Here is a 288,358-nt window from a genome sequence, read left to right as displayed (position 1 = left end):
GGGCTTCTGGGTTTTTTCATCCATGCAGTGCTTGCTAATGAACCTTCCCCGTGTCTTTGGAGAATCCTTCATGGTGGTGAGAGGAGCAGCAGGTGAGCAATGTGGTAGTGATGCTGTCCATATGAACCCAACAGCTTTCACCTTTTTATTTCCCAGGGGAGTAGGTTCACATCTCAGGGCCCTGGTCCCTGCAGGCTGGGCATCTCCAGCCACCTCATTGCTGGGAGAATCTGGGAAAATGGAAAAAGCTATTGCACAGCAAACTGAAGAGTAATCACCTGGTTAAGGATGAATTTCTTCCTGAGCCAGATCTAGCAGCTGTCAGCTGGGGAAAATATTGACAGAAGTAGCTGGCCATGGATTTCAGAGGTAGCAGAAGAAAATGATGATGTGAGTACTGTTCTGGGCAGAGGGCTCTGATAATCTTACCAAATAGTGGTACAAATTTTAGCCTCCTGTTATCTGTCTTCACAAGGCCTTTCTTCCTGCTACTATCTTTGTCTGCAGGCTGACATTCTGGGATATTCTCAAATGTAAATACCTAATTGTGCTTGCAAATCAGGTACTTAAACTTCCAAATCCTCATCGTCTTAGCATCTTTATTTTCCAGATTATATGAATCTTAAGGGTCAGAAAAGGAGATTTCCATCTGTGAAGCTGTCATCCTGACACATTTCATCCAGGACTTGTGGCATTTTGTAAATGCCACTTTAACAATCAGGGATGAGGAATTGCCCAGAAATGTTTTTGGTAAATGAATGGAGGCCCTTTTAGAGGCAAAAATGGAGACTGTCACAGCAAACATCCCCAGGGCAATGTATTTTCTAGGCTGGACACTGTTACCCATTGGATCTGTGATGGAACACGGAATTTTTCTCTTCTGCTTCACTTAACCTGCCCAAGCAGCTCCTGACTAATGAGAATGTCTCCCTTAAGAAGCTGGCTCCTGTAGAAACAGTGGTGGGCTCTTACCTGTCCTGCTGTAGAGCAAATGTCAACTTTTATGTTTTGCTTTCAACTTCAGGAAACACCACAAGGACCAAGTAATTATTTCAGTGTGGTTTAAAATATGTGTGCCCTCAGGTAAGAGTAGTTTAGCAAAATGAATCACTGCGCAGTTAAGTGGGATTTGGATCTTCAGATTCTTATTTATAACATAATTTTAGTGCTGAGGGGAGGGTGAACCAGAAGTTTTGTGATAAATAGAGGCTTAATTATGGCAATAAACTGTGGCTTCTTTCTCAGAATGGCAGCCTCATTTATTTACTTTTAAAATAGTGTGAAATTATTAGACCCCAGGAAAAAAAATAACATTTTATCATCCAGAGTAGTTCTCCTTCTTTTATGAGCTATAATTAATAACACTCTTGCTGCAGTTGATGTTCTCTCCAGAAGGAGCCCAAACACTGCAGTAGAGCTTTGTAATTTTTTTTTTCTAAGGCACTTCACAGATGACTGCAGTTATTCTTCCTGTGAGACATTGTGATGCTATTCCCACTGGAATATTTGTCAAAGTGAAGCCCTGACAGCTTGAAAACATGATGGGGAGAAGAGCAGCTCTGGCTGATTCAGTCTGGGCACAGGCAGTTCTGTGGCAGTAAAAGGCAGTCACGCAAGTGGAAGCGTGGACAGGATGGTGCTGTTGTCTCTGTGTGACAGCTCCTCCAACTGTCTCCTGCAGACCTTCCTGCCAAACTAAAATATGGGCCTCCAAAAGCTCCTTGTGTCTAGACATCAGATCAAGATTGTTGAAATTTTCTTAACTCACGGTCCCAAATGCCTTTATGGTTGAAACATCACCGTCGTGTTTTTGCCCGTTACAGATGTCTCCCATCCAGGCAGTGTTTAGATTCCTGTAGCTCTGAAAGTCTTACATCCACTTTTTGTCTAGGTCCTGTGTAATATTTGAGGCAGCAGCCTGCTCTATCTACTGGTTTAAATAAAACTCATGTCCAGGTGGTAGCTTTTATTTCATTTCAGCAACATCATTTTTCCTCTGACTTTGACAGGTGCCGTGTGGCTCAGTTATAGGACCTGAATATATCACTGTGACTCTGCTACCTATGTACTCATTCCTCTCTCTCTAATCCTCCAAATGGCTTTTCTTCATCTCCCAGAGCTTTCACAGACTCTTCCCCACTTATCTTGCAGTCTGTATCAAACAAGATCAAGGTTCCTGCCTCCAATCAGCCCATAATGCTGCCCTTCATCACCTGCTCATTACATTTTCAATCACACACTTCTGCTCCTTTCTCTCGGGCAATCCTCCACTCCTGGAGGGAAGCCACCATCAGCCCCCCCTCCCAGAAGTGCCATTTTCAGCCCTGGAGTCCATGCTTTTTACCCCATCCTGATGATAATCATTGGGTCTGTGGAAGGTGCATGCCACAGTCCTCATCTTGATCTCACCACTTCTTTGCAATTTTTCCTCTTTCTCCACATTCCTGTCATCTCTTGCCTTTGGATGGTGACTTCTTTCAGGCCAGGGTGGCCTCAGTACATCGTGTGATGGTGACACAAAATTAGTAACAATAACATCTGAAGAATTTTGAAAGATAAAAATCTTCATATTCATTATATTAACATCATAAATTTGGTCCAAATAAGACTTCAAAAATAAACTACTTATTTAGCAACTCTTTGCTGTCCTATAAGATAATGACTTATTTATATATGTCTTTTTTTCAGTCTTTTAGGAGATGTGGGAATACCTTCAGTCACAAGAACTACTCCACAGCTATCTACTTCCTCACCAGCAGCATCAGAGCAAATTTAAAGACATGGTAACATTCTGAAAAGGATACAGAGAAAATGGTTCAAATTAACTAAATCTCTACATTAGTGGATTATTCAAACCTTCTGGGGGGAAGCATTCATGCAAAGTTAAAATTGCCTTAATTCACTTTGGAATAAATATTCAGTTTTAAAATATTCACACAGCATTTGGGGACATTATCTCCTCTTAATAATTTTTTTCTGGCTTCCTGGTTTGCCTGGGTGGGAAACTCAATACTGGGCTGGGAACTGAATTCTCTCACTTGACCTCTCCTCAGCTGATCTTTGGGATGCACCTCAGAGATTTGCTTGACTTGGTGCCCAGATACATCTCTGGGAGCCTTGTGCTCACCCAGCCGTGTTTGGAGTCAGCTCCCAGGGGCTCTCTGGGTGCAGCAGAACCCGGGGTATCCGTGTGAGCAGCAGGAGCTTTCTCAGATGGTTCTGGACGTGCTGCAGGCAGACCTGGGACTGGCACTGGCCCCATTCAAACACGTGGTGAAGAACAGGGATTGCAGCTTGCCAAGCTCATTGTCTGAATCCAGCTCTGCAATTCTTTGTCCTTCCAGAGGAAGACACATGGCTGCATTTAGCAGGAGAGCTGGTAAATTGAGTCATTCTTTTGACCACCTTTTAGCACCATCAGAACTGTTCTTCAGTCAAAAGCCCACTCAAATTACACTTGTTTAAGTTTAGTTGTCAGACTGTGTGGGAGACTGCTAACACCATCTCTACTGCTTGAATATATGTGCTATGAATATTTCAAATGAAAGCCTCTCAACCCCCCCACATTAATTTTATAGATGGATAATTAATTATCCTCCCTATGGCAACTGGCTGTGGTTTTTATTAACTTGCAAATCAAAAGAAGAGCCTGAAAAACGACAAGCTAATTTTTTAATAAGGTATGTCTTCTGTGTTTATTTGTATTTTATTACCCAGCAGTCTGTAAAGTTATCTATTTAATTTGGAAAAACGCATTATCGCGGTTTGAGCAATCTCCCGTGGAAAAAAAATAAAGATTATTTTGCAACCACAGTGTTGAAATACACTGTACTGCAGTCAGGAGTATGCTAACCAGATAGATATCTTTGCCTGATTTCAGTAAATCAAAATCTCCCTCTCTCATTATAATGATTGTGACAGTAGTGTTCATAAAAACCCTTGTATGGTTTTCTCCTGATATGTTCCCAGACATGAGATTTCTGCCTGCCATAATTTTATTTTAACTTTTGAGATAGGCCCAGGATTTTCATTTCAGCAACAAGTGTTTTGCAGTTAGTTTTGATGGAGTCAAGATTTCACTGGTTCTCTCTAGCCTGCAAAGCCCGGGATTGTTCCACCAATGTGTGATGAAGTTTGTACAAGCAGCTCTTCCACATGAAGGGAATGAAAAAGTACAGAGGAGCCCCTGCCAATGCTTGCTTCATATCAAAACTATTCTGAGGAAGATTCTGAGAAACGAGGATGAAAATCACAGAGAGAGAGAAAGGAAAAAAAGCCACAACAAAAAAACTGCTGCAATATTTTCATAGCTGTTTGTACCCTTTCCACAGAGTTGTGTTTACCACTTGTTGTCCTGCTGTGTGTGTGGCTGATCAGGAAACAACCAGCTCTGCAATCCTGGCCAAGTTTAGCAAAGTCACTAATTGCTAATTGCTTTGATTTCACTTTTCAGCTTCTTGTCCCATGGAGTGCTGTCTCCTGCCTGGGACTGTGCCTGAAGGTGGTGACAGATTCCTGCTGCCTGGGGGCTGGTGTCTCCTTCCCCTCTGGAGAAAGGCAGCCCAGCTCTCTATATCCCTGCTGCCAACAGGAATAATCATTGCCCTGCTCACGTGGATCCATCTGCTGTTTCATCCTGCTTCAGCCATGGCAAGTCCCAGATGTGCTCATGGATGATGTTGGGTGCCCATAAGGGAAGAGGGGATTTCTCCCTTACCCCAAGGCCAGCTTTTGGAGATGAGCTCATGTCCCCTTTGAAGCTCTGAAACAAATTGCTCTGTTTGTTGCCCTGTTGAAAACTTGGCTAGAAGTCATTGGCTTTCCTTCTGAAGTACAATGGTTTATCATCTCCATATTCCTTTTGTTCTATTGGCCTAGTTTAGAGATTTTTTTTTTATTATTATTCATATTTATGCATCACTTCTTGGAAGCCTGTGGGGAAGACAAGATAGAGAAATCATACTTGAAAGAAAAAGCTGTCAAGCTTAATCTGCTGCATTTCTCATTTTCTGGAATGGTGGGAAGAAATCTCTGTGAGGCAGTTGTTTGGACAGTCTGATCCAGCTCTAGAAACCCTGGCACGTTTGTGTTTGACTATATAAAAGGTATGGGTGAATGTGAGAGCTATAAATCCAGGTAAGTGGGGAATTCAGACCCATGGTTTGCCAGGTGACAGCACCAAATGTGCCTGAGGTGAGGGGGCTGCAGCCACAGGTGCCCCAACAGGCAGGAGTTGGCTCCTAACAGCAGCTGGGAGCAGACCTGAAGCCACAGCATCATTGATCACCATCATATTTACAGGTTTAATATGGCTGGTTTGTGTCTGCAGTGAGAAAAACACGATTTTGGATAGCAGTAGTGTTTTGTCTGCCTGAGTGATTAGTGTTTCACTTAGCACTCTGCCTGCCAGATCCAGAAAGGATGCAAGCTGGTGTGTCATATCTCTCTCCAAGACTGTTAGGATATTTATTTAATCAGAGGGTGAGGGAAATGTTGTGCTAAGCACCTCAATGAGCAATGTGACCATACTGGGGAAGCAGGACACGTGCTTTGACGTCCCTGGGGGTGAGTTGGTTTGTTTCAATCTTCATCATGGGGTTTCAGAGGGGAATCTGAGTTTGTTGGACTCCTGGAGCATCCCCAAGGTTGCAGTGGGAGCAGGCTCATGCAGGGGTTAGCTGACTTGCTGGAATTGAGCTCCTTGCTCTGTGCTGACCCAGTAAGGCAAACATTAGAGTGCAGGTTGGCATCCAGCTGCAGTGGCCTTGACCAGCAGGAATTGCTGATCCCCAGCGCATCCCATGGGATGTGCTCTCTCTTTCTCTGCTGCTCACACCCAGAAATAAAACTCCACACACTCTTGCAAAGTTCTTCTCAATTCAGAAACTAGAATCTGGCACCGATAATGAATTTTGAATTCCCTGGGCTAATTAGGTGTAGCCTGAAAAAGCCAGAAAGGACTTTGCCTTTAATTAGAATTTATGTTTCATAGAGGTAATAAATCTTGCTGGGGTTTAGGGCAATCCATGCACTTCTTTTGCTTTTTATTGACTCAAACTTTGGTTTCCCTCCTTGGAGTGTCACTGATCAATATCTTGCCTTCCCATATCATGCTGTTTAACTAACATTTTTTCCCATGCTATCCAAAACTAGATCCTTACCATTAGTAAGCGATATGCAAAACACTTGATTTCTTTCCAAGCTCAGGATAATGCAGGATAATCCCCACCCTACCAGCTTCCCTGGAAGAATGCAGCAGTCACATTTCCTTTTTCTTTCTTCGAATTTTGTTCATAACCTTGCTGTACTGCAAATTAAAGAGAATATTCTTTTCAGCCCTGGCACCAACTTAATTTAATTTCCATATTTTCATTATCTTCCTATTAACCACTAGCACTCTGCAACAAAGAAGCTTTTTGAAATATATAAAGCTACAACCATTCCCTGCTGCAAGCTCTCAGGGGTGCTTCGATAAATTACATCCTCATAATGAAGAAGTAGGGGAAAGAGTGGCAACAATAGATTTTTTTCACAATGAAATGAAATCAGGATTTGATCTGATGCAACATGACTTGCTCACAGCGCAGACAGAATATCAAATTATCCCTGTGAAATTTAAACCTTGCTGTATTCCTCCCCTTGTATCCATTGTTCTGCTGGAACCTTGAAGACTGCATACAATAATTTGCAAATGGGGATTTAGTTGATACAGTTTACTTTTGTCAACTTTCTCAATTTAATTATCTTCAGCCTACAGTCTAATTTATGTGTTTGATGTCACTATTCATTAGCAGTGCAGATGCAGCCTGGAAAGGGATTGTAAAACAGCCCAACAATGCAGCTGGCTTCCCTCCTTAAACACAGAGCACCAGTTAAACACTGGAGCTGGTTACAGAACCAACACCATCAGAAAAATTACCACCTCAAGAGGCACAGGAATGTGAGTTTGTATAAGTAATGTCTGTAAAAGCTGTAATATCAAAAGGATGTAGTTCTAATTCTGTGCCAGGACACATATCTGATTCATTGGCTGTCACTTAGAGGAGAGACAGACAGACCCTAAACTGGAGTTATGATTTTCAAGGTCACTGGCCAAATGAAAAACTGGCAATACATTTCACTGTGGGTTACTGTGAAATGGATTTGTTTCGGTTTTCTGTTCCTTCCCTTATATAAAAATGCCTTACACTGTTTTTAAACAAGTCTAAGGTTTTATATATTCAAAATGAAATATTTGGGATTTTTTTTGTTTTAAGCACAAACTACAAAATGAAGGTCACTTCCATCTGAAAAAAAATCATATTTAAAACATTTTTTGTTTCCACTTGTGTGGGTTTTTTATTTTGTTTTAAAACCAAATATTTCCACAATCAAAACAACTTACTGACACTGACAGAAACAGGCAGGCAATTTTGATTAACTGAAATACACATTTGTAAGGAAGTTACAGATATTGGTTTGGCTGACTCTGCCAAATACAGTCCCTGAGTTTAGTCTCTGAGTTGGTCAGAGACCAAATCAAGGCTCTGGCTCTGCTGGTCTCCAGCTCTGAGGTGAAACCCTGGATTATTTTATGCCTGCCCATGGCACAAAGGAAGGAGTTTTTCCAGTTCAGGCTCATCCTGCTGGCAGGAAGACACCTGCTCATGAAAATCTTTTCATCACACCTTCCTCCCCCCATCCATCTTGTCCCTGGGGCATTAGTGGATCCCTGGAAAGAGGAAGGCTGAACCCTTTGCTGTGACCTCCTGTCCCTTGCTGCTCAGGGGATGAGCCCTGCTGGGTTCCAGGACAAACCAAGTGGGCACACTCTGCTCTGGGAGGTCTGGTTACCCTGGCAAGGCTGATCTGTGCTTTTGGCTCTGTCTCTTTGCTTTCAGAATAACAAAGTAGTGACTGGGAAATCAGGAACTAACTCATTAAAACCTAAAAACCCCCAGCCCTCCTCCCCAAGCCCAAATTCCCTGCTGGTGTAGAGCGCAGAGCTGTGGGAGGTCTTGCTTGGGCTCAAAATCCTCTGGGTTTTGCTGAAATCTCAGGTTTCAGGAGCGTGGCCTGCTGCCCTTGTTTCCCTGGCCATGGGGCTGAGGAGGAATTGCTCAGTGCCTGACCTTGCCAGCTGGAGCTGCTGCTGGTTTTGGGGGATCCCATGGGCTGGCAAGCAGGTGCCAGGGGCTGCAGGGACTGTCTGAGTGGGAGGTGCTCTCTGACTCTGGGGTCTTTGGGGTCTGAAGCTTGTGAACCTTTGCATGCCACTCTGGGGATTGCTCCCAGGTATCTGGGTCAGACCCCACCTCTTCTGACTGAGAAAAATCCAGCCCACAGAGCTGTAAAAATGTAGAGCCATCAGGTGAATCGTTATGTGTATCAATTAAATCAACCCTTCCAGTGACAAGGGGATATTTGATTTTCAAGCCCCAAAGGACAGTACATACTGTATTACACTATGGTGATATTTTCTAATAAATTATCCAGCTGACATCTTGCCTCTGAGGGGGAGAGGCAGATTGTTAACAAAGAAGACAAACCTGTCTTTTTCCTATTCATGCCTCATTTCCATTATGCATAAGGACACTGCTCTCAGTGCTCTGTACTTTGTGTACTTAGTGAATGATGAGAGATGGGACAGGAACAATTCCTGAGCTGCTTATACAAATACATATATATATATATATATATATATATATATATATATATATATATATGTATGTATTTATTTATTTTTAATATAGAATCATAGAATTGCTTAGGCTAGAAGAAATCTTTAAAGTACATTTAGTTCAAGCTCTCTGCTGTGAATAGGGACATCTTCCACCAGATCAAGTTGCTCAGAGCCCCATCCAATCTGACCTTGAATACTTCCAGGGATTGGGCAGCCTGAGCCAGTGCCTCACCAGCCTCATTGTAAAAAACTTATTCCTTATATCTGTTCTAAATTGTTTGTGAGGTTTCAGTGGTTTGCAATGTTTGAGAGAACCACTGAAATCATTAAATTGGAAATAATGAATTCTCAATTAATTCAACATTTTGACCATGTAAGCTGGGGGCAAGGGAGAGAGATGACAGCTGGTGGAACCAAGTTTTGCAAACTTCCATGAGTTTTCACTGCCCAAAAATTTTTTTGTTAATTCCCAAGTTGTTTCAAAAGCTTTAGGGCATCTGCTAAGGGATGAAGAACCACACAGTGAGGCACCTGTAAACAAACAGGCAAAGCAGAAGTTAGAAGGCAGTTGTGAATGAATCTACATTGAAAACACTCCTCTGATTCACTTTTCACATTTTTAGGAAAGTGCTTCTTGGGACTCAGTTTCACTTGAATACAAGACATGAGCTCATTGTCTTTACTGGGAGCTTGTTATGTATAAATATCTATTTATTAGTACTTGATTCAACAAGTCACATGAATTTGGTTCCAGTAATTTCTTTTTTTTTTTAAACAAATTTTCATGCAGATTTATCCCATCAATATGTGACAGAACAACTGATTTGCTGGGCTCTGTTTTCCCTAGTTCTGCCTCCAAGAGGGTTTTCACAGCTTTTAAATAGGAGTTGTGGCTTAGTGTCTCAGAGCTGCAAGTAAATGGCAGCTCTCCACAGGGAAGGATGTGTCTGAAAAAGGCTCAGCCTCCTGTAGACAGTGGCTGCAGGAGAAACCTTAATTGGGTGTAGGAGGGAGGAAGGAAAGAAAGCCCTTGACAGGTTGAAATATTTTTCTGTAGCAGCAGCATTTTAGAGGCACTTGTTAATGAAAATGATTGATTGGAAAATGAGTCAAAGCTTTTAAATCTTAAAAAAAAAGATTTTTTTTCCCCCTTTCTTGAAAGTGGATTCCTCATCTGATTAGGAAGACAAGAGAATTTTCCTCTCCACCTCCAAAGAATGAAAAGTTCCTTCAGGCTCAGTGTTTCTGAGAAGCACTGCATAATTATGCACAGGACACCTGGTGCATGTGTGTGACAGGCAGGATGAGGTAGCTGCTTTGCTTTTGAGACAGAGAATAGTGAGAATAAAAGGTGAAATACCTTTTGTACTAACTGTTTAATAATGTCTTTTGTCAAACAAATTAACACCAGACACCCTCCCCAAAACCCAACCTAAGCTAATGAACAGCTGGAATATTACCTGACATCCCACCAAAATTTTTAGATAATATGGATGGGTTCTGATGTAAAATAATGAAAATAAAATAAATGACAGGCTGTTTGCAAATGGCTTTATTGTCTGTTCTGTTCTAGTGGAAGTGGTAGGCTTCAGTATGAGTAGGGAAGGTAGAAATAATGGTAGGAATATTAATATCCATCTTCCACTTATGTCACACTTCCAAGCCCATGAAGTATATGCTAAGATGATACATGACATCAATGGAGCATTAATAAGAGCTCAAGTATAAAAAAAAATTCCCAAAGTGAGAGATTTTCTACCAGTTAATTCATATTTGCTGCCTATTTATATTTCATAAATAAAATATATCTTTTTGCCACCTGCTTATATAGCTGGCACTCATAAATAAAATAGTGAGCCAGTAGAGTTTGAACATTAGGAAAGGGAGTGAATATAATTTTAAAATGTTGAAATTAGGTGAGGTGGAACAAAAGTAGCTGGCAGGCTGCACTGCTTTCTGTGTATTCAGCTTGCATGCAGGGTTTATATGCCTTCAAATTGTTTGAGCTTTAATGGTCATAAAGATTAGAAAAAATTAAAATCCAGTGAAGTAGAAAGCAGGGCTCTCCCCACACACATTTTCTTAATTCAATTTTTTTTTTTTAAATGGGTCTGCTTCCAGCAAAATATTCGGTTCAGAAGCTCTGACCTCAGATAAATAATGTGTTCTGCCATTGTTTTAAACCAGTGGGTGTTGTCCATGTGCCCAGTGCTGGCTGGGTGGGTGAACACCCTGCTGATCAAGGTCTCTTCTGGCAGCAGCCCTGAGGTCTCTGCACTCCCAGGAGTGAAGCTGCTCACCCTGGGAAAAGCTCAGGCTCCATTTAAAGGAAAACCTGTGCTAAATACCCCTTCCTGAGGATCCTGAGGGTGAAAATGAAGCAATTCCTAGTTGGAATTGTGTAACTGGCCAGTTTTGGCTGCTTTGAGAGGGGTGGGAGGCGTTGCAGGCACGGCTGGACTCTCAGATTTGTCACTGCAGTTCTGGTGCCCTGCAGCCCTCAGCTGTGGCTCCTGTCCCAGGGTCACCTGTGGGGGTTTTGTCTTTAAATGATGGCAGGAGGGGCTGAAATGATATTTTTCCTCTGCTGGGCTGGCTTTATCCTGTGAGCACACACGATGCAGCTCTGGGCTGTGTGCCTGGGAGCTGCTGATCCTTGGATCTCTTCACAGGACCTGCATGGACAGAGATAGGGAACGTGTTTCAGTCCAGCTCCTGGGCTCTTGTTTGCAGTCCTCTGTGATGCTTCAGTAATCCTGGGAGCTAACAATAATAATATCAAGTGTCATTACCAATGGCTTTTTTAATCATCATTATAATTCTTATTCTGAATAGCACTTAAAGCACATTTTTATCTTTCGTCGACAATAACGTGCAGCCTCATAAATATTTAAATTGTCTGATTAAATTATCCGTGCTGAAACAGATAACTGGGCACTTTAATAAGCTTAAACTAAAATCTTGGCTGTTATTATCTCCCTGGAGAAGAAAGTGATAAATGTTCCCTTGGCCCAGGTGACCCTCACACCATTCAGATCAGCAGCGGGCAGTTCTTGTCAAACCTGAAAGATGCCTCAGAAATGAACACAAAATTGTTGATAATTAACAGCAACCATCACAGTCTGTCTTTATATCTCTCCAGCTGATGAATATAAAGAGGGGACAGAAAGCCTGCATGGCTCCTCTGCTCCAGAGCCAGAAAACCAAAGTGGGGGGAGATGCTGCATGGGGTCAGGCTGGGTGGGGCATGGAGCAACCTGATCCTAGTGGCAGGTGTCCCTGCCCATGGCAGGGGGGTGGAACTGGATGATCTTTAAGACCCCAAACCTGGATGATCTTTAAGACCCCAAACCTGGATGATCTTTAAGACCCCAAACCTGGATGATCTTTAAGACCCCAAACCTGGATGATCTTTAAGATCCCAAACCTGGATGATCTTTAAGACCCCAAACCTGGATGATCTTTAAGATCCCAAGCCATTCTGTGGTGGTGCTTGTATTTGTGAAGGTGTCCCACTGGAGAAGTGGAAGAGCTGTGATGCCTTAGAGGTGGATAAACAGCTTTCACTGTTTAAAGTCCCTGTCAGACACTCAGAGACACCAATCTGGAGTCTGTGCTGAGATTGTCAGAGCCAGAGAGGACTGTGTTGTTCTCTTGAGGCACATGCCAGCCATGGGATGTCACCCAACTCTCTGTTCAAGTTCCTCTGGCTGGCAGCTGGATCGATGCAAGCATTTCTTAATTGAAAAATGAAATTGTTATGGCAGCTGCTGTTTTTCTCTCTTTGTGTTCCTGGAAAATGTTGAAACAGCCTCTGAGTCACCTGTTGCTGACTCCTGAGGTCATTGCCCTCGCTCCAACAGAGGAATCTTCTGTACCTTGCCAGCCTGAGTCAGTGAAAGCTCTGTACAAGCACCTGCACTGGGTCCTAACTCTCCTCCAGGCATGAGAGCATCTCCCAGAGCCACTTCCAGCCCAGAACTGCAATACATTGTGATTTCTCCATTTCACACATGACATATACAAAATACACTCTGGGGTCTGCTGGAGTCTCAAGGCCTTGGTGGAGAGAGAGAGGAACCAGATGAGCAAATGGGGAGGGCAGGGAAGTTTCAGGGCAGGGAAACATGAAGATAAGGGGGAATCAGGTTTTAAGCAGAACTTGGGACAAGTCTACCCTGTGTGGAAGCAAGAGAACATCATGGGGTGGGGGGGGGGAAGAGGAGTGAAGATCTGGAGCCAGGCTCAAAGCTGGTTGTTCTGTGGAGCTGGTGAGTGTCTGCAAGACCCTCTGTACCATTAGAGCCTCCTCTGCAGGAGTGGGTCAAGCTGGCTTTGTCTGATCCCAGCCCCCAGATCACTTTGCTGCTGACTTGCAGTGGTTACCAAGCCTTTGGCTGCCTGCTCAGCTATTTCATATCCTGTCCAAAATTCTTGTGCCCCTCCTTTTTTCTTAATCACTTCTGCTACCCACTCCACTGGCTCTGCCAAGCAGCTGCAGCAAGCAGGGCTGGGAGCCAGGACCTGGTCTCCCTCACCTCAAGCAGCAAGAATTGTTTTGTGCTTACTTTTTGTGCTCAGGGGAACAGCTCTGAGCAAGGGTGGGCTGGGTTAAAGCAGAGAGGAAGAGAGGCAGAAGATTCCTACTGCAACCTGTTAGACTGGACAAAGTCAGCACAGAAAATGTGGAGCACAAAAGCAGGAGGCACAATCTGATTTTGCTTTCAGGCCCTTTAGTCCATCACAAGAAATCAAGCAAAATGTTCTCAACATCCTTCAGCAGCAAAAAACTCCCCAAAAACAATAAACCCTCCACACACAGCTGAAGAAAAAGAAAAACCAGATTGGTCTGAAAATAAAATGGAAAAGCAAGAAATATAATTAACAGACTTATTACCTCGGGGGAAAAGAAGGGTTTGTTTTGCAACTTCACAGGATTGGAAGGATTTAAATGTTAAGTGAGTGCCTGTATATCCCTGTGCACATGAATTTCTAGCTGTGTCTGTGCTTTTGTGTCTGAGTATACAGATGGAGAGTTGGCAGGGGTTGTGTTACTCAATTTATATGTAAAATGTATATACTTTATTTATACATTTGATAGGAAACATGGAACAAGCTGTCAAAAGCAGGTGTGGGGTATGTGTGTATGAGAAATGCCTAATATATACTTTCTCCCTCCTTCCAACTTACACAAACACACCCAGCTCTTCAGACCACATTTCCACTCCATTTTAGGCCAAATGCTCCCAAAGTCACTGAGCACTCTGCACCTTTCCCTGCAAATGAGGCACTGGCAAATAACAGCTGAAAACCCACCAACCCCTAACCTCTCCTTCCTTTTTTTTTTACTTTTCTTTTTTTTTTTCTTTAAACCATTTTCCACGATTTTGCTGCACTCTAGTTTTTCAAAAGAGAAACTTCAAGCTTCAAGAGCTGCAGGTACTTGTCTTGCTGAGAACAGAGCATATAACACCACTCACAATTGTTAGGCTGGCAGGTAGTGCCTGGCCCTCCCTGTTAATTAATCTTTAATGCCATTAATTGGCTGTCTGCTTGGTGGCGAGGAAAAAGGGTAAACATTGTTCACAAATCAATTTAATTCTGCTCCTAACCAGGTTGTTTTCAAGGGGATAAAAACAATTATGAGCACTGCAGTGACTGGACACTCAGGCTTTGCTGATAACACCCCTGGAACAGCAAAATGCACGAGCCACACTCACTGGTGCAGGGCTGCTTATTGAGTTTTTTCCCTCTCAGATTGACTCATTTGTTTGTTGTGGACCCAGGTAAATGAGAAAGGAAGAATATCATTGGATTTAATTCCTTCTTTGCAGCTGACTCCTTTATTTTATACCCCAGGCCTGGCCTAAAAGAGACCTTTTGGAGTCTGCTGCAGCCCCCCAAAATACAAGCAGTTGTTCCTTGCTTACAGGGTGTTTTTTCCATTCCATAGCAGGATCTCAGATTTTTCATTCTGTTAATCACTGTGACAATCTTTGCTCCAGCCCCTGGGTACAGAGCTGGCATGACACAATGGTGTTAAGCTTTAGCATGAGGGCTGGGTGTGACAGCATTTGCACAGAGCAGGAGTGGAGTGTGGAACTGCCCATCAATTACCCAGATTTCATCAGAGGTGTGCAGGGATGTGCCAAAATGAGCAGGTGTCAGGGTGAGGCATGTGAGTTCTGTACAGGCACTATCACAGATGCCATGGGTGTTATAAATATTATAGATTATCCCTCCCACAGAAGAAGGGCCAGAACTGGGTGATCTCTAAGGGCCTTTCAAACCCAAACCATTCTATGATGTCTTTCCAGTAGAGAGCTCTGCTGGGCTCTTCACAGGGAAAGGTCTGTGTGTGTGTGTCTATAAACTCTTATTCCACAGTGTCTCCCGAGCTTCATCTTCTATTTTAAAACCTTTCCTCCTGCCAGAACTGGCCTACACAGCTTAGTCAAATACCCTGAAATACCTTCTAGTTAGCTGGTGCCCTTTTCCATGTTCTTTAGTAAAGCTGAGCCAGTGGTATGATAGTGTGACCATCTCCTACACCAGCCCTGGCTGAGCTCAGAGAAAGCTGCAGGGGAAAGGTTCTCCTGAGCCTTCAAAGTGAAACTCAGGACTAAGCAAAACCATCTGGGCAGTTCTGCTGCCCTGAACTCCAGAGCAACTCAAACCACCTGGGGAAGGAGCCTGGTAACCCAGGAAAGCTGGGACCAGGGCAGCAGGGAGACTTACAAATTATCTGTGAGCAGCAAAGGAGAAGGTTGCTCCTTGAGTTCAGGGCAGGAGCTGAAGCATTCACAAGTAAAATTTGTTTTGCTTTAGGGAAGAAAACATATCTTCCCAGAAATGTCTTTAGCAGAGGTGAGACCTTTTGGCTTATGTGCTGTGCACATGGCAAGGGCTATGGGCTGGCAGCAGAGCCAGGAATGAAAGGAAACAGCCCTGGTAGAGGAAGAGGCATTTGCAGGGCTCTGGAGAAGGATGATTTCATGGTGACACTGGATTTCCTGCTCGGCTCCACACAGAACTCGTGGTGTGACCTGGGGTAAGTCCTTGTGTGAGAATTATGGCTTGATAGCCCTGCCCTGCTCTGGCTCTTGGTGCACAGTGCTGCAGGGAGCACGAGAGCTTGGAGGTGCTCTGCAGGTGGTGGCACTGGATGGGCAGAAGCCACGGATACAAATGTCTGGTTGTGCAGTTTCTCACTGATGTGCAAATTCTAACTTTTATTAAGGAGTTGCTAATTTAAAATAGTCTGTATTTTTTGCTCTTCCTGAAGGACTTTGAAGGTTTTTTTCTGTGGTTGGTAGGAGTCAGAAAGGGCTTTGTTTTGTAACCATGAGTATTTAACCCCGGATGAAGTGATGGTTTGGGTGTATCTGGTGCTTTGGCTCTTGCAAGTGTAGAGGTGGGACCTGGCTGCTCTAAGTGAGGCACACTTAGACAAAGCTGAATTCCTTCAGCAGAACTCAGACAAGAGCTTTGTCCAAACTCCTTGTGGCATTTTCTGTTCTGTTGTGACAGTTCTGAATGCTCTGCTTGCTGCATTTTCTTATCTAACATGATGGCATTTATGAAACCTTTGTTGCTGTCTTTCAAGGGGACTCTCTGTGTGCTTTTAATCTTAAAATTCTTTGATATGGAGAATATTCTTTGTACTTCAGACATTTCCACAGAAACCCACTGGTGACTTTATGCTACTGGTTGAATTTTTACTTTTTCTGTGGGTGAAAGCTGAGTAGAAATCCAGTTCCCAATCTATTTTAAATGCCACATTCACCTTCCCCAGGTAGTTGAACTGACATTTCCTGTGTGTCCCTCTCAGGAACTGAAGCTCTTGCCAGGATAACTCCTTCTCCCACACAATCTATCAGCTGCTGTTGGGGTATTCAAAGATTATCTGAAGCTTGTATTACTTTTCTTTTGAAAAATTGCTTTAACTTAATTACTCATAGCAATTCAAGAGGGTAATACTCTCACTGGTTGGGGTAATTAGGAAGCCTTAATTAGCTCTTTAAAAAATATCAAAATGTAGCTATGTCATTGCTATAACATCCTCATTATTTCAATCTGGCAGCTTTAACTGGTGCATTTATGTTTCTGATTTACATATTCTTTCCCTTGGTGCTGAACAATATGACTTGGAATAATAATAAAAAAAGGTAAATTACTCCAGAGAACCATTACATGAGAGATGTGGGTATAGACAATATGTGAAGAATATTCCAGTATCTTACAGTTAAACTTGGTTTATTACTATAGTACTTAAAATGCAATTAAATTGTGTTTTTGGCTGTTACTTTGTTGTATCAATATCCTTGTCTTTCCTTAAATTCAGTGGGTGTGCAGGAACACATTATTGCTCTAAACCCCCCTTATTTCTGGAGGGTAAAAATGCCAAATATAAGCTCCTCTCAAATACAATGCTAAAGCTTTCAGAATGCTAAAAAACCTTTTTGTTGGACACACCTGAAGGTTTTGCTCATGATCTTGAGTCAAGCAGAAGGTGATTTTTTTTTCTTTTTTATCTTTCAGTCTTAATTAGAATACAAATTTTTGAGCCTATCACTACTTTGTTCCAAAGGAGACATAAATTCTTTATATAGACTCATATTGTGCATTTGTCAGTATATAAAAAAAATTGCATTGCTTATGGTGAAGAAAAAAGATAAACCTTTCAAATGATCTTTTAATAAGTAAATAAATACATTTTGACCTTTAGTCATCATGTGCTTCACTGTGATTCAAAGTGATTCTTTAGGTAGGGACTGAGGGGTACTAGAGGAAATTATCCTTCCTTGGATATACAGCTTTTACCTATCCAAGAGATGCTTCCAGGAGTGGAACAGGAATTCGAGGAAAAAAAAGAGGTGGCTTTAAATAAAAATAAATTGTGCTTCCTATTATAAAAAAATTATTTTAAAATTTATTTCATTGCATTTTGTATAGAAAAGTCAGGATTGAATTCCACAGGTGGCCTGAGAAGGCTGCAGCAAATGGAGGTGAAGGTCTGGGGCTGGAGAGGTGGTTTTAGGACAATCAGAACATTTGGGACACTATTTTGTAGATAAAACTATAAATAGCTCAGTTAATATTTCCATTCCAATTCCCTATTAGGTCTCTTATAGCTACCTGTATGTATTAAAAAGGGGAAGACCACAGGGACTAAGTTTGTGTCTGAAAATGCAGGGAGCTGAGAAGTAATTTAGAAGTAATTTATCTGAAGTATATTAACTGATACATGAAATTGAAGGAAGGCAGATGAGTGGCCTCTTGGAGCTGATTTCATGATGTTGAAGGATGGATTTTTTACATTTGAATGCAACAGTTATTCAGGATGGTTTTCACTCTTAAAATTAATACTCAGAACAGAAATTTTAATTTTTTTTTCTGCATCAAAGCAAAATCATACCTTATTCTTAATGCAAGTCAGCGTGACTGTCGTGCAGGAGTTCACTCAATAATTGACAGTGGTTATCTCCCTGCTCTTCTCATTCTCCTGCTGGTCACTGAGGCTGCTGGCCCTGCTCTGATCTCCTGGTGCTGTGCTGACCAGGAGATCCTGGACCTCAGCAACTCATTAGCAGAACCACCACAACCTTTACATCCTCTCTCCAGAGAGTTCTCTTTGAGAAGATCTGTTCAAACCACTTTGATCCCCCATTAGTCATGCTTGTCACTCCCCAGGTTTGATGGCACTGGAAGGTCTTGAAAGATGCTTTTTCCTCCCTTTAATTTCTGCTGTCTGCAGAAATGAGCTCAGCCTCTCTTTTCTGACATTTCCTTTGCCATAGCTTCCTCAGAAGCAGGGTGCTGCTACAGATATTTTCCTGCTGCTCTTTGAGATGTAAACATGAGCTTGCTTGAATAAAAACCATGCCACTGGATGGGAAAAGTGACCAGTAAGCAGCAAATCCAATAGGTTTTCCAACAACATGGCATCTAAGTTAAGAGACAGCCTCTGGCATTGATGTAGTCCACCTCCAGTTTATTGAGATGCTGGGGATTTGGGAAGTTTCTGGATAAATCTGCAAACCTGGCTGAAACAAACCAGATGAGTCTCTCAGTTTTTGAGCGCTTTTTTTATTTTAACGCAGCGTTTGCCTTCTTACAATGGCTAAGCAAGCATGTTCCTGTGAAATCAGCTGGTTTGTTCTTCTCCAGCCATGCTTACCCTCTGCAAAGCCACAGGATAAACTAATTAGGGATTTGCTGTTTGGAGAAAGTTGTGATAAGTTTGCCGACAAGGGCATCGCCTAATCTCACTGCACACACGTCAGTGGCCATACATGTGTGAAATTAAGTGGGCTTTTGCTGATTCCCACAGACTGCCTGTTTTTATCTTGAGACAACATTCCCAATCATAACATGCATTAACATCTGCTATCAGGGGCTTACTGTAATAGGTGTAACACCAGCAGCAATTCTTTGATATCACCTTCAAATGCATTGTTGAGGCAGATCACAGAAATGGCTTTGATAGGCTACATGATTTACCTAGAAGAAGGAAAAGCTGATAGGGAAAATAATCCTGCAAGGTTTTTGCTCCAAGTAGAAATGGTACAGACGGATCTGGTACCTCAGCTGCTGATAGGAGCTGGTCTACCTGAGGGTATTTTGTTCTTTTAAGCTAGTTTTAAGTGAAACAATTGGTCTGCTAAGACCTTGGAATCAAACGTACACCTGCATTTGGGAGGATGATGGGAGGTTTGAAGTGATAATAAAAGCAAAAACCAACTACCTTCTATGCAGTGGAAAAGGATCATCTTCAGTTCTAAAACCTAAGCCTAATTTTTCTCTAGGTTGCACTAAAACAATACTTATTTAGCCTCCACAAGATTTGCTACAGGCAAAATGTGATTGTTGTTAAAGCACCAGATACACGAGGCCAAGAAAACAGCATTCCATTCGTTCAGTTATTCTGTAGTGTGATTATTTAGTACTTGTCAAGAGATTTCCAGCTGGTTGAAGCTTTCTGGGCTTTCAGCTGAAGCACAGTTGTGGAGGCAGTAATGTCCCAGTGGGGAATAGGGTAAGAATACTAAAGTACAGGGTTTATCACACATGCCTGAACTTAACTGCAGGTAGGCTCAATAAAACAGCTCCCCTGGCAGTCAGCAATTACTTCATCCCTTCTCACTGGGGATGCTCCAGGACAGCATTTGCTCTGAGCTGCTCCAGGTCCACATGCAGTGGCTGCAAGATATCATCACACCCAAAACGTGGGGCATGGGGAGGGGGGAAACAAGGAAAAATGAAGAGGAACACAAGCTTTTTCTTGCTCTTGAAGCATTTCATCTCAGAGCTTCTTCAGGTCCCTGTGCTTTCTGTGCTGCTGAGTAGAGCTCAGCATTCAATTTTCAGAGGGTAAAAGGTGTTTGGAACTGCAAACCCTTGGCTCTGAAACAGCTGTGGGTGTAGGGGAGGGTGTAAAATGGAGGGAATTTGTTATTATCTGATGGCATATAAGGATTGATTATTTTTGTTCTATTTTATTTCTGTGGGAATACGAGTAGTGAGGGTCTGCAAACTGAGAGTGGTTTGATGCTATGCAAAGAGAAATCTTTCTTTTTACCTTTTTCCTTTCTTCCCCCTAACCTCAGAGAAAATTCTCACTTTTCTTCCTATCTGGAACCTGCAGTCTGTCTCTGTGATTGAACTGAGCCTCTGTTTTCAGCAAAAGGAAGGAGATGGTGGAAACCTCCAGCTGAGACTGGACTGACTGGACATGTGATTTACACAGTTAACCTTAGGGGTGTTAATGAATTTGTAGCTTGTAGGGAGCAAAACCAAATGGCTGCTTATGAATGCACTAATTGGGATTGCTGAGGCTGCTGCACACCAAGTAAATAACTAGGATGCATTTGGGATATTTGCCCCATGGTATTCAAAGCACGGAAGAAAATCCAGGGAAATTGCAGGAGAGCCTGACTTAATCAGAAGTCCCTGCTGCAGCAATCAGGATCAAATGAACAGTAATTGTGTTAATCAGCTTGTGAACTTTTGTGCCATGTTCATAATTTCAAGTATCATCAAATCCTGTGCAGTGGGCCAGTTGCTGCTGCTATAATGAAATATTGTCTGTGGGATGGGGGATTTATTCTGTTGTAAGCCAGTTGCTGTTTTCCCTCTGGCAGTTTTTGTAGAATCCTTGGATATTTTTATTTTATTGTTTTTATGACTGAAGCAGAAGAAATATTCCAAAGTACAGCTGTGGAGTCTCTGCCCTATTTTTCAGGAAGGGGATTGTTTTTTGGTACATCTGCTGAAGGACTGCTCTCCTCTAACTGAGCAGAATGTTGTCAGCTCTGGGGAAAAAACTCAAAAAAATCCTTCTTTTACCTTCAGGTCAGGTTATGGCTGACCCTGAGAGAACTTTGCTCCTCCAGCTGTGCTGATGTCCTGGGGTGACACTGCGTGGAGATGAGGTTCCATCTGTGTCTTCCAGGAAGTCACTAGAAAAATCAGGAGAACCTCTAGAATCCTGCTAAATATTCACTGCCTTAAAGCTGGAGCTGGATGTGCAGGAGTTCCCTGCAGGCTGGGCCCTGCTTGGCTGCACCAGTCAATCACACCTCACAAATAAGGAAGGTTGTTTTGGCAGGGGTGGTCAAGGCATCAAATTCACCTTGCACCTGGGGGAGCAGCATGGCCCAGGGCTGAGCTCCCCAGCTGGCTCAGGTGTGGAATCCCTGACCTGGGCTCTTATTTCCCAGTGCTGCTGCTTTTATGTCCCAAAATGGAAGTTTTCCCCCATCTTGTCTATTGAGAGTGTGAACTCTGTAGGGTTCTGAGCTGTAACCCAGGAGCAGCTGGACTTGGGAGCAGCTGTGCTGTGATACTTTGGCTCTCCTGGGTGTATTTGCATGTTTGCTCTTTCCTTTTGGTGTAACTCTTTCATGGGTAATATTTTCATTACAAATAACCATAAAAAGCAGCAATAAATGTCCTGCCTAAAGGACTGAGTGAGGTTGCAGTGATTGGAAGTGCATTATGCCACGATGTAGCACACAAAACTTCTCCATGCTCTCATTCAATTAAAATGTCACTTATTTACGGGCCCAAATCTTCCTTGCAGAAGTCACTACAGATCCACTCCTCATCTGGGACCCCTTCCCCTCTCCTGAAAAATCCCAAGCCAAGTATGACAAAAGCAGCATTAAAAATAATCTTTACCTTCCTGGAGCCAGAGAGAGAAACAGAGACTGGTGCCCCTTTAAAGTCAGGTTCTGTTGAAGCCAAAGGGAATTTTGCTTCAGTGAAAATGGACTTGATCCAAATGCAGAATGGGAATGTAGGAAAAAAGTGGGTGCAGAAAGTGCAAAGCAGGAAAACTTGAAAAGTAAAGTAAATTAGGACTTGAAGTAGCCTGTATTCAGTTTTGCCCACCACTCTGTTTCCTTTGTCAATTTAAATTAATTAGGCTGTTCATTAGGGCACAGTCAGGTTATAATGCATCTTGGCCAGAAGAGTATGTTCTGTTTTGGTTTGGTTTTCTTCCCCTCTTACATGAGCCAGTGCTTTGCAGCACAGGGCTTGGATTCCTTGGGAGCTCTCAAGTGTATCCCAAACACAAATGCAAGCCTGTGTGTTGGCTTTTATTTTCTTTTTTTTTTATTAAGGTCAAATGTGATCTATGCCATAAGCAGGGGAAGGGTCAGAAACAGGAGCAGAGGGAGGTGAGGGGGGCAGCTGTGATCACATCCCCACCTCAGCACATCAATTAAAGCCTCTCCTGTCAGCACTGATGGGTGAGTGCCACCAGCACCCTCAGCTCCCTCAGAGCAAGGCTGACAATGTCATTTTATTGCTCATGTCTCATCTTTATGGGGATTTGTCTACAGGAGTCTTCTCACACCCAAATTCCTGTCTAGCAGTGCAGGAAAGAAAATAGCTTGTCTCATACCCTATTTTGATTAATCCTTATGAATTATGTGGTTCTTTCTGCCTGATGCCATAGCTAAATTTCAAAATGCTTCTCTTGGTCCTGGTGTTGCTGTCCCTGCTGTAAAACACAGGGCACAGGGAGAAGGCACAGTTTGGCTTTCCAGTCTCCTGACCCCTTGTATGGGGAAATCTTATTCCCTTCCTTTTCCTGACAGGAGAATAGGGCACTTCTGAGGTCTTCCTGGAATCACTGCAGCAAGTTGTGATGTGAATAATAGATGACATGAAAATCCCTGCCCAGCTAAGACAGAACAGTACAGCCTGGTGCAGTTTTCCTGTTGCACTGAGACACTGAGCTGAAAGCATCCAAGCTGTCATCTGCAATTAGAAACAAAGTTAGAGCACCTGATAAGAAATAAAAGCTCTCATCCATTGCTGTGCTCTGACTGGGGATGGTGATGTACCAGGCCTTTGTTCTGAGAACAAATCTTCTCCTTGGGAAATGTTTCTGTCCCTGTATTGCAGAGAAAGCAGCAGCCTCCCTTTTACCTCCTGCCTTTCTCACTCCCTTCCAGCTCCCAAGGAAACCTGTTTGCAGCACACAGCCTGGTCTGGGAGGTGGCAGTCCCAGCTTTTGGGGCTGTCCCCAGCCTTGTCCCACTGCCCCTCTGCCCCGTGGACTCTCCCCTGCTATTTCCCAGGCTTGGCTGCATCAGCTATTGTGGCATCTTCCTGGAAATTTCAGAGTCCTTCTGAATATTCCAATTTTTTAGTCATCAATTTAATGATGCAATCATCCTTGCCAGGTGGGAGACCTTTTGCTGTCACTTTATCAGATTTTCTTCTGATCTTCCTGAAGCCTTTTCCCCCCCCACCTTCTCTCTGGCTTATTCTTTTCACATTGACATGGGCTGTTTGTTTTTTCATGCTCCTTTTCCCCTCAGGGTAGTCTGTGACCCTACTATTTATCTCTCTGTATTTTCATTTTTCTTTGTGTTTTTCCTCCTTTGGCATCTTTGCTTCATTGCCCACCCTGCTCATGTTCCCTCTGTGCCTGATATCCCCTTCATAGTCTGTGCTCTTTCATCTTTTCCTTATAGATCACCTGTGCCTGCTCAGTAATTTATTTCAGGATTTCTAATTTCAAAAATACACCTATTTCACTTTATCTTTTTAATTAATTTTAATGTACTTCATTAGGTGACAGCTTGAACCCATCAAATATAAACCCCTCAGCAGAAAAGAGTGGGTGAAATTACTAAATCAAATTCAGCAGAGAGTGAGCAAGAAGCAGCTTCACATCTTAAACACAGGCATAGCCTTAGTAAAAGTTGTATTATTAAGTAAGATTTCTAGCTTGATCTTTGTTCTTTTTTCTTCTTCTTCTTTTTTTTTTTTTTAAGACAAATGGGAAAAGGGAATGTGTAAATGAAATCAGTATTTTCTACCTCTCTTGGTTAGGGAAGGTTTTTTTCTTGTCAGCCCAGAAGGTCACAAGGATAGAGTGGAATATAAATGACTCTGAAAATGTTTAGATTTCATAAAATTCAAGCATGTACACTTAACATGCTGTCTTTGATTGGACTCTGCAGTCCCAAACTTCCCGAGCAAATTAGGTGCTCTGTGCTGCAGACTTGAGAAAGATTAGTGACATTTAAAAAGTGGCTATTTGGAGGGAAATACATCCTAATGATGACCATAAGTCTTTTGTGTCTATTCATGAATTCATGAGGTTGGCCTAGTGCATCAAGAATGAACTCTAGGGACAATAAACAGAAACTCAGAAATGCTGAAATATGAATTGCTAATGAGGTTCTTCAACCCAGGGCTTGTGTTGGAGCCTCTTTGCTTACCTGGCTGGTGGCTCAGGGAAGGCATTGCAAAGGATTTCACTTGGAGGAGATAAAATAGGTTAAATAGGTTTGGGGTTTTCATTTCAGCTTGATAGTTGTCATTTCAAATTCAGGCAAAGCACGCTTCAGCACACAGGAAAGTTAATTTGCTGGGTCTCTCTGAATAAGTAGTTTCCTCTTTCTAATTTGTACCTCAATATCTGCTCATGTTGTCCCTCAGAATTTTATATTACTTTTAATAGGTTGAATTTTCTTAGGGTAATTTGGACTGAAGCTGGGAAGATTCAGCTCTGCAGAATTTAAGTGGCTGCAATTATGTACATAACTAATCCATCAGCCAAAAGTTGAGCGTGGATCATCAGGGGAAGGACTTATGATCCGTTCTGTCTTCTGTAATTTGCTTTTTCCAATTACACAATGTCATTGTTGCAATGGATAGCATTAAACATGGATTCCTCTTCTGTCATTGCCATTTTCCCTGCCTCACTGTTCTAAATGAGGTTTGCAGTTATTGCAGCAGTGCTGTGAGGAACCAGGGGTGCATTAATTAATTAATGTGTCAGCTGCTGCAAACCTGGCTCACCCCTGCTGCAGCGTGGCTCTAGAGCTGGCATGGGATGTGTTGGGGGGGCAAAAGCAAAATTCTGCAGAAATTCGGAATTATTCTCCCAAACTCACATTGCTGAAGTCTGTGGCAAAGCTGGGGAGAGAAACAAGTTGCTGCAGCCAGTTCATCTCTGGTTTAAGAAAGGCTCCTCCACTTGTTTGCTCTTCAAAGATACTTTGCAAGTAGCCACGTTTGGCCTCTTTTTACGAGAGCAGAATTCCTTCTCCCATCCTGCCTTGTACCTGCAGGCTTTGTTTGCAGAGTACCTCTCATTCCACCTCCTGCAGACCCCTCAGGAGACCCAGGCCACTCTGCATGTTCCTGGGCTGGCACTCACTGCCTTTTACAGACAATACATGGTGCTGCCACACAATTAATTCTAGAAGTGGCTTAATTGCTTTCCCCTTCAGAGTTCTTGCTCTATTTGGGCATTATTTCTTGAGCCATGGTTTGATAGTCATAGCTCCACAGCTGGTGTGGGATTTGTGTACTGAAGTCCAGCTCTGCTGTTGGCAGTGGGCAGAGCCCAGAGGAAAAGGGCTGGAAGGTGAGGAAAGTATTCCTGTTTCATGGGAATTGCAGCCTATGGAGCAAGGGTCTCACGTTTTGTGCAGCTGGATCCTATGTGTGAATTGCAAGCCCTTTTTTTTAAATTCTGAAAAAGAACCAGTGAAAATTTACAGATGGATGAAAGGGGGCAAGTGGGGAGAGGAATATTTTTATAAAAACAGTGAATGCAGTCTTAACTCTGCTGTGGAATGGTCTGGTGGTCTTTACAGCTCAGGTGGACACAGGTGAGCCATTGTTTAAGAAGCCTGGGATGAAATTAGCTAGAAAATGAGAATCTATTAACTGTGTGAAGAATCCAAATGAAATTAGTGAAATTGGTCTATCTGCCTAGGGATCACTTAGGGTGAGGAAAAGATGTGCCTGCCATCAAAATAAGTTAGTTTGTTGGATCTGCAATGGAAGAGAGGGAGGGGGAGAGGAAACTCAGCCTTCAAAATGCAGAGCAGCAGTTTGATGCTGCAGCTCTGACACATCCTCCCTGGTCCATGTCCTGGTGAGATGCTCCAGCACTGATGAATAATTCAGGCCCCTGAGAGGAGGCCATTAGACACTGACCCAGCACAGGCCTGGGCCCATCAATCTCTGTTTCTGAAGGAAGCTCAGGCTGCAGCAGCATCCCTTTGAAAGCACCAACACAAGACACTTTTGATTTGCAAGCTAAAGCGGCCCTCAAGTAAGAAAATCAATTCCAACACAAAATGACACGTGGGTTTTATTAAGTCAGCATCGTCTAGCCTGCATTATTTAATAGCATGAGCTCCTCTGACCTCTGGGAAGAGTTAAGCTGCATGAGCAGAATAATGGATGCTTCAGTTTAGCTCCAGAAGTCAGTCAAGAGTTAAGGTACAAGGAGTCTGGCAAAGTGGATTTACCTTCTATTTATGTCCTGGAATAACAAGTAGGTGAAATGTAAAATCTCAGGTCCAGCTAAAGTGTTGTAAAGAAGATCAGGTGCTTCCTTTCAGTACATTTGGTTGACATCAGCTCTGTTTTCATCTGACCCACCCTCCCATTTTCCCCCTCTCCCAAGCCCCCTCTTCTGGTAGCCTTTTGGCTCTGATGAGAGTAGGAAGTTTGCCAAAATCCATTTTTTCCTGATATTTTGGGACTTGTCCTAGACTTGAGTATAAAGGCTGCAGTTTGGAAAGCACAATAATGTACGTAAACACAAGGAGGAAGTGGATTTTTTTTTTCTTCAAAAAAGCTATCATTTGAAGATTGTAAAGTTTATTATGAGTCCAGAAGGTATTTGGAATTTTGAAAGTTCAGGAATGGAAGAGGGGGTGCCATGCTGGGGAGTGGTCAATAGCTGGGAGATGTTCTCAGCTGATGTGAGAGACAGATTTTAATGTCTGCTATTGGCTGTGTAGGAGGTGTTTCCAAACTCCCTGGATTTGACTGGAAATCTTGCAGTTGATAATGCATCCTTGACAAGAGTGCCATTAAAACTACTGAAAAACAATAGTTTTAGCATCTGTTCTTTTTTTCTGTGGAGGAAAAAAATGAATGTTTCAGTGTCTGCTTGTTTTTTTTCCCCCTGAATTAAAGATGTGTGAAACTTTTCAGTCCAAAGTTTATTCCCTTAAAAATATTCATTTTGCTGTCCTATTTTGGCTGCAAATATTTTACCTTATAAATGAAATGCTTCAGTATATTGTTTCAAACAGGCATTTAGTGTTAACATTTTCTGTACATTCAGGTGGTTTTAAATTTTTTTGTCACAGATTAGAAAATCTGTTTATTCTGATGAAACTTTTTTTTTCCCCCTTCATATTTTTTGTTCAGCCAGGAATGTGGCAAATCAATTATTCACACAATTCTATCTGAGTGAAGGCTTAGGTCAGGTTAGTTCTTACTTTACCCTGCCATTCCAATTATTTTCTAATATATGCAAATTCCCTTTGGCTCTCTGATAGTCTAGTCTGTCAAACCTTGGCTGCCTAATTGCATTAAAAATGAGACTCATCAGGCAAATAAGATACAATTCTACCCTTAACAGTTCTAATTGTTAAGAAGTCTGGAGCCATTGTTAAAGAGACCCATCTTTTGATAATATTTATTTATTTTTTTCCTACAGATAATAATCATCTGCTAGGAGCAGAGGGTGATGTTACCCTTCAGCCCTTAGAGCTTTCCCTAGCAGAAATGTGTCAGGCTCCCACTCCTGTGTGTGGGCAATCCCTGCCATGACCAGAAGAGCTTGGAGCCTGAGGATGGGGCTCTGAGTCACTTGTTTCCTTCAGCACTGAAGCCATTTCCCCAGGGACTTTGGTTTTGCAAGCCCAGCTCCATCTTCTTGATGAAGGAATCCCATGACTTCCACCACCACAAGTTTTTCATTTATTTCGGATACAATTAAAAGCAAAGAAATTCAGTGTGTAATTTGCTGGCAAGCCCCCCCTCCTCCCAGCCTCCCACCATTGCCCCCTAACCCTTATGCTTGTTTTCCAAATTTGGGTAATGATGAGACTCAGGGGAGATGTGAATTATAACTTGTCTGTGGCTTGGCTGATGAAGAAGGAGCAGACTTTGTTTCCATCTGGACTGTGTTTTTATTTGTTTTCTCTGCTTTATTTAAAGGAAGCTGAATTTCTTTAAAATATATATATATATTGCATCAGTAAATTAACCTGAGCTTGCTGGTAGAGCAGTGTGACTCCTAGGCAGTCCTTGTCCACACAAATACTTGTTGGTTACAAAGTGTATTATAGGAGAATATCTTCAAGATATACAGAATTCTGAGGGTTTGCTTTGTCTGGTTTTACATCCTGACTTTCTCTGTGATGTTTTTGCTAAATGGAGGGCTCAAAAATTCCTTCTGCAGGGAAAAGAAAAGGTGGTAAGGCAGCCCTGGCTTTGGAGCTGAAAGAACAAGAGATAATTTGTGTGGATACACAGTGTTGCAGCTGGGGGAGCTGATCTCTCCCCTTTTCATTTAGCTCATTCCAAAGAGCTGAGAGCAAGAGCTGAGTGCCCTTTGCAGGCTTTCCAAAAAGATACAAGGGTCTGGAAAGACACACACACACATATATATATATATATATATATGATATATATATATATAGATATAGTATATATATATATAAAATGTATATGATATATAAAATATATAATAGAATATATATTATACATATAATACTAATATATATAATATATAATATAATATATAAAATATATATATTATATATAATATATATATATATAAACCATATATATAATATATAGAATATATCTTATATTTATATACTATATTCTATATTATATATTGTATATATATATGTATATAGATACATATATCTATTTATGTGTATATATATAAAATATATTTTTCCATATATTCCCTATATAAATGCATTCAGTTGACATTATCCAGTTCCTCCCCAATCCACTGCTGTGCTCCCCTGGGTGCTGAGGAGGGTCCCACACTTGCAGGGATTTCCCTGCAGGCTTCTGGTGGCTTTTGGAGCCCTGCACTGCCACACTCCAAAACCCCAGCACCAGCTCTAGCATCTTACTTATCTTCTGCCAAAATCAATTTGGAGCTTTGTTGTAGGACATACAAAAGAGCTCTTGGATGGGCTTGTCACGTTTTTCTTCTGCTTCAAAGTGACCATCAATCTCCACAAAGGGTTTTGATGTCCTATGTCATCACATTGGAGAAGGTTCTTATGGTTGTAGGCTTGACAGGGATGGTGTCAAAATGGAGCTGGGCTAGGAAAAAGATGCTGAAAAAAGGCTATGTGGAAGAAACAATTTGATATTGTTATGTATCTAGAACCTCGTTTCCTTTCCCTGCATGAAATTTACCTCTGCAGGACAGAGAACCTACCAAAAAAACCCTATGGAGGTCCCATTTTGAGAAATGAAAGGAGAATTGAATTTTGAGAAATCAAAGGGGACCTCTCTGAGCAGAAAGCCAGAACACCAATTCCTTCTTGTTCACATTATTCAACCCACTTAATGTTATTAGAACCTGTTGAAGAAGGCTCTGTTTTTTGCTTTTCTCTGGGTTTTTCATCCACTCTTCTGTTCGCCCTGCAGGAGGTGGAGGCCACGTAAGCTCCAGTTCCAAACCCACAGCACACACAGCGTGCTGCCTCTCTGCACTCCACACCCCACACACATCAGTGTGCAATTTGTGTGTGAGGGGGCACTTTTGTTCTTTCTCAGATGGATTTTTCTTTAATCTGACACAAGATGTGCAGGCAGAGAGGACGCAGCTGTTGGAGCAGCACAAAACCAAACACGTGCAGTGATGGAGAACAGCAACGCATCCTGTCTGCTGTCAGGCCTTGGTGCACATCATCTCATGTTTGCTGCCTGCTTCTCTAAGAGGAATTAAACCAAAATATTCAGGAAGGAGCCATTTTTAACATGCTGCCATGAGAAACAACTGTGCCTGACCCTTCATTGCTATCATGTCTATGAAACCCCTCCTTTCTATGGGAAGGGTTTTTTTCCTATTTAATAAGGTGCCAAACAATTTGTCCCAATTCTGTAACTGATTTATTTCAATGCCTTGTCTCAACTCCTGAAGCTTGCTGAAATATATAATTCAATCTTATCAGATCCTGTTATGCTGCTTCCTTCTTGACCATATGGTGACAAAGTTCTGAGAAAGGAAATAGATTTAGGAAAGAAACAATGAGAATTGTTCCTGGATCTGAATGATATATGGAGTTTACTTAGTTCCTACTGTTTCCTGAAAGGGCACTCTGGAGAGTAAATTACTCTGTTAATGGTCTAAGGACGTGTGCCTAAAATAGCTTCTGTCCTGCTGTTAATAAATAATCTGCAAACATGACACACTTCTCAGCTTTTCATTATATTAGGGAGAATTCAGGCTTTTCACAGTCCTGTCCCTGGGAGTGCATTTACTTCTATCTATCTTCTCTCATACAGCAAGAAATAGAACTTTTCTCCCATACTCTAATTCAATGAAAAGACTTGTGTTGGTCATGTTCATAAGCTTTTCTTTAAAAAAAAACTCTAAACCCATAATCAATTGTTCCTTAAAGTAGCATGGGCCTTTTTGATGTTTTTTGGGTTTTGGTTGTTTTTTTTTTTTTTTTTTTTTTTTTTTTTTTTTTTTTTTTTTTTTTTTTGTGTGTGTGCGCTGTTTTTGTTTGTTTGTTTTTAATTTATTTTGGTTAACAAGCCTGAGAAGAATTTAAAAAAAGTTCTGAGTTCTTTGGGGGTGAGGTCACAGGGGACCATCTCAGACTCTCAGTTCCTGCACCTTAATGAAATGGATTGATGTATGGGAGCCACGTGTCCCATGGCAAGCCCAAACTGGGTGAACTAAGATCCAACTGCTGTCACTTCTTGGCTTATAAACAATCCAGAACTTTCTGACACTGAAAAAAATGAACAGCCTGAGAGCACAAGGAAAAAAGGGGATTATTTTGATCTAAGGATGCTTCTCCTTGGAATGTACAAACAGTGCAGATGACAACACCTTACAGCTAAAGGAGCTTTTTGGCACTGGTGGGGGCTGAGTGATGTTCCCCTGTCCCACTGTGCTCCTGACTGTGTAGCTACCCTAGAAAGATGGGGCTTGGCTTCAAGGAGCTGTTTGATTTCTCTTTTCTTCTCATCTCTGGTCATTCCCCTTTCACATTCCTGCTTTATTCCTCTTCCACTGTCCCAGCCCTTTGTGGCACCTCTGAGCTGTCAGCAGACCGGGCAGGGAGAGGAGAGGCAGGGATGGTTTCACTTCTTAATGTTCTTTATTCCTGCCCCCCAGGAAAGTCACATCCATCCCCTGTGAGGTGTCAGAGTGGGGAAAACCAGCCTTGGGGGCTCGGTGTGTTTGGGGTGGTGAATCCCTGGCTCTGGGGCACAGGACAGGCAGTGGCTGCATTTCCTCCCCAAATCTCAGGGCTGCACTATATAATATTCACATTAAAAAAAAAAAAAGTGTGTTTTCTCACCTTGTTATCCTTTAAAATATTTCTCATCTGACAGCATTTAGGAGCTGACTGTCTTGAGTATTTTGAGGCACTGGGCACTGATTACTCACCGGTTGCAGTTTGCTTCAAAGTTTCTTAATGGAGACAGAAAACCTTTTATCTGAAGAGACCTGAAAAGTGCTTTGCAAATAGCAATTAACCTCCATGCCATTCCAGTCGGTTGTCAGCTGTTAACCTGGTGAGCTCTCTCCTGACTTCTTCTGCTGCGTGTTTTTGGTGCCTGAACCTTGATTTAACACAGGAGATTTTACCACGGTGTTGGTTAAAATCTTCTCTTGACCCAGGGATAAGCTGGATGTTTGGAGGTCATTTGGGTTTATAAAGGGGAAAAGGAAAGTTCTGTGGATCCCAGGTGGATTCTGAGTGGAGAAGAGAAAGGATAAGTCAGTATTTGGCTTTCCCCAGTTTCAGTGTGTTAAAGGTTTTTTAGGGCTTTGCTGTGCAGAGCTGAGATTGATCGCTGCAGTTGAGGCTTCCAAATCTCTCAGGATGCCCTGGCTCAAAATGAGAGTCTCTCCTGGCAAAATATTTTAACCTGATCAATAACTGCTCCTTTTGTTTTTTAATTTAATTACACTGTGAACAGTGGCAACAGGCAGTTGAGGGTTGATCTGATAGCTGCAGGTCTCTTCCTGCTCTGCCTTTGAGCAATGAGGTCAGACCCTAAGAAGACCCTAAGAACCTTTAGGTTTTGGTCGTGTTTTCTGCCATCCTGAGTTCCACCAAAACCATCAGCTGCACCAGGATAAAACTGGGTTCATCTGTGGCCAGCCAGCCTCCCACCATGCACATCTCCCTGATGTGCATTTATTAGCTGGAAGGGCTGCAGTAACTCTCCTGCCTCGGTTTTATTGTCTCTCTCCACACTAAAATGCTGTCTCATGTTGAGCAATCACTGAGCTTCTCTGCACCTCAGTTTTTCAGTCCCAAAGGAGTGAAACAATATTAACCTGTTGTTCAGGGGTGAGGCAAAGGTGAATTACTATCTGCAAAGCATTTATAGATTCACAGGTGGAACGTGGCTTTTTTTTGTCACCAGCTTAGCCACAGAATGCCCCAGTTTTTTAATCTCATTTAAACAAAAATGTAGGGTTTTTTTCTGTAGTTCCCAGCTGCAAGGAGATAGATATTTATGCCATACTAAAATAAATTAACTGGGTATTCAGGTAGTGGAGGGATATCAAGGGATACCCTTGACTCTGGACCTCCAATGTATTTTTATTTTCCTTAGTACTCTAGAGACCTTTTCCTTCTCTAAAGTTTATAACAGGGAAGAGTTTGGTGCTGATAGTGGATTTAGGAGAAGGAAAAAGTTAAAGTGGAAAGCTGATGCTTCTGAAATAGGATTACTAGAAATCAGGGGAACTTGTACTGTTTAGTGCACTCTGATGTGGGCAATTTAATTACTGCTGAGTGGCAAAGGTGAGAAGAAAAGCTGGTGGTGTTGATCACAGGTGAAATAGCTCGGGATGGCACGGTGCAGTGTTCACAAGAGCCAGCCCTGCTCTAAGAAGCTCCTGTTTTCCTCAAATATTTAAATATTTGGCTGTAACACTAATGGCTGTTTGTGCTCTGTTCCTGTTGCTGCTTATCCTGCAGGTAAAACACACAAGGTCACTGAGCTGGGCTGTTTGCCAGGGAAGTCAAATTGCAAAATCTTTATTAAAGAAGAGGAAACACTGAGAGCAATGTGTCTCTGGGAATGGATTACATTTTCTTCTAATTACCCAGAAATATGAAAGCTGTGTGCAGGGGAATTACTGCAGGAATTAGCATGAGATTATGTATTCACCCATTTTAAAGAAGGCCAAATTTACAAAGCAGCCGTGATCTACTTATGGATTGGTGCCACCAGGGACTGAAGGGCACCAGAGTTGTTTGGGGGCTGGATCTGCCAAGGTCTGATTTAGCAGCTTGTCCTCTGTGTGAGCTCAGCCAAAGAGGGTGAGCAGCATCCTCTGTGGATGTGAGCAGCTACCTGAGCAGGGCTGCTCCTCCAGAGCTTCAGGTAGTCATTCACAGTGGTACAAGCTCGTGCCTTTTTGAACCAGAGAGAGCCTTTGATGCTCAGAGATGCATATTTTAGAGATTTCTATTCTGTTCTGTCATACCACTCAGCAGATACCATGAAGGGCTGGTGAGGAATTGGGTGTCCAGTATGGGTTGACTGCAATGAGAGAACTGAGACTGCAAACGTACTGATATCAGATACTTCACTTTAAAAACATCTCAAAAGGAAACAAATTCCCACAAATTTCACTTTCTACTTGTTTTCAAGGGGTGGCAATGAACTATTGCTTCAAGACGTTTTTTAAATCATTGTGTCCATGCTCATTTTTGGTATTTTCTGTATATAAATAGTGCAGGAATTCAGGAGCAGACAAGTTTACAGACATCACCTTGTACCACTGTCACTCACTAGCCTCTCATCAGTATCAGCCTCTCATCAGTATTTATTTTTTTTTTTGCTGTAGGTGCAGATATGCTTTGATTTTGCCATTCTTGTAAGGACTTGGTGTCAGCAGGAGGCTCTCAGAGGGAGCATTCCTCTCCCAGCCTCCCTGGAGTTTGCTCTCTCTTCCTTGGGATGCTTGTCTCGGAGCACAGCTGCAGTGATATGGAACAGAGTTCTCTCTGCACAGATATTCATGAATTAAATCTTGCATATGCAATAACAAATTTTAACTTCTAGACAGGGTATTTCATTCCCCAGGGTTTCATAACCCTGTAGCACAGGTGCAAGAATTGGTTCATTTCTTAGGGAAATTTAGTCACCTCAGGGAAACATTATATGTTACCTGCTAAATCCATCTATCCAGTTCCTTATTCTGAGCTGACTCTGGGCTTTCCAAATGCACAAGCATTTCCTTCCTGTGTAGCTTTACATTATCCATTGAAAATGAATTATGCCTTCAACTCTCTAATTCACTTACACTATTTCCAAAGTTGCCTTATTGAATATTATGATCTTCTGTGCATTCATGTTTTAATTTGCATTTGATTAAGATCCCCAGACCTTGTAGACTGACCTTGATCATCCTTGGAAGCAGAAAAAAAAAATTGCAGCCACAAAAGGACAGCAGTACACAAACACGTGCATAGATGTGTATTAAAACTTAAGCTGTGGGGTTTTGTAATCATTTGAAGAAGAAAAACGTCTCCATGTTTTAACATAAACACACTTATGTAGCTTGTTTTATAATATGTTCCCATTTGATGTCGTGCTTCTGCCAGAATCTTTACCTCTCTAACATTCAGTTGCAGAGGCTTGAATTCTTCATCATCTTCTCCATCTCATCTTTGACTCTTCTGTGAACACTCTGACTGCTCTTCCCTGTGCTTCAGTATTTTTGTGTCTGTGGTTTAGAATTTCCCTCCAGTTCTGGCCCTAGTGAAGTCAAGCACAACTTTTCCTTTCCAAAAGGGAAAATGTGGTCACCATTTTGCTGGTGATGGCAAAATAACAGTGCTTCAACACTTTCTGGTGATGATAATATTCCCAGAGTCACAACAGAGCATGGGAAGAACTGAGCAGTTTGTTTGGACTGCAAGCAACCTTTTTCCTCCTTTTTCCTCCATTTTTCCAAATGTAAGTGCTCTGTCCATGGTATTGCAGCTCTCCTGCAGTGAGTGATTGTAACTGTCCACAAACGCAAACAAATAAACAAATTTATCCCTTGAGGACTGTAGGATTGCCAACTAAGATTTTCCTGAGCACTTTACAGCCCAAATAACGTCACCTGCTCATGAAGTAAGTACACCTGTGTGGCATTCATCCAGGGTTTTCTCACTCCATGAGTTGCCTGTGATCAGATTGTGATTTAAGAACCCAATTTTTTATGGATTGCTGCCTATCCAAAATTGCCAGGCAAGTGTGTTTGAGCAAGTTTCAAGGTTCTGCTTGTAAAAGAATTCTGTGATTTTTTTAAAATTTACATAGCAGGTCTGAATTCCCTTATCCCTTCAAAAGGAATTCAGTCAACCATTCCCTAGGCCTTATTTCTTTATTCTTCCTGCACAGCTTTTCTAAGCTGCAGGTGAACTTTCTTCTCTTGATAAAATAATTTCAGTTTTAAAATGAAGCCCAGCTAACCCATGCATCTTGTTTTTTGCTTTTTGTGTAAATACAGCCTGGCTTGTACTTGCAGAACACATCCAGTAGCAAATGCTGCATCAAAACATAGGTCAGAGCACATGCAAGCAATGCTGGATGCCTTTCCTTCTGCAAAGACTGTGGTGGATTTGGGCCTGCCAAGGCACAAAAAAGAAAAAAAAAACAACAAAATTTGTTCCCCCTGCAGAGGATGGAAATCTATGTATATAATTCTTGGAGAAAACCCAGTTCCACACAAAAGCCCAAGTTATTTCTTTCTTTCTTTCATGTTCTTTTTCTAACAACTAAAAAATAACTAAACTGTGCCATCCATCCCAGACAATGGATAAACAACAGCTTTCCCTGAGATGAACCTCTTTGACTTGATGACTGAACACAGATTTTGAGATCCTGCATTGGCAGGAACACATCAATTCTTTGCTTGCTCATGGTTATTAATTTATCAGAAATTTATTTCCTGGAGGATGAAAGACTTGCTGTTTTTTTCTGTCTCTTGCAGACACGTGACTGAGACAGGTTATAGATGGATTATGGAAGGATTGTGGAAAAGATGAGTTGTTTGGCTCCATTTTGACACCTTGCTGTGCTTTTTATTAAAACATATTTCTAATAAAATGCAAAGAGGCATTTACATCAGCTGAGAGTTTGACCCAGGGACCTTGTAGCTTTTTGTGGAGACACTGGCCCCATATAAATAGCTGTTTGTTCGTGCTCTTGCTCTATTCATTACGGTTGAAGTCTGAGCTCATGTCTGTTTCTTAACGCACAAAAAGTCTATAAATTCAGCCGAGCTTGAGTCATTCGTGAGTTTCATTAAATCAGATGTTACATTATGATAAGCCTGGACAATATGAATGTTGGCTTTTTAAGATCCTATCTCCAGAAGAAAAGACTCTCCAGCTATTTTGAGCTTTGCAATTAACCACAAATGTAAATCTTCACTGTTAAAGAAAATACAATATATCGCATTACCAAAAAGCAGCGAATGGGATTTAGCTTGTGTTGGAGAAGACATGCTGTCGTTTTTGTTTTTCATTACCAGAATAATTGTAGCAGATTTATTTAACCAATCATTCATCAGCTAGTTTACAAAAGCTCCTGGGGCTGCTGCAGTTGTTGGACAGTTGACAGAATTATTTAGCTGATAAATACAAAAGATAATTTGATTCAAGTATGATTTCTGCGGGGCTGGGAAAAACACAGCGGTTGTTTTGTCTCCCTTTGGATTCAAAGAGGATGCAGAATTAGATCTTGGAATACGAGTTGGTTTCACAGTTGGCCTCTGGAAATATCCTGCTCTTTTAAAAATAATTTTAGTCATTAGTTCTGTTTGTAATTAAATAAATATAGCTGCGTTTTGCACTAATTATGCCCTCAGTCCAATAAAGCACTTAACAGGTGTATGACTTTAGAGGGTGAATAGTCCTGCTGGCTCAATCTGTGCATAACAGCTTGGTTCATCAAAACACAGTAACTGCTTGAGTCTCACTAGAAGCAGTAAGTTTTAGGTGTGTGCTTGAAATTAAGCATGTGTTCAATTGCCTGGCTGGTGATGAAAAATAGCCTGTTAAATTAGCTGCACATTGGAAAGCTTTGCTGGATTCCGGGCTGTTGGAGTCAGGCTTGGAGAGCCACTTATTTATAATTTACCCTGTGGTACAAATGACCTGATATAAATGCTGCCATTTACTGATTGTTGTGGCACTTGGGGTCCTCAGTAAGATATTTGCTTGTGGACCTGGTGAATTAGAAAAAGGCAAGAAGATTGGTCAGAAATCTGGAAAATGTGAGGAATGATCAGCTGAGGAGCCCTTGCCAGTGGAGGGGTCCAGGAGCAGGACACTGTCCCCATGGGTGACAACTAAATTCAGCCCTGCTCTGGGGAGGTCTGAGACTTTGGCTTTTGATTCCTGAGCCCAGAAAAAAGTTTTACTGATGAATATCTGAACAGTTCCCATGTCAGTGGTTTTGTCATTAAACAAAGAGTGCAAATATTTCTGATCTCTTTTCTCCCTTTTTATGAAGGAAATCCCACTGGAAATAAATGAAATGTGACATGAGCAGAGTGAAGACTGATTTTTCTTAGCCAGGCAAATGTTTAATATTTATTTTATTTGTCTTGTTGGAATCTTACCTTCCAATTGCAGAGGTAATCTGTTTTACACGGATTAAAATGAAAATTTGTACTGACATGATTTCCTGACAAAGGTCAAACAACTCAAGGGCCACAATAATACTGCAAAGTACTATGATTTTCTTTTTCTTCTGAAAAAACCACACTTCTCAAATGAGTTGGAATGTGCTGAATATAAGAAAATGATGCAAAATAATTTCCTTTTCCAAATATGCTCTTTTGTAAGTTGCTGTGAAGGAGGTCTGACAGACATAATCCACTCTAGTGAAGTGTGTAATGAAAAATCCTTCTCTTAAAATCTCAAACTCTTACCTGGACTTTGAATTCCCAAGTCCCCTGTGTGTTAAACCTCTTTATTTAGCAAGGAGAGAACAAGTGTTGCATTTTCATGTAGGACTCAGCCATGGAAATCAAGCAAGGCCATGGCAGAGGTGGAGCCAGAAGGGCTGTTGTCATTCACCCTGTGAATCTTTTTCCCACTGCTGCATTAACAAAGACCTGAGAAAACTATTCCAGGTTTTCCATGCCTCCCTCCCTGCTCAGAGCAGAGATTTAATTACCTGTAATATCTTCCTTTGGCCTCTCCATGTTTTCCTCTGCAAGACCTGCTGTTTGTCCAGCTCCAACCCAGATTTATATTCCAGCATTTCACCATTTGGGAGCACGAATTATTATTTTGTTTCTTTATTTGGTTTAGTTTTGGGTTTTTTCCTTCCCCCTTCTCCTTTCCTCCCTGATGAGATGGAAGAGCCCATGCTCTGCAATCCAAGACACCAATATTTTCTAGGCTGCCTTACATCAGTACATCATTATTATTATCATTATTATGCTCCCCTTCTCCCCCTCCCCCTTATTAATTTATTTATTTTATTGCTGGTGTTAAATGGTTTTGTCAAAAGCAACTCTTTACAGACCATTAATGCCAGAGCAGATGATTGTTTTGCACCAGCCCTCATGAATAATTCAAGCTGCCAGCTCACAGCCCCATCCTCAGCACCCAGGGCTCTTCTGAGGAATCAGGGTTATTAAAGGTAGCAGTGGTGATGAGTTTCATCTCTGGGCAGGATGTGCTCATTATTCCTCAGCAGCAACTCTGTCTTCGAGCAAATCAGACACTGCTGAGGCTCCTTCTCCTGCTTTCCTCTCCCCCTTCTGCTGCTTCTGATGATGTTACAGCTTTTGGGTTTCTCTTGTGCAGTTGTGATAAATACTTTGGGACAAGTGGAAGGAAAATGGTGAGAGGAGTGCTCAGCAAGCCAGCTGCTTTTATTTTTTCCCCTGTTCCTCTTTCTAAACTCATCTATTTCACCACTTCTCATGCTCCTTGCATGCTGGCTCTCTGCAAGCACTTGAATGAACATGTTTACTGGCAGAAATATTCTGGGATTTGGGGAATGATAAGTCTGGAATATTAAAGCAATAAAAACTGTATACATATTCATATACCAGGAACTTGATTATTAATTCTGATAATCTGTTCTCAGCTGTGTTTACAATGGTGGTGAAATCTTATAAGTAAATTGTGAGGTTAGTTCTGAAGCTGGCAATTGGTCTTACTCATGCCAATCACAAAAGAGAACTGGGAAAATACTTGGAAACCAGCCTATTCTCTTGGATTCACCAGAATTCAAAACAACCATGAAACATCTAGGCTCTCCAAAATAATATTAATATCATAGTATGGCAATAATATCATGGTTTTTTGTTTTCTTTGCCTTGTAAGATGATTTCATATTAGATATTCTGAGCTTTGTGAATGTATTTGTATAAAAATACAGTACCAGCCCCTAGGCTTATGCACAGCTGAGCTGCAGGTGGCTTACAGTCCAGCCAACTGCTTGCAATTTCAGCAGGCAAGTGGAGTTTAGTCCCCCTCAAGTCCTGAGGGAAGCTGTTGCTCTGGGCTCTTTGGATGATAAACAGTGCATTTCTATTATAATGTGCATGGCATAATTACCAATTGCTTGATATGGTTCTGTAGGTTACTGGAATGGACTAAAAAGATGGAATTTTTTTTTTTTTTTTGTATACATTTGTGATGCTTGTGCACTATATTTGATTTCTCTTTTTTTTTTTTTTAATGAGTGTGGATTGTTTAAAAAAGCCCCCAAAACCTCCATTATTCCTGCATTTGCTGGAAAGCCTTTCAAACAGTGGGAAATATCAAAGGCAGTATTATACAAGGAGCCAACCTAAGGAAGAAATGTTCAATAGCTGACCATAAATTTTCCAGTTAAACCCATATTTTTTTCAACTTCCCAACCTGCTTAGAATTAATACATTGCCCCTAGGGCTTAGTACAATGCCTGCCACTGATCACATCTCCTTCATCAACTCTCTTCTGGGGATGAGGAAGGACTGGTGTCCTTTCACACTCTTCTGAGAAAGCTAAATGTCTCCTTTCCCTCAATCTATTCAGTTTATTGAAGAGGAGGTTAAGAGGTGATTTGATCCACTAACAGATAGCAGACAGCTCCATTAATCTCCAGGTGGGAAGGAAAGCATGTAAGGAGATCCAGTGGAAGGAAGGGAAAGCTGCCTCAGGTCGAGCTCTGCTGTTTTTGACTCTGAAGGAAACTAACAGCTCACCCAGGTCTGCTTGTGGATTGTCCCTCCTCCGTGTAAAAAACACTGGCATGAGCAGCAGCTGTGATTTTGGTAGAGAAGTGCCAGGGTGGAGTTTGCTGACTTCTGTTCTGCCAGGGAACAAGAGAGCAGAGGGCTGGAGAGGGACTGTTCACAAGGACACGTGGAGGTGGGACAGGGGGGAGTGGCCTTAAGCTGAATTAGGGTAATTTAGATCAAAAATTAGGAAGGAATTCTTTCTTGTGAAGGTGGTGAGGCACTGGACCAGGCTGTCCAGAGAGACAGTGGGCTCCTTGTCAGTGGAAGTGTCCAGGGCCAGGTTGGATGGGGCTCTGAGCAGCCTGGTCTAGTGGAAGGTGTCTCTGCCCATGGCAGGGCGTTGGAAAGAGATGATTTTTTAGGCTCCTTCCAACCCAAACCATTCTGTGACTCTGTGATTCCATGAACACATTTCCTTCTGGCCTAAGAATCTATGGAGGGTGAGAGAAACCCCCACACCCACCCATCTCCCAAATTTTCAGTTTTCACTTAAATGATACTGTGTGCCCAAAGAGCAACAACTATTTAACTTACATATAACAATAACCACTATAACTTAAAACTAATCCAGAAGATAAACATGGACCTAAAATATCTTTGTTTGTACATCCTAATGATTCAGACCTCTTTAAGAAAGCAGAGAGCATTTTTTGCTATGGTCTTGTTCTGTCATTTTCAGGCTGTGATTTCATTTGTCTTAGGAGGGGGGAATTGGGGAACCATGTTGATGAAAGCAGAACTCCTTGCATGAATGCAATAGTCAATATTTTTTTCCTTGTGGGCAGGACCAACACTGCCTGTTGTTAATTTTCCTGGTGGTTCTGCTGCAGCAGAAATGTGGCTGATAACTGCTTATATAAAGACAGTCTTTAATTATTTTTCCCTCCTTCCAAGATAAACTGAGGCCTGAGTAGAAGGAGGCCACAGAAACAACAATTCAACCACTGTTCCACAAAGGTTGAACTCTTGCTTTTTTTGCAAGCATATCAATGAGTAGGTGCCATTCCAGCCTGTGTTCCTAATTACTGGGGCTTTAGCAACAAGAAGCCTTGTTGGACTAATAGGACTAATTTTAAGTAGCCAGAACTTGGAAGACAGGTTTTATTGATATGGATCTGCCCAACAAGCAGGTTGGGAACACATATGGGAAATCCTTCATTTCTCTTTCTAATCCCCCCAGGCTCCTGTTTCCTGAAAAAAGCACCTTCAGATTCTTTGTTTGATGCTTGTGACACAGCTGACTGCTCTCTGCCCTTCAAGCATGTAGGGCAGGGCACTTATTTCAGTGGTGTTATTCTGCACTGTGTCATGTTTTTAATGAAATTGGTTAGTAGGAGGTGACTGAGGCTTCACCCTCCCCAGGCAGCCCCAGATAATCCTCTTTGGTTTTGATGTCTGTTTTCCTTGAGTGGGAAACAAGTTGTTATGCTCCCCAAAATGGATTCTCTGCATATTCTGATTCATTTCAAGGTCACCTGGAGGATATTTGCAGCAGCATTTGATGGAGATTATGCTCTAAAGGCAGGACTGAAGAGCAGTTGATAAGGGTTGAAAAACATTAAATCTGTTCACTTGCTAAAAGCATAAAATCACAAGGTTAAACTTGATTGTGTTCTGTTAACTTGGGACAATGCTTCTGCACAAATGTCAAGTGATGTGAATATTAATAAGCCTTTACTTTAGGAGTATTTTCACCCTCAAAGTGCCTTTTTGTGATAACAAATGAAAGTATTTGTAAACTCTAGTAGCTGGGGATGATGGGCAGATCAGAAAGCAGCAATTTGCTTAAGAAAAAACCCAAAAAACTATAAAGCTTGGGTTTTAATTTTCAAGATTAAGTGCCTTAGAGGGCTTTCATGCCTCAGACTTTGGTGCTCTAACAGTGAGAATCAGTCCTTCTCAGAGATCTGTAACATTTCTAATTAGAACTTCAGGAGTGCAGGTACTAATGAACAGTAAAATGGCACATGCAGGAAAACCAGAATTTTAGGGTTTGGGCTTTCTTGTATGATTTTTAATCTTTGAAATATTCATTAAAAATACCTTTAATTCTTTAAAATGATTTAAGCTGATTTAAGCTGATTTAATACTTGCATTCCCACTGTGAGTTGCACAGGAGTTGAATCCACCTTCTCAGATCCACCTTCATCCATACTTATTCCATGCTGTGCTCTTGAACAAGTACTGATTTGTCTTAGCCTGTTACAGGCAAAAAAAAGATTAATGGAAACAGTTCCTGAGGTTTAAACTAGAAGTGTCCTGAAAAGCTGGGATTTTCAGGTCTGTTTTCCCCTTCTGAAAAACCCATCAGTGCTGCTGATGAGGATCATGTGAAGTTGGTGTGAAAAATCTGTGAAAAGCCTCAGTTTGTCCCAACCAAGTCCTGAACCTTGGTGTAAACCTGGGGAGATTTATGGTTTCAAGATGAAATCAGGTAATGCTGAAATTCTCTTGGGGTTTCAATACCAGGTGAAATATGTTGTTTATTCTTAGGTTTTCCTTTGAACTTGGTGTTTGAACTCCTAAAAAGAGATTATTTTGGGGGGTGCAAATTACTGCCAGATGGCAGAGGATAAGTGTCTGACAACTCTTCCATCCTGTAAACATTTAGTCTAGGTGAGGTTCTGGAATTGGAGGGTGGAAAAGACTGCAGGGAGGGCTGGAACTTTGCATGACATTCCTGTCATTGTTTTTCGAGATGGCTGAACTGGCTCAGGCTACCAAAGGGTTGATGAAAACGAAGAACATTCAGAAAATAAATAGTCTTTGATTTATTTCACAGCAAAGTGCCAAGAGTTGCAACCCGCACTGCTTTGCTCTGTGAAATGTTATGTGGCAACAAGTTCCACTCCAAAAATAAAGATTTGTGTAGAAATGTGCTCTTTGAAAATATTTTAAATCTGTGGCTTGGTAAACTTAAGGGTCTTTAGCCACACTTGTTCCTAGAAAACGTCACAATTAGTGAAAATACAAGGACAGAATGGACTCAAGATGTTCTCTGTCGAGCATGGAACAGAACTTAATCCAGCTGTTGGAGTCGTGTGAGGATGGGGCTGTGCTTAATTTTGTTAGTGTTAAATGCTTGTGAGTCTGCTGTCTCTGAATGCTCACACTGGAACTCAGTGTGAGCATTTATGGCTCAGATTAAACCTTCAGATTTCTCTTTTCTTCCAAGTTATGAGGCATGAAAATGAGGAAGAAAAGGAAAAATCAATGATTTCTCCTTTTTTCTGAGCCACAGTCTTCCTCTCTGCATAGTTTTCCAGTGAATCATTGGCCTTTTTTATGTCTACACAATTATAGAAATCCTGTGAAGGTCCTAGGTGAAATTATTTCAGTGTAATGGATGTTTGGAACTTTTTTGTGGAGTTCAGTCCCTTTTATGTCAAACTAGGCAGCACCTATTAAGCTCCAAAGCTTATTCCAGCTGGACTTCTTCACTAGGTTGTCTGCCTTGCTGGAACAGAAGATGCTTTAGATAAGTGCATGAGTCCAGAAGTAAAAAGCATTGCAACATCCTAAAAAAAAAAAGAGGAAGAAGTTCTCAAACTTCATGCTTCTGACCTGACTGGAAAGGTATCTCATGGAAACCTGGACTGGGTTATTGGTTGGATTCAGTTCAGCACATGTGCACAGCTCTTCTTCACCTGCCATCTGAACAGTGCTTTCAAGGACTCTGATTAATCTCCCTTGCTAGATTGCTGCCTGAAGGAAAAGCCTTGGATGAAAATCCCTCGAGTCTGAGCAGCAATGAAAAATACATATCAGTCCAGATACTTCTTCCACAATAACTCTGTATTATTTTTTTCAGCACATACAGACAGTTCTAGACACACACACATTCATTATCCATTTACAATTTCAAGATGAACTCCAGCACCATGGGAACATTATCTTTTTTTTAGTGTATGTAACTCTGATGTACAGGACGTGACCAATGTGGTTCCATCTCCATCATGGTGCAGTTTGAACAATAAAAAATTTGGGCCACCTGCCACGAAAAAACTTCAGCTTGTGGCTTGACTGCTGGGGAGAAATTTCACAGGTCCTATGGAAAGCAAGGCATGAAAATATACTGTGGGACTGCAGCAGCTTTTGGGAGGGAGAATGTGCCTTGCAAAGCCAGGGCTGCAGAGAGCATTTCATGTCTTTGGCAAATGTGGTGTGCAGGATCTGAGCCATTAATCAAACTCTGACAGCCAGCTCGGGGAAGCAGAGTGTCAGATGGAGGAGGGCTTGCAGAGCCCCATCCAAATGGCATCTGGGGGAAAAAGAAGAGGGGGAGAAAAAACAATGAGAGGAATGTTTATGGTGCTGGAATGATTTTACTTACATTTATTTTAAAGGTTTGGAAATTTATATTGATCTGAGTAGGAGCTGGTGCTGGGGGGGAGTTAAATCAGTGTTCCCTGTTGCCCTGCCAGGTTTGATTTATGCTGGGCATTTGACAACCACTCAGTTCAGAAACCTTTCAGAACCTTCTTTTCAACTTCCTAAGCAAAGCAAATGAGCTTTTTGAAAAAAAAAAAAAAAAAAAAAAAAAGGCAAAATAAGAAAAAAATATCCCACCCTGAAAAGCCAACAAAAACCCCCTTATCCTGAACTAAATTTAGAGATTTCTGCACATCTGGTGATGCTAATGTCTCTGTGATGAGTGTCCAGATGTCTGCTTAGAGAAGGTGGAAGTGTATTCAGCTTGTTTATGTATAGTATTTGCTGACTTCAATTTTGGCAATCTGTGTAATAGCTGCTTTTGTCAAAATAACCTGGCTTTGTCTCCAGTTTCCCCTCCTTTTTAATATTCTCTCTTTCATGGAATTCAAATATTGCATAAGGAAAGAAAGATTCTTTTACTGCATTTATTACATATGAAAATTGAAAAGATAGTCTGGTTTATTGCCTTTATGAATTTATGTATATATTGGAAAATGCAGAGTTGACCCTTTTGAAATCCATGTTTTTTCTGCTCCACTTCTTTTGGGAGGAGTCCATCCTTGGTTCTCCCAGAGATGAGAGGTACATGTAGTCACTGATGTGAAAAAGGAGGTTTTAAATCTTGTGGTGCTACTGGAAATTAACAGAAAGTCATTAGCATCCACTGGGGTTTTGTTTAATTTTCAGCAGTGCCACAGAGGCTGGCTGATCATCAGTACAGTAATATTTACATAGCTCTGCTGGAGATCCACAGCTAAGAAATGTCCTGAGGTTTCTGGTGGTTTTTTTTTTTTTTTTATTTCTTTTTCTTCTTACTTCTAATTTACTACTGTTGCCTTCTATCACCAAAAATATTGCTTATCTCTTGCCCATCTAAGATATATTCTATATATCTAGAGACATGTGCCATGAATATTGGGATTGTTTATCAGAACTGCTTTTAGCATGTTCCCAAATCTGCAGGCACGTGCAATACTCACTTTCATAGAGAACATTTGTTAGGGAAATGAAACTGTGTTTTGGGATGGGATCTTCAGGGAAGAGCTGTTGGACAGTACCATGAGGTACCCTCTGAAGCTGAGTTCATGGATGTTGCACTTAGCAGTTGCATTTTAGAGCCTATTTTGAAATCCCTTTCCAGGACAGAATGGTCCAAAATCCACCAGTTTGGTGGCAGAACAGCTTCAGTGACATGAGAGCAGTGAAAGGACTTGCCATGGACATTCAGTGTTTTTAAACACCTTTGGAGGCTTTTGTGGGTTTGGTTTGTAGCTGGAGTTTTCAGTCCCACATTGGAGGCCTGTTGCCATGAGTCACAGTTGTTATCCTAAGGGCAGAATTGGAAAATTGCAGTGCAGTCTGCAGCCCTGCTGCAGACACAGAGATTGCAACCAGGCTGCTGCTTCTCTGGAGAAACTGCAACCACTTCTGTTCCCTAAGGAAACAAGCTCCTCTTGGTAAGACAACAGCAGAATATAAGATGTATAGAAAAATCTTTAAGAGATTAGACAAGCTGAACTCTGTCATAGACTATCTTTAAAACAAAGAAAAAAGAAGAAAAAATAGGGAAAAAAAAAAAAGAGGATGAACTTGCAGTTACCTCTTGTGTGAAAAACAGCCAACTTAGCCAAGTCAACAGTGAACTCTGTCTGCTCTTCCCCTGCTGAAAGATTCAGGCTTGTGTCAGGGATGTTTCTGGAGTGCAGTGCCTGTGCAGAGGGTTGCCCTGGCAGGTAACACAATCCCCCAGCTACAACGGGCTCTTCCTTCCAAGGCATTTTAATTTTTACAGCTCGAGTGCTCCGAGGGTGCCAAAATAATCAGGGCTTTGCATTTCATGGTCTTGCCATATATGGCCTGGGATCTGATTGCTAATCCCTCAAGGTGGCAGTAGCTTAATTAAAGCTATGTATTGGAGAGGAGATAATTGTAATGTCCTTTGAGTGGCTGCTCCTAATTTACGCCGTGTACAGCCTGATACAGTCATCTATAATGTATCAAAGGTCCACGCTAGATTTTAATGTAAAGCTGTGTAAGATAAATGAACAGTACATGTGGCAGGTGCTCAGTACATGCATTTAGATTAAGCCCTGCTCATTGAGGTGGTGATTAGATGAGTTATGTCAGGGAATTGTAGCTGCTTCAGTGGGTGAGGAAAAGGTTGTTCCGAAGAGCTCATTGGAACGGTGTAGCTGGCACATAATTCAGATATCAAACAATAAATGAGAGCAGGAGGGGTGCAGAGTGCAGTGCTGAGCCCCGTGGACAATGCACACACAAATAGAACTTCTAGGACAGCTAAAAAGCTGTCTGAGTAATGCTCTGTCTGATTAGCTGTAAATACCTGGTAAAGATATTTAACTACATCAAAAGTGAGCTGGGAGTGTTATTTGTTCAGAAATGGGGGCTCATTTGCTCTCCCTGTGTCTCTGTGGATGCAGGAGCATGGGGGTCAAATCCATCAGAGCAAAGGTGGGAGCACAAGGCTTGTCTTCCTCAAACAGTTTTATTAGCAAGAGAATCATTGTGTTTATCAAACTGGCAGAGTTTCTGAAAGAGATAGCTGGGACTTGCTTTTTCAGCACTGCAGCAAGATCATACAGAAAATATGCACAAAAATTAACTCTCCAGTAATATATTTTTGTCTGTGCTGTTTCTGCAGCTGGGCTGGGACAAGCACTGGCTCAGAGGATTTGGTGAGCACTGATAGGCCATGCCCTTCTCTGTACACCATGGGGCTGGGGAGAGAAGGGCATGAAACAGCTCTAAAGAGTGGAGAACTTGAGGGGTCATAGCAAGGGTTCCTAAAAGGGAAATAGGATGAAAGGGGAATGAGAGCTGTGCATGTGTAATGAGCAACTGTTTAGATCTGTTTTTGTTTTACATCTTCAAAGAAAACAGTACAGCCTGGAAATACCAGGCTCTGGCACTCTCTGCCCTCTGTGCCTGTGAACACACTCAGAATGTCAGGAACATGCTAGGTGTTCACAGGAGCCTCTCTTACCAGAACCTGGTTCTTGAAGGTTTTTTTCTCCAGCAAGTACAATAACATGCTGTGAGGTTTTGCAGCCACTTTCACCTTTATATTTTCTCTTAGAGGTCAGTTGAGATCACAGCCCCTGTGATGCCAAGCACAGCACAAGAAAAGGCAGAGTGGGAAAAGGGTGAGGTGTAATTCTGCAGGGTGACCCTCAGCAGGTAAAACTGGAGCCAGGTTGTGCTGTGAGGATCCAAGCTTTAAATCAGATGTACATGAGAGGGAACATGCTTCCAGCTTCTTCTGGTCACGGATGAAAACTCCACAGAAAATACCCTCTAATAAGTTAATATTCCTGGGTGCACCTGTGTGTGATGAGAACCATGAACTACTGGAGGGTCCCAGCACATTCCCACCTTCACATCAGCAATATCTACTCTGTCTCCCACTGTGCACTCTATTAAACCTCACAAGCAAGACAAATACCCTGTGACAAGTGACCAATCTTCCATGTCTTGCTCCAACCTCACGAAACAGAAGGCTCCCCTCAGCCAAGGCTCCTGGAGGGAGCACTGGAGTGGTTGTTTTCCCTTCCTGTTACAAGGAGGGCTTAGCAAACCGTGCCATCAAAGACATAACATTCAATTGACCTTTTGCTTATCTATAAACGTAAAATGAGCTGCAGAGACCCCGATTCACCGAGGAGCCATTTCTGAGGAATTTATTTCCTTCTGCCAGCCATAAAAGTAAATTGCTCCACACAAAGAATAGGCTCAAAAAATAGCACTGCTCGCCTGTAATAAGATTATTATGAAGGAGATGTTTTTCCCTGGGCAATCACAGCCAGCCAATGTGTTATCAAATTTTTATCTTGTCAAATTGCTAGGCACTGATTAGTGTTCTAGGGAGATTTTGTGTGTTAAGCTGGCCTTCTGTAACCTTCTAGGGCCTGAGTACCTAAAAGTGGCTGGATTCAGGGATTGACTTCTATTCTTTGAAGAATGGATTGTTCTTTTTTGCCTCTGTCCTTCTTTTAAGCCAGATTTGCGGAGCAAATCTTTACACAAAGCATTCAAAGAATAAAAAAGTAATTCTTACATGTCATATCAGTCTATTTGGACAAAGCCAGGCAAAACTGTTCTGAAAGGCAACGGGAGGATCAGGCAATAAGTCAGGATTTATCCAGCCAGTTTCTCTTTATGGAGCCCAGGACAATGAGGCTGGCTATCAATCTTGCTCGGACTGTAACTGGAGAATTTGGCTCACTCACTACCAACCTTTCATTCTGCTTTTTCAATGAAATTCAAAGTGGAAAACAATCTTCCTAACAACAAATATTCCTCCCGAAAGGATAAACCCCAGCCCATTGGCCCTGTGTGATTAGAAGTCAGGTATTATCAGGATTTTTTTTTATTTGTGTCCTGATGTGTCATGTACTGATGGAGATGCTGGGCAGGGGGCTGGTGAATCCTAGAGTCAGAGGGAAATCCAAGAACTGGGCAGGTGAGTGATGTGTTTGCCTTGGGAGCCAACGGGCATTGGTGGCTCTGTGTGGGGTCTCTTTTTGCTCCTATCCTGACAGTGGAGCACTAAATGGAATATATTTACTTTAGACCTAGGCCATCACTTTATGCTTTCTGAGTATTTATTGTTTGCAAATGTATTGGGAGTTTAAATCACTATGTAATGCTGATTAATCTACTATACTGTGAAAGTTCAAAATAGCCTTCTCTCTTTCCACATGTTACTCATTAGGAAACAGTGGATTAGTAAAATCTGCATGAAATGTGCATTTAGAACCACGATTTCAAATTGTTCCTTGATTTCTCTGTTCCTACATATCTATTTCAGGATAAATAGTGTAAAACTCATTTCTTTTTCAGTGGCCCCTGAAACTACAGACTACCCACGGTGCTGTCATGGTAGTACTTATATACACATACATACATATATATATATATATATATATATATATATATATATATATATACACACATATATTTATATGCACATATATATACATATATACACACATACATTATATATGTGTATGTATATATATGTGTATGCATATATATACATACATATGCATATGTGTATATATGCATACACACATACATATATGCATATATATGTATATTTATGTATTTGGGTGTGTATAAATACATGAAAAATTCAGATCTGTTTCTAGAGGGACAGAGTTTTCTAATTCTCTCCAAGAGGAGCATCTTAGAAAGCCCCATGTTGGGGCCAGGAGGGACCTGGGTGCTGTGAAATGAGCCTTTGACAAGTGTTTGGGGAGCTGGCTGTGATTTTAACAACCAATTTGACTACACTGCCTCCAACAGATTGGGTGAGGGGCCTGTATTTGGCAGGAAAGCTTCATAGTGGCATGGTTTAACCTGGTAAGATGCTGAAGTAATTTTCCTATTAGGAATCTGGCTTTGCTTTGCATGAGCACAGCGTGTCTGCACTTGGGGTTTCTGCTGGGAGTGTTCTTAATATAGACCAAAGCTCATGCAGATCAATGTCTCTTCAGTTAACCACTCCTTTTTGTCAGAGTGATGCTGAAAGAGCAGGCCCTGTTGCTTTTAAATCACTCCTGAGTTCTCTCTGAAGAAATAAAATCAGTCTTTAAATAAAAGATCTGTTTGCTGCTGAATGGGGTCACCTCAGTCTGGGTGTTGAAGAGGGACCTGTGATCAGCTGGTACTTTCCTCAGTGTCACTCTTTTGCTCATGCATATTCAGCTCCAAAGGGATCAAAACCAGCCTAAACTCCTTTGCACAAGGATTCTTTTGCTCCCCTCTGTACTGATGGATCTAAGAGGGACACAGAGCTGTGCAAAGGGGCTGTGATAGAAGGAGGACCTGCTCTGGGGTGACCACAAATCCAGCTCCTTTCCTGCCTTCACATCTCTCCTCCCCTCCTGTGGTCAACAGCCTCTAAAACAAACACAGGTTTTTAAGCATTATGTCACTTCTGGGCAGCAGCCAGGGGATAAGATTAGCACCATTGTCATCAGAAAGAGCAAGGGCTGTCTCTTTGATGAATGACATTGGATCCTCAGGATCTGTTATTTTGTTATTTAACGTGCCCGTGTATTTTTGGATACGAATGTCCCCAGATAGCCTCAGGATGGGGGACAGGGGAAGGAGAGGGGTGAAGAGGGAGTGATAAGGGAGCTTTGCTGTAGCCCATTTTCTCATCATTTTTGTGAGGGGAAAACCCCCCAGGTACGAAGATCCCCTTGCTCAGCTGGGTCACTCTTGAACCCTCTGTGCCACAAGACAGACCAAACCATATTGAACAGCTAACATCACTTGGCTCATCACTCTTTTCTCTCCCCTTGTGAATTTTTCATCCTTATTTAGCTGCCTGGCTCTTTGGAATACCAAAGGTAATGTCAGTCCTGACCAACTGGGAATCATGACATTTTGAGCTGGCAGCTGCTGGTGAGTGGCCATATGAGCCCAAGGTGCCTGAAGCCCCAAAGCTTTTCTTTCTCCCTTTGTCTGGTTTTCCTCTGTCCTCTTCTCTCCAGCCTCTGCTACAATCCCTGGGACAGTAGATGCCCATTTTGTGTTCTGTGTACTGCCATTTCTCACAGCTGGGAGAGCTCAGATTTGGAGAAAGCAAGTAATGGCATTCACAATCCAAAGACTTCCTCTTACAAGTGTTAAGATGCCCCTTCAAAAAGGAGTTGGGAAAACAAATTCTATTTTTTGGAGATATAAATCAACTGTAGCTGAATTTGGTGTATATTTTTTGTTGGTTTTTTTTTTCCTCCCCAGACTCTTAGTTTCAAAAGAAATAATGTGTTTTAAATTGGGGAAACACTACCATTCCCCACCCCCCCAAACACCATCCAAGAAAGAAATATTTGTTTCTTGGAAATTATTTTAGCTGCCAATTTCATTGCTCAATCCAATGTAAAGTGAAGCAAAGACAAATGCTGTCACTAGGAACAGCATGAGATTGCTTTGTGATCTTAACCCCCTGTACCCTTCAGATGGAGCATCTGTGGCTTCACCCAGTGTGATTCATTAAAGGGATTATGCATTAAAACAAACATGCTTTCTATTACCTGAGAAGCAGGGAGCATCCTCACCACTGTGCCCTGATGGCAGCCCATGCTGATTTCACCATTTCTTTCTCCCCATCAGTTGTGTCCACCTGATATCACTTATCTGGGGCTGGGACAGGGATCCTTATTTCCACCTGCATTTATATAATGCCCAGTGCATTGGGGTGCTGTTCATGGAGCCAGAAATCCAGCAGTGCCAAAATCCCAACAGAAATCAAAAATGAAACTTGAGACAGTAGCCTTTCCTCAGCATAATTTCTTCAGTGTAACCCCTGCATTTGCTGATACAGAAATTATCAATTCCCAGGGTTACTGGAGCTAGAGTGAAAATCAGCCTGGCTCTAATGAAACAATTTCCTTCTTTTCTCTCAATGGGGAAGCTCATAAGCTGTTCTTCTATTAAAGGGGGCTGTGTTTTTTGGAAAAGGGAGAATATGGTCCCTTGAAGCATTGAGGATGAGCAGGCAGCACGTGGCAGCACTGGGATCACTGCAGTCTTCCCATTGTATGACCATCCAACTGGGCCTCTTCCTTCTCTCCTTCCAATTTATTTCCTTACATAGTAATGACCCAGAGGAGGGTCATCACTTTGCAAACACCATTTGGCTGAATTTTGATGAGGGATTTGAATCACTCTGACAAATGGGAGCCTTCTGCATGGCTGGCTCTAGAGGTGGGGGAATGAGAAACCTTCCACCAAGCCTGGCCTGTGCTTTGTCCTGAAGGTCTTTATATGTCCTGCAGCCTTTATACCTGAGCAGACACATGCATGAAGGATTCAGCAATATTAAGGTTGGATGATGGAGGGGAGGACTGCAGGGAATAGTAGCATTCAGCAAAGGCAAGTTTAGATAATTCTAGCAATTACAAGAAGATAATGAGTTTCTTTTTGTTCCTCTCTCCTTTCCCTCTCCTTTTTTCTCACCTTCTTCCCTACCCCATGCCCATCTCCTCGTGCACCTGGGGTACTTGTGCTGGTGGGGGTAGTTAGGATACAGTTGCAAGGTGCTATTTGTGCTTCCCAGGGCTTTTGAAAAGCCAGGAGGTAATTTTACCTTCTGCTGAAGGTTGGTCAAGCCCCAGGTGAGCTTGTGGTGGGCTGGCAGTGCTGTTTGGAATCTGGTACTGCCCAGCAGCACCTTGAGTTATCAGAGTGTCTGGCTCTGCACTGTGTTGGTGACCTCTTAGGCCACTTGGGAACCCCTAGTGCCAAAATGCAGCAGAAAAATTCTTATCTAGAAGTTGAAGGGATTAAAAGTGCTGCTACAGAAGCAATTAGTACTACCTCGTGGCTTTTTATCAGCTGTGTCAGATGTGTCCTACCTTTGTTCTGGAAATGAAGGCCACCTGGGAGTCCTTATGCAAAATGACATTGCCAGTTTTTGACCTTCCAGCCCTGAACTTGTGTGCATTCTCACCAGGCTCTCAGCACACTGGACTCCTATCAGTATCCTGGGATGTGTTCTAAATTAGTGCCTGAGGGGGGGAATGGGATGGAGTCGTGCACCACATGCCCAACTCGGCTGAACTTTCTTCTTGTGCTTTTTATTAAAGTTGTATATCATCAGGAGAGTGTGAAAGTCACATTAGAGAAGGGAAATCATCCCCCCAGCACCCTGGCTTGTCAGGCTATTTTGCATAATAACTTACGGAAATGAACCGGCCACTTCTGATACTCGAGGACAGGCTGGGAGAGCAGGAGCCTTCGGAGGGTTTTATCACAAAAGAGCCTTATGTGGCACATCTGGTTTGTTTTAAGCATCTCTGTGTATTGGGAAGGGAGCAGCAGGGGATGGGGTGGGATTGCTTTATTTGAAATCTTTTGAGTCAACTGTTTATGATGAGAACAATGGTCTTGGGAAAACTGCAACCAGGAGACAGAGCAGCTGAGCACTTGAGCCACTAATGTGGAAAATTCTGTTGGGTTTCCTCACCTGCTTTACTTCCCTGCTGTCTCCAAAGAGCAAGTCCATGTGAATGCTGCTGTGGAGGTGGGGTTTACCTTGTGGAATAGCCTGAAGAAGGCTGAAATTCAAATCAGCCCCCTTTGCTCCAGCACAGACTCTCATTCGACATCCCTCTATGTGCAAAACCCAGCTGTCTAAATCACAGCTAATTATGTAATTATTCAACTGTTGCCAGGGCTTGCTTGGTAATTTGGTGTAGTTGTGGTGAGCAGAAAATGGATGCAGGATGCTTCCATGGGGCAGGAGTCAGAGAAGTTCTGGGGATTTACTGCACCTGTGGCTTGGCCCAGGACTTCTCAAATTGCACTGCACAAGGTTCCCATTTGTAGCTTGAATTACACACCTGCCCTGGCACACGTTCAGGAAAAGACATTACTTTAGTCACCACCCATATGTTTCTTGGCCTTAAACTGAAGAACAAAGCACTGAAGGAGAGTAAAGCAATAAATGACTCTGGATAGCAAAGTGCTCCTTGGTCCTCAGTCCTGGAGCAACACCCCAAACACTGGGCAAACCTTCTGGGTGTGCAATTATAAAAATACATTTTAGTCTCTGTGTCAATAGGCTCATCAGAAATCTTTCAGGATTGTTTGGCTCTTCCCTGACAGCACAGATTAATTACTGTCAAAAATCAAATACAATGTAAATTTGTTTTACACATAATTAAATAACAAGCAGGGACAATTTCCCAACCATACTAAATGCATTGGATTCTCCTTTAGTGTCCAAAGTCTCCCTGCTCTTACCAGCTATTGTGTTTTTTTTCATGACACAGCCTTACAAACTGCTATTTTACATTGGAGATCTTAAGGAAAGAAAACAATTAATTACACCTCAGAGCTAATTGGAATCAATACTTAATGTTTTTAGCTCTCAGTTAATTGCCAAATGATGTATCACTAGTTTGATGATGAAAAATAGATGGATATCTCAGGTTCTTCCTCTAGGGTGCCATTCTGTTGACGTAGAAGCTGGCTCCAATGTTTTCCTTTCCTCCTGCCTGCCCCTCTGTGTTCTGATTCTCTTGCTTTAAATCCCATGTCAAACCTTTGATAATTTGATTATCAAAATATAGTGGTAAGTTATAAAAACTGCAGGGTGTAAGATGGTATATATTTATTGGAAGAAATAAGGAGTTTTAAATTGGAAAATGTTTCATGTGATTGTTCTCTTCTGATTCAGCTGATGAAGCGTTTGTTTCGTTCCTGGTCCACGGAGGAAAGGGAAATATATCTTTACTTGGTTCTCACAGAATCACCCAGGAGTGTCTGCAGTAATTGAGTGCCTTCAGTTGCAGCTGGGGGCTCTCCTGGGGGTTCCAGAGATGCACAGGGAGGGAGGTCAGACCCTGAGTACTTGTTGATGTCCTGCCGATTTCCTCAAACAACAATTCTCCCCCAACCCTTCTAAAACTGGCAATGTGCCAAATGAGTGATGTGAGCCCCTCCAGCTCTTGTTCCTGAGGGTCACCCCCACACAACCACTGTGCCAAGCCCCAAACTCTCCAGCTCCATAAGCAGCAATTCAGCCTTTCTGCAGCCACCTCACCCCGTGGTGTAATGCACCTAAATATTGCCATGTTCTCAGCAGGGCTGACTCACACTGCACAAACTACTTCCACCAATAAACTCCAATAACCTGCTGCCAAGTGTTAACTGCTGCCTCTGCTCAGGGCAATGTGGACAGCCAGGCTGAGGACCAAGTGTGGCTCTGGTCAGTGGAGGTGCCCAGCAGGTCTGACTCAAGTCTGACTCAAGGAAATCTGTTGGTGTTAATGTTATATAGAAATTAACACTTAGACACCTTCTGGTGGTGCACTGACACCCACTACTTTTATTTGTGGTATCCAGCATTATTTCACAGTTGGAATAGTCATTTTATAAGCATGGTAGGGACTCTAGAAAATGTTTTGTCATTTCCTTTCCACTCAACTTCTTCCCAGAGAAACAGGCATGCACAGAGCCCTGTTTATGATACCCACATTAATAATCAAATGTGTGTGTGTAGGTGTGAGGATTGCAAATAAACACATCTTAAAACAAGATCTATCTCCCTTCCCTGAACTGGCCTGCTCCCAAATGAACTCAATTGTAAAATTCCCTCATGCTGAATTTGGACTTTTTTCATGGATGAAAACTTCACGTGGAGGTAGGGGAATACTAAAACCCTCCAAATATTTGGGTGGTGCTGTGAGCACTGAGCAGGACCCAGTCCATGGGAAAGGCAGGCATGAGATGGACCCTTTGCCTGCGTGCTGCCTTGCCTTGTACTGTCTAGAGATGGCTATAAATGATTAGGAAGAGCAGTGGTTTTCTGTGTCTGTTCTCAGTTTCTCTTTCTGCAGCTGACAGCCGTTGTGCATGGCCAGTTGTTCTGTTTTCTCTCTCTACAGTCCTGCTGTTTCTCTTAGATGGCTGAGGGTGTTTTCAGACAAATCCTTGGGAAACAAGGAGGAAACTTAAGGAAGAGCAAGGAGTGAGGTGCTCCCTCTGGTTTACCTGTTTTCATGATGCTGTGACCCAGGGCAGCATCACCTTTTCAGTCCAAAATCTGGAAGCAAATGTTATCAGTGCTGGTTGGGATTGACTCTAGGGTGTAAGGGAACACTCTGGAGAAGGGCTCAGTTAAGAACTCTGCATTGTGTTGGATTTTTCTCCCCTTTGTCAATCTCTCATCCCTGTTGTGAACCTTTCTTGGTCGTGTGACCCCTGTGGCAGAGGGACATCTTTGGGTGACCCCTTGTCAGTGCTGGCAGTGAGCAGTGGCTGGGTCTAATATTCAGTTTCTCTGTGAATGTTTTTCTTCCTTGAGCTTATTGAAACACTTTTTTTGACAGAAAAAATTGAATTTCTCATTGAAAAAAGCAGACCTCTAGAATATCCAGCTCTATTCACTGTGAAAAAGGACTAAAATCTAAATACTGTTGGATAAAAACAAAATCAAAACAAAAAGCTCTTCATCCCTTTCTTTTCCCTAGCATTATTAAAATGAGATTAAAAAAAAACCATTATGAGATAATTTAAAATAATGTGTTTTCTGTGGAGAAAATAGAATAGATGGATGACTTTCAGCCTAATTCAGTAACTGCCACTCAAGATACAACTTGGAAAGAACTTTCTAAAGCTGGAAAGTTATTCTAATGACATTTGTGGCTGGGGAAGCATATGATTTTCTTTTGTGCTTTTATTAATATTCTCTATTACATGAGGCAGCTTAAAAACCTGAAAGAATAAATACTTTATCAGCATTGTTCTGTCAGTCCTTTAATGCAAACCAAGCTCCTCTTGTAAAATGAAAAAGCAAATTGGCCAATGGAGGACTCTGGGTATTTCTGACCTCTCTGATGCAAAGCTGAATGTGGTAACTCTCCTCTGTGGAGCCAGATGTGTGTGCACACAGTTAAACCTGAGGCAAGGCACATCTGGGAGAAGGGAGATGTGTTTCTGGGTGAATGTAAAGCATTGCTCCATGTTTTATTCCTTTTCACAGGAGTTGTGGAGCAGGGTGTGATTGTGTGCAAGCAGCTGGGACAAAGCAAATGAAAGGAAGAGCAAACAAAGAGGAGGAGGTGAGGGGATTCATCAGGGAGTTTGCTTGCAGCCTGAGAGAGCTGCTAGCACAGGTCTGAGAGATGAAATAAGATTTAGCATAAGAGAAACCTGTCTCTCAATTGTATCCAAGCCCCCCAGGAGAGTCAAAGGCACAGGAATCTGCACATGGGTCTCTACATCTGGAAGAGAGCACAGGGTGATGAATTATTCATGGATTATCTACTTGTGCTCAGGAATTTCTCTTTATTCATAGTTCAGGAGCAGAAAAAGAAAAAAAAAGGGATAAAAAGTCACACCTGACTTTTAATTTAGGAAGGTGTTACTTGTACAGCTGTGGGCAAAGTCATCTGGACACAATGGCAGAGTTTGCAGGATGAGGTCTGGAATCATGGCAGGCTTTTATTCCTTTTCTTAGGCAATCTGAAATAGGGCAGAGGAAATCTCTGTGAAAAAGACAAATGTCTGGTAATTGAAAAATAGCCCCACAATTTCCCAAACATTTTTAAATAATGTGCAGCTTCATCAAGTCCACATAGAGCTGAACAAGGGTTCTGAAAGATGCATTTGCAGGGCTCTCCAGGCATTGCCAGTGCCTTGGCTTTGATTTGGAGTGGAATTCATCTTAGTCTTCCAGGCTGATAAATGTAAAAAGTCCTCTGAGAAATCAATTGATTGTTTAGTATCTTTGCAACATCTTAATGTAGATGAGAGGGGAAGATTTGTGCTGACCAAAACAGAGTTGGCTGTGAGGGAAGAGGGCAACTAATGCTTTTCCATGTTCTTGCTAAAATAATCCCCAGTGCAATGGACTTTTTGCAAAAACTCTCTCCATCCATCCCAGCTGATTGGTGTGCCCATGGAGCCAAACCCATCCAAATTTAATCCTCTGAAAATAATGTTTTAACATATTACTTGGGGACTGAGGGCCCAGAGGTCCTGTGTGGTGTGAGGAAATGGCCCCTTCAGGACCACGTGTTTCAATAATGAGGAATTTTGGAGACTAAAGTCTCCTGTCCAGTTTGTGGCCAGTTGTGTCTCCTGTGCTGTTGCACAGAATTTTGTCTGTTAGCTCAGCAGCCCTTTTCCTTTGCCAGTGCTTCTTCCCTCCTGCCCTCTCTCCTACACTGCATTAATAGAAAGCAACCTCGTTACTCAATCTGCTTGGGGACAAAGCTCTTCACTTTTCTATTTCTTCACTGGCAGAAGGAATTGTGCTTTCACTTCCAAAGGTCTGGAGCTGCTGGTCAGCCTAGAAGAGCTTTTCCAAGTGAGCAAAGACTCCTTTAAAGTCATACTGCAGATATGCTCATTGTGTTTTTCTGGGGCTTATTGATTGTTGGCATGGCTAGAAATGCCAGATTTTGTTTTATTTTAACAGTTTCTGGGCTCTTTTTCTGTATGAACAAGAGAGTGTCACCCACACACACTGGGTTAGAATAAACCAATACTTTAAATGCTCACTAACCAGAGTCCCATCTTTGATTAGCAGCTGGGAGAAAGTGCAGGAGTAAATGAGCTTTTGGGCCTGAATTTGTACCTTGTGATGGTGCTTCCCTTGGATTGCCTGCTCACTTCCCAAATCCTTGTAAAACCTAATGCAGGGTTTTGCTTTCTAGCAGGACAAGGTATGACACAGGCTTCTCAAGGGGTCTGTGGCTGACTTTCCCTCCCCCCTAAAACTTCTGGCACATGTCTGTATTCCTGTTTTCACCCCTGATAGTACTGCCTTCATCTCCATGTGAAAGCAGAGCTGTGAGAGGCTGATTTTCCATTGTGGATGTAACATAACTGTGCAAGTTCAGGCTTGGGCAAGAATATACACCCATGTTTATTCAAACCCTGCCTGCCTTGGAGGATGCTGTCTTTGGAGGGAGGTGATCTCATCTCAGACTTTAGGCAGCACAAAACCTTTTCCAAACATCACAAATGACCTGCAGTGTCCAGCAGAGGCAAGCTTTGCTGGCTGGCTGGACATCACCTGCCCTGGTGGCTCTCCTTGTCTTGGGGTAGTCAGGTGGGTGATGGCAAGAGAAAACCGATGGAGAGGCTGCCAAGCTGACAGATATTTCTGGAGGCACTTTGACAGAATGGAGTAGTGCTGGCAGTGACCTCCCCATGCTACCCCTACACACTTCCCCAACTGGGGAAATCAGCTTTAGGCTGGGGAGTGGTTGGGAAAGTCACAGCCATGTTTTATAGCCCCTAAAGAGATCTTATGGATTCAGTGGGCAGTCAAGGGGAAGGAGGGCAGATGTTCAGTCTTACCTTGCAGCACAAACCATCCTGGGCTTTTCTAAATTAACTGGCAAAGGCTGATGTGCCTCAGCCAATGTCAAAGTGCAGATTGGATTTTCTGAATGTTTCTGCTCTCAGCACAAATCAAAAGCACCGTTCCATGCCAGTGCTCTCAGTAAAAGTGACACTTTAAAAGGTCATGGCTGTGGAGTTTGTGTTCGTTTCAATTTATCAGTCTTGTAAAATTGTTGCATTCTTCTCTTCTCCCTGCTAGACAGGCTATGGATTTGTTATTCCTTTTATTCCTTTTCTTTTTTTGTCAATCCACTCCTAATAAGGCATTGCAAAAATCCAAAGCAGATGACAGAGAGCAACAGCCACTCTTGGTTCTGTTTGAACTCCAGTTTTCCATCTTTACTCTCTGCCCTGGTTCAGAAGAAAATCCTTGAGCTGTGCATTGGGAACTGGATTTTCTAGTGCTGGTAGATGTTAGAGATCCAGACTAGGAGTAAAAGTAGAGAGATTTCAGGATCAGGACTGGGGCTTAGTTTTTACTTATCCTCATATGTTGAAATGTGCAGGAAAAATGCCTTGGTTCCTCCTTGCTGGCACTTGCTTTTCAAGGGGAGTTTGTTCCTCCCCTTGGTGTCAGATGAAAAACCAGGTACTGCTGGAAAAGGAGGATATTTGAGTTCAGGAGGGGCATCATTAATGCACACAAGTTGTTTTGCTGTTGGGAAGGTCAAGGAAAGACATGATTTAAGGAAGGGTTGGTTTATTCTCTGCTTTGGAATTGTTGGTCTCTGCAGAGTGAGAGTTGTGTGCTTCTCTGTGGCTTTTGCTGGCAGGGGAGCTGGTGATGAACTGAAATCTACCCTGTGATTTTTTAATAGTAAACCAAAGAAACCATAAAGACAAAATATTACTGAATCCTTGTAGCAAGCCATGCAGAAAGTGTCCAACACTGAAGCATTTGAAAAGGTAAAGCAAATTAATAGATGCTTTCATGCACATCTTGGTTGCTCCTGAGCAATACTGGGGAGATGTACTGTTGTGTTTCTTACCTTTTTACCCTTGACCTGAAAAAAGTACAGGTTTGGATATGTGCTTCACCTGTTTATAGAGCACTAATTCAACCCTCCTTACTCTACCCTAGGGAAACATCCATTGCTTGAGTGCTGAAAGAGGTGAAAAGAAAGCTGTGTTTAGTGTTTTGCCTGGATTTTTCCCCCCCCATCCATTCTCCAGCTGATTTGTTTGAGCAAGCCTTGGCTGGTGGAAGGTAAAGCCTGCTGTCCATGGCAGCAGTGACTCCTGTGCTGGGTTGTTTTGTTTGCTGCTCTGAGGGGATAAAGCACATGTCAGGGACAGGGAAAATCTGAGGGAAATCTGCAGCAAAGGTTTGGCTCTCGGCAGTGTCAAGCTGAGCTGAGCATGAGAGGCTTTTGTCTCCTAATGCAGAGACCTCAAAAAACTTCCCTGGGTTTGCTTTGGTTTCCCCCCCCCTTTCTTTTTTTTTTTCTTCTTTTTTTCTTCTTTTTTTTTCTCCTTTTTTTTTTCTTCTTTTTTTTCTTCTTTTTTTTCTTATTTTTTTTTCTTCTTTGTTTTTCTTCGTGTTTTTCTTCTTTTTTTGATTCTTTTTTTTCTTATTTTTTCTTCTTTTTTCTTTTTTTCTTTTTTATTTTTTTCTTTGTCCTTATTTTTCCTTTTTTTCCCTTTTTCCCTTTTTTCCTTTTTCCTTTTTTTTCCTTTTTTTTCTTTTTTCTTTTTTTTCTTTTTTTTCTTTTTTTTCTTTTTTTTCTTTTTTCTTTTTCTTTTTTTTTTCTTTTTTTTTTTTTTTTTTTTTTTTTTTTTTTTTTTTCTTTTTTTTTTTTTTTTTTTTTTTTTTTTTTTTTTTTTTTTCCCTGCCAGATTTCATTATTTGTTGAGGAATCCCTGAGGCTTGATTACTTGGGCTGCTCTGAGCCCCTTCCTGAGAGAGCAGTGGGAGCTTTCACAAGCTATTCCCACGGTAATATTTTGGGTGCTACACTGTGATTTGCCTCAATGGTCCAAACTGTGCAGCTTTCAATTAATGAGAAGGCTGTGAGAGGAAGACTGGCTGATAGAAAGATTGCTGGTGAGCAGTGATCTCACAGAAAAATTTATTTATTTATATTCCTGGAGTGATGCAATTCTTAACAGCAAGGCCCAGATTACCCATTTTAGGTGGGGAAGAAGGCTGAGTTTGGATTGAAAAATTCCCTGATGGAGCTGAAGTGGGGGAGAGAGTTGATCTGATTCCCAGGTTCTCTCCACCCCAGAGGCAGCCTGTGCTTGTGCAGCCTCTCTGCATTTACTTTGAGAAGGCAGAGCAGGGAGTTTAAAACTGCAGGAACCTGAAATAATGAAGGGGTATTATTAATTTAACCAAGTGCTTGAGAATGTGGCACTGATCACAGATGAAAGGGAAAAAAAATGGGAAGGAAAGGAAAAGAAAATAAAAAGGAAAAACATGTTAGCACATTGGCAAAGGAAAAATCGATCTGCAGGGTGGATATATTTAGCTCATAATCTCTGCATCAGGGCCTTCTCAGATTTTGAATCTTAATGCCTGCTTTACCAAAGAGGAGAGCATCCTGCAAAGCTGGATTGCAGGAAAGCAACGCTTCTCCTCACTGCCAGGCTGTTATCACAGATGATGTTAAAAAAGAAACCACTGATTCATCTGCAGTGCCTGCCAGGAACTCATGCAGGCCCCACAAATCACTCTGCTGGGCAGACTGCACTTCCAAAAGCAGCTATTAGAAGTGGCTGGTTTCTTGCTCTCTGAGTTAAGAATCGATTGGGAAATGGCAAAGAATGTTCAATGCTTTCAGAAGTTGCTCTCTGATTAATTTCTCTCTGAGTCCAGCTGTCTCCCTGGAGTTTTGATTTTAAACTTGCAATGTATATTTATTTTTATAATCTGCTTTTCACCTGAAAAGAATAATAATCCCCATTTATTTTAAGCTTGGCTGAACATGCACTGGTTTCAGAAATTAATTTCTCCCTGCTCTTAGCAGTTAAGCTTTGAAGGATAGATCCTCAGCTGCTATAAATTGTTTAGCTTCACTGATGTGTATTGCCTGGTGTCTTTAACCTCTGGAAGCAACTCTCAGCTTAGAAACCATATGAAAATTGATTTTACTTGTCATGTCATTATCTTTATTTGGGTAAATGGAGTAACTGATGAGCTTTCAACTCAATCCTGTGAGGCTCTGAGTGCACCCAGGGACGGGGTGAGCCAGTGAAGTGTTTTAGAGCCAAGGTGAGGGTGCTCAGCATCCTCCAGGGAAACACTTTGTACCTCATCTTTTGGGCTCTGCTCTGGCACTGTCTCAATTCTGCCAGACTCAGACCTTCAGATCTCAGACATTCACCCTGCAAAAATCAGGTGCTGCAGTTTAAAGTTCTGGGATGATGAGAAGACTGGCTTGCATCTCACCTTCTGGCTCTGAAGCCTGCAGGGATGTTCTGATAACAGTTAAAACTAATTTTAATTCATGCATTCAGGTTGTTACTTAGGCTCTCAACTCCACCAGTCTTTGTGTGAAGCAGCAAGAGCCCTTTTCACGATCTAGCTCTGAATCTGGTGGATTTGAAAGAGGACAGTCCTCAGACAGCAGTTTGGGACTGAGCTGCTTCTGCAGGTCTGTGGAGCAGAGAGTGCACTGAGACCTTTGCCAGGGCATTTGCCCCAGACCAGGCAGTAATCTGTGGGGCTGATATAACCTTTGCAGCTGGCAACATCTCTCTTGATAAAGGAAGAAACTCTAAAATTGGATTTGAAGGCCAATTAATAAACCAAGACTAAGAAAAAATAAGTCCAGCAGATTTTATAATATTTAAGGGTTTTTTTCTGGTCAGGCAGCAGCAAATGTGGAATAAGGCTCAGAACTCTCAAAGCTGCCTCTGTGACCTGTGAAATCATAAAAACTACATTGGAAAGGACTTTGCTGGGGTTTTTTGCTCCATCCCTCTGGCTGCAGGCAGGATGTCAGACCTGCTGTTAGAAATTGCTGCTGCTGCTGGTTCCATACCCTCCTCTGGCAATTTATTTTAGTGCTTTAACTGGCCCTGCAGGTCACACACTCACCCTGGTCTTAAATCACAGTGCTGCTGGTGATGGGCCCTGAGGAAGCATTTGGTACAGGAGGGGGAAAGTATCAAACAGTCTGGCAGATGATTGCAAAGGACTGCAGACATGGATAAATTGGCATCTCTGCCAGCTCTGGAGTTAAGGAGCTGGCCTTGCCTGCCCAGCATATTGCAGGATAATTTATTAACATCTAATGGACTCTTTCATTTCTTTCTGTCTCCTTGTGAAAAGCAAAGGGGATTTCTTTCCCTTCCCCTGAAATGCATATTCTCTGAAATGCTAAAGCATCTGGCTGCCTCCAAGCAAGGACAAACTACAAACACCTGGGTGTTGGGGGTTTTTTCTCCTCCCTGAGCTCTGCAGCTGCAGGACAGAGCGTTCTGAGGCTGGGAATGGCACCTTCTCCCCGTGGCTGCCCTTGGATCAGAAACAGCCTCTGGCTCTCGTGGCTTGATTTAGAGGGTCCTTACTCTGGTGCTGACCCGATTACCTCATGATGAAATGATGTGGGGCCATGACACTCAGGCATGATGTCATGGGCTTTGACGTGTCACCAGAAGAAATACAAGCTTCCTGCTGCTGGCACTGCATTACAAGGTGATTTTTGTTCCCTGCACGCTGATTTAAGGGTAGGTAGGGCACTTATGGCATTCATTGCTCCCCACTGAGACCACCAGGACCACTGATCTGCTGGGAAGCTGGATGCAATGTGGGTATTGGCAGCACCATGAGGGGTGGGAGGTCTGGATGTGCCCTAAAGGAAGGTGCTGGGCACAGGGCTGTGGGTCTGTGCACAAAGCCCTGCTCAGCCAGCAGCTCTGTGCTGCTCCCAGCCTCCTAATTAGATTGAAGCCTGAAGTCTCTCCATATCATCCCATACCTTTATTTGGAATGATTTATCATGCCATCTGAATCAATCCCTGCAGAGAGATGTTAGGAGGTTTTGTTTAAAATGCTGTCCACACCCTGCTGTCCAGGGCAGCAAATGTTCTTGGCTACATGAAAACCCAAGACTTGCAAACCAACCTTAGGAATCTTCCTGCTTTTTCCTGCACACCAGCTGTGCTTTCAGTGGAAAGCAGGCTGACAGGTCTTTGTCTCCTTGGGTGGACACATCTGGGCATGATGATTTTATCTCTCTTACCCCCACCCCTGATGAAATGCTTGCTGTGCTCCCTCCTGCTCAGAACCTGCATCTGGCTCCAGCAGGGATCACACCAAAATCCTCAAGAGTTCAGAATTCTGGGTTCAAGGCAAGGGGAGAGCAATTGGCACAAAATCTCTGACACAAAAAACACCCTGCTATAATGTATGTCTTGTGTTCTTCCCTAGTGAGCAGAGCAGGATTTTTGCTCCTGATTTCACAGGAAAAATTGGGATCTGAAATGAAAGGTGACACAATGTGCTGCCCAGGTCTATTACTGTCAGTTGTCTTGAGCTGGTAGATAATTCATGGCAAGTAATTTATATAGCACTTTTACTTATCCTGCCCTTTATCTCATCTGTGGTCAATTTGTTGGAAGTCCTTCTAATTAGAGTTGTCTTTGCCAATCACATGGTTTATTTGTATTAGCTCATTGGCTAAATGTAGCTCTCACAAGGCATTAATGATAGATAACTGTTATGAGAATAGGAAGAACTCCTTTCAACTGGAAATAATTTTTGCATTATTTAAGAAAAATGGAAGTCAGATGAAAAAAGAGATTTTTTTAAAACCAAAATTGATTTCTTTCTAATTTCAGAGGCTTTAAAAGATTTGCTGTATAAAACTGCAGCAAAATAAAAAAAAAAAAAACCTAAGTGCAGCTGAAACCCAGTGTTTTATCCTCTAAATACTAAAACCAAACATTTTTATTCCCCACCACTACTCCCCATTTTTCTGACAAAGTAATTGCACATTAATCAGCCCAAATTTGTGAAATGTTTTGGATGGAAAAAAAAAAAAAAAAAGGAAAAGAAGTCAAGTCTGTAAAATATTTCCTAGCTCTATTTATGATGATAAATTTGAAAGCCATTTTCCTGCAAGATAGCAACATTATCCTTAAACGCCTTTGTTCCTTCCAGGGACCTCATTTGCTGGAGTATTTGCAGAAAAGGAAACACAAAAGAGAGGTGAACAAAGGGGAAGTGGTTGAAAGATTGGAGTGAATTGGAATATTTCTGACAGCAAATGGAGGGCAAGAGGGAAAACACAGATAACAGTGCCACCAAGCTTATGAGTGGATGTGTTCAGCCCTTGCCTGGGCTGGGCAAGGAGCTCTCTGATGTTTCCTTTCCCTGGTAAAATCAGCTGATGAGTCGTGGGTGGGTAAATGAGAAATACAACAGTATTTCCCTGTTCTGCTGGATATCCTGGTGAATATTGGCTCAGAGCTACAACCTGAGAGCAAATCCTGCAAAGATTTACTTTGTGTCTGTTTTGGGAGCAGTCGGTTTGGTTTCTGGGGGCTAGCACAGGCCTTTGCCCACCAGCTCTGGGTTTGGTGCAGATTCCAGCTCTTGGGAGTCCCTGTGTAGCTACTGCAGGGCTAAGCTTCAAAATCCCTGTGGAGAGCAGCCTTGTCACACTCAGCTGGGGATCTGCCTGCTCAGATTATCCATGTAATCCATGCAATGTGAAATTAGCACCCAGACCCTGAGAAAAAACCTGGGCATGTGATTTATTTATGCTTATTTCCCCACTGATGGACTCCCCTCTACCGAAATCCCCTCCAGCAGGTAACTTTGAACCTGATTTTCTTCCCTTCATTTCTGCCACGCTAAATAATTTAGCCTCCAAGGGATTTTTGCCTCAGCAAAGCGTGCAGAGGACCAACACAGCCCTCCCAAATTGCAATTATGCAGATCTGCCTGCCAGGGAGGAAAGCTGAGTGTTCTCCCCACTGCAGCATCCTCCTGCCACCCAGTCCCACTGCTCCAGAGAAAATCATTTGGCGCACGTGCCTGGTGCTCTCCATTCTGGGAACTGACTGCCTCCCCTTCTCCTCCCCCTCCCCACCTCGCCTTCATTTCTCTCTCTGCTGAATGTCAGGGCATATTGAAGAAGCAGCATTTAATTATTTATTTTTGATGCTCTTTGGCATAAATATTCTGAGGGGCACAGACAGCGCCGGATCGATCCCGGAGCCGCGGGGCGGCGCGGCCGTTCACGCCCTGAATTTAATTTGCCAAATTGATCTATCAAGACAGGTTGCAAAAGACAAACAACCCTCTGTGCTCTGCTCTGCCATTCCTTGGCCCTCAGAGCAAGAAGGAAACCAAACTTACTGTGAAGATGTTGACTGTTTCAGGCTTTGCATAAGCAACAGCGTTCGGAAAAACGAGATGTGAAATTCAGACTCGCTTGGGTGGGAGCCAGGTCTGGGTTTGGATTTGGGTTCTGGCTGGCCACAAATCTCAGCCCCAGATTCAAGCCTCTGGTGGGTTTGGCAGTGTTTTGTATTGTTTGTTTAATAGGACACAAGGAGTCACATTCATCCATGCTGTTTTTTATTTGAATTGGTTAAAAACTCCAGGCGTTCTCTTCGCTTTCCTTTCTCTGACTGTGGGGCAATGCAGTGCAGTAACAATCATCTGTGTCAGCAGAGAATGCAACCCTGTACCTGGAACTGCTTCATAGTCATGGAAAAGAGAGGAGAGAAATTTTATGTGCAAAGCCTAATCCAGTTCCTGTCTATGACAGGGGGAATCTTCAGCCTTGGTCTGTAAAACAGGCTCTGGCTGCAGGTACTCAGCCCAGGGGACAGATGCATTTGGAGCCTTATCTAAATTCTTCAGTCAGATTGTGCCTTCAAAAAGGGGTGGAAAAAAATCTTTGCTGTGCAGGCTTCTTACTGAGATTTCCCCCAAGCCTTCCCCCCGAGCTGCTGAGGAAGGGGGATGCTCCCTGGGACCTGCTGTGGCCACTGCTGGTGCCAGCTGGAGCTCAAGGACAGCAGAGCATGAAAAGGAATAAATGGGATTTGGGGGTAGCATGGCTGGTGGATTTTGTGTTACATGTGTGCATGCTGGGAATGTCTGAATCATTCAAGCAAGGCTAACAAACTTTACTTGGAAGATCTGAGACTTAGGATGGTGTTTTCTCACTTCTAAGGTGCTTTCTACTAAACACAGCCCAGAATCAAATATGACAAGATCATCCCAAAAGCAAACAGATACTTGGAGCTTAGTCTAAACTTCACCTGCTTTTCTCATAAAGTGCAGTTGGATTTATTTCTTTAGGCCCAGGCAGGACCAGTGTGAGCTCTTCTCCTTTTTCCTTTGTGCCATCTTTTATTCTTCTCATACGTAACAAATAACTTTATAAATGCCTTTTTATCTGTGGGTTAAACACTGCAAAGAAGACTGAAGTTTCCTGTGCCTGACTTTGTTCTCCTAAATGTGGCAAAGATGTGGAATAGTCTAATTTTCCTTGTCTTCCAGTATTCAGTGCTACTTTCTAGTTTCTCCTTTGAGTGATGCTCCCCAGTTAAGGCACTGAACAAACACCTGGCAGTTAGCAGTCTGCAGCAGAGCAGTGGTTTTACCCTCCCTGTGTCACCTCTTTCCAAATGTTCTCTTTCTTCCCTCATGGTTGGCACTTTCCATTAGGTGACAGGTGCTGATTTTATTTTTCTGCTTGGCTGTTGCTGCCACTACCCTGTGATGGTCTTGTTCCCAGCTTTTCCACTAATTTCCTCACTTTTTTTGTCCTTGACTACCAGCAAACAGGAGAACACTGAGTATTTTGGGTTTTGCCTGTTGCTTCTCCAGGGCAGGTTATGCTGTGAGCAATTTATGCACGTGGTGTGGAGAGAATCACAATAGGAATAGGAAATATTTCTTCCTGTCTGCAGTGAGAAGTGTTGATAGAGAGAACTTTGCTATTTCTTGAGCTGGACTTAAGCACAGCCTGCTGCCTAACACTCTCCTTTTGAGACTTATCTTCAATGGCTCCAAGGAATCATCCTAGTAGAAAAGTTTCTGCATTTTAGAGAAAAAAAAAATCACAACCCAGAAATATTCTTCTCACACATTTTTATATGTATCAGTATCAAATCTGTTGTGTCAGCACACATTTTTTTGCAGGGATGTTTGCCACAGTTCTCACTCTGGGAATCTGCAGCACGCTCTAGAAAATCTGGTATAAAAGAGGGGAAATAAAAGCAACTTGCAAGTCTCACTCACCACCAAATTTTCTTTGAAAGTGCTGAATACAGAGCTTTCCTGTCACAGCACTAAGAAAACAGTAGGGGAAACTGTAAAATGGAGTGGAAAATGGAGTTAGAAAGCCCCTTTCCCTGGGCATGTCCTGCCCCAGCAGCTCTGGGGCTCTGCTCCCTTTTTAAAGGGCTCTCTTTTAAAACACAGACACGGTGACCTGCACAAAATCTGTCCTCAGTCCTGCTCTGGTCAAATGCAGGTGCCAGTGGCCAGAAACAGCTCTGGAGCAGTTGCACAAATCCAAATGAGTCACAAGCTGTAAAAACAACATCGCTGTGGAGGTGAACTCGACACACATCACAGCCTCTCCAGTGCCAATCAGATAGGTTTCACACCTCCTGGATCCGTCCTTTATCACTCCTGCCATCGTTTCAGCTACACTGAAAGGGCAGAAAAGCATGAACAAACTGTTACACTTGGCCTGACAGACATCTCTACTTTCAATTACTCCTCTGTAAACAGATTGAAGATAACAAGTGCAGCCATCTCGAATGGCTCTGGTTGCTCAAGAGCTGCTTGCACCTGCCTGCTCATCCTCCCTGCAGAACATAATTGCATTTCACCTTCACCTCTTTTGTTTCCACCCTTCCTTCTGTTAGGGGTGAGATTAGAATTATTTACACTCCAGCTTAATGTCAGCAAAAACCTTCCAGGAAGAATGTGAGATGCACTGACAGGTGCCAGTCACTATTTTGTAAGAATACATAAAACCATTCTTTCTTTCCAATGTCTTTATTTCAGAATTTTCCATTCAGGTCAGGCAGGACTGTGAGGATTGGATTTGCTGCTTTTTATTATTGCTGCTGGTCCATCATTTTTTGAGTCACAGAGCCCCCCATGGCCATGGCTTGCCTGGGTGTCAGTGGCCCATGAAGCAATGGCTGTTTGTCCTTCAGCACCACCTCTGAGCCATCTCCTGCTGGGATTTACACTGAACTCCTGTTCCTACAGTGGCAACTGGAGGGGTGGCAGCTTGTGAGTCTCACTGCCCACCACCTTTCTGAATCTTGCAAGCAGCAGATCTGTGATGAAGTGCCTTCATCTGTTGTTACATCATCTTTCATTTCTGTGGCCTGTGCTGTCTGACACGGGGATGCCTTTTTCTGATGTGTCTGCACACAGTCTCCAGATATGTTATCCAAATGCCTCCATAAATAGGGCATAAAAAAAATCATCTCTTAACAGCAGTGCCAGGGGCTGAAATTGTCTGAGGTTATAAATGGTTTTTTGCCCAACTTAGAACAAGTTTTACTTGGGTGGCTCAGAAGGGAGGTGCATGTTTTGCCTGAAGGTTGCTGAATTAGTCCTTGGGAGAAGGCAGCATTTTCTGAAGCACGTTTCTCTCTGCCTCATCCCTGTTCCCCTGAAAGCTGGGACAGCATTCCTGTAGCTTTCCAAGGAGCTGAATCAAGCCCTAATCACACAGCACTTGCTGATCCTCCTCCAACACCAGAACACTTCATTCAGACATGATAAAGATTTTGATTTATTCATCAAAATTTTTCCAGCAGCAAATAGAAGTGCATCCCCATTTCACACTAATATGCCTGTACAATCACCCCTGCTGCTTAGATGAGGGGCTGATTTCTATGCCAGGAATCCTGCTTTGTGCCAGATTCCTTTATTCTTCTTGCAACTTTGAAGATACATTATGATGCTAATTAATTCCTTTCTCAAGAAGAGAATAATTGCAAGTATTGGAAGCAACTTCATCAATGTGGCAAATGAAGGCAAATAGATGCTCTTTTTATTTTTTCTTTCTTTTTTTCTTTCTTTCTTGATTTCCCTTTTGATGGCAAACCCCACAAACTGATCTGACTTGTGAGTTCTGTCATTAACCCACTAGGAACTGGAACTGGCTGCCACTGGTGCCACTCACTGGGATTTTCCTACTGAGACAGAAGCAAATGTTCATTAGTGGAAGACATTAATTCATTTTTGCTCAACAGGAGCTTCTTGGCCACCTGAGGGGTAGAGTTGGAGCTCTGTGGTTGCTCTGTGAATCTTGGGGGGAGGCAGTAGGATGGCTGCAAAACAAACTTTCTTGTTCTTTATGGATCCTCCCATGGGAATCCCCTGACCTTTTATATGCCTGATTTATATAATCCTCTCAGAGGACAGACTAAAGGGGGGACATTATCAGCCAATTAAAAGGTTCCCTCCTGAGGAGGATGGAAAATAGCAGGCAGATGATCTATTTTTTATCCAGCATCAATTACCATTCTGTTGCTGGATGTTGCAGGGAGGAAGATCTGTGCTGTCACGTGAAACTCTGGGAAGAGAAACCCTGTGGTGGATTCCTAAAGCTGTGGGGGTAATTAAATACTTGATGGGTGTGAAATGGACCTTTATGACAAATCAACCATCAAAACTGCATTGGCTATATCCTTCCTTGCCCCAGGCTGTTCCCTACCAATTGAAATATTTGTCTAGATGAATAAGTAAGTAATGTTTAAAGGCAAGGGCTGTTATTTTATTGCTCTTTTCTAGGAATCTCCCAGCTCACACCCACACTACACAATCTCTGTGGTATTTACTCACAGCTTCATCTGATCTGCCTCTTGCTTCCCTGCTTCCAGCTGCTCTTTGCATCCAGTAATGCTGCCAGTTGTCTTCAAAAGGAAATGTGTCAGTGTGTACTCATGAAGATATGCAGCACCACGGTATTTACATCAGGGGTTTGGTCACACGTGTCATGTGGGAAATAAAAGATGCTACAAATGGGAAACAGTTGCTGCAGGCTCCAGGGTGTTGAGGAAAGTACTCTGTAAAGCATCTTGTGGAGAGGGAAAACATTGCATTTCACAGATAAAACTGGGTGTTTCTGAGGTTTCTAGGTAGTTCTAGTGCAGGGAGATTTTTGAAAAGGGAGATTTCTGCTGTAGCATGTGGAGATTCTTCAAGGTCTACAGTCATGGATCAACAGAGGACAGCAAGGCAGTTCAGAGAAGGAATGGGGCAGGGCTGGAGCAGATCTGAGCCTGGTAACTGGGATCCTGGTCCCAGAGCAAGCTCCCAGGCTGTAGGAGAGCCCTGTCCTTCCAGACAGACACCAGCATGCCAGAGTGCTCTGCTCTTAGACTTGAGATGCTCTTGGGTGCCTTTGGAGCCTCATTGTCCCCTGTGGTCCTGGGAACTGTCTCTGCCACCTCCTTGTCACTTAAACTGTTTTTCAGAACAGGATTCAGCCATCACAGCTTCCACCCTGGTCCTGGTGTCAACATCAGAGATATTTTACTGCCTTTCATGGGTTGCCCTATCCTTCCCCAAGAGTGTGGGTTTGGGCACCTCCACAGAGGCTGAAATGTTCATTTAACTCCACGTGGGGCAAGGGCACTGCCTACACCTGCTGTCAGAAGCTGTGCAGGGCTCTGCACCCCAAACAGAGCAGAGGCTGCAGGGTTTGCAGGGCTGCACAAGGGCTCCAGTGCAGATGCATCCTGTGGAATGAAAGCTCCCATTATGCTGCCCTTTTAGCACATGTCTGCCTCAGCCCAGTGCTGCTCATTAGTTCATGTCCAGTCAGTCCTTGGCTAATCCATCAATGCCAGCTGTGATGGATGTGACTGTGAGGAAGGGCATTGGTGCCTGGGAGCTGCTGAGTGCTCAAAATGCAGGTGGGACAAAAATTCAGCCCATCATTCACTGGCCTCAGTGGTGCCAATTCAGCAGCAATGGTGTCAGATGGCTGTGGCAAGCAGCAAAACCTCAGTCCTGACTCCAACACTCTTAGATTTCCAAAAGTGACAGTGGATTGGAGGGTGAAAGTGCCACCTCTCCAATGACACTGGAAAAACCAACAAATTCCATCAAATTTCTCCTCCTCCCTAAAAGAATGCCAAACAATCAGTTATTTACATTTATTTCTTTGTTACAAGAAGTAAACATCAGAAGGCTTAGAAAATCTTAAAAAACCAGGGTGACAGTGTGATGAGGGTGGGATGTGACAGCTGCAGGCACTGCAAATATCTCAGTGTGCTGCTCTGGGTGCTGGTGCTGACAGCTGGAACCTCTGCAGAGACCAAGCAATCACCACAAATGACCTGAAGGCAGACAAATAAAAGTCATTTTGAGTCCCTGGTATATTCCATCAAGGAATCTTTATTGGAAAACCAAATGGGAAATCCCAACTCCTTTTTTTTTATCACTGTGCTGCAGAGGAGAATGTGGTGAACTAATGAGTCAGTTTAGCTGGGGGAACAGAGGTGTTTGGTGATTTGGGGAGAGAGGAAATGTGCAGCTGCAGTGAGGGATTCCTGATTTAGGATGCACATGGAGTAACGTTGGCAGCAGGTGGCAAACTGAAGATGTAATATCTTGTTACAAAACTAGCAAAATATGTTTGCTGCAATTAAAGATCTCAAGATGCCATGTTGTTACAAACCTGGAAAGGGCATCAGGCTGTCAGCTGGGAGATGATCTTTAATTTCTTTAAATTGTACAATCATTTTTGCCTTTACCACCTTGCTGGTGCTGCCCATCCTGTTGTTTGGTGTTAAATTTCAGGTCACACACTGGTAAATGTTCCAGCACTGAGCTCTCCAGGCCTGTGCTCTGCATCCTAGACAGTGCCTCACCTTTGGAATATGCCTCACATTTGTTAGCAAAGTCATGGATTTGACCATTAGGACAGAGATCCAGCAGATGGGAGGGGAAGGAGGGCAATTCCCTCATTGCAGCACAGGACTGAGCACTGGTTGCATAGTTTATGTTCCTTAAAGACTTCTGAGGAATGATAGTACAACTACATAAATTTTATAATTGACTCAGATCAATTGTCCTTGAAACTATGACTAGAAGGGCAAGATTTTGAAAAAGTCAGTAGTCATGATGAATAATTAACACCCTCTCCTCTGTGTGTGTGTGCCTGTACTCTTGGAACTAAGACCCTGCCAGATCTGAGAGTTCAAGAATATCAGCATGTTGGGGGTAACATTAATTTTGAGACCAAAGAGAGGAAGACAGGATGCAAAGGAGGTGGAAGGGAAACCTGAAGTGATGGGAGTTTTCAAGGAATCCAGATGCTCTCGAGCTGAAATCATAAGAAATAATCACTTAATATCTGGGTAATTTGGAAAATAGATGACAAGGATGGTAGAAAACATCTGTTCCAAAGAGTCTATCCAGGTTATTTCTCAGAGAGAAGAAAAAAAATGTCCTGTCAAGTGAATGGAAGATTTAACTCCTCGTGTTCTTGTGAGCCCCTGTTGCACTCTAATGACACTTGCAGATTCTAGGGCTATTTTCTTGTTCCTTAGGACAACGTGGATCCTGCTTGTTTCCATTCATCTCCCACCACAGCCAGCCCCCATTCCCTTTATTAATTACCTCTGGAGCTCAGCATAAGTGCAGCTTTCACACCAACAGCCCCATCCATCCTTCATTTCCCTTAACCATGCCAGTTCAGTTTACTGTGTTCGGCTTCTCTTGACATGACATTTTCAACTTGCTCCATACAGTTTTCTCATCAGCTCTCACCCTATAAAATTTCCTGGAGCAGGAGAAATTTGGAGGGTGCTGGGGCATCCTTTTACAGCAGAGCATTCTTTGCTGTAACATCCTTACTCCCTAGATCCAGAGTTTTATTTCTCTTTTGCTTTGTTTGCATTACTCTAAATCGTGATGAATCCCAATAAATTCATTGTGAATCGTGAGTGAAAATTTGGTATGGGAGAAAACATTCTCATGTCCTTTTATTGTTTAAAGTGGAGCATTCCCAGTGGGTAAATATCCTCTAGTACCACTGTGGAAGAGCAAATATATGAAAAACCACTTAGTACCACTAAGATACTAATGCAGTTGGAACATTAATCTTGCTGCAGCTGTTGTCAGAACTGCCACAGGGCTTAAGGTGGTTCCCTAGAGCTCCTGAGGAGAGAGCAGCACCAGTGCTTGGTACGGTCTTAACGGGAGGAAACTGGATCCGGGGCATTTTTCATTTAGATGTACAGACAGACATGTGCTTCCTCCCCAGGATTCCTGCAGCCTGTTCTCATCTGCACAGGATCTGTGAGAGCTTGGACAAGCCCGGGGCTGGAGGCTGGAGGGAGCAGGTGGTGGGAGCTGCTGGGGATGCTAAGCTGTAGGATTTTGTCAGGATGTTTGCAGAAAGTGGGGAAAAGTCCCATGAGAAGTGACCACAAATTTCTTACAGGATGCTTGAATGTTGCTGGGAGCAGCAACAGATGTGTCCTGTTGAGCTGCTACCTTCAGTCCTTTGTGTTGGTTTTTCTTTTTTTCCCTCCAGGATCCTTCTTTTGGGCTGATCCACAGCAATTAATACCTTCCCCATGCTTACCTTTTGCAGCCCTCTCTGCCTGGTGTTTTAGCATCAGTCTAACTTCCATTTCAGCTCCAATTAAGAATAATTTATAGGGGGAAGAGGAGGGAGGAAAGGGCAGTTTCTTAATTGCATGGTATATAAAAAAAAAAATTTAAAAAGTTCTACGTTAAGTGATGCCAGTATTGAAAGCTCTCAGGATTTTTAGGAAAATCTCAAAAATTTGGGCCTGGCACTGAGGACAGGGCAACCCAGCTGGGTGCAGAACATAGAAAATGGTTGAAATCTCCAGCTGTGAACACTGAGGAGAGAGAAGGACCCTGTTCTTTTCTCACATGTCACCCCTTGGCATGGTAGATGGTGGACATGGAGATGGACATGGTGGGATCACCTGCAGCCCTGCTCTGGAAGGAACAGAGGGACTTGAAGCCTATTTTTGAAAGGTTCTGTTGTCTGCAGCTGTGGAGCAGTAAAACTCCTTTGTGTGATGTCCTGGCATCAGTGAGACCCAGCTAGTTTTGTGTTAAATTCTTTGTTCACAGGGAGAAGTGGGCTGAGAGGGGCTGCAAAGGGCTCCTGGGGACCAGGCAGGATGGGATGATGTAGAGATGAGTTTTGTAAATGATCTCTTGAGGTAAATGTCTTGGGCTCTGTGTCAGATCTGTGATCATCCAGTGTGCTGCTCCCTAAAAGCTTCACTCAGCTGCACACTTGCTGATTTATTGTGACCCTCTTCTCCAACCCCTGAACCCCAAATCCTGCCATGGGGTGCCCCCATCACTGGCTGCCTTGTTGTTACTTGCTGTGTCCTCCCAGATATGGCTTTCCACCAAAGCTGCACATGCCTTTTAGCTGGGAACACAAAGCCAGCATTTCAGCACAGGAAAGCTAACCATTGTGTTTTCCCTCTGAATAAAATCCTGTGTCCCTGGGGCTGGAGGGCAAGGCTGTGCCACTGTAAGCATTCAGGTTAGTGTGTCCTGTCCTGAATGGGAACCTCCTTTCAGCTGGAGTCACTGCCATGAGCTGGGACACTGCAAATGAGTGCCACCCAAAATTAAACATTTGCCCAGGAAATGTCAGTTCCTTTGAGGCAGCTGAAGTCAGACGTTCAGTGCAATTCTTGTCATCATCTCAATTAGAGGCTGAGCTCAGGGCTGGTCGTTGCTGTGGGATGGGGTGGGCATGAGCTGAAACCCTGCAGCTGATGGTCACCCTGGTGCTGTGCTGGGAGCCTCTGCTGTGCCCTGATCTGCACTGAGCCTTGGTCACATGCCTGGAATCGTGCCAGCAGACTGGTCCAGTTTCTGTCTGTTGATTGATCTTCCTTTCATCTGATACCTTGATTAACACCCATTGATTTCTCCTCTTTCTGCTGGTGAGAGGGTGCTCTGAGCAGCAGCAGCCTGGTGTCTCTGGGAGGGGTTTCTGCATTGCATTAAAACCCCTCAGTGTGAACCAGCACAATGTGCATTTCTGTATTTCAGGGCTTGCTTTTCCCTGCCACTTAGTGGCTTTAAATGGCAAAATATTTTTGCAAAGACAAATTGCTCTGCAGGTAGCATGCTGAGCTGCTGGAAAGGCTCCAGATGCCCAGAGGGATGGGAATGACTCCCTGCATCCCCTCAGCAAGGCGAGATGGCTCTGAGCATTCATTCTGCACAAATGAAAATTAGAGGAGTGTGAAATGCTGACAACAAATTGCAGCCCTGGTTCAAATGCAAGGCAGTTGTGCTGCTGAAAGGCTCAGAGGTCCACAGCCCCTCAGCTCATACTCAAACCCTGGGTGTTTTTTTCAGAGCAGCAGAATTAGGACAATTTTCAATATGCACAGGCTGTTTCTGAGCAAGGAGCAGCTAAAGCAGGACCATTCCCCAGCAAATATCCTCTGTGCCAATGTGATGAAATTTGAATGAAGCTGGGACTCTGCCCCAGGACAAGACATAAGATTATTAAACTGAAGAAGAATTTTATGTTATAGGTTGCTTGGAAACACGGATAAAAACCTGTCCCTGGCCTCCTTTGCCCAGTTGCAATTCCCAGTGCTCCCAGTTTGTGAAAACACGGGGGGTGTCTGCAGTACCACAAACCTGGCAGTAGAAAACCTATATTTATTCTACAACTTCTCACATGGAGACAATGTGGTGACCCTCTGGATCCTGGAGTAGCAAAAATCACAGCTTCTTTCTGCAGCACTTGCTTTCTTCCCCTCCTCTCTCCACCAGGTACCCTAAAGTAGAGGGGCATCTTCTGCTTCAGGATTTTAACCCTTTTCTCCCCAGAAGAGCCAGGGAATCTGATTCACCACATGTGGGTTCAACATGCATGTTATTTATTAGGATCAGCAGCTCTGTAAAGTTAGGCAAGAAGTTGCTTTTCAAGGCCCTGGGTGGCTCTAAACATTATTAAACATGGTCATTAGAACATGCTTTTCCAACCATTGAACGGCTGTGAACATTAAATATTTTGGTTTAATAAGTGCTTGCTTTTTCAGCTGTGAGTGGCCTTAATCTTTTTTTTTCCCTCATTAAAAAATGTTGTTTTTCCAGCTCATGAGCCACTGAAAATACTGTTCTGTTTTTTTCTCTTCCTTTTTATTTCTTTTTTTCCTTCTCTCTCCCTTTTTTTTTTTAATTTTTTTTTTTAAATCACCAATCAGTTTATTTTTATTTTTTAAAAAAGGGTGATAATTTTGGAGCCCTTGGCTAAAAGAACTTGTTTTCAGCTACTAGGACAAGTATAGGGCAAGGCTTAAGATAACATAATAATCAAACCTGGCTTGTGTGAACAAGTTCCACTGAGATAAGGACATGCAAACTATCCAAACATCAGCAGATTGTCTTCTGTGTGTGCTCTGAAAGGATGGATGAATCACACTGCTGCATGCCAGCTTCCCCACCTGCCAGTCAAGCATGTCCTGTTGTGTCATCCCCATAGATCCAGGGGGCAAGGCATGAAGCAATGCTGGGGTCAGAGGTGAGGCCTGTGTGTTTTGGATTCAGAACCAAGATAATGCTTTTGACTTAAATTTCATTTGTTCTCCAAGAGAGCCCAGGTTACATAAGAAGAAAGGTAATCAGGAAGAAAGGTCTTTTGCTAAAGCCTTAGACTGGAAAAGCAGCTTCTGCTGCAGGCTCACTGTATGGCCATGGGAAAGTAATTTGTGCCATGGGTGTTGCCTGACCATCCCAAACTTCTTGGGCTGCTGGCCGTGCCCCACCTGACCTCCAGCTGCCTGTCCAGGAAGGAGGATGTCTCTGTAGGTCCAGTACTCTCTGTGCTAGGACCCCAGAGTCTTGAGAATCACATCTCAGGGGACATTTCATTGTCTCTGTTTAGGCAAACAGATGGCAATCTTAGTCTTTCTGCCTAGCTCTCCCATGATTTTAAATCCCAGGGATCTGCTGGACCCACAGCCTGCCCGTTATGGTCGCTGCCATTCCTGCTCCCCCAGATCCCTGATTTTTAGGGTGGCCCTGCTGGAGGAGGAGACCCTGGCAGGATGGAAGGCACTTGTCAGGAAGTGGCCAGCACCTTGCTCAGCTGGGGAGCTCTCCTGAGGGAGGCTGCAAGTGGCAGCTTTCCCCTGTGGCTGGGGCATTTGGCTTTCTGCAGCTCCTCAATCACCCACTTGGAATGCTCCGTGCATCAGCCTGGAAGGGAGTCAAACCCTTTTATGAAAGCTGCAATTAGTGGCTTCCCACAAACTGCATCCAGCACTGACAAGTGGCTGCTATGTAATGCTGTTTATGGACTTGTTTCAGGTAATGGAATTTCATTGCCTTTCAGGTGCTCTTGCCACAGGAAGCACATATATTTTTTCAGCTCTGTGATTTTTTCCACTAAATTGCACAAATCTTTATATTTGAGCAAGTGCATTGGAAACACTTTACTCTGCATTTATTCTGCAGCTCAAGTCCTTCGTGAAAGGAAGAATAAATATGTTCTTCTAGGAAAACTGGGGGGAGAAAGTAAAGGGACCAGAGATAGTGGGGAACAAAACCTGGTCTTCACAGATAGTAAATCAGTGTGCATGTATTGCCCCTATGTGCCTGTGCTCTATTGGCTGGTGAGGGGATCCAAAATTCTTCTTCTTCTCCACTCCCAGCTGTGGCAGCTCCTACCAACCTCTACCTGAACCCCTATCTGTCTGTGGCTTTCTGGGGAGACTGAGGATGAGATGTGGAAGAGTTTCTTGACTCTTCTGCACAGTTACATGCTAATTGCTAGGCATGGAGCACATCAACCTGAGACTCCAAATGGCCTAACTGCAGCTGATTTAATGATGTGGAATGATAGAATCTTTATGGTTGGAAAACTCCTCTGAGATCACAGAGTCTGACTGCTAACCCAGCACCTCCAAGCCACATCCCCAAGTGCCACATCCACGCAAGTTTTGAACACTTCCAAAACAATTATGTTGTGTTCAATGTGGGAGCAGAGGGCAAGGGCAGGTTCCATTGGTTCTGGCTGGCTCATGTACCATAACATCTTCCCTGGGATGACACATTGCCTCCAGCCATCCACTCTCCCTCCCCGTGTGGTCCAGGCTGAGCAGAGTCCTGCTGGGCTGCCTGCACTGGCATTTGATGGGAAAACGTGTCCCACATGGATGGGAGGGCACAGCAAGCCTGGAGATGTGCTCACTTACACCGAGCCTTTAGGTCACCCTCAGAGGCATAAAGAGCATTTGTTAGGAAAGCTGAGCACCAAAGTGCACAGCATCCCCTTTTGTTTGTGAGCCCTGCTGAAAGCATGAGCCTCAAAGGCAAAAGAAGCCTGTGAACCCAAGGAACAGGTGAATCAAAGGCAAAGGAGTTGCTCCAAGGGAGAAAATTTGAAATCAAGGTTGCAGAAAACCAAGGGATAATTAATGGGACAATGCAGGTAATGCTATCACACAGCACTAAAACAATACAGAACTAATTAGCTCAAATATTTGCTGACGACGTGGGTTTGGAGGAGAGGGGGGCATGGGATTTCATAAAACTTAATTAACTCATAGAGTAAATCAGTTTCATTCATTGCCACAACAGAGCCAATCAAGATAGGCTTACTGTTTGCTCATTTGGAAAATGATTAGGATTCCCATTTAGACTTAATTACAGTGCAAAGGTTGACAATTATCATCTTTGTGGAAGCACTGGATACCACAGTATCTCAGCTGAACATGTGCCTGTAATTATAGACATCATTTTCTTAGCAGAAAATATAACCCACTTATTACCTGGATTTCGTGCCTGTAATTACAGATAGTAGAAATAATAATAAAAAAAAATCAGAATAAGGCTGGTGCTGAGTTACTTCAGATCTTTTCACAGTAAATTACTTTGTGCAACTGTTTGTCACAAATTAAAATGTTGGTTTGTGCTTTATAGTCCCCATGCAAGGGAATTTGTGGATGTACCAAGGAATCAAACCAGCCACATGGGTCGTATTTTGACACTGCCAAGAGCAGCCCTGCTCAGACTGGTTTGGTTCATAGAGCCCTCCTCTTTAATCCTGCCAAACAAAAATGTAAGCAGGTAGAGATTCCTCCCTCTTGCCAGCCCAAATCCCTCCAAGAGGTTGCTTCAATTCATCACATCCGGGGGCTGTGCCATGGCTGAGATAAGAGAAAAGTTCAAAACATTTTAGAGATTTTAATTACAGATAAGGCAGGGGGTAAAATGAGGACATAATAAACACAAGCTCGATTCAGTCTGGTTTGTCACCATCCCTGGGCCTCTGTTTATCCCATGGGCTTGTGAAGATGGAGGGAGAGTGTCCTTTGGAGGGAGCAGAATGCTGAGCACTAAACAAACACCATCACATTTAAATAAAGTTGAATTAGATTCTTCCCTTCGTGTTAATTATATTTGTTTCCAAACCATGGTTGGTGAGGTAGAAGTAGGTGAGACTCAACTTTCCTGTACTGGTTTCACACAGGAGGTGTCTGACCTTAGATTAATTCCTGAACCTCCTGGGGATAATGGCCAAGTGACCTTGGCACCAGGGCATCCCATTTTCTTGGGCAGGTTTTTGCCTGCTTGCCAGCTGAAGTGCTGAGTTTGCAGCCAATAGAGATGATTTGCAAGGAAATGGAAGGAAAGAATGACTTTCCACTTATATATCCTGTTTATTTTCCATGCTCTGTAGGAAGGAATATACCATTCAATTCTTCTCCCTATCTTTGCTGTGCTTCTCTTGAACAACTCTGTTTGCATCCAGAAATGAGCAGTGCCCCACTGGGAGGGGAAGAAACTCAGCTTTATCAGGTCAGGTAATCCCTGTGCACCATAATCAACAAAGAGTGTCAGCAGGACTTCAGGGAGTGCATTTTTGTGGCTGTGTTGAAAGGCAGCTGGGAGTCTAGAGGCAGAAAAGCTTCTTTTTTTTTTTTTGGTTTTCCAGGAATATTAACTTGTGTTTTCATTCTGCTTTTTTTTTTTTTTTTTTTTCTCATAGGTGTAGATAAAAGGGAAGGAAAAAAGTTTCAAGTGTTGGCTGTGTCCTTTTGAATGTTCAATGTTCAGGTGCTTTTAATATTGCTTGAATGCTGAGCATTTTGTAAGGAGAATAAAAACAGTCGTAAAAATAATACAACAGGAAAAATAAGTCCTTACATTGTTTGAGGTGCTTTTAAAGCTGAAGGCCTTTGCTTTTATTTTGTTTCTTATCCCACATTCACTGGAGCTTTATGTAGCCATGGAGCCTGCATGGTATTATTGTGTTGCTTTGGAAAAGCTGAGAGGGTGGATTTTTTGATGCCTTGGCTCCCATCTGCCTGGCAGCACCAAGTTCCCTCAGATGTCAGCAGAGAATTCTGCCCATCTGCAGGCTGAAGAGGCAGCCTGGAATGCCAGGCACTGCCTGGTGTGACAGCAGGAGGATTCCAGATGGGAGCTGAGAGCTGGAGCATCTTGCTGGCTGCAGGCAAGTCAGAACAGAGCAGCCGTGCCCCAACACCGCTGTCAGAACCAGCTTTCTTTTGAACTGCTGAACTACAAATTCCCCTCCTGGCCCAGCTGCCACGGTGGGTGGGACGAGGGGGAGAAGAAAGAAGAACAAGGCACCAATGGGGCTGTGCAGGTGTGGGTGGTGGGAGCAGCTGACTTGCCAAACCCACCGGAGTTCTCTCCACCCAGCTGAGCGCAGTTGGGAAATCTGGCAGGGTTTGATTGCCTGGTGCATGGAGAAGCTCATCTGGAATGCCTGGTATCCCCAACCAACCCACAATTAAGTGATTAGCTGCAATGAGCAGAGGTTCAAAGAAACACACAGGGTTGAGAAGTATCCTTGCCTGTTTAAAAAGTGAGGATAATAATTAAAAAAAAAAAAAGAGCCCAAGGAGAGAGGAATCCTCTTAACAGAAGGAAGGAGGAGGGAACGAATGGAGCAGAGGTTTGTTAGCATATACCAAATCAGCCTATTCACTGATTTCATGCAGAACTAGTTGTGCCACTTCAGTGTTTATTTATCCACTACAGGAGTCCCAGGTACAGCAGACACAGGAGCTCACTGGCACACAGGTATTTGCCAGCTGGTGGTAGAGACTTGTGAGATCCAAGGCAGGAGCTGCAGTGCTGTGCATAGTCCCTGCCTTTGAAGTAAACAAGAGCAAAAATCTTAAAGATGGGGTTTTGAGGGTCAAAGCCAACACAGTAATGTGTGGTTACAAATCTCTGACCTTGAGGACATGGGGGAAAAGGTTCAGGAGCAAAGGAACACGTGCTGAAAACAACCCCCTGCAAGATTCACATTTCTATCAAACTATTCAGCCTCAGAAATCTTGTGTTTCATTTATTTTCCTCCCTCACCCACCTTTAGTATCATTGTCTTTTTTGAAAATCCCTGCCAAAATTGTGTATTTCTGTCTGAACCTCCCTGTTGTTCTGAATTAGTGTCATAAATGGAAGAAGTTTTGACTTGTCAATGTGAGTTTTGAAAAGCAAGTTGATTTTCATATCCTTATCTGCATTCAGCCTGTCTGTGTATGTTAAGTGATTAGTTTGTTTTTGACTCTTGGAGATGCTGCCAACTTAATAGTCATCACCTTTCAGAGGTGTAAACACCACAAGAAGTCAAAAAAATTCCATTTCTTTTTATAAAGTTTTCTGGAGGTTAAGCCTGAAACAGAATATAAAGTGGAGTTTTAAATTTCAAGGATAAGTAGCTGAGACAGCTGAAGTGTCACACAGATTTATAAAAAACCTTGTTACTTTATTATTGCCATCCCTCTGAGTATAAAACTGAGAGGAGAGGGACATTTTTTTTTCCCCTTTGCTTTTTACCAGAGGTATTTTATGTCAGAATTCTTAGCTGTGCTCTTCAGAGGTGAGAGTGATTTTAGTGTGGTGGTGGTGAGTAACTCTTGCATGGATTTGGTGACTCAGAGAGAAGACCTTGGGTGCACACAGCTCTGAGATGTAAGAGTTTGCATTATGAAAGGATGAGAAGCAGTGCCTGAGCTCATGCTAAGCTCCTCCACAAGAGGACTGTCAAATTATTTTTGAGAGAGATCCAGGTAAAGCTTATGCATAAAAATTAATCCAAGTGCTCAAACCCAAGCAACAGATTTTGATGCAGAGCATGTTATCTTAGTGAGCTGGAGAGACACAAAATTAAAGGTGAAGTGGCCCAGATCACCTTGGCTTTGGTGTTGGAGGCTTTTGAGTGCCTTACTTTGAAAGAAGAGTACAGAAATGAATTAAGTGCCTTCTGAATATGCTATTAACTTGAGAGTATTCAGAGGGGATAGAAGCTCCTTGTGTGTGAAAAATATCCTTGGGAACCAGTGCTAGACAGTATGCAAAGTGAACCTGGCAGAAGGGATGGGGAGCAGAACAGAACTGCTGAACAGGTTTGTTGTGTGTCTTCTGCAGGAGGAAACCTTCAGTGCTGGGCAGAAGGAAGCCTGTGGGGAGAGGCAGAACCAGCTTTGCATGGGAACAACTCATCCAAGGAGAGGATCCAAAGGAGCAGGGTAGGTGATGCAGTGCTGAGCACTGCATGGAGGTATTTGCTCCTGGCTGTAGTCAATCAATAACTTCTCTTCAAGGCCTTCCATCCCTCCCTGGAGGGAATCCTGGGGGTGCCCACTCCAAGTCACACCTGGTTTGGAGCAGAGAGCCCTGGGCAGGGCAAAAAGGAATGTCCAGTTTGTTCAGGGAGCAAGCATGTTTTGAATCTCAGTGAAATGTGACTCCCTGGATCAGGAGAGATAGTGCATGGGGTTTGGGACAGAAATCTATCCCGTTCTTGAAGTGGTTGGGAAAAAGCAGAGATCTGTGTGAGAAAGCTGGAGAAATGGCGGGAGAGAAAAGAAAAATTACATGCATTAGTGGTTTATGCCTTCCAGACATTTACAAACTCTGGGTAATGCAACTCAGAGGGAATTTCAGTCATTCCAAGGAGGCTGCATGATTTAAGAGGGCAGGAGGGTTGCAGTTTGCTCTATGGTTTAACCCACAAATAAAACTTCCATCACGCGGTTGAATGTCTGGAAGGAATTTGGGGGTGCATTTTTTTAGGAGCACAGACATTAATAAGGCATAGCTTTATTGCCTCAGTGACCTATCACCTCAGCATCATCTGGCCCCGTGCTGCCCATGGGATGGAGAGGTTAATGTGTAAAACACACCACAGCTTCAACAGATTTGGGGAAACAAAGACAGTCTTGCAGTTGTTGCACTTGTTAATTTTTTATACAGGTGACATTGCTCTCTCTGTTCTATGCCTTAAAGACAATCTACCCAATCCATTCTCCCTACTCTGCCTTCCAGAGAGAGCTAAAACCAAGGCACCATGCAGGTGAAGGGCCAGTGCCCATCATCAGGCCACGATCTAATTAAATTAAAACTCTTTTACACGCGCCTTTAATATATTCTCCTACCTCTTTCACTGAGTGATATCTTCCAGTGCTTTTCCTAAATAGCTGATACCTTAGGAAAGATCCTAGAGTGTTCCTCATTGTATTCCACTTGCAGAGGCCACTTTATTTTATTTAATACATATTGTTATCTCAAGCTTAGGATGAGTTCTCTCAGCTTTTTTCTTAATAAACTATATTTTACATAGAATTTTCCCTTTTCTATTCCATTCCATTCCCTCTTTATATCTCCTGTATTTTTCACATTCCAAAATGCTTTTCTGCCTTGGTTTCTGACGTGTAAAGATCAGACATATATCAGTATCAATAAAATCCCTCAATCTGTTTTGTGATGAACAACAGATGAGAATGACAGCAGTGAAAAAAACCCAAGCATTCTCCTTTCCTGAAGGCCATTAAAAAAATGGAGGAAAAAAATATTTGGAACTGAGATGAGAACTTCAGTCAATTGAGGGTTTAATTTTTATCCTTATTTTATTAGGAAAGGGAAACAGAGGCAGCAGGCCTTGGCCAAATGAGTCAGTCATCCAGCCTAAGCAGATGTGCTGGCATGATTCTGGCATCTTTCAGAAATACCAAGACTCATTTTGATTGTGAAATACTTGCAGAAGTGCATTATCAGAGAGCCTCAAAGGGGTTCATTTCAGAGCTAGTGGTTTGAGGCTCCTCTGATGCAAAGAGCAGATAATGCCTCGTATTTCAATCAGACCATGAGCAAAGACCCAGAACAATCAAATCCAGCTCCTTTGCCCTTTCTGCCATACTTCACATCTTTTACAGCACTAGGAGAAAGTTTGAGCCAGTGGAAGCTGGAGCAGACTTGAAGAGTTGCAGCAATGAACAGGACTGAGAGAAGCTGGGTTTGGACTCATGGGGACATTTTAACAGCTCTCTCTGATCTCCTGGGGGAACGGCAGCAGGTTCATTTAATTCCTGTCACTTCAGGTGTAAAGTGAGCTTGGTGATGATGGAAATTTCCAAAGTGATGTGCTCTTGATTTTCTTCCTTTCTTCTGCCCCTCTTGGGACAGCTCACCAGAGCAACTGGCTCATGGTCCAGGCTGTAATTTGGTTCATGATTAAAGTCCTCCCTCTCCCATGTGCTCCCACTGTCCTGAGCACTCATTCCAGAGGGGATCTAACTCAGGTGACTGGTGACCATTCCTAACCCTGAATTGCCCAGACAAAGCAGTGTCAGGTATTGAGGGTAATTAGGCAGCTGATCACAGCTCCACTTCCAGTCCAGGCATTTTGGAGAGCTGGGACAAAATGGATTCTGTGTGGCACCAAAAGTCAAAGTACAACTTCAAAACACACCAGGGGCTGCCCAGCCAAGGCAGCAGAGAAGTCATTGCAGGCTGCTAAATTAGCTTCAGAAGCAGAGTGAGTGTTGGGTTGATGCCCCACAGCCATCTGCTGCTTCTGAAAGAGCTGGTTCAGGTGTGCTGCCTTCCTCCCCTGTCAAAGGCACGGCCTCAGAAGAGCTCTGAAGGCTTTCAGGCCTTCCTTAGGCAGCAAAGTCTGAATATATTTTATATCCTGGTAGGATCTCAGAGAGGAGAGAATATCTGCTGTGATGAATAAAAAATGAGGCATGCAGAGGGTAGTCGAGAAAAGAATAATTTTAACCAGTTGTTTTGATTTTCCTTATGGATAAGGCTGCTGTTGTTATTTGAAAAATGTGAAAACCAGCTTTTTATAATAACTTTTTTTTTTTTTAAGGAGGGGGTGGAGGAGTCCCAATGGCAGGTATTTTCATTGTGACCCTTTTCAGAAAAATGCCGTGCAAACATATTTCTGTAAAGAGCACACAGGGCTTAGGCTGCTTTGACAGTAGCCAAAGAAAGCAGCAAAACATGTGAATGCCTCCAGACTGCTCCCAGGGTTTTGTTCCACTGCCAAAAGCTGAGCCTCACACTCACAGCATGAGGCAGCACACTCCTCTGGCTTCATGTGCTCACACATGAGGTGGATTTAACAGAGAGATTGTTACACTCCCCTCTCTTCTTCCCTTCTTTTTCTCCCTCAAGGTCTTGAACTAAGAAAATAATATGGAAGTGATTCTGGATGCAGTGATAGTGAAGGCAGAGGAAACAACATTGCCAGTTGCAGCACACATTTGTCAGCACATCTGTGCTGGTGCACACTTTGGAAAGTCCAGTTTGAGCCTCCAGTTTCATCAGGAGGCTTCTGTCCCGTGCCCGTGGATGGCCAGATATGGGGAGATTCCATTGATACTGTGTGTGCTTCCTGAGGCTGCTCAGAATTCAGGATCAAGGTGCTGGAAGGACTTTTGGTGTCTGGATAGGTACAGGTGTTTTCCTTTCTGTGTCTTTCAGGGAATTTGGGATGAGCTCTGTGCTTTGCTGGTGGGACATCCTGCCCTAAGAGATCAGTCCCATCATCACAACCTTTCCTTGCAGCTTGCCTGTTCCCTGAGCTCCTCCTCAGCTAAAGGGAGTTAATTAATTGTCCCCAGGGTACAGCTGTAATTCCTGGCTGCAGGGGTTTGGTTGCTTAAATATCTTCATTGGCACTGGGAGGCTTGCATCAATTCAAAGTGGTTGGCCACCGTTTTGTGAACATAAACCTCTGCAGGCAACAGTTTGGGTTTGTTGCTGTTCCATCACCCTGGAGGAGGGGAGCTGCTGGGGGATGCTGCACTTGCACCTTGAGCCCTTGTGTGACCATCAGAGTGGCTCAGATCTGCATGGACACTTTGATGGACACGGTCATGAATCACATGTGAGCCCTTCCCTCTCCAAATCCTGCTCCCCAGTGCAGGCAGCAGCAGGAGGTTCAGGCCTGGAGTCTGCAGAGCATCTTTCCAGGATGGGCCTTAAGGAGTGTGCCCAGTGTGTGTGAGGAATGTGTGTCTGCTGGCAAACATAAAATCCTCAAATCTATAAATGTGGAAATAGATCATGTCAGAGGGAAACTTTGATCACCCATGTGTAATTTTCTCATATGCAGATGTCAGCTTTCATAAAGCCTACGAGTTCAGTTTCAGATTAATGGGAGTTTTGCCCCCATTTATTTTGCATCACTTAAGAAAGGTTGACTGGGTCCTTAAAAGAGTGTCAGCCCTGATTAAATCAACCTTTAGCAATCGTCTGGTAGAACCTGGGCATGTCTCTGTATTTGGAAATCTTCACTTGAACTGTCTTTTGTTCCACTTCTGCTTATACACCAAAAGAGGTGGACAGTAATGCTCTGTCATCTGCTATTCTTGGATTATGTGGATCATAAGAGATTTTAATTAGATGAAGAAATGATTTCTGAGGGTTCATTTGGGGAATTGCTTCTGTGGGTCTCCTGCCTTTGCAGGAGTGGGAGCAAGTTATGAAAGCTTTGGAGCTGTATCAGTAAGTTTGAAGCCTCTTACCCAGATCTCTCCACTTTTCCCTCCTTTTTCTGCTTCTGAACAAAGGGCTGCAGATAGAGATCACAATCCTGTGCTAGGAAGAGCTGCCTTCTGAACACGTTCCTGCATGTAGAATATTTCCCAGAAGCAAATGCGTTTCTCTAATCTCAGGGCTTCGCTTTGTGCATCGAGATCAGATTTTAAGCAATAGGAATTCATTGCCAGACTTCCCCTCTGCTATGTACAATTTTCAATAGGAATTCATTGCCAGACTTCCCCTCTGCATATCAAAGGTGGCAGGATTCATCTGTGCAAAATTGATTTCTCAGAATTTGTGAGGCCGGGTTTTATCCAGCAGCACGGTGTGATGGCATCACTGAAGGGCATTTCTCTTGTTTAAAGACTAAACAGAGTCAGAAAAGGGGAGAAGCATCTTGAATATGATAACCAAATGGGGGTGCAGGAATTTCTTCTTGTTTCAGGCATCAGACAACTCCTTGGCTCTGTCTGATCAGCTTTGAAAGTTACTGTACAAGATTAAAAGTGTTTAGATGCTAGAATTTTATGTTTTTGAAAGATCTGTTGTAGGTAGCACGGAGAGCCATCCTGTACAGCTCTGCTGTGCCTGCTTCTCCCATGTGGGCATTTTCCCACTGTCAGCTGAGCTGGCCCCAGCACCTGTCTGTTCCATGTCCCCAAGGAGGAATCTCCTGGGTGGGCAATGCTGTGGGGTGACCCTGAGCACCAGCTGAGGCAGACCTCTGTGCACTGATGTTAAACCAAGTGCCTGCTTGTCTCTGAGCTCTCAGGTTGTCACCAGTAGCTTAAAGAGGCCTTATCTGCCCTTTAGGATGATGGAAATCACAAGATCTTGGTTTCTTATAGGCTGACTTCTTTAATTTCTTCTTAAACTGAGACTGCCAGACTAAGGTAAATTATACACAAACAAGCCCAGCCATCAGAACCCAAAGAATTGGGATTATCAGTGTATTTCAGATGCAAAATCCTTACTATTCAATCTTCTTTCCTGCTGTGTGATATTAAACTAGATAGCTAATCACACTCTCTGTTAGATTTGATTTATATTAAAATAGTTCACTTGCTTTGCTGAGTAAGCTGCTCCTGTGTCTGGTTCTGATCTCAGGATTTCAGTCACGTAACCTCGAAGCAGATAGAGACCAGTAGAAGAAACTCCTTTAAAAGTAGGATTAAACTTCTTTAGAACTGGAATTAAACTTCTTTAAAAGTGGGATGCATTCAACTGGCATGAGCACAGAGAGCTGAACCATCCTCTCTCTGTGTTTGCATTCATGACTGTTAAGAGGAGATAAAAGGACTTTCAGAAAGGGATGAAGGAGAGATGTTATATCAGGAAAATGGGGAAAATGATAATGATATCTGTGGAAGTTTCTAATTTGATTTTTGGAGTGTAAAATATTAAGTTGGTCAGTGATGGAATGCTACAGGCAGAATTACAGATTCTTGGGAAATTATATTGGTTCTGAGAAAAATGAAATTCAGGATCTATTTGCATGGAAGGTGGCCTGAACATTTCAAGCAGGTCTAAGAGTCTGTATATAATTTTGCATTCAAAGAAACAGATGAATTTTTTCCCCTTGCACCCAAAAATCTCTTTGGGATCTGTGTGTGTAAATGTATCAATGAGAACTTATTCACAGACTTGCTTTGAGCAGCCTGAGACCTTCACCTGAATCAGAGATTTACAAAGGTAAAAGCCATCACTCTGCAGGTGTGCTGGGGTCTGTGTGAGATGGGGACAATTGAAAAATCTCATCCACCTGATGGCTGTGGAGGGAAAGTTCAGAAGATGAGGATTCCTGACCCAGAAGAAGCTGTTTTCTTGCTGCCAGTGTCCAGGAAGCCTTCGTGGTGCAGATGTGAAATTAATACTAAAACCTATTTAATTGTCCTGCCCTTGGGGAAGCTGTGAGTACCAGCAGCCACACAAAGAGGTGTGGGGGGGCCAGGAAGGACTCTTGAAAATACCAAATTTTATCTCTTCTTCCTGGTGTAGTGTTCTAGTTACTTCCTCTGCCCAAACTCCATGGCAGTAAAAGCTCAGTGCTGCTCTTTGTTGTCTGTCCTTAGGTGTTGCAAAGGTTGATCTGCTTGGAGTGGGATTTTTTAATTGTGAGACTCTTATTAGCTCACTTTTTAAAATCTCATTGTAGGGAGCAGAAAAAACAAGGGTTAATTTAGTCTGTAAAAATGAAGGGGATTCTTCATTAACAGAGGTGTTCTGCAGTAAGCCCTGAACACTAACAGTGGTGACAAAACCTGCCCTGCTTTTGAAACATAGATGAATGAGTGAGGTGCTAGTGCTAAGGAGCTCTAATGACCCTAATTAGGGTTAATAATTTTAACAGAGATATTAAGCTTTATTAGTGCTGGAGGCAATTTCACCTTGTGGTTCTTGGGTCTGACCTGTGGTGTTGTCCTTGTGTAGAGCAGTAGTGTGACTACACTTGTGTTACTCCTGATTTGCACTGTCAGAGAAGAAGGAAGGAGCCAACATATTTCCAGGGTGTATTTTGTAATACCTCATTCAGATTTTATAGACCCCCCCACTGGTTTCCTCCCTCTTAAACACTTTAAAATTTTCTCACACAAAGGCTAAGAGATTTCAGGAGGGAGGAGGTGCTGAGGCAGCCAAAGGTGTGTGTGATAAATTAATGTAATTACTCAGGTTTGCACTCTAGCTCAGAGACTGCACTGTGGGTGCACATGAGTGCAGTAATAAAGGTAATATATCACCAGCATCAACAGAGATGGACACAGAAACACCATCTGAGGCCCACACTATTTCTAGATATGTTGCCTTGCCACATCTGGCCCCGTGATAACAGACCAGAGCTTTCATGCTATTTTTACTCCAGACTTTCTTTTCATAGGACTTTTTTGTTTGATTTCCTACTGCCTCTCCCTCCTCCTCTTTGCCTCTGACTGCACTCCACATGTGCTTGGGCATGACAGCAAACATGCAAAGTCACATCAGCAAGGCAGTCACGGAAGGAGAGAAAATGTTAAATTTTTTTCTATTTATCTTCTCAGATTGCTCTGACTGCTCATGCTGGCTGAAGGACTTGGTCTGGCTATTTCAATCTGCTAAAACAACCTTCCAGACTTCTTGCTCTGGTCCTCTCTTTGGGCCCTCCCTGCAGGACAAACTTCTCAATCAAGTTGTTTTCCTTTAAATCCTCATCTAGCTCAGCAGCTCGTTCCCTTATCCCAAACTGACCCACCTAACTCTCATCCACTGCTCCTGTACTGAAGTTTGTAGGAGACAATTTAAAATGAGATATTAAAATGATATGCCATTCTCCAGGTGTGGGAGAAGTTTCCATTGCTCATCTTTGTCTTTCTCCAAATACTGTGCAAGGGTCTCTTTCTGTAATTATAATTACAGCAAAATGTGTGAGCAAGGCCTGTGGTTGTGTCTTAAATCTTCCACATTGGTCATTTGAGAGGGGTTCTAAGAGCCAGATCTTTGATTTTTGACCAGTTGATCAAGGAACTTGATCAAGCAATGCTTTATTCTGCTGTGAGATTTCTCAGCTGGGAGATGAACCCCATAAATTACCACAGAGGAATCTGAGAATGAGCATTTAACTCCTGTAAGAGATGTTTAGTAGAGAGATCCCAATGAGGAGACCTTTAACTACTCTGCTGTAGGGTTTTGTTCTACTTTCCAGTTGTACAAGTCCTGCATAGTTTAGGAGGTGCAAAAAGTTGTCCAAACCAATTTTTTTCCTTTCTTCCCCTCCTTGCCAGAAGTGTGAACACAGCATCCCACTCCCAAAATGTTCTGTAAAGAGACTCACCCCCACCTTAGCAAATATCTAGGGAGAATTCAGCCTGTATTTATAAAACATTAATATAAGAAAATGAGTGCTCTTCTTTGCTCCCAGTGGGAAAACTTTAGAAAGTGTTTTTAATAATTTTTGTCTGACTGACTGGCTTGCCCTGTGGTGCAGCAAGAAGGAGTTAGGAGCAATTTGCCAATGAAATATTTCCCTTCAAACCTCTGATTCAACATATGTGTGAGTCCATCTGCAGTGGACTACTTTAATATCCCTTGATCTGCAATAATAACTATAATTAAAGCCAAAATGAAGTTTCTATTGCTCATTTTCAAGTTATTTTTCCTCAAAGCAGCTCTGTGTAAATGTTCTCATGAAATATTATGAGCCTGAATGTTTTCAGATGAGAATACCAGGCCAAAAAATTGGAGTTTTTCTGAACATACTCTCAACAAAATGCAGAACCAAATGTTTGATGTTTCCTGGGATTCCCAGTAATTTGAGTACTTTATGCAGCAGCTTCTTCACAAGTTGTTTTGGTGTAAATACCCGTGGCAGCAGCAAAGTTGTACATCAAAAATATCAGTGAATAATGGATGGAACATGCTAGAGCACAATGCCCATGCTTACGTAGTCTCTCTTGCAATAAAAATGAGCACTGCTCTGCTTTTTACCTTAGTGTCTGTAATAGCCACACACAGGTAGGAATTCAAAGTCCTGTAACATCTGGGTAGCCCCTTTTTCCAGCTCAGATGTTGTTTCCTCTCTCTGTTGTTTTTATGCACTCTGACTAATGAGGACATTGCAGATACTCAAGCCTTGGAAGTAAATCTTTTTCCTTTGGAATGAAAATAAACACCATGCACTCTCAATGGCTTCAACTTTTGTTCCCTCTCGTTTTGTTTTTTGCTTAAAACAATAATAATAATTATAATAATGATAATAACAAAAACCATTCTGTCCTGTTTGGGCATTTCCTGAGTCAGTACTAAATTAAGCACAGAAATTACTTTCTATTGGCCACTGGAGATATTAGAAACACAGAAATGTTCCTGTTTGTGGGGCATCTAGAATGGGGTACAGAGAACACAAAATGTTCTCAGTTAAATAGATTTTGACTTCAGAGCACCCCAGCTCAACTGGACTAATGTGTTTATGGGGTCAGCCAGGCAGAAATGCAAATTATAAGTGAAGCCCAGCAATTGGAAGGGAAATGTTTGCCAAATTCACGTTTCTCTGTGTCCCCATATAGATTAATGATTGCAAGAGATTTGCTTTTTAATGCAGGCAGGTGGGTTGGCATGAATTGGAATGTCCACGTTAGAAAAAGAGGCAGCATCTTGATGTTACATTGATCTTTTAAAACTGCTTTTCAAAACAAAGATTGCTTCTGAATGATTCTGTAAAATGATAAGTACCTGCAGACTAGACAGTGTCCAAAGAGGTCCTGTCCATTGTTCTGACCACATTCCGTGTGCATGAGCAGGAAAACAAAATATCTCTAAACACTAAAGCTTTAGTTACAAGTTTTGAACCAAACTTGAGTTCAGCTCCTTTATGCAAATCTGTCCCAAAGGGAGGGAACACAACAACTGCATGCTGAGCCCACTGGAAGTGTATTTGAGTAATTTGCTTTCTTTCATTCTCTGCAAAGATTCCTAAGCTAAAACACTTGAATGGGCTAATTTGTTTAAAATGCCTTTTCTTCTTCCTCTTCATATTGCCTTTGGCAATTTTAAGCCTTCAAAGACAGCTTTGGTTTCTTAGCAGTCTGCCCTACTGAAGTAAGACTTTAATCAAGCTCACTAGCATCCAAATATGAGGTGCAGCTGTACACTGTGCAGCTGATTGATTAATTTTTAGCTTCCCTGGGTACCTCAGAAAAAGTGCACATACTGGAAAGATGTAGGTATTTTTCATTTAGGTATTTACTGTTCTTTTCCCAACCTCACCTCATTTGTTCTACTGTGATAAATAGGAAGAGGGTAAATGGACATCTTAAATCTAGGCAGTGAATTTCATGCTAGTCAAAATAAGATTTTTTTTTTTTTTTTGCTTGAAGTCTTAAGGATTAGGATCACCAAAAAAAAAAAAAAAAAAGGCATTTCTAAAAATATTTCTATCAAAGAAGCCATTTTATCAGAAAGTGAAAAAGAATGAGTTTTGCAGATGAGAATGCTTTATGGTGATTTTTAGATTTGTTTAATATAAACAAGGATCTTGAAACTGAATCTTCTGTCTTGAGTACAGAAAGGTGGCAATCAGCTCCTTTTTTCAGATTTATCCCGAGGTGGCTGTTCCAGTTTGCTGATCTTACCCATCCAGCAAGTTCATTGCTCTGGCTTGTCTCTCCCCCCTGAAAGTTTTCATGAGAATCCTTGAAAGGTTTCATTTGAGTTCCACTGTGGAGTGAAAATCAAGTCTCAAGATCATGACAGCTGGGGTTCTCCTTGGGGCTCTCTCTTCCCTTTAGAGGAATGCTGGTTTTAATCTGCTTCCATGGGCTGAAATGACTCCTGTGTTCAAGCTGGCATTACTGACAGGGATACAACTGCAGTTTGGGTATCAGCTCTCTGGGACCTGCAACCTGCCTGGCAAGGAAACATCATCAGGTAGGTTTTTCCTCATTTAAATGCCATTATTCCAAGGACTTGCTCAATCCATGTACCCTGAAGTGGGAGAGAGACCACAGAGAATGGAAAGATGGATGGCAGGCTTGGATGAATGCCCTAGTTAGAGTCTCTATATTAGATTGTCATGCTTTTTCTGGCCCAGATGCTAACATCTAACACATTTTTAATACTATTGCCTGTTGAGATCCTATTAGAAAATGATTCAGAGTCTGGAAAGTTAGGGGGAAAAAAAAGTTAATTCCCTAGAAATAGTATGGTCATTATGTGTATACTGAATTCAATATGTAACTTGGGTTTTTTATGGCCTCTCTACCATCCTGCACACCAGCTTTTTAAAATTGCAGTCACATTCATTATGAAGTAAATGCCTAGTGCAAGTGAGTCTCAAAACAGTTTGTAATTTAAATTCCTATTGGAAATAAAAGTAATGACCCACAATAGCTCATTAGTGGCTTTGCAAATGTTCATTATTTCCTTTTTCTTTGTCTTTCTCCTGGTTTTCTCCCCTAACTAAAAGACAGGGGAGTTTAAAGGTTTAGACTACCTTTAGAGCTATCCATCTCTAATGACCCGTGAAAATGAACATTCGATTCCTGAATGAGGAAATCATCATTCCCTGGTGTTTTTGAGGGGATAAGTGTGTTCACTTAGCAATCTGTGAGGAAGCTGGGTATTCCAGATGATTTTAAGAAATTATTTTCTATTTACGCCCAGGAGAATTTTTAATATTATTCTAAAATAGCAAAATAAATACAGAGAAGGCCAAGAAGTCCTTAAAAAGGTGGATACAGACAGTTTGGATTTTGAACCCAGGTTGTTTTTAATGATACCCTGGATGCTGCTACACAACCAAAGATTTGCCAGGCTGCCCATTGCTTGGAGATGCACAAGGAGAGATAATTCCATGGTTCTAAGGAGAGGCACACAGCCCTGGCTTCTCTGTCAGATGAAGACCCAGCATCTGCCATGCAGATGATCCTTGGATTTCTGGGGAAAACAACACAGGAGAGAGGCACCATGGGGTGGCAGTGACATTCTGCTCCCACGAGCAGGATTTAAGAGTGCCTGCTCTGGAATGGTGTTATCCATAATAAGAGGGTCACCCATAAAAGCACACCCTGGTTCTCAGTGCCCTGAAGTCCCCAGCCCCTCAGCACCACTCCCTGTTTGTCTCCTTTGTGCTGGCTCCTGTGGCAGCATTTGCTGTCGCTCTGGAAATTCCAAAACGCTCCCTGCCCCAAAATCCTTGCAGCAAAAAAATTCAGTGGGATCAAACCTGTGTCCCACATGGCTCTGCTCTAGGGTGTGCTTGGAGAAAAAAACAGGGCAAAATATCTTATTTATCTCTGGTTTCCCTCTTCCCCAGTGATATTTTTTTTCTCCTCATTAGCAATCAGACCTTGGAGACTGTCAGAATGTTGCTGACTGCTGGTGGGGGAGGCCTTAAGGCAAACCTCTTTAGAATATAAAGTAACAGATTGCTTGCTTGTGGAAGGCTCTCCAAAGTGCTCAGCAGAAGTGAAGTTTCACTGACTACTTTCTGTGTGTGCAATGGGATTACTTTGGCAACATATACACGAAACAAAACCTGGTAACGTGCTTAAAAGCATTACCCATTGTTGGAATTTGGGTTATTCAGTGCAGTCATTAGATCACACCCAATAATTCTGTAAAAATTGATTTTTCCATCCTAAGGTCAATTCATTTTATTGCATTGCTTCAAGCAGGTTTCTCCAAAGCACAATGCTCCTCTGTGAGCCACCAGCACCGTGGCTGGTTTGCTGATGTTTACATTAGGTCATCTAAGATTTAGGTTTTACTGAGCTTGGACAAAACTAGCTCATTTGACCTATGATGCATTGCTTTTAAAAAATAACAAGGAATGTTCTTTTTCAGCCCTCTTATCTGCTCCTTGCCTGAATTCTGCCTGGATTTCTGACTGGTGAGGCTTATTGGAAGCAGCATCCCTGTGAGCAGGAGAGCAGCTGCTCTCTGCCTGTCTCTGCCTCTCAACAGAGAGAAGCAAAAGGTCAGTCCCCAGTTTCTCATAACTCGCATGCACTACATTGTTTTCTTTTTCAGCTTTTCAGCTCTATTCTTATTCAGATCTCCTTACCACACCCACTGCGTGCTCGCCCCTCCTCTGGTGTGTACTCTGGTGTGTCGCTCTCCAGCTTTGCCCTTCAGGGAGGTGTCAGATGTGATGCTAACCTTTCCAAATCCCAATTTAAAACAATATTATCCTTCTCACTTCGCTCACTATAAACTGACTACACAGTACCACCTGCTGATGGACCAGCATCACAAACCTGGCTTTTATTACTGTTTTGGTTTTTTTTTTTCTTTTCAAAGGCAGAGTTGTCTGTGACAGCATTGCCTTCTTGGGAAGGGGCCCTGTGTGAGAGGCAGGAATGCTCTCGTGTTTGTGCAGTGCTTTGGACTCTGTCATCTGCTACCACTTAGCAGAAGGATAATGTTGTGTCAGAAGGAGACTTGTGCCTTAGAAGAAAGACTGAATAGTGTCCATTTTTTCAGAGCCTAAAAAGGCAGAGGAAAAAAATGAGAGCATAAGCCAGCAGGCCTAAGGCTATTCTGATTTGCATTAGGATCTGTTTAGGCCCTGTATGGCTTACAAAGCCCAGGAATCATCTCCATCTACTCCTGTCACCCACCCCAAAGTTCAGGAATGAGGTGTCTGAATATCAAGGTCATTATACTTCATTAGTCTTCATGAATGTGAGAGCTGATATTGGTCTGATCTCTTACTTCAAAAGCTTTTACTACTGAGGCACCCAACCCCTTGCACTCCCCAAAATTCAGGAAAGAAACTTGTGTCATTTCAACCAGGAGCATTTTTATTTTTGACCCTTTTTCAATACAGAGAAATATTGATTGTAGTTTTGCAGTTGTTGATTCTGTCACTCACCCCAGAATGTTCCAGTAACTTCTGGCCTAATGAAAGCTTGCAGAGTCTGTCCCTTCTTAGGGAACAAACTCAGTGCAATCACAGCCAGATAACTGTCAAAGAGAAACAGAGCAAAGCCAAGAAAAAGAGGCTACAGAGCCAGATCTTGGTATTTTGCAAATCCAGATTGTCATCTCCTTCAATTACCCATGGGGTGATTAAGAACAGTCCATCCTATGGGCAATGCTGCTGGGTTCAAGAACTTCCTTTTCACCCACTCTGCATGGCTTTCTCTCTCTTTTTTTGTCTTTTGTTTCTTCTTTTAAGACATGAAACACTCTGGTGCATGGGTTTTGGTTTAGGAAGGCTTGCTTTTTTTCTTTTCATTTCATCAAGACAGAGTTCCATTTGTTCAGCATCTGCACAGGACAACATCTGGAGCCCCAGGAAATTCAGCTGCTCTGTGTATGACGCTTAAATGAAATTACTTTTTCATGCACTTCAGAAGAGTATCAAGAGCATCTCTCTGACCAAACAGAGCCTTTTGTTCTCCTCCAGCAAGTGTTTCTCATTAAAAATGTCATCTCCCTAACAAATTGCTTCATTGCCTTTGCAGCTGGGGTTATTGTTTTCATGGTTTTGTACTTGTGTGATTCTCCAAGGGATCAGAGAGCTGGGAGAAGCAGGGCTTGGTTTCTTCTCCCTTTGCCCTGCGTGGCACCACTTGGACTTTCCACTTTTGGGGTGCAGTTTCATGTATTTCCCTCTGTGCCCTCTTGGCACAGCACTCAGAGGCAGAGAATGGGGCACAGGCAGCAGCACGAGTCTGTGGGGACTGTCCCACTTCTGTTCATGGGAACTCTCCTGGGGGCTCTGAGCAGCCAGATCTACTGCAAGGTGTCCTTGTCCATGGCAGGGAGGTGGAACTCGATGATCTTTGAGGTCTCTCCCAGCCCCAGCCATTCCATGACTCTGTCTCCTGGGGCTGTTGTGCCTGCACAGGGATGGAAGGTGAGAAGGAGGAGAAAGCAAAGTGAGAAATATCCATTTAAAACTGGAGTATAAAGGATGGCTTTTAATGAGATAAACGTATTTTGTATGAAACTCAAGGTTAGGTAATTTTTCCAGGAATTATTCCCAGGTGGAGTATGTGGGGCTGCTGAGTCTGCAAGAAAACCTAAGTTATCTTTAGGGACTTAGGAACTTTGTGGTGACTTTTCATGATCAGAAATAAAACTAGAAACTAAGGGAAGGAGCTGTAGGAAATCCAAGGGAGAGAGCATCAGTCTGTACATCCTGCACCAAGTCTAATAGTGCAGAATGTGTGAAATCCCTTGCAGTAGTGACAGAACTGTGCTGAACCTCACCCAGCAGCACAGAACTGAAGGGGCTGTATCATTTCCTTGAAGAACCACTTAAAAAAATGCCAAAACTTCAAAACACATTTTGAAGGAAGGACTTTATTTAAAGCCCAAGCATAAACCCCTCCTTTTTCTCACCTCTGACTTTTCAACTAGGACTGCCCCTTTCCTGCATTTTGAAGAACCTTCCTCCTCACCCCCCCCACTGAAGAGAGATAGATGCCAAAATCCTAAACTCCCAGAATGTCCCAGGTTGGAAGAGACCTGTAGAAGTCTGGTCATCTTTGAAGTCTAATTTAAATGGCAAGTTGTAAGTAATGTAGAAGCTCCATCTCACTGGCTTAAGTGTTCCCTGCATATTAACACACCATCTGCTTAACCTGAGATCTCTTTTTTGTAGGTGACTACAAATTACTCCTTAATAATTTCACAGGCCCTGTAAACTTGCTGGGTAATCAATTTACACAGGCTTGCTGCCCACTTTCACAGTTCTAGTGCTGGTCCCACAGTGCTTGCAGTTTTTCTCAAAGTGTTGATTTCCTGAGTCATGTATTTCCCTGAGAATGCAGCTTTTCAGTTTTTCAAGTGGCAGGAGCTGCAGAGAAATGTTGAAAGGCTCATGCTTAAAGAACTATAAATGAAAATGTAAGTACTATTCCATCATTTCTATAATTCTTCACAAATCTTATTGCAGTTTAGACACTCTGTTTAACAATTCAGCTTGTCATTCCAAATTCTCCTTTATTTAAGGAAAGATAGGGATGCTCCAAACAATTTTTTATTTCTGTTTTAGTGAGTCATCTCTTAACAGGATGGTTTTCTGGGTTTGTTTCTCTATTTCATGTGGGACACGAGCAGCCATTCAGCTCACAAACCAAAATTAAAGAAAAAATAAAACAAACCACAACAGTTACCTTTGCTTATGTCGGGCACAACTGATTTAACCAAGCTCCCTCTCCTCCTCCCACTTGTAAGCAATGAAAACAGCTCTTGTGTGTTAAATATAGCACCAGGCACTGCCTTCCTGTGAGGCAGCTCCTTGCAGGCTGGAGCAGAAACATTGGGCACCACACCGTGGAAAATAAGTATGTAGCAGTTGTAAATATACATGGATATTTATATGTATAAAACGGTGCTAGAACCCACAGTCTGTAATTTGTGGGTGACCCTTAACTACATGAGGATAAATGGTTACAAATGAGGACCTCTGCTCTTGGCTCTCGTAACCCATTTTGTTACTTCTGTTGGTAAATCAAAAAACATGTATATCCATGGGGTTTTTGGAGTGTAACATTTGGCTTAGATTTAAGCTGGGATAACAGAACAAAGTGGAAAAGCAAACAAATAAATATGATTATCCTGCAGTGTTTTGTTTTATGGAGTCAGGTTCTGAAACAAGCGAAGCATGTGGGATACTTTAAGGTCTGTAAGACAGACGTGTGCTATTCCCATAATGAAATCTGCTCCCTGAATTAGGTCTTTGTGCTGTTGAGAGGTTTTTCTGGTGTTTATTTTGTTACAGGACTGCATTTTTGCTGGAGTCAAGCTTGGATTTTCAGAGGTCCTGGTGTGATGAGGTTGGTGACACGGATCTCTCTTCTTGCAGGACCAGCTCTGGTCAGGGTATCAGTCTCCAAAACCCAGGGTGTTCCAAGAGGTTTGCTTTTGGAATGCACCAAGAAGGGTTATTTGGGATGTGCATACAAATTCAGGAATGGGATGGAAATAAGCACAGTTTTTAAAGGTAGATTATTTGCTAAAAAACACCTGTGGGCCTGGGGGGGTGATGGTGGCTCTCTGAGAGCAGCAGGCAGGGAAAGCTGGAAGGAAGTCACATGTGGTGCTCCCAATCCCTACAGCTGTTTGTTTTTTCCCCCATCCTTAAATGCACATAAGAGCTTTCCCCATTCTACTTGGTCACCACAACACAAAGAAATAAGTTTCAGGAAGTCTTCCAAGACCTTAAATAGTCAACAACTCTCTGGCTCTTAATTTCTCTGCCTTAGTTTCAGTGGGTTGATTTCTCTGTGGCAAGCTCTGATTGCTGTGACCCATCTGTCTTTTTCTTTGAAGCCCAGATATTCATGTCACAACAGAGAATAAATGCTGGTCTCCATGAATTTGTCAGCTTATTACCTATTTACTTCAAGATTTTCCTGAACAGGGAGCAAAATTAAAAAAGTAAAACAAAGAAACCAAAACACAAACCAAAAGTAAAAATGCTGATGGACCATCTGTGTGTGGATTTCATTTCTTTCATCCCTCTTTCATCCTTTCTTCATCTCCATCTCCACGAAACCTAATTTGAAATCTCTGCTTCATCTTTTGGGCTGTAGCACACACATTCCATCTCCAGGTCAGCCATTTGTTTCCTTAGAGGAACACACAGGAATCCTGGCTGGGTGGATGCACACAAGTCTGGCACCTCTTTTAGTGCCTGCAAAACTGGAAACTCTACTTGAGAAAGTGTTTTCCTGAGGGGTAACATCACAGGGGAAAAGAAAGAAAGCACTTCTGGCATCTTAGGAGAAGCATTCCATAGGTAGCTGGACAGGACTGATGGTGGCAACAGGATTTTAATTTGATTACAGCCCTATGAGCAATTACAAAACACAGCCAAAAGCAGTGGTGATTTGTGAGATGCCTAGAAAGAAATGTATCTTTTGAATTGGGAAGGATGGGAAGGGAAAGAACGAGTGTGACCACAGCAAGGATGTGTGACACACTCCAGGTCACACCAAGCTGGTGCTGCCCTCATCACCTGTCACTGTTCTGCTTCCTGTGAATCCTCATGTCCTGCATCAAACCCACCTGGGATACAGAAATCAATCTCTGCAAATAGTTCCACTCTCTGTGAGATCCCCAGGCTCACCTAATCTCCCATTCAGCTTTAAGGAGCTGTGCCTCTCCACAATCTCCTGAAGTATTTCCCATCAGTATTTTCCTTGCTGTTATACTGAGCTTCCTGATGGTTTATCCTCCTGGTTATCACAGCAATTTAACACAGAACTGTTGCTCATGAGAGAAAACAGAGGTCAGCAAATGCAAGATTTGGATCTCTCTGCTTCTCATCTTTTTTATGGTTAAAAATATCTCTCTCCTCAGATGTGAAGGGATGGTGATGCTGTGAACATCATCCTGCTTGTGATGGAAAACGTTTTTCATTGTGTCCCAAAGGTGCTCTAACTGGATTTCTCTCATTTCCTCTGCAAGTTTGTTCCACAGCTGCATCTCCAGCCAGGAGACTTTGTCTCTGGCTTTTGCACTTTTTGTTCTGGACTTTGTGATCGGCGCTGTCATGAAGAAGAAATAAGTTTAACTGTCCAGCCAGAGCAGAGATGGAGAGCAGGTTTGCAGTGCCCCAGACACTGCACCAATTACTCCAAAGATGGGCCCTGAGGACCTTGATTAGGAGGAGGAGGAGGAGGAGAGTTGGAGCAGGTGGAAGTTGTGGGCTGGTTTGTTGCTGGTGGAGTCAGGCAAAGGAACAAGCCACAGGGGAGTCTTTGCTTTTGGTTTCTATTTCTCCTGAATTGCTGTGCCTGAATCATGGATACTGTGCACACCTCCAACAGGACATGTCTGGGGATTGCAGGTGCCTTTTCTCTCAGTTTTTACATTGTGTAGTTTCTATTATTTTGTTTTTAATATACCTTTCTTGTGCAAGATTCGTTATTCTGGCTTCTGTGCCTAAATCCTCCTCCCTGAAGAGGTGGCAACTCTCATTTCCAGGAATTTGTGGCTGTCTCAGTGAACTTAAAAGCTCACCAACAGTAAGGATGTCTTTCTGCCCTCACCTCCTTCCTTTCATTCCTTTTTACCATGGGGCAGTCACGGTGCTCATGTTCAGCTGCAGTCCCTGGGACCTACACTGACCTTCACTGTGGATGTAGTTTCCATTTTTTCCCCTTTAATGGCTTCAGCACTATTCCCTACTCCCACAAACCAGTTCCTCCTGATTTACATCTGTCTGGGGGCAGCTGAATGAGTTCTTCAAAGCTGCTTATTAAAAACTCCCTCCCTTATGCTCTGTTTCCTTCTGCTGCCAGCTGTTTGCCCACGTTTCCACAGAAGGCTGCTTGCACCTTCCCTGCCCTCCAAAGCCTGGCTTCAGCAGTCCATCCCCAGCTGACCCTGTCCCTTCTCCTGCTGCCTGGCCCCACCTCACAGCCCTTGGCAGCACACCTTGTTCTGAGAGGTGTTTCACTCACTGATGGGTGAGTGACTTGATTCCGAGTTTGGTTTGGATAAGCTCCCGCAAATTGTAATGCTTGACTGTAGGTTATCCAAACTATCCGGGCCTCTTGGGACTCTAAATTGGCCTGGAGGACCAGCTGGGAAGGCTGTTTTCTGAGCTTTTGGCACTTCCTGATCCCAGAGAAGCTGCAGATAGCATGGCAACAGGCTCTTGCATGAGAGGTCAGCATTCTGGCTGCTTGTTTTAGCTGGATCCTTAAAAAGGAGTGAGCAAGCAAACAAGCCCAGTTAGAGCTAGGTGGTCCCATCAACCAGGTGGAAACACGAGGCAGCTGTAAGGAGCTCTCTGATTCCTTCTGCTTGAGATGTGCATTGCCAGTGATTGCTGGCCTTTGGCAGAGTGGGGGATGGAGTGACTGTGTATTGGCACAACACTGGATTTGGTGCCTCGGTGCAGTAGCCCAGGGGTAGGTCTGGGTGGAGAAAGGATGCTGCACCACAAAAAGTGGCCACTGGAGCTGGCTCTGTTCAGACAAACCCCCAGATCTATAGACAAGGCTGTGACTGACAGAGTAAAGAGTGTATTTTTGCTTGCACTAGAAGCCCTCCTAACGGTGTGTGTACAAACAGCTGCAGTGTCATGGCTAGTGCAATATCCTGTCTGGAGGGACAGTAGGAGATTGGGACGTGATCAGTTCCTTGGCAGAGCCTCAGCAGTTCCAGTGTGCAGTAGTCCAGTGGCTTGAAAGCCAAAACTCTTGTCCAGATCATTAAGGGCCACTGATGAACCAGTGTCCCAGAGTTTGTCTATACAGTTTTTAAACACATTAGCACTGTCCATTTATAATTACCAAGTCAGAAAGATTGGTGGGGAGAGAGAGAAAATCCTGTCTTTTATAAATCTCTGTAAAGATCCATCTGTTAAAAAATAAAAAAAAGTGGTCAAACTTTTGGACAGGCTGTGCAACTCCTTATTCCTGTAACTTGTGGATGGATTCCCTACGGAGTTTGGAGGTGGGATAGAGCTTATACCTTCACTGCCAAGTCTGTGAGACAAAGAGAGCAGTCCCCTGACCTGATGATGTCATCTATTTTCACTCACCTTTGAATCCACTCCTTTCTCAGCCCCAAACCCCTGGAAAACACAACCATTTTGCCAAATATGGGCACGAAATGGAAGGCAGGGGGAAAAGCCACCCCAAAACCTACATTCCCTTTACCTTATAGTGCATTCTTTGGAGTGATTTGGAATGTTCTGGTGTTCCTGCTTTACATACTGCAGCCCTCCCTCCCTGCAGCTTTGGCCTGGTGCTCAGCCTTTCCTGCCCACGTGGTTTTTCAGCTTTGTGTGGACGTCATGAAGTTATTGCTAAATCACAGCTTCCCTGCCAAACAACTGCCTCTTCCTCTTGCCAATTCTGTTCAGCCTCTGGAAAGCTACAGGACTTGTGCTGGGCCCCACTCAAACTTCAATGATGTGCTCAGTTACAAACACAAAATAAAATGCAGGACAGTAATAAAGTAGTTAAGTTTTGATTAATTCTGTGAAAGGGTTAATGAGATTATTTTTTTTTTTCTTCTTCTTTTTCCCCCCTCACTCTTTAAGTAGGGGAAAAAAAAAAAAAGACAGGGTGAGAGACCCAAGTGGACACAACTAGAACAAAGCCCTGTTTATGATTAGTATGGCTGAAAATATCCATGTTAGGCCAGGTGCAGATGGCTAATTCTCCCAGACTACAAGCCAATTTAAACCATAATTCCTGAGATAGACCACTTTTCCCAACATTAATGGGAACCAGCTGCCTCCTATTAATAATATGGATGATTACAAGAAAAAAAAAAGTGGGGGAGGGAATAGTGGAGTTAGAGAAGACATTATTTTCCAGACTGTTGCCTGTGTCCTGCTGAGGACAATATGGAAAGCTATGGAATATGAGTCTTGAAAACCTGTCAAGTTAAATACACACAGTGTGTTTGCTCAGAAGAAGGATGGAGTTATCAGTGTACTTCTGTGTTTCGGTGACAAGGTTATTTAAGGGGTAGCAATTGTATTTATTTAGTTATTTGCTGGTGCTTGGCTTTTGCCTTCCCTGTGCTGACACTGGATGGTTTTGATTAGCTCCCTAGGAGGGGAGCCCATTGCCTTTGGTGCACTGAGCCTGGCTGTTCCCACTGAGGGCTGATTTCGTGTGAGATTGTAGAGCACATCAAAGTAAAAAGTGTTCTGAATTGTTCTCCTGAGAGCCTGACTTGCTGCTTCAAGAAATTTGTTCAGGCTTCCATTATGGTTTGTGCCAGTGTGAGGTGAAATGGGAAGACATGGCAATTCATGGTGTGTAATAGCAGTGTGTCTCAGGAGTGGCTTCTTTTTTTTTTTTTTTTCCCTGTGTTCTTTGTGATTTTGTTTTCCTTTGGTTGCTTTTGGAAATCTGAGAAAAATTTATTAAAAAAAAATAAATGTCACACCATACTTGCTTGTCAGTGAGGTAAAAGCAAAAGTCCTGTGGTATCAGTGGCTTGGGTCTTTTAGCTAAGGCATAAAACTAAGGACATTTCAGCAACATATCCCAGTGGCAACATTTTGTTTTTATTCACACATCTTAGTAGCCCAGACCTTTTTTGGGTCACCAGAATATCTCTCTGGGGTATTTACTGTAAAGAAGAAAACCTCTACTGGCCCTCTCCAAATTTCAGTAGTATTTAAGGCAGACACGGCAGAGGTAATGAAAAAGAGATTATTGATTTTATGCATGTAAATAGAGCATAGCTGAGTTGACAATGTCTCTTTAAATAATTGAAAAAATCTGCTTCAGCTGACAGTAGTTCACCAGATAATGAGGCTGGTAGTGGAGGAACGTGAATAATTAGAGAGTAGGATTCTTGCTGTGTGGAATTGACCCTTGGGGGCTCAGAGAAAGAAGGATTTGTGGCTGCTCTGAAATGCTAGTGGTCTGCTCCAGCATTCCTCTTGTCAATATGAACCTTGTGTTTTTATTGGAAACACGTGTCAAAACAAAACAGCCTTTGGGGCTGCTGCTGAGAGAAGGTGGGCAAGTCCAGGGACAGCAAACCTGTTTTTCTGTAGCCAAAAATTCCATGCCACTGCTGCCCATCATGCTCAAATGGAAAGAGAGATGATGAGTGCTCTCATAATACACTGGTGATTCTTCTGTTGCCTCCCCGGTGAAGTTATTTATACTCAGAAAATTAGAGAAATCAGGATAACCAAGGCATCCTGCTATACTTTGATGAAGTCTGGATTGAGTACATTGCAGTACTTCCCTGGAGAAAAGCTGTAGCAGGGAGTGAGTGCTTACCTCTCCTGGACAGGCAGAAGGGCCTGCAGTCACATGTAATATTTAGCTCCCTGTGGGCTGCCAAAACATTTTGAGAACTTGGTAAGTTTTGAGTATCAGCTCCATTACCTGCATTGTGGAAAACTCAAAGGAAAGAGGTGAGGCACACAGTATCTGGTGTTTGCATAGATAAGTCTTTGGGTTTGCTAGTTTTCTTTTCTTTCTCTTGCTTTTTTTTTTTTTTTCCTATTGGAAATTACTTTGTTGGGCTGATGTTAAACATCTGCCTCTTTCTCTGCCCTCCTTCATACCCCACCTCCTGAGATGGTTTTATTTCGTGGGTGAATTAAATTGTTTTGGGAGATAAAGAACCCAATTTGTAATGTGCTTTAGGGGCTTTCAGAATGAAAGGCAGGGATTGAAGTAGAGTATTTAGTTATTAGTGTCTCCATATTTCTTTCCCTTGATCTACCTGTCCCATTGTGTTGTCAGATCTTCACGGTTGAGGTTTGAGGCAATAATGGTGAAAGCTGGAACATGTGAGCCCTATTTAAACCCAGCACCATCATATTTCTGGAGTGAATCTAAGCCTAATTGAAAAGGCAAGTGGGTTTCTTTGGCAAAAGAAAATGTGTCTGTCATAGGCTTTACCAAGTTCAGTTAAACCGAGTAGAATGTGCTCTGGCATCTTTGTTTGGTTTCCATTTTAAATATAAAATTAAAAACATATTTCATCTGTTGTAGGTTTTAAGGATGATTTACAAACTTAAAAAAAAAAAAAAAAAGAACTTTACAGTTTTCCAAGGTCTTGCCCTTGAGATGCCAGCAAATAAGTCTCTCCTCATCTCCACAGTATCATCTCCACAAGAGTTTGTGCAGGCTACCTTACACATCACCTTATGGGCAGCGTGTAAAGTTGTCACCATTCCTCATCCTCTTCTTATGTATTTCCCATTGCTCTGCAATAGTTCAGGAAACAGAAACTGTTTGCTTCCAAGTTCCAAAGGATTAGAGCCAAGCTTTGGATTGGAGGCCCATGCAGGTGGGATGAGAGCAGCCCCATTTCTTGCCTGCTGCCATAAGCACAAGCAGCTTTGGGGCACTTTCTTTGACTGGTCAAAATACCCCAAAGCTTTCAGGCACAGCTCAATCTGTTCCCATCTTCTGAGATATTTTTTCAATAATCACTGTTACTTTAGACATATATCTTTCAGTGAGTATCCATTTGCAGTTTAGAAGTTTCAGGTGAATTTTTTTATAGTTGATAGACCTTTTTTTGTTTAGTCTGAACTACCATATGATGATTGTCATGTGCCCTTCAGAACAGAGCTTCTGGGAAAGTTTTACCCTCAGCAATGGTTTCATCAAAATAGTTTCCTGAATTATTTAATTACAAAAGCTCAATGGATTCTTTCATGGAGCATCACAAATAGATATCCACTCTACAAACCTAAATCTACTTGTTGTGGTCTTTTGATCTTTTGTGGTTTTCCTTGTGTCTGATGCATTTTAGTGTCCTCAGTGCTTACTGAACAAAAGCACTGCCATGAATCAGGAATATTTTCAGAAGGGTGATGACAAAATATAAAAAAAATCTCACATTGAAGAAAGGTAGCAGTCAGTCAGCTCTGGAGGGCTCCTTTTGAAGATGTCATCTGTCATTTGGGAATTGGCACTGGCAGCCCCTGGATTACAGAGGAATTACATGCACTCTCTTCTCGCAGAGGTGGCACAATTCTTTTGAAACTAGGCAGAACTTCTGTGTTTATTATTTGGCAGGTTCTGTGTTTTTGGCTGGCAGCCACGCTGAAATGTGTTTAGTTTTAATTGACAGCCATGGTCAACACTGCAGAACCCAGGTAGGTACTGCTAATCCTGACAAGGCAAGGCAGAAACAGACAGGCTTGTGTTCCAGCTAGCCAGAGGCTCCAGCCTTTGGGAAGCAAAGGCATTTTGCCTCCAGACAGCTCTGAACCTCAGGAACTCACCCTTCAGTCTCATCTCCTCAGCACCTCCTTGTGAGCAGCCCCCTGCCACGGGAGCTGTAGGAAGCTGCAAAGTGATTGTGTGATCAGATTTTGTAGAATGGTTTAGGGATGCCATGGCCAGAGATGCCATTTATTGTCCCAGGTTGCTGCAAGCCCCATCCAACCTGCCCTTGAACAGGGGATGTTCACAGCTTCTTTGGAACCCTGTGCCAGGGTCTCACCACCCTCACAGGGAACAATCTCTAACTAATAGCCAATGTAAACCTCCCCCTTTTCAATTTAAAGCCATTCCCCCTTGTCCTGTCACTCCATGCTCTTGTCCACAGTCTCTCTCCAGCTCTCTTGGAGCCCTTTTGGGCACTGAAAGGTGCTCTGAGGTCTGTCCAGAGCCTTCTCCAGGCTGAACAACCTCAGCTCTCTCAGCCTGGCTCCAGAGCAGAGGTGTTCCAGCCCTCAGATCCTCTCTGTGGCCTCCTCTGGACCTACATCAGTCCACGTCCTCCTTGTGCTGGGGGCCCAGAGCTGGACACACAACTCCAGATAGGGCCTCACAAAGGCAGAGAAGAGGAGGAAATCTCTTTTTATCCTGCAGTGGGAAGCCAGGTGCTAGTATCCCTTGCTCAAGAAATCTTATTAGAGCCCAGAGACATCCATTTTCCTGGGTTTGAAACTTGAAAGCCAGAACAGTTACACACAGACCTCTAGTTTAAAATATAGAGACATTCCAATAGTGCATATGGTTAGATTTATCCAAGCCACAGTTTGTAATGGTTTAGATTTCACCTCCTAGCTCTTGTGAGCGTTTTAGCCTTGCCCTCAAGAGAGTGAAAAAGTAACACAGAACATTTACAAAAATAAAAGAAAAAAAACCCCATATGCACAGACTTAAGGGTGGCTTAGTCATGACATCTAATTAGGGACAGCAATGATTTCTGTGAACCACAGAAATGTTAGTTTCAGTTGGCATAAAATTCCACAGGGTAATACTTGGGACTATCTCTCAGCCTATCTGTCTCTCTGTCTATCAACCATGCTCATATGCTTTGTTATTAGTGATGCATTCCTTCTCATTATTGTCTGCTCTCTGAGAAATACACAAGTTATTGTCTTCCTTATAAGATAATTCCTCAAGGAATTCTTTTAACTTCCCCCTCAAGTGCCTTGCATTTCAAGTAGCTGCTCAGCAAAGCTCCACAGCAGAGGGATTTGTATTTATGGAGGAAAGGTTGCACCTGGCTACTGGGCCAGCAGAGCTCCCATCAGCATTTAGGTCTCATCATTATCAACCTCTTCTGCCTCTGACAGAGAACCAACAGCATGGAGTTAGACACCACCACAGAGGACACTGAAAGCAGAGATCCAGAGCAAAGGAAGTTTTTTGTGTCACCTGGGAGTAGATGGGATGTTTGTTCCACCCCTGTGTTGTGAGATGCCCCAAGAGAAATAGCAGACACTGTCAGTGACAGCTTTGAAACATGACATCAGTGAGTCAAGGTATTCCCCAGCCTCCAGAAACAAGTCCTGGTGGTACCTCTGCAGAGAAACATCTTCAGGACAGCACAGCATTTATAGATTTTCATTATTTCTCAGAGCTGTATTTTTTCAATCTGAGAGAAGTTAAAGAGTATCTCCCAATTTCTCATTTATAGCGGGCCTGTGAGATTGAGGTGGAGACCTGGCTGTTCTGAACTTTCCAAAAGGCATTTCCAATAGCAGAGTAGCCCTATTTTCTCCTTCACAGGTCTTGAAACTGTGCAGTACTTGTTCATCAGCCTCAGACTTTGATTTGGCACTGCTATGTTGTGCAGATGTAGCAATCACATTCGTGAGCCTGGAACTAATTAAAAATGGAATATTTTAGATCAGTCATGGTGAGTGTGGCCAGATTTACAGGGAGAATACAAGGGAGCTTAAGGACCAGAGTGATCCAGCCTTTTTAAAATGTTCTTCCTTCAGCATTGGTACATTACCTACAGGCCAGCTGGGCTGGACCTTTACAGCACTGTCTTTATGCAACCTCTGGCTGGGTAAAGGGGAGCTTTAAGAGGACACCAGTGCTTCATGGTTTGCTACATTCCAGATGTATGCAGAACCATCTCTAAACTCTGTCTGGCAAGACACTGCTTTTTTTTTATTTATTCTTCTCTTTTTTTTTTTAAGAGGGCATGGCTGCCAAGCCTGTCCATCAATTTAACAGGAGACAATGAGTTAAAGGCAGTGGGGAATAGAAAAATCTGCAGATCTGAACAGAAAACAGATGAGGGGATGGATGTGGCTCTAGCCCTGAACAGCCATGCATCTGACAGCTGCACAGAGTGGGGTAGGGCTATCAGAGCTAACACTGCTACCCAAAACTTGGAGCCTGCACTGGTTTACAAGAGCCTTTCTGACCCTGTGAGCTCGGTGTGTGAGCAACTGAGGGCTTGCCTGCAGACAGCCCTGCAGGGCCTTTGGGGAGGAAAGATTATCCTCAGAGCAATTCCATGGTGGGTCACCATCTCTTCCTCCTCGCTCAGCTCGACTTTTTCAACATTTGCTGCTCCTGGCTGCCAGCTCTGCACCTGCTCCATGCTGAGTCAAGCTGAGAAACAGAGCAAAACCCCTGTGGAGCTCTCAGGGTACAGCCAGGGCTTATGATGGATCAGTGCTTCTTCCCTTTGCACCTCACCAGCACCTTGCTCTGGTTGTGACTGGCATCCAGTGTGGCACTACAGCAGCCACACAGCCACCACAGCACTCAGCACAGCCTGGTGGGGACACAGTGCTCCTGTCACCACGGCTCTGTGTCACCTGGGCACCACCTGGCTTTGAGTGGGCTCCACTGGGCTCTTTGATCAGACCCTGATGAGATTGCCTCTGAGGAAACAAATGAATAGGATGCCTACATCTAGTAACAGAGGATGTCAAGCTTACCTGTGGGTTGTCATTCCCATGTGCCATTCCTTGTAGGATGTTCAGATGGCAAAGCCTGTTCCTGGTTTGTAAATGTGAGAGTGACTTTTTAGTCCTCGTTCACCACAAAAGTTTTTGATTTGCAAGCCTCAAGATAAGCAGGTAATTTAGGATCATACAATAGTATTTAAAAAAATATATTCTGAAAGATCTTTCCAATTACACTGTAGATGAAGTGGTAAAGTGTTGAATGCAGGTGGGGGCAGTACCATGGGGAGGTGATCAGGGAGTGTCACACCCAGCTTTTCACTCCAAAAGGCCCCATGTGCTTCTGCTGAGGGTATCCAGCAAAAGCCTCAGTTTATCAGCCCCCCCCCCCCCCCATAAAGATAAATAAAAAATCAACTTTGCTTGAACATGGCTTGGCTGGCAGTCTCTGCACAGAGTTCTGTGCAGCATGGCTTTTATTACCATTAAATGATTTAAATGGAGACTCTGCCCAGCAGCATTGTAGGTGACACATTCCCTAGCTGCCATGTATCCAAACAGATTGCTGCAAGGCCTTGAATAAACATTTTGTAAGTCTAGCTCTGAAGCAATTTACATCAAGCAGCATATATTGCATGGATGCCAACTAGTTCTTGTGTATTCCTCACAGAGCAGACAATGTTTTCTATCAAATCTGTTGGGTGAAAACAGAAAACCTATTAATAATGTGTCAGGAACCTGACTGAATGCAATATTTATGTGGAAGCCTCATACAGGGCTTGTTTATAAAGAGTACACGAATTCTGTGGTTCATGTTTGAAATGTGTAAGAGAACAAGAATAATTTTAACATTTTTCTCACGGGGACACCTACCCACACAATTTCAGTCCTCTTGTAATATGAAGGGCTGATGTTTTTCTCAGAGTAAGCTGAATGCAGAGCTCGCCAAAGCTGGTCCATGCATTGATCTCAAGAGGCTTAGCCCAGGGTCAGCACATTGTAGTACAAAATTAGACCAAAGCATTCAAAATCAAGCAAAAGGAGCAAATTCCCAGGGCTCTTGATTTTTTCTTGTGTGTAACTATGGTGAAATCTCAAGCCCATCCATTGATTTGGTGACGAGTTGAAGCTGTGTTGAAACAGAGCAGAACCCGGTCTTGGCCGGCGCGGCGCTCGTTAGGTGGTGAGCTGAGTGCTGAGCACCTCCAAGCTGAACCTCATCCAAACCCCCGCCTGCAGGATGGAGATGGAAATTTTGCGAGGCTTCACTTGGAGTATTGCTCCTTTTTTCTTTTTTTTTTGCTTTTGCACAAATCACCAGGGTTCTAAAAACAGCCTCCAACACTCATTTCTACTGGCACGGCCGCTATCGATCGTGTCCAGAACGAGGAATGGAAAGACACGACAGAACTGGAAATGATCCCAAGCCATGAAGCTTGGATCTAAACCTTTGCTAAAGAACAGGAGGGATTTTTTTTTTTTTTTTTTTTTTTTTTTTTTTTTTTTGTTGTTGTATCTGGAGGTTTGATTTGCTCTCTTGTACTTGCATGGGAAATCTGTAGTGCCGGAGTACGGTGTTTCCTCAGTGGATAAGATCTGTTGGATCTGGTGTTCCAGGGAAACTTTTAACTTGGGAAGAGAGTGGCTTAAGCAGCATCAGCAGCCTCTGTGAGGGAGAGGGATCTCAAGCCATGAGAACCAGGAGAACAAAGAATATTCCCAGTGTTCCTGAACACAGCCCAGCTCAAATGTCTCATCTGGCTTTCTTTCAAAACAGTCTTCTTCTTCTTTCTTCTTTTTCTTCTTTCTTCTTTTCTTCTGTTTTCTTCTTTTTCTTCTTTTTCTTCTTCTTTGTCTTCTTTGTCTTTGTCTTCTTTTTCTTCTTCTCCTTTTCCTCCTTCTCCTCCTTCTCCTTCCTCCTCCTCTTCTTATTCCTCCTCCTCCTCTTCTTCTTCTTCTTCTTCCTCCTTCTCTTCTTCTTCCTCCTCTTCTTCCTTTTCTTCCTCTCCTTTTTAGCAGGTATTGTACTTAAAGCCTGATTCAAAAATTGACTCATGAACAACTTGGAAAGTTTAATCAGCATGAAGACTTTGGTCAGATTGTGATTAATACTTGCCAACTCCCTGCAGTATTTTCTTTTAATGAGTTGCAACTCATTAAACTAATTAAATTCATTGATTTCAACCAGATGTTTGCACCTGGAAGTGCATTTATTATCATTTATTATCAGAGAGGGACTCTCCATCAGGAACTGTAGTGATAAGACAAGGAGTAATGGGTTCAAACTGAAAGAGGGGAAATTTAGATTAGATATGCAGGAGAAATTCTTTACTGTCAGGGTGCTGAGATCCTGGCACAGGGTGCCCAGAGAAGCTGTGACTGCCCCACCCCTGGAAGTGCTCAAGGCCGGGTTGGATGGGGTTTGGAGTAACCTGGGATAGTGGGAGGTGTCCCTGTCCATTGATCAAGATGATCTTTAAGGTCCCTTCCAACACAAACCATTCTGTGATTTAATATTAATTGGTTTTAATTTTAAGTTTTTCTGTATACCCAGTTAATAAACAAAAATATTAGCACGTGATTGAGCCAGCTGGTATCATCATCATTATTAAAATTAACTAACAAAATACTATACTGTACAATTTGCAAAAAGACAACAGATTGGCAATTTCTTGTCCAAACTGTACGGTAAATATATTCCAGTAATGAGTGGCTTACCAGAAAGCAGGAGAGGAAAGACCACAAATAAAATCAATATTATTATAAATATTACTTGCCACCAGTAATTTGAAAAGCTACTTTTTCATCCAAAACATTTGTTTTAAATTATATGTTGACATATTCTGGAAATAATTATGATAGACTATTTTAAAATTAGTAGCGCACAAAGGACTTTCTTCTTTACGTCCTTTTTTACATCCACCGTTTCTGGTTTCTGCTGTACTAAAATATACTTGGATAAAAATCCATAGAAGTGTGTGTGTGCATGTAGGCACTTTTATTTATTTTTTTTTCTGGTTTGGACTATGAAATTGTGTGCTTTGGGAGGCAGGTGGCTTCCAACATTTGCAGAGATCTGCATGTTAAATGAGTTCTGTTTTGTATTGCAGGAAAGTATTGCTGCATGCATTTTCAGGACATTCCTTTCAGGCATCTTTTGGGGGTTGTTTCCAAAATGCTATGAAAAAAAAAAAGTGATTTGCTTTCAGAAAGTAATTGCTCAGCTAAAAATAATGAATATGGTACAGCTAATGTGGAAACTTAATATGTCAGAGGTGATGTGGAAACCTTTGGATCAGACTGAACTGAAAGGACAAATGATCCCAAAAAGGAATCAAATGAAGCTGTTGCAGAAAGTTTTACTTCTACCAGTGTCAGGACAGCTTGGAAACCACAGATGAAAGACCCCTGGTTCCCTGAAGGGCTCAGGAGAACAGGAGACTTTCTGCTGGTTTTGGACTCTTTCTGGGCAAAGGATCTAAGTGTGGGTGGTGCCCCTAGCCCTGTACCCCACTATGGGATGGCCACGTGTCCCCCAGAGGCTTGTTCAGACAAGGAATATTTATAGTTCCAGTGCCAAACACACACAGCTGTGCAGGATGAGCTTCTTGTTACAGGAGGAGGAGTATTGGAGATCTGGGCTGGCAGTGAACGTTCCTTGAAGTTGTCCCAGGAAGCCTTGATTGAAATGCAAATTTCTGCATTTCTTGATAGAAATGCAAATGAAGAGTTGCAGTTCAGCAGAGCCCTGCCTAAGGGTTGACAGCCCCAAGGGATGCCTGCCCTGTCCCCATCAGCAGTGTCCCTACCACAGTGGGTCTCTCACAACTCTGCACTGCCAGGTGTCTTTTGTTTCCCTTTTTACTACCAAATATCACATTGGCTGAAGGTTAAAAGAGAATTCGGATGAGTGGCAGCTCTGCTTTCCAGAGCGTTCATCTTGCTAGATCACTGTGATCAATTCTCCAGTTTGACTACCAAAATGAAAATTAAACATCCTATCCACCAGGAAAACCAATTTGAAAATACATTTTAACTCTAGAGCCATCTTTTACCTGAAAACTTAATTGTGTTCCTTTAAGAAGATATAATTAAGTATCCTCATGGCAGACCATCAGTTTTAACAAAGCATCTCTAGAGCAGATAGACATCATTACTAATACAATTCTTTGAGGTGCAGGCAGGAAAATAAATTGGTTGTCATTGGGACATCATCAATATAATGAACATCTGACATGTAGACTCTGTTTCAGATGACACAGACATAGATGAGCAGGAAAAATTGTTAATAAGAACTGAGGCAGGACATTGCAGACTGTATCTGTCTCATGAAATGTTATTTGCTGCCAACACATTGCAGTAAAGAAAGACTGTTCTACCTGGAAATAGATGAGGAAAATAAAGTGAAGAGTCACTTTCAGGTATGTCCTGAGAAACTGTTCAATAACACAGTTTGGATCTCTGACTTTTTCTACTACATCTTAGTAGCTACTTTCATTTCAGGCAGGAAATTGGTATTTTGCCTGGTTTTTATTTCCCTTTAACCACTACAGCAAAATGGAACCTTTGATTTTTGGAACTATACCATCTCCAGCAGAAATCAGTAGCTAACATTGTCATTCAGACAAACACAAAGCAGAGCTGGTTGAAGTTTTGCAAAGCCTAGGGGGAAATTTTGACATGCAGAAGTGAATACCCAAATACCCTCGGCTGTCTTGGGGATTTCCGGCAGCGGCTGCAGAATGTGGGGGGAAAATTCCAGGGTTGCAAACAGCTGAAAATGTTCTACAATGGAGTCCCAGCTCAGCACTCCTTAGTCTCACTTGTCTAAGGTGGATTTAAGCATGTGTTTATTGTTAAGGGTAAATGTTTAATCCAGCAAGGATCCACTGCTTTTCCAAGCAGGACTATAGCTCCTTTTCTGTTTCATAAATTATTTGGAAAGTGAACCTGTACTCTTTCAAGTCCTTTCTCCCAATATTCATTAACAGGCTTGGATGGTGTGTACTCTTTGAATCAGTTGTTTCCTGTTCAATTCACATAACGAGTGAACTGAACCACACCATATAATTCTTTTTCCCAGTTTTAGATGACTGAAACACAATGAAGGAGAAAATTTTCTTTACTTGGAAGAGTTTTAGCTCATGTCAAAGGGATTAGCAAAGGGGTTTGTCAACATGCACAGATCCCCACTTGTCGGGATACGTGTGAGCTGAAGCCCCACGAGTCAGAGCAAAGCAAAAGAAGCAGCACCAGCAGGAAGTATCTTTGTGCAAGCAGAGCAGTTTGAAGCACTGTGCATCCCCTGAGCTGATCAGGAGGTATAAACAATCCTCCTCATGGGATGCATTTGGCCAGGGAAACCATGGAAGGCAGAGTTTACAGGGAATGTGAAAGAGTTACAGGATCAAAAGCTCAGATAAACATCCTAACACTTAGATCCTAATGTGGATGCTCTCCAAAGTTCTCCAAGCCTTCTGGGTCCAGCTCATCCACCTCATGGTCATGAGAAGTGGTTTTCTCACAAGGCTGCTGATGCTTCCTCTTGTTTGACAGGCAGGAAATTACAATCCAATGAGCCTTTCTCACCAGAGTTCAAAATTTTTGGTAGGAGAGAGAAAGTGCAGAGGCAGAGACAGAATGTAAAACAGAGTGCTGGGGTTGGGATGAGGGGGAAGAAGGGATACTGAGAGGGAAAGTTAATCAAGTTCTCTAATGCCACAGAAACATGCCAGGGTTGAAAGGTATCAGCACTTGTGGGGATGGGATGCTGTGCCAGGTAGCAGCAGGATGGGCCTCTGGAAGAGGAACTCAGCCCACTCACTGGTCCAGCCCAGGTAAAAACGTTCCCCTGTGGCTGAGGAATGCAGCAGGATGAAATGAGAGGCTGCAAATGCAGCTCTAAAATGATTTTTCCACGTGAGAATCCCAAACCAGTAACATTAATCTTGGTGCTGTTGTCACTTCTCAGTGTATGCAGCATCTTGGAAAAGGCTTGTCATCCACTGGAGTTTTTAAAGCAATTATTCATGTTGTTATTTTGCAGGGCTCTAATTAGGCTGGCAGTGCTTATCTGGCATCCCCTTATTGCCCCAGGGTACCAGGGCAGCAGCCACCACCCCCTGTGACAGACCCAGCTGTGTAAGGCTGTTGTTTTCCTACAGCAAGGAGCATTCTTTGTGTGCAAGTCTGAGGCTGTGTACACGTGTGTGAACTCTCCAAAGGCAAACAACTCACCTTTAGAAAGCCAAATTCCAGGCAAGAAACGAGCTCAGCAGCTGTGAAAGGTGTCTCTGTGTTTCATTGTTGATAAAAGTACAACCCACAGTGACTCAAACCTCAGGATGTGGTGAGGAACCAAGAAGAAAAGAAAGAGAGTGGGGAAGAAAGGGGGAAAAGCCTTCTCAGGATGAGGAGTTCAGACATGCCAGATTTCTTTGGCACAGACATTGCTGTCAGGAGCCTTGTGGACGTTTCATGTGTGAGTCCCTGCTTTCTTTTTGTTGGCTCTGAGCATTTTGAAAGATTTTGAAAACAGTACTGCAAAGTGTTCCAGTTGCAAAGCTGACCAGTGAGTGCCACAGACAGCATCCCCTTCACAGGCTGACAGTGCAGGCAGAAATCTGTCACCTGAGGGCTGCCACCAATCTGTCATTAACCTGCAGCTCCTCACTGTGACATAAATGTCAGTGGTCATTTTCTTCCACATCAGCCCTTTCCTCAACTCTCCTGGGTTAGCAGAGGGCAGCCACTGGAAGGGCAGGGACCTGGCAGTGAGAAAGGGAAAGGGAAAAGCTGAGCACTAAAAGTAGGCATTGATTTCCTATCGTAGAGATGACGTGTTTGAATTTACTGAGCTGCTTCAGATTGAAAGGCATTTGCCCAGGTGTGCTGTGTTCAGATGAAATAATGCTTCAGGATTGGTTCCAAGGCCCTGGATTTCACTGCACCAGCTCCAGCCATCTGGCTCAGGCACAGCTTCTTTCTGAAGTGACTTGAAGCTTGGTGGCCTCAGAGTTTCTCCTGTGCTGCTGTCAGATATTTAGCTATAGGAGTACAAGCTCAGGCACGAGGAAGGAACTAAACTATCCTGCCACAGACAGTGCCTAACTAACAGAACAGGTCTTTTTTCTACTGAACATGTATATTCTTGACTTGCAGTGGAAGAGGAGGGTGGCTACAAGATGTGTGGAGAGCAGAATGCTGCAAGGAGTGAAGGAAATAAGAAATGGAGTAAATGGAGTGAAGGCTGTATGGGCTGGAAGGAATGACACAGGATCTCCTGTCAGCTGGCAGAGGCTGGTCCAGCACAGAGATGCAGTGCCTGGTCTCTGCAGCAGTGATGATTGCATTCCTGCTGCTGGGAATCCAGGAATGCTCACACCAGGCATTTGGAGAGTACCTAAGGAGAACAGGAATTCCTGACAGATTTACACTGCTCCCCCTCCTCCATCAGGTCACTGCAGAGCCCTAGAGGCTCACACCTGCACAGAGATGTGAGCCAAAGTGAGCTGCTCTGCATCACCTGCACTGGTGATGGTGACAGGAGTGGGATGTCAGCATCCCTGGGAGGAGTGTGGCTTTGAGAATGGCTTTTAACTTCCACAGAGGTTACAGGAGTCCTGTGAGCTCTGAGGGCCTGGAAGGACCCGATCCAGGAATAATTGCAGTGGTACCAAGATGCTCAGCAGGCACTGACACCTGATCCATGGCATGCCCTGTGGGGTTTGGGCTGTGGTGGTGCAGAGAGGCCAGTGCAGCCTGCAGGGTGTCACACACAGCTCCTTTGGACACAGGGAGAACCCACAGCCTTGGCAGAAGGAGAAAAGAGAGTTTCCCACTGCTCCTTGCTTCTGCTCTGCAACAGCTTGTGGGAAAGCTAAAGGAGAAATATTTATTTTAATATTCAGATGTTCTCATTCACACTTAGGTATGTGTATGTGTGTGTGTGGATACCACACATATGTAACATGAATGTGTTCATCAGTGCATTTCCTGGATGGCTCTGGTTCTCTAACAGCTCTGTCTTCTCATCTCCACAAATAAATAACAACATTGGACCTGAATTCTAAATACATTCTGAAGACCAATAACCCCCTGAAGTTTTCTGGATGCCTTTAATTAGAGTAAAAGCCAAACAAAGCAATCAGAAGAAAACAAATGGGTTGATGGAGCTCTCTATTCACTTGCTGGTGGTTAGGAGCAGAACTGGGTAAATGTTCATGGCAAATGTTTGGTTTTAGACCTGTCTAGCTTTTCTTGGTATCCTGCAATTATTTTTGTATGCATTTTTGGTACACATTTATATTCTTTGAAATTTTGTATACATATTTTGTATAAGCATGTTTCAACACCCTGGTAGTAAAGTGCTGTTTAGCTGCACTCAGGGCTGTTAAAGGCATTTGTGTGACATTCAGTATCCAAGTAGATGTTTATACTTGGAGACCTGAAAACACTATAAAACAGAGAGTGAAAAATCAGAGATTACTAGGTAATCACACAAACATCTAAATTGTTAGAAGGATGCAAGAGTAGACAGCATGGCCCAGCATTATTTTAGTATAAAAGAATGGGTGTTCTAAATTTATCTTTTTTTTTTTTTTTTTTTCAGATTCTGAGGAAGTGATAGTTCACTTTTAATGGCAGAATCCGTGTTCAAGGATATTTTACTCATTTCTTCTTTGGGTGATTTCCATAGGAACAAAGCAGTCCCTTGCTGTAATCCAACTGCCTCTGGGCTTAAACACTTCTGATTAACTCCAGCCCAGAAGCAAAGCAGATCTGTTTCTTAGGCAAAAAAGGAAAATCAAGAGAGAAGAATTGGATGGAGGGGAAGAATCTGATTTGTGAGGGTTCTTTTCAGAAAGTACCATGAGATCTTAAAGAAGGCAGCAGGATTAGAGTTCCCATTGCTTGTGAATTGCCTGAACTGCATGAGTGAGCTTTAAGAAGAGCAGTAATGAAGAAATAAAACAGCTTACAAGCTACATCAGCCCTGGAAAATAGCAGCATTTCACAAATGGTTTCATCTTCTTTGACTGGTGATGCCCAGCAGTGATGTACAATTACTTCTTGTAGTTCTTCTGTTGTATCTGAAACACAAAGCTTTCACTCTAAACCTGGCTAAAGAGTAAAACAAGAGAATGCAGCAATTTCTGAACTAGCCATTAGCTCAGCAGCAGGGTTGTCTCAGGCTGCTTTGACAGAAGCAACAACAACAACAAAAAATTAAAAAAGAGAATAGTTTAAAGTTTGCCTCAGGGGTTGGAAACCCATTTTTCAGGCTGTTTAACTGTCATTCTCCATGCATCTGTTCAAATTAGCTTCAGACAGTGAAATAAATAGGAAATATGGCCTAAGGGTCCTTGGTTTTGTCAGAAGGGACTTAGAGAGAAGTGGAGGAGAAGGAAGTGTGGTTCATGATGGCCTGCTGGGTCTTTCTGCTGAGATGAAGTCAAAGCTGACCGAGGGTAAATTCTTTCAATCATCACAAACACCCCGGTGGAGAGGAGAAGGACAGGAAAACCCTGAATGTGGTGATATAGAATGGAAAGTCCAAGACAAGATGTGGTGTGAACTTCCCCTGGCTTGGACTCAGAGTTTCAACAGAGGAAAAAGGAAAGGAAATGCCAAGGAAATCTGAGGAACGGGTTCAGGGTGAAAGAAAAGGTAATTTCAGGTGAAAGAAAAGGAAATTTGCTCTCAGTGCAGAGTGGCAAAGCAGCTGCAAGGGATGTGCTAATGGGGCACTGTGAGTCAGACATTTAGATCTCAGTGTCTCTTCATGTTACAAGACATTATTGTTGATTTTAGAGAGCCAAGTGAGGGAGAGGCTTGGGCACTCACACATCTCAGACCCAGTTCAATAAACTGCTTTTCTCAGGCAGCATTTTGAGCAGTTCTGTCCCAATAAACCCTGCTCATGACAAAATCCTGATACTTGGTTCCTCTTCTCTCAGAGTCCCACCAGATCATGGGATTGTCTTTTTTTTTCCAGAGTCCTTTGGTACTGGGCTCGTCTCTACTTATTTTCACAAGAAAACCCTTCATCACTGCCCAGGTGTAAGATATCTGTGTGTCAGTGGCACATGCATGTACAGCCAGAGCAAGGAGCAGTAGCACCTCCTCACCTCTGAGGCTTCCCCCACCCCCTGATTTCCATGGTTTGATACCTGGAAATTCAGTTTACTTGCTGTTCCTCTGTATCCTCTGTGTGATCCATCACACTCACATCACAGAAAACAATTAGCAGATGTTTGTGTTCATTTAAGAATCAGTTTGTGTTGGTTCAGTGCTGGTTTCTCACACACAAAGCCTTGCATGGGACACCTCAGGTCCAGAGTTCTTCTGGACCACCTAGAACATCCTTGCTAGGATGACAGGCATTCCTGAAAGCAACTTCATTAAAAAATATATTTTTGTGTATCTTGCTATTGCTGATGATTTTTCTCTAACACATTCAAAAGCATGAAAATGTGCAGACAAAAGAGGTTTAATTAATCCTATTTTTGTCCAATTTGCACCTCCAGGGTATTTTGTGAGAAAATGCATTTCACAGCTCTCTCTGGCATGTACTATAATTACAATCAACATTTCTGTGTATCATAATAATAAGGGTGATGATGATGATGATGGCCACTGTTTCCCACCTCTTTGCTGCAGGAAAAGAGCTGACTGCAACAGGATGTGCTGTGAGTTAGATTTATTCCTCCCCTCTCTCAGAGGCAAAATAGGTCAATATTCTATTATAGTCCAGACATTATTAACTTACTGTCCTCATGTATTTTGATATTGCAGTGGAAAAAACCCACAAAAATCAAAATTGAACTTCAGAAACATGACTCATTTCAAGTGTAATTTTTAAAGTTTTCTCAATCCATATTTTTCTTTTTTTTTCCCAGGGTTTCTGTCTATGTGCACTTTGCTTTCTCAACAGGAAAAAAAGAAAAAAAGGAAAACAAAAACTAAGGACTGAAAATGGAAGGAAACAAAAGAGATCTTGGTGCTTGTGGTCCTTTGCACTGGGAGAGAAAAAAAACGAGAGTTTAAATATCTAGATTTTATAAAGATACAATGAAAACTCCATAACAAATCCATAAAAAATATCACTGATAATGTACAAAATGAGAAAATCACATTTTCGTGCTCTTTTGGGGTTGTTTTATTTGTTCATACTGCCAATCATTCCTCTCTGAGGGAGGGAGGTAAACAGAGACACCAGATAAATGGCTCGAGGTGGCTAGAAATGGCTAAAGCAAAAATAATTTTGATAGCCCAGACTGTGTCCTTATGGAGCTTGTGCTCCAGCTCATGCTTATGGAATTAATTCTTATGTTGTGGATCTTGTTTGTCAAGCACCATCCCCAGGAGTTCTCCTTGCCCCAGAGCTGTGTGGCTGAACCCCAGCCACGGAACTAAACTGGCAAACTCTTCAAAATTACTTGAGGAGCAAGTCTTTGGTCAAAGGTACAGGTGAAAAGGCTGGATGGGTTGATGAAAGGTATTCCCCAAATGAAGGAAATCCTGTCCAGATGAAGAGGTCACCTCCTCTGCAAGCCTCAGGCACTGCAGGGATAATAATCCCCAGGTTCAAGCGTTAACAAATGGAGCCATTTGTCATTTATTTCCAAATAAATGCAAGTTCATTTTGCACAGAACCTTCACCCTGTCTCAGCAGGCAGATCTGAGAGGGTAATTTCAGGGCAGTTTTCCCTGGTGTGGGCTTGCTCAAGGTTTATGTGAGTTTCTGCTTCACTTCTTCAAGGCACTGGGCTGGTTGGTGCTTTGCATTTTATGATGCTACTTCTGGAGAACAAAGCTCTTTAACAATTCCACACAGTTTTCTTGCAGAGAGATTTCCTTAAGCTGAGAGAAAAGCCTACAGTGATGCTGTGGATTGTGAAGGAAGCAAATGTAAAATGTGTTTTTACTGCCTTGGCAAATGCCTGGCAACGATGTGAACGCAGAAAGGCTGAGGTTGAGTTTGGGGAAATGACACCATTAATTGTTTTTAATTAATTACAGCACTTTGCTGATTTGCAAGCAGGGACACATGGTCCTGCTGGAGAATGGTTGGATCTGCCCACCTGTGGTCAGGAGAGATGTGCTGGTGATCCCCACCCCCATGGCACAGCCTGGGAAGGGCAAAGAGCACCAAGAAATCTGCATGAGCACCTGAGAGGCAGAGCTGGCCAGAGGGATGAGCCCAGAGGGGCTGTGGCAAGAGGTGGGTTTGGTTTGCCTGGAGGAGGCAGTCTCTAGGCTGTGCTCCCTGCAGGAATGTTTGCAGGGCTCCTGGGCTGGCACCAGCAGCTCTCCTGCTCCATCCCATGGGAAGCTGCTCTCAGGAAGGAGCTGACCACGGCTGGTTTTGTTAAGGGTGAGTAATTTTGAGGCTTGAATATACTGTTCATCTTCCATAACTACGATAGAGCCTCTTTCTAGTCCTTGAGCTGAAGCCTGGTCTGTGATTTTTGGCTGCAAGAGGTTTCCCAGGTTGGCTGCTTTGCATGGGGATGGAGCAAAGAACTGCTCCAGCTCATTTCAAATCAGTCCTAATTTATTCCCCTTCCTTGGCAATGTTGGGACTGGAGAGAAATGGCAACAGCTCTTCAGCTGCCTGGGTTTTTGTGAGCTTTGTGTAGGTATGTGACCATGAACATCTGAGAGCTGTGCAGGTGGGATGGGGGGTGGCTGCAGGGCTCTAGAGCAGCTCGATGCTTTGCTGAGGAACCAGTTCATCCTCTGATCATTCCTAGGACAGGAGGGGCTGCATTTCCTCTGGGGCAGAGGTGGCCACGAGAGGGGAGCTGCAGTACTGATGGACTCTTCCTTTCACTTTTCCAGTGCTCACCAGTAAAGTGTTTGAGGGCCCTCCAGAGGAGAGGGAGAAAAAAAAAAACCCACAAGCAAGAGAGCCCAAACAATAAACAATCTGGTTTCTGCAGTCCATTGCTGAGAAACAAATCATGCCTCTGTTTGGTGGTGATAAGGAGAATTTGGTATACAGGTACACTCTGGTTTCTGGTTTCCCAAAGAACCTAGAGCGGAGGCGAGGCATCAACTAAAAAAAGAAACACACACAAACCCTCATAAAGCTCAAGGCTTGTGGCCTGTTCTGCTGTTTCCCTGCCTCCTCAAGCCCAACACACCTTCAGACATTCCTGGCTGAGGTAGTTATGAAAACCCCATGTCTAATTTGGATTCACAGAGCCCAGTCCTATCCCAAACAAACAATGCTGCCTGGAATTGCTTGCCAGACAGTTGGCATATCTGGCAGATTAGCTAACACTAACAAGAACGTGCTTCAAGAAGGGGAAGAGGCTGGACTTGGGCTCCCTTGCCAGCTGGAATGGCAGTGTGGGGATGTGTGCCCATCTGAGCCCCTCCTCTGGAGAGGAAGGATTGGCACAGAGCAGCTTTCTCAACCCCAGCACTGAACCCTCTGTGGAGGTGGCTTGCAAGCTGAGCTGGGAGAATAATTCCACTACAAATTGCTCCAAGTGTTAAAGCTCCAGGGAGCAGATTTAATAGCTGCCTTCAGCTCCTGCCTTGCTTGGCCAGACTCTGGTTTATGGGCACAGCTGGATGGTGGGGAGAAAGCCAGGGAGGGGAGGTTGTCCTGCACTGAAATTTGTGGAAAAATTAGTTTGCACTTGTCCAGGCTTTCCTTTGTGTGGATCCCTCCCTGTAAGTTTAGATGCATGGAGGAGAGGTGCAGGCTGTGAGGGAGGAACTTTAATCCAGCTTGCCTGGATCAGGAATGTGGGAACCAGCACCAGGCAGACCTTACACGCTTTATGAAGAGTGAAATGGGGTTTCAGCAGCTTGGCCTGGAATTTGGGTGGCCACACCAGCTTAGCTTTCTAGGAGGGGGGGGGAAAGTCAGGACTTCAAGCTTATATTTGTCTCAGATTTCAAATGGTGAAAGGGGGAGGGTGTATAAATGCCAACTCAGCAAAAGAAATGGTTCACACAGAAAACCTAATGTCAGGAGTGAAAGCTGACTCGCTGAGAGCCTCTTGTGCACCAAGGGTGTGTGCTGCAGTGACAGGAGAGGATCCCTGCTGCCCTCATCCTCACACAATCAAAACACTGCTTAGTCAAGTGTTTGGAGATCAGAATGCCAAGAGCAAAGGAACAAAGGTGTCTCTCTGGAGATGTGAGTAAGTGGAAGCTGAGGTTTCAGATATCAGCCTGGGGAGTGTGCAAGGCAAACAGCAGTGGTCCTTGCTGGGAGCCCAGCCCAGCACATCTGCCTGATACCTGCAGGGCAGATCTGGCTGCTCTCCTTTTGGGAGGGGGAATCTGGGGGGGTTTGCCATTTCAAATGGATCTGTGGGGTGGTGCTGGGAAGGAAGTAACTTTTAAGAGCATTTGTTTCTGTCAGCTTGTGTGGAAATCCCACCTGGCAGGATTTGCAAACACTTTCTTGAGGTCCCCGGTGTTTGTTTCCATTTCCTTCACACCCATTCCCATCCCCAGTGGCAGCATCTCCTTCTCTAGATCCCAAAGGAGGTGAGGAAGGACTGGCAGTGCTCTTCCCAGATTTCTTCCCTCTTGCTTCCAGCCCAGGGCTTGTGTGCCAGTCCTGTTTCCCTGGGGAAAAGGCAGTGTAGTCCTGTAATGCCCCCTGAAATGCTCATGGTGCTGGAATGGGCTTTGTCCCTCATTGCTATCAAGTTCAGTTCTTAGCAGGACTAAAACTTCCTCTTTTGGCTTCTGAGCAATGCAACTTCTCCAGGTCCCAATCTTGTAATTGCTCAGCTGTTGTCAACTGTTAAAAATGGTCAGAAACTGGAAAGATCAGGACAAGGGGAAATATTAGGAACACACTTGCAAAAAAAAAACCCCTCAAACCATCAAACAAACCCCCCAAAATGTACACATCTGTGCCAAACAGAAACAGAGAAGTTGTTCAGATGGCAAAACCTGTGCTTATCTAATACCTCTTCAGACCATTTCTAGATGCCCAAGGCTGTGCAGGTTTCCACTTGCTTGTTCCTAAGCTTGGCCATGCTTTCCAGCCCCTGGTGCTGTGCCAGGGTTGGGTGATGCTCCCAAGTCAGCTGTGTGGACCTGCCTGCACAGGCTGGCTCTGTGGGGACCTGGCAGGGCCCCCTGCAACCCCCCCGAGTCAGGGGGGACAGAGAGCAAGGTGAGCCTGTGGTGACTGCCACAACTGGGCCAGGGTCTGCAGAGAGCAGCTGGAGGGCTCTCAGGTCCTGTAGGGGCTTTGTTCCATCCAAAGGGGAGCAGAAGGCTTGAGGAATCACTGTGTTATTGCTTGTGGGGAGAAGTGAGCCATCTCCCAGCAAAGGGCTCCTTTCTGGCCCAGGAGACAGCAGCCTGCTGACCCCAGGGAGCTGCAGGGCTCCATCCCAGGGCAGGGAGGCTCTGTCCTCTCACAGAGCCACTGCAAAGCTCTGCAGGGAAAACTTGCCCATCCAAACAGTCTGAATATTGCTGGAAATAATCCCAGGGAAATCTGGAACCAGCCAGAAAGGCCTTATTAACTGAAATTCCAAATAATGTGACAGTTTTTCCAGAGCTTTCTGAGTGCTTTGTCCCAGCTGGTGTGGAGGTCTAGCCCCAGGAGGAGGCAGTAAGCTGGGAGCAGGGTGTCTGCCTGGGCAGTGATCCTGCCAGAAAGAAGTGTGGAAGAGGAGATCCTCTCTCTGTGGAGCAGAGGAGGAGGCACCTCCCTCAGTCAGGTGTGTGTGAGGAGTCAGAGATCCTCTCCAGAGCTCAAGGCAGCTTCTGGCCCTTGCTCTTTCTGCAGACATCTGTGCATGGACCTTCCAGAGCAAACTCAGCAGCACTCACCTGAGATGCCCTTCTGTGGGCTAATTTTGCAGTTTTGGCTGTTTTGCTGTTGAACACCCTCCTAAGGTAAATGGAGCAAATCAAAGTGAACATTCCTGACAAATTAATGGGCAAACACATTAGCAGCTCTGAAATGAAATGCCTGCACATCACATGAATTCATTTCACAGTGTTTATATATTTATGGAAATTTCTTTGAATTACACCCCCAGCTCTAGCACAGATGATTTCTCCCTGCATTACAAAGCAGGTTATGTGGTGATAACTTCTAGACCCCTAAGAGCTACTGGAGCATGTAATTATCTTGTTCCACTTATTAATGATGAAAGGTCCATGCAAGTCCCAGAGTAGCTGTATGTACTATGCTCAGTAACCTAAAGAGACTACATAAATTTAATTTAGTTTAAAATTTAGTTGCTGACTTTAAATAATCTTCAAATAGAGAATATAAATGTTTTAGGGCATTTAAAGCTTTTAAAAAAAATTAATGGATCTGTAGTACTAGAAATCTAAACTCAATTTTGTGGTGCTAAGATATGGAACTGAGAAAGTGGGCTACAAGCAAAATAAGATGATCAGGCTCTACTCTGAAATGCATATTACAAAAAAAAATCAAGATAATAGAAATTAGGACTCAGGCTTTTAATTGTGAAGTAATATTATCAGTAATGGAAGAAATGTTAAAAATGGGTTTCATCTTGACATCCTTGGAAGGTGGCCAGTTTATGAAATTCTGGGCTGGAGAGCTGCAAACCTCCATTCCCCAACCTTCCTAAAATGGCATCACTCATTTGATGCTGTCTCCCAGCTATAATCCTGCTTCTACAGTCTGCCATAATAATGCTAATTAGTTCTGTATGTAAATAAACTATTGTTGACAGGACACTTTAAGCAATTCACACATGACTCATGGAGGGAGAGAGAGAGAGGGGGGTTTAAAAATGATTTATCCATAAACAGAGATTCCATATGTCCTAATCTGGCATGGATTTCTCTCCTCTTTATAGCAAGGAATGTGTGTATGCCTGTATAGCAGGGCTATAATGTGACAATTTGTCTCAAAGGGAAACCAGGATTTATGGAACTTAGCAGAGACCACAGAGGTAAAATGAACAGCAGGCTGTATTTAGTCATCTGAATTTTCAAATATTTCTTTTGCTTGGGTAAATGTGTCTTTGTTCCTTTTTGGAAACGTGCTCAGCTGGGGGACTGGTTCCTTTAAAGGTGTCTGAAAATGCTGCAGGCACATTTAGAGGAGTGCACACAGGGAGTGTGGGAGGATCCATGGAGAGGGGACACTCCTGCTGGAAAGGGGCTGGACCCCAGATTCTCCAGGCAAGATATTGCTAAATCCCTGAAGAAAATGCATGTATTGGGTGTCCTGTGCACATTTCTGGAAATCAGGGTGTATTGCACTGATCCCATAAATGCCATAGGAAATCCAGGCAGAGGGGAAAAAAAGAGGAATACTGAGCAGTTAAATTCTGTTTATTTTTCCCTCAGGGCCTGATCCTGTGCCCTTCAGTGATACCATTCCAACCCTGAGAGGAGCTGTGCTGATATGAGTGTAAGGCAAATGTATTTGGAAATTTCACTGGAGTACCTTGTGTCTGGATTTGATTTTTGCCCTTGTAGTCTGGACTGCAGTACATATTATTCTAGTGGTGCTAGTATTTTTTTTCCTCCCCATTTATTCCTTTTGACTCTTGCCTTAAATTATTTTTGGTTTTAGCACAGGGTCACTCACGTGACTAAAAGTAATTTCTGTAATTTGCTGATTCTACTGTTATTTTAAATCAAACCCAGGGTTCTCATGACCACAAGGTTTCAGAACATGGAGTTTTGGGCAAAGCAAATAGAAATGGTGTAATTTTGGTGCTCAGAAAATGGCACATGGATTACCTGAACACACATAAGGCAGATTAACAGCCCACAAACCAGTGGCAGGTGGTGTTTGTGCCTTGATAATTTGAACAAGACAATGCTGCACATGTGACCCATAAAATGGGATGAGATAAAGTGCCACTGGCAGTGAGCTGTGATGACAGAACAAGGAGAAAAAAAGCTGAATTTTGAGTGCACAGGGGCAAAGCTGGCACCTGCAGAGAAAAAGGCTGGCTGTTTCTTTGTGGCAAGGATGGCAGCTTTGCTGCCAGTGCAATTGGAGCCTGCTTTCTCCCTTCAAAGGAAGCAATCTCTCCAGGGGTGGCAGTGGTTTAATTGGGATGGCTGTTCCAGCCTTGGGGCTGCCAATGAAGTGCCAGAGTGCAGGAGATTTGTCTGCTGCCAGTCCCTGTCTGCTGAGACTTGGACCAGGCAGGGATGCACTGGCACAGCTGCTTGTGGGAAAGGCAAAGCCAGAAGGACTTTTCTCTGCTCTCTTGAATTTTCAATGACTTTTCCCCCTTCAGGCTGTGTAGGGAGGAGAAACAAAGAGGTGGCTCATCCAAAGGAGGGGATCTATGAAATCTGAACATTTTAGAGCCCACTCCTATTGCCCTGTCTCTGCCCTTGACTTCCCACCAAGGCATTTCTGGTGTGAACACGTGGTGTTGATAAAAATGAAATAAAAGCAGATTTTTGTGAGGCAGAGCAGAAATTTGGGTGAGGAGTGGGAGCTGCCTTTGCCCAGCTCTGTTAAAACTTTCCTTTTTCCCTTTGGAAACATTTGACAGCTTATAGAGGGATCATTTCCACGCTGTTGCCATTAATTAGTGCTTGAAAGGTGAAATGAAGAGTTGGGTTGCTTGGCTGCTGGGAGGTGAGTAATGTGTATTTCCTGAGTGGTGATCTGCTGTCTGCCAGCACATCTTGGCTACCTGTGCTGGCTGGTTTCAGCCACACAACAGAGCTTGGGGTTATGTTGTGTTGGATCTATTTGAAAACAAAGGGAAGGGAGATTCTTTCCCATCTCTCTAAACAAATTCTTTAATGAGCAATATCCCCAAAAGAGGCTGAACAAAATTTTGGTCAAACAGGGTAATCCCAACCCAGAAGCCAAGTCTTTCTCAGGGAGCTGGGATTGCTGGAGAGGATGGATTTTGAGTGTGAAAAGTGAGCTCAGAGATATGGCTGGGGGCTTCCAGTATAATTTTCCATGGAAATTTGAACATTTCTGCAAAGTCAGGTGCCCTGTGCCCCCATGCAGTGGTAGCTGCTCCTCATGCAGAGGTGTCAAGCATTCCCTATGTGCTGGAAGAGTTTCAGCTGAGGGATGATTGCCTAGATTGCCAGAAATTCCACAGAAAAATCTTTTGCTCAAACTAAGGCTTATATTTTTAATTGTTTTGAGGCAGTTTTGGAGGAATAAGTGCAGAAGGAGTGCAGGACAAGTCCATAGAAAATTCTTCAGCTAGTCCCAAACCTATGCTCAGTTTTTCTGCCATAAATATTGAGAGAAAGGCTGGTGGTATGAAAATCTTGTGATATTCCTCCTAAGAATCTTTCTTCCCTGAGTCCAAAATGTGAAATTTAAATTTGCCCTTGTGTGAAGCTCTTCAACATGTGCATAAACTCTGAACAGAAATGTCATGTCTGTGTCCAAGGATGATTGAAGAAGTAGTTACAGAATTTTTGCAGAAACACTCTGGAAGAATCCTCCCTAAATTTCTGGGGTTTATGTCAAAATGTAGGTCACGGGGAAAATATAAAATTTGGTTTGCAGATGCAGCTGGCAGCTTAGTTCTCAGATTGCCTGTGTGTGTTAGCAGATTTTTGTGGCTGCTGCTTATCTCCCCATCCTTTGGAGCAGATTGTTCAAGCCCAGTATTTGCAGTGATGGCTGTGGGTTCCCCTGGCAGAATCAGAAGTTTGTGGGCACAAAGATGCTGATTGATTGATTGATTGATGTGAATTTTTGTTACTTATCAAAAGTCCCTATTGAAATGGACTTCCTGTTCAGACCTTGTGTTACTGTTTATTGATCTGATAGGAAGCTTTCACTGATAGGAAGTTTTATTTTCCTATGGTGAAGCATCACTCAAGTTTGATAAGGTTTAACAAGCCTACAAACACACAGGAGTTATCCTATAGAGAGAGTGTGAATTGTCAAGCCCCAAAGCTGCTGGGGTCTCTTTTGTGGGAGGTAAAACAAGTTCAACTTGTTGAAAAGCTGGTGACAGTGAACTCTGCCCAGGGAGTGTTTGGGGTAGGCTGTGACAGAGGTAGTTGTGATAATATTTGAGGTGGAGTAGCTGTTTCTTGAAATCCTGTTGCCCCCAAAGGGGCAGTGAGGCTGTGTGGGATTTTGGGACACTGGTTTTCTCTAGTCTATAAAGAAGTCTTCAGAAAAACGTGGCAGGTGGAGGTCTGGTGTTTGCTGGTGCTCCCAGTGTTTTCCATCAGCATGCAGTGGAGAGGTCAGCCACCCCTGCAGCTGGTGTTAGGACACCTTTGGGTACCTGCTCAGCAATGCATCTTGTTCTGGTGTTCAACAGCTCCTGTAATCCCCTCCAGTGCCTGGAGGAGCAGGGAAACTGGACCTAGAGCTGCCAGAAGGAAGGGGCAGGCAAAAATTCAAGTGTATCAATGACAGCTCGCATTCAACGAAAATGCAAGAAAATAGATGCTAAAAAAGCAGATATTGCTATTGTCCTCTAAGTTTTTTCAGAGCCAATCACTGCTGTTAGCAGATATCACCCAGAGAAGCTGTCCCTGCCCATGGCAGGGGGTGGAATGAGATTTAAGGTCCATCCAACCCAAACCATTCTGTGATTTTACAAACCTGAGCTTGAGAGCTCACCTGGAGCTCGGCTGCTCTTGCTTAGGGAAGCAGTGGGGCCAGATGAGAAGATCCATCCAGTTCACCATGAAACAGGCACCATGTGGGTGGCTTTGCACCAATTGCAGAAAGAAAGATGGGGGGAAAAGGGATACCAAACTGGTCTGCAAAAAGGAATAGCATCAGAACAAGTATGGATAAGTGATGTAGTTCAGAAATTCTTTGGGCTTATTTAACATCTTCTGAAGAGCTTGTCTGAACACAAACTTGAAAGTGGATTAGAAGGTTAGCCTGGCAGGATCTAAACTTTCAGGTATTTCTGGAGAGCCATGTTTTGTTCCAGGCTCTGCTACTGGCCTGGAAGGAAGAAGAAATTTGGAGAGGATATTTCATCTGTCTTTAATTTCCTGTAAAATCAAAGCAGTGATACCAGCTACCATGAAAACATGTGGAGATAAGTTGAAGGAAAGTTATTAATTATAATAGTAAAATCATTTCCATGATTGTCTGTGGCAAGTTTCCCAAATTAAACTCCTGAGTTAGCTTCTTTTGGTAAATAAATATCCCTTGTTTATGCCTCTTTCCTGCTCATGTCCAGAATACAAGAGGGATCTCACCTTTCTGTTGCTTCCACTTAATTGGATTAGTCAGCTACCTCCAGAGGTATGTGCCTCAGGTCCAGTTCTTGCTGACAGCCAAACCAATGGGCCATTACATGAGGTAGATGGAATCCTGCATCAAAGGAAAGAGCAATTTGGGCTGGAGGGATGCCAGGACCTTTTTGTGCTTAACCAAATACCTGCATGCAGAGAGATTTTTTTTTTTCTCATTGCTGTCGTGCTTCCTTATTGCATGTTGTAAAGGATTAAAGCCTGTGCTCTGAGCAGGGTTGTGCTGCCATGATCTCCAGTGCCCAGATAAAAATGGTGTGGGGCTGTTTGTGATGTGGGAGATCACGTCTAACTTCCCAAAGCTGGTGGCTCTGGGGAGTGACAGTGAGTGCTGCAAACAGCTACCTGCACATGGGATCCTTGGCAGGGCTTCCACATGATCATCTCTGCATCTCTTCCTGTCACAGGGTCCACAAAGAAAATTAAGACTTGCCATTGTTATAATGTGGCAGGGGGAGGCTGCAAGGAGAAGGGAGCACAGAGCTCCTGCTGAGTTCTTCTAATGAAGCTGTTGCTGCAAAATAGCTTCCAAAACATCTGTGGAGGTCCCTGGAGAGCCTGCCAAAGATGTGGCATGGCAGCAGTTTGTGTTGCCCTGGTGCAGACCTCAGCAGCGTGCTCTGTGCTGTGGTAGCTCACAGACAGTGTCCCCATGGATGTGCCATTCACTGCAGCAAGGACCACCTGCAACTTGGGAGCAGCTCCTAAACAGACACTGGGAAAGCTGGAACTGTGTTCAAAGTCTCTTGAAGAACAGGGGAAAAAAAAAATCAGATAAATATCCAGTCCTGCATGTGTGAGAAATTAATCCCCCAGACCTCTGTGGAGCTGAGCGCAGCTGTTTTGCAAATTGCCCCCTTTGGTTTCTACATTGAGCCAGATAGCTCAGGATAATTGTGTTTACTGTGTTGTTTCTATCCTGCTATCAGTATCCTCCTGGGAAAATTATTTTTGTGTTCCTTTTCTGCTGAGGAGTTTGGAAGCAGAGGCAGAAGAATGGTAACTGGGCTTTGCTCCTTAAAGTTACTGTGGGGCCAATCCCCTGCACAGCAAAGGTAGTCTGGAAAGATCTGCTAATCAAACTGCTGGCCAGCCTGCTTGGCACAGCCCATCCCTGCTCTGTGCCTTGGTTTTTGTGTTGAAACGTGGGAGATGATGCTGATCTTTGAATTACTTTGTTTGGAAGAAGAAAGAAAGGTTTGACCCTCCCTCCTTATCACTGATGTATGGAATTGAGAGCTTTGCTGCAGTGGTGGGCTCACGTGAAGGGCAACAACATCGTGTGAGTTTACAGAAGAGCTCAGGAGTGCCTTTAGGGATGCAGCCTTTCCCCAGTATCTGCTAAAGCTGTGAGAGACCTGAATTAACTCACTGGGAGCAAGGCTGCTAGGGCTGGGGCACTCTTTACAGCCCTCAAGACATTCACAGCTACTTCCCCACCGAGTCAAATGCTCAGTTTTGGGTTCTTTTGGTGAGAGAGTTGTTGGGATTTTTTGGTTGTTTGTTTCATTTTGGGGGTTTTTTTGCATTGTTTTGTTAATCAGTCCCTGCCTGCTTCCACTCCTCCCACTTTTGCTGTGGGATTCAGCTTTTTCACAAGCCTTGGGGCAACTTGCCCATACAGATCAGGCAGGTAAAAAGGCTCCTCTTCAAAGTCTTGTCCTGGGGGTCTGCATCTGTAAAACCTGGCTCTATCAAGCCAGCATCTGGGAATTGTTGTTCCCAGCATAGGACAATGTATGAAGTCAGGAATTCCACTGTTAGTCCTGGGTGTGGATTTGCCATTTATTTTTTTTTTTTTTTGTCTTTTTTTTTCTCTAAGGAAAAGATATTCTTGCTTTATTTCCAGAGGTGAGCCTTTCCAAAGTTGTGAACACAAGAGCTTGCCAAATATTAGCTTTCCAGGTTTTAAGTTGCACATTGTTTACTCGAGTTACCTCTTCTTGGAGTCTATATAAAGAGTCATGTTTGCTCAGGCACACTCCTAAAAGCCCCAAGACATGGCTCTGGAAGGAGGTATGCAGCAGCAAATGTAAATATTGCTGTTCTTAAAACTGGAAGCCCTCTGAGTAATCTATAGGAGGAAATAGTAACGTGAGGAAAAGGCCTTGGATTTGGAGGAAACTTTATATGATTTGGAGGTGAAGACTACAGAGCAGTACCTGGAATGGATAAAATCCAGAAATTCAGGGATGTCATAAGTGCATTTTCTCGTGGCCAAGGCTTAGCCCTGCAATCCCAGCTGCTCTCTTCTGTTCCCCAGTGTTTCCCTTTGCTGTCACCGAGGCAGCATTTTCCCATACCCCAGCCTCCAAAGCAATTGCTGGGAACAGTTTTTAGAGGTTTTGCTGGACAAACTAGGCTGGCCTCTTGCTGCGGGACAAAGTTAGAAACAAAATATTTGTTGTACTTAGCCAAGTGATTCCCTCCCACCTTTTGTCAGTTGCTGGTGTCATTTTTCTGAGAAGCTTGTGGAAATCTGAGCTGAGTTTCAGGTGCTCTGTGATGTGATAAACAGGAGAGGAATTTTCGTGAAGAAGTGCCTAGATACACCGCAAATAAAGAAAAACAACTGAATTAAAATTCAACCATAGTATTTACCACTCTCCCCACCTGCTGTATATGCAGGTATGCTGAGACCAAACTTAGATCATGTTTCCTGCAGCTGAGACAAGTGAGCAGAGTGCTGGCTTGGCTGAGGAAAATTTCTGCCCTTGCCATGCCCCTATTTCTAGGTATGGACGCTGAATTCCCACTTCCTTTTTTCCCTTTCTATCCACAGCTATTATCAGCCTTCCCACAGCAAGGGCAGGAAGTAAATAAATGGCTCTGTAGCAGAAAAAACCCTGCAGGAGTTAGAGCAGAGCGATTCCACTTATCAGTGTGTTTATCTAGCTCAGCCTGGCTGAGTGCAGGATCGCTGCAGCTGCTGCAGGTTGTGGATTTATGGGTTCCCGGTGCCATCTGCTGGCACAGAGCTCAGTCAGCACAATCGGATGTGCACGGAACCCTCCAGCTCCTCTCCTCAGCCCTTTGCAGGTGGTGTCACCCCCATCTCCGCCTTTGCTGGGTGATTCCTTGGGCTTTGCAAATGCTCCCTGCAGCCCAGCACCTGCCAAACCTGGAGTTTTGTTTAGCTGGGCTTTCCCCAGCTGCCTTTGTGCTGCTGGGATTCTGTCTGCTCCACAGCAGCAGCCCCAGATCCAAGGGGAGCTGCAGATGGAGATTTTTTTTGTAACCTAGCAGGCTGAACTTCTAAATCTGTGTGGTTTTGAGGCACAGGGTTTGTCTTTGGTGCAGAGTGACGCCAGTGACACTGCTGAGGTAGGGTTAGAAGACAGTGCTGGAAAGCTTTCGGAGCAATGGAAGATTTACTTTTGGATAAATCTTTGAAATGGCCTGAAAGAAGAAAAAAAAAAATCCAAACAAAAAAATATCCATGTGTAGGGAAGTTTTTCTGTCTTGTAAAAGGGATGTGTCCAAGCAAAGATGAGCTGTGAAAACAACATTAGTTGGTGATATTCCTTGCCTTTTGCACTTAGCACTCCAGATAACCCAGCAGAGCTGGTTTTATGCTTTAAATTAACATTTTTCACTGCCTCCATCACAGCATCTGCTCTTGGATGGTGTGTGCTTCAAGGGAACTGATCTCTTTATCCTCCTTGCTGCTGGCAAGCACATTTTGGTGTGTGTCAGAGCCCTGATGGTGCCCATGTGCACTGCACAAGCCTAAAGACAGGACGTGTGTCAAAGCCAAGTCATCAAATCACTTTTAAATCTTCCATTTTTTAGAGGTAATACATCATTCTGTGCAATCACCATTAAAAAAAAAAAAAAAAACCCACAAAAAAAACTTGTTTCATGCACCTTGCTTTGGCTTCAGTCTGGGTTTGCCCTGGGCCTCCCTTTTTTTCTGCCCATGGGGAACTTGCACCAGTTAAGCACAAATAAAGTGGAGTTTCTGACACTTAAATTCTGGTATGTCAGGAGTGGGTAGTGACAGGACCTGGCTGGGATCTGTATTAGCATGTTTGCAGATACAGATCAGAGGTTTGAAATCCAGATGACATGAGGATGAATGAAGAGGAGAAATTGCTAATCAAATTCTCCAGGGCTGCAATGCAATAAACCAGGGTAACTTGATGGAAAATGTAATCAAGGCTTCTAGTCTGTTTTTCAGCTACCTCTAGGCTTCAATTTTTCAGCCTTTGTGCCTCCCTCTCACATGGACTTTAAAAGGAAGGAGGATGTCTGTGAGGATCAATGAAGTAATTTAGTTTTGCCAAGTGAGTCCAGTAATCCTGCTGGACAGATCTCCTAGAAATTTCTTTCTCTTAATTGGGGAAATATTGTAAAGAAATTCTCCATCTTCAGCCCATTGCTAGTATAGCTAATGCCAAAGCAGAAGCATAACCTTGTAGTTGAAATGGATTTTTTCCCCCTCATTGGTCAATAAGTGGCCACATTTGAGGGTGGTTTTCTCTATCTTGCACGTATATAAATCAGCTTTTCTGAGTTTCAACACCTGATTTTGTGCTGGGAGATATTGGTACTTGTGTTCACTGTCATGTTTATCAAAATGACTCAAATTAATACAGAATATTTATCAGTAAAAACCATTTTGTGGGCATTATGATGGGCTGAATGTGTGCTTTGGAGATGACAGAATGCAAAAAGCATTGCTCTCACATTACTGGATGGACATGTCTCCTTGCTTAGAGACTTTCACTGGATACATAATTCCAGGTATTCTGACATTCCTATAGGATGAAAGGAGCTGAGCAAGTTCATGGTGGAGTTGCAGCTGTTTGTTTTCTGCAAAATAGAAAGTTTTCCTCTGAAAAATGCAATGTAAAAACTCAGCAGTGGCTGACATACTGCCTCCATTTTTAATTTGAGCCAATATTTAACCTAAAGGAAATCATGATCAAGCACTTTGCATTCTATAGTGTTTCAGACCCATCACTTTTCTTGTTTTAGCTTTGGCCAGGTGGGAGAGGATGCACAGAATTGCTGCTTTAAGTCTAAGAAAGTCTCTGCAAATGAATATCTTATTTTTTCCTTCTTTTTTCCTAAAATTTGCTTGCAGGTTGCATGCAAACCATTGTTTTGACAGGAGCAGCCTGATTAGTTTTCAGGGAAAATGATAAACTGCCAGCAAGCTGGGAGCACTAATGGGACCAGATTGCTTTAAGACAGAACTTTTTTCAGCTCCATCTTAGAGGTAATTTGAATGTCTGCAAGGGGAGGTGTTGATGTATCCTGGGACAGACACATAGGGATGTTGTCACCTCTTCCAGGTCAGTCAACAAATAAAAAAATATATGGAGAAAGACTTGAGTGATCAGACCTTGCAACGGGCATCATCTTGAAAAGCCCTGGCAGGGTTAAATGAGGGAGAGTCAGAGTCATTTAAAGGATTTCAGTGTGCAATTTAAAGGGCATTTCAGGCTGCTCTAATCATGGGAAGGATGGGGGTGCAGCTTATCAAGGCCCTACATTTGGGGGATTTGAAACAGCATCTAATCCACACTCTTGTTACACAACTTTTGGGGGAGCTTGACAAAGCTGGAGGATGCTCTGGCTGCTTCTGAAACACACCAGGTTTGGTTTGCTGTTAGAACAGGAACAAAAGTTCAGGAGTCAAATGGAAGCAGCTGCCCTTGGAAGCTCTCACTGGCTGCTCTCACTGCCTGCAATTTTCTGTGTTTCAGTTCACCTCCTGCAGGCCCCCAGGACTGGGAACTGGGTGGGTTGGAGAAGCTGCTTTTGCTTTGTGCTGCTCCTTGTAGTCAGCAGTTATCTGAGAGTGAGCTTTGCTTTCAGCTTCATGGGAACAAGCCTCCATGCCAGAGTCAAAATGGGGTTTGAAAGAAGGTTTTTGGTGTTTTCATACATCAGTGTTGATATTCACTGGGAAGGAACAGGGGAGTTTTTATATTTTGTTTGATGTTGCCTCTGCACTGTTTTTGCACTCAACTGATTTGGGTTTTGGGCTTGCTCAAAATTTCCATGTGGTTTAACCCAGAGATGGTTATACTTGGGGGTGGGAGAGGGTTTACTGGTATGTGAATGATAAGAATACTGATCTGTTTAGGGGATACAAAATAGAAACTGCTACAGGAAAACCACAAGGGTTCTTATTTAGGAACTGTACAGTAGAGAGGACTTTCTTTTTTTTTTTTTTTTTTTTTTTTTTTTTTTTTTTTTTTTTTTTTTTTTTGTGGTCATTTTAGGTCCCTCAGGATCCACTTTCACCTGAGGGCTGCTGAAAACTGTTCTTGGGGATGCCAAGAGCTTCCACCAATACCATATTTTGCTTAATTCTAACCAGGATGCTCCTGCTCAGGCCCTAATTTCTCAGATTTCTCATCAGAATAAAAAAAAAAAGAAAATATTAGTATTTCTTTGATAATATCTAATTTTGCCTGAAAATAAGTGACATAAGCCACTTGTGTAAGAAAATACAAAGGCTGGAGTCTGTGTAGCTGTGGAGTTGTCTGAGTTGCAGCATCTCACCTCAAGATCTTTGCTCCCTGTTATGGTAGATGGGCCCCCAGCCAGGTAATAATTGGCATAGACTCCATGTATTACAGAAGGCTGATCAATAATATCTTTATTAAGAAACTTATTGCTCTTTTATAGACTAGTTCACTACAGGCTGGCTTAATTGGTCTTTAAACACTATCACTATTGGTTAATTCAGAAACTACCCTTTGGTAAACAAATTTCTATAACACATTCTACATGTCTGCAGTACGAGGTGTAGCAAGTGGAGGTGAGAATTGTCTCTCTTTTCTCTGATTTTCTCACAGACTTTTCCCAGCACCATGCCTGGGAAGGTGACCTGTGTCTCCCTGTGACCAGCCAGAGCTGCTGCTGCCACAGCTCCCCACGGCCACAGTGAGGCAGCAAAATCCAAACAGGCTTCCCTGGTTTGGGTTTTTGTCCTAAAGCAACTCAGGAAGGAGTCCCTGAGAGCTCTGCCAAGTGTGCTGCAGGAAAAGACTGGTGGGGGTTCACCTCCAGCAGTACCCGATTCCTTTTGTGCTTTGCTCCTGCAGGAACTGAGCTGGGTGAGAGCGACACAAACTTTTCCAGACATTTCCAGTAAGTTTTGGTTGAGTGGCATGGTGTTTAGAGGAAATGAATCAATTTGTATTTAGCCTCTCTCTGAGGATAAATTAAAGGCATAGCAGAAATCAGTCTGGCTTTGGAGCATATGTGCTTTTCTTCAGTCCTGTCATATTGTCATCACAGCTTCAGGGTCCTGTTGGGCTCAGCAAGCACAGCATGAAACCATTCCCTGAGCAGTCACTGAAGCCTGAATCAAAAGCAACAAGAAAAGGACCCTTCTCTTATAGGTAAGTGACAAAAGCACAGAGGCAGAGGAAACTTCCTCTCTGTGGCTAAGGATTTCTCTAGAGACAAGTAAGAAACTGAGTCTTTATAAAGAGCTTGATTCCCTTGGGATGAGGTCTTCAAGTGTTTGAATGCTTATTGCCTAAAAAGACACTGGAAATACCTCTGGAGGTGACTGGAAAGCAAAGTTTTATCACAGCCCTGGTCCCAAACCCCCTTGCTGTCCCATGGCCTGAGCCATAAGTAACAGGGCTGAAAGGCAACTAATAATTTATTATAAAAAAAAAAAATTAGTGCAGCTCAAAATGGATTTTTGCCTCCTGGTGCATAAATCTTCATGGTTTCTCTGCTTGTCTAGAAGGACAGGAATTTCTTTGCAACCAGAACAAAAAGATGTTGGCTGTGTCTGGAGCATGCCCAGCTCAGCAGAAGGGAAATGCTCGTTCATTATTTGCAGCTGTAATTAGCATGGGACACGAGTTAAAGGAGAAGCTGTTTGCTAAGCAAGCACCAAGGAAGCTGTGAGGGAGCAGCATGGGACAGCACTTGCTGCAAGGAATGTGGTCACACAGGAAAGCAGGGCAAAGCAGCACCAGGTGTGTGAACTCTGCAGCAAATTTTCCTGCCTTCCTCGTAAATGGATTAGAGACAACTTGAATACCTCTCTCAATTAGCACCATTTCCTATAGATGGAGTAATTTACTAGTTTAAAAAGGAAATAATGGAATGCAATTTATTGAAATGACTCATCCAAGGGAGCAAGGCTGATTCAGCTCTCTGGTATAAACCTGTCCTGTAGGAAGGAGTATCTCGAGGTGCTGTACCCCCAGAGCACAGGCTGTCACTTTGGGCTGCACCTCCTGCATGTCACCAGGGGCCTGTTGCACACTTTTGTCCTCTTTTCTTTTCAGGTTTGCCAGAAATGAGGCACACACACCTGTCAGGGTGATGTGGGTGCTGAGGAACTTCACGGAGAGGTCATCTCGAGTGGGATTGCAGGAGAAGCAGGGCATCAGGCCCAGCCTGGGTTAGGGCAGGTCCTGCCTGCCCAGCCTGATCTCTGGGACCAGCTGACCTGCCCAGGGGCTGAGGCAGAGGGATGTTGTCTACCCAGACTGCAGCAAAACCTTCAACACCATGGTGGGTTAGTGGTTGGGCAGAATGACCTTAAGAGGTCTTTTCCACCCTTAACAATTCCATGATTCTGCAGCTGAGATGGAGATAAATTATCTTGCTGGATGCAATAGAGGGTGTATTGCAATTCTAAATTTTCCTTTTGATCACTAAGCATTGATTATAAAAGAAAAATAGTGCCACCCAAAATGGATCTTTATGTTCTGGTTCATAAATCTCTGTGGTTTTTCTCCTTGTCTAGAAAACCAGGAATTTCTTTAAGGTGCTGTTGATCAAAATTAATGCTTATCTGTGTTCAAGGCTGAACACAAGGCCGAGCACTGGCACAGCCTCTGCAGACTCCTAATGATTTTCCACTATACTTTGCAAATGAATGTTTTAGCACAGAATCTGTAGTTATTTCACTGCAAGTAGCTTTTGGAGGGCTACTGTGACCATGAAAGTAACGTGGATAACCTGGAAGGTTGGTGTATTCTTTTGAGAATAATATATATTCTTTTGAGAAGGGAGTATAAAGTCTTTGGTATATTCTTTTAGAGAAAGGAGTTAAACAGAATCCATACAGCCCATTCCTAAATGGGGTTGATAAATCCCTGACCAGCCTCTTGCTGTTCCTGAGAAGGTACAAACACCTCTACAGGAGGAGGCACAAATACTCTGGATAGCACCTGATACATTTTCATGCATCTCACAGTTTTTCTTCCTCTTCTGTGTATACTCTTAACCTCCCTGATAAATCTCTTATTTCCCACCCTCAGTTAGTGGTCAGACTTTCAGCCCCTCGGTGCAATGCCAGCTTTGGAGCAGGGTTGTGTGAGCTGTCCCTGCACCTCCCTTTCTCCAGAGCCCAGTCCCATCAGCTCAGTCAGTCTGAGGTTGGGTTTTTTTCCCTGCATGTGCCTGGATCCTGTTCTTTGGAGTCATTCCTGCTTGCACACGTTCTCTGAACTTTTGCTGGCTGTTTGCATAACCAGGAGTGTATTTCCTGGCTGGCATGTGGCCCTGGGATCTGTTTATGAGCAGTGATCCTGGATGGGGGCAGGTTGTGTTCAGAGCTGTGGGATTGTGCTTCACATGCACTGCATCCCAGGGGCTTAACTCCTTGTCTCATTTAGTCACCTTGTGGTTTAATTTCTGCCCTCTCCCCCTCCCCAAATATCACTGTACCTGGAATTTGTACAAAGATGCCCAGCTGTGATCCTGATGTTGAACTGAGGGAAAATGCCTGCTACCACATTGCCTAGTTTAGTTCCTTCCAAAAGTTTCTAAACATGATCCACCTTCTCACCAGTCAGGTGTAAACTGAGCCTGTCTTGAAGGCCAAGTTTTCAGGATATAGAATCATTTATGGAGTCTGAACAGTAATAATGCCTTGATGTTTCTGTACACCCATTTGTTATCCATCTGATTTCAGATTCAGTGTGGATTTCTTGCAGACCACAATTCTTCCTCTGAGCCATCTATCAGCTGATCATCTTTAGTGTCTCAAGCAAGCCAGAAGACAATTTCTTTGCTTTTCCTCCTGTGTTTGCCATTTCTATTGCTGACACTAAATGTCCATTTGGCACCAGAGGTGCACAACTGCACTTTGCTCATCCACTGTACCTTTTGTTTCTTCTGTCTTCAGACCTGCTCTCTCTGGTGTTTGGATCTTCCAGCTCATCTGAGGGTAAAACCTGCAGTTCAGAAGGGAGGAGTGTTTCTGTGCTGCTGAGACAAGGGCACACAAAGGCCATTTGTTGTCTGAATGCTGCAGAAATGGCCTTCTCTGGCAGAACACAGAGGGAGCCAAAACCCAGCCTTGGAAGCTCCTGATGGAAGATGCTCCAGGTGTGTTTCTGTTCAGCTCCCTCATGTAAGAGTGGTGCTGCTCTGAGTGCTGTGGCATGAAGCTTAGTGGTATAGAAAGTGGAAGAAATGTGTGGTGATGCCTATTAGCAGAGGCTAAAAAACATTTTTAACCTTATTTAATTCAGGTACAAAGCAATTCCTATGCAAGACAAACAAATGGAGGATCTGAGCTCTTTACCATAACAGGTGTTTGTTTTCTGCAGAGTTCAGATGCTGTGACCATTTAAAAATGGAAATACAGTTAATGGTGAAAGCTTGTATGTGACACATCCACTCAAATGTGCAGCAGAACCCATGGCCTTCTATAACCAGAAGGAAATAATATTCTGTAAGAGGGCTATGATGTGGTTTCTCCCTGTCAGAGAGAGGCAAAGGAAGAGAGAGGAAATATTCATTTCAGGCAGAGGAGAAGGAGAGACTTCCATCAAGTCTGTCTAGTGTTGTCAACACCCGAGAGAAATATTTCATGCTTCTTTATAACTTTACTAAATCATATGGGAACATCAGGCTCTGAATAAAGAAGAGCATGGAGGAAAAGAATGACTCAAAAGTTGATCTGCTTTACTGTAAGCACAGCTAAACTCTGGGCACGCACTATTCCTGAAACTGTTTTCCCTGCTCTTAAGGTTTATCCTTGAAGTCTCTGACTTGCTGCAGCTACTGGAGGAAATGAATGTTGGTTGGAGTCTGTACAGGATGTTTGTAATTCTTCTAGTGGTATAAAAATAACTTTCCCAGTTTTGATTATGTTGAGTCCTCGTAAAGACAATTTTGGGTTTCTGTAATGAAATTTGGCAAATTCCTAAAGATATTTTCTATTTAACTACCAGTCTTAGAAACAAGATTGTCAGTGTACATCATTGATGTATCAGCTGTTAGGAGTGATAGACTTGTAGAGAAGTAGCACTTTCCTTCATTCTTAGTGCTGTAATTTTGAAAATCAATTCACTTTTAGATTAGACTTCATTCCTTCCTCTTGAATTTTATTTTTTTTTTTTTAGATTCAGACTCCTAAAAAAAGTTTATTTCCTTCTGGAATTGTGAAATTTTGACCCTTTAAATAAAACAGTCCTAAATTTAATTTCTCTGTAAAAATGGTGGAGCTAAATTTGATACCCATGTAAGTTTTCACTATTTCTTCAAAAAGCACAAAATTGATGGTGGTGATGGTGCAACACTTGCTCTTTGGAGAGCCACAGATTGGAGCCAGTCTCTAAGATTTAAGAGGGTTTATGCTGCATCAGACTTTCTCAGCATTCCCACTCCTTCTCACAAAGGTTTAAAGGTATGTTAAATACAGCCATGTGAAGTATTCATAAAGGCAAATGAAGCAATAGCCAACCCTCATGTGGTTTTTTTTTTTTCCTGTGCATCGAGAACCAAAAAGGGGAAATGTTTTCATCTTGCACCGTTTTTAGGCAAACTCAACCCAAATTAATAAACAATTTTTGGAAGGGAAATTCTCTTCAGGTGGGAAGTGATTTGCTTTTTAAGAATCCACATCTGAAGCAGTTAATCTGCTCTGTCTTTGGGAGCCAGGGCAAGGCCAATAACTATTGAGAAGGTGTGATCTGTAGAAGCCAGAACGAGCCCTGTGGTGTGACCTGTGGGGTCACCTCCATAGAGCCAAGATACTGGAAAATATTTCTGTTCCCAGGTGATCCATGTCACATCTCAGTGCTGGTTACCCTGTTTGCTGGGGGCTTTGGCAGAGGGATTTGATGCCAGGTGGGCTGAGGTGAGTGAGCAGCAAGGTGCAGGAGTCTCTGAAGGGGCTGGGGAGGAGGCAGAGTCCCCTTCTGCTGACCAGACCCATTAAACCAGGGTTTAAAAGGCTCTTGAAGCTCAACTTCTCTTTCACAGCTACAAGGGTTCAGGCAAACCTGATTGTCAGCTTGTGTCAGCCAAAATAACCACTTGAATTTATGCAAGCAGTTTAGGATTTTCCAAGTGATGCAAAACCAGGCAAAGTGGGAGAGTCTCACTGAACCTCAGGGTTTCCAGAGCTGAAAGAAGAGTAGAACTCAAAGGCCAGGCTATCTGGGAAGAGTTTTGTGAGAACTCTGGGTGAAGAAAAGGATCTAGAACAGATTTTTGTCTCTGGAGGATGCAATTCTTTAGCAAAGGTGGTGAAGGGGGCAGGAAGATCTGTGTTGGGTGCTTGAGCACAGGATTAGAGGCAGTGGGAGGGTAACCTTGAAGGCATCTCCTAATTAATGAAGTTCAACTGCACCCATGTGAAAAGGCACTGAGATGTTTTGCAGTAACTCCCCTTGTGCTGTCCCAGAGCAGTGGAGCTCTCTGTTCCTGTGTGTCCCTGTCACCCCACACCCTGGATGCTCAGAGCTGTGGCCCCTCCTCTCTCCCAGGTGGAACAGGTGAGTGTTTGGGTGCTGAATCCCTGCTCATTGCAGGGTTTTTTGGTCAGAGTGACTTTGCTTTTCCATCAGGATTATATCAGTCTGGGAATCTGTCTTCCCCATCTAGTTCTGGAACATTCTGGAGTATTGGCCACAGGCAGAGAAAGGGTGAAATGGGAGCCAGGCTGGGCATGGGAAATAATTCAGGGGCTGACCAGAGAATATTGCTCATTTTTGGAGGGTTTGGTGCCATTATTGGCATGGACCTTTAGAGTCTCTATTCCAATGTGGCACAAGGGTCTGCTTTCAGGGACTCCTTCTTACAGTTACAAAGTTACCATCTTCATGGATGAAATATCTTCTGTTAAAGGAATACTGAAAAAGAGGAAAATTTTATCTGATGTTTTTCTGCAGAACTTTGTTTTCTATACTTTGTGATCTCCTAAGAAATAGGTGTAGATTGGTCCTAAGGTACCAAGAGTGTTTTGTGGCATCTGGGATAGCAAGTACAAGTTTTGGACATCCCCCTGTGTTGATCACCTGTTCTAGGGCTGCTTTTAAATGCAAACCTTTTTTCCTATACTAAATTTTAAGGTGTTTACTGGTGGTGGGGAGAAGAACTTGTACTTTACAAGCAAACAAATATTTGTTTCCTTTACCTAGTACATACTCTCTCTCTTTCCATGGTTGCTTCTCTAACTCTCCAATCTACTTACATGTTTTCAAAATAAGAGTCTGGAAGGATTCCCAGTTTGCTCCACTCAGGCATCATTGCAATTATAATTTCACATTTGGCCTTCAGCAGAACAGAGTGTCTCATCTCTGAGAAAGGAATATTCATAGGAAAACAAATAAAAGCACTCACCAGCTGGTGCCTGGTGAATTATACTGTTCGAAGTTCAAGGATATTGAGCAGAGTATGTGCTGATTGGCATCTCTGGGGATGTTTCCCTGGCATCATTTGACTCTTTCTAGCGCTAAATTCAGGCAGACACACACCTCTGTAGTTTTTGTCTTGCTGTGTGAAAAAGATGTTTAAGCTCTCATGAACTTTCCTTGTTCCCTGTAGAGATTTGATTTGCAAATGGTCCAGGTTGGTTTCCCTCTCCCTTGATCCCAGAGAATTGCTCTCTTCAGTCCTTTATAAAACATAGGTGGAGGCAGGCTGCAGCAGCAGCTGGAATGCAGCAGCCAGGAATGCAGCCTTGGTTGCAGTGTGATTCCAGCCAGGAGCAGTGCTGTGATCTGCTTGCCTCCTGTCAGCCCTCAGTGCTACTGCTGGACAATTCTCCCTCCTCCTCCTCCTCCTCCTCCTCTCCCATCACCCAGAAAGAAAGGGGCTTGGAAAACTGCGCCTGGGGGTTAAAAGGAAAGTAAAATGCTCTGGTGTTTTCCCCCTGGTGCAAGAGGAATCATGTCACAACTTCCTTCAGTGGCTGCTACATCACAGCTTGCAACATGGAAATGCTGTCTGTGGTGAAAGAGAGTTTTAAAAGTTAACATGCAGGAATACTTTCCCCAGAATCTTGGGGGATTTGCAGCCCTGGTTTCCTCTGAACCAGATGAACAATGGGATTGCATCAGTTGTCCCCAGGATTTAGGGGAAAAAAAAGACATTTTGGTGTTAAGGCTGCACTGCAATAGTGGTAAAAATCCTGATTTTTGAAGAACAAAGTCTCTCCCAACTTGGCTGGTTAGTCTTTCTCAATACTAAATTATTTGCATCTATTGGAGATTTATAAAGAAAATTAACGGCAAGATGCTTAAAGGATACATCATTTTGGAACATCTTGCCATGTGTTTTATTGAAATGCCATAAAAAGGCATACATGCATTACAAATGCATTTATACATTACAAAACCCTTCAAAACACCCACACTCCACAGGTTGTTTTTCTCCTCTGCTTTCCTTTGTTGTATCTTAGTTCTAGGTATTGAGGATGGTAAATGTACAGACATAAATGGGTTTGGTCATTCTGTACTAAAACCTTCCTTCATATCCCTCTGCAAAGCAGAATACACTTTTTCCTCAACTTATTGATGCCTGCCTATCTCTTATCAGCTGTGCTGCAGCTGGATGTGTAAAGCACCTGGCTGCCAGCTCTGGCTGTTACCTGGAAACATCCCTCACCTTTCAGTGCTCTTTCACCCCCCTGGTCCCTAGGTTTATATTAAAAACCTTGACAGTAACCTTTTGGGTTTATCAGAGAGGCAGGGGGAAGAGCAAGCTCCAAGTACTTTTGTTATACATATATATTGTATATGTCAGCCTCAAACTGCTGAGACAAGAATTAGGTGGGTTTTTTTTTTTTTTAGGCTGCAGTGCCATAAATCTCCAGACTGGCTCTTGTAGTTTATCAGGGCTGAGTGGCTGAGGTGATCCTCCATAAACAACTCAGGCATGTGGAAGATGAATTTTAACGAGTGTTCTCAAAGCTAAGTGCTGCCTCTTGCTTCTACACCTCAAATTCACCCATTTTTTTATTTTTATGTTATATCAGAGGCTGCTCTGTGCTTTTTCCCCTCTAATTATCTACACTCAAGCTGGATTCTGTCAAACCCAGAGGGAAGGGTACAGAGCTGTGTACACAGAGGTGGGGTTTCCACCTGGCCTGATTTATGCAAGGGTTCAAACTCCCAGTCAAACCACCTGGTTTTTGAAGAGGAGGGATTAGACACTTGTGCCTAGGGATTGTTTCATTTGGTTTCGCCTGTGCAAAAGGCTTTTGTGTTTCGTGTCCTCTCTGTAAAATGTTCAACCTTGTTCTAGGAAAGGCTCCAAAGTAAATTGGAGCAGCCTCAGGGGCTGTTTTAAATCATAGCAGCTGAGGCCTTACCCCAGCACTTCACACTCCACCCTGTGTCTCTTCCACCAACACTCTCTGTAATAACCTCAGATCTTCACCTTTTCACAGGCAGAGCTCTTTGCTCTGCATCCCTGGTAGGTTTTCCTAGGTAGGCTGGGAAATCACCAGATCTGGTTCACAACCAGCAAAGAGAATGAGAGCCCCCTGGTCTTGCTGGGAAACAGACAGTCCCCAGTTACTGTAATTCAGTATTCCTGTTTATATTCTGGAGCACGCAGACTGATGAAGTAGGAAAAACACAGCTAGAATAATTGCTGCTGGGTATTGTGCTTTCATTTACAAACATAACCACTCCTGAAGCTGCTGAGGACAAATTCCCTGAACTTCCAGCATTGTGCAATTGCCCCTATTCCTTCTGTGGGGTTTCCACTTTCCTCAGCTCTGACAAATTCTGGTCCCTGACAGAGGCAGGGCAGGGAAATTGATGGATCAGTGGGATGATCCAGTACCAACAAATTCATAGTTACAAAAATAGGCAGTTATTCTTATCATTTCCTTGTTCTGACACAATTTCCTGCCCTCCTCTCAGGCTGTTCTGAAGATTGCCTGGATGACAGACCTGCTTTGAAGCCTGTCAGCCCCTCTGCAGAGCACCTCTCCTGTTAGGAATTGCTGTCCTGGAGAACAATGGCTGGGAGCAGGGTGAGGGGCAGCCTTTGATCCCACCTGGCACGTGTCCCAACGGGGCCTGCTCATGGGCACTGCTGGGTTTTGGCATTTCTGATCATATCACACTGAAGCACAGGAACTGTGCTTTGCTTGGTGAGTTTTATTAGCCCTCCTCCAGATTTAGTCATCTCCAGCCTCCTTGGAGCAGCCCAGGACAGGAGAGGGATGTGGGGACTGGAGATGCTCCTGGATGAGGTAGTTAGGACACGTCTGCAGCTGCCAAGGGAGGAAGGTGAAGGAGTTTAATTAACAGGGCTCTGCCAGTGCAGTTTATTTTGACAGAAGAGGATTAATGAGCTCTCACAGCTGCAGCCCTGCTGACAGGTCTGTGTGTGATAATGTTTGGCACAGGGGAGCAGTGTGCAGATGGAATTGATAACCTCCTTGGCAAGTGCAGCTGTCCTTGGCATGGGAAGCAGGGTAGGCTTTAACAATTCCAGCAGGACCCTCAGGGATCTGTCTGCTGGTGGCTCTGAGGATGTATGTGACACCTGGCCTGGCTTTGCAGGCTTGTCACCTTTAGCTTGCCATTCTCAAACCAAATTTGGCTTAGTCATGGTAGTTCTCAGCTCACCTTTGGTAATTTCTGGGTCTTTATTATTAAAAAGTAATTGAATTTAAAAGACTCAAGTAATTGAATTTAAGAAGAGTCCATAGGTGAGTGTTTTGTAAAACAAAGCCTGACTATTTGCTCATGGGATAACACCTGGAGAGCAACAGTAGGTGAGGCTCTAAGTAGATCTGTGGCCATGCCTACATGTAAACACTTGTTCTGATCCAGGAACCTCAACACTGAATAATTCAATTCATTCAACATCTAGGAGAATGTACAAGACTAACCCTTAGTGTCAGCAGTTCTGTGTTATTCTGATTAAACAGCCCTGGAAATATGTATTACCAGCAGGGATGGGATCTGCTGTGCTCCAGTTTTTGGCTGTGGATTTCAGCTTAGTGAGAGTTTTGTGCAATAATCAAGTGATAAAACCCCCCAAAACATTAACAGTAGCAAAAATAAAAAAGCAAACAGCTATTTTTCCTGATTCAAGTCAGTTGTGAGGAATGTAAACCTTGAGTTTTAGCTATCAATTTTTAGAAATCACAGTTGAAAACCACTATGTTAAAACCTGTGTGTGTAACTTTCTTCCTTCAGCTACCCCAGATGACAATTTATGAGCAAATGCCCATTCCAACAGGCATGGTTCAAGGTAGGAAAATACTCTCTTTTTTGAACATGCATTTTGCTGAAAAGAGACATAAAGGAAAAGAATATCTTTCATGGTAGAGCTTGGAAAAGAATAAAACTCTTTCTTACATTCACTCCCAGCCCCATGCTCTGTTCTCTAGATCCAGGACTAGGTCTGGAGCACACTATTAATCTCTAGTTTGTGTCTGTATCTTCTTCCCAGGATGATCCCTTTGTGAGAAAGCAGAGGTAATGCTAAACCAGTAATCAGCTTGTAACAACTCTGTACTTGAAGGAATGGGGAGAGGATGTACAGGGGAAATTTTACAAAAATATTGAAAGACTGGTTTGGGGTGGGGTTTGTTTTTTGTTGCTGTTGTTTTGGTGTGATTTTGTTTTAATTTTTAAAATTTTTCCAGCCCTGTGTTCATAACTTATTTGCATTACTCTCCATAGCTTGTGAAGTGCTAACCTACCCTTTTTAAAGGACCAAATGTATCTCTGCAGCTCTGGTAAGAGCTTGGGGCTGGGAGGTACAAACACCAGGGTCCAGTTTTTCCTTTTCAAGAAGTACAAGCAGAAAACCCCAACCAAAATAAGTCATTCATCATCTCCTCCCCTACCAATCACTTTGATATTATTGGAAGGATCAAGGTTTCATATTTTATCCCTGACTCTCACTGGTTTCCTGTCTAATCATGAGCCAATCATAAAAAAAAAAAAAAAACCTTTGCTTGTATCAGGCTTTTTTTCTGATAATACTTCTGAGATGGATGAGGATGCATTGATTAATGCTGGTAAATTCCTTGGAGATTCCTGGATACATTCCCTGATTTAAATCCCTGACTACACTTTTGTTCTAGAGGTTGTCAGCTGGTCTCAGGAGCCCACAGACCCACTGCTCAGCTCTGCTCTACTCTTGGGATGAATCAGAAGATGAATTTTCAAATGTTCTGAAAGCTCATTGTTTGCACAAGGAACAGTTCTCAGCATTGCTGCTCAATGGATTGTCAAGAAAATGACTGCATAGAGTCTGAATTATAAATTCTGTCACAAAATACAGCCTATTTAAAAGCTGATAATGAACCCTGAGTGCTTGAAACAATTGTCTCACATCTTTGTTCTTTCTCTCCTTGTACAGCTGATGGAAATGTTGTCAGTGCTGCTCAAATGGTGAAGCTGCACACAAACATGGGCATGGGATTGAGAAAGTGAGGAGGAAGGTTGAGGCTGTGATGGTTTCATTTCTGTGAAATTTAAGCTCAGGTTTGCCCATGTGGCATTTCCACAGGTGAGACAAAAAAATGGTCAGTGGCATTTCAGAGCAGAGAATCCAGCCCTAAAGAATGTATCACACATTTAACTGATAAGGTGAATCATAATGACATTAAGTGGGATTGAAAATATGTGGTTTTTCAAGGTAACCTGTTGAAGCTGAAAGCAAGCAGTCAAGCCATAACTAATTATCATTATTCATTTATTAATCCCAGACTTACTGACATGCTTAATTCTCCTAAAGTCTTGAGTGCATTTATTTGTGCAATTGCACAGAATGACTTAAACCTTGCAGTTGGCTTAGTTTGTGTTCTGGGAATGGCTTAACACTCAAAGAGCTGGGAGCAAACACACCCTTGGTCCTGCTCCAAATTCTGCCTGTAAACCAGGTGCTCAGCTGCAAGGAAAATGGGCTGCAACTTAGGGACTTGTAATTCTGCTCTTGGGGTCACCAGGTCTCTGGGACCCACCTGTCCAAAAGAAATGAAACAACACTCAACTCTTGCAGGATATTTCACTTTGGGGTTTGGAAAAGCCTTTATCAGCTGCATGGCTGAGGGGCTGTGTCCCAGGCTCACAAATGTCCCAAGCAATCTGTCAAGCCAAGTGCTGTAAACACATCAGGAAATCTGGGGGTGAACAGGTGGGTGCAATCAGAATCGTTCAAAATCCTGATAAGAACATCTTCAAAGCTTCTGGTGGTGCTTCCAGTGGCCACCTTCCACTTGTAGGTGAGATAAGAGGAGGAATTACTGACAAGCTTTTAACTTGATGGAGCTCCAAAAACTTGCTAGCAGATACACTAGCAGTGAGGTCAGGAAAAGGAGGTTTAACTTCCATGGGAAGGAAATCAGGTTAGATCTACACCAGAAATTCTTTCCTGTGAGGGTGATGAGGTCTTGGCACAAGGTGCCCAGAGAAGATGTGGCTGCCTCATCCTTGGCATTGTCCAAGGCCAGGCTGAAGTGGATTGAGCAACTTGTTCTAGTGAGAGCTGTCCCTGCCCAGGGCAGGAGGCTGGAGTTGGGTGAGCTTTGAGGTTCCTTTCAACCCAGACCATTCTGTGACTGTTTTCTTCTATGATTTGATCTCCTTTTGCCCCTGTGCCCTCACGCCTCTTCCTCACAGCCCTGAAGAAGTGCTGCTGCAAAGAGGTTTTGCAGAGAGGTGGGCTGGATATAAATGCTTCACTTGCTGCCTCTCTGAAAGGTTGCAGCTGAACCTGTAATTAGGAAAGGATCTAAACCCATTATTTTTAGCAGACTCACATTGATCCACATTAGCCAGGTTTTGGTAAAGGCTGAGAAGGTAATTTTTTCTTTTAGTATACAGGGTATGCATACAGCATGTCAGAATACAGGGTAAGAAAATGCAGGTAAAGAAGAAAAGTTGCAATTTTATTTTTTTCTTTGCTGAGAAGACAGGTCTTCTTTCCCTCCTGAGAAAATGAGATATTCACACAAAAGATGAGTAGGATTTGATAACGCCAACTATGGTTCTCAATTATTTATTTTCTCTTCCCTCACAGGAATTGATAATGACATCCTTAATAAAATCCAGAAGAAAAATATTTGTGTGCATGAAGAGAAGGTGTACAGGGGCTCTTTGTGAGTACAGAAAGTTAATAAGAAATCTTGTTTAGACATACACATTTCAATTTCTCATGCTGAAATAATTCTGTTTGCTGTATTTTTAACCGTGCCTTTTTTCCCTTTTTTTGACAAACTGTTTCGCAGGGGGATTTAATTAGTGCTCATCTTTAAGTCATACTTAATGACTTATTGTTATAATAATGCATATCTTGGCTCTTGATGACTTCAGATTACATTGCATAAATCCATAGAATACCCTCAGATTGATGTCTTGGTGACATTTCCAAAGTTTCACGTTTCCTACTCTCTTCCCCTTAGCCTGCCAGTGATGGAAACCTCCCATGCCAAAGATCTTCCCAGTACTGTCCTCCTTTATTTCTCTCAGTTAGCAGTGAAGTAACAAAGAACTTGATATTCAGCATTCTGTGGCCTTATCAGCATCTTTAATACATATGTGATGCCTAAGACAAGAAAATTTCTCAAGCTCATGTTTTGCACAGGCCATATTTGGGTAATCTTGTAAGAGTTAATCAATTTATCTCTTTATTGCCACTGAGTTGTGGCAAGCTTTTCTCATACTGGCTCTGAGAATTTAATTTCTCTATCTCTTTCTCCTATTGCATCCAAGGAGCACTGTTACATTTCATTTTGGCAGAGGCACACACAAGCTGCTTTCCTTTGCTACTCCCTAAATCAGCAGCCACCTTTATTACATTGCCTTGGGGCATGTGTAGAGTTTTTTTTCTCTCTTGGCTGCAGCCTTTGACAAAACATGCACAGAACTATATTTGATACACATTTTGTGGGATCACACACCTAAGAGAAAAGTGTTTTAAAGGTTGTGTTGTTTTAGTTCTAAAGTTATCTAATTATCTGAAGCTGATATTTTTCTTGGTTTAGATGAAAGGAAAACAAAAACATTGGTGCCATAAGTTTCCTTTCTTCTCTGTTTTCAGCTGAGCTCGTTGATTAGTTTTCTGATCTCAGCCAACTTCCCCTTAGATTTTTGATTGCATGAGCTGAGTAAAACTGTCCTATTCATCATGTAGACAAACTGTGGGAAGGTTTATGCAATTTAGGAGTTGCTGTATACCTGTAACACTGTCTGCAGTAACCAGTGTTGTTGTTGAGCTTGTGCTGGAACATCAGGATCTGGCCCTTCAAACATGACCTTTAAGGCAGGAGGCAAAATAAAGCATTGCCAGGTTTTTTTCCCAGTTCCTCTAAAATTGCTCACGTGTTCAAGTAATAATCTTCCTGATATGTAGCTCCCAGCTCCTGAACTGGTGGCTCCTGGTCCTTTTTTTTTGGTGAATCCATGTGGAACTGTGCATAGGTGTGAATTCTTCCTCTCCAGATTTTGCTGTAAGAATTGGAAGAACGATTTTTGTTTTCCCCACATTTTTATTCAGTGGTTAGAGAACGACTCCCAGCACTGTGACACCCTTCTCCACAGGTCCATGACCATTTCTGTTGTGCAATGACACAAGGTGGTTACATCACCAAGTTTCACTCGATGCTGAGAGATGGGTGTCACTACGTCAGCTGCAAGGTGTAATTTCTGACCAGAATGACACATATGGAATGCAAATATGTTCCACCACAAGCTTGTCCTTCCCCATTTCATGGCTCTGCACCTCCTGCAGTGATACCACGCTCCAGGGTTGTTGAACAGGGCAGGTGGGAGTGGTGACTGGGTGAGCTCTCCGGGAAGGTGCGTGACCCAGCGTGCTCCAGAAACACCCTGGCACTGAAGGCGTTGTTGGGAGGCGTTTGCCTTTCCACACCATGGCAAACTCCTGAAGAAACACATGTGGGACCACGTTTCAGGGGCAGACACACCAGGTAAGCTCAGCACCTTACCCAATCCTGCCTCAGTTTTCTTGCCTGCAACACGCCTGCAGCCCTTGGCTCCCTTGTCAGGCACCTGGAGATGCTGCCAAAAAAACGTGTTGGGAGATGCAGCCAAGAACAAGTGTTACGTGGCAGCAGCGCTGCTGCTGATTGTATTTCCCTTGGCCTGTCGTCATTTGTGTAGTTTCCTTCCTAGCTCCACCCTCACCCAGGGCTCTCCAGGGCAGTGCTGCCAGTCCCCTGCCCTTTACCAACCTCATCCCCGATGTCCCTGGGTATTGGCTTTGGTGGGAATTTGATGCTTTGGTCTTGGTGTGGAGTGGGTGGGCAGGATGCAGGTCTGGGAGGGGAGGATGATGCTGCGAGCGACAGGACCTGCAGGGGGATGCTCCAGGGGGATGTCCCAGGAAGATGCTCCAGGGGGATGTCAAGGTAATGTTCCAGGAGGATGCTCCAGGGAAATCCTCCAAGGGGACGCCCCAGAAGGATGCTCCAGGGGTATCCCCCAAGGCGATGCCCCAGGGCGATGCTCCAAGGGGATGCCCCAGGAGTATGCTCCACGGGTATGCCCCAGGAAGATTCTCCAGGGGGATGCTCCAGGAGGATGCTCCAAGAAGATGCTCCAGGAGGATTCTCCAAGGGGGATGCCCCAGGAGGATGCTCCACGGGAATGCCCCAGGAAGATTCTCCAGGGGGATGTCCCAAGAGGATGCTCCAGGGGGATGCCCGGGAAGCGGCGCGCAGCGGATGCCGGCGGGGCGGGTTGCGGGCAGCCCCGGAGGTTCGGGGGCGGGCGGGCAGCGGAGCGCGCAGGGAGGCGCCGGCGGCGGCACCGCCCCGGCAGGCGGGAGGGGACGGGGACAGGGACGGGGCCACACGGGGCGGCGGTGACAGCGGCGACAGCCTCACGTGCCCGGCCGGGAGCGGCTCGGAGCGAGTCCGATGGGCGGCTGCGGGCGCGGCCGGCAGGTAAAGGAGGGCAGCGCGCCTGGACAGGGCAGCCCGGCGGGTTCGGGGAGGGTGGTTCTGTAGTTTGGGGTTTTTTCTTGTTGTTTGTTTGCTTTTTTGAGGTCTGGCGGGTTTCGCCCGTTTTCTGCCAGCTCGGTCGCTCTCTCTGTTCCGCTGCTGATGCTTCCCCAGGCACCCCGCAGAACGAACTTTGCCGCGGCAGGCTCGGGGTTACTTTGCTTTTTTTGCTGTGCGATGCTGTTCCTGGGACTCGCACCTCGTGTGAATGATGCTTTTTGTTGCCGTTGATGTGAGAAAATGATGCTGGGGAAATTCTCTGCTTCCTCAGGCAGCTCTCACTGAACCGACGCATCCCCATGTGCACTTGCTGGCTGAAATTGAGTTGGTTGGCTGTTGACTTTGACTAAATAAATAAGCCACTTAACAGTAATAATAAAACAATCCCTAAACTAAAAACAAACAACAAAGTGGAATATTCACACAAGTGCATTGACATAGTGGAGTTGTTCTAAGGGTAACTTTAAAGGAAATGTAGTGCATAAGGCATAGTTTGTTTAGTTTTGGGTGGTTTTTTTTTTTTTTTTTTTTTTTTTTTTTTTTTGGCGGGGAGGCGTTTTGGTAGCTTTTCTTTTAATTTGTTTTTTAAAGAGCTGCTCATATAGTTGTAATGAGAAATAGTGTGAATTTTCATTGATATTTGCCTAGCACAACTATGGCAACTGGCAGGGATCCAGTTGGTGCCCTTAGTTTTATGACAGTCGGTTGGCCAAAGCACACTGAAAGCTGAATTGCTGCTACGAGGCATTAAGAAAATAGAAGCTCTCACCTGGATATCTTCCTATTAGGTTACTGTGATTAAACTGTAGAATTTGTCACGTATTTTGTAGTAATTCTCAGAAATGATACTGTTGAGAGAGTCGATTTAGCTGTCAAGATGAATGAGTGTATTTGAGTAATAATCTTACTTGTTTGATTTCTTGCTGCTGTTCAATGCCATCATAAAATAGCTTATCATAAAGCAAATAAACTTGCATGTGCTGTAGCCTGAAGATGGATTCAGTATGTGTAGTTTCACTTTGCCATACTTGTGGCAGGAAAAAATCAAAAATGGTGCAGAGAGGAAATTTTAATTTTATTTCTTAACAATTCTGCGCTTTTAAAAAAATAAGAATGGTAAATTTTGTGCAGTTTAGACAGGTTTAACTTTGATTATGTTAAAGGAGCTATGGGATAGTTTGTAGTTGTGTGGGTTTAAGGTGTCAATTATAAACAAGGGCATGAGGAGAGGCACTGCTGTCATTGACAGGAAGGTGGGTGTCTAAACAGCCTGGGGATTCCTGTAATCATCCCCTCCTGGGACTGTGCATGAGGCTGTGCCAGTGCTAGAAGTGTTGCTTATCATGTCATTCAAGGTAATTAGAACCATAACTGACTCAATTCCACTCATTTCACTGAAGTTTTTTTTTTTTTTCCCCCGGTGTCTTTTTCATTTGGTAATTAAGCCGCTGCTTTTGGACTCACTGTACCTCTTACTTGAACAGATGATTATTAAAAAAATCTACCTGTAAGGAACACTCCTGGGGAGAACAGTGGTTGCACCTTGGATATTGAAGTTCAGTGGGATTTGGTGGAGCTGGAGTCAGGTTGTGTGTGTGGCTGGAGTGGGCTTGGGAATGGGAATAAACCTCACCCCAGAAGTTTCTTGGTTGGTCCCACAGACATTTCCAGGCAATACTGAGTGTGTTCTTCTCCTCCTTTAGTCTACACTGTGCAGATTTGCCCATTTTATCTTTAATTTTCATAGACAGCAGAAGGTTGGCATGAGGCCCCCACCAGTGGCTGTCAGATTGAGGCAGGATGTGTGTAACAACTTGTGCTGTCACTTCATTGTGAGAATTTTGGGTTTTAACTGTTCTGTTCACCCATCACCTGTACCATGAACTAATTCTAGTGTAAGGTTTTGGATTCCAGTGTCCCAAAGTGCAGAGGGTTGGGGGTCTCATCCTGGGGTCCCTCTGCCTGGGCACAGGGGACAGGGAAGCTTTACCTCAGCAGAGGAGAGCAAAGCATGCCAAGTATGCTCTGCATTTCCTCTGTGTTGTTTCCACCCTTGAGTTGGAAAATTGCTCCTGATTTCCTCAGAATTGGAGGATTTATATTGGCACTTTTCCCACATTCCCATTTTACTTCCAGTTGTACTTATTAGATAACACGCTTGTATAGGAGCTTGTTTATAAGAAAAAGAACTTTTTTTTTCAATCTGTTTCCTATTCAGCTTAAGCATTTAAATGTTCCCTGGGCTCAAGGGGTCTGTTTCTCAAGACTTAACTAGACTTTTCAGGATTGTGAGGATGTTGGAACCACGAGTACCTTGAACTCTGATTTTAAATCATGTATCAGTGTAACAGCTGATCCTGAGTGCACCTCTGTTTCCTGAGATGATGATGCTGTAAAATCATCATAGAACCAGATGGAATATTCCTATTTGGACAATTTACATGTCTCAATATCAAGGCTTTCTTTGTGTATCCCACTGTAATCCACATAAGATTTTCTGTGATCCACATAAGAATTAACTCCCCATTGTCTTCTGTGTGAGGATTCTAATGAAGACCAAGAGTGATAAGAGAAACTGGGCCAAGTCTTCCATGTTAGATCAAATGATTGATCTCCTTTTTATATGCCTGGCAATTTCTGCCTTGGAGAAATTAGCTTGGGTGTAACTACAGGTTCACCAGCATAGCCACGGAGTGGGTTGATTGCTGCGTGGGCAGATGGTTTTGGTTCAATTTAGGGATCAGTAGTAAGGAAGCTTTGTTGATAGAGACTTTGTTTCTGTTAGATGTTCTCTATCTTCTCTGGATATTGGGTGTCTTCTGAGCTGCAAGGCACTGTGGATGTGCAGTCTGTCTGTCCTGCCCTGAGGATGTCACCTCCTGAGGCACATTTGACTTTTGGCACCCCTGTGGCCTCATGCCTCGCTGCGCCAGGGTAAACACTTGCAGAAATATAATTGTATTTATAGTAACTCATCAGAAACCTACTCTGGAGTGATATAAAGGAGGATCTTGCTCTAAATTTTTTAAAATATTTAGGGATTACAAGTTTTTCTTAATCAAAAACTTCAGTCCTTTAAAAAGCTACACAGCCAGAGGTAATTTTCAAACCCTTTAAACTATTCTTTCAACTTTGAAATTACTTGGTAAAATATTTGTAAAGACTGTAGAAAATTAGATGGTAATTGCCTTTTCTTGAAACATTCTTAGATGGTTTTGAACTTAGGTTGTTTTGCACTACGTTATATATTCAGACAAATCAATTATCTTGGGGGTGGGGGAAGCCTGTGGTGTGTGCCAGGTCAGCCAGGTTTGGATGGTGTAACAGTAACCAGGTTCCTTGAATGAACTTCTCTTTCAATTAAGAGTTCATTAGAGAGGAGAATGCAGGAGTGGGAATAATCTGAGTGATGTGGAGTAAACAGAGAACAATTATTTATAATTTCACATAATTCAAGATGTTAAAGAGGTAAGAATAAATGAACAAGATTCAAAGATTTTTTTTTCCCCTAAGATACTCTTCAATTAAAAAAAAAAATCTTCCACAGCTAAATTATGCTTCTGCTTCACACAAGCATAATTTATCCGTGGAGCTCATTCCCCCAGTATCTTCCTGTTAAAGAAATAAATGAATTTTAGAAGTTTTTTGGCAAATTAAGAGAGAAAACACCGGGGGCTGTTCATCACAAAGATGCAGGTACAATTTCTAGCTGAAGCGGCTCCTAAATCACAGATTCCTGGAAACAAGGATTAATTTGCAGGCAGAATCACAGTATGATTTTGTGACCTTATAGTCTTTCCCTGAGCATCTGTTTTTGGTCAGAGTTAGAGGCAGCTTATTGGGCTAAGTGGATATTTGGAGTGATGTGGTCCCCTTGTGTCCTGTGTGTGATGGAAATTTGGATGGGTTTTCCTGGGATCATTGCTGTTTTGTCTGGAATAGTTTCAAACAGGTGAACATTAGATGCAGCTTCAATTTCCACACTTGGTGAAAAAAACTTGAAGTAAATAGGATGCTGTGTTTCCTTAAGTTTTGATTAACTGGCTATTCATAAATGTAATCTGTAAAGAACACAGATGGAGTTGACCTTTTGCAAGGCTACAGTGCTGCTGCAAAACTGCATTGTGAAATAATTGGATTATTGTGGGAAAATCTGGACTATGTCATAATTTTAGTTTTCATTTCTATTTTTTAAATAGAAAAAAATGCACACTGCTTTTCTACGAAGACTTTTTTTGTTCTTTCCTTCACATAAGCAGCCTGCTGACCTTTAGGCATTTTTTTATCCCTTGCTCTGATTCTTTCACTGCCTCCTGTCAAACCTTAGATGGGGACTGATGGGGACAGATAGTGTCTGTGCTTTCCTATTGACTTCTGAGGAAAACAGACCCCAGAGCTCAGAGTCTTCAAGTCTGCCTGTGGAATTGAAGCTGGATCTTCCAGTCTGATCATGTAGGTGTCCAACCCCTCCTGCCACCAGAGAGAACCCTCATATTGGGTAGGTTGGATGTACTCTGTGACCACCTTTGGCCTTAAAGGAGAGCCTCTTGGTAACAATTTCTGGTGGTCTTTAGTTCAAACTATTAATTTGCTTGCTGCTCCTGGTGTTTTGGTCAGTGGTGGTGAGAGACAGAGCACAGTGACCCAGGGGGTGACTTTTCCTCCTGCCGTGGTGGGTGCCTGCTTCTGGTGTATTTACACAGATGCTCCTTCACTGGCTTGTTTTCACTTTCCCACAAAAACAACTTGCTAAAACGCGAGCTAAATACAAACGTAGCTTTTGAGATCTTTGTTTGGTTTTGTTGGCCTTTTGGGATGGGGAGAAATAAAGAGAGATCTTATTCATATCCTTCCTTTCTGGGAAGCACTTGTACCCTTGACAATTCTTCCTGTTGCCTACTCCTAGAGCTATAGATGTAGTCTGTGGAGTAAACTTTGCTTTACTGGAAACAGGTTTGGGAAAATTTCACTGTTTTGGGAATTCTTGGAATTGTATAGCTTTACTGCCTTGAGATCAGAGCCAATTTAGAAATAAAACAGTTCTGCTTTTGCGTAACACCGTGAATTAAGGCACAGGAGCAGCTCTGTCTTTTCAGGATTTATGAGTGTAAATTTTCATTCTCTCCTCCCAGACAGATAAGCCCTGCTCTAGAAGTTAAGTTTCTAGCCAGGGCAGGGTATATAATCTATATTGTTTGATAATTTCTAAATGGGGGTGAATGGAAATGAGGGGGCCATGCTGATTTATTTGAGCAGGCATTTGTCTGTGTTGCCATTGATGTGGAGGTGGTGATGATCAGGAGCTGTCAGCGAGGATGGGGCAGTCTCTCCCTTAGCTCACTTTATCACGGTTGTGAAAGTTCTTTTTTTTGAAAGTCTGACTCATTTGGGTTTAAGTGAGGAGAGATTAAGAGCTCAGTTCTTTGAAAATTTTATTGGATGCAGGTTTCCCTTGAAGTAAAGTCTTATTGAACCTAATGGTTTTGACAATTTCAAATAAAAATATCCAAATGAATGAACATAACTCATCCCCTTGTCGCTGCTTCCCTGGGTTTGAAGAGGAATGTTTTTTTGCTGTCTTCCCTCATGGGAAACATCTGCAGATCCAAATGGCAGATCATTAATGTTCATTCAATAGCAGGCTTTGTTCCCAGCTTCTTCGACTTGGAAACAATTAACTGGAGAGTTTATTTTGTCTTGTTTTCCTTTTTGAATGCAAACATCTAATTCCAGTTATATATTGTAGTGGATTTTGTAGAATCTATTTGGGATTGCTTGTAATTATTTTAGAATAAATGCTCCCTACTCAAATTCAAATTGTGGGAATGGTGCCTTTGTGCTTGTGGTGCGATTTTAATTTATTTTATTGTATAAGTGGCTGAATTTTCTTCAGCTCTGTAAAACTTCAAGATACAAATCTCACTACAAGGATTTTGTGTTCAGGAAGGCTTCTCATTCCTCCCATTCACCAAAAGCTTCATAGTAGCATTTAACAAATAATCTGTCTGGTCTTTGATAGTAAGCAAACGTAAGCTGATCAAACATTCACCTACTTGGGTGCAAAAGGTGTTTGAACCAGAAAACCTGCAGGTCTGTTCAGCTGACTGTGAGCAGTTTGCATTTCAAGACACTTGCCAGATCGGTGACTCCTGTCCATATCTGCTAGATGGAGGAACCGAAATGTGAATAGCTCTTAAATCCATTTAAAAAAAATTACTACATCTTTAAAGGGTTTGTTGACACCTGCTGAAAAGTTCTGGATTTGAGCTTTATGTGATTTTAATCCATGAGCCAAGCCAGGAAATTGTATAATTATGACAGCTGAATTAAATACCTTTTAGTCAGTATTCACCAGAACTAAACATCCACGATTATGAACTCAGTGTTTTGTTGGTTAATTAGGGGCTAAGTAGTCATAATTTGTGCACTTAACATTTACTTTGAGAATATGTGAATGGGGCACGATAATGACAAGTGGTCAGCTTGATCTGTTCTAAACCATGCTGCCTGGAGCTATGAGTGCATGAAAGGAGGATTGAAAACATACAGAAAAACCCCACGGTGGTAGCAGTGTACAAAGGAGAAGCCAGTGTGGTTGGGCAGCAAGAGCTGTAAATATGCTTAAGGGAAGGTGTTTAAAGTTAGCAATCTACCCCACCCTGCCTATGGCAAATATGCCCCAGATGAATCAGGCACAGATAGTTTTTTAAGGGCTGCATAATGTGTCTGCAGGTTTTCACGGAGCAGGTTTGTCATATTGAATCACAGAAAAACTGAAAGTGAATTTTAAATTGCTTCATCAGGTGTCATCCTAGCTCAGCAATGACAGTATTCCTGTTTTGTGGAGCTTTTCTGATTGGGTCACTTCCAGGAATTAACAAAACCAGGCTTTGCTATAGTTGAGGTTCTCTGAACTTCTGCAAGTAAAATCCTGAACAGGTCACTTATTATTCATCCCAGCAGAGTATTCCTATGCTTTAATTTTTGTCCCTTTTATTCAAGCTTAAAATAGTTACTGGAAGCATAGTTTTTGGTTTTCTATTGATGCTTCTGCTGCCTGTACGTAGGGACTTCATCTTTAGCAAACCAAAACCCCAGTGGTGAGACTTTGGAAGGTCCAAAGTGTAATTGCCAATGCACATGAGTTAAATTTGCAAACTTTACCTGATTTTCTCAATGAGAAAGTAATGCTGTAACAGAAACTGGAGACAAGATGCAGATTTCGAGTTCCAGGAGGCTGAAAGCTCAGAAGGTGAATAGAAAGAGAAACCTCAATACTGTCTGTTTCCTGTGAAAAATGACTGGCATTTAGAGATGTGTGCTGGCATATGTTCAGTCCTTACAGCTGGAAAAAAGGGAAGTTTAAAGGAGTTAAAGGAGTCTTTGGGTTTGCTGCCATCTGTGTGCTGAACACTTTGCTGTCATGACTTCAGGGGAGCAAGGTGACTGGTTTTAGTTGTGTGCATTGGCCTCTTCATATTTAAAGTACTAAATTACTGTCCAGGATGAGACCCTCAAACACCTGAGTTCACCAGGAGATTGCTAAGGGCTTTCTCTGTCTGTGTCCCTTCTTTCTCCGTGTGATGCACAGCTCCAGGGATTTAAGTGCTGTTATTTTCTGTAGGGAGACCTGTTGCTCTTGCAGTAAATCAGGGCTGCTGATTTTCTGGGAATTGCTGGTGCAATTCCCTCATTCAGTGCCATGCTGCAACACACCAAACTCTCTTTTCTTTAGGGATCTTCAGCCTCCTGCCTTTGGGAATTAAAAGACAGCAGAAACATTGGTTCACTTTACCTGCAGATACACTGAAGTTCTGAGCCTGGCTTGTGCCATGGCACTGTTGGAAAGAGGAGCATGCTGTAGTAAGGAGAAAATAAAAAAAGGGCAAACCAGTAGGTTTTTCTCCTGCTCAAGTTGTCATCAGGGCATTTTTATGAATCAAGAGTGTTCCGTTTGGGTTATTTTGGTAAATTGTTAAATAAAGAATCACAAAGAGCTTTTATTAGACCTCTCCTCTATAGTCACTGAAATTTGATAAGAAGTGTGACAGTAATAGTAGTTATTTAGGGAGAAATGCTGGCACATGGACAAGTAATTTGCGTATAGTCACAAGCTGGTCTTATTGAAATATATGATTTAAGTGCTAGTAAAAGGCATGAGTTGATTTGGCCTCCAGTGGAAGTGAGTCTCTGGTTTCCTTCCTAGGTTTGTTTTCCCTGAGAGTTATGGAAAGGGAGGATCTATTTCTGTGCACCTCTTGTTATAAAAATAAACCTTTTGTTATGAGGGAGGTGAGCAGGGGCTGGAAGGAGAGAGTGAGGAGGGAGGAGGCTGCAGGGCTGGACTCCCTACAGAGCTCCTCCAGCAGGCCAGCTCCCTCAGCATGTCTGTCCCTGCTTCTGTCCTGGTTTTGTCTTGTCCCTCATGTGAGCTCAGTCACTTTAGAGCTCTTTTTATCTCATTCTTACTCTGTGTGTACCTACACCTCTCCTTCCCCTTGCTGCTCACCAGCTTTCCCTCTCCCCCTGCTCCTCCTGGTGCCCTGCTCCAGGTGCCAGCATTCCCAGGGACCTTCTGATGGGAATGAGAACAACGAGACAAATGATAAACCAGATTCAGTCAGTGGGGAAGAAGTGTCCCAGTTGCTGGTGGGATCTCAGCAGACGGCACAGTGCCTCCAGGAGAAGGATCTGCCCCTCCAGGATCTTCCTTGGAGTCTGGTTTGAGGTGCACATCATCACTGCAGGAAGCAGATCTTTGTGCACAGGTGTCCCTGGGGAGCTCTGCTGCTCAGCAGGTGTTGTTTGCCCTGTAAAGATCGTATCTGATTGCCCTGTTCTGGTACAATCCCACAACTTCCACTGGAAGGGTTGAAGGGGCCTTTTTGCTTGCACAGGTACAACTGCAAGCCACAATACTTTGAAGGAAGCTCAGAAGAGTGGAAGGGACTTGTGAAATATGTTTGTAAAAATACACCCAAACACTTCCTCCTTCATTTCCTCTATACATACTCATCATTTTTCTTCTGTTTTAGAAGAGACAGAAGCAAAATGAAAGCAATACTTTCATGAGCTGGAGGCAGGTGCACGGTGTTTTCTCAGTAACTTTCACTATCAGATGCTATTTTAAGATGCTTGTAGCAGCTGGTGGTTCTCTTATTTCTCCTAGTTACTGTCTGCTCATAAATGTTGAGAAAAAAGCCCTGCAGATTGTGCAAAAGAGCCTCTAAGGAGTTAAAGTGGCCCTGTTCCTCTCTTGCTGCTAAGTGGAGGAGGATGTGTGCTTGTTTCGTGTGTTTGTGACAAACAGGTTTTCTTTAAGCTTTGTATTTACCCTGGATGTTACTTGTGATCTTCTGCAGAGACTGTAGATTTCTTTCATCCCACATCAAGAAAATAAAGCTGGTTTGTTTTGGATATCTTGTTTCCATTGAAGCATGTAAAATTGTTTCTCATGAAGCACTTGTTCTAGTCTGGCTGACAGCAACAGGTCAAGTCTCTATTTTATTTTATATATTTGAGTTCAGCATCCTGCTATGCTCTGCAAATGAACCTGTTACAGCAGAGCAGCAGAAGAGCAGGATTTCTATCCACAGACTGGCATCATTTGAAGCCCTACAGGGAAGCTTAAGCTCAGTGGGAAGATTTGGAAGCTGCCCAAGCCATGACCCTGCTTTAGCAGCAAATCACCTGTGCAATGAAGATTTTACCTGCACTGCATCAGTGCACTCCCTGTGATACTTGTTAGTGCTAAAAATAATTCTAACACTGATTTCCCCTGGGTAATTAGCCTGTGCAGATTCAGATTGAGATTAGATTCTTTTTTTCTGGTGCCTTATCAAATTTAAGTCCAAGTATTTGCCATAAGCTGCAGGGAGAAAAGGCTGTCTCAGTTTGTCCTTATTGTGCTGTAGGGAATTCCGTGTCCCCTGCTGCCTTCTGGGATCACACCCAGCTCAGCCTTCCACTTGGGACTTGGGTTGTTTTTTTTTTGCAAAGGAGGCACAATGCTTGCTTGAAGGTGTGGATGATCCAAGGAACATCCTGCCCCTGGTAAAGTATTCCCTTTTCTTGTAATAACTGGTGCTGGGTTTGGAGTGCTCCAGGGCAAACTGGTAATACTGAACAGAGGGTGACTTTATTTGGATGATATTTTCTTATCTCTGTGGCTGTTGATGTTTAGCATAAAGCATTGCTAGATAAGGGACTGAAATGAGCCATTGCAAAGAAGGAAGTGTTGGTTTCTTTAGAAGAAGTCATTCCATTCCTACTAATGGTTTACCTTTGGCTGTGTTTGAGCTAGAGTGATATTAAAAACCTGGGGTACTTGGTATGTTCTGTTATAGAAATAACCACCCATGCAGTGGTTGTTCAGCCAGCAGAGAGCTATTTCCCTGATATTTTCCTTTCTCTTCCAGGGAGGAATGATTTAATTTATGGCTCCTAGAGCCAGAAGACTCAATTTATAGCAAAAAGATAAAAGAAAAATATGAAAAAAAGTCCTCAGTCCCTTTTCCCCCTGCTCCCTTATCACCTTCTTGTCAGCCTTGTTACTCAGTGCACAGAATTCAGACATTATAAACCTAATGGAGGTTATAAACTCATAATAGAACTTTCCATAGCCAAAATTATGTAGCATAAGAGAAATGTAATTATCTTTTCTTGTAATTTGTACAATGTCTCATGCATTAGGTTTTGAGTCAGTGAATGTGCCAGACAGGCAGAGATTGGGGTGAATATCCTATTCCAGAGCAGCCAGAATCAATAGAGGTTTTACACTGAGGGAGTTCCAGTAATTCCTTCCAATTTGAACCTGTGCTAATATGCATTCAAGTGAGGAGCACCTTCCTAACAGCCTCTGATGCATGTGTTGGTAATTTCAGCTGCCATGGATTTAAGTGTTTATTAGCATTTAGTTATAGCTGAAAACACACTGGTTGAATTTGAACTTAGAGGAGGCTGGCATGCACACTGACCCAAAGTTTTCACCTTCACTGGATAAACAAATGAGTACAAGGATTAATGGATTTAATTATTATGGAGCTGTAATAGTGTTGGCATGGTGCTCAGGTGTGTTTTTGTCATCTTGGCTGACTTTGAAGATGGTACTTTAAAAATATTAACCAGGAGCATCTTCAGTGTGCATGGGCCACTTCTGGGTGTGCAGGGAATGGTTCCATAGTGAAGAAAGACAATTTCTTCTATAATTTCCAGTGTGTAAATCAATTTGAGTTTGTTCAGTTTATTTGCTTGGTTATATTGGGCACTTTTGTAATATTTTCAGAGTGTCTTGCAGTATTTCTCACTTGTGGCTTTGCTGGCTTCCTGTCAAATCAGTAAGTGAAGTAGAATTGCAGGATGATTTCTCTAGGCTTTCAGTGGCATTTGAAATCTCTCTTATAGCCACCTGGTAGAACATCTAAAAAATCATTTAGCTCCAAATATTATGTGAATTTAAGGGAGTGCACATGGAGTGTTTTACTGAAAGAAACCAAAGCACATAAAAAAATTCTAAAAGATCCCGAGGACCATAATCAGAAGATACTTAAGGGAGGATAAAATGCCAGAAATAATTGTTCAGTCATAGTGAGCTGGGACCAACTTTTTTTTTCAGTAGTCCTTTCTGTCTTGTCCTATTGCCCCCAAAAGAGAAGGAGATGGCAAAATAAAAGGATATAATAAAAATGACAGGTGCAATCAAAAGCAGTCTCTCTGAAGGAAGAGATTAAAGTGTATGGATTCTTCTGAACATTTGAAATTTGGCAGCATATTAAAGAGAAGGCTGAAGGAGATAGGTAACAAGAAAAAGATAATGATTTCAGCCTAAGAACAAGGAGCCATTAAATTAAATCAAAAACAACACAGTTAAATTGCTAACAGGAAGTGTGTCTCTTTGAATGTTTTCTGTTCACAGATTTTTGCCAATGAAAGGGGAAGAATAAAGAGGCCAAGCTTAGACCAAGAATTTGGCAAAATATGTTTTTTCCCTGTGGTTGCTTAGGGAATATTTGGTGATACAGTTGGCCATGGACTTCTGAAGTTGAGGAAGGAAGAGGGAAAACTTCTGGCCTGTGGAGGATAAGGACTACATGAACAACATGTTGGTACCAAGGGCACACTTTCTACATGCAAGGGAGAATTTCTCTCTCTTCAAAATCAAGTATTTCTATTGATGCTGCTCTGTATGGAAGAGAAAAGCAGAGGAAATGGATGTAGGAATAAAGAAGAGTTGTATGTGTGAGTATGGGCTGGCCCCAGCAATCTTGGCTCCAGCACCTCTGGGGAGAAGGGTGGTCCCCATTCCCACTCCTCCAGTGATCTCCCTAGGGAACATTTCTTGTCATGGTGCTGATCTGTGTGTCTTCTGCTTGAGCTGAGGAAGTGAAAAAGCAGATGGCTGATGTCAGAGTGCATTTGCCCTTCAGACTGTATTTACCCTTTTCTCAGAGAGAGCACATTGTGTATTTGTTGTTAGTTGTGTATCACAGCCATCATTCGGGTTATTTGTAAATACAATACTTATATAAGAGAAGTTGTAGCTGCAGCAGGAATGTGGGTGTAAAGGTTCAGAGGCAGGGTATGGTTAAACCTCCAGGCAATCCAGTGACCAGGGACAGGCTTATTTCTTCTGTGGCCTCAGTCAGAAAACCTGCTGCTTCCTGTGCAGCAAATATCACTGATGTGTTGCTCCAGTGCAGGAGCTGTGAGGTAGCAGCACAGGGGAGCCATTCCTGCTGTCTCGACAAAACCCCTTTTAAATTTTTTTTAATGTTTTGATTCCACTGTGTTGATGCTGGACTTGAGGAGGACTCTGTCCACTCTGGGTTAAATGCACGTTGGTCTCAGAGACACAGTGTGGTGGTACCTTTTAGAATGGGCATTTCTAATCAGTGACTGAGGCAATCTAACTGGGAAAAAGAACATTTGACCTGGGGAAAGCAACTGGAAAAACCTACAGGAATAAGTCTGCTCCTTGGTAACAAAATCTCAAAGCAAACAAAATAAAAACAACGGCAGTGGGTCCTCCAAGTGAGAGGGGTGGAGAATAACAGGAAGGGAATGGGAAGCAGTAAGTGCCTTGGGAAGTGGATGTTGAGCTGGGCTCTGCCTTTATTTGCAACATCTTGGCTCCAGCAGGTTTCAGTGCAAGTAGGCGAGCCATGCAGAGAGCAGTAGCAGAAGATGAATTGTTTAAATGACTCCCAGCAGTGTGTTTCATAATGTTTTGTGCAAACGTGTTTAGCCCAATAACTTCTGTTGCTGGCACGTGATGTAAGGCTGCCAGGGAGGCTGTGCCTGCCTTCTCAAGATTTTATGGAGACAGGGAAGGGCCTCAGTGAAAGCTCTCAGCTGGTGTGAGCAAATCCAGCCGTGTCTCCTGAGGTTGTGCAGGGCATCAGGTGCTGCTCCTGCACAGGCATCCCTCCCTCCATCCCCTGTCAAATTGGGCTGGCATTTATGTCTTTGCTCCTCCCTCTGTAAATCTGTTGTGCTTCAGCCTGAATTCAGTGGGAAACACAAAGGCATGGTGGGTCTTTCTATATGAAATCTTCCTCTGTGAGGTTCAGAAAACTGATTTTACATAGTGGTACAATAAGGGACAAAAACCAATTTCAGTTTGTCCATGTGCACTTTGAGATTGTGGCTGTGTTAAGCTAACACATCTACACTAACACACATTCCTGTTTGGGCAAAACCTGTTATTGCCTTGTGAATGCATGCAGTGCTATTAAGATTATTAATTTATTGTGTTGAATATAATAATGCTGATATTCTTTATTTGCTAATGTAAATGGGGGAGGGGAGGATTGTGCAGCTTTAGTTAGACAGCGATGCAGTTAGAGAATTTTTTTGTAGATTCCTGAACACTCTGCAAGTGTGGCGAGGTTAGTCATGAAGTTATTTAAATAAGTTATTAAGTAACTGGTTATACAGCCTCATTCAAATTAATGAATGCAAGAGTAGATTTCTTTGAAAGCAGGCAGTAATTTCTCTGTGTGCATTAATCTAACAATTGTGTTTCTGTTGCCTTTCCTGGTGTTTTTCCTAGTAATCAGGAAAACAGTGGGAAGTAATTTTTTGTCTATTATGCAATGGTTAGTAGGTAAACATGCTGTGAGTTTAGAAACAGCCCTCATGTAGTTAATGGGTGTATATTTCAGAGGATGTGGGTATGTACTGTAACCTCTGTGTGTGTGACTGCAAAGGAGTAAATCTGCAGGTTTTACCAGCTTTTTTCTTACTGGGTTTTGATGATTTGACCACCTCTTTTCACAGAATAAGGATGATTGCTCAGCTGTTAACCACGGAAGAGTCTGTCTGTGAGGATATTCCTGTGCACAGAGGTGTCCCTGTTCCCTTACGATGCACGTACAGTGAGTGATTTTATTTTAGCTCTTATATTCCTGACCCTCCCAGCTGTGTAAATGCTCACTATGAATCACCCCAAAGATGAGTCCACCAGTAGGTTTTCAAAAGTGATCCACCCATCCATTTTTGTATTATTTTTCTCTCAATTGCCTACTCCACAAGGAAAAACAATTCTGCAGTTTTCACTGACAGTGGGTTAATGTAAGGGAGTGTTTTGGGGTCCCAGTTGGGATTCCTCAAGTTCAATGTCCTCTCTTCAGCCTCAGCTAATTAGTTTTTACATATCTGCCAACAACACATGCTGTAGGAATCCATGTAGCCTTGGAAATAGCCAACAAAGCCCTACATGGCCTGGAAAAGTGGCAGCAGAAATGTCAGTGCCAGCTTTGCCAGCGTGTTTTGTGTGCTTGCATTATCACGATTTAACTCCCGTCAGTAAGCTTTGTACAGAAACAGTTTCAAATTGGATAAATCTCAAGTTTTCACAAATCAGGGCTTGACAGAAGAAGAAATATAATGTCCCCTCTTAGAAATAATGAAGTAGTGGGCAGACATTGCATTTTTGTGTAGGAATAAATACTTGCTCTGGCTGTTTTCCTCCTAAATAATCAAACCTACCCACCAGATTGTATTTGGAAGCACTTACTAATGTGACATGCTCTGTTTTAACTGTTCAGAGAAATGACTGAAAGTTTTAAGATGAGACAACATGAATCATAGTCTTGAGCGGCTGTTCACTTTTGTGATTGACTTGCCTCCTTCCTACGTTCCTTTTAGTCACCCTGGGAATCGCTGAAGCTGTTCTGTGCAGGAGGCATTGCTGAGATTCCCCTTGCAGCAATGGACTTGGACAAACAATCCGTGTGGGGATCCCTGAAGCAGAAGACGCGGCCGTTCCTGCGAAACCTGAGCGTGAGGAAGACGAAGAAGAGGTCTGGCAAGATGCTGGAGAGGAAGGGCCGCTCCTTGGACCGCTGTCTCAGCGTGTCCGTGCCTGACATGCTCGAGGTGGACACTCTCATGGAGGAAGAGGAAGAAGAAGAAATTACTTACTCAAACGCTCAGGTGTTGTCAAGCTGCTCCCCCAAGAGCTTTTCCAGGTCTGTGGTGTCCCTGAAGAGCAGAAGCGCTTCGGTGAAGGCAGTGGGAGAGGACTGGCTCTGGGCGTCGCAGCAGAGGACACGGACAGAGGTGACAGTCACCCCTCCGGACACGCAAGCTGTGGGCGTTCACCTGGTGTCCTCACGAGGAGCTGAGGCTGTGGGCAGCCCCGTGTCCGAGGGGAAGAAGAGGAGATCCAGCGAGGACCTCTTTGACCTGCTGCAGAGCTCCCGGCTGAGCGCCGCGCTGAGCGACGAGGGGACAGAGGTGGGTGCTGGAGCAGCAGTGAGGCTCAGCCACCACCTCCTGTAGGCTCCTTGTGCTTCTCCTTCATTTTCTGGGTTAAAAAGGGACGGAGGATCCAACCAAGGCCAGGTTGGACAGGGATCTGAGCAGCCTGGTCTAATAGGAGGTGTCCCTGCCCAAGGCAGGGACTGGAATGAGGTGAATTTTTAAGATCCTTTCCCACCTGACCCATTCTGTGAGGAGGGGGCTCTATTCAAGGAATGAAAGAGGAATGCAAATAAGCCTAAGCTTTACATGATATGCACATTATTCAAGAGTAATTCAGCTATTCTTCCTGTCAGTCTGGAGCTGCAAATAATACTGTTCCAATTCTTTAGTTCTTTTATTATTCTTCTGTTATTTGTAATGATACTTCAGATTTTTCAGATCTGTTGGAATTGCTTGCTCAAATCAAAAGTTGTTGCAGTTCTCTGAGCTCAGAATTGCGATGCTGATATATTTGCTTTCTAGTTAATATAATTACCAGGATTGCTATGTATCACAATCAATTTGCCATCCACCCACTTCAGACTCTGATGAAGGCAATAGGTGAAAGATGGCTGTGAGCAAGGTGAGCTCTGCCTGTACCTGGAATTAACCAAAGCTCATGATGGGGAACAGAACATGTAGCATCATTCTCAGGACTGTTTTTTGGATTTTTGTGATGATGATTTAAGGTGGTGAAAAACTAAAATGTTTTCTCTTCACTGTCTTGTCCTTCTTTCTTTCCCCTTGCTCTTTGGTCAGTATTTGTGTCTGGGCATAATGTCCCAGGAGGATCAGAGACCAATACTGTCATGAAACTAATTCCTGTCTGGCCTGAGCAAATTGGGAATCCTGAGGAGCTCTATGATAGCTTCATTATATCGACAGCAGGTGAAGATTGTGGCTGCAGGAAACACTTCAGGCAAAATTTGTTTTAGTTAGATTTTATGGAAGTATGTCTGCTCCTGTTGAATTCTCTCTGGGAAGGTTATGATTTGAACTTTCTGAGGCCTTTTTCTCATTACCTGATTGTTGCAGTTGTGGGAGCTGCCTCTGCAGTCATCCAAGGTGCCAAAATGGGAACTGGGCGTTTTTTGTTCCAAGTCCTCCTTTGGGAATAGGGATTTCACAGATTAATTGTTTTTTAACTGCACCTTCAAAAGGATGATTAGCATTGATGTGGGGAAAGTGATCCCTTCTGATATAAACTGCTTGTTTTGCATCTCAGGGACCTGTGTATTCCTAACAAATGGGTGTTGGCTCCCATCTGTTGTGATGCAAAGTGTCAGACTGGTAGTTACTGACCATCACTCATGGTTTAGGGTTGCTAAATTGGTTACAAATTGGTTTCATCTTGCTGGAGTGTTCATTATTTTGAGTTGCTTAAGAAAAGCAACTGAAATAGTACAGTGCTTTGTTTCTCTGCTCAAACGTTACTCAAAAGTTGTAGCACTTCACTCAGTATACGATAAATATATGGATTCAGTTTTTTGCTGCTGTTGCATGCCAGAAACCCTAATCTAAAATCTGCCTCAGCACAACGAGGTTAATACTAAGTCCTGCTTTGATTTTGGGTGAACTGAGTATTCTAGGAGAATGAAGTACCTGTATAGTGATGAAATAGCTTAACCTCAAGTCAAGTTTTATCCAGATGTACAATCAGAGTCTGGCTTATTTTCTGCAGCACTTATATCTTTCCCTCAGTGTGTATTTCTATATTTGCTGGTGTGTGTAAATCATTTGGTATTTACTTGTATGGCAAATCATCTCTCTGGGTGAATATGCTTCCTTACTGTAATCTGACTCCGGTGCAATTTATAAAGATCTTTTTCCTCGAGAATAAAAGGAGAGATTGGAGCAAAGGAAAGTAGAAATGAATAAGGAGAATGGAGCAAATTAAATTACATTGAATCTGGTGAAAAACAAATTCAATATTGGAAGGTGTCCATGGCAGGGAGGGTAGAACTAAATGATGTGTAAGGTCCATTGCAGCCTAAGCCTCAGTATCCTATGATTCTGTGACAACTTCAGTATTCAGCTTTGCTTGTACTTGATTGAACAGTTACTGGGTTTGTGCTGTGTGTGCCTTGGATGGGAATAGTTTGTTAGAGGACTTTGGTGGGGTTGCTCTGAGGAGCACAAGAGTTCCCATTGTTCTTGTGTGAGCATCACTCCCTGCCCAGGGAGGTAAATCAGAAGGAAGGCAGATCCCTGGAACAAAACAAACTAAAAAAAGCAGAAATGTAGGCTGAGCTTCTTTCCCCCTGAATTGCTTGTCACATGCCACCTACTCGTTTCCTGGTTGTCTTTGGCCACCCGATACCGTGAGATCCCAGCGGGTGAGATCAGCGTGTGCTTGTGGTTTTCTCACTTGTGTGAACTCCCCTGCAGAGCTGGGGGTGCTCAGCACAGCACATCTTCACCAAGGCTCTGCCCACTGGGTACCATTTTCCCATTTGTGAGAAGTTTGCTCTCTGCTCCCCATTGCACCCAGCTAGGCAAGGCTGAAGAAGCAGGTGAAGTTGTGTTGAGTCCCTGCGTGATTCAGGTTGTAAAAGGTTCCTGTAATGCCTTTTTTTTTTTTTTTGCCATTGGGTTTTGTCCGTGGCCATGTGTCGTTGCTGAAGTGCTCTGATATCTCTTCATCTCCTTGCCAACGCTTTGCAGTGAGTCATTGTCCTGGTTTAGGATGAATTTGGACAACTCAAAGCCTTGTCCTGTTGCAGATGCACTCAGTAGTTTTTTTATTTTGAATAATTCTTCTGCAGAAAACAAGGGGAGGCAGAGCACTTGTCAAGAAGAACTTCCAATTTATGTATATTCATGCATCTACTCTTGCTTCATTTGTTTTCATGCAAATAATATTTGGGGCTGTGACCCCCCTGGGTGTGCCCACTTTTGTTTAAAGTTGAGAAGTGTCACTGCAGTTCGATAAAAATCAAGGTTTCAGGACCATGTTTTTACCAAGACTTTTATCTGTATTCAGTGATCTCACTGCAATTAGCTACTTAGAATTACAGTAATTTATATTATGTGGAGCTAAAATTGAAAAAACCCAAGTTTTTCTATTTAAAATTATAATTGTTCAGTATCTGTGGATGTAAGGCAAGTAAACAAAAAACAGAATAAAGACAAAATCATAATTTTGCGGGTAATTTTAAAATAAATGATATCAAGCTGGCCAAGACAGTACTTTTAAAATTATTATAATTTCAATGCAGTGCTTTGATCCCGTGTTAGTGCTGTGTAAGACAAGCTTTAAAGAGAGGCCATTACCAGTGCCAATGATGGTGCCTGAAGGAGATTCCTGTGAAGCCAGAGACTCCAAGAAACACTAAGTTTAATGCACATGAGTAAGATTTTATGCATACTAGTCAGAAAATTCAAAGTTAGGGTTCCCCTAGCAGCTGTAACTCAGCTCGGTTGTGTGAGAAAATTCTTCTGCTGCTCTTTATGATGATAATTTTTCCACTTTTAATGTGTTTTTGCAAGGTGGCCAAGTTATGATTACTGTGGGAACCATAAAGTTAGATTTTTTTTCTGTCGTGCAAGGGATATCTCCCTTGCAATGCTGGATTATTGTACTTCCTGATATGCAATATATGTATTTACGGGAAGAGGAGGAAAAGACTTACACAAAGGCTATTTATGTTTATTTCAGCATGTCAATACAGCCAAGATTTATGTACTTTGGTGCAAGAGCTGGTTGACTTTTAAATGTTTCTGTAGTGCTGCACACAATGTTGCTCTCGTTGGAGAGGTTTGGATGTTCCCACCCTTTCACATGAGGATCAAATTCCACCCTGTGTGCATTTCTGCAGCCCCAGATTGCCCTTAGCATAAATCTCGGTGTGGGGATGGGCTGTGATTGCCCTGCATCAGACCAGAGGAGTTTCCCAGGCATCTTGGTCCTCTTCAGCTGAAATGGTCATGGGCTCCTGGAGCAGCCAGAGGAGCATCAGAGGTGTCCTGGCTGCTGAACCACTTCAGACAGACTCGATGCTGGGCCACCAGCTCCATCCACCTCCAAGGTGTTGGAGAGGCAGTGTTTAGGAAGAAATGTTTGACTTCCTCTCCTAAAAAATCCTTTGTATCTTACAGTTACTGAAGCAAGTTGGGGGAAGTACATGTTTCTTGTATTTTTATTTTCTTTTTTGTCATGGTTTAACCCACCAGGCAGCTAAATATCACAGTTTCTCCCTTACTCCTTGCTCAATAGGAGCCATCAAATGCTGGAGAGAACTGGGGGTAAAAGGTAAAATTTGTGGGTTGAGATAAAGACAGGAAAGGACAGGAAAAGGAAGAATAATAAGGAAGAATATTATTATTATTTTAATAATAGTTTATTCATTATAAAGATATTATAGCACAAAGTATAAAAATTAATCATATTAATTATATATTTTATATAATATTTAAAATAATTAATATTTTTATAGAAATGATACAACAGTTAAAATCTTCAAAAAAGTGACCACAGTGCAATTGTTTATCACCTGCTGACTGATATCCAGCCAGTTCCTCGGCAGAGAGACAGTACTTGTCCAGCAACAACTAAAAACATCAGTTTGTTATCAACATTCTTCTCACCCTAAATCCAAAACAGAACACTGTACCAATTACTAGAAGGAAAATTAACTCATCCAAAGCAAGGACACCTTTCCCTTTGACAATTTCTTTTTAACTTTTCCCCTGAGCAATTTAATTTTAAACTCAAACCAAACAAAAAACCCCACATGAACAACAACAACAACAACAACAAAAAACCCAACCCAAACACCAAACCAAGTTAAAAAACTATTTAAAACACCTTTAAGTGGAACTTGCTTTTTGTGTGGTGAAGGAGAAGTTGTGGTCAAGTGAGAGCAGCCGGCTGCCAGACACAACAACCTACAGACATCAGGAGAGTTTGTGATAAGAGCCTTCAGCACCCAGTGCTGCGGAGGAGAAGAAGAAAGTTATTTCTAGCTGGAAGCAGGCACTTGTTTTTCCTGGATTAAACTCAAGAGACTAAGAGCAGTTACTGTAAAACAGGAAAAATAAATATTCATTTAAATTATCTATAAGCATAAGTAAGATTATTTCATTAATTACATGTATGTATGAGTAATTTCTTGACTGATTCCAGGAGCATTTTCTTTCCTGTGTTGTTGTCTAATTCATTGTATCTTTTGTTTTATAGTACCCATGTGGAGAAATGGATTTTGACTCTTCCCTATCATCTCAAAACTTTGATGACCAAATGGTAAGTCCTGTCATTTTGAAGCTTGATCAGAAACACAATTTATTTTAGATTTAGGTTCTTTGCTTCTCACAAATTCAAAAACTCATCAGGTGAAGAGCCCATCTAGAGATTTGCCCAGTGTGTTGGCTATTTTTTGGGGGAGTGTTTCAGTTTGTGGGGGATTTGTTTATTTAGTGGTGTTTTTGTGTTTTTGTTGTTTGGGTTTTTAGTAGTTCAAAGTGGTTGCTAGTGTTTTATATAGACCCAAACGTTCTGGATTTTTTGAAGTACTCTGAAATATCTATATTTTACTTGTAACTGATGAGAGCACCAGCATAAATACTCATATAACAGTTAGGAACAAACTGGATTAAAGTAAATACAGCAAGTAACACAGCTGTAGGCTTTGACAGATAGCAAAATCAGTTTTAGGGCAGTGTGAAGAGGCACTGGCAGTTCTGACATGTTATTCTCATGTAAAACATGTTTGCTTTGTGGATGAGCTTCTCTCCCTTTGCCCTCTGATAACCTCTCAAGTGCTGTCCAGAGCTGTTTTCACTGAGTGTTCCAGCTGGAGGATGATGCTGAGCTGTGTAACCCTGGGGCAGCACCTCTGAGGAGCAAAAATCCTCTCGAGTTTGCTTCTGCTAAAGCTCACAACCAGCACTGCCTGCCACTGGCCTGCTCTCTTTTGGAGCTGCACAGAGAAGTGCTGTGCTCTCCTCTCAGCAGCTCTGTGAAATGTGTTCTTCCTCCTGAGGTTATCAGGTGGATACAGAGGACTCAATGATCTTTTGGGGTCTCTTCCAACTTGAGAGGTGCTGTGAATGCACAAGAAACAGCTCAGAAAAAACCTGTGCTGATAGGATTTAGAAAACCTGTGCATGCATTTGTGATTGTTATAGCAGCACTCATTTCCAGGTAAAACCCTTGCTTTGTTGAACATTCTTGATGCTGATACTTAGCTACTTGCATGGTGAAGGAAAGCCTGGGAAAGATAGATTTTTTTTTTTCTTTTTCTTTTCCTATTTTTTCCCCTTCCTGTCAAAGATTGCCCTAAAGAAAGAGCAGAACTTTGTCTCTGCAGCAGCACTGGGAGCACACCTGTCTCATTTATGATCTGCTTCCAGAGGTGTGTGACTGATTCCTTTGTTCTCCTCAGGCTCTGGAGGAAGCCAACGACTGCCTGAGCGAGCTGCCCAGCCCCTTTGCCTACCTGCTGACCATCCACCTGAAGGAAGGCAGGAACCTGGTTATCAGGGATCGCTGTGGTGAGCCCCACCTCCCCTCTGGCTGCCTGCAGAATTCACACTCTTTATCACTTTGTTCACTCCTTTATCACTGATCTCAGTTTGGCAGCGAGCTGGCTGCTTAGCTGCAGTGCAAGGAGTCATGGCCTCGTGTCTCTCCTGCAGGTCAGAGCACTCAGAGGTTGGATACACAGGGCAGGGAGCTGCCCTCTGCCTGTGCAGCTGCAAAGCTCCTTCTTGGCTGCCCTTACTACCTGGACCCATTCAGGAGCTGCAAGGAATTCTATTTGAGCTTAAAAAAAAAACTCCAAAGAATAATTGGAGGTTTATTAAATGATGGAGCTGCTCTTAGGGGAGTGCTTGTGGGGTTATCTGCAAAGGTGTTGATAAAAGGGGGAAACCACAGGATTGCTGTGAGCCAGCAATCCTCTCTAACCTGGGATGTGACTGAGCAATGACAGCATCCTAAAAACCCAAAACCCACCCTCAAAGTATCAAAGGAATTGTAAAATATTTGGGCAATTCCTGGAAAAAATGTGTGAAAATGCCTTCCCTTAACCAGGCTTTTATTCAGGATTATGAAAGAGGGAGTAGAAATGCTTGGGAGCAGCCAGTCACTTGCTGTGGAGGGAGAGCTGCCCTGCCAGAGGCTCTGTGCAGCCTGTAGGACCCTGAGGCAGCAGCTGTGGCAGGACCTTCCATCTGAACCTGTCAGAGAGCTCTTCCATACGTCCAGGCTTGATTTCATACTTTTTTTTTTCCTGCATGTGGAAACAGTTCTGGTAGTTTTGTCTTGCAAAATGTCTGAGCAGCTTCTTTTGAGGTGAAGCCATGGGCTTTATTCATTTGGTTTTAAACAAAATAAGCTTGCAGAGCCTAAAGGCCTGTGAAGGTTTGCACCTGGAGGGACCTGTCTGATTTCACATGAGGTGCTCATTGGGATTTCTGTTGTCTGGTATCTCAGTTAACTTTTTCCATGCTGGTTTTCAATGGCTTCACAAAACAGTAACTTTTGGTTGAGTGTATGCTTGTGTTTCCTACCAGTTTTTGGAAGGAGTGAACCAATACTTAGATTAAGATCTTTACTGGTTAAACAAAAGCCTGCATTTCCTAACAGTGTAGCAGTTCATCAGACTTTACTGGCAGGCTGCACAAGCCAGGACACATCCAACTGCTCCTAGGAAGAAGATGCTAGAAATGAGCAATTCCAGCAAAGTAGCATTTCTAGAGAAGACAGAGCATACTTTGCTCTAGGCTGTGTTTTGTTGTGTAAGAAAGCAAATGCTTGTCTTAGTAAAGCATTGGACAGCACAGGGAAACAACATAAGGGGGGGAAAAAAATCCCTTTTGATGAGTCTCTGTTGCTTTGTGAAAAATGACCTCTCATTTAGTAAACTGAGTATGTGAGGGGATGCTTCCTTCAGTGAAACTGCTGCTTTTTATTGCACAGGCAGCAGGAGGGGAGGAAGCAGTGCCTTAATGATTATTCATCAGTCACCACCATGCTGCAGTGGTGGCTCCTTAAAAATATAAAAAGCCCACAGTGGATGCCCATCGTTACAGGCCTCTGCTGCTGTCACTCTGGTTATGTGACATCTTTGTGTGACCCGCAGCCACTGGGCTTTTTGAACATGCCTTTGAAAGTGGGAGGTTGTCAGCTCTGCTCATCTCTTCAGTGTGAGAAAGCCCCAGAGATAACTTGTGGCTGGGAGTGTGAGACTTCCCTCCTCTCCCCGCACCCTGGTGCTGGTTAGAGCTGCTGTGCTGGGGTGTATCAGTGTGCTCTGAATAGTTTGAATTTAGCAAAATATTCACACAGACTGAGTGGAGAGTTTATGCCCCAGCCTCTTTAGCCTAAATAAGGTTTAACATAAGTCTTGTATTTTTCCTAAATTTTAATTTTCACTTATTATGCAATCAGCAATTTATCTGGAAAAAAATCTCAAAGCAGTCATCTAACCCATCAGTTTACATTTTTTGAGGGAGTTTCTTTATCTACATAAAGATAAAGGAAATGGTATTTGAGTGTGGTGTCCTGCCTTCTCATGTTTGCACTTTTCCCTATAATTTTATTTTACCACAGTTTGAATAGCTCAGGCTTAGGTGCTGCAGTGTGGGTGGGTGATGCCCTCTCCTGGCAGCTGAGCAAAGTCTCTTGTGCTCGTGTTCAGTCTGCTGCTGCCTCTGTTTTGTCCCAGTGTAAGTATTTATCTGTGTGTACATGTAAAAATAAATCTAAGGTGTGTGAGCAAGGAGAGGCATTTCAGACATTGGAAACAGCTATTGCTAAAAACCATCCTGGCACTACTCATCACATTCACAGGTTTCTCCCTGAATTTACTCTTTATATGCTGAAGTTATTAATTGGGAATAATTATGCTTGGCCAAGTAAAGGTGAGCAGGAGTTCCACTCAGAACTGCAGACTTCACTTTTTTCCAGCTTCCCCAGTATTTTTTTCTGATTCTTTGCCTCACTATGTACTGCTTTTTCCAGGATATGTTCCCTTTGGTGTGATATAAATTCCTCCTTTACTTTACCAGATTTTCATTACTTTTTTTTTCCTCTTCATAATATTAATCCTGTTAACATCTGTTTTTTCCTATTTTTTCCTTCACTTTTTACTTCTTGCATTGATTTTTATCTGTCTCTTATGTCTCTCCAGTCCCTGACTTTCTGCAGCTCCTCTCCTTGTACTGCTCTCTGTAGAGAGGGAGAATTAGCCCAGGACACTGGTTCAGAGATGCATGTGCTTCCTCTAAATTGCACAACAATGCAGAAAAGAAAAATAAATCAGAGTTTCAGTGTTTTCTTCTCCTCCTCTTTTAGCTAATTTTGGAAGGATAAGTGAAAGAAAAAGCTTCTGTACAGCAACACCCAACATATGTCCCCTAGCCAAGGAATCCAAGTGCTGCTAGGCAGGATCTAAGTTCTGGTGGAAAGTGGAGAAGCTCCAAAAACTCCTTTTTAGGGTCAAAATCAGTGTCCTGTCTAGGGATGAAGGATGAGAGAGGCATTACCTGTTGGTCATCAGCTTGCTTGGAGTCTGATTTACTTGTTTACAGTCTCACCCAGTCACACTGGGTCAGACTGTAAACTGCAGAAACTGCCTGAGCACATGGTAAATTTGGCATGTTACCTGTGTGCACCTTTGGGGCCAGTGTTGGGCAGTGCATGGGTCCTACATTTATACTTCTTGTAGGGGATGAGCCAAACATTGAAGGTTATGTATGTGTGTACATACACAGCACCAGAAGTTTGATTTTTTTAATGTATTTTTATGGTATTATTGTTACTAGCTGTGTTTCAGTGATGGCAAGGAGTTTGCATCTGTGTAGTTTTAATACTGCAGGTAGTAAGAAAGCAGAAATGTATTTTTTTGATGAAAAATCTATGGAGCACTGCAGCAGCTTGGCAGAGCAGAAAGATGATTATTCTGTATCTCATTTGGCATTAAAAAAAACCACTGGTGCTCTAAGTGTTGGCATCTTGTGGCACCCTTAGTGGTTTTAGGGCCTTTTTGACCCTTGTTTTGTGGAGTCCAACTTCATGCTTTGAGCTGGGAGAGGCTGGAGCCCATTTCCACCTGGTGGTTCACCTTCACAGGGCAGGGTAATGCCTTGTGGTGGAGTCACCCTGAAGAAATCTCCAAGGTCCTGCTCCCCTTTGGCACTGGGATGCTCTGGCTGTGCACATTGCTCCTGGTGGAGTCACCCTTCCAGAGCAGTGAACAAAGTGATGCCACAGCTGTAAGGAAGGGCTGCCTTCCTTCAGGTGGCAAACCCAGCTCTGGTGCTGCAAGAGTAAACAGAAACTGGTTTTTGGGCACTTTTGAGGGTGAGAAGCCCCTCCCATTTCCAAATTCTGTGCTTTTAAAGTTCATTTTCCATCTGTTAAACAGTGTAGTTACAAGAAACACAGTTCTCTGATGTGGCTGTGGTTGGTGTCTTTTTTCTTTTTCTTTCCCCTTTAACCACATGTTCCAGCCTGAACTTTGTGTGTGTCTTTTTTCTACCTGGTTTTATTTTGTAGATCTTTCTTAGGGGACCTTTGTGCCCTGTCTCTGTTTCTTCCTTTCAGGTTTGGTCTGTTTCCTGTTGCTGCACTTTGGTTTTCCTCTCCTTCCTTTCCTCTCATGATAGAGACAGTGTGAAGGGAGAGAGGGGAGGTGCAGTAGTGCAGAAGATGCAACACCTCCACGGGTGCATCCTGCTTTCCTTGTCCCCAGCACATCATCCTCTGCTCTCACATCCCACAGCCCCCACTGCCACAGGGTCCTGGGGGGCTCCCTGTGCCAGAGATCAGCCTCCCAAGGACAAAATAAAAGGGAAGAAAGTTGTGGAATAACATACACTTTTAACTTCCAGCAGCAGTGAGCCTCCAGGAACCCACCACTTGTAGCTCTGGGCTGTCCAGAAGTTAGACCTTGGTGATCCCAGTGGGTTTTACCAAACTCAGGGTGTTTTATCATTCTGTGATTCACTGCCTGGGTCTGTGCTGATACCAGAGTGCCAGAGGAAGGGATGTGTGTGTGCTCTGCTGGGTATTTGTCAGCTTAGAGCAAGTAATTGTTTGGAAAGCAAATGCTCAGAGCAATTAGGCTGAATTGCTCTCTGCAAACATGCTGATTAATTTAGACTTTCTCTGTTTTCAGGGTATCTGCAATTAGATCATTAGGCCTTCAGATTTATTAATTATTGCCATGTATTAGGCAACTTCTCACACTTCTGTTTGAAAGGCGTAATCATGGCTAATTTACAAATGCTGAGAGTTTGGATGGTGCTGAGCACTCGTTTGGATGTTTTCTTTGGATGTTTTTTGGATGTTTTGGATTTTTTTTTTTTTTTTGATGTGAACAAGGGCTTGTGCTGAGAGCATCTGACTGTGCCAAGCCCAGTTACTGGAAGTGCAAAGTGCCTGAAACTTTGCCCTTGGGCACAGTGATCCCTGTGAGCATCCTGCCTGCACTGGTGTGGGAAAGGAATGCCCTGAGATAGGAACCTCAGAAAAACAGGAGGAGTTCAAACAAAAGCAATTTAGGTGTCTGGAGGAGTTCAAACAAAAGCATTTTCTATGTCTTTCCATCCTTGTAGTTTTAATTTAGGAGATGTTGGAATGACAGCAGAGGAGGAGATCAGAGATCACCCTGTGACTCTTCTTGTGTCAGAATTGTAGTTTAAAAACCATGTTTCTTAAACTGTTTTAGCTCCATCAGCTGTCAGAGCTGAGTCTTGGGGGTAACCTGCCTGCATTAGCAGCTCACACTGCATCTTTCACCTTTAAGAAGATTTTATTTGGGTGAAGACTCAGAATACAAGAAACAATGCTGAGTTGGGGTTGTTTAGCAGAAGAGAAAGCTCCAGGGAGATCTTGGAGCCTCTGCCAGTGCCTAAAGCAGTGTTCAGTTGGACTAATTCTTACCAAAGACAATTCTGTGCTTTATGTCACATGGCATTTTGGTAGGTTTTTCTTAGTTCCTTTACTTTTTTTTTTTCTTGGTGTTTCTGAAGTGTCTTGAATAGAAAGTGCTATATCTGCATCTTTCATTCTATTAAGTTCAGGCAATTTTTCCCCTCCTTCACCTTCCCTTAAACTGTTTGCACACTTTCTTCACACTTCTCTGGTCTTTTTGGTTTATTGGGTTTTTCTGTGGTGGCTTTTTTTTTTTTTTTTAGGTTTGTGTGTGTTTTTCTTTTTCTGGTTGGTTTTATTTTCCCTTGGAACCTATTGGGACTTCTTGTTTCCAAGCAATGTTTCATTTCCATCTGGCCACATAAAACTAGCTGGGGACAAAACTTTCTAAAATCACCTGAATTTCCTGCCAGCAGAATACTTTTTTTTTTTTCTGATTTCCCCTTTAAGCCTTGATCTCGGCTGTTTCTCTGCAAGGATGTAGTGGTTTTCCACTTAAAAAGAAAAATGTGTGTTCTATTTTAGAACGTCTTTTACTCCTTGTCGTAAATAACTCCAGTAATTCTATTTCTAGGAAGATTTGCAGATATTTATTCTTTACATGCCTATAAAATAAATCCTTAATTTCCTTCTTCAGATTAAAATTTAGTTTTTTAACCAAAACTTATGATGGTCTAGGTTATATTTCACACTGCTCTTTGATTTTTTTCAAGATGTTAAGGCAATTTGGTGGTCATTTTTATTTATTTATTTATGGAATGAGACTTGTTTCATATGCTACATTTCCAGTAAGTTTGCTCCCATAAAACAGTGTGTGGCTCGAAATTATATTGGGTCTTCTGGGTTTGTTGGGTTATTTTCTCCCTCGTTCTGAAGCAGTGGATGTGATCCACCTCTCGGTAGCTGCTAGAGGGCAGCAGTATCCATTTAAAAACACCTTTAACAGTTTCGTTTCTTGGGCTACTAAACCCTCTCCTGCTGCTCTGTCCCAACAACTTTTTGCTCACTGAAAATTTCTCAGGTTTTAGGTGATGTCTGGTCTGCCTGCACTCATTGCTTCTTAGTGTTAGTGGAAGAAAATAGAAATTACATTGGTATTATGCAGCGGAATTCCAGGGTGCATCGCTGTCAAGATGAATGTTTTTTTCTCTTATGGGGGAAGAGGCCTAGATGATGGAATGATTTTTTTTTTTAAGAGGTCAACTTTCCTTTTTACCCTTTCTTTGGTTTGCTTTAGGCTGAAAAGTAGATTATCCTGGATTTTTATATATATTTTGTCCATATATTTTAGTGTGTGAGAACCTGCTTGTTTTACTGCACAATATCCAAATAACCTCAGAGCCCCTTGCTTTCCCCACCAGAGAGATATTGTTGGGGGGCAAAATTCTCAGCTGGTTTTAACAATAATCCATTCCCCTGTTGATACTGCTGTTGATGTGAGTGAGACCTTGCTTTCAGAAGAGCCTGCATGCACGTGCTTAAAAGTTGTTGATTTGGTTGCCTTCACTAGGAAATGGATGCTAAAAAGCTTTTTTTTTTTTTTTTTTTTAATTGGTCTGGCTTTTTCAGAAAATTATCCATTTCTGTCACAGTTAAAAGAAGACTATAAACAAAAACCCTTTTTTTAGACTGGTTCATCTCTAACATCACCAGGCTCTTTTCAAAAAAAGTTATGTTTTTCTGCCTAGATTGTAGATTGTCTCTTATAAATAGCTTTTAATAGACCCAGACGTCTTTCTGAGCTTGAATCCAGAAGGCTTCAAGCCCTGCATTCAAATGCAGTCAGTAATTTGCAGTCTGTGCTGTTCATCCCATCAGGAGAGGCTTGCCCACCTGGCTTATTTCTCATTCCCTGTCAACTATTTCGGTCACCTGGATGCAATCTGGGGTGTCTTAAAGGAAACCAGAACCAGACACTGTGAGCAGACAGCTACGTTAGCATCTTGGGGCAGGCCCTGGGGGCTGTGGTGCCACATCCATCCCTGACATTTCTCCACCAACTTCACCCCAGTGACCATCACCACCTCCCAGGTCCTCTGTGTCCCCCCACCCAGGTGACAATCCAGCTGCTGAGTGGCGCAGAGATGCCATCCTGCTGTTTGTAGGACGTGGCAGCTGTGCTTGGGACCGACCTGGGGCAGGCCCTGGGGGCCATGGTGCCACATCCATCCCCCCTGACATTTCTCCCCAGTGACCACCACCACCAACCCCCAGGTGCTCTGTGTCCCCCCACCTGAGTGACAATCCAGCTGCTGGGTGGCACAAAGCTGCCATCATTTGTAGGCCGCGGCAGCCGCGCTCCCATGCCACTTGGCCCCCAGGGCCTGCCACTGGTTGGTCCCGTGCTGCCATGTCCATCCTGACATTTCTCCGCCAGCTTCCCCCCAGTGACCACCACCAACCCCCAGCTGCTCTGTGTCCCCTCACCCAGGTGACAATCCAGCTGCTGGTGCCCATTTGTAGGCCGCAGCAGCCGCGCCGCCGCGTCCCTCGCCCGCCTAGTTGAGATGTCACCCCCGTGACAGCCCGACAGGCGAGCAGCGCAGGACCCCCCGCCCCGCCACAATTATTTTCCCTCACAATTAACACCGGTGCTAAGTTGACACCTTTGCCTTGTGTGGCTTTTGTAAGCCGCCGCCCCCCTCTCTCCGGCCGTTAATTCGCCGCATTAATATTTTCCGCGGCGCGGGTGCCGCCGCTCACCCGTGAAGCCGCTGGAACATTATGGAGCTGTCAAGATAGCGAGGGATTACCCAGGCTGCCTTGCTGGAGTAAGTGACACCACTGAGGCCCCGCTTTGAGATGTTTATTTTGAGAGTAAGCTGACAAGCATGAAGGCCTGATCCCAGAGTGGCAATCTTATTTAATTAAAGGCCTCTTTTTATTATAGCTTCCCCCCCCCCCATCACTTTTTTTTTTTTTTAAATGTGCAATATGTATTTTTATGTAAACAAAATATATTTTCCTTTTACATAAATTAATTTATATATATACATATTATTTTTACATAAATTCCTTTTATATATGTATGCTTCTATATATAAATATGTGTAAATATAAAGGAAGAGTTTATAAAAAATAAATACGTGAGCATGATCACTAAAGCCTGGCTGGCATGAGCAATGCTGGGCAGCCCTTCCCTCCCCCCCCACCTTTTATTTTCCTTTACTGTATAACAACCTGGAAAGCTTTTCAGAGCAATAATGCAATTGGGAGGCTTACTTAGCTATAGTCTTCTTGCTTCCCATCCTCAGAGAAAGGGCTTGGAGTTTTCTGCTTGTTGGTATTGAACTTGCTGGCTGTTTGCTTTTATTCTGTATCTCCTATTTTTCTCTCTCTCTTTTCAGGTTTTGTCCTTTTTCATGGGTTTTCTGTGCCAAAAGCAGATGAGTTATGGCCATAAACCACCTGCCTCCATCGTCTCTTCGTGCTTTCATTTCATCACTTGCTTTCCTTGTCTTGGCCAGTTGCTATTTCATGCACAGAATAGGTTGTGGACATTTTTATTATTCTTACTTTTAATTATGCAGCTTTGTCCAGCTTACCCTGGAAATAAAAGTCAGGGGATTTTTTGCCTTTTTTTGGTCTTTTAAAATCTTTTTGAAGTGACACCAAAGGGCTCAGTGCTGTTATTTCTTAATTCTGCATCTTCTGAGGACTGATGCCCCCCCACACCGTGGGGCTGTGATCTATCTGTGTGTTCCCACTCCTGGACATTGTGCTGGTTTTAAGCTGGATGCTTTGTATAAGAGTATAATCATAGTTCTGAGAAATTTTTAGGGAAAGGTCTAGTCCTAACCCACTGGGAACAATGAGAAGCTGCCCTCTGACTTTGCTGGCTTTCCATCAGGCCCTTATTATTAGTCTCTCTTAGAGGAGAAGAAGAAGAAAATTCTATTTAAGAAGTCTACAGCTTTTTTTTTTTTTTTTAACAAAAAAAAAAAAGTGATTTTTTTCAACAATTATATTTCAGAAAAAGGATCAGCTGCAGACAGTATTTGAAAGCCAACTGATATTTTCCTTCTGGGGTTGAAACACACTTTATGCACAGAATGGACCAGGTTCTACAACTCTTCCCTTTTGAAATTAAAGGAGAATAAAAACTTTCTATAATTCTTAGAACTATGTCTGTCTCCCAGAAGCACAGTTCTTTACAGTGCTGTGTAATTCCAAATAGATGCTTACACATGATTGTTTTTTCTTGAGTTTAAGTCTGTCTTCACATAACACCAATGAGAGCTTTGGATGTTTAAATATGGATTTTTCACATCCTCACAGGTGCACCAAATCATTGGTAAGACTGAGTATTGCTCAGGCTGGGTTATCCTGGTCTGCCATGTGTTTGTCAGGCCAGTGGGAACCAGGGAGGACAGGTTCACATTATTTCTGACTCTGAAGTCTGCTGTAGAAATCAGTCTTTTCCTCCAGCAGCCCTCACTGCAGGCTGGGGCCAGCCAGGACCACCACCTTAGCCTTTACCCTTCTAATCAAACTGAACTGTTAGGAGGGAAGTTTAATTCCACCTACCACACACAATACAGAAAATACTGGATATGACAGGTGAACGGCACCTAGGCTCAGTTAACTGTAGATGCTGCTACATCTCATTTTTCCCCTTTATTTTCAGCCTGTGAAGATTTTTTTTGCCAAGTCTGTATGAATAACGAAATCAACCATCCTCTAGTTAAATCCTTCCTGTGCCTTGTTCCTCCTCTTACCTGGTGTCCTGCACGGGGGTTGGTGTTGGTGCAGATGCCACCAGTTTAATAACAATAATAAAAAGTTGATTCCCTCTTCTGTTTTCCTTTGACAGATGCAAGTCTGACTATTGCTGCCGAGTGGCACGAGCCTCATGCTCTTTCCATGGACATCTGCTCCATAAAAACAGGGGACATTATGGCCCTGGCAAATTGTGCCACTTGGATTTAAAAACGTGTTACCTGGACAGTGCTTCTTTTTACAGAGTCTGTTCTCTGCGTGGTTTTTATCCTGAGCTGATGAATAATGTTGCTACTTTTCTCACTCAAACCTCAGATTGGGTTTTAAGTAAATTGGCAAAGTGACACCAGTGATGAAATCCTGACGGGTATTTTAGCTATTGTTACTGGTTTCCTTGGAGCTCCTATCCCAGTTACGATGCTTTGGAGTTTGGGTCCTTTGAATATATTCCTAGTCACAGGATCACATTTTCTTTCTTCCACTGTGTCATTAGTTGGCCTGTAAATAGTGCTTCAGTGCTGCTTCTGTTTGCTCTTTTACCAAATTAAAATTTTAACAGAGTTGTTAAACAACAATTAGTATTCTTAAGAATAAAACATCAGAGATCAAGCAAATAATGAAGATTTTTTTTGTTGCCTGCTTTCGGGCAACTTTCTCGTTCTGTCTGTAGGTTTCCTGTATGAATGAGCAGTTTTTATATAGGTAATGAAATATATACATGTATCTGTAATTACAATTAACTGTTTTTAATTATTTTATGAAAATATCATTTAAGGTTGTCGAGTTGCATATGATGCTGATGCTAATCTATTTTTAAATTAATTATCACAGGTACAAGTGACCCGTACGTGAAGTTTAAACTGAATGGCAAAACTCTTTATAAAAGTAAGGTAGTCTACAAGAACCTCAACCCAGTTTGGGATGAAACTGTTGTGCTGCCCATACAGACCCTCGATCAAAACCTCTGGATCAAGGTAAGTTTTGGTCTCAAATTTTTGAAAGGCTGCCCAATATTTTTTTAAGCAATTATTTTCAACTTCAGAAACATATTGATTTTTATTCGCTGTAGCAGCATGGCATAAAACACAATCCGGTTTAAGAGCTTCAGCAATTTCAAATTAAAATGCACATATGTCTTTCCCAGATTTTACTTGCATGTTTTGCTTTCTGTCTGCAAAAACCCAAGTTTGAAATAAAACTCCTTGACTGGATCTGTTTAAAGCCGTGGAGCTGAATTCTGCTCTCTCTCTCTCTCCCCCTGTGCTTGTGCAAACTCAGGGAAGCCAAGGGCAGTTTCAGAAGCACGTTTTAGGAGTGCAATTTGGCCGGGCTGCACAGAATTATTACGTGGGATGCAGCCGTGACAAGTAGCAAAGCCTTTTCTGGTTATGAGTAACGTTACAGTTACCAGAACCACAAGCTACCAGTTGTGAGCACTAATTGCTAAAACATCTGTAAGCACAAGTACCTGATTTTTGTGCAGCGTTTCATTATGCTGTCGTGTGGAGTATAAAGGAGCAGGCACAATCCATAGCAGCACACATGTCTCTGTTTACATAATATTAAGAAGATACTTTCAAAATGCTGGTTAAATATTTAGCTAAAAATACAAATTAAAGCAGGGAGATGGAAAGTGATCCCTGAATTATATCTAAGCTTTGATCTTTCAAATACTAAATTGAACTGAAAGGGCTTAAAATATCTGTTCTTTCATCGCCTGGGATAAAACTGGCTTATGATGTGAAAATTGGAAATATTTGTCTTATTTTGCCACCAGGTGTACGATCGTGATTTAACCTCTTCAGACTTCATGGGTTCGGCATCTGTGGCGCTCACTGACCTTGAACTCAATAGGTAACAGTTCATTTAATTAAAGGTTATTAATGCAGCTGAATTGAGAAACAGAGGGAAGTGGTGAAATGCTTTTTTTGTGGCTTGGAGTTTTTCTATTTGTGAAAACTTATTTTTGACACAAGAGCGGGGATTTCAAGAGAAATCACTTGAGATAAATCTTTTGCACAGGTTTTTATCCGGCGTTATGCACTGGATTCAAATCCAACCTGGACAGAGCCCAGTTCTGGGACTAAGAATTTCTGTGTGCAGCATTGTTTAGGGAGAGCTCCACCAGGACAATTTGTGGAGGTGGAAGAAGGAAGAGGGGGAGAAGGTTTGGGACCTGTCCTCAGCCCCACAGGGTGCCTTTCTCTGGAGCTGAGGAGTGTTTTTCCCGGCTGCCAGCGCCCCTTTTCCAGCCTCCCCCTCATGCATCCCTGCCTGCAGCAGCTGCATCTGGCCCTGATTTAGTGCCGAGGCAAGCCCTGTGCCTTTTGTCTGCTGCTGATGCTTGGGCTCAGTGTGGAGCTGGAAGCCAGGAATTCAAGTTTTAGTTGTTTCTTTTATACTCCCTTGCTGTGCGATGACTTTTTTTGGGGGGAAATGAGTTCTCCCTATGTGGGGGTGTTGTAGCTCCTGTGGCTGTTGTATCTGAATTTCTAGAAATGTTAATTTGTCCATGAGATAGTGCCACCAGGTAAATACCAGCATTCCTGTTTTCAGCAAGGGAACAAAATCATGGACGGGGATTAAAAGCAGGCAGAATAAATATCTCTGGAGTCAAACACAAACCATTAATATTAGAAGATTCACTTGGATGAGTTTCCCTGTCACTCTTCTTCTCTGTGTAGTGGAGGTAGTAGTAACTTAATTCAGTGTGTACCTGCATATGGAGTTATGAGTAGTGAGCAGTGCTATAGGAACACTGTGCTGCATTAATAAAAGAGGGGTGTATTTTGTCAGAACCAAGAAAGAACTCTCCAGATTTCCCATTTTAACATTTAAACTCAATATTGGGAATTTCAGACAAGAAGCTGAAATTTGCACAGCTCAGCCTGACCTTTAATAATCAACTCGAGTTAACTGGAGTCAATAAATGCACAACTTTTTTGTTTTTCTTTTTTTTTTTGTTGCTGTAGAACTACTGAACAGGTTTTAAAACTGGAAGATCCCAACAGTTTAGAAGATGACATGGGAGTGATTATATTAAACTTGAGTCTAGCAGTCAAGCAAGGAGACTTCAAGAGAAATGTAAGTGGCTTAGGAAATCAAATTTATAGCTGGAATCTGTAGGGGGGAGAAAAGAAGAGCTGGCATAATCTGATTTACTGGGAAATGCCACCTTTATTTTCATCCTCTGAGACTCAATATTGAAATCGAGATAGAGCATAACTTAAAAAAAAAAATCCTTGTATTTAGCTGGGTTAAAGTTGTGTAGACATTTGTAGCTGGATGCTTCTGTCTTGTCACTGTGATGTGCACTGTGGCAGTGCTCCCTGTGCTCTGGGTGTGTGTCCAGCTCTTCAATGGGCAGGCTGAAGAAAAGCTGTTATATTTCCTTTTTTTTTTTTTTTTTTAAACAATGAAAAAACTTATCCACGTGGAATCTAAAAATTGAGCTTGGATGTTAAGATTTAAACTGCCCCAGACGTGTGGAGGAGCACCAGGCTGAGAGGAGGAGGTTGCTTGTAAAACCCTGATCTTCCCACTGACAGTTTCTTCACTGAGTTAATTGAACTTGGCTCCTGATGCAGAAATGTGGTCATTAGTGATGTTAGAAACCCAGAGAAGCTGGGCAGAGACTGGGAGCACCATAACTGAAGCTGATAGTTTTTTTTAATTTCAGGTCCTGCATGTGGCTTTTTTGCTTCTATTTTTAAAATTTTCTCCCGGTGTTTTATACAGTGTGTACAGCACACAAGTATTGGTGAACTAATCCTGCTCCTGGCCAGCAAGGGGTGGAGAATGCCCAAGATCAGGCAGTTACTTGGACTGTCTTAAAAACCAGACCTAGTTTTAAATATGTGTAATATATATGAGGGGAAAATATTTCTACAAGTTTTCTGTAAAACTGAATATGAAACTTGTTTACAGCACTTTAGTGAATTATAGGTATGGAATTCCAGACTGAATAGGATTATTTATAGAAACATAAATGTTTCAAGGGGCTGGAAAGCAAAATGAGAAGAAGCTAACGTGGGATATCTGCGGTTTGTTATTTATTTTTCAAATAGATGCCTTTTTGAGAATTGTAAAGCCTTAATTAATAACAAGGTAATGATAGAGTTAATTTTACCTCACTGTGTGATTATTTGAAAGCCTAATGACAATGTTTAAAATAATGGTGTATTTGTATGTCTATAATATGAGATGGGTTTTCTTTGGAATGCGAACTCCGCTCTCACTTGTACAGTCAGCATTGTTGGCATGTGTTACTGAATTGCAGGAAGGGGTGAAGCGAAAATGTAAAATTTCTTTAGCAAAAAAGTCAGTTTAGACAGAAGAACCTCAGGAATTCTAGGATTTTTATTAAGGCCTGGGCTAAAGTGGACCTAGCTAGAGAAACAAAGCCTATTGGTTTAAATAGCAGCTTTTGGTTCTCTTGGGTGCTTAGTTAACATTCAGAGTGTAGATGATAGAAGAGCTGGTGCACGCTGTAATTTTTTTTAAAAGACAATGTTTTAAGCCCTCATATTTCAAATGCAGATTGCTCAGCCATTTCCAAAGGAGTCAGAACAGTGAAATAGCTCTGTCCACATTAGCACTTAACAGCAAGATGATTTTTTTCCCCCTTTTTAAATTAGCTTACAGTAGAACCAGATGGCACCAAAAGTATAAGCCATGTTTCTTACTAATGGCTCTGGGTCCCTCCACTTTTTATTCTCAATTACTTTTTTTTTATTGGCTCTTTTTTTTTTGGTGCAATGCAGGTATTTGGAGTTTGTTGATTGTTATGTTCCATGAAGCACGGAAGGTAGATGGAGATGTAATTGTAGATTTAGCCCTCTGTTTTGTAATAGGCTTTTCTAACTCATTTGACAAGCTTCTGTTTGAATTATTTTACTAAACACTTTCCCCATTTTACTCCTTACCCGTTTCCTTTCCCTGGATTCTCTTTGGTACAATAATGGGGACTCATGAACAGAGATGGTCAAGTCGAAAGAAAAGAACTTCATCCAAGGTAATCCTTTTTTTTTTTTTTTTTTTTTTACTTAAAGAAAATGAAGGTCCCCTCCCAAAATCTGTGCACTCCTCTGAAACAGAAGTCTAAACAAAGGAAAACTCGGAATTGTAGAGGCAACCTGTCACAATGTGATAGTTGTGGTAACCTTTGCTTTCTTGATTTTTCTATTCATTGTGATGGGAAATTGCTGTTGTTTTCTAATTGTAGGTGCCGTGGTAATACCTAGTGGCAAGTGAATTTAAGACCCCATTCACAAAGAGCTGTAGAAAGAGAGAAAAACTTCCTGTACAAAAGAAAGGGGTGTAAATTCAACCAGAATGAGAGGAGCTGCGGAGGGGTTGAGTTGTTTCAGAACACCTGGGTGGTGGTTGGTGCAGGAGTTAAACCAGGCTCTCCTGTCTGCCTCTCACCATGGGTGGAATTTTGTGAGGCAGTATTTCTTCTATTTGCCCCTGTGGGTTTTGAAATTCCTTTTGTTCTTGGGATGGAGGCTGAGCAGGGAGTTTTCATTACCTCCATTGTAACAGGATTTCCAAGATTTGTGTGTTACCACATGTCCGTGTAGCTTACTTCCCCTGGTCTCCTGTAGGATCCCTGCAGGCTTCCATTACTTTTATATTCCTGTATCATTTTTGCATTAGATTTTAACTTGTTCAGGAAGCAGACTGTGGCTTTTTATGTGTTCTGTAAAGCTTTAATTTGCTATTGAGTAAATAACAATGATACAGACACTGCAAGCCCCAGTACCCAGCTTGAGAGCTATACAGTCTCAGTTTCTGAAAAGCAGAATTTGGCTCTTAAGATGAGTGTGCTCTCATGATATTTTCCCTCTGTAACTATCGGTTTGTGCCTAAATAAATTGAATCATTAACCTCCTCTTGTTTTATTCATTACAACTGTGGTGTGCTGTGTAGAGGAGCCAACCATCTCAGGTATTGTGCCAGCAAGAATGTTTTTGTCAATAGAAGAAGTGCAAAGTACAGCCTTTGGAGCTCTGATTGCAGGGATTTTGGAGTGCTTGGAGCAGAGAGCTGCCAGGAATGCCTGAATGCCACATGATAGACAGTGATGGAAAAACTGAAGAGCTTATCACTTCAGTTTTTAACTAAAACTCTGGAAATTACTGTGCCCTGGCTCGGTCAGTGTTGCTTGATCCCCATCTTTTTCACACAGCTGTCTCTGGATGCTGGTTGGCTTTGGGACCTGGGAAAGGGAGTTGGCTTTTAAACTCAGATTCTTTTTATTCAGAATAGCCAAAATTCTGGTTTGGTTGCTATTACTGGAAGTTTTGGGGTGCCTTTTTTCCCCTATTTGTATAGGGTTTTTTAGTTAGGTTTTTCTTTTTGCTTTTATGCAACATCTCATTGCATTTTGTATAATTTTTTTACATACATGTTTTTGGACCATTAGCTGTCAGCCTTTCAGCTCTCAAGACTCTGTCTCATGCCTTACCACCTTTCAAAATAAAATCAAGAGATGCTGAAGCGTGGTGCAGATTTAGGAGACGTGAAAGTATTGTTTGAAAGGAAAAAAGCTTCAACCCTGTGCTCTGTTCTGTTCCAGTCACTAGAGGGTAGGAGAGCTTCAGCTCTTCCTAGGGAAGACACAGTTCATGCTCCAGTGTGATCTCTAAAGAAAACCTCTGTGACCATCCAAAGGCAGTAAAAAATATTTCCCAGCATGCGCTGGAAAAAATCTGACAAAGCAGTATTTCCTGGTTTATTGATTCTGCTACTGCACTAAAACACCAGTACTGTACATCAATAACCATCTTTAGTTAGGAAACTCTGCTCTGTGGAAGCAGTACTAGCAGTTTGTGGCAGAACATAAAGGCTGGGAAGAAAAATTGTGTGCATGGGGAATATAGGTGTCTAGGGAAGGCACAAGAGGTTATGGAAGAATAGCCAGAGAGTATGATGGGGTAGAAAACAATGCTACTGGACGAGATAAAGATACAGGAATAAGGAGTGCAGGGGAAATGGAGAGAGCTCTGTAATGGGAGAGAGCTCTGTCTGGTTTTTGGCTCCTGAGCTGACTCTGGTTGGGTGTTGCAGGAGGAAAACACAGTATACTTTCCATTTGAGCAACATCTAAATTTCCTCTCTCCAGGTTTAGGCAAATAAAAGTTTTCTATTTGAAATAGTTTTCCTGGGAATTTTTTTTTTAATGTGCTGAACTGCAGCTGACCCCTATTGTAATATTTAGCTTTTCCTCTTCTATAAATACAGGGAAAATGACTTATTTTAAGGATGGACAAAATGAATATAACTTTCACAGCTGTTTTTTAATCTGTATTGCCTACATGAAAGAAATCTGATTATCCTCTAATTTGACCATTTTATGTTGTCTTAATGCAGATTTGGCACATCAGTGTCCTAAATGAGTCTTTTCACATTAATCACAGGATTCTTGCTGACTTCCCAAATTTACCCCAAATGTTGATGGCACTGGTACCTGTTGCAGCTCCATGTCAGACTGGCAGCAGGGCTCATGTGGGCTGTTGTGGATACTGTGCTCTCTTCATGTGTGTTCTCTGAGCTCCCTTGCCTTTTGGAGAAAAAGCTGCATTTCAGACAGCAGCAAAACCAGTGTCAGCACAAGATCTCCAGTCCAGCTCCAGTAGCCTCATGGTCATTACAGGGAGTACTCAGGAAGGATTCCAGCAACTCAGTATGGTCTTTTAAATCATTTTGGAGCAAGAGCTGTTGAACTGCATGATTTAGGTGTCTCTTGATTATTACACAGTATATATTTTTCACTGCTGCTGGAAGGGAATCATTGCATATTTGGGCAGATTCCCCAGACATGGGCAGCACATTCAGATCCCTCATTTTTCATGGGAGCTGAGAACAGCATTGTCCTCTGTGGGAGCTGTTTTCCAGAGTGTGGCTTTCTTCTTTTCCTCATGGAGGGTGGCATTGCAAAGGGAAGAGGATGCTGTTAGGCAGCATTAATATATTCACTCATATCTGTGTATTGACATGCTCTCCCCTCTGTTCTGCTTTCCTTTCTGGGGCACAGAGGGAGTTGGTAGCTCTCTGCTGGAGCCCAGCATGCTGATGCTCACTACCCTTGTTTGTCCCGGGTGGCTTGAGTCTCACCCTGAGTGCCCTGCACGCTCTTTCCAGCATTTGTACAGTTGAATAACCTTTAAGTGTTGAACATCCAGGAGGCAGATAAGCAGGTCTGCTTGGGGTGGATTGACCTGCAGCAGTTCAGTCCTGAAACAAAAGCGACAGAATTGCCACCTTGATAGCTTAAGCTGATTGAATAAATTGGCTGAAAGGCTGACCGGACCCAAGGGCTCCTCAAGCATCTCATCACAGGGGAAAATCCCTCACGGTCCTTTCTCCTTTTTTTTTGGTGTGTTCCTGTGTGGGCTGTTAGGTTTCATTTTTGTCTGCCTCGTTGTGTTTGGCTGTCTCCCCAATCCCCCGTGGGCAGCGCGGAGCGCGGGGACTCGCTCGCCACAGGGTCACACGTCGTGGTGCCAATCTCGTGTTGGTTCACTTGCCTTTCCCTCTGCCCTCTCCTCTTTCCCAAGGGGAAACTGCCTCTTGCAGAAATGGTTTCTCTGCCTAATGAGGAGAGGTCCGAAGAGTCCTCCTATTTGTGTGTTGTTGTTTTCTCAAATGGCAAATTACGTGGCCCAGTTTTGACGTTGACCTCTTCACAGGGATTGCAGCAGGCTTTCTGTTGTCCTGTCTCATCCTTTTAAATGAAGGATGGGAGAGATGGGCTCACTTCACACTTGGCCACCTCGCCGTGTCATTTAAATGTACAATTTTTCTGCATCTCTTTATTGCTTCAAAAACAAGTTTGAACTTGGGGCATGTATGTGTGTGTCAGGAAAAGAGACAGATTTGAAAGCAGCCCTGATGCACCAGAGGGGATTTGCTGGGTGCCTATAGAGGGAGATTATGGACAAATGGAGTTATCAGGGAGACTGGAGCTCCTAAAGGATTTTGTGAAGATGGGTCAATGAGCCGGTTCTTTCCCCTCCAAAGCTCTGTCATTCTTGTTCAGCTCCTGTGTTTGGCTCTGTGAAGGCAGAATATAGCCCACCTGCTCATTCTTCTTTTTTAAACCAGGACCAGAATGTCATAAAAAATTGAAAGTTGATGTGAGAAACTTTTATTTTCATTTTGAAACTAGGAACAAGATTTTGAGAGTGCTGATTTGAACATTGATTTTTAATTTTTCTGCTCAGAGCTATAGGATGCTTCTTGGGCAAATTTTTCTTCCTTTCTAAGCTGGGAGAAGAACCATCTTCTGGTCCTTTTGTGGCAGGATCCTGCTCTATCACCAGGTCATACTTTTGCTTCAGAGATTACTCTTATCTGATGAGTTACAGTTCCAGATTTTACAGTGGACATGGTTCTTAAACTTAAAAAGCATCTGGTTAGTTCTAAGGAATAAGGATCTCTGGATATTTTAGTGCTTATTGTCTGTTTTTTGTTGCTGATTTTTTTTTTTCCGGGCTGGCTTGTTTGAGGGATGTCTTTAGATCCGGTTTTTATCCATTTTACAGCAGTGAACTGCACATAAAGGTGAGCTTTATGGTGTTACTGCTTATTTGCACACAGAGCCCAGCCAAAATCAGAGCTCTATGTTGTCTAGAGAAAAGCCTTAAATTCTGGTTTCAAGGCCACCTTGATTTCAGAAACGATGAGGGGAAGGAATAAGCAAGTTTGTCCAATGCCTTGTGCTTGGGACATGTGCCAGCTTCCATCATAAATCATGTGTTTCTTAATTTCCAGCCCCGTGGCCTGCTCCCAGCTTCAGCCAACTTTTCTGTACCTCGGCAAGGCACCTTTGCTTGGGTCTGGGATGTAGCCAGACTGTGAGCAGAGAGCTTGCAGGGAAATATAGCAGGAGAGGGCTGAAGGACCTGGCATCCAGTGTGGGAGCCCAGCTGGAAAGGGCTCAGGTTCAGCAGGGGAGGAGCTGCAGTACCCAAGTGTGGAGGCATCAGTAGCCTGGGAGGTAACAGCAAAAGATAAGAGCTGAACAGATAAAGCACTTCAAAATTGTCACTGATTAAGCAGTTGTGTCCTCATTTCCTGGCCAGTTTGGACCAGGGCTTTGGCTTTTCTGGTCCCGTTGTGAAGGCAGGTTAAGAGGCTGGCTGGTGGCAAGGAAGAGTGTTTGGAGGGTTTGTTTTTTTCAGTGCTTGTCTTGCCCAAGTAACTTTGTTGGACTAAAGGCTGTGCTCCTCTGTGCTCTGCTCTGCAGTAGTTTTGCCAACTCAGAGGGAGGCTGTGAAGTTGAATCAATTAGCTCTGTGTAAATCAGTTTGAAATGAGTAGGTGTGGGGTATCAGAGAGGAGGTAAGTCTAAAATAAATAAGGCAATATCATTTTCTTGTCACCTGGGAGGCATTTTCCATAGTGCAGGCTTCCCTAGGCAGCACTAAAGTTGACTCATTGAAGGCCTGGGTCTGTGGGTCTACCACACATCTGATTTTCCCCAGACGTGCTTCCTTCCAGAAACTGTGAGTGGAATCTGAGACACTGCCTGTTTCACTGGGATTTCCATCAGGGTGGTCAGAGGAACAGCCTGCCAAATACCTGGGGAGGCTGGAGAGGTGGCCACAGAGCAAGTACAGAGGGGCTCTTTGGTGCTGCGAGGCACAGGAAATGTGCCAGACCTGCTGAGCAGACTCTGTGGGGGCGACCTGGGCATGTCCAGGAAATCCAAAGCATTCCTCATATGCTGTGTCTTGCAGGGGTGTAAGACAAGCAGCATTCCCATGCTCAGTTTGGAGAGAGCCCCGTGCCAGTGGCAGGGCTGGGCTGGGGGAGGTGGGAAGCTGGGGGGAGTCGTGGAGCCTGTGTGGAGCTGCTGCAGGTCAGCACCGTGCCCTGAACCAGTTGCAAACATCTTGGCTCCACTCTGCAGTGGGATGCTCTCAAGTGATGCTGGATCTCATGCAGGTCCTGTTATCTGGAGACCAGCACACCCCTCTTCTGAGAGGAGCCCAGAGCAGCTGCACAGCCAGAGAAGGGGGGTGCACGAGGCTCTTTGCTTGGGGCCACCTGTTTTAGGAGGTCAAGGTTGGTGCATTGCAATGTGTTCCAGTAATACTGAGTGCAGGTGCTGATTTTTCCAGGGGCTGTGTGGGATCCAGGCTGGTTTGGGTACCTCCCAACAGTCCTTTGAACTGTCAAGTCAGCAGCTACAAGGGTGGGGTTATGTGTGCTGTAGAGCTGGGGTAGGAAGGTCCCCAACGCTGAGTGACTCCCTGAAATACTGGCCTGGATGAAAAAAAGAAAAGAATCCAAGTTTGATTTGAAAGCTGAGTGATAACAACTGTCTTTTGTGTTCAGCCTGGAAGCTTTGAAGAGAGCTGGATGCTTTGTTTTTAAAAGAAATTGTAACGTGGATAATAAACATCATCTGGTTTTTATTTTTTTAATTTTTTTTTTTGCGAGCTAACATCAAATACCTCTTCCTCCTCCGAGGAAGGAGCAGGAGGGGGAGGGAAAAATCCTTGCTCCTAAAGCAGCGAGTACATCACATCAAACATGACTATGTTAAATACTAAAATGTTCAAAGTACAAGCGAGATAGATAAAGGCTTTGATGGGAAGTGGATATTTCCCAGGGACATTACAAGCAATAATCCAGATGTTATGGTGTAATGCAATGAGTGTCCATGGATAGATGGGGAGCTCAAGCCAAGCAGCGCCTGCTGTAGGCCTTAGCCCTCCACTCCCATGCTGTTATGCCATATGGAAGCAATCTCCAGGCCCCCTTAATAGCCAGCTTTGGATTCCATTTTCACAGGGCTCATAGAGCTAAGTGGAGCTGTTTTATGGACAAGTTAGATAGAAGCCTTTCCAAGATAAACATCCAATTCGAAATTAGGACATACCAAGCTGCAAAATTATTTTAGGGCATATTTCATGGAAGCACTGCCATTTTTCTAAGGCGATTGCCAGACTGTAGAATGCCCTTTGATCCCTTGTGGACATTACTCCCTTTTTTATAAAAAGGATTTTGAAATAGTTGCAGTGTTTAGGGAGGAGTATATCTGCTGGGACTTTGAAGTATGTCCATGGGAACAGTCATGCTTTAGCTTTTTGGCCCAAAAGACGAACTTTAAAAAAAAAAAAAGAAGAGAAAAGAAATTACATTGCAGCTGGATTTATGAATCAAAATCTCATTTTCTTTTTAAAGGTAGGAATTTTTGCCCATTGCGCCAGGAAAGCCAAACGGGGTGTTTAAATAGAAGTATATTAATATGCTTTTGGGACTCAGAATTGGGTATTTTAACCAGTAAAAAGCAAGTAAAAAATTTGTGAGTTCACCACCTATGATTTAAGAATTTTGTTGCTGGGTAATTGATCCATAAAAAGTAATCTCCAGACATCAGGTGCTTTTGCAATCGTTTTATTTAGCAACAACATTTCTTACTTGCTTTTAAAGCTAACACGTCCTGTTTTAAAGTGACTTGTGAAATCTTCTCCTCCGTCTTGCTCCCACCTGTACATGACATGATTGAAGCTCCAAAGTGTGGCGAGTTAAAAGTTGCTTCAGGAGAATAAAATATGGCAGGATTTTTACTGCAGGAAGAAGAGTATAGCCTTGAGTTTTAATGTTTCCAGCTCACTCCCCCCAAATAAAGGCCTATTTAATCATCCTCTGTCCAATAAAATATTGCCAGTTAGCAAACTGTTAGCGCAGCCGTGCTGCACAAGATGAAGCTGCAAAGGTAACAAATGTGGCTACCAGGTAACCATAACTCCAGATAAAGAGCCTGGTGGTGTCAGTGTTTTTTCAGCAGGCATCAGTATTTTTGATTCGTGGGCTCAGTTTCTGGAAGCAGGAACAGCAAAGTTAGCAAAGAGCTAAGGCAGGCGGCTGAGTGATGGAGGAGGTGGAAGATGCTGCTCAGCCTTTCACCTGGCCGTGGGTTTTATGATCCTGGGCTGCCTCCCCAGAAAGGACAGACCTGCTTTTTATGGATGTAGCTGGAGAGGTTTTAAGAGTTTCCTTTAGTTTCTCCCCTGTTCTGTTCCCCATGGCTCTCCTGTGCCTTTCCCTGAGCCAAAGTACCAGACTGCTCTCAGTGCTTGAGGTCTGCTCTCGCCAGAGCTCAGCCAGGGTAGCTGAAAGTGACTTCTCTGGTGGTTTAACCAAACCATGTTGATTTTGCTGTGACAGTGAGCCACTGTCCCTTAACGGGGACCATAGTACAGCTGGGTACAAAATCCATAGCATCCTACTGCCTTCCATTGCCTGCTTACCCTTAGGGAAGCATGGTGTCTCACTCCTTTTGTGCCTTCCTAGCACAGTTAACATGAGCATGAAAGTATTTGGGTCTTGAAGCATTCCGTGTTGTGCCTTGCATTTCAGTTGAGTTTCACACGGAACCTGCGGCTCTCGGAGTCGCTGCGCAAGAACCAGCTGTGGAACGGGCTGGTCACCATCACCCTCTTGGAGGGCAAGAACATGCCCAGAGGGGGCTTGGCAGAGATTTTTATTCTCCTCAAACTGGGGGATCAAAGATACAAGAGCAAGGTAAGTATTAAGGATTTCCTTAAGTTGTCTGAAGTCAATAAGGGCTTGGTGTTTTTTTTACTGGTGTTGCTACCTCAGATGGAAATATTCTTGATGCTCTTTTTAAAAAGTGAGTTCAGAATCAGGAGACCAGACCAGAAGCATTAAAGTTTTGCTCTGTTTTGATGCCAGTAGAGAAAGAGCAAGTTAAGAATATTGTGTGTTATCAGTGTTTTGTGCATTTAACATACTCATCATGTTGATGGATGTTTGACTTTAATATGAAATAAAATAAAGTTACATGCATCGCACATGTGTTTTGTTCCCTGCCAATTCAGAAGTTGGGGTTGCAGTGCTGGAAAAGTAGACCTGAAATGGTTTCTAGTGCAGGGGAATTATTATTCTTTTAAAGTACTTTTCTTGAAAAATATATTACATATTGCAGAACCTGCCCCCTGAACAGATAAAATGTTCCATGGTTTTGATATTAATTTTTATTCTTCTAGGCTGTGTTTATCTGTATACAGATAGGACGTATAAGAGTCTAAGAAATGAATGAGGTTCCCAAAGATACACATTTCATCTGGAAAGTCTAATAAGAAGAAAGGCTATAATTAAAATAATACTCTTTTGAGAGAGCAAGAGCTCTGCATGTCATGAACTGGAAGTGCAGAGGAGGAGAAAAGAAACCTCCTCCTGTACAAAATGTACAGAGCAAGTTCACAGAACATAACATTTGGATGTAGGCGCATCTGAAACCTGCACTCTGTCCCTCACATCAGACCTCAAACCAAGGTCGTGATATGTTTTTTACTTAGAAAAGTAGTTTTGAAAAATAACAAATGGTTTAGTTACTTTAGAATAAATAGATGTTATCCCTGTTACAATCCCTTTTCATGTGTCTCTTTAATGGTCCATAGATGTGTTGTGAATCTGCAAGGCTGAGCTGTTTGCTTAAGGGTGAAAAACCACTGCTTTGGGTTCCTTAATTCATTCAAACCTGTTTCCAGGTGATTGTCCTCAAAAGGGTTATTCCTGGTTTCTTCCAGTGTGTGATGGTAAATGATGACCGTGGAGCTGGTGGGATCTACCTTGTGTTTCGGAATTTTTCCAGCCATTCATTCAGATAACAACTGTATATTTATTGTTATTGAGAGGGAGGAAAGAGAATATTTAGGAAGATGAGACTGTATGAGATGGGCTGGGGAGCTTTGGTTGGAATGACATTAGTACTTGATGCTCTAACATCCAGCCTTGTTCTGTAGAATTGATTTCTTTTTTCTTCTTTTTGATTTACTGTGAAAATAAGTACTGTTTAAGAAAAGTAAATATTATAACTGCATGTTTTCTAGACACTGTGTAAGAGTGCAAATCCTCAGTGGAGGGAACAGTTTGATTTTCACTACTTCTCTGACAGGAAGGATATGTTGGACATTGAGGTGTGGAGAAAGGATAACAAAAAGCACGAGGAGCTTTTGGGAACGTAAGTTGGGTTTGAGTTACATTTTTTTTCTTTTTGGGCGGGGGGGAGAATGGGGTAAGTACAAAAAATGAAGTTATTTTTATTATTTTTTAAAACTAATACATTTGTTTTCATTACCACCATCATAATATATTTTTCTGTCCTTATTCCAGTCATTTCCAGGTTATGTTTACATTATGTTTATAAAAACCTATTAGCAGGTAATCAACTTAACAAAATCTGGATGCAGAGACACCCAGGCTGCCTCTAAAACCTGAAATACTATGGGAGCTCAGTGGCATCAAGAGGGAGGATTTTTCTGTATTTTTGTGGTGATATTGCTCCACATCTTTATATGTGGAGCCAGCCCAGGAGTTTTGTGCTCCTTTTGAAAGTGGTGTCCCTTTTTTCCTGTTTGCACTTCAATGCTGTGTTCTTCTAAGATTCTTTAATTCCATTCCACTCTCTCTGAATTTGTACAGTGTTGTTTTCTCAGTAGTACCTCTGTGTTCCTTGCTTTGGCTTTCAGCATTGTCCTGTGGACCCTTCTCCCCAAACAACATCTGTGCTGTTGGGGACATGCAGCAGCACCAAGAACCATTCACACTGCTGGACACCCTCTTTGGTCTGTCCATGCTCATCTGCTGGCAGGATCATTGCCACAACTCTCAGTTTCCTGAGGGTGGGGACCCTGCCTGCAGTTGTTTGCTGCTCTCACCTGGCCAGGGTTTCACAATGTGCTGACTAAATAGCAGAAAATCATAAGAACATTCTCTTACTTTAGGCATTCAAATAGTTTGAGACTATTCACTGAGAAGAACAATGCCCTTTGGCTCTACAAATGTTTGTGGTTTTGCAGAGCAGGAAATTCTTTCTGGCTGAGTGCTGTTGCTCATCACATGGAGAAGTGGCTGAAGATGAATCTGTTCCTTCCATTCTCACAGTTACTTCCATTACTTCTGATACTCTGTTTAGAGTTAAGAAATACAGCAGTGTTTGCAGCTTGCCTCAGGTCAGTCTCTGATGCTGGAGCAATACTTCCTGAGGTTTTTCCCCTTTATTTTAATTTTTCCCTAGGCTTCCCTTGACTTTTTTTCCTCCTGGTTTCTGGCAGGTGGTGTTTAGTGTGGCAAAAATGATCCGTGAAATGCTTATTCTATTCAGCAGTGGTGAGGTCTGTGTGTTAGATTTATCTTAAAGAAAAGGTAAATCTTCCAGGGTAAATCCCTGGAAGTGTTCAAGGCCAGGTTGGCTAGAACCCTGAGCAGCCTGGTTTAGTGGAAGGTGTCCCTGCCCATTGAAGGAGTTTGGAACAAGATGATCTTTAAGATCCCTTCCAAACCAAACAATTCCATGGTTCCATATTTAAATTTATTTTTGATGTCTATGTGGAGAAAAAATTTTTTGCTTTTGTTGTCTAAAGCAGAGCAAATTGGCTGTAGCATCAAGATGGAAAAAAACACACTAGTTTTTGAAGAGCAATTGCAAGAATAGGTAAACACCAAGTGCATAATAACAAGTATTGTTTTTACAGTGTAGAAACTTTTTGACACCCTATAAATAATATTTTATGAAGGGTTCAAATGCAGTCTAATCTGGAGAAGGATTCTGTTGGAAAAACAGCATTATGAGGTGCCATGTTTATTGTCTCCATGATTTCCAAGTTGAGTTTTGAGATTTCTGGATTTCACAACATCATTGTAAGAAATATTCTTTAGTAAAATGTTTGTGGGTTATATTCGGTCATTACACACAGCAGTGCAGCCAACTGCCCTCAAATAATTTGCATGGCTTTAAGGAAAAAACAAAATTTTCTGGATCTGACTTAATAATTCTGTGGTCAATTTATGAATAGAGTTAGAATTCATTATGGTCCCTTCCAGCCTGTTCAACCTCCAACTGCGTTGGTTAAACCTTTAATATATGCATGTTTTTAATATTTAAATGAAGCTGGAGGTGCTCACAGCAAAGTCAAATCTGATCAACTTTTGCAGCACGAAGACTCCTCCTCTTAATTCCTTTAGACCCAGGATTTCAGATAGTATGGATGCCTTAAGATTCTGGAATATGGTACTTCTCCCAGGCATAATTTGTTTCCAAGGTAAAATATTGTTCTTGAAACAGGACCTGAAGTGTCTGTGGAGAGCATGGAACATGTAGAATAAGGAATGCCTTGGACCTCTGGTGCTGAGCACAAGCACCTGGGGTGTTTGTCTGCTTCTGAATTAGTGAGGAAACATTTCATGTCACCCTTCTATCACAAAACAAACCCTCACTGTCAGTGCACATCACAAGCTAAATTATTACATTCAGCCTACCTGCAGTCTCCTCAGAGTTTCAGCTGGGTCCAATTTCTCTTCCTCACTTAAAATCCCACAGCCTTGAGTGGTTCAGCTGCAGGCTCTGTCACTGAGGGCTGGCTGCATTTTGGTGCTGGCTGAAATAATCCCTCTATTTAGTCTGCACAGGACTGTTAGTAACGTTTATTGAGTGCTTTTTGTGTCCTCTGGGAGAAGAGGCACGCTATAAACAGGAGAGGATGTTAATGTATATGAATAAACAAAGGTGTTAACGTGTGCAGAATTTGTCCAGGCAGAGTTACATTGTTTATGCCAGGTTGTTAGAGAGTGTTTCTGCATTAGGGGATATGTTCTGGAAAAAGAGATGCTGCAGAACGTTGAAGGGTTTTCCTTCACATATTTACCTCAAGAAGGAGATTTTACAAAAATTGCTAAACTTAAGACCGTGAGCTCTGAGACTGGAGTGCATCCAATATCTCTATGATGAATGCCTCCAGGAAACTGTCTTTGCAATAAGAAACACCCCGTGTTTTAAAGGCTGTGCTGCTGGGATGGAGCAGTAAAATCCCCATTATGGCTGCAACCAAATCCTTCACTTAAATCTCACCAGGCTGTATGATGAATCAGAAAAAACAAAATTTGTCCATTGAATAAGTCATAATAAGACCTTATTAATTGTTTCCCTGACACCTGTGGCATTTGAAATTTCAAGTATTAGTCACAGATACATCTGTCTCTACTCTCTGATGATTCTGATCTCTTTTGTGAAGGGATTTCAAGAAGTCTGCAGGGGGTAAAGTGTACTGTTGTGTACAGACTTTTTTGTATGTATTTATATGTATTTAAAGGTTTCTGTCATGATTTGATTAACTATGATTGGGAAAATAAAATACAACTCCATGGCTAGTAAGAAGCTAACCTCAGCACCTTTTAGTGAAATTTTAACATGTGATCCCCTGATGAACAAATGTTTTAATCCCAGATTTGCTGTGTACTGTTCTCAAGTACTATTTCTCTGCAAAATTAGTAAAAAATGGGGGAAAAGGAAACTATAGGTGAGGGCTCTAAGTGAGAAGAACAGTCTTAAATGAGAACTAAAGCTGTACAGGACTAGAGTCTTAATATAGAGATGTAGACCTCAATACTGATCAGGAGGAGGAAGGAAAGCATTTAATTAATTGTGGTTAAAAGAAAGGAAAGTGATACAGTTGTGTGCACAATGCAGTCTTCACTTACAGAACTGCAGCCCCTATAGATTGTTCATGTAGCCACTTGTGTGGAAGATTATGTCTGAATTTGATATGTAGCATAGCAAAAGATGACAACAAGCAGAGCTGTTCTATCCAAAGACAGGATTACTCTGGAGAATTTAACTCAGGAGATCATTTGTATCACCTGAAATACAAATGTTCTGAGAGTTTTGCCCTTTACATTCAGAGCAGGCAACTTTTAAACAAAAGTGGATTACCTCCATCAGTTTGATTCTTGTGCCCATCACAAGTCTCTTACCACTTTCCTGTGAAATAATTATGCGTAGTAAGATCTTGCAGATAAAAGGGTGAGAAAGAAGGAAAGGAAGAGTTTCTGTTTCACAAGAATGAGGGAAGTAGTTTGGAAATCATTAGACTCGTTTTAATAGTGTAGAAGTGTTAGTGTGGAAATTGCTGAATTTATGTAGTAAATTGAATGTCTGATTGTTTTACCAAGCTGCATTCACTGCAGTCTGATTTTATAACCTTAATGAAGCAGAGAATCTTTTTTTTCTTAAGCCTTTTGCCAGTGCAAATGTGGATTTTCTTTTCTCACAAGATTTTTTTTCCTCACAAGAAAATACAGGCATACCTTGAGTGAACACAGATGTTTTAAGGAAAGTTAGTTTGCACAGAAATCAGACATGATTTGAGGAAGAAATATTTACACTCCACCTCCTGCTGTTTTCCCTTCCACATGTGCATCGCTCTGACCCCCACACCCTTGTACTCCATCTTTTCTTTAACCTTATGCAAATGGAATTCTTTTAAGAAGAGAAGCAATTCCAATTTGCCAAAACAAGACAGAATTATATTTGACTTTGCCTTTGACATCTGATGGAGTTCAAGGTTATCTATTGGTGGAAGATGCTCTTGTCTGAACAAGTTGTGTTTTCTGTCTTACTCCATGGAAAGTTTTAAACATAAAAAAAATCAACTGCAGCTTTCCCAGGTTTTTGTGGACTGCATTGAGTGGGTGGTGTATGAAATGCTGATGTGGGAGACATGGCCTCTACTGCCAGCTGAACCACAGAGCAGCTGGGTGACCTTGAGATTTCCCCTCTCCTTCCTTTGGTTTCTGCATCTAGAGAAAGCCAAACCAAAAAACCAAACTCCAAGATAAGGATACAGCCCCCCTTTTGTGCTGGTACCCAAAGTATCACTGGAATTGCTGCAGCCTGAGACATGGTGGTGGTAATACAGCCAAGGTGATCTTGACCTCCAGTGTGGAAGTGATAAGCACTTTTTCTCAGAAAGAAATAAGGTCTTTTTCTCTCTCTTTGTTGTTGTTTTGTTTTCTTTCCTGCTGTAACTTTTCCTGTCATATTTTTCTGAAGAGTCTAGGTGTAGCAGGGAGCTTTAAATGCAACCTCTCACACTTGGAAATGGTGTTGAGAGGCAGCCTACACGCTGAGCCGTCTTGGTACTCTGCCTGGTTTATTTTCCTTCTCTTTCAAAGCACTTGAAAGCAGTTAATAAGAGTAAACTTGAAACCTGTTGTACCTCCAGAGCAATGGAGAGAAAAGAGCACACTTAAGGCAAAGTCATTCCTATTGATTGTGGTCAGAGGAAGCTTAAGGAGTTGTGTTTTGATACACAGAGCTACTGGACAGCTTAGAAACTCATCAGAGCAGTGGCTTTTACTTCATAACATGGTTCTTGGGTTCTCAGGCTGAAATGTTTTGAGATTTTTTTCCCTCTTTTTTTTTTCACCCCCTTTAGCATTCACAGAAAATAGGCTGTTAAGAAGCGGAAAGCATGCAATTTATAGCAGATGGGCATAAACTGCTCCAGCTCTACTACTGGAATGGGATCAATCAGGAACACTACATGCACCATTTACCCAGAAGAAACACACCTGGGGGAACCCTGTGGAATTTTAGCCTATTAAGACAACACCTTAACAAGTTTAGTTTAAATAAAAACTTGTCGGCAGGCATTAAGCGAAGCAAAACCCCTCGCTCTCCATCAGCCACTGCCCATCCCTTTGAGGAATGCTCCTCCTCTTGCAGTGTGGCAGCAAACCTTTTCCTTCCTTCTTTTTTTTCTTTCCTTTCCTTTTTTCTTATTTTTTTCTTTTTGTTGATTTTTTTGTTTGTTTGTTTTGTTTTGTTTTAGTTTTTACCCTTTTTTCGTCTGTAACTTTTGTTCAGCCTGTTCTTATGAGCCCAGCCCCACGGAGGTTCAAGAAAGTTCCACTCCATTTACTGGACTTCTAAATAGAAGGCATTTAGCTGAGCCAAGTGATTACACTTTTTGTTGCATTTAACCACTCCCTTCGTGTGTAACTGACTGCCTGGTGATCTCTCTGCTCTAGCCCATGCTCATATTTTATTGTTGTCTCTTTATGAATGTTTCTCTTTTATCCTCTTTATTTTTATTTTTGGGGGAAGCATCAGGTTAATGATACATATTATGTGCAAGGAGTGGGTGGGGGTGGGGGGGCTTTTAAAACAATCCTTCCCTTTGGGAAATATAACAGTACACTGAAAATGTAGCTCTAGTAAGGCTTGTAAAAGAGATTGGGGCATACAGTATAATGTAGCATAAAATGGAGTATGTGACTTTCTTTAAAGAAACTAATCTATTTTAGGCTAATGTTTTAAATCTTGCATTTGCCCCTTTTCTTTTCCCCCAGGTGAAATTGAATTGTGTTTCAAATCCATCACAAAACACTGGGGGATTTTAGAGGGGAAGTGAGGCAGGCCAGAGTTAGGTTTTCCTCCTGTACTTGCAGCCCAAACTTTTTACTTCTCCTTACCAAGCAGACAGACCAGAAAGCAAAATCTGACAGTAAGTGCAATAGAATCTGCCTAATTGGTATCCCGTGCTTAATTTTGGGATGTTTTTATTTTTTGCACTGAAGAAGCAGATAGTTTTGGTGCCTGCTTGCTGCTGAAATGTTGCTTTATTTTTTTTTCTTTTTTTTGCCACCTCTTTTTCCTTATTAACCCTTGGCAATGTCATTCCAGGTGTCACGTTGACATTACTGCCCTGCCAACAAGGCAGACCAACTGCTTGGAGCTGCCTCTGGAGAAACACCCAGGGTCCCTGCTGATGCTGATTGCTGTTGCCCCATGTACAGGAGTGTCTATCTCTGATCTGTGTGTCTGTCCCTTGGGAGACCCCAATGAACGGCAACAGATTTTTCAGCGTTATGTGAGTTTGTCTTTTTTTTTTAATTTTTTGCTTCTTTTATTTTTTCTTTCATGTTTTGATTTTGAAATAGCCAAAATTGCAGGGAAAAAAAAATTCTCCAGTCATAATGACATGTCCCCTCCCAAAGAAAACTATTAAATGGAGTAGTTGCATGTGGAATGACAAGGAGATTGGCAAGGCAGATAGACCCAAGCAATTTGGCTGTTTGGATTTGTTGAGTTTTAAACTAATGCTGTTCTTTGCAAACTTGAATTGTATTAGGAGATTATCATGGGGAATGAGACACTGAATATCATGAAGAGATAATAACACACTTAGCTTTATTCCCTCCTTTGGGAAGGTTATTTTCTGGACTTTAAATGTTGGGAGATAAAGCTTTGTGATGGCTTCCACGTCCTGGTCAGGATGGAATCAGTATATCTCAATTTGTGCCTGGGGAGGTTCAGATTGGATATTTGGGAATATTTCTTTACCAAAAGGGTTTTCAGCACTGGAACAGGCTGCCCAGAGAAGTGGTTGAGTCATCAGTGCTGGAGGTATTTAAAGGATGGGTAGATACAGCTTTTAGGGACATGGTTTAGTGGTGGGCATGGCTGTGCAAGGTTAGTTGTTGAACCTGATGATCTTAGAGGTTGCTTCCAACCTAACTGATTCTGTGATAAGTTATTTAGTGGTCCATAGCCTCTGTTTCTTACTGAATTACAAGCAAAATACATCTTTACACTTTTCTCCTTGCAGTGTATAAAGAATTCCTTTCGGGACATGAAGGACATTGGCTTCTTACAAGTCAAAGTTTTAAAAGCAGTGGACCTGATGGCAGCAGATTTTTCAGGTATTTTATTTCTGTTTTGCAGCAGATGATGCTGTAATATATTGTAAACAATCAGTTGATCAAGGAAAAGTGAATCACCCCATCATCTCTCTAGCACTGAAACCTGCCTCAGGCAACTGAGATACCAAATGGCTTTGACTGCCAAAAGGATGTGGGAAGGTCCAGTGGGTGGAGATCTTAATTTCCCATTAGACCTGAGCAATCTGACAGATAACTTTACAACAGCACATCATGCTGAGTGTTTTTTCCATCAGGAATATGTAAAATAAGAGTTGATACAGAGTGGTGGTGCTTGCAGAGCACCTGCAAAGCAAAGCTTCTCCACCTTCTATCAGGTGTCTTATGAATTTGGAGCAAGACTGAAAGATTTGAGGGTGTCTGATGTGGTGCTGGGTGTGTGGGTTTGGGTGGTGCTGCAGGCTGTCACCTGGCAGAGAAAGCTTGTCAGCAACAGGGCTGCGAGTGTAATGCTTTCTCTTAGAGCTTATTTGAGGCTTCACTTTGGGATGACCTTTTTGGTGCTCTTACCCCATGAAAAATATGGATTTTCCACTGAGCTGTTCCTCAGGTTGTGCTTGGTTCTGACAGCAGTGGACACTAACACCTTTTAAAACCACAACTTTATATTGTACCTCTGGGGAAAATCTAGGAGGTTGATACTTCTCTGTAGAGACTGCCTGGATATTATTATTTTTATTATCATCTTCTCCAGGATTCTGGAGACCTTTTAATTCCCCTCTCTATCTCACAGCAGCTCATAATTCACAGGCAGAGCATTGTGTGTTGTGTATTTGCTGACACAGTCATTTTTTAAAGATAACTTGTTGATAATGGCAGGAAAGATGGTAGAGGGAAAATATTTTTGCCCCATTCCCTTGTTTTTGTGAAGGCATTGTTACATAAGAGAATGCTGCTCCTGAGAAAAGGAGCAAAGGAGAAAGCCCATTATTAATCATGGTACTGTTTTAGGGCTATATTCAATTCACTGCTAACCCTGAATTGGAAAATAATGTTTACTGCAGAGAGCAGTACTTTAAGGAACTGAAGAACTCAATTTGAAAAAAAAACCCAAAAAACAGCCCAAAACCTGTCAATAACGAAAGGTAACTTGTAAAGAAATCCATATCTAAATTGACATAATATATGGGTCCACATGGAATTAGGAGTGTAACTGCACCTTGCTGACTAATTTAATTTGGGAAGTGTAGCACAGCAGTGCAGCCCCAGCTTTGCCATGTGCCAAAAGTTCCATCTAGAAATATGTGGAGCTTTAATATAGACAGAATTCGTGGAAAGAGCTGAGCCCAGAAGGTTATTCACCCTCTGGAAAACTTTGCTGATGCTGAAGCAGTTGCATCAGTGATGGATTTGGCCCCCTGTCCCTCAGTACTCAAACAGGAGCATGTGGGTGGATAATGAACATTGGAAGAGACACGCAGGTTCTTGATTCTGCAATTCAGAGACTTTTCATACAGAGTATGTGATACACATTCCTTGTGCATAGCACAGAATGAAATTCTGCTTAAGTAAAAGGTTACTCAGTCTGTCATTATATTCAAAATAACCCAGGCTTTGAGCCTGATTCATGAAGCAAATGACAAATTGTTTTTCAATGGCAGTGCTGAAAATATCCTAGTATTATGCTGTAATAGACCCACCAAATTGCAAAAGGATGCAGCCATTTTAGGTAAAAATAGCATAATTTCTGATCATGAAATGAGAGACATAAAGATTAATTATCTGTTCTGAGCCATTCATAAATGATTAGTGCAGCAATTATGGGCTTCCATAATAGAGCCCTCCTAGAGCAGTGCCATATTTCCTGCATTGCCAAGGAGACTGCTCAGATTTATTGTTATTGATAAAAGTAAATTCCAAGTCCCAGCTAAAAATCTAATAAAGGGAAAATCACAGAGGGAATCAGAGGATCAAAGATTTCCAAGGGTTAATAGAGGAGCAGTGTGAGCAGGTAGTGTCTCCTCCCTGTCCCTTCCCATGGCAGCCTCGAGTCTTAAATCCCCCAAGTCCTGCAGCCACCTTATACCTTATTCCCACAGTAAAGATTGGATTTTGGTGTGATTGGGATTCCTGTATGTTGTCATCATAGATTTTAATTGCAAGTTTTTAGCCTGCTGTAATAATAGTGATCAGAAGACACACACTATCTGCTTTGGTTTCGAACAGTGTTCTGGAAATCCATATTTTACTCTTGGACATAAATTTTTGGGCTGGTTTCCAGACAGCTGTATCATATATGTAGAAGCTCTTCACCCACAGCTAGCCCAGTTTGAGCCTTCCATACTTTTATATTCCTAGATAATAGTTCTGTTGATGTGAAAATGACTTTTTCTGCTTTGTTGGATGTTTTCTGTGTACGCATGAGAGTTCTTCTCAAACACTGCATTTGCTCACTGACCAAAAAATAGCATTCAGAATACCAAATTATACAGTGGGATTGTTTTTGGCATATACCAGTTTGCATTTCAAGCAGTTTCTCTGAAAGGCTACATGCATTTTCCACACTATCAGGGAATGAGCATGTAAGCTGAAAAGGAGAAGACAAATAGATTCCAGTGATACACATGGTCTTTAAACTTTACCAATATTGACTAGTTAATACCCACTGTTTACATACTGAAAAGATTCCTGTTTAGTTTATAAACTTCTGAGAGTAAGACCCTTAAAAGCTCTGCATTAATAATACAGAAAATAAGGATTAAGAAAAGGACAGCTTTTGCTTAAATAGCTTGTTTGTCTGATATCTAAATCCCTGCATTGCTGACATATTTAGTTGCCTACAAAGAAGTTAGGCTGGAGTGTCTGTGGCTGAGTTGTACATGAGCATTGGAGATGAGATTAAATCAGATACTGAGCCAGACATGCTGATAAGGGGCCACTCTGCTCACAAAGGAAACTGCTGAGCTGCAATGAGTTGGTAAAACTACAAATTCATTTAATGTGAGTGATCAAAAAATACATTAGCAAACATGTGTTCACCTAATAGATTCCATGTTGACATCCTTCTTTAGAGAGGAGGAGTTTTTTTGCCTTTTTTTTTTGTTTTGTGGGGGTTTTGCTCTGTTTGTTTGCTGTTAGTACAGTACTTGGATCATGCATGGCTTCTCCAGTTGATGTTGGGTTTTGTTTAAAATGTGGGGCACGATGTAGAGCCTTCAGAGCTTCAAGGACTTGCTCACATGGAACTAATTGAAGAAATGCTCCTGATTTCAGTCAGTGTTGTGCTTCTTTTCTCACGATGTGGATACTTAATCCTGTAATCAAGTGAGAAGACCACAGGCTCTAAGCAGAGGATAAAACAGGGAGTGTAACTGCAGCACTGCTCCTTCCCTGGCTCAGGGCAGTGGTGCTGCTTTCCTAAGGGTGGCTGAGTCATTGTCACCATGAGCAGATCTTGCTGTAAGGACTGAGGGATGATTCACTGAAGGTCTCAGATTTCAGGTATTAGAGTGAAGCCCCCTGAGTGAGCTGTAAGGTAAGTGTTGGAGTTTCCAGAACTGGGGATGATCAGAAATACTATTTTTTTTTTGGCAACTCATTCCAACAGAATGGGGCACTTTGCAGTTGCTTTAATGTATCTAATTTTATTAAACCAATGACTTCCTCAGCCCTACTGCAAAGAAGGAGTCTGCATACTAAATACCATAACCGGTCCACTTAATTTTCCTTTCCTTTCCCTAGGCAAAAGTGATCCTTTCTGTGTCTTGGAGCTGGGAAATGACATGCTTCAAACCCACACCGTTTACAAGAACCTCAACCCAGAGTGGAACAAAGTTTTCACATTGTAAGTGGATTGCTTTGGAAACCATGCAGCAACTCCATTTAGCAGCTTAACTAGGAAAGCTATTGACTTTGGGAAAATGCAAAGGTCAAGTTTAAGATATGTCATTTTTTTCATAGTCAGAGAGGATGTTAGAGAAATCTCAAATATAACTTAATTAAAGCCTTTTGCCTTTTACTACTTCTTGCGTGGAGTTTATTAATAGAAGTCATTAAAAGAAAAATTACTGTGATATTTATAGGAAGAATCATGACTAGACATAATGGAGTCATAGTGTGATCCAAGAGATAATGTAAAAGAAAGTTGAGACCAGATACTCACACCTACATTTTCTGTAACTTAAAATAAAATATGTTTCATTGAATCTTGATAGAATCCTTGTTTAGTTTGAAATAAGCAGAGAATAAGAGCTCATGTTGGTGTTGGTCTGTCTTCTGAATTTAAGCTAGTCAAACACTCCAAATTAGATGCTTAAATTTTTATGAAAATCAAGGTATTCTTTTATTTGTCACTTTATTAATAATAAAAGTTATAATTTAGGTATTTGGGCTTTTAGGCAGCCCAAGTTTTTAATCTTGCTGTGTGCTGACAAAGGTTTTTGTGAATGGGTGAGTGAGATGAATGTCTCCCAAGACTGCAGCAGTCTGTGCAAAGGCTGGCAACAAAGCATTTGTGACATTTGCATCTGTCCACTGGAAGAGCAGATTGAAAATTATGAACTTCTTGCTAAAGCAACATTCATAAATAGTAGGCTGGATGAGAACACAAGAAAAACTATCTGATTTCTTGAATAGAAGTACCTTGCTGTATTTCTGTTTAATTCAGGGGTGCAGCTGAATGCTTGTCTCTTGGAGTCCTTTCTCATACTTTGTTCTCAAGAAGCTTCCACTCATCACTGTTTTTTCTGAGACTGTGCCAGCAGATGAGTCTTGTCGGATGTTCAGCCAGCAAAATTAATCCAATAACAATCCAAATTTATTTTATTTAAAAGGAAAGTTTGTGTCTGTACTTCCTGTGGGTCTCAGAAATGTCAGCTATGGACTCTCTCTAACTTTCTTACTAATGCTGCCTGGCTGATCCAAGCATCAAATCTGCAGAGCCAGTCAGGCACTTGCATCTCTCCTTAGATTTTTGTCCATTTAAAAAATAAAATTAATTAAGCCCATTAAAAGCTATTGATGATTTAGATTTATTTTGGAGCAGTTTTGGGTTGATGAGTCCATTTTAGCTGGGCCTTTCAGTACCACTACAAAGCCCTTCCCATTATATCCAGGTTTTCTGCAACACACTTATCTGTGTGTGTCACTGTGCAGTTTTAATGCCATGAAACTTGGGTTTGAATTCAGCCCCTGACCTCTCCCAGCAGCAACATTCTCTGTTGGAGAGCTGAGTTTTACATTGATAGCATCACCAGTACAAAAAATACCAAAAAGTCATTGTCTGGTAGTTTCTTTACCTAGTTATGCAACTGAACCATGAGGGGAAAGCTTGGGGAATGCCCATCACTTGATTCATTTTGGGGGGGAATTTAATCAAATGCTAGTAATATACCCCAAGGTGATACAAACTTAATTAGTACAAAAGTACTCTCAGATCATTGAGGAGGGGACTGTGTGCATGTGTATTGAATATTATTTTTTATGTGTCTGCATTTTTTTGTTCCAGCCCTATTAAAGATATTCACGATGTTCTGGAGGTGACAGTGTTTGATGAAGATGGAGACAAACCCCCTGATTTCCTTGGAAAAGTTGCCATCCCTCTGCTGTCTGTAAGTTACCTTTACCATATGTATCATGGTTGGCTGGGAACAAGTTGTGGTTTTTTCCCCCCTTAGTGCAAAACCCAACAGGTTGAAACAGGTTTTTTGTGATCTATACATGCCTTAGTTGGCAGTATTTATTGTTCTCCTTAGTGTAATGAGCATTGTCCACCCATCTTAGTAAAAATTTGGTTGATTGGAAAGCAAATTGCAGAAATGTCTGTACTTCATCAGTGCCACATAGGTCTGAGAACAAAATTGAGTTGTTCTGTGTGTTTCCACATCATCTTCTGAAGGTTACATTTTAAACATGTCCTTGTTCTGTCTTGCTTCTTTTTCCTCCAAGAAAGTAATTTCCCATTGCAGTAGGATTGAGTAGAGATAGCTGTTGTTACTGGCACAAGTGAATGAAATTACCTAAAAGGGGTGTTTTCCACTCCATAGTGCTTTTAAAAGACTGGTGGCTTTTGTTCTGTAAACAAATAAGTGAGGAGTGAGCGCTACCATGGGAGTGCAAAATCAAAACTGGAAACAAAGCGAGCTCAGGGGAAAGTGGTTGCTCTGGAGATTAAGGAGAGTTGAAGCTTTTTCAGAAACAGCCAAAAAAAGGCCAAGCTAAAGAGAGTGGAACATGAAAGGATCATTACAGGACTTTAATAGAGGAGTGGGGGAAAAGCAGCTTTGTGTTTGGTTAGACTGATTTAATTTTGAAACAAGACTGGTAGTATTAGTGAGCAAACCAGATCAAGAGGACGTAAACAGCTCCATGTGTATGTGCAGTGTCACAGAAGGTTCTGGTAGTTTTTACTGTAATGTGTAGGAAGAACTTTCTAGGCTGTGACTTATTAAATCAATTAGTAGATGAGGCTTGAAACATCATGGGACTCTTGTGTCATATTAGCCAAGTTGTGTAAACAGGTTTGGCTGTAAGCATGGGGTTTGCTGTGAGCTGGGAGGCAGTGATGCTCTGCAGGAGTTCCCTGTGCTCAGGGGATGCTGTGGCAGATATTTGTGCAGTTGAGCCCTGTGCAGGAGTGTGAGGTGATGATTTGTTGTACAAACATGCTGGTGTCATTCTCAGGGTTGTCCTGTGCAGGAGGTGGACTCCAGGATCCTTGTGAGTCCCTTTCAAGTCAGGGTATTCTATGATGACATTTTTACTTTCCATCTATAACCACAGCAGCACAGGCAGTGGTGAGATGCTCTCAGTAATGCTCGGTGTGATGCTGTGGGTAATAGCACTCTCAAACAGGCAGATGGTGGATCCTGATTGAAACTGCAGAGTGCAAAATTGCAGTCTTGTTTTGAATCACCCCTGTGAAAGCAGATTCACCTCTGCAGAAAGGATGCCATACATCTTCCAGGGTTAAGGCAAGAGTTTGTCTTTGAGTCTTAAAGGTTGGCTGCTGCAGGAAGAGGCAGGGGTGGGTTTGTGGGGCTCTGTCCCAACAGAGACTGGAGAAATGGGAGATTTCTGGAGGGAAAGCAAAGATCCCATCTGATCAAGGCAGGCCATATAAGCCTCACAGCATCAGCACAATTTAGGTAAGGGACCAGTCAAGATCAGAGAGGAGGGACTGAAACATTTGGTATTTCCAAAGAAATAATGGACTGCCCAGAAAACTCTTGAACTGACTTAGAGGATATGATCCCAAACTGAAGAATGCTTTACAGTGGTAAGGAAATAGGTCTGTGTGCTCCAGTTGTGTTATGATTTTGTCTAAATAAGTGTATTTCTTGTATCTGTGAATTAAAACTAATGTGGCTTCTGAATCTCTTCACAAAAGTGTACATGCTTTCATCCAGCCTGTGCTGTTCACACTGGTGTGTGAAACAGGGGAACCCCAGCAATTTGGGGGTATAAAGAGCCTAAGATACAGGATCTGAGGAGTAAACACTGAGCTCTCAGTGGCCCACATGCTGTTTTGAGCTTTACAGTGCTCTTCCCTCAGACTATGTAATGTTTTTGGGGGATATTTTAGATTGTCCATCTATTTTTGTAGCTCGAGTTGTCAATATCTTCTATTTCAGAGTAATATTAGAGTCAGTTGGGCATGGAGGATTATTTGATGTTTACAGGGAGGAAAAAACCTCTTAACATCTTTTATTCCATTTTTGATCACTTTGTTAATTTCTCCCCAAGTCCTCGTATCTCTGATGTTACTGGAAGAGAGTGGCTGGAGCAGCTGCTCTCCTGCAGACCCAGTGCTTGCCAAATGGCCTGCATGATCGGCAGCAGGCTGTGTGGGCTCACAGTGAGAAGATGTTAGATTTGGATTTTCTGTTGATTTTATAGGCATTTGTCAAGTATCCCTTAGGAAGCATGGAACAAGGCAGAGGAGGGGAGTGCATGTGTGTGGTAATGGCCAAACTATTCAGTGTAGGTTTTTCTGCGTCCAAGGTTTGGGACAAAAAATAAAATAAAATAAAATAAAAATTGTTTATGCTTTCCCTTGCCAACTGATCTTCTTCCTTCCCATCCAAACTTCTCTGCCTCCTATTTCAGTCAAATCTAGTGTAAATATACTCATCTCTGCTTCTGATTAAAAACATTTTGCACCTATTAACTTGGTCTGCTCAGACAGAGAACTGTAATTTTCTGAGCTCTTTTTCTTCAAATAGGAATTTCAATGTATGTTGTCATTTTGACTGTAGCTTTGAATGTATCCTTTGAACCATTTAGATAAATATACTAAAAGAGAACAAAAGTTAAAGACTCAAGGAAGCCTCGCAACCATGTAGATTTAATTTCTGTATGTAATCAGGCCTAATATTTGCCTGGCAGTGAATTGTCTTTTGAAAATAGATGTGCTTTTGCCATTCTTTTTTCCTGTTAAAAATGGACAAGTTTGACTTGTGAGCTGTCAGCACATGAAGTAAGTTTACTTCAGGAATTGTTCATGGATGACTAGATTCTTTTCTTAATGAAAAATTGCCTTGAATAAAGTATGTGTTGGAGGGATATGAAATGTTTAATTAATATGACACCGAATTTTGGGGTAAATGTGTTCAGTAGTCCCACACTGGCATTTTGCAAACATGACTACACCCTCATCATCACATTAGCACAGGAATAACCTTACAGCACAAAAATTCAGGGATGGTGAAATTATATATTCTTTCCGTTCATCCTTGACTATGATCTAGGGTTATTACAGGAACCAAATAAGAAAAATAAAAAGTTGGGCAGCATGAGAAGAGTTTTAAGGTGCCAAATCATTAATAAAGCTGCAAACTTCATATTCTGGTAGAGGTGATAAAGCAGAATTGGATAAATGCACATTTTGCTAGCAATAAACTGAATTTCGGGACAGAGGGAGAAAAGTTTGTAGTTTAGCTTTAACTTTTCCATGTTGATCAACCTGTTGTACTTTTTTTTCTCCTGTTCTTTTTGCAAATTACTGTCCTCCTCTAAAGTATTTGTGAGACATCATCTCAAGCACTGCTCTGGTCAGCCACATTCACAATTTACACTAGAAAAGAAACGGATCAGTGCTGCCACAGCAAAATGGATCCTTCTCTAGCCAGAGGTGGCCCCTAGAGTGTGGCCTTGGGCTGGAGGCAGTTTTTGGGGTGTGGGGAGTGAAAGGGGAGCCCATGAGCACAGAGCAGAGCAAGCTTTTGTGCCAGAAACTGGAGAAGAACCTGGGCAACGGAGAAGTAGGGCAAAAACTTTATTACTTCAAGAAAGAAGTTTGATAGGTTTTAGAAGTTTTGTAGGTTCTGGGGGACTTGAACTAATTATCAAAGAAGTCCTTTCTGTCTCTGTGTTCCTTTGTGTCCTAGATCTTAGTAAAGGCAACCGTGTGTCTTTGTGTGAGGGTCTGTCTTTTTTCTTCTGCTTCAAGAGACTCCTGTCTCCTAGAAGGCTGCCAGTTATTAGAGACATGGGAGCATATAGTGTGCTTCAATGAAATTGAAAGCAGAGTATATCAAATATCCTTATGTAGAAAGGCCTTTGAGCGAGAAGTTGTAGCGCAGAATGGAATGTTTTTTTATCTGCTGGATTATCAGGTCAGAGTAGTCCTCAGCTGCACCCTTTTTTTCCAGCCAACAGGAAGAGGTCTGTGAAATATTCTCAAGTGCCAGGCAAGGTCAGTAGCCAACGATGCACTGAAAACAAGGAGTGTGCCTCTGGCAAGCTTGATTGTCTAAAGCATGGCCAGGATTCAGAGAGCAGACACCTGACGATTGCACTTACTTAGCCCTTGACCATAAGTGCACAGTCCTTTCCAGGAGAAAGTTCTGGAGTTTGAGAAAAGTGGAATTGCTGTGTTTACGCAGTGGAGGCAGCTGTGAAGTGTGCTGTCTGTTCTGACTTTTGTCTTGATCATGAACCAGGATTTTTGGAATGGGGAAAAATCCCTCACCTCTCTTCCAAGGAAAACAATGTCTTGTTTCTGGCATTAGATTCTCCTCCAGCCACTGGCTGCTCACTGAAAAAGTACCAACAGGGATGTTGTCTCAAGTATCACCTAGGATCCTTGTGCTCCCAGGGCTTTCAGCTCCTCCTCAGACTGGCTCGAAGCCCTCATATGAAAGCCCTGCCTGCTTTCTTTCAGTCCATCAGCTCCATATCTCTTTGGTCTTTGGATAGCACTCCTCTGCCAAAAACCCAAATCTCCATTCCACTTTGGATCCCGCAGGAGGTTGTTCAAAGTGAAGTGTTTGGGGTAAAGAGTTTTGGGTTGAAGGAACAAGCATTTTGTACAAAATTGGTTCAGTGCATGTGGCAAGACTGGGGAGGAACAAAACCCTCTTTATTCACGTGCAGGTGGATCAAATATGTGCCTTGCTTTCATCTTTTCCTGGGGAAATACGTCCTTTGATAAGGGGAGGTGTGTGTCTATTACAAGACAGCTTTATGTTATGCAGGGCAAATGGGATGACATTGTGCATCAGCAATGAGCTCAAGCAGGAATATCAGAGGTCCCAAATGCTTTAGATGAATTACCCTTGGAGAGTGGCCATTACCCTCTCCACACGTCACAGGTGTTGATGTACAGAGGTTTAACCCAGCGTTCTTCTGTCAGGTCATCAATATATGACATTGAATCTGCATCAAAGCTGGATACAGAGTGAAGTTTTCTTAAAATCAATGTAAAAAAAAAGCCTCTAAACCATATTTCTTGAAGACAAGAGCAATGAAAAAACACGCTTTGCTGCGTAAGGGTCCTGTCTTCTCCGTGTTTTGTGTCATATCAATCTTGGCTTTTGCTATTTCATTAAAATTCCCAAGCGGTCAGAAGGTTGTTGCTTAATAGATTTAGCATTGGCTGGCTACATCAATACTGTGTTTAGTCACATTTGTTTTACTGGGGACATCTGTGCGAAGAGTTTAGCGAATATATTCATTCATTTGAGAGGAACCTGGTGCACTTTGGACCTTGACTGGGTGGTGGTCTCGTGTACCTCAACATTTCCTTCAGTTAGAGGCAACTTTAGGGAGTGTTTTGCCTCAAGTGCCTCTGCAGGTTGAAATATTTATTGCAAAAAAAGAATTTCAGCTTTTCTTCCAACTGATAATTTCCTTCTCGTGGCCCTGTATGGAGAAGGGATGTGACATAGAATATACAGTTCTTTCTGTGAAAATATGGATGTGGTTTTGTCTTTCTGTGTTGATTCAGAAGAGGGAAATGTTCCAAATATCAGAAATTCCCATGGGATGAAAATCCAGACTGTGTTTCTGATGGTGACCTTGCAAAATGCAGCATGAGGGTGTGGTAGGCAGTGCTGTCCTGGTGTTAATCCCAGGGTTGTGGGCAGGCTTCCTTGGTGCTTGAGCCCCAGTGAGCTATTTAAGGAGATTTCAGAGAATGCAGGCATTAGTATTCAGTGAGAAAATAAAGCATCATCAATAAAGGAATAATATTGATTATGTCTCTTTAAGGTGCTTACCTGCAGATATTTTCATATTTAATTTGAGCATTCCTTTCCCTTCCTTTTCCCATAAGTAGCTGTTAAGCAGTTTTAGACACAGTTGTCATCTACTCATTGAGACAAATCTGTGTGACATCATCAGGTTTGTAGCAAAAGGTGTTTGGGTGACAGGAGAGAGCTGATCTTTCTGACATTGAGGATCATCCTATGACCCCAGCCCTGGCTGCTCTTCTCCACAGCTGGAGAGAGCATTTAAGCACTTTGGGAATAGCAGAGACTGGGGGAAAGTACCCAGAGAGCAGAAAGAAATAGATGCAAAATGAAATTATTGTAACTGTCTGTCTCTCAGGTTGGAGGAGAGGCTGAACAGAATCTGAACTCTGCCCCAAGAACAGGATGCAATGAAAATGAGGAGTATTTAAGGCTCTTTTGCATGTTTTCTTGTGGGCACAGTTGAGACATGCCACCAGTGTAATCTCCATGCAGTCATGGGTCTTAGAATTACCCTGTGCCTTTTGCTGAACCATGCTGCCCTAGCACAGTGCCAAAACTGCAAGGGAGTCTTTTGTTTGACTTCTTTTTCATTTTTTTTTCCTTTTTATCCAAATGAAAATGCAGTGGAGACAGGCCATTTCATAGCCTGCCATTCTTCTCCTGTGCTTTTTTCCCTCTGAAGAAAGTCTGAAGCTGAAATATCTGTATGAATGTTTAGTCATAGGCTGCCTTATACTTGCACATTTTTTCCAGACAGTTTGAACACTCAGAATTAAATGTGCCAAATAAACCTGACTCTAAAACTGTATTTGCACTGCATTACTTGCTGCCCTGTTCAATTTAAGAATAACAGCACCAATAATAATGACACCATTCAAGAAGTTTCCCCAGAAACCCCTATTTACAAATAAAGAGGTGGAAATGACTTGTTGCTGATTTAAAACTTACTGTTTGAAAACTTAAAAACTTTAAAACTTATTGTTTGAAAACACCTGCAGACACACCCAAAATGTTTGATTCAGCTCCAGCTCTTAAAATGAAGAGTCTTTTTCCCAAAGCATTTTTTTGAGTGCAGAATACCATAATATCAGGCTCAAACACTCAGAAACATTTCTTTTCCTTTTTTCTATCAATTTAGCTCTGTGTCACATTTCTTTTCCTTGTGGGTTATGCTCTTGAAAGATGTAAGAAAGACATTTATCCCAAAGAATATAAAGAGGCTTTCTCACTAGCTGTTGCTTCTGGTGTAACTGGCTGAAATGTGATGAGAAATATATGTACCTGAAATACAAGGAAATTCAGCTCCAAAATGAATAACCATGGGGAATCCAGAATTAGGATATTGTGATATATACTGGACATCTGCATCTCTGCAGACACATTGGGAATAAAGTACATTCTATCCTTTCACAGCAGAATCTGTGAATCAAAGCTCAGGCTAAACCTGTTGCTGCTTGCACCAAGGACCTCAAACCAAATACTTCTGTCTCATCATTCCCCCCATCAGTAAAACCATTTATCCTTTAATTTGTAAAATTTAACAAAACCACTATTTTCCAAACAAAATTTTGTTTTCATTAATTAAATTCAATTTTTTTGGGGCCTTTTTTTTTTTTTTTTTTTTTTTTTTTTTTTTGGAGAGGAGAAAAGCAAACTGGTGAGACAGCAGAAACCTTTATGAGGGGTTGACAATGCTGCATGTGGCAGTTGGCCTGAGGACCTTCTGATGCCAATCCATTTGGCCCTAGAAAAGGGTTTAATCACTTTGGCAGCTTTGAGGCTGCAGGACTGCACAATGTTTTTTTACCTGCCCCTTTCCTGCAGCATCCTTTGCTGCCAGCTCCAGCTCTTTGTGTGTTCTCTTGTGGTGAAAGCAGAGGTGCTTTGTGATCAGTTCAGTGTTTTTGTTTTCATTTATTAGTATTAAATGAATTTCACATAGGTCTCTGTAACTGTAGAGCTTTGGGTGAGAAAAATGGAAATAGCTGGAGTTCCTGGCCCTAGGCCACTGAGGATGCAAAGCTGGTCCTTGTGAGATCCCTCTTCCCTTTCAACCCTTAGGCAGAAATCCCATCTACCTTTTGACAGGCTGTTTTGGTATAGAAAAGGTGGAGCAGCATTGGGAAAGTGACCTTTCCCTTGTCTTGTGAAATCACTTAGTTCCTATTACACCTATTTTTTTTCCCTTACTCATTTCTACCATGGTTTATATGAGTGCCTCTTCTAAATGCCAGAGCAGCAATAGCCATTTTAAATATGGTTGCAATTTCATGCCCCCAAATTTCCTCCGTTATCTTTAATCTTTGATCATTACAGTCCCTCAGTATAGCTTTTTGGTAGGCTGCAGTTTTTTATGTTACTGCTGTTTAGAATTAACTGGTCTGCTTCCTAAAAAGCCAAATGTTTAATCAATACATATCCCACAGTGTGTAATAAATACATTTCTGCCATCATTTTTGAAGAGAGAATGCTTTTTCTTTGAGCCAAATAGTTTACAAAATGGCAAGGAAGGTATTTTGGTTTTGGGCTGGTTGTTTTTTTGTTTAATAGATACTTAATGAGATAGGGCCAACGGGTTGATCAGAGCAGAGAAGTGCTATTGAAATTCAGGGGTGGGGTGGGGGGAGAAGTCTTTTACATGAATTAGTTAATTTTGAACATTTGTTACATTAGCATTTGCTCCACTTCAGCCGATTCATTTCTTTGGATTGCATTTGTTTGCTGGGTAATAATTTGATAACGTTGCAATAAACTAAGCATTAAGAAGTGGTTTCGTGTACTGGAGTGTGCAATAGGTAGGTAAAGTTGTTGTTTGTGGCTCTTTTCCTAAACTTTGGAAGAAAAATCCCATTTTAAACTTGTAATAACAGAGGCTGATTACTTCCCATCAACTCACTGGCTTCCAGGGCAGAATTTTCAGACTGGTTATTGCGTGCAGTGCTCTACTATAAAGTACAAGGTCTGAAAATTAAAGTTGGACCATAAGAGATTTAATCTGCAATTTTATAGGTCTCTAATCCAACAGTTGTTTTGTATTTCAGGCTCCGAGTATATTATCAGGATTTGAGAGAAGTTTTTATTTTTTATTCTTTTGTTCTTGAGTTAGAAATGTTTATTTATTTGTTTGCAGTGTCTTAGAATTATATTGAGGATTACAGCCAGGAAAATATTGATGCTTTTTCTCCCCTCCCCACCCTAAACTATAGATTAGAAACGGTAAACAAAGTTGTTATACACTGAAGAATAAAGACTTGGAACGTGCTTCAAAAGGAGTAATTTACTTGGAGCTGGATGTCCTATTTAATCCTGTAAGTTGAAGTATTTTCTTTTTTCTTATCACTGTTTTAAGAAAAGTGCAAATCTGCAAGGACGAGGGTGGGGGTGATGCTTTTAAAACCAGGAGCCAAGCCAGAAAAGTCCTGTCCCTGTTGCATCTGGTGGTGGAGGAATGTTTGATGTTGTGAGTGAAGAAGATTTGGGCTCTCAGAGCTGTGGCCCCTCCAGGTGGATGGGACAGAGAAGGGGCATTCCTGGAGGGACAAATAACTACAAGCACAACTTCTATTGCACCAGCCAAAAAAGGGCTTCAGGTTCATTTTATTATACATGACTTTTAATACCTAGTTCTCCCCTAAAAAGCTGACCCAGGATGTTCTCTTCCCAGGGTGTTGACAGGAAAATTAATGAGGCATGGACACAGTACTTAGTTTTTAGGTGGCTGACTCAGTCTCAATCCTTTATGCCCTCCAGTCTTTCACTGAGTTTAACTCCTGTTTATTAAGGGCATGGTGGGCTGTGCCACAGCTCTGCTCCTGCTCAAGTGAGTCCAGCCTCACCCAATGTAAGTTGTCTGCATTTTCCTTAGCATGGAATCATAGAATGGTTTGATTTCCAAGGGAGCCTAAAGCTCATCTCATTCACCCTACCCTGCCATGGGCAGGGGCACCTTCCCCTACACAGGTTAGCCTGAATCCTGTCCAGGGATGTCCTGAACATTTCCAGGGATGAGGCATCCACCCTCTCTGGCCACCCTGTGCCAGTGCCTCACCATCCTTATTGTAGCAAATGTGTATTAAAAGCAGCTCCTGTGTCACACAGAGCCTGGAAAGACTGAGAGATGCTGAAAATCCTGATCTTCCTGAGCAGAGCTATGAAAATGAAACAACTCCTTTAAAACTACATGGTCTTATTTTCATTAATGTCTTTTTCTAGATAAAAGCAAGTATTAGGACATTCAAGCCCCGAGAAAAGCGCTTTACTGAGGAGAACCGCAAATTTTCTAAAAAGGTGAAAATTGGGTCTGGGCTAAGCTTTTGCATCTGTAAGATTTGAATTGCTGTAGCACGGTTGCAAGAACAAAACCTATTTATGCATAAAATGCTGAACACATGTAAATTCAGTGTATTTCTGTATATATTAAAAGGTTTGTTTGTGTTAACATGAAATTGCTTTCTGATCTGGCTTGCATCAGTAGTTCTGCTTTGTGCTTCAGAGTGGGGAAAATGATAGCTGTGGATTTTGCACACTTCGCAGCACTTAAAGCTCAATGAGAGCCTTATTCCCTTCTTTGTGAAGAAAGGCTAAATTCCTTATGTAGAAAATCCATAGGATTTAAGAACAATGGCCATTATTCTTTTTAAAATTGAGAGGCCTTATAATAAGTCTAAAAATCCCTATTTATTTCTATGGACTAGTCCAAAACATGTAGAATAGAGCAGCAGACTACATTCTCTGTCCCTTTCCCTGAGACACTGATGTATTTTAAGAATTGAATGACGATAAAGGCAGGTTTGTATAACTGTTTTATTTAGTTTTGGCATCAGTTTGTGCCTTTTTTTTTTTTTTTTTTTTTTTTTTGTAAGAGATGAGGAAAATCTGGAAGGTTTGGGTGTAATCAGAAAGCAGACAGGAGCTGGCGAATGTGTTTGAAATAGAGGCTTTATTTGTAATATGTGCCCTGGCATGCATTTGTATCCTAAATTATCCCTTTTTCTGAAGCAATAGTGGGATATTAGTGTGTTTGATTAAACTCCTTTTTTCCTCCCCTCCTCCCACTCAATATTTATCAGATCTTATCAAGAAATGTTGATCGCGTGAAAAAAATCACCATGGCAATATGGAATACAATACAATTCCTTTGGAGCTGCTTTCTCTGGGAGTCCACGGTGAAGAGCCTGACAGCATTTGTGGTAAGTGGATTTCTTCTTTCATTGCATGGGGCTGAGTGATCCAGGATCTGGAGTGTTCCTGTGCCTTCCTTCCCATCAGTGTTCCCGTGCCTTCCTCCCCACCAGCGCGCAGCCCTTTCTTGTTGGCTGTTGTTGCTGTTTTGTGGCTGCAGGGCAGCTTGGGCCATACTGGGCCTGGTGGAGATGGGAATGAGACCTTCAGGAGCAGCCTTTCCTGGCTGGGAGCAGAGGTATTCACCTCCTGCACCGAGCTCTGGGGATGCCCATGTCCGTGGTGGGTGATGCCACCACGCACAGGCTGGAACTGTGTGGCGACTCTGGAATTTTGAATTATTTTTAATTTGAAACATGGCAGCTGGGGAGTAGGAAAGGCAGGAGGTGGTGGCCAAGAGGGTGATGTAGGGTGATGCTTTTGATCCCAGTGGTGCAGTGAGTTGATGGGTTTTGTGCCTTCCATCTTCCATTGCAGTGAGCCTTCACTTCCCTGTGGGTTATCAGTTCCCACTCTGCCTATGTTGGCATTGCCTGTTGCAAATTTATTCTCCTGACTGTAATACTACATTGTTTAAAAAAAAAAAAAGGAGAAGGCTGGTCAGCGAGTTCTACTGCACTCTGCAAACCAAAAGCCAAGTTCTCCACCTGCCTATCCCGCTTTTCATCTCTCTCCTTTTTCCTCTTGGTAGTAAACACCCCATTTGCAGTTTTCTCATAATCCACTCAAGCACAAAAAGATTTTGCCTGCTCTTTATTCTGCGGTGTGACATTTTCTTCATGCTTGAAATGTTTGGCATGCCATTAAAGGTTGCAAAAATCATTTTGTGGTGGTCCAGCATGCAGAAAGAAAGTTTTTGAGTTGAGTGTTTATTAAGCAATACAACATCCACATCGCTAAGATTTTCTCCTGCATTTACTGTCTGTGAATTGTAACATACTTAAAGGATTTTTTAAGGAAAACACTTCAGTGTATTTGCCACAGATGGGTAAAGTAGACCAGTCCTGACTGAAAGAAGATTCAGAGCAAGGACAGAGGAGCTGTCTTCACTCTGTAGGTTAGAGGGATGGCTCACATAGATGAGTGGGTAGGATGAAGAGGGTCTTTTGTCTCTAATTATTTTTGTCTTCCTGTTTCCTGAAGTTCATTCAGAAGATATTATATTATATTATATATATTCTATATAGTTAATGGCTGGAGAGCAGCGTGGTTGGTACCTCACTGAAGTAAGAGTGGCTGTGCAAAGGAGTTCTGTGATTGTGTCCAAGGGGATCAGATGGTTGTTCATGCTGGGGCTAGAAAGAGAGGGTAAAATTCCAGTGTCCATGTCCTGCCATCACTGTACAGCAGGAATGTAAGCCCATATTTAAAAGGGTTGCTCTTTTTCACCAAAGTGCTTGTGAAGTTACAGCTGTCAAGATCAGTTTTCCAAACCTAGGAAAAGTTTGGAAAGGGTGGAGCGGCAGAAAAGTAAGAAGGTGGGAAAATGGGTCTACAGAAAAAGGAATTTATTCCCAGTGCAAAAGAGTATGAGCAGATTACACGTCACAGGTTGATAGCATCTTTACTGGATACCATAATACTCATGGTTTCCTGAAAGGAAGTGGGTAATGGGAAAGGAATAAAAATACTCAACTCTAAGAATAATTACCACAGGCTTCTTCTACAACCCAGAATTTAAGTCTATCTGATTTTTCTCACATGGAGATAATTCAGCTCTGGCACTAAAAATGAAATGCTAATTATATATCTCTCTCTCTCTCACTATTTCCAGCATGAGTGTTCATAGTATTGAAAATACGCACACAGCACAGTAGGTGCAGCATCCCTCCCTGCCCAGTCTGTGTGGAAAATCCACTCCTCATGTGCTGGTTAAAAGATGAGGTGAGGTGGATGCACAAAGCTTTTCTACCCCTTTTTTCAGCTGAGTTCATGAAACCCTTTGTTGGTAGCTTTGATGCCAGTTAAGCCCTCAAACTAGAAAATGTGGTTTTTAAAAATTATTTTGCCTTACCGATGATGTCCCTCAGGCCCCTGGCAATTACCATTTTGATCTGGTATTTCCCTAGGTTTCCCTCTACAGGTAACCCATGCCCCTTCTTCCAAGGGGGAATGAAGTGAGGGAGGAGGAGGAAGACAAGCAGGCAGTGTAATCACCAGAGCCTTGTTTTCTTCAGCAATCAGACAAAACCCACTGCCAGACAGATAAAATATTTGTGAGGTTGTCAGAGGACAGCAGCAGCCAAGGACATGGAATCTTTCACCTTCCTGTTTCAGTCTTCCCTCCCCATTAGTGAGACAGCTTGTGTGTGTGACAAGGACATCAGCTGCTTTTGGGGGTGTAAGAGTAAAAGGGGGACAGGTGAAGAGGGAGGAAACAGAGGACAGCACAGGCAGGACACGAGTGAATGAGAAAAATGCTCTCACTGTTTCCTCATTTATAAGATTCATCATCCCAGGCTAAATTTCTTTATTAGGATGTAATGGTGAGAGGAGACAGTCCAAGAACATGTGAGTAGATGAATTTTTTTGTGCTATAAAAATGTAATCACATTTTTCATCAGCGTTCTGTGCTTTTAATCTGATGATTTTTCATCTGAGTTAATTGTATAGGCACAGAGGACACTGGGCTCTGCTGAAGCACATGTAAATCAGAATTTTTTTCAAGCTTGGAGGTTTAGGAAAGAGGGTTGAAAGGGTGGTGAGACAAAGAGCAAATTCTCACTTTTGGTGATGTTTGCCCTGTGCATAAAGGGTTTGGTGGAAATGGTGTAACACAACCAGAGAAAACATCCTGGGTCAGAGGAAAGGGTCACACATAGAATTTCTGGGTTCTTTATAGTTTGCCTCTCTTCATGGTCTGGTGTGAAAAATGGTCCCACATGGTTGTGTCTGCCTGGGAATATCAGGAATATTCCCCCATATGTAAAATGTTGCCTGTAGAGTTGACAGTGTTCATATTGCAAGAGATACCTTTAATTTGTGTATTCTTCTCCATCAGTTCAGGGTTTGGGGGGATTTGTAGACTTTTAAGACCAAAACGCCCTTCAAACATTCCTTTCTGTTTAATCCTGGTATAGTTATCTCTGGGTTCAACCCAGTATGTTGTCTTTTGGTTGAAATATATGTAACAATGAAGATACATAGACACATAGGGCAGTACATCCCTGTATGGTCCTTCTCATGTGCCTGACACACTCCATATCCTACCTTGGACAATTTTCTACCAGTCTGCAGTCTCAGTGTTGTAGTTTTAGCCTGGTCCTCTTCACTCCTTCCTCACCACACTTTTCTCCATTGAGACATCACTTCCACACAGCATTACTGGTATCCAAAAGCTGCAGTTGTGTCCTGTAGTGTGCCTGGGGGAATGTCTGCTCACAACTCAGCTTCTATGTCTGATTATAACCTGTTTGTTTTTCCCACTCATGCATACAAAAACTTGTCTTCTTACCTTCCTGTTGCACATTTAAACCAAATTTTTGAACCTTCCTTCTGTATGCAAACACTCCCTGCCTGCTCTGCTCCCCCTTTGCTGGTTGTGGAAGTGAAGTCTGTAATAACCAAATCATTCTTACTGTATTATATGTATTTTTAAAATATTTAAAAGTTAATTTTAGTCACAATGATTTTCATGAGGAAAATCATTATGCATCATTGCACATTGTGCTTGTGATTTTATACAGCATAATTACACCTTCTATTGACACTTTTGTCTGCATTAATGGCAATTATGCCATTTAATGAAATTACAGTAATTGCATTAAAAAATATAAGCTGGTGTGAATTAAAAGGATCTATTGACTGGAATTTTTACTATCATATATATATTTTTTAAAGTTTGTATGATAGTTGCAAGAGACGTTGACAGGATCAGGCAAACGATGGGAAACCAGCCACCAGAGCACCTCTGGTGTGGCTGGCAGTGCTGTTCTGGATTCCTTCAGGGTCCCTGCACACTCACCCATGCCAGAATCCTTCATTTGCACTGCCAGCATTTCCCACTCCATCAAGTTCAGGCTTCTTCCTGATCCAGGCTGCTGGGATCAGGTAGGAGTGATTTTTCCAGCTCAGCCCTTGCTGGCAGCAGGGGCCAGCAGACAAGGGGTGCAGCAGGCACAGGCAGTATTTATTTCTTTTGCAGTGTTTTGCACTGTGTCTAGTAATTATTTTATGATGGCTTAGTACTGGGAGGACAGGGAGGAGTGTGTGGTGATGCTGCATAATGTGTTGGAAATGTGGGGCTTCTGGTCCAACTCCCTGCAGCTATTTAATGGTGGGCAGCTGGGAAAGTGACAGGCATGGGGGCATTTTGGAGCACTCTGGGCTCCCCAGAAATCTGGCTGATGCAAGAGTGAGGGAGCTCTTGGGGTTGTGGATGCAGCAGCACCACCCAAATGTAAAATTTTGTGTCCTTGCTGCAGAGGTGGGATTTTGTCACTCTTCTCCACTGAGATCTCCAAAGCTCTTTAAACGCAGAGGGAGCTCGAGGATGCCTGGTTTTGGGCACTGGCCCCTTGGGCTGAGGGAGCTTGGAAGGCTGAGGAGCCCCAGGGCTGGCTGGGTGAGGCTGCAGGGGTGTGCATTGCTCTGCCAGATTGCTTTAGGTCTGACCTGGGGCAGTGACACAGAGAGAGAGAGAGGACAGAGCCTGCAGCCTGTGAACTTCTGGGCATCTCTGCTGAGTGTGTGATGGAGCACTCTGCCACTTCAGCTCCTGATCCAGCAGCTGGATCTGAGCCCAGCTAAACTCATCTCAGAGAGAAGATACCAATCATCTTATTAGACATGAGCAATTTTTGATCCCTGTTGAGCTGGGCTGTATTTATAGTGATGAACTGCAGGCAAAAGGCCAGTGGCTTGTTGACAGTGTCCTCTAAAATTGCTAATTGCTTATCAGTAAGAGGGAAATGTTCTTTATCCCCTCAGGAAAGATATTTGTTAACTCAAAATCGGAGCCTTCTGGAGTTTACTTGGGGTAAATCTCTCATTCTGTATGTGGACAAGTGTCTCCTGCATGTTTTGGTTTGGCTTTCCCAAGCAAAGCACAAAATGTTCCAGCCCTGTTTGTACTGAGCATAATTCAACCCTGGACATGACAACAATATATGGGTAAAACATCCAATTTAACTCCTGCATTGTTTTGCAACACAGTGATTTATTTTATTGTATTTTTTCCCCTTGATGGGAGGGGAGTTATAGATCAATAAGAGGAAATTCTTGGGATGAAAGTTTCACAGGGAGCATGAGAAATCTGTGGAGAAAGGAGACCAGTAGCAGCTATAGAATAAGATAAAGACTTGAGTCACCAAACCTCTCTTGCACCTCTGGCCAGCCAAGAGGTTTAATTTAACAGAGTATTTTCCAGCAGGTGGTAATAACTCATTCTTCTAAAGGGTGGGGAAGCAAGATGTGCTCTCACATGAGCTCCCCTAAAATATTCCTTATTTTCCCTGTGGATTGTCTCTTAATTTTCAGCAAGCAGCTCCCTGATACAAAACACAAACCACGCTGCCTTCACTACATGTGTAACTGATGAGAAGGGTATAGTCTTTTTTCTCCCCCCATCCTCTTTTTTATTTTTCATCCTCACAGCTGAAGATGAAATATAAATCATTGTTCCCAAACTATTCGGGAACAGCATTAAAGTAATGGTAGATTGAAATGTCTCCACATTAAAAAGCTAAATAAAATGAATAGATGTAATCCTAAAGAGAGAAGAATGAGTATTCTTCAAACACTGAATAGGGAACTTGGAAGAAGAAAAAACTTAAAAAAGAAGGAAAAAAGTATTAATGCAAAAGAGATGGTCTTTACATCCGCTTTACAGTAGAACTTTTGCTAAGGGCTGTTCTCAGCCCATTTGCAGCTTGTGTTTTGCTGCAGTTTTAAAGCAGCAGTCGGCAAAGGAAGGAAGGCAGTTTCTATTTAAATAGGGGAGCTGTAAAATATCCCTGCGACAGAAATTCGTTCTTGTTCAGGCTAGAGCTGGTGCTGGAGGAGCAGCAAGAGGCAGGTTTCAGCAATTTCACCTAGTAAGTAATTCTTCAGAGCCCCCAACATTCCTTCCCCTCTTTCCCTCTGCAAATCCCGGGCAAAGGCACATCCTTGAAATCGTTGTCTCGAACTCCGGTGGAAAGGCAGGAGTGGAGAGGTGTGTTTTTATTTCAGGCTGTTCTATCCCACTAGAAGTATTTTCCTAATGAAGGAGGAAACATTTACATCCTGTTTCCCCCTGGCTGCTCGTGGCAGTGCCTGTGCAAACGCAGCAGAGCTGGAGCAAAGCTGTCAGGAGCACGGTACCTGACACAAGTGGCTGCTCGGATGGGAAACAGGCTTCTCCAGACAATTAAAGGAGATGGTTTCACCCTTTCCCCCTGCAATTTTTACATTTCCACCATTATTCTTCCGTGGTTGAGGGGGAATACAGTTTAAGCCCGAGATCCCAGACTTTTCTTTGCTGCAGCAGTTAAAATTCCTGGAATAGCAACAGTGATATTGACGATGCTGAGAGACACACAGCAAAGTAAACACATGTTATTTCCAGCTCTTTCAAAAATGCAAGAACAAACAAGGACAAAGTTAATAGGGAAATAACCACTTTGAGCCTTGACAACACAATAAACAAGATTTAAAAAGCAGAGTTTGAAGCTATAGAGTCAGGGTGAGATGGGGCTGAGCAGAGACCAGTACAAATATCCCTTTTAACTTTGAAAAAGATGGATGGCCTTATGTTTGCAGCTCAGGAGTTTTAGGGATTTGCTTCTTACCAGTGAAATGTTCCAAAATAAAAATAAAAGCAAAACTATGTTTTGCATCTGAGGAGTAATTTCCTCTGTGTGTTTTTAACAAGGCATTTATCCTATATAGGAATTCCCTTGATTTTGTGGTTGGGGATCTTCCTCTTAAATGATGCTGTGCTGATATTTTTGAGGCTTTCTGTGTCATGTACTCAAAACTTGAATGCCTCACATCAGAATGATTCCCTCAGCCCTGGTAATGAGAGAGACCTAAATCACTGCCTCTCCCTCTTTAATTGCATTTTGTTGGGTTTAATTGATGATAAAGCCTTTTAATACCTTGGCTGTGTATTTTCAGCTCTGTGGTCCAAGTATTTGGGTAAAAGAACAGTCCTGGTGTAGGATAAGCCCCTGTGCAGCTGGTCAGCAGGAATGTGTATGCAGGCATCCAGTCGAGAATTAAGGCAGGGGGAAAGAAATTCAGCTTTGTTAAAGTGTGTGGATTTGTCCCTGGAAGGTGTTGGTGCTGAGGTAGCTGAATAGACACGTGTGTCTGTCAGTCTCCCAAAAAGGTTTGGAAATGTAGTTTTCATCTCTTTGGCTATTTAATGACAGCCCACAAAGCCAAGGTCAAATGTGGGAACATTTTATCTAATTAAAAAAAAATAAAAAAGGCAAATGTAAAAGGGCTCTTTCTAGCAAGACCATGAACTAAAGGCATCCACAAATCCTTCTTCCTCCCTTTGTGCTCAACTTGCAACCTGTTGGAGAACTCTGCTCAGTGCTTGCATTTCCAGCTAATTTGATATTGCTTTTTTTTTTTCTTCTTCTTTTTTTTTTTGTGGTTGAAGCTTTGTCATTTGTTTCGAAGCTGTCATTTTTATTAGTCTCCCTGGCTGATCTTTTTGGGCTCTCGTCAGGTGGTGTGTGTTCTCCATTGTCTGCCTGGTCTTGGCAAGCTGTAGGTCCTTTTATTGCCATATGACGTGGGCGTGCTTGCAGCAGTAGCCTGTAATTATACCCACCACAGGTGACAGCTACAAGAGAGCTTTGGTAATAATTTTAGCTGCCTGATCTGATGTTTATGAAGAGCAAACCCTCTTTGTGGTCTGGCTGGAGTTTGCTATATTGTCTTGTACTTTCACTGTTTGATTTATGAAGCCCTTTTAATTTTTTTTTTAAATTTTATTTTTAATTTTTCCTTCATATATAACGCCTCATTTCTTTTAAAGTCCTGAAGCTTTGCAAAAGATTGTTGTTGATCTTCTGCTATTTTGTACTTTTCCTATTTATTTTTGCATGCCTTGTATTTATTTTGCTTTGCTCAGCACAGTGAAATAATACTCTTGCCTGTTGCTGGGTTTATTTGTATATTTAACACTGCTGAACTCCTGTATCCAACACTCCTGCCTCACTAGCAGATATTCTGTGTTCTCCCAACTGTGAGAGTAATCCCACATTAGCATTTAATTATTTAATTTTTTTTAACCTTTGACTATTGTTTTAGAAAAGGTAAAATTCTCTCTCCAGCAAGGCAGCACTGGTTCCTTTACTCCCAACAAAATTGCAAAACTTGGTTTATGTCAAAGGTGAATTTAGCTCCTGATTTTCATGGTTGTGTTACCAATCTCCCTTCTTACTTTAGGAATTTGCCACCAAAAATGTGGACAAGGCTGACATGCCCACTACTTGAAAGCTGCTTTTCTCTTGTGCTGTATTTATTTTTGCAGTCCTAAATTCTCTAAAGAAACTTCAGATTAAAACTCATGGGCATCTTCTGAATTTTTGATTCTCATCACAAGATTCTGACTTGTAATTCTTCTGATCTGAGTGGCAGGTTGAACAGCAAGAGAAATTTATCTGCAATAATTTGCTACCTTATCTGATCCCAAAGAGATGATTTTCCATGTCAGGATTCAGTCATTTTCATTTCCCCAATTTGCCTGGTGCTTTTTCTGAAAGTTCACTTTATTCATAGACCACAAATTGCATAAACAAAGATGAAATTAGTATTCTGAGTTGAATGAATGTTGCATCTGCGTGAGACTCATTAAACAGGAGTGTGAGACAGAAGCTACTTACCCACCACTATTGGAAATACCAGAATTTGAGAAGCTTATTTGTAAAATTCCCAAAGTTGGCATGGATATAGACTCTGCAAGCTGTATGGGAAAAACATAAGGCTCAGCCCAAACAAACAAACAAAAAAGGCAGGAAACCCATGGCATGTAGGATGAAAGAGGTACATATAAGGAAGTGAAAATTCCATTAAAATTAAAAGTTCTTATACTTAGTGTGCTATTTCCCCCCCCCCCCCCAGAGCCACAGGTGTATTGATTTTTCTTTCAGTCAGCATCTGCTTGGGTTTGTTTCATTATTCACAAAACCTTGACCTGACACCTCTTAGAAAGTACTTTAAAGCACTCAGTTTTACAGGAAAAATATAGATTTTGACTATTATTGCCCATGTCATTGGTGGAACACCCCTTTCAGTTTTTTTTTCTTTTAGTTTTAAAAAGGTAGATTTTTTTTTTTTTTAACACAAATGTAAGCTTAGAGCAACACTGCTTTCCCCTGAAGCATAGAGGAAGGTTTTATTTTTCCAAAATGAGGGAATAAGTAGAGACACATCTGTAGGTGGATTAAATCACTCAAACTCCATTAGCTTCAGCAAGCCTGTGTTGTTTAACATCAGTTTAAAAAAATCTACATCCTCATTTTGGGCAAAAATGCTGTGTGAATAGAGTGATCAGATTTTCTGAGAGGAGAAAAAGCCTGTAGATGGCGATGGACCCTCAGGAATGAGCCAGCTCTGGCATTCAGGCTTTTGTCAGATTTTTCTGGCAGGTTTTCTTTCTCTTGCTTGAACTATTTTATTTTTAATTTAATTCACCCTTTCTCTCAGTGCTAATGTAACACCAGTTGCAGAAATCGTGACAACTGGAAGAAATTTCCTATTTGAAGGTAATGCAACATTTGGTTTTATGATGGAGGCAGATACACCTTGAGGGATTTCTCTCAAGGCGTTTGCTTGTCGGGCTTTTTTTCCTTTCAAATAAGAAAGAGTTGGATCCTTTACAAGTTCTGAAATAAAAAGAGATTAGTAGAGAAGCTGCAGAGCAAGTACACTTTTTAAAAAAGCCTGTTCTCATTTAGCTTTGCTTTTCTTTATTAGTAACTAAGATGTGCTTTAACTTAGAGGTAATTCTTAAGTAACGAGAAAGTTCTTGGTTGTTTGAGGCTAGCAGTAATAGTAAAAATACCTTAAATCAGGGTATGTCCTTTACATTTTTTTTTTTTTTTTTTTAATATTCAGTTGGAAATAAATGTGGAGCAGTGGGATGACTGCAAAATCCCAGAAATCTGATTTAAAAAAATCGTTACTATTAATTATGTATAAATTTGACTGCTTCCACAGTAAAGGTTTGCACTGCTACCAATAACATCAATAGAGTTTTGATCTCTCCCCCCTCAACTTCATGAAAATGAAATCTCTTCTTCTTAATTGTGGCATCCACACTGTAGTCAAGCTTAGCTGGTTTCTTTTGGTGTTTTTCTGTGTGTTTTCCTTTTTTCTTTTTTAAAGGTAGTGCTGTGATTTTGAGAAATGTTAATAAATATGTAAAACGTGTAGTGTTTTGTACCAGTCTAATATGCTGATTTATTTTACCTTTAGCATTACCCCTGTAATGTCAGCATGTTTACTGAGAGATGAGTGCCAAAGGTGAGCAAAAGTCTTCACTAAAGCAGCCTTTAACTACTTTGCTAGCTCAGGTTCAGAACTTTCTACTTTTGTTTTGGGAGAAGTCGCTGTCTTCTGTACTTCCCTTCAGCTTTCATCTTTTAATGGACGAGAAGAGCAGCACATCTCTGTATCAAAGCCAATTGTCAGCTTTCATTAGGTGCATTCTATTGTTTGTTCAGATTAGAAATAACTGCATTACACTTTGACTTTGAAGGCTTGCTTGTTTTTTAAATATACTGGGTATATGTGACCTTTTTGTCATTTGTGATGCTCTTGGCTTGGCAAATTTGAGACACCCATTTCAGCAGCAGCCAAACCTTTTTGTAATGCAGGTACTCCACAAAAAGGCACTTTTTGTAGGTCTGCAAAAGTAAAACAAAACCCTGCTGCTCATGAAAAGCATTAATAGCCTCATCTGAATACTTTTAGCCAAAAGGGTACCTCAAATGCATTGCATGGTGGGGAGAACCCCCTGTGCTTAGGGAGAGTGCAGCACCCAGTTTTCAGCAGTGGGTGGGAATCCAGGGAGCTGCTTTTAACCTCCCATTATGCATTGGCCATTGGAGATGTGGCTTCTGTCAGAACATGATGGCAAGACAGTTTAATTCCATTAAAAATTTTGCACTAAGCAAATTTTCTTAAAATGTTTAGAATATTAAATGGGAAATGCATAATTGATACAGAGATATTAGCTTTTTTTTTTTTTTTAAGTGAACATGCCCATCAGGAATGAGATGATGACTTGTTCCAGCAGTTAAGAAAACTTCCCCAGATACTTCCATGTACACATTTGGGAAAATTATTTGCAATGATACATTTCAATTTCCTTAATAAACTAGACCTGTCTTCCTAATTCCCTTTCCCTTAAGTCCCTCTGCAGGGGTTAAGAAATAAAGTATTTTGAAATTATTATCAGATAACTGTTTCTATGAATAAAAAACTAATCTATGGGGTTTTTTTTCCAAAAAATAGATTTATATTCCAAAGCTGGGAAATAAACAGTGGCAGTAGAAAGGAAATATGAGATTAATAAAAATGAAGACATTTTGCAGAGCTACTCTGGATGGTTTTAATCTTATTTTGTTTCTTTTTCTTTTTTTTTTTTTTTTTTTCTCCTTCTTCTGGGAAGTGGTATTTCTGCAGCAGCATGCCTTGCAATGAAAGCAATCCCTGCTCTCTTTTTTGAAAGTTGTGTGAATACTGGCAGAGCCAGTGGTCCTTCAGTGCCCAGTGAATCCTGTCTCACACAGGGATACCTACAGTAAGACACACAGAGCAGGATGAGATCAAATGCTCTGGTTAAAAAGCCTTAGGGAAGCATTATGTGTCTGAGGCCTGATCTATTGTCTGGGAGGTCGGAGAGTGTTAATGCACTCTGCAAAGATTAAACTCCCTCTCTAATTGCTGCAACACTTCCTTAAAGGATTTAAACAGTCAGGCAAGGTGATGCTCCTTGTCAATTTTTGTCTTCTGACAGCTGTTGAAGTTTATCTGTCTTTCCATGGAGACCACTAGATCATGCAGACCCAGCAGTGGCAAAGGCACAGACCCTAAATTAGGACTGAAAGTAATGAATGCTGCTATTTGAAACTATTTCAGCTTTTAAATACTCTTAAGTCCTGAGACCAGGGTTGCTCCTACATTGCCATGCTACTTTTGGTTATAGGAGTTCCTGAAGTGCCAAAAAAAGTGAAACTGCTGAATTTGATGAAAAGTCACCCTTTTAATTGTGCAGTGCTCATGTTATGGTCTCCCTCCCTTATTGCTGGGCTGATGCTTCCCCAGCACATCTCTGTGGGACTGAGTCTGGCACTCCCAGCCACAGCTTGTTTATCCCAGGGCAGTGCCACACCTCAGCTACTGGGAGGCACTCTGCTATTTACTCCCAAAATTTTCCTCTCCCTCACTAAGTCTGATTAGCATTTGAGTTCTCTTGGTCCATAAAACCTGAAACAAAAATGCACTCAGAAAGCTGGTAAAGCTCAAGGCAGGAAAGTTTTTCTTCTTCTGAGCCAGAACGTCCCCACTGACAAGTACCTGTCAGTGTGGTAAAAAAACAGTCACTGGTTTTTTGAAGCAAAAGAGAAATTTGCCCAGTGGACCAGAACCAGTTAAAATAACCAGTTTATTATTTAGAAGTCCAGATATTTGAAATAACGTTCATTTGCAAAGGATGCTGCTTTTGCTTGAAAAGTACTTTAAGGGCAAGGGATGGCAAAAAAGGTAAATGTTCCTGAGAGAGGAGAAGCACAGCTCCACCCCAGGAGAACTTGGGAGATTTAATATTTCTGCAACAAGGCTGTGGTATCCTCACGTTCACAGCAGGGCAGCATTACTGTAAAACAGGAGTGGAATCTGACCCATCTTTTTCCAAATGCCCGTTCCTGTTTCACAGACAGATGTGAGTGTGTCCTGTTTCACTGCAGCTCACACAACATGACAGGTCCTGCAGACCAGAGAGCCATCCTGTAGTTATTTTTTCTGGTGGATCAGAAGCTTTTCAATTTGATAGTGTCTGTGTTTTTGCTAGTCTTGCAGCATCTAAATGTGTTGGTGTATCAATTCCATTTCACACATAAATGTATAAATATGACCTATATAAATATACATATATTCAATGCCTCTTTTCTAGACTCTGAGCAGATGAGTAATACAGCTGTTCAAAGGAGAAAAAGATTTTTTCTTTCTTTCTTTTTTTTTTTTTTTTTTAAAGCCCTCTTGGCTCTGAATCGGAAATTGAGGAGCAGAATTCATCAAGTGTATTCTGATCGTTCTCAGATGGGTAGTTCCTCCTTCCCTTCCTGCTTAGCATGTTCCTTTGCACTGTTGCTATATTACATGAAATGTTTCATCTGTATATAAAAATTAAAAATTCAAACAAAAATCTGGCCCACATGAAGAACAGGCCCTTTGGGCATATGGTTCATTATGCATATTCGTTTAATTACTAAAACACTTGGGATGTCTCTACTGCCCTTGCTTTCAACTTGTAAAGTTGGATCTGTTCTGCAGCACAGAATATGTTGAACAGGCATGTGTCATAAAGGACTTCAGTTTTCTCCTACTTCAAACTCTATAGAATGTTCTTGGCTGAATCGTTAGAATTTACTGATTATTAGTTCAATCCACTGCATCAAAACAGCATTTCGGGATCTCTTTCCTCTTAGCACCTTCTCTAACCCCAAAAAAGTAAGTTTTACAGTGGTTGAGAGTTGTGTTTAGTGTTGAAGTAATGTGAGACTCAGGATTTAGATTTCAGGCACATTCCCTCAAAGCACCTAAAGCTGCATGTTGAAGCTGTATAACTTTTATTAGCTAGGAAGGGATTGCTGTGATAGTGTGACTTTAATTGATTTTCAGGGCAAACAGGTGGTGATGGTTTAGGCATCCCCCAGTCTCCTGCCATTCCTAATTTGGAGTTGCACATATAATAGCTTTATTAAAATAAACAATCTCCTGGCTTTAGTTTTACCTGAACAGCTGCCTGAAATTGCAGGAGTCTTGCAATTTTTAATTTTTTTTTTTCCTTAAGATTATTCTGTCTTTTGGAAAGCAAGATGCTACAGGTCTGCTGGTGGAAAATCTCTATTACATAGTCATGCTGTCAATACACAGGGGGTGTTTTTGTGTGTCACTGCTGTTAGCTTACAATGGTAACATATCCAGGGTATAATTACAGTGAGCCTCAGTCAGCTCCGTGCATTTGTTCTGTAATGCAGCAATTTTGTCACACTGCAGATTATGAACCTGCTGGAATTGTTTAAGTGTTGTGTAATCACACTGCTCTGGTGTCCTGGGTGTGTGTCAGGTGTGGGGAGGGCTGAGGTTATGAACTGCATTTCTCCTCTTCACTATGGGAAATCTATCCCAGGCTTTCTGGGCTCTGGAATGGGGCTGTGTTGGGGAATCCCAGGTACAGTTCAAGGACAGAGAATAAATAATCTGGAATTCTTTGCCTGTGAGGATATAATCTCACTGTTTTATATGTGCCTTAGAGGTGCTTTTAGATTTCTGGGTTTGTGGTCTTGGTTTACTGGTTTGGGATTTTTAAAAATATTGTTTTGTTCCTTTGCTCTGTTTCAGTCTGGAAATATTTTTTTTTTAGGACTGGAGGTTTTGGAATAGAGAGTACCAGGGAGATTTGCACCAATGGTGCTACAATCATTTATTCCTCATTTGTCTGGGTTTACTGCCAGGTTCTACAAACCTGTATTTTGATTTTTTCTTTTTCCCCTGTGCCATAGCTGGAGATGCCAGGGAAGTAACCTTATGTGTGATTCTTACTGAACACAGTCTAATTTAACATGTTTGCTTTATGAGAGAGCCCTTTTTCCTTTACCCATTCAGCTCTAATTTACATTATGAACGTGAAGGAGGAGTCATTAAAGTAGTTTAAACATAATCATTTAAGACTCCCATTTGTTACCAATTGGAACCCAGTTGAGAGCCCAAATTTAAGAGCACTTCCACTACCACTCCTTCTACTGCTGAGCAATTACGTCACCATCTGTCCCTTGTTGCTAATGTTTCTCAAAATGTTAACTAATGCATCTCCAAATAAGTGGACATTTATCAGCTCAGCTAACAATAATTCTTTTTCATGACCCTTTTAAGGTGTTCACCTTATCCAGAATAAATAAAATTTGCCTATGTTTTCCCCTTCTTTTAAATAGCACAGATATTTTTTTTTTCTGGTGCTTTTTGGAAGAATTATCTACTATAAGATCAGGCTTTTAACTTGCATAATGCCTGTTTTCCCTGCAAATAGATTATAACTTTGTGTATGAGAATAATTCCAGAGCTGTGACCCTGTTGATAAACAAACCAAAACATGGGAATTTAAAATGACCATTTAATTTATCTACGATATAAAACAATAGATTTTTTTTTCCCTTGAATGTCACCCCCTCTTTGTTTTGGGATCTTGTCCAGTCACCTTGGTCTGTGATAGTAACCCCTTTAGAAATAGCATGCAGATTTATTCCCCTGGCCTATCCCCTGAGGATTACCCAAAAACATAGAAAAATGTTGTAATAATTTTTTTCTTTCTTTTTTTTTTTTTCCTCCTGATTTTAAGCTTTACTGCTTGAGGGTCTTAACTGTATTTTACTTGGCACAGGAAATGTAAAATACGTTAGATAAAAGCATGAGGGAAAAATTAGACCAGTCAGCATGTTGGCAAACAGCTATTTCTTCAGTGTCTGCCGCCTAAAAGGATTTGAAATCTTTTACTCTAAAACTGTTGTACGTACATAAATATAGAACCCAAAACTCCTGTTGGAGCTGATTTTGGTTTAACCTCTTACAGGGATTAGGGATAAAGTAGGAGCCACAAGAAAATTGGACAGGGGCACCCACTAGACTCGTGGGTATTGGCTCTGAGGGTTAAATGCAGATATTTTAGAGGAGAGAGGTGACACCCCCAGGCATGCACCCCTTCGTGTTGGAAGTTATCATCCACACTGACCAGTGTGCCAGGTATTTGTCAAATAGCTGGAATGCAGTATAGAAATCTTAAATTACACACAGGCTTTACAAGTGATAAGTTCAGTGAACTAAATTTAGGCTGAGTGCCTCTTCCCTGACCTCCTCGTTACAGAAATATATCCATGGATCTTGGTTCCACTTTTCTAGGCTGGGTATCCTCATTACCATAATGAAAATAATCAGAATAAAAGAAAACTGTCACTTTTTAATTAGCTTAGTTTTTGTTTTGTTGTTATCTCCTTCTGATTCCAAGCATTGTTAAGAGTAGGGGATAAATCCATTGAACGTGTTAATGACAACAGTAATTCAGGCTCAGAGTGGGGACATTTTGTAAGTGTTTGCAGTCTTGAGTGTAGCATCCCAACCTTCCCTGATGGAGTTTCCGACGGCAGTGTCCCAAGAGGATGGTGGAGAACAGATTGCAATATTGTCAGCTCTTCTGATTTCTCTGCGACTTTTGCAGAACATGCTTCTTCTTAAAGCACCATTTCTTAAGAGTCCTGTGATTGCACATGAATCACAGCTTTCATTTAAAACACAAATGAGTCTCTACTTCCTACCAGCAGCAGAGAAAATGAGATCCCCCTGAAGAGTCTAAATCAGGCAATGACAAAAAAGGCCCTAACACATATTGACTTAAACAGTATGAGTTTTTTCGCATGTTTTTGGGACTATTTTTGTTGGTTTTGCATCTCTTTTTTTTTTTTTTTTTTTTTTTTTTTTTTGTTGGGAGCGGGGAACGTTGTTTGTTTTTTTTTTTTTTATTTTGCTTTTGAATATTTGTAAAATTGTGACCGTGCTGACCAGAGTTCCCATCCTCCTCCACAGGCTTTATTCTTTTACTCCTTTTTCTTGTTGAATCCTCATATGTGATGTAAATTGTCAAGCACAAGTTGTGTACTTCCTAACAAGTTGGGCCCCCCCTTTTCCTCCTTGAGCCATTCACTCAGCAAGATGCAGTTGGGAAAAGAAGAGTTGGGATGTGGATATGGCAGCAGGACATGGCTTTGTGTCATTTAGCCTATGCAGACAACTGGGTTGGGCAACTATGGCTGGTTTGTTATCCAAGGCAATACCTGAGGAAAAAAACATTAGCTTCATGCACATGGTAAAACAAATTGTGCAAACATATCCTTTATTTCTGCTTCTCGGTTCTGTGCAGTCACACGTTAGGCAGACTGAGGTTTTTTGGGGCACATTTTGATTCTTTGGTTTGGCTTTTGGGGTGTTGAAGTGGATTTTTTGTGTCTTTGTTTTGAATTCCGGTCATGCTCACACTTGCTTCAAAGAGCTTTTTGCCTTCTGGTACACCCTTAAAAAATTAGTGAGTTGTACACTGGTGTGTGGAGCAATGCAGAGATGATTTGTAATGTGGTATAAATATTTAAAGCCCTCCATTCCTTCAGGTCATTTTTGATTTTGGTCGTTGCCGTTCAATACAGCGCACGTTCCGCGCTGCCGTTGAGATGCTCCCCGTTCTTCTGCCGGGGACACAAAAAACAAATTGAATCTAAAGTAAATAGGTTTCTTCTGCCAGTGCTGGTTTATTTAAGTGTAATTTCTCTTCCTGCCACGTTCTCCAGCACAGCATTGCAATGAGGGAGTGACTCTGCTCAGAACTGACCCTCCTTGAGCTCCAGTTTCGCGGCTGTGAGGTGCAGTAAGAGCACGCTGTGAGGTGAGGGAGCATCAGGTGAATGTGGGAAGGAGAGTATCAGGCACAGCGACTCTGGAATGCATCTTTGGCAGAGGATCTTTAGTGGGAAATACGTGCTATATGGTTTCCTCAACCTTTTTTTTTGCTGTGCCTTAAGATGGGGCTGTATTAAGATAATTTCCATTCTTTTTCTTAACTTCTCTTTTATTAAATGGGGCTGTATTAAGATAATTTCCATTCTTTTTTATAACTTTTTTTTTTTAATGTTCTCACTATTGCATGCAAAGCCAGCCCAAGAGCACAAGCCTCATTGCTGCACTCCAGTCAGGCTGGGCCCTCACCAGGCACCCTCATTTTTGTCAGTGGAGGCTCAGCACTGCTGTGTTCCTGCATCCATATTGCCCATATCTGGAAGAGATGTCTCCATATGCACAGCTATATATGCACATATGCACAAATGTACTGCTCTCTGTGAGTGTGTTCATTCTCTCCTCTGCTCTTGTGTTCTCCCTGTCTAAGGGCAGGAATAAGTATCTGTCAGAAATAATTTGTTGTCGACAGGCTTATTGCCTCCAAGGGATTTGAGTGCCCTTTTGGGGAGCCAGTATCTTATGTTATTGGCTAATATCCTGTATTTTGTTTGAAGCAGAGGGACTGAAAGCCTAGAAACCCCCCCAAAATAGAGAATTTATCCCTGAATATTTATTCTCAAAAATTTCTCCTTTGTTATGAAGTTCATTTGTGAGTACATGGCAACCTGAAATTGTGTAGCCCAGAAATAAGTTAAAAATACAGAATTCCTCTCCCCTGTAAATAAGGGGGAGCATGTCTTTCTGTTTCAAATCAGATTCACTGATCTGGTTTAGTGTAGCTTAGTTCAAAACCAAACTTGGACGTTCACAGCAGTATCAGCCCAAGTTTTTCTCGTGCCTTCACAAGTTACACAGAACGTGTTTATAAATCGCGAGGAAACTTTTGATGAAGCTGTTAGAAGTTTAGAGTTCAGTTAAATTGTGGGTTTTGAAACTTGGAGTTTCAAACAATATTTTTCACAGCTCTGCTGATGAGGCATTTCATTAGCATTGGAGCCTGCACTGACCAAGAAAATAACTTTATGCCATTGGTTCCTCGCATGCATTTAATCTCCTTTCACTTTTATTTCTTCCATCTGATGGAATGTATCACTCTCCTCCCATCACTGGTGTTGTCCAAGAGTTATTCTGTCACACAACACAGCATCCCTCTTTGCACCACAAAGGCTTTTCAGGTCAAAAAGAGCCTGTTAATCTTACAGCTGGAAAAATTGTAATTATTGTGTAGAAAAATCACGTAGAAAATCCTATCTTGTGCTAGGCTTCTAAGCCTCTTAAAACTGTTCTATCCCATGACTGTGGGTTTGCTGGTGACAAATGTTTTATGGGCATATTTTAGTAGACACCCGTCTAAAATCTGGTCTTAATAGTCAGATGCTAAATTGGAACCAGAGCGGCAGAAAAACCAGATTTGAAACGTGTTTCTAAGGGTTTGTTTTTACTTTCAGTTGAGACTGCCTTCTCTCATCTTTTGTGCTGCTGTCAAAAGGGCCACTCTCATGGTTGTTCAAACTCCATGCTTCTTGACAGGAACAGTTGGACCCCTCTTCAATGATTTTCAGATGAAACGGCTCCCAAACCTCCAGAGCTTTAACTTGTAGTTATTAGGCCCTTTGAAATAGCAACACATTAATCAGCTGAAATCAAGTGGTCCTTTCTCCAAGGCTGTGATATTGCTGTTGTCTTTTAGGTAGAGCTCTAGTCTAAATATTAGTTTCAAGAGCTCTTTTTTTTTTCTTTCTTTCTTTCCCTTCAAGATAGATCTATCCCATTCCTGTTTCTATTTTGATCGTTGTTTTAGAATGCTGTGAATTAAAGTGCTCACTTCTATAATAGGCTTTTATACTCTCAAACTGCATTAAAAAGGAGTAGTGTAGAAAACTCGCTTCTACTGCTTTAACTCTTAGTTTAGAAATTGGCTGCTGTGCTTTTAACTTCCCCCACGAACAGTGTGAAGCCCAGCAGAAAAAGTATCAATTAATGTAATGGATTGTGTCTGACAGAACTTGGTCTAACAACAAGAAACATTGAAGAAAGGAATGGTTTGTTGAAACTGGATCATTTGAAGCAGGGCCATGGTTTGTGTCCCTGCCTTCTGTGGTACTGGGAAAGTGATCTGAACCTGTTAATGGATTCTATTTCTAGTTTATGCATTAGGCAAAAGCAGACTGGGGATGACAAGAAATCAAGAAGATACTCTTCCTTGCATTAGCTGTTATTTACATCAGCAAGCTGAAGCATTCTTGAGTTTTAGCATGAAACTATTGATAAGAAAATAATTAAGGGAGTATAGTTCAAGAACTTCTCCCAGGCATAAAGTATCACTGAGGAGAGAGTAAAAAAATGCATGATTGAGGACCTTGTCATTTGGGGAGTGGGTATCTGTGTCAGAGGGCTGCTGGTGCTGTGGTCAGTGTCAGGGAGCTCCCTGAAAGTTGATAAAATAGGACTTGGGCCTGCTTGGGATCTGCTTTGAAAACTGATGCTGCAGAACTACTCAAAAGGCTGTTAGAAGAGCAGAAATATTTCTGTTCGCTCTATAAACACACTCTGAACTTTTATTATGTACTGTATGTTCACAGCAATCATTTCCCATACCTCCGAGGCTAAATAATTTCTGAATAGCTAAATCAATTTGTCTTGTGTCTGTGTCGTGTCACAGTAATGAAAGTTCCCTGTGCTGTGGCAATAGCAGCAAAGCAGCTCTTGTTAAGGAGATGTGGGAGCTCTATCAAAGCTTCACTGTCTGAGTTACAACTCAGCAGCTGATTAACCAGCCAGCATTAGAAAGGAGGAGACAGCATGCCTCAGCTACCCATTGAGCCTACAGTGAGATTTTGCAATGAAGCTTTATTTGAGGTCTGAAACTTAATAATACACAAAATGTACTGTAAGATCTAAAATCACCAAGGTCTTGACTTCGTAGCTTGCCTGAATGACCTGTGATTGCAAGGTTGTGTTGCACTTGCAGCCGAGCAGGGTGATGTTCACATAGGATGGTGACAGATGCACTAAAATTGGGTCAAGTCCTGCAATTGAGTGAATGAAGAGAGGTTCTCCAAGAGCTTCATTGACTCCTTGTAGGACTTTGCCTGTCTGGCTGCTGGTGGGGTCTTTTTGCTGCTTCAAGGGAAGGCTGAGTTTGCTTGTACTCCAGGGAGGTGGTGCAAATGCAACCCCCTCCCCTGAGCTGAGGCAAATGTTTTGAATTAATATCTGGAAATGGGAATTTTTATGAAAGGAATTTACGTAAGGATTGGATATATGTTTATATGTAGTTCTTCTTTTTAAATCTATGTGTGCTTGAGAAAGATACTGTGGAGATAGGTACAATAACAGGTCTTTGTTCTTTGAAGTAACATTTAGGGTAGGACAGAAGCTGTTATCACCTTCACTTTGTCTTAAAAGACAAGCATATATTCATCCAAGGGAGTTGGAATAGCTTCAGAGGAACTTGTTCAGGTTAGAACTTTTCATTTATGGGGGATGTTTTAGCTGGGAATATCAAAACTATTGAAGGTTTTATTAGCTAAAGTTATGCAAGACTCCCGTAAGACAAATCAGGTACCAATTCTTGGCCTGGATTCACGTGTTTCTGTTGTCTTGCTTACATATGAAATGTGGCTGTGTGAATCATTATCACTTCTAATTTTTTAGTATGTTGAACAACAGGATCAAAAAAGGGAAAAAAAAAACAAACCAAAACCAAATAATCTTCCACATTCTTGTGCTGCAAATCAATAGCATGGGGATTTATTTCCTGGATGTCAGCCCATTTTATAAATGAATATATCTTGAAGATTGCTTTACAGGCCAACAAATGCCAAGAACAGGATGACAGTTGAATTCCTTGCATAGCAACAGCAAACATGAAATCAGGTGCACTCCAGAAAATGCAAGTGCTCTTTGGGCAAGGTTATGGATACAGGCATTGTTTCTTGGTTTGGTTTTTGGCCCGTGGTAGGTATTAACTGGCCATTTGTCTGACGTCAGACAAGTCTTTTTGTTTAAAAAGTTAAAACAGCTGCTGTCGTCTGGGGGTGTAAATTCTCACACTGCTGAATGCAATGGGAAGTGTTCCTTTGGCACAGTGTGGTTACACTTTCAGGTCCATAACACAAAATTCATTGCCATTAATGTCCCATTCTGCAACTGCCAGCATTGTCTTTATATGTAGTATTTGGCAAGCCAAGGATGAGGGGAGGTAGAGATTTAGTTTCCTCATCACCCATAGACTTTTCCCTTTGTTGTTGTTTGAGATACTTTTGCTGGATCTGATTCATTTCCATTTACCTGTATTATTCTAAAAATGTGATTGTTGGTTTTGATCAAGCCAGTTTCTTTTGGGGAAAGAAAAATCAGAAAAATGTGTTTGTGCCTTGTCTTTGAAGGAGATTGCTTAAAATAGTTTTAAGTTGCTACCAGCATTAGGCAGTTCTTCTGGAAACACTATGTATGAGTAGAAAAGGAAATGGGATCACAACATACATTTTATGGCAGTTCTGGATTTAGTTTATTAACTTTTCATTGCCAACCCCTCCAAGTTTGCAGTCTGTTCAGGTGTTGTTGGTCCTTGTAAGATAGGATTGCAGTTTGGCTTGGTGCAGTTTTTTTGAAAAATCCTGTGTGCTTTTTAGATCCCCTTCATGTTATTCGTGTTTTTCAGGTTCCAGTTTGGCTTCTGGTTTTGCTTCTAGTGGGTTCTGTCAGATACCAGTCCAAACACACAGACTCATACTGGTTTTTAGGAAAAGAGACTCCAACCAACCAGTGAAATCAGAATATGCTGTGCTGAAAAATGGCAAGAGCATGAGAATGGAGACTAGGCTGACTGGATCTCTTTCCAAAACAAGGGATCATGTGCAGCCTAAGGCCTTGCCTCCTGCAAGGTGACAGTCCTTTCTCTGTGCTGCTGAGCCAAGAGCATAGGTGGATTAATGGTGAAGATGCATTTGCTGATCATCCCCTGGGAAGTGACAAGGGAGCTCCGTGGCTCCTGTTGCACAAGAGGAACGTGCTCTTCCCTAGGCTGGGAAAGACCCCCTGCCAGGTAGAGTTTGATGAGTGGAGCAGGTTTACCTCTCTAAGTGCATCTGCTGTACACCAGCACTAAGGACAAAAGGCTTTCAGGCTGGAGGGATCCCAGGAAGGAGTGGAGAAGCCTTGGGCTGACCTCTTGTTCATGGCTTCTCCTTCCTCAGGTACTGGGGAGGAGAAGCCAATGAGCAGCGGGGTGATGAACTCACACAGAACAGAGGGAGCAGGTTTCTTTGCCAGAATAATAATAATCTGGGTGGGGTTAGCAGAGATTCAAGGATGAATGTGCACAGTGATAATGACTGACAGCCTTTCTTAGGTGTCTCTCTCTTTCCACACTTGTGTTCTCCAGGTGTTTGTGGTCACCGTCTGGACCGTGGAGCTGTACATGGTGCCCCTGGCTTTGCTGGTGCTCTTTGCATACAACTTCTCCCTCGTCACAACAGGGAAGGTCAATAATGCCCAGGATGCCCAGGCAAGTAGAGTGGCAAGCAGAGTAACATTTCTGGCAGCCCCAGTTTGCCCTGAGTGAAGTCACAAGTTCTGATGGCATTCAGTTGGTGGTGTAGCTAAACACTCTTGTTTCAAAGTTACTGAAAAGAAACCTCAACCCTCTCAATTTTCATTATTCAATTAGAGCAATAAACCATCCAGAGTAGTAGGAGAAGAAGATGAGAGTGTGTAGGAGGTGGATTTCGCTTACTAAATACCTACAGACGTTTTTCAGCTGAATTAAAAAAGGTTTGCAAAGCAGCAAGTTCCTAAAAGCCATTCCCCTCCTGCCATTGCACTCTTCAACACACTAATGATTCCTGTTTCACAGAAGAGGAGAGTCAATAGGATCCAAAAGAGAATGTAGTTCTTTTAAGCCTTGTCCTGTGATCTGAGGTCTTAAGAAGCTTTTATTCCTCTTTTCCATCCTCAGCTCTTAAAAGACAAAGGGGGCTTTCCCCCCCCAGAAATTTAGGCTTTGGGTTTTAACTTGGGAGAACAAAGAAAGGTTTGAACACAGAAATAATCAACAAGTGTGACAAAGTTCTACTGTAGGGGTATGAAATTATTGTTTGATGTTGACCCCTGTCTTTAACAATGGTAATTAGAGCTGGACAAGAGAGTAAATTCATGAATATCCATAATATTCTGTTTCTAAAAGTGAAATAAATACAGTGATGAAATGGAAGTCAAAGAATTGCTTCCTTCTAACTTCTGATTAAAAGATGATTGGCATTGGTAACCATACCTTTACCTAAATGAATCAAGTGGATTTTACACAAAGGCACAATATCCTAGAATTAAAAAATTCAGTGGCAGGTTTATTAGTTTTCGTGTGAAAAATTTGCTGCTGGTTTAGTTTTCATCCCCTTCCAAGTGGAAAGATTCTTAGAAATCAGGAGAAGTTGCATTATCCAGACCAGGGGAGGCTTAATTTGAAAACATGGTAAAATAAATGCCTTTCTTCAATTTCTGCCAAGTCCAGAATAATGCAGAAAGATACTCTGTGTCTTCAGTGACTACTTGATTTCATCAAGAAAAGCAGAACTTCCCATGTGGGAGAATCCCAGGCAAACAGATGTTTTTGTTTTTAATACAAAAGACAGTAAAAAATAACAATAATAACCTACCCAGAAAAAAAAAATACACAGAGAATGCCTTCCAGCCCCTCCTCCCATCCTGTGGTGAATTTGTTGCATGTTCAGGTGAGGAGAGTCTCACATAAGACAGAAAAATTGAGCAGAGCATCAGATGGACCCTGCAAAAAGGCTATTTCTAAAAATACAGCTAATTGTGGTAATACTAAAGAAAGGTCCATCAGGAATTTGGCTCTTTTTCCTGTCACACATCCTGTAAGCACTGCCATGCTATGAAATTCAGGGGTGCATTTTGCATAAGCAAAATCACACGTCTGCCAAAGTGCTTTGCAGGATTGGGATCATATGGAACAAGTAGTCAAAGTGCCTTTAATATTACCTGATTCCTTTTTTATGTGTGTCTATGATTCTAACCATCTGTAGGTCAAAAATAGACAATCAGGTGCTAGCCCCAGTCACATCTGTCCTGCAGATGAGAAAAGGTTTTCTTCAAAATGCCAGTGCTTTTTACACAGTCATTTATTTGTTTTTTGCTTCTTCAGGCCTTGGCTGGATATTCACTGCCTTTGGTTTTTGTGTGCCAGCACACACATTTTGTGTATACAGAGGAATGCAAGCAAGAGTCTTTGCAAAAGTGAACCTCAAATTCTCTCTGATTTCTGTGCTATAAAATGTGAATAACAGTATTAACCTTGTACTCCAGATCCACTTGCCAGGAGGCTAAATTCGTGAATATTGGTAAAATGTTTTATGATTTACAGATGGGGAGCTTCTATAGAAATTTAAACCATGATCAGTGTTAATTCAGCTGCTCAGGGTATTCCAAAGAGCCAAAGAATAAATCTGGCTATCTGAACTCCCAGTACCTTTTACATCCTAGATGAAACTGCTCTTCAGGGGAAAAAAAAAAAAGAAATTTAAAAACCCCAAAAGAGAAACACCCAACCCCCTAAGAAACCCTAAATTCAAAACATCTTTTTATTGTGATTCTTCACATTCTTTGCATGTTTGCTGTATTTAAACTTGTAGTACACAGATTCAAATGTAGCTATTAAATAACCAAGAAAAAAACTGGAGGACCCTGTTAAAGGCTCAGCTTATTAAATACCTGAATTGAAAGCCAAGTGCTCCTAATTCCAAGCCTTTGCCAAGTCTTTTGTTTTCTGTCCTACCTGTCAGCACAGAAATTAAAGGGAGGAAATAATGCTGCATAGAAATCTGACTGGGATTCTATGTGAGATTGATTATGTTCATACTAATGTGTTTTCTAAAGCCTAATGTTTCAGTAATGGCCCTAAAGGGAGGGAGCAGTCATTGTGGCAGTGGGGATGGAACAAGTTGAGTATAGAGTCCTCAGCCTTGACATACCAGTTGGTTCATTTGCAAGACTGAGAACAAAGCTGTTTACAGATAGTAAAAGTTGGCAATGTGTTTGAAAGCCTGTTGCCTTCATTTTACTGGACACAGCCACTAATGCTTTATTTAGACTTAAAATTTGTATAGGGTATTGCATGCTTTGTTCAGAATACCACAAAAAAGAAAGGTCCTTGAATATAAAACACTGTTTTGGAAAGGAGAAAGTGGTGGGTTTTTTAAATGACTTTCAATAGAAGTGGGAGAAAATTGTATAGTGAAACTTTTAGTGGGAGTATCATAAGCTTTTTGAACATTGCCTGTCACTAAAAAAAAAAAAAAAAAGTTGTGTTTTTTAATATGGACATCTGATTCTGCAGGAGCTTATGGGCTTGGATGAAGATGAGGATGAAGATGATAAGGTAAGCATATCTTACAGCTGCGTTGGGTAGAATCAGAGAGAAGGTGGGAGAACACAAACAAATAATCTCTCCATACATCTTCAGTTACTGTCTGTATTAACTGGGAAAACAGTTTTCAGCAGTTTGCTGCTTGGCAGGTTTGAAAGTAGGAAGGGGTTGGTTTGTGTAACCCCCCAGAGTGGGGGGATCTGAGAGACCTGAACAAGACCTGACTGTGAGCAGCCCCAGGCTGTGCCTGGCCTTGCAGTGGGCACAGGCTCATGAATGTGCTCCTGCAGGGGTGTGTGTGCTGGAGGAGGTGCAGAGATGTACACAGGGATGTGCAATCCCCCCTCAGTGCTGCTTGACATTCCCTGCTCATGGCTTTCCCCAAACGATTTGGCGTTTCCACTTCAGTAGGCCAGAATTGGTGATTTGTGGAGGGCTGGTTAGAATTTTCTCAACATTTCTTTCAGAGCCTGGGAAAAAAGAAAAACAGTTTTTAGTTCAGCAGCTGAAATGTGGAAAGAATTGGAATTGGCAAGGCCTGTTTTTTATTTTATTGGAACATACTTACTCATTCTTCTCACTGTGAAAAATTCATTGGATTTTTTTTCCAAGTTTATCAAACCACAGTGACAAATGATAAAAGGATTAGAGGGCATGGCATATGAAGAAAGATTAAGAGAACTTAATGTATACAGCTTGAAAAAACATAAGTAAGTGAAGGAGGATCTGATAATCTATAAATACTTTAAAGCTAAAAGGTGAGGAATTATTTAACGAGCAACAGCATGCAAAGGAACATTAGCTGTTAGGAAGAAAATGTTCATGAGGGGATGTGAAACTTTCAAATTGCATACTAAGTTAATAAGACTCTTCTTGAATATTCTATGTTTTAAAAAAGCTGCAGTGAAATTGTTGATCATTAAGAAGCAAATCAATAATGCAGCTAGCGAGTGCACCTTAACTCTTCTCAGTCACAGCCCCTAGGATTGAAGCTCAGCAGACTAATTGATGGGAGCAGTTACTTAAATTTAACTTGCTCTTCTGCTGTGCTTATATTTTAATGAGCAGCCAGAAATCCGTCAAAGTTGTAAAGTGAAGTTTAGGCAATCCAGCTGAATTACAGGGTTCTTGCAACACACAGTGGTTGTTTAAATGTTCTCATTTATTATTTACTCTTTGTATTGTAAAATGCGTCAAGTGAATGGGCTGATATCTGAAAACTCTTCAAAAGTTGCTAAATGAAAGTTGCATCTTTTTCAGAAGAATACTGTGAATCTGTAGAAGTCAGTAATTTCTATTTAGTGGGTACCTGGTTCTAGACACTTGTAAGTATTTTTTTTGCAATGCCTAAAAGTGTAACTTATTCACTAGAACAATCCCATTTAATTTTTTTTTTCTATTTTAATGTTGTATTTTTCCCTTGTAAGTGCTGAGGTGGGAAAAGAGAAGTAAAAATGTACTAAATAGGTATCAAACCCTCTGCTTCCTGTGGTGTGCTATAGGTTCATTGCTGCTAAGATATTCTAGGTTACATTTACCCTACATTTAACTGCAGTGACTTTGGTTCTCTCTGTACAAATACACTGCGTCACTTCAATATGGATTTAATGACTTTGGGTTTTTGTCTCCCCCCCAAACAGCTTCACTGTCATTCCCTTTCTTGGTTTATTTTAAATAAGTGTGCAGGTTTGGTAAAACTCCTGGGAGTCAGCATTGAGCTGGTGATGGTTTGGCCCTACCAATTTGTTATGGGAGCTGCCTCTGTCTCCATTCCACACAAACTCCAGGACTCTCTGACACAGGGAGCTGGTAGCACTGGCTAGAGCCTCTCACAGCAGATACCCCCAGCAGGCTTTCTCATGAAGATAGCACTTTGCATCCCAAGATTACAGTTCTTGTGGATGGAATCCTGGCACAGAGCTGCCAGAAGAGACAATTGCCAGCCCCTTCATTTGTCCCATGGCCAGTGCTGTGCAGAATTGCTTTAATGTCTTCACTGTGCCTTGTGTGTTCCCCCATGCAGCAGTGATGGGCCATGCTTGCACTCCCATGACTTGCATCTTTAAGTACATTAGGTACATCTTTAATTACATTAACTTCATTCTAAGACACTTTTCCAAGTCTGAGGGTGGCCAATGCTCTCTGGGGAGCATAAGAAAAATGTAATTTTATGACACTATCTCATGGCAATGTCAACATTTAAACAGACAAGTCTACTTTAAAAAGAAGTCTGTGTATTTTTTTTTCCTCCCTAATACAAGAGCTCCCGAAGTTGAAATCTGCTAGTTGGGTTGTGGTGTACGAGGTCACTGTTTCTGTTTCCTGTCATCCTGCTGTATCAAAATACTTGCACACAGAGCCCTTCTGGGTTCTGCTGCCTGTTAGACATAACAGACCGTGCTTCTGGGAATTGTAACACACCCTCGAAGAGATGAACTGTTTACAAATTATAAATACACAGACACTTAGTTCAAAAACCCAAGAGCAGATTAACTCCCTCCACCTAGACTATCTGTCTTAAATGACAGGGCTTAATTGCTGACTCCCCCATCCTTTCCCCCTCTGCCCTCCCCACATACCAGCATGGAGGGCTGTAAGAGATAGCAGTGCTCTGTCCCTTTGGCACCAGCTCTTCTGTGGATAAATGCCTTCTCGGATTTGTGCCATCTTGGACATGGAGTTCAGGCTGTGTCCTGTCAGCTCTGGGCTCTGTCAGCCTGAGTAAGGATTGTTTTAAAATTACATCACTGCAGCATCTTTGGTCTGCCAGTAAGAAGGTATAGACAAGCTGCATGCAACTCAGTTTAAGTTGTCTGATTGTTGACCAGTTCTATTATTTTATTTTTTTTTTTTTCTGCTTCTGATAATGACTGTAGAGTTTCAAGAGCAGACAGTGACCCTGTGAATGATTGTGTCATAGCACCTGACTGAAAAGAGCCTTGGAGTCTTCTCCATTGTCTCAATAAAAGTTTACATCTCTACAACAGACAAAGCTTAATTTACTACTATTTTCATGTCTGGTAACTGATTCAAAAGAAAATCAGAGACAAAACTAAATCAACAACAGTTCCTGTGTGAAGTTTTTGTTGATTTTTGGGTTTTTTTTTTAAGACTTTTTATCTTGTGGGGAGGCAGTGTAGTCCTGCTTGGCTAGTGCAGTGTAGCAGGGAAGAATCAAATGATACTGTGGCTTTAAGCCAAGTTATTTGGCAACTTCCAAGAAATGTTTAGTATCTCATGTATTGGAAAAAAAACAGAAGTGGAAGAAAACCACCAAATAATAAAAATTCAATGCCTTTAATGTAGGAAATTCTATGTCAAAAATAGGTACCGAAGATATACAAAGTTTTATGAACACAATTCAAAAAGACTCCAGCCGAACAAATTAAAGTCAAATTCATCCAGTAGCAAAGAGCTGACATTTTCCATTTGAGTTAGATTCAGCATGTGGAAACCTTCCGTATGGATCTTATTTGTACGGGTGGATTACGATGAAAATTGCATTAATTTTCTCCGCAGTAAAGGTCAGTAATTGAAACATGAACCAAGAGTCTATTGTGTAAGATGCTATATCCCCATACTTAGGAAAGGTCATTCAAGACAATATCATCTCATTGTTTTCTTCCCTGGAAGTATAAATAATTTCATTAGTTTTTTCTTTTTCTCTTCAATACAACAATTGCAATATAATATTTCAACATCCCCCATTAAGATTGCTGAAGAGAAGTGATGGTAAGGACTTGAAAATGCCCCGTGATACACAGGGTATGTTCGGACTGACAAGGAGCAGCCACGTCCTTCACAAAACTATGGGCAAGAAGACCCAGTGCAGGGGTTGCTTTGGTTTTGCTTAGCTCTTTTCCTGGGAGCCTTCTTTGTACAAGAAACTGGAAGTTAAATGGTCTCTTGTTAAATCTTATTTTCACAGCAGCATTTTCCAGGGCTGCTCTTATCTGTAAGCATCCCATAAATTGGCACAGTTCTTATATCAGTCCATGAGCCACCCATTCGTAGGTTTTAGAGGTGATGGGGAGAGGAGTTGAAAGGAGGTTCTTGCAGAGGACTTTTAGATATACTCACAAAGAATCCTCAAGCAGCCCTATGGCGCTCCAGAATTCTCCCTCTTAGAGAGAATTACCTACCTAGTTGTAGGTAAAAGCCAACACTGCCACTTCTCTAAATCTCTGGAATATTATTAAGTAGCACTAGGCAGGTCACTGGACCCAGCAGATGAGCCTCAGGGAGTTCTCCTCCCTTAAAAATTCCAACAATTTAAAATATTACATTTTCTTTTGAATTGGCCAGATATATGAATAGGTACCTCTTTCTCCTGTACCCCAAATTGCTGAAGATCATTACCTAGATTACAGATGATGATCCAGTAGTTTTAAGTCTAATAACCATGTGATTGTTCTTAAGTCTCATGTGTTTCCAGGAGAAAGCACTTATTTTGACAAAATTTATTTTCTTTCCCTTTCCAGTTTTTAAATGAAAGATGACTGGTGACTTTTTATCTCCATTCAGGATTGATTCCTGTTGCCTCTTAAGCATGTGTTCCTCACCTGTGTTTTATTCTATTGTGACTGCTGATACTGCTTGAAAACTTGTGCAATACCAGTGGACTTTGGGCTGTTTTACACGGCTATGAAAACATGAGCATGTACAAAAAATGCTTCTTAAACCCCCTGCATTTCATGCCTGTGCATAGAGAAATAAACTGAATTATGACCTAGGGTTTTTCACATAAGATTCTTCTTGGTCTTGGCTTAGGAGACTTTTGCTGGCACCTGTGCATGGATGAAATTCATCTAATGCAGGCAGAAAAAGTGCAGGCATGGCTGGACAAGGCATGGAGTGGTCATCTTCTGCCCTTCAGGGAGTGTTCCCCAGCCTGAGCTGTAGGATGATATGCTATTGCTTTCCAAATGTGTCCTTTTAAGACCGATGCTGCTCCCCTTCATACCAGTCTGAAGTGATTCTATTGGCTCGGGTGGAATTATTCCAGATTTCACACCTTTTTAACTGAGAGCATAAATTGACCTGTATGTGTTGCATTTCCTCTATTTGGTAATTATTTCAAGTACACTCAGATCCGCTAAATTTCCACAGGCAGGCACATTTGCAGCATGGTGTTAATAAACAAAAAGATCCTGTGATGCACAGTTTCAGGGCTGCACGAGGCAGTTGCTCAGAGTTTGGCAGCCGTCCCCTCCGCGTGCCCGTCCTCTCCTCGACACGCAGCAGACTTTGCAGCTCAGGGCAGGGCAGTGACTCAGCAAGGCAGATTGCTGGGCTCCTCTCAGCAGCCTTTGGCTCCCACCGAAGGCAGGAGCCAGTTCAAGGTTGCTGTGGTGACTGTTTGCAAAGCTCTGCCTGGAATTCATTTCAGCTACCAAGAGACTGTCTGTCACTCCATGGCTGCCACCTCCCACAAGAGCTTCGTTCTGCTGCTAGACTGGAGCATCAGTGAAGCATTCCCTGCTGGCATAGAGGCCAGTGGTCTGCTGTTTATGCCCAATAAAATCCTTTTGGTTTCAGAAGTTCTCCATGGACGAGTGTTTTGGCCCTGAGATATTTTTTTGGCACAGCTTTTGCTGGACACCGGTAAGGTCTGAGTTTTGTAGTCCAGCAGAGAGCAAGTTGCAAATTAAATCCAACTTTGCCCAGCTCTGCTTTTCCCTAAATAACTACAGCATGTTTTGTTGGCTTTTTTTTTTTTTTTTAAAGCAGAATAATAGTGGAGCAAAAAGGAATGCATGACTGAGCTATTTTCCTTTCTTTTCCTTTTCCATCAATCTTGTTTGTTGCTAATACACTGAAGAATTAATAACTGGTACATTAGATAAATCCTGCTAAAACATCACCCTAATGTGCTTGTAGCAGCCGTAGCATAATGAGACAGCTACTGTAAGAAAGCTAATCCTGAAAGTTAGGCCAGCCCAGGGCTAGGCAGACTAATTCTCCCAATCCCTGAAGAGATTCAGGGTTTTCATTCCTGACTGAGCTGCCTGTATCCTGTTTTCTTCCTCCTTTTCATTAATCCATATTTATGTTTTCTCCTCCCCTTTTCCTCATCTTTGCCCCCAAGTGTTCCTCAGCTTTATATATTGAGTTCCCCTTGGCATGCCAGAAATCTGCTGATGAATACCACTTGTTTGAAAGTTGCATGCAAGATTTTTCTCTGCAAGTGTTTTCTATGAAATCCAAGTGAGCAAGTATTATGTAGAGCTTACCCGTGGCTTCAAGCCTAACTTTTCCTTGTGTGCATATGATCCTTGCAGTATACATCAGAAATACACTTAGAGAACAGCAGCAAAATTTGTCTGTGCATTTGGAGCGTTGCTTGCTGGTTTGGATGCATCCGGAGGAAAAATATTTGAAGGATAGATTTAAAAAATAGGAAACAGCTTTCTGTAAAGATGAAAGCTATTAATCATTGAAACAAATGATCAAAAGAAGTTAGGGGATCTCCACCATCCAAGCTTTGAATTCAGTAATGGATGCTTGGCTAGAGAAGAAGCACTAATGGGTGGCATTTGGCCTTTGTTCCAGAGCAGATGATTGAAGAATTTTGCCTTCAGTGTCTTCCCCCATAACTCTTAGGATTTTCCCTTGCAAGACCAGCTCTGACTGCTGCAGCTCACCCGTTGTGAATTGCTGTGTGAGTGCTGGGGACATCCTGTCCTGGTCTGCCCCATATTGCCACTCTCTGAAAGTCTTCAGCCTTGGAAGCCCCTCCGTGCTGTGGTTGTGTGAAGGTTTCTTTTGCAACTGACCCTAAATGTCTCAGAGCAGCACAAGTTCCTTCTGGGGAAGGGAGATCCCAGAGCTGTGGTAGCTCTTTAAGTGTGTTTATATGTCCTGTTTAACTGTTACATATTTGAGAAATAGAAAAATCTAGGAGCATCTTTATGTACAAGAGAGATTTGGTGTCTTCATTTCTGAGTTCAAGTTGTGTGTGTTAGCTGGAGACAAAAGATTTAATTTCTGAAATTGCTGGGTCTTGGTTGGTGTTGTTTTTTTTTCCCTTCCCCTGACATGCTTAATCTTTCGTAAACCCCCTTTTGTGGTTTTGTTCAGGCAATTAATGTAGAAATGAAGGATTCTTAACTCAGGATGTGCAAGGAAGAGTTGAAGTAACACACTGATTATATAATTAATTCTCAGTTGTAAATTCATTTTGATGGAGTTAATTCTTTCCCAGAGGCTGAAGACTAGTTTTGGTCCACCCACAGTGCTGCAATCAGCCACAAAATAAAGGAGACAAAGGCCTTGAATTAATGGAAGTTACCACGACTGGTTTTAGGGAAATAATGTCAGAAACAGGCAGGATATTTAGTTTTCAATTCATGCAAAATCTTCTGAGCTGTGATCTTAAACTATCAGTATCCAAATCCAATTTTCAAGCAGTATAATACATGGAGTCCAAAAGAAATCAGAAAGGAGTCACACCTGGAGAGGATGGAGAAGAATTGTCTGGGTGGTGAGACCTTGCACTGATGAGGAAGTGTGTTTAATGGAAGATGTATCTTGGATTCCTTCTTTACATTTTCCATGAACGAGGTAGTGTTCAAGTTGCAGCTCTCTCTATGACAGTTGCCCATTTAATGGTAAATAGGGTCCAGTGACTGTCCTGATGGACTCTCACTGCTTCTGACAGTGCTTTCTGAGGTGCTGGCTTCACAAAGCATAAACAACACTCCAAAACCTAAATAATTTGGAAAATCCCATTTGTTGTACTTCATTCTGCTTCTCTGTTGCTTAACCAGTGGCCTAATAATCCTGTCCATGTGTTTAGACTGCAGGTTTCCAGAACCAAACAGCAATGACAAAGAAATGACGTTGACAAATTCCCAGGATTTTCAAACAATTATGCCCATCGTGTATACAAACAGTTGCAGCCTATTTTTCTCTCAAATAACTGATTTTATTTACAAGGTTTTCTAACCCCAGTTTGCCTCTGCCTTTACATTGGTTTGAAATATTTTGCATCAGATATGGAAATCACTGTTGTCCAGGGGTGATTTTAGCATGCAGCCAGGTGAGCGTGGGCATGCAGTTGTCATAACTGAGGGACTGGCAGTTTCTGATTTATTTATTTTTATTTTATGCTCTGCTTCGTGGCTGCAGCAGGAGTTGTGTTGTGTTGTGTTGGTTAAACTGTGTTATCACCACATCTCTGAGCTCCATCGAGGACGTGTAAATGAAGTCAGCATGATGCAGGCAGAGCTGGCAGATGATCTGCCTTGCAGCTCTGGGCAGCAAGAGTAGGCTTGCCCTGCAATATCACTTTTTTAAAGTGGTTTCTTTACCCCTCTGCCTGAATTTGGACAGAATGAAATTCCCACTGTCTGGTTTTCCGTGAGCTGCTCCTCAGCTTCTGCTTCCAGGTTTGGTGGGAAAAAAGCCAGCTCTGGCTAAAGAACTGTTGTACCATTCCAGTGAGGAAATAGTTAAAAATAATTTCAATGTGTCATTTACATTTGAGCCTAACGAGATTATAACTGGAGCTGTGTGAAAATGACTTTTTGGTGCTATTTTCACATAAACTGACTATTTATTTATTTATTTTGTTCTGGGGTTATTTCACACCCCAAGGGTTTCATTTTTGTTGGTTGTTTTATTAATGTAAAAATACTCATTTTCACACCCAAATGTGTGATTATTTAAAATGCTGCTTCTATTCATTGTGCACTGACTTGCAACCTAAAGGCAAATATTCAAATGTCTGGAGCTTGATAACTCCGTGGTGGTTTTGGCTGGCTTCTTAAACTCAAAAATTGCTGGGAAGAGAAATGGGCAGTAAGAAATTCAAAGTGGTATAAGGGCTGCATTCCCATGCCTGCCTCTCAGCATCCAGGGATGGGTCACAGGTTATTCCATCACCCCTCTGCAGAGTGGTGCCCTGCCTCAGCCTCATACAGACCCTCTGCCAGCATGGCAGTGCCAAAATGCTGGAGCAAGAGCCCTCACCTCTGTGGCCCTGTGTGACTTTAAATAGCCTCTGACCCTGTCCTGCATGGAGGAGGAATGGGGATGACAACACAGAGGCAGAATTGCAGCAGTGTTGGTGCAAAAGTCTCTGGCCCTTGCTCATTCCCACCCACCCTTTCCTGTGCCTTGGCTGGTGTGGGCCATGGGGAACAGGGATACAAAATGCTCTTTATCATCATCTCCCCTCTCTGGGAACAGATTGGTTAAAAGACAGCCTAAAATGTTTTGTTGGTTTGTTTTTTGTTTTGTTTTTTTTTTTTTTTTTTCTAAATTGGACTGATTTTTAAGTGTCTAAATGTGATGTAAAATCAGTGTCCAGGGCTCTGCATTTTGTAATAAGTGAATGTTTTGCTGATTTCTTGCAAGAATATCTGCAACCACGCCAATTTGCATGCCTGTATGTGTGTCAGATTGCTGGCAAAGAAATGCTGAATGCTGATAATTGTATACTGGTTTTCAAGCCTGATTTAAGTAATTTTGATTTTTAATTCATTCTGTGCTTCCTTTTTATTTCTGCACATGTGTAGTAATGTCCTGTAATGTTGTTGCCTAAAATAAGCAGTAAGAAATCAAGTTGAGATGGCCGCTGCAAAGGGAAAATTACATTTTTTCCTTTGATCCTTTTTCTTTTTCCCAGTAAAAGAATAAGTCTCTGCATACAGAATGCTCAAAAAATATTGCATTCCCTATCTTGCTGCTAATTTATATACACAAACCAGCATGGCTGTGGGGCGCCTACAAAGCTCAGAAATGTGATACTTAAAAGTTCTGCACAAGAATATTTTTGTTCTTGTGGAGCACTGAGCAGCCAGCACTCCACACCAGGGGTGCTCAGCACCTCTTGTGCTTTGGCATCCAATTGTGTGAAATCCTGGTTGAGATCCTGCAGTCAGGTTGTGTTAGAAGATGAAGAAACCTCTGCCCATGTGTTGAGGAAAAGGGAGAAAATACAGGGATCTATACAAATAATGTTGGTTCAGTGTGATAAACCCAGGGTGTTCTTTCTGTCCCTCCTGCAGTGAAATACTTGAGGTGATGGATGGATCAGCAGTGCTGGAAATCTTATTTTCACCATGAGTCTGTGAACACCCTAGAAAATTATTAAATTTTTGTTCTTCTGGTTTCTTTTCATTAGGAATCTGAGAAAAAGGGGCTGATTGAGAGAATCCACATGGTCCAAGAGATCATCATAGCTGTTCAAAGCATCCTGGAAGAAATAGCCTCGTTTGGAGAGAGGATTAAAAAGTAAGTAATAACCTTTTCTTGCTTTATGATATGAAATGAAGCAGAACCAGGAGGATCAAGGTGGAGTAATTGTCTTGCTCCAAAAATGGCTGCTAGGTGCAGCTGGATTAGCTGGCCAGTCCCACTACTGCTGCTTCTCTTACAGTCTTTTATTCCAAAAACCTTTGCAGAGCACAGAGGAGAAGCAGTGGTCCTTACTGATGTAGCTTTCATGTTTGCCTGAATTTCTGGCCTTGCCTGTTTGTGATGGGGTGGGGAGTCATGGATGCCACAGATACTGCTTGGAGATGTGGTCACAGAAGCATCAGGGATTTCTTTGCAGTCCCATCACAGAAAGTGGGCGCTGATGGTCAGTGTTGCCTTTCCCACGCCCTCCCCATCCTGACCTGGCTGTTGGGGTCACCAGTCACTGTGTCCCTTTGCCATTTTGAGCTGTCTGCTTCCTGCTGGTGCCACCAGGAAGCCCAAAGGGGGTTTTCAGGGTCTCATGGAAGCGGGGGGACACACAGAGGGTATTCCTGACCTTACAAAGGAGGGAGGTGAAGAGCCTAAAAAAAAAATCTCACAGACAAACACACACAAACCTTTTATAAATCAGTCTTTACTGGAGCTTAATTGATCCATATTGTTGTCTGTTTTGAACACAAAGTGATGGTTTGTGACCAAGCCTCACTTTAATGAGGAGCTGGGTTCAAGCTAAAAATACAACAACCACATGTGCTGTGGTGCCACGCCGGACACCCCAGCTGGGGTGGAAGTGGCCCAAAGATGTATTCCAGTCTATGAACAGGGCACTGTTCTGCCCAGCTGCATGGCAGGAAGACTCCAAGCACTTAAACACTATTAATTCTTGTATTCATCTTGGTAACAATGGTCTTAAAGAACACGTTGGGTATTAATGTGGACGCCCGATGTACTTTCAGAAGGATTCTGTTGTAGCTCGGCAGTGATGTGCCATTAAAAAATTGCTATCAAAGTTTTTTTTTGTAAGTGACAGACTGAATTGTGCTACAGTTTCTGTCTGTCACTCCAGTTACACAATCACAGGGAGTTTTCATAGTTTAACTCAATTGAGCTGTTTTGCTATTTTTTTTTTTTTTTTTGCTTTAACTTAAGCTACATTGATTGATAATGATGGGTCCTCTCCCACCTATTTTTACTTAATATTTAATACGTCTGTTGAAGCTTAAATGTAATTCTTGAAGCGTCCTATTAATTTTATCTGTCAAGGGAAGTTTGTCTTATTTTATAGCCTGATAAGTGGTCCAGATTCATTCTCTCTTCTTCCTTCTCCCCATCATTGTGATATGATGAAGTTAGCAGGCAGATTGTGTGAAACAGAGATGCCCAGATCCATAAATCCTCCTGTGGACTAGCAGGCATCCTTGCAGTCCAAATACCTCAACACATGGTGCAGGGCATAGGTTTATGTCTTACAAGGGCACAGGGGGACAAAGTAATTCCAAAGATGTGTTAGCAGTGGCTTCTCACCTTCAGTCCATCATTGACTTGCAGATGAGAGGTCTGAGTGAAATAAAATCCTGATTTTCACTACAGTGTGGCCAAAGTCTGAAATGCTGTAGTAACTGAACCTTCCAAGAGTGCTCCTCTTGGGAAAGATCCGATGTGGATTGTTGGAATGCAGAAGCTTGGGCTGCTGCTGGCTTATTACAGCTTTTCCAAGCCAGCATCCTATACTCAGTGCAGTAAAGAATTGCTGGAAATGTAAAGATAGGACAAAATGTATGCATTTGTAAACAGATTTATATAGAATATTATGGCCCTAATGTTATGCAGAGAAATTACTCAAACTGCTCTTTCACAGTTTGGCATCCTAATTAATCCAATGCAAGGTGTTTGCTGGGGTTGGCTCTGGCTACCTGCCACACCTGGGTCATGCACTGGACACACACCCTGTGTCACCTCCACTATGACCCAGTGGAGCTGGCTCAGCCTTGTCTCCAGATCAGATAATCTGCTCATGAATAAAGGAGAGCTGAGTGGCCAGCAGAGATGTGTAACAAGTGCCACACATAGAAGAAGAAACAAAACCAAGTCCATTACATGCCTAACAACTTCACTGAGCTCCCTAGAGCTCCTCTTCCCTTATCATGATATCTGTCTCTCAGATATCTTCTTTAATCCATTCTAGCATCCAGATGTAGGAAACTACTTGTCCACCTTCCAAAGGGCCTGCAATTTACAGCATATCTGACTGCACCGAGCACTGCAAAGGGGTCATTAAATTATTATTGGGTAGCAGAGCACAGGCAGTGTCCAAGAACAGAAATGTTGAGAGGGATTGTGTTTTTTCTTTACAGCACATTCAACTGGACGGTGCCTTTCCTCTCTGTCCTGGCCTGCTTGGTCCTGGCAGCAGCCACAGTTATTTTGTATTTTATACCACTGAGGTACATTGTTTTAATCTGGGGTAAGTACTCCACTGTGTCTCATTTGTATGAGATAAATACAATATATGTCTACAGAGTGAAATCAAACAAGCTTTAAACGACCTGTTACACAGAAAAACAAGTGCTGTTGCTTAGAGGTGAATAAAGATGTTATGAACTTCTTAAAATTACCATTTCTCCCCCCTGGGTTATCCGATAATTTGCTTTTCTTAGGGTTCTTTATAAGTTTCCAACAGCACCACAAGAAGAGCATTAGCCTAGATAAGCTACTTTCAGTGTTATTATTCTTCTGCAGGCAAGTAATTAGCTTCCTGGTGCTGGAGCCCTCCAGCTGGGAAATGGTAGGAAGTGGACAAGATGTGTTTGCAGAGCTGGACCATGTAGATTTGGACCCTGGGAACCTTTTGGGTCTGAGTGTCCTGGCAGTCAGGACAGGCTGTGCCCAGTGGGAAACACTGAGCTTCTCCTTTTGTCATGGGTCATAAGGTATTTGTATGAAGATACAAAATGAACTAAAAGAGGAGCTTTTAAAAAGTAAAACTTGCCTGGTGGTGTTATGAAGAAATGTGAGGTCATCTTTCACAGGAGGAGATGGCATTCAAGGGCATAGGACTGAGGGGGATGGCTTTAAACAGCAAGAGGGCAGGTTTAGATTAGATATCTGGAAGAAATTATTTCTTGTGAGGGTGTTGAGGCTGGGTGCACAGAGAAGCTGTGGCAGCCCCATCCCTGGAGGTGTCCAAGGCCAGGTTGAAAAGGGCTTGGAATAACCTGGTCTAGTGGAAGGTGTCCTGCCTGTGGCAGGGGGCTGGATTGAGATGGTGTTTAAGACTCCCTCCAAACCATTCTATGATTTCAGGTGCTGAAGACTTTCTATATCTCCAAATGACCTCCTGTCTTATTTGGGGTGCTAACTTTTATCTCAGACTTGTGGTAGAAAGGTGTAGAGAACATAGTGCAGGTAAATCCTCCCTGACCTGCAGAAGCTCAGCCCTGATGTGGCTCTGAGTTGTAGGGACACCCTGTGACCCCTGGGGCTGAGCCATCAGCTTCTCTCTTGGGTGTAGAAAAGGGAGGGAATGAGAAGGTGGCATTATAAAAAAAAGCCATTCTTGGGCAACAGCAACAAAGAAATAAAAGATTAAATCAAACAAAAGAAAGGGCAAAAAGAAAGGGGAGAAATTGCTGGGAGTAAAAAGTTCAGTAACAAAATATTGTTGTTCTTGTATGGAAGACATGGTGAGTACATGAAAACTATACATCCATTCAACATCATCTGGAGTGACAGGGCCTTCAAATATGATACATGTTAAACAACTACCCTGTGGCAAGGCCTCAAAAGACCTTATGGTATTTTCTGTTTTTTAAAAATCAGGTACACAGAAAATTGTGTTGTCATTTTGCTACAAGTATATGGCTTAAAAGCTGAATCTCAGACGTGAAGCAGGTACATTTCAGGGAGAGGAGAAGGCTGGAGCAGCCATCACATTTGAAATCACTTTCAGGGAAACCACTGTGAGATTTTGGACAAGGGCATGATGGAATTGAATGCTGTATTATGACTCTCAGAGGCAACAAACATTTGAATTTTTTTGCTATTCTTTAAAATGGGTTAGCTGATTTTCTTCACCTAGAAGACCTTAAGAGAGGCAAGAGAAGACCTTATGAACTTCACAATAATATGAACATTACAGTCCCATGGATCTTCTGTCCAGACTAGGGACCACCTCTGTCAACTGCAGCTTTACTAAGTCCATGGAGATGGACAGCTATTACTGCCGTTTATAAACCTAATTATTCACACAAAGATCAAACCAAAGTAAACCTTGTGATAAGGTTTTACATTGTCTCACAGAATCATAATATGGGCAGTTTGGCCAGTGTGGCTCTGCAAAAAGGGTACAAGCCATGAGGAATGGGGAGAGGAAGCTTTCATTTTCTGAAGAGATGGAAGGAAAATTTTTCCCAATTATTTTCAGAGCCTTCCAGTTGGTCATGTAGGGTAGCAGATTTAACAGCACACTTGGTTTTCAATGTGTGTATTCTCCCTATAGTATCCTCCAGAATGAATTCTATCTGCAATCGCTTTTCACCACGTTGTTGGCAGCCCATGATCCCCAAAGTAGAGAAACACCTTTATCAATGATGTCCTCTCCTTCCTCCAGGAAGCACTTGTGAGTGATTCCACGTGACAGGGAGCATGTGTGTGGCTTTCAGTCTGAGGCACTGTTTTCACACTAATTTTTACTTGTGAATTCCCTTTCCCTTTATCACCTTGCCTGAACAAATTTAGAGGGAGGGAGTAGAAGAGGCTTGTATCATTTTGTTTGCCTTTATTTTTTTAATTTTTTTTTTTATCCTAGGCATAAATAAATTTACTAAGAAGCTTAGAAATCCCTATGCCATCGACAATAATGAGCTACTAGATTTCCTCTCCAGGGTACCATCTGATGTTCAAAAGGTGAGTAATGAATGGCCACAGCCAACAGAGGCAAGGAGTGACACTGAGAGCGGCTGGGTGCTCCCTTTGGGAATACAATGCCAAAGACTTTTGAATAAGGGAGATAAGGAATCTGGGGAAAATCCACAAAGGGAGGGGGAGAGAGAGAAGAGAGGGGAGCCAAAATCCTTTGTCAGAAGGATAAAATGATTGAGGAAAAATTATCCTGAAAAGACCTACTTAAAAATGATCTGGAAAATCACTCAGCGTGTTTACTGAGCTATGGTTTTCGTCACCTTTCTGCTCCAGTATTTGTACAGAGGGAGGAGAAAAATAGTCTCTTTGATAGAGATAACCATCCAAAAGGATTTGCTGAATTCTCCTCTTTCTCATGATAGGGGGAGGAATGGGAGGAATTATTTCTGTGACATTGTACTTGAGCTCTAGGCCTCCCTTGGACAATGCCCTGCTCATCTTTTTCTCTAAAGAAAACCCTGACATGTGTTTAAAATACTCTACAGTTGATCAGATCAATCTTCTACCATTATGGAATTATAAGTTTTTATCTAACCAGAATCTATCCTCCCTCAGTTTCAGTCAAGTCTTGTCTCTTCTCCCATTTCTTTGAAACAACAACATTGTCTTCAGCAATCTCCCCTATCTTCCTGGAAATTATTTGAACAATAAATCCTTTAGAATGTCAAGATCTGTTTATTTCTCTTGGAGGAGGGAAAATAGTCTTGCTGGGTAACGAAGCCACGCAATATAAGGGATTCTTTCTTTTGTTTTCACTGACTGGAATCCGTGTCCCCAGGCCCTGATCCTGATGCCCAGGATCCCTCTGACATTGTGCCTTTCTCTGTGGCACTTTCCCTGTGAGGTGCTGTTCACTGGGAATAAGGGGATCACAATCTTACCCATAGTGACTTTATGCTGTTGGAGACAGAAACTGAATTGCTCACGTGCAGTGTTGAGGCATCTGGTCAAAGCTGGGTTGGAAAAAGCTTCTTTATCTCAAGAGGCCACCAGACTGGTTGGTGGCAGCACTAGTAACAGGAAAGAAATCTCACCATGGACTAGTGGGAGGAAAAAACACTAAGCAGGAACAATCATAGAGCCATTAAGCTTCAGTGTATTTTTATTTGTTGTCATTGCTCTTGTAGAGGCTACTAGATTTGCAGTGATGGTTTGCATATGCCCTTTAAATGTTTATGTTTAAGGATAAGCTGCTTTTCTATTTATGTTTTATTTAACATTTACACTTAGAATATTTCCTTGAGTGGTTTCTATCATGTTGGGATCCTCTGAGCTCTCCAAAGAAAATGATGACCATTTTCTATGGGAGGAATGATAATAGTTCCTTGGATGGGACAAACCTTGGAGTTCTCCACTAGTGCTGAAAATAATGACAGCCACACGCTTTAGGGCAAGTCATTCATGGGAGCTCCAAAGCCCTTCTGCCTGCTTTGTTTCACGTGCTATCAATGCATCAGCATTTCACTGGGGTGCTGCAGTGAGTTAGAAATTACTCCTGTCTGTACAGCACCCATTTACACCACATGTCTTGGACGAAAGATAGAGGAGGAGTGAAAAATATGGTATTTTCAACCAAATTTCCCGGATTATTTCAGTGGGAATACTTTTGTCTCACACAACAGACAATTTGAAGATTACACCATCCTTGACATTTTACCACACATGTTTTAATCATTATATTGTATATGAATTTGGTTTGAAAGGTGGAGGTAGCTTTGTCCAGGTTCTATTTGGGAGAATACTTTCCTTTTTTGAAATTATTAAGTATTTCAGCATCCCAGGGTCTGTGTATGGTTTTGACAACTGTCACCTTACTGTCTATTGGGATCCACTTGAGTTGAGACTCCTGAGAGAAGTTTATTAAACTAATAGGTTAATGCCAGAAAGATAAGAAAAAACAACTCCCAAACCAAAACAAACCCAAAAAGATTGCTGAAATCAGGTAGAACCCCATGTATCTCATTAGAAAAATCTGCTTTTAATATTTTTGTTTCAAGAAATGATGCATGACTTCTCAAATCCTTCCTGCAATTAATCCCCCCATGTTCCTGTGTTTAGAAAATGATTCATTACTTTTGAACCTTCCTTAGTTTCCCTGGGTTTGTCCTGGGGGAGCCATTAACACACGCTGCAGTGAGCTAGAGTTACCTAAGTGCAAACGTCATGCCTGTTTGTTTTTACAGGTGCAGCAGGCTGAATTGAAACCATCCAGCAGCTCCAGCCCCATCAGGAAGAAGCGGTGCGCGCTCTAGGATGCGGCGGGGTTTGGGAATGCAGCACCTCCCTCCCTGCACACACGTGCACACACTGCACCCCTCCCCTCCTTCTTGCTTCAGAACAACACTAGAGTCACTGCCACGGACTTTCTCTTTCTTGGAAGATGTGGTTTTTGATAAACACCTATCTTGGTTTTCTCTACTGGGTTGTCGTTTTGGCACGGCATCCCAAAAAAGAGCAAGGTGAAACGTGAATTATTTTGTGGGATGGGGAGGAGAATGGAAGAGGATGGTGCAACTGCACCTTTTATTTTTCTTTTTTTATTCCCCCCTTTGATTGCAGAGACAAGGCTGGATGTGGCAGCACTCCCTGTGTTATGTAGGAAGAGATAATTCTGCTTAGTGTAGCAGATCAGCTGAGCTGATGTGAGTAGATGCTCTGAACCAGTTTTTAACATATCCAACAGATTTACATTAAGATATGAAAGCTATTCTTTTCTGAGTTAAATCACTGTGCCTAGAAAGGTTTAAGCTCTGAATTAACGAGTCTTTGATACCCATCTTCTGTTCAAGCAGTGTACATTTTAAAAAGTTTTTTATCATAATTAGCAGAAAGAGCTAGGAGCTCCAACAGTATCTCAATATTTCATCCAGCACTTGTGGGTTTTCCTTTTTCCTTTATTTTTTTTATTTTTTAATTTTTTTTAAGCCCAGCCTGTGGTTAACTCTTTGTATACTGGAATCATCAGAGATCCATTGCTGGCAATGGATGCATGAAAACCTTATGCCATGAAAGGATTAAGAGAAAAGGCTAACTCAGTGACCTGAAAAGACTATGTTGGCTTGCCTTTTATAATTCCATCTCATCAGATATTTTCAGCATAGCTGTTGTTTTCCTGTCTAAATCCAGAGGGGTCAACACTACAGATCCAAGAGGAAAGGAAAAACCAACACTTTTTAGCCTTAAAGAAACAAGTGCTTGTGCAGAAAGAGAGCACATGCCCAAAGAAGTGGTTGTGCAATAGGGTGCAGGCTTTGGTCCACCACTGATGTCTTCTTGCAGTCTTTCCTGGTGGTTCACAAGGAGAGGACCCAAAAGTGAAGTCACGTGGAAACAGCAATGGAAAGACAGATGAAAGGACCCTGTTTTGTGTTCTGTGGAGAATGTGATTTTTTGCTTGCTTACCAGTCTTTTAGCAATTGTGCATTTGCTTTATGTATTTCAGAAAACCAGCATTAGTCAGGTTGTTTGACTGGGGAAACTAAAACACAGAATCATGTGTAAAACCTGCTAAATTTTGCTGATACTGCAGCCTTTGGTCCTTTGGGTGCTGTGGGACATTTTGGGAGTGATTTGTCACCACAAGTCATTGGCAGCACGAGAGCTGCATTTGTTGCTTATGATTCCCAGGCAGGAATTACCACCAGGATTCCCTGGGGTAGTTGACAGTACAAAGAAATGCAGAAACCTGAGAGATAGAATTCTTTTTTGCAAAAAAAATAAAAGGCTTTGAAAGTCATCTAATAAAAGGTAGAATGGTTAAAACTTTCCTTATGGATTTGTGATCCAGATGGAGTTGTGTGTGGTTCCATAGCACAATCTTGTGGGCTTGTTCCAGGAATTTGAAGGAGGAAAACTAACAGCAGACTATCTTCCACTGGGTTATTGGGCAGATTCAGTAGTTTTTCATAAGTTTATTTTTCGAAGTCCCACTGTGCCTCTGAATAAGGACAGGCACATTTTCATATACTTGATTGGCTAAAGAATGTATTTTGCTTATGCAAAGCTGTGTGTAGCTGCAAATGGAAGGATTGAGGAAAGATTATCCTGGTTTAAAAAGCCACAAAAATGCCTCTTTGTTTGCACGTGTGCTTGTGTACCCATGCATATACAGAGTTGTGTATAAAGAGTACATGTATAATGTATTTATAGGCGAGTGTGTGGGGGAAAATGGGTGAATATACAGATTTGAAAACCTTGAAAATGTTTATGAAAAATGCCAAAGATTCTAAAGCTTATCATCTCGCGTCTGTTCTTCTTCATTTTGTATCTTTCCCGGCATGTCTCTCTGGCTGAGCCAGATCTCTGCATGATTTGATTTACTTCAACTTAATGAAGCTGGTTGGAAAGAGCCTTGTAGAAATTACAAAATCTCCAGTAAATCTCCTTCTTGTACATACAATAGATGTCCACGGAACCCTTTTGTTAAACCAGTTTCTCAATCTTCTCTGTAAACAATGCCTCATTGTCTCGCTTCAAACTATCATCTGGTTTATCATACTGTAATCTTGTCATTTTGTAAGGACCAAAGTCAGGCATATTTAAGCAGGCATGTGGGATCTGATCGCTGATTTGAGTGAAAACATTCAACTGCAGGAAAAACTGTTTATTTATTCAGAAATTCACATTGATACTTTAGTAGTTTGGGGGGTTTTCCTTTAGGTTTTTCCACATGGAACTGATTTCTGTTCAGGAGACAGGGTGATATCTTTTTCTTTTTCTTTTTCTTTCCTTTTTTTTTTTTTTTTTTTTTTTTTTTTTTTTTTTTGGTGTAGATATGCTGAGTTTCAGAATAATTTGTGTTAATTGTTTTGCTGGAGTCATACCAAACGAAGGGATTTGGATGGTCCAGTACCTATATATGTTGTGATGAGCTCTTTGTTTTGATAAATGCTGTTTGAAATGCAATAAACATTTGAGGTTAAGCTGATGCTTTTAATTTGTCTGGATTAGGAGATATGTTTCACATTGTTTGCAAAATGCTGTGCTATAATATTTAGTATCTGACTAGGTGTGCAAGGACATCCCTTGGCAGTGCAGTGTAAAAATTCACACTGGAATTTGCTTGTAGTAAGGAGTGTAAGGGCATCTCCTGCTGCAGCAGGAAATGAGGCAAAGCCTCCTCTCACCTGCATGCAACTCTTTAGTGGGATTTCCTAGTCTCTACTTCAAGGAAAGGAGGGTTGTGTATTCTTGCTGCACAGTCCACTTATCAAACTCTATATTCAGATTTGTCATGAGATTCTTAAAGCAAGACTATCTCTCTGTGTCCATTTCCCCATGCAAATTATCAGGTTTTACTTTTGCAATCTATTTAACATATAGCATTAGAAATTAAAAATTTACATTTTTACTTCAAGGTACTTGTTTCAGGGCGTTTGCAGTCTAAAGTCTTTAAGACCAGAATCCATTCAGAAGTTCCAGTCTAACTTTGGGTCTTTTGGATTGTAGAATCATGGAGATATGGGAATGTGGAGCATGTCCACTGACTGTATGGTGTGTAGATAAATGGTTCTGACATGTGTGCAAATGCAATATTTACATTTGCCCCAACATAAGGTGCTGCTGAAGCTTTGGATTTTGGAATATTCATGAATAGGACTGAGGACTTGAATTCCCTATGGATCATTGTTAGTAAAAGTCAATCACTGAAACACACCGTGTGGGAAGCAAGCAAATAACTGAGTAAAGCACAGCTGGAAATGCCACACACCTTTCCTTTTTCTCTGCTTGAAAATCTCTGATTTTAACCTTCAGCCACAGCTCTGCTTTTCCCTCAGTCACCTCCTGAGCCACCCACCAAGCAGAGGAGAGCCCAGGCTTTGTCCTGCTGCCCAGGGATCCCACTGGAGAGCCCTGCCCAGCACACCAGCATCCCTGTGCATGGCTTTTCCCTAGGAATTAAACTGGCTGCTGCTAATTCCTGCCTGGGGTAAGAGTACAACAGCTCCCTGAGCTGGGCTGTCCCACTAGAAATCAGAGGCCTGCCATTTAATTTCCTGTGCTCTCTATGGGGCTATGTTTTATTTTATATTTTTTAATTTGGAGGGCCTGATTTTGCAGGCATTACCACAAGTGGAACTGGAGTTATTTTCCCATCAGACCAGTAGGTTCAGACCAGGAAGGAGTTTGGCTTCTCTGATACCTTAATTGAAAAAATTGGCAAAATGCATTCTAACCAAAGCTTTAGATTTTCCATCCTTTAGCTAAGCTGATAGAATGTTTTGGAAATGGTAGCTTTGGCTTTAGAGACTATGGCATGTGTTAGTAGTGAATCTTGTTCTGGTTTTAATATAGAATACCTGCTCCTCTGCATCCTAAGAGTTTCCAGCTCAGAAGAAAGCTGAGATACTCCAAATTATTGTTGGTTTGTTGCAGATGGAGTGTTTTAATCATTCTCAAATTTGGGTAAATTAAGCCAGGTGAAATATGATTTTGGGACAAACTATCTGTATGAGAGTTTATCAGAGGGGAGGACCCTCAGCAGTAACTGAGTAATTCCAGGTCAATGTGAGCAAGGGATATATTTATGATTAATGTAAATATTCACCAGCATTTAGAAATATTGTTGGAGTGGAAAAAAAAAAAGAAGTCTCTTGACATTATAGCATTTTCAGTCTACTTTTCTCTGTGATGCTTTGACTGAGAACAACACAGCGTTTCAAGAGAATTTAGAGGGTCATTTTGTTTTGCATGAAAGACATGCTCATCTGACATAAATCATGAAACTGAGCAGGAGATGCCATCCAGGTCTCAATGTTAGCAACGCACCTGGGCAGGCATGAGTTCAAATTCTCAGCATGGCTTTCACCTGAGGGCTGGAGATTCTTGTTAAATTTTACGTGAGTGAACGCTGCCAGTCGGTTCCTGCGTGTTGGGTTGAACACCTGCAAATTCCCTCTTGGCTGAGCATGGTGGTGTGCCTCATGCAGGGGAGGAGAGTAAGAGCTGGAAGACTTGCTGGTGTAAAATTTGTGCTGATGTCCTAGTGCAACCAGCCATCTGAACTCCTGAGAATTTCTTGCAGGAGGAAGGGAGGGCAGTCTCATGGACTGAGCACATCTGGGTCTTACAGGGTCAGGTTTAGGTGGTCAACAGATCTTGCCTCTCACTCTTAATCATTGTCTGCTAGGATGGCTCAGCCAGCACATCTAAAGAGTGGCTTTCAGCCCAAGAAGGAAGCAGAAGGCCCTGGCCCTCAGTGGTTTGGGGCAGAGATGGATGGGTTTGGGTAGGGAGCCTGTGCTAGGGAGTGCTTCCCCAGGGAACCTAGGGACTGCTGAGCTGGGGATCTCTTCTTTCTGCTGGATTTCTTGTGATCAGACTTTTTTTAGTGGATGAAAGAATGAATTTTTTTTTTGCTGTCAATCTCTGCGTTTTGGTAAATTGCTCTTATGGTGGGATAAAACATTAAATATTGAGCTGTCATCTACAAACTGAAGGTGATAAAACCCTGAGGACTTGGGCCTGCCATTTCCAAATGCACAATCAGCCTCAATTCCCCTTCAGTCCCAAAGGATCCAAATGCCTTCAGGACAGTGCAAAGTCTGCTCACCAGTAATGTTACAGTGCCTTCAGAGATAGTGGTGAATCCTTCAATTTCACACTCAGTGCTGGTAAGTGAATATAAGGGGGAGTGTCTTAGTGACACTACTCTTTATTCCTACCCTGGGTATTTTTTTTCAGTGAGATCAATGAAAAGAAACAAACCAAGTTATTTCTATTTCTTGAGCAAACGCTGCTACTTCTATCCTAGCTGCTGTATGTGGAACATGGGATTTGACTGGTCTTTGATCTCTGTCATGATATCTCGGGTTTTAGCTTTCTATTCTTTTCATTTTTGATTTTGTGCTGCTTTGGTGTGTGGGTCTGGGTTTCATATAAAGGGATAGTCAGGTGTGGGTTTTCATATATTGGGATAGGGCAACTGATTTTATGGGCCTGTATCTGTACACAGCTAAACCACATATTTTTCACTTGCTCAGTACTGCCACCTCCCAAAGTAAAGAATATCTCTCATCCTCTTTTTCAAGAGGAGATGCACAGTGGAAAGAGCATATGTTCCTACAGACAAAAAAAGCCTGTTAGATTCAGTGACTTGTGTGCTAAATTTTGCTTTGATCATGGCTGTCTGCTTTCCCCCTCCATCTTCTGTCTGCCCATGGTCGGTTTGTTCCAGAGTGAGGATCTGAAACCACACAGCAGCTACAACCTGAGAAGAAGGGCTGGGAGGGGGGTGAAGGCTCCCTCCAGCCCTGGCAATAGACGACTTTACTGAAAGTCAATGCCATTCCCTTGCATTTATCACTGCCACTCTTGCTCTGCATATTTTTGGTATTCGCCATGCATTGTTAGCAGTGATTGTCATGTAATTAAATCACTGCTCATCACAAGAGCCTATTTTTATGCTGAGATAAGCATCAGAAGTCTGCTGCAGCGTCCCCCAGATCAATAAAGATGTTCCCTGTAGGATTACAAATAGTCTGGGGTTGTACAGGGCACTAGAATTAATTAGGAATGATTTCTCTTTTTCTTTTTTCTTTCAATACATTTTTAATTGTTTATCCATTTTCGATGGGCTTGTTTTTAACTCTACTGTGATGGCCCAGATGCTTCTGCTCAGACCTTTTCAGTAGGATATGATACCAATTTGGGCAGTATCATTTGATGTAAGCAGTCACAATTATCATCATCTTTCCATAGCCATGTGTGACTGTTGCTTCAAAATATGTTTTTGAATGAGGTGTTTGCATCTCAGACTTTGCACTTGAGATTACAGTTAAATGGGTTTATTAAATGATTGAACCTGGAGATCCAAACACAATGAGGAACCTTCAGGTGCTACCCTGAAGATTTTGGTATTTTAGCAGAAGGCCAGAGGGCAAGTGGAGCAACTCGAGCCATTTCCTGAAGGAGCATGTGCCCATGGTCACAGAGCGAGTATGGGGCAGAAAAAGCAGCCTGGATTTTTTTGATTTAGGCTTTCCTAGTCTCAGCTGTCCACTTTCCTTTGCATTGTTTTTACATTTTGTCCTGCTTGTGGGGCAAACTGGTTGCACCACCCTCATGTGATCCATAGGAGCTGTGGGGTGTAAGATCCTGTGTGGTGAGACAGAAGCTTCTGGAGGGTTTCAATAAACAGAGTGGGAATGTCCATGGATGGATGAGGCATAGGGAAAGTGAAAGTCTTCTTTCCTTTCCTTTTGAGTCAAACAGCTAAGTGGCTTGTCCTTCTGATCCAGCATCATCAAAAATGGAAACAACTTCTTCCTCTGTGCTGGTGAGAGCCTTTGCCCTCTCTCTAAGGCACAGGGAAAGAGTAGATTCCTCTCAGGGCATAGAAGCAGTGTCAGGATTCCTGTAGGTAAATATAACCACTTCCCTGCATGGAATGAACAGTTGAGGTTTTGCACTTGCAATGCTGTACTAAAGTGGTGTTCTTCACAAGCTGCACCTGAAGTGCCCTGAAATCAAATGCCTGTGGAGCTCAAAGGTTTTGCATCAGTCTTCAAAACTGTGAAAGGGATAAACAGTGGCCAAATTTGCTGCTGATAACTAGGTGCCCCTAATGCTGAGAGGATGGTGATGCCCTGAAAGAGGATTCCTCACAGTAACACAGTGTTCCATGGAAATGATTCTGCTAGTGTTGGGACTAGGAGACCCCATGCCCAGATCCACTACAGGAGAGAGGAAATACTTTAATTTAGACCCATTGAGACCCAAAATATGTGAGTTTACTGCATCACAAACCAGCAGAAAGTGCCCAGAGCATGGTGTGATGCAGCTCCTGTCAGGCAGCCAAAACCCATCTGCCCAGGGTTGGCATGGGGCAGCACAGAAGACCTGGCAGCTTCTGGGCATCTCTAGGTTAAAAGCTTGCTGAGAACACTCCAAATTAACCTCTTTTCATAGAATCAGTCAGGGCAGAGCTCCTGCACAGGTCACATTCTGCAGCAGTGACTTGTTCTGTCCTCCCCTGCATCACTGAGCACCAACAGCAGGAAGGGCACCATCGTTCTGCTTGTGCCAGCAGAGCCTGGATGATTCCAGCACTTGTTCCTGGCTCACCCCATGCAACAGAAAATTCAGTCTTACCCCTTTTCCACTTGCCAGCTCCCTCCTTCCCCAGAGGGAAGGGGTTCTGGGGGATTTTGTTTGTCCCCTGAAGTCTGCAGGGCTGCTGCCCACCAGAGGCAGTGCCCAGGGTGCAAGGTGTGAACGTGCTCAGAAAGTGAGGGGTCTGTGGAGTGGGATTTTGGCAATTTTTCTATTGCACATGCAGAGTGTTAGGCTTCTTTGCAGGGAATCTCTTTCCAAAATTATTTTCTGTTTTCTCACATTTTCAGTCATTTCCATCATCACAGTGTGTGACCTAGATTAAGGTAATTCAAAACAGGACATTCCTGTGAAAGCCTCAGAAATTTTTATGAGAATTAATTCTTCCTATTGCCAGATTGTAAGGTGAGTTTGTCCTTTTTTTTTACTCTTAATATCAGAGTTCAGGTGTATGAGATAAATTTAACATTGTCATACATTTTTTGGGAGATGGTTGGCATCCATGCTGCACCAAAATGCTCAATGCCATGGAAAACTGGATGACTTAACCAGAGGGGGAAGTGTACTGAGATTTTCAGTGGGCATTTGCCTTAAATTCAGTGAGTACCATCCCAGTCCTGCTGAAGTCAGTGCTGTTTTTCTGGACACCCTTGCTGAGTGGTGACCTCTGTGGCAGTTGCATGGTTGCCTCACAGATAATTTGCAAATTGCCCATGAACCATGCAAACGTGTCTGGTATGGTGCTAATTTACTGGCAAGGTCTGGGAGCACGGATCCAACACTCTGCTCCAGCCATGCCCAGCAGCCAGTGTGGAGGTTGGATTTCCATGCAGCATGTCAGGGATAGCTGATGGATGGGCTCAGCCTCCCTTTCACATGTGTTTAGAGATCTCCAGCCAGGCCAGAATTTGCCAGATGACCATAGTGGGGAAGGCATCAGAAATATTTCCGTAAATATAACCCCTCCACACCCCAAAAATTTATCTAGTTTGTGCATGGGTGTTACACAACCCCTGTTCAGGGCTACAGGAAGTGGCTGGACATTATCTGTCCTGTGTTCCGGCTGGGTTTATTTTGGGGTGGTCAAAGAGGAAATCCTAGTGGAGAGGCGGGTGGAACATTTTTGTTGGACTGATGTGAAAAAGAAAAATACCTGGCCATTGGAAAGGGTTTGAACTCTTAGCAGAAGGCTCTGGGAGATGGATGAATGGTCAGAGGGAGGTGACGGGAGGGTCAGAGGTCCTGTGGCACAACTCATCACTGTGAGAAATCCCTGTCTCCCAGTGAAAGTCTAAGGACTGGCTGGCAGCAGCGTGATCTGTGGCAGCCAATTCATCAGGAGGATTTCCCGTCTGAATATGCAGATGTGTGCACAATTATTTTACCTCTCTTCACAAACAGAGCCCGTGTCCCTGCTCGCTTAAATAAATCTTGGCACTGTCCTTTCCAGGAGGCATTTTGGGTTCAGCCTGGTTGCCTGCATCCTGCAGAGTTTTGTTCAGCAGAGTCCTTGCACACAGCCTGTCTCCTCTTCCCTTTCCGCTTCCCCTTCCTCCTCCTCCCATCCCACTGCAATCGCTGCTGCCCAGACCCATCCTTCACTTGCACAAAACTGATTTCTGTTTATGGAGCAGCTGGCAGCAGCAAGGCTTGAGCACTGAGCGATGACTAAGAAACAAGCCCACTTTTCCCTTAGCTGTCAGGAGCTTTTAGAAATAACACCCTCCTCTGAGGAAGTCAGAATAGCAACAGGAAAATAAGTAAAACCTATTATAAAACAGTTGTCCAAGAACTTAGGCACGGCGCGGGGTAGAGATCAATATGCTGTGAAGGTTAAATCTATTTTCACACTGTGTTCTATTTCACAGTTTAATGGTGTTTTAATGTGTCTGTCACTGAGCCCCCTTCATGTTATGCAGGTAGAGGCTTTACAAAGGAGAAATAACGTTGGCTTTACAAGCTTCACAGTAACATCTTATTTACCAGCTGAGATCTGATGCTTTCCTCTCTGGAGGTACACCAGGACTGTTTTGTTTTGTTTTGTTTTGTTTTGTTTTATTTTATTTTATTTTATTTTATTTTATTTTATTTTATTTTATTTTATTTTATTTTATTTTATTATTTCATTTTTTATTTTTATTTTTATTATATTTTATTTTATTAGTATTTTATTTTAAATTTATTTTTATTTTATTAAAATTTTTTATTATAAGTTTTTTTTTTAATCCTTTTTTTTTTCTTATTTTTAGAAGACATAACGTGGTGTTGCATTTGCAATAATTTTAGATGGCTGTTGGGGAATGCCTGTAGGGTTGGGAGCAGCAGGAGCATGTGTGTGCTTGTGTAGAAGGGACAGAAATATCTACTGCTGTTTATACAAGCTAAATACATGGAGGATATGCAGAATTCCCAGGCTTGAGTTTGCATCCAATTCACAGTAGTATATTTGAGTGCTTTAGCTTGAACTCAGCTTGTGCTGGGATGTTGGATCAGGTTTGGAAACAGCATGGAGGACAAAGCAAAGTTTCTGAGAGGGGATGGAGGGGAAGGAGGGCTGATTTCAGTGGAAAGGATGGAAGGAGAGAGAGAGAGAGAGAGAGCAAAGGCAAAGAAGGAAGTGAGCTATACAATCCAGGGTATGTGCGCTGCTAAAGCACACGGTCCTGCCCTCTGTGTTTGGGGTGAAAAAATTTATATTTCTAAGGCTCAACTCACACTCTTTGTTTAGAAGAGGAAGAAGTGAAAAAGCCCACTGTTCTGCTTGAATTCTCTCTCTTGAGCTTCAGCTAGGGAATAGAGAGGTTGGGATATCCTGCTCCAAGGGCACTGCTGGCTCTGTGCTCCCGCTGGGGAATGGGGCAGGCAGATGTTCAGGTGTGCTGACCTGCTCAGTGGGGCTGCTTTGACAATCCTCCCCCTGCCTGTGGCTGAGCCAGCAGCTGGACACAGCCCCTGGCCATTTACAGCCCCTGCAGTCTGTCAGGGCTGCACACACCTGGGTTTGCTCCTGACAGAGCCAGGTGAGCCTCAGCCAAGCAGCTCCTCTGGTGAACCTGAGTGCCTGTGTTTGCCACAGGGACTTGCTCCAGACATCCTCGTGCTGTGACTGAGGTGTGGGGCTGGGGCAGGACAACCTGCTTGTGCCAGTGGCTTCTCCTCTGTGATCTCTCTGCCATCCTTGCCCTCAGCAGCTCTCTTGCATCCCTGGGAGAGCATTCTCCTTTGCCTCATTGCCTTCCCACCTCTCTCATCTTCTGCTCCCTCAGTTGCTCTTTACCCTCCTCTTCCTTTGTCTCGCAGCCAAATGACTTAACTCAGCACAGCCTCCTGGGAGGGGTAGGCTGTGAGAGGGGAATGCAGCAGAGGAGGAGATTTGATATTAAATCTTCTTAGGAGCAACTTATTAAAAACCTCACGCTTCCCCTCAACTGGTCTCTCTGCCAGAGTACAAACCTTTGCTCTGCCCAGGTCTACAGAGGGCAGATGTTTGTTGGAGCGTGAGTTTTTAGACTAGCAGAGCATTGGCTTGGCTTAACCTGTGTATCCCACCACAGCAGAAATGTCTGCATTGTGTGTTTTGGCTTTGGTGTGCTGCCTGCTCTGAGTTCATCTCTGTCCCCCCTTCCGCTTCCCATTGTTGGAACAACAATCTTCTGCTGGATGCAGAGCTCAGCCATCTCTGTATTGTGGGGCCAAAACAAACTCTCTGCTAGCATGTTTTCCATCCTCCACAAGTTAAAATACCAGTGCTGAGAGCAGCTGCCCTCCCAGGTGGGGAGCCTGTTGTCCGAAAATCCAACTACTGACTCCATGGGGCAGGACTTTCTCTCAAGCAATGCTGCTGAGAAATGAATTTATATCCTTTGGAGGGCTCCAGTGGTTCCCTCCCCAGCCACCACAGCCACCAAAAGTGCAGCCTGGTGAACTGAAATGTCACCCATGCTACAGTGCTGAGCACTTGCTTTATCTGTGCTTTCCAAGTGGATGGAAACCTCTGAGAAGGTCAGGGCTGGGGACGGAAGACTTTGGGGAGACACAGTCCCATAGGGCTGCCAAAAAATAGCTTCAATCCATTTTTCTGCTCCAGTTTTTCAAGTCCAATGTAGTTAAGGATGGTTGTCACCCGATGCCCAATACTTTCTCAACATCTCTAGCACATTCACATCTGGCCTTGTGGGAAATGGTGAGGAAATAATATTTTCTGCTTGGTAACAGAACCTGTTGTTTGAATCTTGTGTCTTTGAGGTTTGGTTTGGTTTTTTTGCACTGTCCTTTACTTTTTAAGGGTTATTTCACCTACTCCAGCCATTAGAATACCTGAATATTCACAAATATTAATGAATTCAAGAATATCTGAATTACAGCCTTGAATGTGCACTTTGAAAATTTGTCCAACCTTTCTGAAAAAAAAGTTGGATACCTGTTATGGTTCTAATATTTAGGGACCAAATTGATGCAAGTGTGCCACCTTAATGGCAGAGTTTTAGATTAAGCTGGAAATTTGAGAAAGCTGCCTGATCAAGTGGCTTTGACATTTAATGTTCATTTTTAGAAGTAAAACTTGGATGCCTTGGGCAATCCATGGCCAGGTGCCTTATAGCAGGTGTTGGGGTTTTGGAAAAGTGACAAAAGCCACACTGAAGCAGAAATGCTTCGTTATGGTAAACTTTCTTTCCTGCTTCACAGAGGAGACCTAAGGAAAAGAATGCTTGGTTTTTTGTCTTGCTGAAAATAAACTTTTACAGAGGTCCTTAATGCAATAATATAGTTTGTTGGAAACCTCAGATTTACTGTGGGTTTCCTAGTGAAATATTGAAACACTGAAATCACAGATTAGAAACAAATATAAGGTTAGAGACAGGAAGATATTCCAAAATCATGTGAATTTTAAAGGAATTAATAACACACAGGGATATGGTAGTTTAGTGTTGGCTAATTCTTATTTATAGAAGCTAATGGAGGATTTTCTAGTGTGATAGAATTAATGTTTCTGGTAGCTGAGAGAAGAGTTTTGCTTCTCCTGCTGGGAGAAATTCAACATTCCCAGGGGATGGTGGCAGAGGGAGGCTCCAGAGACCTGAAAAGAGAGAGCTGTGCAGGTTTGCTGGCACAGTCCATAGAAGTTAATAGCTTTTAGAGTATAATTTAGATTTTTCCTTTACATATTCTGTTAATCAAGCTTGGAAAGTATTTTTCAGAACTTTGTCAAATTTGAAAACGCTAAATGATGTCACACAGAAACCTTGTCCTGGTGGATTTTAATGAGCAACCTGAAATGTCATGGTCCTGGACTCTGAGGTAAAGAAGTCCTTCAGCTGCTCACAGCCAGTTCCACTTGCATTTCATGTAATATCCACTTGTGGAGATTGTCTATTGTGGAGATTTTGGGCTTCTTGGGTACATTTTTGAAGTCATGTTTCTGCCATGATGTTAACTAGTGGCTACTCATTTTTTCCCAGTGTCTAAAATTTTCTCACTTCACATAAAATTCTCTCCCTGTAAAATTGACCCCATAAAACACCCAGGATGCACTGAAGCAATTTAAGTGAATCGAAATATCTAAAAAACATTGTTTAAAACCCTCACCTAGACCTGATACTTGGTGGAGTATATACATTGGAGATACTTATAAAGATAAAATCGGTTCATAACCTGATAATAAGTACTGTGATACAAATTTATACATTTCTCTGAAATGCTGAGGCCTTCTTGCCATTTCTAAATTGGAAAGTCACAAACTTAGTTATATGTTTTATTTACATCCCCAGCTACGTTTTATTGCAAGACTTTGGAAAATATTTTGTAACAGTGCAATAGTTCTGACAGTAAGTCAATGTAAGATATCACAGAAAAAAAATTCCCAACAATTATCCTTCCCACCCAAACCTTTTCTTAGAAGCAGTATTAGAAAACTTTAATGGCATTTTACTCCCACCATAGGCAGAAAGAGTTTTTTCATTGACTTGAAGGGAAGAAATGTTTAACCCCTTAATTTTTGCATTAGCAGAAAGGAGTAGTTGAGTCGTTGGTGGATTTTGGGTTGAAACTGAATTCTAATAAATAAGGCCAGTTCCATTTAACCTGAATTGAGCAGCTCCACAGCTGAGGTTCTCTTTCTCTGCTTGCACCCCCCTCTAAAAATATCTGCCCAGGTGCCATCGTGATGCAGTGAAAAACCAGAATCCAGTGATTACAGAGAAGCTGCTGCTGTGCTGCAGGCAGTGCAGAGGCTGAAATGTGATATCCTGGCCCTGACACAGCTCCAACAGAGCTGTCAGAAAGGTCAGGATTTCAGTGACGTGTCTGGGCATTTCCAGTGCCTGCTGCACTCCCTTCTCCTGCTCTGTCCTTTCCTTTCCAAAGCACTCTGCAGCAAGCACATCCTCTCATCAGACCTCCCTGGACTAACAAATGTAGGTAATAAATAAGTGGGGAGAGTTTCAAAGTCAGAAATTTCCTTCAAAGCCTTGTGGTAGGGGATGTATTTTGGAGCATGAAGGCCATTGTGGATCCTTGAGCTTTCTCTCCCAGCTCTCTTTTCCATGCTGAAAGTCTTGTACCTTTTCTTTTTTTAGAAGATTTGCTAATTCTCTCCTCACCCTCTGTCCCCATGCCAATTCTTCTCACAGCTGTTGCATTAAATGACACATTTACAAGGTGTGATTGACCAGGTTCAGGTCTGAAATTCAGTACATTACATCTAAAACTCTGATTCACGACTGCAAAATTATATCAACTCAAGTGCAAATTAGATAAACTCAGGATACCAGTTCTCACCTGAATTTCATCCTTACTTAAGAGCATCAAATCCTTGTCTGCACCTCTGCTGTGGGAACTCAGTGTGGGCTGCATTACCTCTGAGATAGAGCAGGGTTAACTCCTGCTGAAATGGATCTGACCAGATTGCCCAGGTCACACAAGACAGCTGTGACATGGCTAGGGATCAGGTTGTGGCCTTCTGTAACCATGATAGCATCCTTTTCAGCAAAATGCTGATTTTTTTTTTTTTTTTTTTTTTTTTTTTTGCCACTCTCAAACCCATAAAACATTTCCAGTGGAGATGAGGATTTCTGTATAGTTGTGAGTCTGTGAGAATGGGCTTGATCTTCACACCAGATTTTTTGGATGTGCATCCATGTTTCCTTCCAGGTTCACATAATTAATGGTTTATTTGAAACCCCTTGCATATTTTTTTTGTCTTTGTCTTTAGTGAAATATTTACATTTCTTCACTGAACACTGGACCAAGTGTTTAATAAACACTTAAAATCAAAAATATCCCCCATATCCACATCCAAAGCCAATCATTCCAAGTGACCTTTATTTTTTTAAGACATATATTTCTACAGCTTCTTTATTAGTGCTATTTTTTCCAGATTTGGTCTTCAGGTTAAGCTGGACTTCACTGTGTTGTGGACCACCTTGCAGCTCTGCCACCTGATACCCAGGAGTAGAACAGCCAAGAGTTCCTGCCTGGAAGCAGGTGATGGACTGGAGCAGCTTTTATTCTGCTGGTGAGTGTCCTGTTTAATGCAGTGTGTGTGATGACATGAAACATCTTATTTTCATCCCTTACTCTGTCCATTTTTGCTTGCTTCTGAACTTGGTAATGATTGCAAAGCAGCAGCTGGGAAAACACATCATGAGTAATACATGGAGGATTTTAGGCATTGCTAAAATCAAAAGAAGCAATGGGCCAATCTCAAGGAAATCACCTGCAAAACATCAAATGGCCAGAAGGATTTTAAATGGCCATTTATTCCAGGAACTGGTGGCTTTTGTGTAATCATACTTAGGTGTATCAAGTTCAGAGGGAGAAGTCCCACTCTTAGGAGGAGTGTTAGTAAACAAGTAAACCAAGGGAGGAGGAAAAGCAATACCTTTTATTTGACACACTAATCTCAGTTGTGGGCGAGGAGATGAGCTTTCAAGTATTAAAGCCTGTTGTCAGGGCTGAGACAACACACTGCTTTTCTGGCTGCAGCTCTCAAGTTCAGGATTGATCATGTCTGATTCCACCTCAACACATACAATCACTACAAGGAGCTGCAGATCTCTTTTAGTGGGAGTTTCTACTGGAAAGACAGTTCTTCAATTAAATTCTTTAAGAATGAAGAATTATTCACAGCTGCTGGATTATGAAAAGGACACAGCCTAAAAATGAAGCTAACTTTGACTTTCAGTCTGCTTCTTAGCAAACTGGTCATGTGTTTTCCCAGCAGGATTGCTGGAGAGAAAGTGTCCACTGTGTTCTGGCCCAGTGTAATCTGCATTTCTAATTAAGGCTATTTGCAAGTCCAGTTATCTGACACATGCAAATAACAAATAATAAAGCAATGAGAAAGTAGAAATCTGCAATGAAACCTTTGTTTTAAATTTCCTCCTTTAATCTTCTCTCATATAAATGTCGAGTGCACAAAGGATGCCTTGGCAATGGCACTCACTCACTGCTGCAGAGGGTTGGGGCACTTTTGGTTGTTCTGATCTGCTTTCCACCTCTAGAGAGTTCCTCATTTGGGCACAGGGTGTTTGATGGAAATGGCTCTGTGTGTTTGTAGATCCTGCTGCTTTGGGGTAGTTCAGCACCTTGCAGGGCTGGGTTTGCAGCTGCAGCTTGGCATTCACTCACCTGAAGGATCCTTCCCTCTTGGAGCTCTCCATGCTTGGTTCAGGGGCTGGGCAGATGCATCACCATGTTCAAAACTGGAGCTTCCTAAATTATACTCACTTTTCAGGTTTCCAGGCTTTGCTCTCTACCCTCTCTTGGAAAGAGAAGTGGATTTTGAAACTCCTAAAACAGTTTATACTTCCAACCTTTTTTTTTGTTTGTTTGTTTTTTCCCAGCCATTTTTCCCCCCTCCTAATTTGACACATTTTTGCAAACAGTCTCTGCTTTCACATGAAGTCTTACATAGAAACTGAGCTTGTTTCACCTGCCTTGCCACCCTTCCTGCTTGGTACCCCATCACTGGCTTTGGCTCTGCCCAAGTACCACACTCTTGAAGCCCAGGCTGGCTGAGAGACATCCAGCCTGCCCCACAGCTCAGGATGCTCACCTCTGATTTGGAAACTGCCCTGAGATGGGAGAAAATGAAGTGAAAAACAAATCTCCAAAGGTGTGAATTGTCAAGGGAAAGGTGCATTATCTAACATGATGTATTCATGTCTTGAGAAGTTGCAACAGGTTGGTCTAAATCATGAATTGCGTTTAAAAAGCAGGAAAATTTCAAGCTCTGGGTTTTTTAGGCTCCTTCTCACTGCTAAACCTTTAGCAGTCCCTTCTTTCTATTATTCATGATTTCTCTGCTATTCTGATAAGAGGTTCATGATGATTTTTGATTTTAGAAGACAGAGCTATAAAAAGCAATTTAAAAAGTCAAAATATCAATAGATTTGTGATATGAAACCACAAGACTTGGCAATACTTCAATTTCCTTCAAATTTAGTGTCTTCTCATGCACAGGTTTTCTCAGATTTCTTTTGTGAGGGAACAAGACTGGAGCTCTGATTTTGCTGGGCATAGAATAGAAAGAAGAAGAAAGGAACAGTGAACCTCTGCCATGATGGGGAAACCTAATTTTTGTCTCAGTCCTTTGACTGAG

The 288,358-nt window shown here is 42.3% G+C and overlaps 1 protein-coding gene and 2 long non-coding RNA genes across 9 annotated transcripts; all 3 read left to right on the top strand.

Moving 5' to 3' along the window:
• The first annotated feature begins 55,962 nt into the window (after nt 1-55,962).
• On the top strand, nt 55,963-96,994 carry LOC127059990 (uncharacterized). 2 transcript variants are annotated; one of them, XR_007778433.1, is made up of 4 exons: nt 55,963-56,043; nt 84,148-84,248; nt 94,814-94,950; nt 96,868-96,994. It is a non-coding gene; the product is annotated as an uncharacterized LOC127059990 (long non-coding RNA). The 2 variants fall into 2 exon arrangements; XR_007778434.1 differs by lacking the exon at nt 55,963-56,043 and adding an exon at nt 83,709-83,789.
• Nucleotides 96,995-123,834: 26,840 nt separating this feature from the next.
• LOC115484167 (uncharacterized) lies at nt 123,835-143,940 on the top strand. 2 transcript variants are annotated; one of them, XR_003944898.2, is made up of 4 exons: nt 123,835-123,977; nt 140,075-140,178; nt 141,088-141,316; nt 142,938-143,940. It is a non-coding gene; the product is annotated as an uncharacterized LOC115484167 (long non-coding RNA). The 2 variants fall into 2 exon arrangements; XR_007778441.1 differs by lacking the exon at nt 123,835-123,977 and adding an exon at nt 139,568-139,924.
• Nucleotides 143,941-145,124: 1,184 nt separating this feature from the next.
• MCTP2 (multiple C2 and transmembrane domain containing 2) lies at nt 145,125-273,631 on the top strand. Of its 5 annotated transcripts, XM_050978379.1 has the most exons (31): nt 145,125-145,539; nt 148,918-149,150; nt 150,208-150,262; nt 151,382-151,531; nt 153,044-153,122; nt 154,564-154,952; nt 156,259-156,444; nt 167,902-168,224; nt 170,265-170,362; nt 171,135-171,725; nt 176,911-176,973; nt 178,115-178,223; nt 189,163-189,305; nt 190,109-190,185; nt 191,304-191,415; nt 193,310-193,345; nt 201,709-201,873; nt 203,205-203,335; nt 209,837-210,023; nt 210,762-210,855; nt 214,555-214,657; nt 216,320-216,422; nt 225,494-225,595; nt 226,500-226,574; nt 227,357-227,476; nt 250,579-250,701; nt 253,549-253,590; nt 263,708-263,817; nt 266,139-266,248; nt 268,592-268,689; nt 270,888-273,631. In XM_050978379.1, exons 10-31 carry the CDS (start codon nt 171,198-171,200, stop codon nt 270,954-270,956), a joined length of 2,700 nt encoding a protein of 899 aa, XP_050834336.1. In that variant the 5' UTR covers nt 145,125-145,539; nt 148,918-149,150; nt 150,208-150,262; nt 151,382-151,531; nt 153,044-153,122; nt 154,564-154,952; nt 156,259-156,444; nt 167,902-168,224; nt 170,265-170,362; nt 171,135-171,197; the 3' UTR covers nt 270,957-273,631. The 5 variants fall into 5 exon arrangements, with proteins under 5 accessions (XP_050834336.1, XP_050834337.1, XP_050834339.1 ...); XM_050978380.1 differs by lacking the exons at nt 156,259-156,444; nt 167,902-168,224; XM_050978382.1 differs by lacking the exons at nt 145,125-145,539; nt 148,918-149,150; nt 150,208-150,262; ... (3 more) ...; nt 156,259-156,444; nt 167,902-168,224 and adding an exon at nt 154,970-155,393.
• The last annotated feature ends 14,727 nt before the right edge of the window (nt 273,632-288,358 follow it).

The sequence above is a fragment of the Serinus canaria genome, chromosome 10 (assembly GCF_022539315.1).
Source record: "Serinus canaria isolate serCan28SL12 chromosome 10, serCan2020, whole genome shotgun sequence".
Classification (NCBI taxonomy): Eukaryota; Metazoa; Chordata; class Aves; order Passeriformes; family Fringillidae; genus Serinus; species Serinus canaria.
This window is presented reverse-complemented; position numbering and strand designations above follow the sequence as displayed.

Excerpts from the sequence above, each read along its gene's own strand:
- MCTP2 (XM_050978380.1), top strand. The coding sequence starts at position 171,198 with ATGGACTTGGACAAACAATCCGTGTGGGGATCCCTGAAGCAGAAGACG. Across the intron at positions 203,336-209,836 it reads CACGAGGAGCTTTTGGGAAC|GTGTCACGTTGACATTACTG; the intron begins GTAAGTTGGGTT and ends ATGTCATTCCAG. Across the intron at positions 266,249-268,591 it reads GTACATTGTTTTAATCTGGG|GCATAAATAAATTTACTAAG; the intron begins GTAAGTACTCCA and ends TTTTTATCCTAG.